The sequence below is a fragment of the Hylaeus anthracinus genome, unplaced genomic scaffold (assembly GCF_026225885.1).
Source record: "Hylaeus anthracinus isolate JK02 unplaced genomic scaffold, UHH_iyHylAnth1.0_haploid 12001, whole genome shotgun sequence".
NCBI lineage: Eukaryota > Metazoa > Arthropoda > Insecta > Hymenoptera > Colletidae > Hylaeus > Hylaeus anthracinus.
The window spans coordinates 803,294-1,071,679 of record NW_026534348.1 but is presented as its reverse complement, the minus strand read 5'-3'; the positions used below and the strand labels follow the sequence as shown (position 1 = coordinate 1,071,679).

The 268,386-nt window shown below is 37.8% G+C and overlaps 26 protein-coding genes and 2 long non-coding RNA genes across 66 annotated transcripts; 11 read left to right on the top strand and 17 right to left on the bottom strand.

Annotated features, from left to right (window-relative positions):
* Positions 1-279: 279 nt before the first annotated feature.
* On the top strand, positions 280-1,400 carry LOC128891121 (uncharacterized). 2 transcript variants are annotated; one of them, XR_008460762.1, is made up of 3 exons: positions 280-600; positions 771-917; positions 994-1,400. It is a non-coding gene; the product is annotated as an uncharacterized LOC128891121 (long non-coding RNA). The 2 variants fall into 2 exon arrangements; XR_008460763.1 differs by having other exon boundaries at positions 982-1,400.
* Positions 1,401-14,911: 13,511 nt separating this feature from the next.
* Positions 14,912-20,943, bottom strand: LOC128891095 (ATP-dependent RNA helicase DHX33). The gene is made up of 7 exons (XM_054150297.1): positions 20,281-20,943; positions 19,299-19,916; positions 18,346-18,578; positions 17,457-17,807; positions 16,647-16,845; positions 16,104-16,380; positions 14,912-15,586 (listed from the first exon to the last, which is right to left on the bottom strand). Exons 1-7 carry the CDS (start codon positions 20,502-20,504, stop codon positions 15,410-15,412), a joined length of 2,079 nt encoding a protein of 692 aa, XP_054006272.1. The 5' UTR covers positions 20,505-20,943; the 3' UTR covers positions 14,912-15,409.
* Positions 20,944-21,196: 253 nt separating this feature from the next.
* Positions 21,197-25,322, bottom strand: LOC128891101 (major facilitator superfamily domain-containing protein 1-like). Of its 2 annotated transcripts, none has more exons than XM_054150307.1 (7): positions 24,910-25,320; positions 23,433-23,709; positions 22,948-23,364; positions 22,561-22,872; positions 22,330-22,442; positions 22,006-22,244; positions 21,197-21,610 (listed from the first exon to the last, which is right to left on the bottom strand). In XM_054150307.1, exons 1-7 carry the CDS (start codon positions 25,046-25,048, stop codon positions 21,566-21,568), a joined length of 1,542 nt encoding a protein of 513 aa, XP_054006282.1. In that variant the 5' UTR covers positions 25,049-25,320; the 3' UTR covers positions 21,197-21,565. The 2 variants fall into 2 exon arrangements, with proteins under 2 accessions (XP_054006282.1, XP_054006283.1); XM_054150308.1 differs by having other exon boundaries at positions 21,597-21,738; positions 24,910-25,322.
* A 374-nt stretch (positions 25,323-25,696) lies between these two features.
* Positions 25,697-27,520, bottom strand: LOC128891117 (chromatin complexes subunit BAP18). 2 transcript variants are annotated; one of them, XM_054150341.1, is made up of 4 exons: positions 27,336-27,520; positions 26,890-26,981; positions 26,200-26,298; positions 25,697-26,104 (listed from the first exon to the last, which is right to left on the bottom strand). In XM_054150341.1, exons 1-4 carry the CDS (start codon positions 27,351-27,353, stop codon positions 25,837-25,839), a joined length of 477 nt encoding a protein of 158 aa, XP_054006316.1. In that variant the 5' UTR covers positions 27,354-27,520; the 3' UTR covers positions 25,697-25,836. The 2 variants fall into 2 exon arrangements, with proteins under 2 accessions (XP_054006316.1, XP_054006315.1); XM_054150340.1 differs by lacking the exon at positions 27,336-27,520 and adding an exon at positions 27,169-27,227.
* A 138-nt stretch (positions 27,521-27,658) lies between these two features.
* Positions 27,659-54,094, bottom strand: LOC128891113 (probable RNA methyltransferase CG11342). 3 transcript variants are annotated; one of them, XM_054150333.1, is made up of 3 exons: positions 53,958-54,094; positions 28,819-29,020; positions 27,659-28,418 (listed from the first exon to the last, which is right to left on the bottom strand). In XM_054150333.1, exons 2-3 carry the CDS (start codon positions 29,008-29,010, stop codon positions 27,876-27,878), a joined length of 735 nt encoding a protein of 244 aa, XP_054006308.1. In that variant the 5' UTR covers positions 29,011-29,020; positions 53,958-54,094; the 3' UTR covers positions 27,659-27,875. The 3 variants fall into 3 exon arrangements, with proteins under 3 accessions (XP_054006308.1, XP_054006310.1, XP_054006309.1); XM_054150335.1 differs by lacking the exon at positions 53,958-54,094 and adding an exon at positions 37,884-37,903; XM_054150334.1 differs by lacking the exon at positions 53,958-54,094 and adding an exon at positions 34,867-36,652.
* LOC128891119 (uncharacterized) lies at positions 31,586-34,850 on the top strand. 3 transcript variants are annotated; one of them, XR_008460758.1, is made up of 4 exons: positions 31,586-32,500; positions 32,840-32,929; positions 34,245-34,441; positions 34,507-34,850. It is a non-coding gene; the product is annotated as an uncharacterized LOC128891119 (long non-coding RNA). The 3 variants fall into 3 exon arrangements; XR_008460757.1 differs by having other exon boundaries at positions 31,593-32,929; XR_008460759.1 differs by lacking the exons at positions 31,586-32,500; positions 32,840-32,929 and adding an exon at positions 32,939-33,078.
* Positions 48,484-76,389, top strand: LOC128891110 (tribbles homolog 2). 2 transcript variants are annotated; one of them, XM_054150325.1, is made up of 4 exons: positions 48,484-48,642; positions 57,644-58,372; positions 66,542-66,843; positions 73,884-76,389. In XM_054150325.1, exons 2-4 carry the CDS (start codon positions 58,085-58,087, stop codon positions 74,332-74,334), a joined length of 1,041 nt encoding a protein of 346 aa, XP_054006300.1. In that variant the 5' UTR covers positions 48,484-48,642; positions 57,644-58,084; the 3' UTR covers positions 74,335-76,389. The 2 variants fall into 2 exon arrangements, with proteins under 2 accessions (XP_054006300.1, XP_054006299.1); XM_054150324.1 differs by lacking the exon at positions 48,484-48,642 and adding an exon at positions 54,187-54,669.
* Positions 76,390-77,696: 1,307 nt separating this feature from the next.
* On the top strand, positions 77,697-81,525 carry LOC128891104 (SH3 domain-containing protein 19-like). Of its 4 annotated transcripts, none has more exons than XM_054150313.1 (6): positions 77,697-77,948; positions 78,438-78,516; positions 78,799-78,925; positions 79,032-79,799; positions 79,864-80,127; positions 80,197-81,525. In XM_054150313.1, exons 1-6 carry the CDS (start codon positions 77,927-77,929, stop codon positions 80,326-80,328), a joined length of 1,392 nt encoding a protein of 463 aa, XP_054006288.1. In that variant the 5' UTR covers positions 77,697-77,926; the 3' UTR covers positions 80,329-81,525. The 4 variants fall into 4 exon arrangements, with proteins under 4 accessions (XP_054006288.1, XP_054006289.1, XP_054006287.1 ...); XM_054150314.1 differs by having other exon boundaries at positions 77,698-77,955; XM_054150312.1 differs by lacking the exon at positions 77,697-77,948 and adding an exon at positions 77,965-78,251.
* Positions 81,526-82,176: 651 nt separating this feature from the next.
* Positions 82,177-85,742, bottom strand: LOC128891106 (probable G-protein coupled receptor 139). The gene is made up of 7 exons (XM_054150320.1): positions 84,197-85,742; positions 83,917-84,095; positions 83,500-83,672; positions 83,210-83,426; positions 82,922-83,104; positions 82,667-82,850; positions 82,177-82,570 (listed from the first exon to the last, which is right to left on the bottom strand). The coding sequence occupies exons 1-7, from the start codon at positions 84,298-84,300 to the stop codon at positions 82,243-82,245; spliced, it is 1,368 nt and encodes a 455-aa protein (XP_054006295.1). The 5' UTR covers positions 84,301-85,742; the 3' UTR covers positions 82,177-82,242.
* A 141-nt stretch (positions 85,743-85,883) lies between these two features.
* On the bottom strand, positions 85,884-89,843 carry LOC128891116 (cysteine-rich hydrophobic domain-containing protein 2). The gene is made up of 4 exons (XM_054150339.1): positions 89,443-89,843; positions 88,850-89,060; positions 88,667-88,783; positions 85,884-88,209 (listed from the first exon to the last, which is right to left on the bottom strand). The coding sequence occupies exons 1-4, from the start codon at positions 89,559-89,561 to the stop codon at positions 88,159-88,161; spliced, it is 498 nt and encodes a 165-aa protein (XP_054006314.1). The 5' UTR covers positions 89,562-89,843; the 3' UTR covers positions 85,884-88,158.
* Positions 89,844-90,367: 524 nt separating this feature from the next.
* Positions 90,368-95,918, top strand: LOC128891108 (transmembrane protein 184C). Its single transcript, XM_054150323.1, has 8 exons — positions 90,368-90,574; positions 90,662-90,973; positions 92,297-92,333; positions 92,577-92,854; positions 92,936-93,142; positions 93,218-93,433; positions 93,592-93,884; positions 94,843-95,918. Exons 2-7 carry the CDS (start codon positions 90,726-90,728, stop codon positions 93,872-93,874), a joined length of 1,269 nt encoding a protein of 422 aa, XP_054006298.1. The 5' UTR covers positions 90,368-90,574; positions 90,662-90,725; the 3' UTR covers positions 93,875-93,884; positions 94,843-95,918.
* LOC128891090 (dynamin-like 120 kDa protein, mitochondrial) lies at positions 95,337-102,839 on the bottom strand. Its single transcript, XM_054150285.1, has 18 exons — positions 102,609-102,839; positions 102,018-102,261; positions 101,534-101,669; positions 101,314-101,445; positions 100,644-100,688; positions 99,876-99,962; positions 99,634-99,791; positions 99,390-99,553; positions 99,065-99,329; positions 98,779-98,970; positions 98,489-98,673; positions 98,218-98,379; positions 97,936-98,123; positions 97,648-97,862; positions 97,314-97,571; positions 97,024-97,224; positions 96,692-96,896; positions 95,337-96,586 (listed from the first exon to the last, which is right to left on the bottom strand). Exons 1-18 carry the CDS (start codon positions 102,635-102,637, stop codon positions 96,522-96,524), a joined length of 2,931 nt encoding a protein of 976 aa, XP_054006260.1. The 5' UTR covers positions 102,638-102,839; the 3' UTR covers positions 95,337-96,521.
* A 1,391-nt stretch (positions 102,840-104,230) lies between these two features.
* On the bottom strand, positions 104,231-157,513 carry LOC128891085 (uncharacterized). Its single transcript, XM_054150274.1, has 9 exons — positions 156,018-157,513; positions 144,903-145,024; positions 129,339-130,948; positions 128,070-129,056; positions 127,078-127,501; positions 126,004-126,104; positions 114,066-124,289; positions 111,233-111,762; positions 104,231-109,541 (listed from the first exon to the last, which is right to left on the bottom strand). Exons 2-9 carry the CDS (start codon positions 144,964-144,966, stop codon positions 106,610-106,612), a joined length of 16,872 nt encoding a protein of 5,623 aa, XP_054006249.1. The 5' UTR covers positions 144,967-145,024; positions 156,018-157,513; the 3' UTR covers positions 104,231-106,609.
* A 709-nt stretch (positions 157,514-158,222) lies between these two features.
* On the top strand, positions 158,223-170,676 carry LOC128891105 (DNA ligase 1-like). Of its 6 annotated transcripts, XR_008460748.1 has the most exons (9): positions 158,223-158,529; positions 164,120-164,302; positions 164,372-164,847; positions 165,115-165,249; positions 168,423-168,820; positions 169,000-169,127; positions 169,232-169,303; positions 169,363-169,416; positions 169,491-170,676. XR_008460748.1 is itself a non-coding variant. In XM_054150319.1 (8 exons), the coding sequence occupies exons 2-7, from the start codon at positions 164,122-164,124 to the stop codon at positions 169,285-169,287; spliced, it is 1,374 nt and encodes a 457-aa protein (XP_054006294.1). In that variant the 5' UTR covers positions 158,223-158,529; positions 164,120-164,121; the 3' UTR covers positions 169,288-169,303; positions 169,491-170,676. The 6 variants fall into 6 exon arrangements, 5 of the variants coding, with proteins under 5 accessions (XP_054006294.1, XP_054006290.1, XP_054006293.1 ...); XM_054150319.1 differs by lacking the exon at positions 169,363-169,416; XM_054150315.1 differs by having other exon boundaries at positions 169,363-170,676.
* Positions 170,677-170,839: 163 nt separating this feature from the next.
* On the bottom strand, positions 170,840-172,588 carry LOC128890595 (uncharacterized). The gene has a single exon (XM_054149247.1). It carries the CDS (start codon positions 172,586-172,588, stop codon positions 170,840-170,842), a length of 1,749 nt encoding a protein of 582 aa, XP_054005222.1.
* A 778-nt stretch (positions 172,589-173,366) lies between these two features.
* On the bottom strand, positions 173,367-179,769 carry LOC128891088 (contactin). 2 transcript variants are annotated; one of them, XM_054150280.1, is made up of 8 exons: positions 179,508-179,769; positions 178,329-179,177; positions 177,872-178,250; positions 177,701-177,803; positions 177,036-177,508; positions 176,570-176,848; positions 176,049-176,498; positions 173,367-175,966 (listed from the first exon to the last, which is right to left on the bottom strand). In XM_054150280.1, the coding sequence occupies exons 2-8, from the start codon at positions 179,133-179,135 to the stop codon at positions 174,780-174,782; spliced, it is 3,678 nt and encodes a 1,225-aa protein (XP_054006255.1). In that variant the 5' UTR covers positions 179,136-179,177; positions 179,508-179,769; the 3' UTR covers positions 173,367-174,779. The 2 variants fall into 2 exon arrangements, with proteins under 2 accessions (XP_054006255.1, XP_054006256.1); XM_054150281.1 differs by having other exon boundaries at positions 179,275-179,650.
* Positions 179,770-180,538: 769 nt separating this feature from the next.
* Positions 180,539-182,274, bottom strand: LOC128891112 (mitochondrial inner membrane protease ATP23 homolog). Its single transcript, XM_054150332.1, has 5 exons — positions 181,762-182,274; positions 181,371-181,416; positions 181,129-181,210; positions 180,840-181,061; positions 180,539-180,753 (listed from the first exon to the last, which is right to left on the bottom strand). The coding sequence occupies exons 1-5, from the start codon at positions 181,958-181,960 to the stop codon at positions 180,556-180,558; spliced, it is 747 nt and encodes a 248-aa protein (XP_054006307.1). The 5' UTR covers positions 181,961-182,274; the 3' UTR covers positions 180,539-180,555.
* A 555-nt stretch (positions 182,275-182,829) lies between these two features.
* LOC128891091 (uncharacterized) lies at positions 182,830-191,327 on the top strand. 8 transcript variants are annotated; one of them, XR_008460746.1, is made up of 10 exons: positions 182,830-183,086; positions 183,683-183,910; positions 185,385-185,520; positions 185,625-187,617; positions 188,481-188,539; positions 188,666-188,734; positions 188,946-189,064; positions 189,885-189,975; positions 190,061-190,155; positions 190,942-191,327. XR_008460746.1 is itself a non-coding variant. In XM_054150288.1 (8 exons), the coding sequence occupies exons 1-8, from the start codon at positions 183,000-183,002 to the stop codon at positions 191,111-191,113; spliced, it is 2,703 nt and encodes a 900-aa protein (XP_054006263.1). In that variant the 5' UTR covers positions 182,830-182,999; the 3' UTR covers positions 191,114-191,327. The 8 variants fall into 8 exon arrangements, 4 of the variants coding, with proteins under 4 accessions (XP_054006263.1, XP_054006262.1, XP_054006264.1 ...); XR_008460745.1 differs by having other exon boundaries at positions 190,061-191,327; XR_008460743.1 differs by having other exon boundaries at positions 189,885-190,155.
* A 181-nt stretch (positions 191,328-191,508) lies between these two features.
* LOC128891103 (adenylosuccinate synthetase) lies at positions 191,509-200,430 on the bottom strand. Its single transcript, XM_054150310.1, has 6 exons — positions 200,143-200,430; positions 195,084-195,186; positions 192,932-193,295; positions 192,369-192,761; positions 192,020-192,276; positions 191,509-191,850 (listed from the first exon to the last, which is right to left on the bottom strand). The coding sequence occupies exons 1-6, from the start codon at positions 200,419-200,421 to the stop codon at positions 191,801-191,803; spliced, it is 1,446 nt and encodes a 481-aa protein (XP_054006285.1). The 5' UTR covers positions 200,422-200,430; the 3' UTR covers positions 191,509-191,800.
* Positions 200,431-200,806: 376 nt separating this feature from the next.
* LOC128891107 (uncharacterized) lies at positions 200,807-204,434 on the bottom strand. 2 transcript variants are annotated; one of them, XM_054150322.1, is made up of 4 exons: positions 204,056-204,434; positions 201,612-203,079; positions 201,091-201,201; positions 200,807-201,012 (listed from the first exon to the last, which is right to left on the bottom strand). In XM_054150322.1, the coding sequence occupies exons 2-3, from the start codon at positions 202,878-202,880 to the stop codon at positions 201,136-201,138; spliced, it is 1,335 nt and encodes a 444-aa protein (XP_054006297.1). In that variant the 5' UTR covers positions 202,881-203,079; positions 204,056-204,434; the 3' UTR covers positions 200,807-201,012; positions 201,091-201,135. The 2 variants fall into 2 exon arrangements, with proteins under 2 accessions (XP_054006297.1, XP_054006296.1); XM_054150321.1 differs by having other exon boundaries at positions 200,807-201,201; positions 204,056-204,433.
* Positions 204,435-204,529: 95 nt separating this feature from the next.
* On the bottom strand, positions 204,530-205,630 carry LOC128891118 (NADH dehydrogenase [ubiquinone] 1 alpha subcomplex subunit 13). Its single transcript, XM_054150342.1, has 3 exons — positions 205,343-205,630; positions 205,049-205,199; positions 204,530-204,825 (listed from the first exon to the last, which is right to left on the bottom strand). The coding sequence occupies exons 1-3, from the start codon at positions 205,440-205,442 to the stop codon at positions 204,618-204,620; spliced, it is 459 nt and encodes a 152-aa protein (XP_054006317.1). The 5' UTR covers positions 205,443-205,630; the 3' UTR covers positions 204,530-204,617.
* A 222-nt stretch (positions 205,631-205,852) lies between these two features.
* Positions 205,853-209,932, top strand: LOC128891115 (methyltransferase-like 26). Of its 2 annotated transcripts, none has more exons than XM_054150337.1 (3): positions 205,853-205,885; positions 208,750-208,815; positions 208,953-209,932. In XM_054150337.1, the coding sequence occupies exons 2-3, from the start codon at positions 208,781-208,783 to the stop codon at positions 209,596-209,598; spliced, it is 681 nt and encodes a 226-aa protein (XP_054006312.1). In that variant the 5' UTR covers positions 205,853-205,885; positions 208,750-208,780; the 3' UTR covers positions 209,599-209,932. The 2 variants fall into 2 exon arrangements, with proteins under 2 accessions (XP_054006312.1, XP_054006311.1); XM_054150336.1 differs by lacking the exon at positions 205,853-205,885 and adding an exon at positions 205,955-206,093.
* LOC128891096 (dnaJ homolog subfamily C member 21) lies at positions 205,951-208,741 on the top strand. Its single transcript, XM_054150298.1, has 2 exons — positions 205,951-206,093; positions 206,330-208,741. Exon 2 carries the CDS (start codon positions 206,413-206,415, stop codon positions 208,336-208,338), a length of 1,926 nt encoding a protein of 641 aa, XP_054006273.1. The 5' UTR covers positions 205,951-206,093; positions 206,330-206,412; the 3' UTR covers positions 208,339-208,741.
* LOC128891100 (ATPase WRNIP1-like) lies at positions 209,678-212,298 on the bottom strand. 3 transcript variants are annotated; one of them, XM_054150304.1, is made up of 6 exons: positions 212,158-212,298; positions 211,552-211,838; positions 211,296-211,484; positions 210,351-211,161; positions 209,967-210,188; positions 209,678-209,910 (listed from the first exon to the last, which is right to left on the bottom strand). In XM_054150304.1, exons 2-6 carry the CDS (start codon positions 211,828-211,830, stop codon positions 209,804-209,806), a joined length of 1,608 nt encoding a protein of 535 aa, XP_054006279.1. In that variant the 5' UTR covers positions 211,831-211,838; positions 212,158-212,298; the 3' UTR covers positions 209,678-209,803. The 3 variants fall into 3 exon arrangements, with proteins under 3 accessions (XP_054006279.1, XP_054006280.1, XP_054006281.1); XM_054150305.1 differs by lacking the exon at positions 212,158-212,298 and adding an exon at positions 212,052-212,074; XM_054150306.1 differs by having other exon boundaries at positions 209,678-210,188.
* A 144-nt stretch (positions 212,299-212,442) lies between these two features.
* LOC128891094 (protein O-mannosyltransferase 1) lies at positions 212,443-216,007 on the top strand. The gene is made up of 7 exons (XM_054150296.1): positions 212,443-212,583; positions 212,846-213,024; positions 213,095-213,396; positions 213,639-213,813; positions 213,889-214,975; positions 215,051-215,352; positions 215,435-216,007. The coding sequence occupies exons 1-7, from the start codon at positions 212,470-212,472 to the stop codon at positions 215,619-215,621; spliced, it is 2,346 nt and encodes a 781-aa protein (XP_054006271.1). The 5' UTR covers positions 212,443-212,469; the 3' UTR covers positions 215,622-216,007.
* Positions 215,804-219,053, bottom strand: LOC128891102 (BTB/POZ domain-containing protein 2-like). The gene is made up of 6 exons (XM_054150309.1): positions 218,901-219,053; positions 218,637-218,825; positions 217,535-218,516; positions 217,211-217,465; positions 216,832-217,008; positions 215,804-216,753 (listed from the first exon to the last, which is right to left on the bottom strand). The coding sequence occupies exons 3-6, from the start codon at positions 218,420-218,422 to the stop codon at positions 216,574-216,576; spliced, it is 1,500 nt and encodes a 499-aa protein (XP_054006284.1). The 5' UTR covers positions 218,423-218,516; positions 218,637-218,825; positions 218,901-219,053; the 3' UTR covers positions 215,804-216,573.
* A 509-nt stretch (positions 219,054-219,562) lies between these two features.
* LOC128891086 (rho-associated protein kinase 2) lies at positions 219,563-234,212 on the top strand. Of its 7 annotated transcripts, XM_054150279.1 has the most exons (14): positions 219,753-220,269; positions 221,165-221,490; positions 221,799-221,959; positions 222,046-222,384; positions 222,475-223,608; positions 223,787-224,087; positions 224,172-224,195; positions 224,616-224,767; positions 224,825-225,022; positions 225,111-225,752; positions 225,829-226,239; positions 226,316-226,532; positions 226,666-226,888; positions 228,406-234,212. In XM_054150279.1, exons 2-14 carry the CDS (start codon positions 221,310-221,312, stop codon positions 228,491-228,493), a joined length of 4,071 nt encoding a protein of 1,356 aa, XP_054006254.1. In that variant the 5' UTR covers positions 219,753-220,269; positions 221,165-221,309; the 3' UTR covers positions 228,494-234,212. The 7 variants fall into 7 exon arrangements, 5 of the variants coding, with proteins under 5 accessions (XP_054006252.1, XP_054006254.1, XP_054006250.1 ...); XM_054150277.1 differs by lacking the exon at positions 219,753-220,269 and adding an exon at positions 219,563-219,746 and having other exon boundaries at positions 224,616-225,022; XR_008460741.1 differs by having other exon boundaries at positions 224,616-225,022; positions 226,666-226,970.
* Positions 234,213-235,311: 1,099 nt separating this feature from the next.
* Positions 235,312-263,023, bottom strand: LOC128891093 (ras guanine nucleotide exchange factor B). 5 transcript variants are annotated; one of them, XM_054150290.1, is made up of 11 exons: positions 262,429-263,023; positions 256,876-256,947; positions 254,187-254,485; positions 252,377-252,714; positions 251,811-252,167; positions 249,938-250,472; positions 248,853-248,950; positions 241,173-241,284; positions 239,599-239,957; positions 239,255-239,466; positions 235,312-238,666 (listed from the first exon to the last, which is right to left on the bottom strand). In XM_054150290.1, exons 2-11 carry the CDS (start codon positions 256,932-256,934, stop codon positions 238,489-238,491), a joined length of 2,547 nt encoding a protein of 848 aa, XP_054006265.1. In that variant the 5' UTR covers positions 256,935-256,947; positions 262,429-263,023; the 3' UTR covers positions 235,312-238,488. The 5 variants fall into 5 exon arrangements, with proteins under 5 accessions (XP_054006265.1, XP_054006269.1, XP_054006267.1 ...); XM_054150294.1 differs by having other exon boundaries at positions 235,312-238,642; positions 262,429-263,021; XM_054150292.1 differs by lacking the exon at positions 262,429-263,023 and adding an exon at positions 257,658-257,685.
* Between the last annotated feature and the right edge of the window lie 5,363 nt (positions 263,024-268,386).

Genomic DNA, 268,386 nt, shown 5'->3' with positions numbered 1-268,386 from the left:
GCCTATCTGCTCTTTTTATTTTTCGCACACTCCAGTGGATTCTGACTCGATCTCTCTCGACCCTGCACTTTTTTGTGTAGTTAACGCAACATATTCAAGGTACTGGTTGCCAGATAGGTGTAAGTAAAAGCTTTCGTAGATGTAAATTGACATACTTCATATTATAAATTATACGTATCCAAAGATTTCGACACTTAGGAAACGTTATAAGGAAATAAGTCTCCTTCAGGGAACGTTAAACGTATCTCCAGAACTGCAATTATAAATTGTTACGAGGCAACGATCCCACGGTGAGATTCAACGTGGCAATTTCCTACGATAAAATTTCTCCGCAGCTGCAGTGTACTGCAGAATGAAGACGATCATCATTTTCTAGGTCGTCTGGGCTTGACAGTTGTTTTCGGGCATTCTCACCGCGCGAAATATAGTAACGAAACTGATATAACCGCGGAGATAAACGATTTCACGTATATAAAATGCTTCCAAAACGAGGTTGAAACGGATTTGAAGATTTCCGAATAATTTATGTATGGAGCCTGGGAACATGAAGAAAAATGAGAGAAAAGTATTGAACATTTTAGTGCGGCTTGAATCTTTATGGTGAGATAAAAGAGAATATTGTGGTAAAATAATTGTTAATAATTGAGTGACTTTAGAAAAAATTTTAAATAAAGTACACGACTCAAATTTATTGACTTGGTAGTTTTAATGTTAAAAAGGCAATTAAATTAGTTACAGAATTGAGATGCTACATTTATCTACCTTTGTAGCAGACGAAATAAAATCTGAAAAATGGAGCTGCGTCGAAACGTCGCCTTAATTGTCGCGAGATACGGAGGAATCCCGCAGAAATGGATCCAATATGGCTGGCAGCGAGAAACGACGAGAGCTGGTATCCCCGACAAGTCAAATGCCAGGTAATTTCGAGAAATCGGTGGGTTCGTCCTCGAATCGATAAGAGCTTTCCTTCTTCACCTGCAGACGGTTTCGTAGATAAGAGCAGTCAGCAATGCGTCAATAGAGACGAGACGTTCCTTCGAGCCGTTTCTAAAGCAATCTGCATCGATCCGACCGCTACCTTTATGCGGTTTCTCGAGTGTGCCTGGTAAACGCTGCTCCGCGGATAAGCGTTAAACCAAGAGTTACGATTATCTTATTGGAACAGAACGAACTAAAGTCCGTGGAAACTTCACGAGGCTGTGTCTCGGATAAACCTGAAATCGACTCCTCACAGTTTTAGGCGATTGCCTCGTTTTCCTACGTTTTCGAAACTCGAACGTACTCCAGCGATTGTTGCAATATGTAAATTCGAAGCTCAGGACAGAATCGACGAGCAGGGATCTATATGTAACTGGAATACTAACTGTTGCATTATGTAGTCAATTGGGAACGGAATAAAAATAATTTCTGTGGAGGTAACGGAGGTTCTATGGAGATTCAAGTTTGATTTCATGGGGGTACCTTTTATATCTGTGGAGATTTAATCGTTTATTTTATGAATAAATGTTAAACCAGCTATTTACTAGCTTCATTGCGTGAAAAGTTACTATATATTATATAAGTAATTCACATTACTCTCGGTTAATGTGAATTTTTGGTTATTCCTCTCCTAGATATTAACGTTCATATTATTTTACACAACCATGGTATATAGTGTAGTACATACACACTGAAATATTTGATAAATAGGAATCTACAGAGCCCGCAATAGCAACTGCGCCACATTGATCCACGGCTATTCGCAGGTGCTCGTAACACTCAGTCGAACACCAGCGATAAGCCATGGATCGTTATCCGCTCGATAGAGTTTCCGGAAACGTATCGACACCGTTTCGACAAACGGAAACAGAGGTGATCACTGACAGGTGCTACGGGGGCTTAATGGTGAACACAGTGGGAAAACGAAACTAGAGAATTCTATCCAAGGTGTTCGAAATCCTTTCGAATTTCTTTTAACAGGACCACGTTATTTCTAAAAAAAAATGGTAAAAACATGATTTTACTCTATATTAGTATCATATAATTTATATAAAATTTTATATAAAATCTGTAATTTTTGAAATATTGTACGAAAACGTGTTTTCCTTGTTAGAGAATGTTAGATATAAAACGTATTTATTATCTATCGATTGCTATTTAAATTTGCTATTTTACTTTGGGTAATTGCACAAAGTGCCGCACGTCGTTATTTTCTAGGAAAAGCATGTTACGCGATACTGTAACTACCATTGAAAGATGAAGAGTAAGACAAATCTATATTTAGAGGATGCAAAGCTTCACGAAGCTGGTCAAACTCGTCCTGGATAAGCAAACCACGATGTGATTATTGAAACAAGAAGCACAATACGAAGGAAATAGAAGAAATCTCTGCCTATTTAAACGTGCTAAAACTATGAAGTATGTTAATCTGATATCCGTCGCACGATCGACATCGGTACTTATTATATTTTGCATCTTCATTTTTTCGTTTCGTTACTTTGATGTTTCCTACGATACTTTCATGGTTGCGTATCTTCTTTTTAATTTGATGTAACTAGTAATTCTTGGTCGTTCCTTGACATTAAAATTACCTAGTTCGACGCACACCTATTATACATACAGTCAGTACGATATATTGAAACATGTTTAGTCATTCGGTGACCAGGCGGAAAAATTCTCTTTACGATTTCAGGTTCAAAACAGAAGTGCTGAAGCCTAAGTATCTTATTTTATTATCCGACTGTACCATTTTTCGATAAGATTTGTTGAACGACAGGTCGTTACGTCTGATAGAGGCCACATAGAAGTACCGATTTATCTTATAATTATCTACATCGACTTACGGTGATGACGTTATACGTATGTACATTACATCGTACGACAGGTTGAACAACTCCCTACACACTTTAAAAATTATTGTATAAAAAAAGACACTACATGTGTAAACCACTGTATGGAAAAAAAGATTTATGACAAGTTTGTACAGCTAACATCTGTTAGCTTCGTGGCCTCTATAAGATGGTATGTTAAATGCAGTCTTTTTAAATACTTTTCTAACACTAAAACTACTGCCATTCAGTACATATTTACGATAAATGTATTAATTGTAGAACGCATACAATATATCACCATGCAGTATGTATATTTCCTATACGTTCTCAATATTACTAGACGTCGTAAACACATAGCATCCACAATAAATCTTTCCAAGTAACGAAAAGGGGTGGTTTACTTTTTTCCAAGGGGTCAAGTTGGACACCCTTGGACTACCCTCCTTTTTCATCGTCCTCTCTTTGCGTTCTCTGTTCCGCGACTCTTTCTCCACTTTGTCTTCGACTCGACAGTTACACCGACACCCACTCGTCCGAACTCAGCGAGGGTGGGTTTTCTCAACCCCCTGGCGATTCCAGAACCAGCCCCCGAGCTTCGAAAAATAGAGAACTTTCATCCGTTTTCACGCGAAGCCTCTCCTTTGGTCAACAAACCGATAGCCGGCAGCGGTTATTACGGTGGTAAAATTGCACTGGACTACCCCCTGCTCCAGAGGTTGGAGAGAGACAGGGAAACCGCTGGACCGCGGTCGAGCTCGTGTCTTGTCTTGGGAATCGATTGGCCCCGAATCGACGATTAGAAGCGGTATTGGCACCGCTGGAATTCGATTGGAACACGTTTTACGTATGCGATCACTTCGCTAGATAAACAAGGGTAATATTCTGCGAAATGATGGAGCGACAGCGAACTATATTCGCGATGACGTCTCGTTCAGTCGAACTGGGTCACTGTGCATTTGTTTCGTTACTTCATCCATTCTGTCCTATATTATTTTATCGAGGGAGTATTTTATCTAAATATTAAGAGCATTAATAATTTAAAATATCACGAAGAAGGGTCATTATTCATTATTCACGAATAATTTCGACTCGAATAATCACTCGAATAATTTCACGAATAATCTCGACTTTAACCTACCCAGTTCCTTCCAAGACTCCAATCTTACAAATGCGCTAAAGGATATCCTTGGTCCCTCGAAAATTCCAAAAAGAATATCGGCCCTTTTGGCTGCTTTAGGTAAAGTAAAATCGCGCGGTAGTTGAAGGGTTGAATCACTCTGTTTGAGCCGTGTGTTGTGCATCCCTGGAAGAAACGATTCCGGATGGAAAGGCAGAAGGGAGTGAGCTATCGTTTTCACCGGCGTTCCGTGAGGTTAAGGGGTATCCAGGATCGGGGCAAGTGTGGTTGCGCTCTCCGTGGCCCCGTTTTTCCAACCCTCTCTCCGCGCTCCTTCTGCTCGCCGCGTCGACTAGAAGAGGCGAAAAAACGAGGAAGCACCGAGTTTCCTGGTGTGGATTTTCCAAGCAGGAGATTGGCCGTCGTAAACTCCGCCGGGAAGGGCGCCAGACTTTCGACGAAGCCCTCAGAGAACGATGAATCACGATGTAGGTCTAGACTCTCAGATATAGGGAATGAGACGTGCTGGTCAGTCTGATGATTTCGGAAATGACCGATTAATTTATCAAGATGCGACGAATTCGAACGAAATAGTGTACAGGTTGAACCAAGTAAGTGTGACAAGTGATAACTCCATCATCAGTATTTAAATCTAACTCTCGTGAATAAATCGATACCCCACAGATGAATCGATAAGTACACCTGATAATTCTCTGGCCACTCTGCACCAACAGTCTTTATCTCTGTCATAATAATAATGACTGTTCAGAAGGCTAATTTAAAACAGAGACCAGACCTGTCGTCGCTGCTATTCCAGAGATTAAGAAAGGAATGTAGCCTGTCCCTCATCCTCGTTTCTGCCGAAGATGTCCCGTTACCTTTGCCTTACACCTAACACGATGCATAATGACGCAAGTGGGAGAATCCACCGCGCGATACAGGGAACTTGTACGAGGCAGGTTATGCTCTTTCCGTACTTTTGGCGTGGACACTAATCGCTCGTCACGGGTATACGGGAAACTTGTCGTAGTAAAGCTAGTCAGTTCTTCGTTCGACCTTACGAGAGTAAAAGCCGCTGAAAACTCTCCATACTTCTGCGCTCGCCGAGAACAGTTTAGCGAGGAAGGCTAGTAGACCAGGTTTCGCGAGCAGCTCACGGTGATCTACTTGCGAATTATGTCTCTGGTTGTCTTTTATAGCGCGTCATCGATAAAGTGTGTGGTTTTGGGAAACTCTTTGTATAAAGGAGCGCATTAGAAACAAATGAGACATCCAAAGTGTACAGATATGCGAAGGAAGCAAACCAACAACCTTACAGTATAAAACGGTGAGTTCAGATCTTCCCAAAAAGCAAAAATGTTTATGCACTTTGTGTTTCCTTCAATTTGAACATCTAAACTAATATTATTTCGCGTGCTTGAGTATACTCGAGCGTGTAGTTAAAAGGTTAAAAGCGTTCTGCTACATTCAGCTACGTTTCCGTTAGGTACGCATGAACAGAGTAAACGTGCCAGTAATCGACAATAAAATCTTCCAACTAAAAGTGTTTGAAATGCCATTTATCTTATGAAGCATGTCGCGTTTTGTACATAAATCTCCTCCGTCTATTATCCCAAAATTTCCTTATTTGAACATCTATTTCTCACTCTTAATTAAAATAATAAGGTTCTACTATAAATTTATCGAACCCCAAGTGACTCGAGCCACGCGAAGAATATTCTTTATCGTCCAAGAGGGTAGAATTTAGGACAGAAAAGGTTAACGTGTCGATTACTGATAAGTTTACCCCAGACACTTTTATTTGCGGTCCCGAGAGCGCCGTAAAGTTTGCACGCGGGTCTAAAAATCGTAGGGCTTTTATTAAGAAGTAGCTCTTATCGAAAATTTCCCAAGTATCGCTTAAACCATCGCCGCGAAGTTTCATCAATTTTTCTCTTTTCCGCAGTTGCAAAGTACCCGAAGACCGACGAAAGTTGAGCCGCGGAAAAATATGAAAGAAAGAAAACGTAACCGTGAAGCGCAGGAAGCCAAAGAAACAATTTCGAACAAGTACCCGGGGCAAGTTCCGCGTCAGGGCGGAAAGCTGCCGTGAAATATCGGGCCGAAAGGGATGACACATTCGCCATGTTTAAAATAGAAATGGCTAGAACGAGATTCCGTTCGGAGTTGGTCGTGAATTCGAAGCGTCGAATAAAAGTGGAAAGAAACTGAGCCAGGCATGATTTACAACCTTTCTCTTTACTGTACGCATTTACGACTTTATTGATAACTAAGTGACAATCGACAGACACGTGTCTGAAAGAAGAAATACACATTGTAGAAAGTAGGTAGTCCATATGTTTGTATGTACCATTTGTATTTTATATATATAATTTATACATATTATATATGTAAAAAATCTGGAGACGTCCACAGTTAACTATGTCTAACTTTAAAAGTTTCCAAGCACGATACAGTCTCGGGTTTTGGAAGAACAGGATGAGGGCGACGAGATTGGGAGTCGAACCGTGATTTAAGTAACGACAAAAGAAGGGACGCTGACAGGGCTCGTTCGAGGCGTTTGTTTCTAGCTACGAGGGGCGGTGGATTCATATAAGGATCAATGTCTCCTATTCCTCCCGTTCTGGTGCTGTCGTTCCTGCTACTCCCGCCGCTGGCGGAAGCCGAGGAAATGATGGATCCCTTCGCTCTGATACGAGAAACGCTCAAATATTGGCGCAGAATCTACGAGATGTACCAGGAGGAGGTCGACCTCGGCTATTGCTGGGCAGAGTATTTCTTGCGGTCGGAGAACGCCACGAAGAATGTGCAGATGTCGCACTCCGTAGACCACGATTGGTTAAATTTCGAGCTCGAGGAAGGCCGATTGCCTAGGGTGACCCGTGAAGATCGGGTTCATTCGACGGATAGCCGACGGGAACGAGTTCGTGGCAAGCGTTCCTTGGAAATATTGAACTCCGTGGATCGAGACGGCGAAATTTCGATCGCCTTCGAGGACATGGTGAGACATTCTGATGGAACGGTTATCTCAAAGGTGTATTCGAAAAATCGAGGGAATTCAATGGGGGTGGATTGTTGCAACCAAGTGTGGGATGAAAGTAATACCTCAAGAGGAGTATCAGGTCTCGATGATGCAAGGCAACCGTCATCTTTGACAGAAGGTCTTCAGAAAGGTGCAAATGACCAGGTATCAGGTTTCGCTGTCAACAATGTTGCAGATAAAGTCGAGATATCATCACCTCCTATGAAGTATACGAAAAGACATAACGAAGAAAAGCCTAGTGTACACTCGAAGGCTAGATACGACTTGGCATTGATAAATGCTCGAAAACACATGTTTCCTTGTCGAAGAAAGGAAAATTGCAAGTGTACAGACGTCCAAGTTCCCAATAAATCTTCTTATCTTCTTCCAACATTCTTAAACGGCTCCAGTTTGAAGATTTCTAAAGAGAACCCGATAAAGAACGACAACAAGGGACTTTTTATTCGAGAGTTAAAAACTTGGAAGGTCTACTCAAAAACTGCCAAGACGAGACGCGATTTGAAGTCGGCAGACTGTCGGTATCGCGTTTTTAAAAAGGATGTAAACCAGTTGTCAGACTGCGACGATGTTAAGAAATCGTCATCCTTCCTTGCGCCGTTGTTAAACGTGTACGGAGAAGTTTCGACGGTTTCTAAAGGGGGAATGGGAAAGTCTGGGATACTACGCGTGCATTCGACGTCTGGGTGTGATTTGGAATCGATGAACCGTCGCAAACACTCGCTGCGTTATCGGGGAGAGAAAGGACGACAGTTTTTAGGTATTTACAGTGTCAACGGATCTTTCTATCCCCTTCTATACGGGTTGAACGCTTCCCGTTTTATGATTTTCAACATTTCTAAGAAGAACTATGCGAGGGATGGCGATAGGAGTTCTTTTAACCAAAGTACAGGCCATTTGAAAATCTTCTCGACAAATTTCAGGATAAAGAACAAATTAAACTCGATAAATTGGCATAAATGTATGTTGTATCGTCGAAGCAAGAGAAATAACCAGTTATCTATCATCAAAGATGCCATTGGATCTCATAATTACCATCCATCTTTAGAAAAAAGCAACATCTGGAAGCTTCCTGTCCATCAATCATCAAATTTGAAGATTTATTCTAAAACCACCAAAACCAGACACGATGTAAATTCGATAAATCGAGCGATAAATTCCCGCGATTTCTCAAGCAACGATGGCGCTACAAGACCGTCTTCCCTTCCACCCTGGTTGAATACCTTCACCCGCAACGGTGAACTTTCTCCAAACAGCAGCAAAAAAGTTGTCAAAGCCCAGTTCGATCCAGTACTTAAACGGATCCAAGCAGGAGGCGAACCTGGCGGAAAATCGAAGGGCCCTGAAATGGACGCGTATCGTAAACTTTTATCCGCTCATTCCCCGCGACGCGCGTTCACACTGAAAGTTTCTCATCCAAGAAATCAAAAATCGTTCGATGTTCCCTTCCCTTCTCTTGGGGGAATGGCATCTCTCGATTCGCGATTTAAGTGGAAAGATACGACGAAAAAGTTGGATCATAACACGGATCGGAAGCATCCCAGTTGCAGAAAGGGATTCGACTCGTTGAATCCTGAAATCCAAGGAGCAGAACAACGCCCCAGGTCGCTCGACGGAACTTACCGAAGAAGTTTGCGTCGTAAACGCGACGCAAATGATCGGATAAGGCTACTTGAACCTCTAGCAGAGAGTAAAAGACCTTCCTATGTTGAACCTGTCAACAAAACTCGTAGACTTCTTTCGTCTTCGGTGTATACGGTACCTAATAGCACTCTTTGGAGAGCTTTTAACTTCAAACGCAACGAAGGAAACAATAATGAACACAGGTCGAGGATGAGAACCAATTATACCAATTTACCTTCAGAGAATTCATCTCCCTTCTACTCAAAGTATCACAAGAACCTTTCTCGACGAAGGAAACTGGTATTACCTGTTACTTTGACAAAACCGTACAAAGTCCCCTTACCACTCGTGAACAGTTATGGTATTGTTCGTCAGTCGCCGAGATATGTGTTCCTGAAACCCTCGATAAAGGACCATAAACGGGAATATACTTGGGAGGGGGGCAGTTCTAAACAATTAACGACCTTGGATCATGATAATAAGTATCGAGGAACGGAATTCACTGGGCTTTTCCCTGTCGGCGAGTCGGTAGTCGAGGAAACAGGGAAAAAGGAAGCTATTCAGGATCCCATGGGACGACCCTCGTTACTTCCTGTCAGCTACCAACGATTTATGGGGGATTATGGGAGCTGGGCGAGCGGAACAAGTCGAAATTCGGGACCTACTCGATCGTCCAGAGCCAAGAATCAAGGTCGACGTGTCTCGAGCAACCTCGCCCAGGCACGTGGACACGGAAGGATGTTGACGACCCTGTTCGATCTTCGAGCGGTGTTTATGGCGTTTTTAAGGAGTTTAGGGTTCTTCGTTCAAGTGGGTAGAGAAATCATAGACTACGTGGAATCTAACATGGCGCTCGCCTGCACCAAAGATTACTTATGGAGCAAAATTGTTCAATGGATAGATTCCTGAGTTAAGGGAGAGGGTTATATTAAAGTTATCGAAACAGTTTGTTTTTTTAAGGTGGAGATATTAATCGAAATATTATGCATACACCAAGTACTGTAACCAATAAAGTGTCCAAGCACATGTAAAATTCGAAATGCCCTAACCCAACTGACTTCCTCGAGTTTCCTATTCGTCGTTGATATCCGAAAGTGTCGTAAAACTCTCATAGAAGCGACCATGACAGCTAATCCTTGGTGTTTGTTAACCTCGACTCGGTGTTGGGATCGTCGAGACAGAATCTACCGATGACTATCGATCCTCGGACGTTAGACGTCCTTCGAGGAGAATAACCGACTATTTGCCACGACGGGGTATAGCTAACGAGTTGACGATAACGCGAGTGTCGTCGACGGTTCGAGGTTACAATTAAGAGCGCCAATCGATCCACAGAAACAGGTGTCCGTCGTAGTCGATAGCAAGCATTGCGAATGAATTTTTGATGCCACCTGTTGCTCCCACCAACCCCCTCTCATGATCTCTCTCTCTCTCTTTCTCTCTGTGACGGAACATCTCGAGTTCTCCTCCCAGGAATATCGACAACTGCAAAAACTAAGCAACATCGATACAACGCCACGGTTTTAGGAAAATTATCCGAATTCTCGACGAATTTCTGTGGAAATGATCTGCCATTAAGTACACTGCTTCTGTCTCTAATCTCTGGTCACCAAATTGATGCCACGTGCAAGAACTTCACTTCATGATTATTTTTCTTACAGGCGAACTAGTTTTAAGAATATTTAATATTATATTATTAAACTGCATACTATAATATTACATTAGTGAAAATACTCTATCCAATTTGACAAAACGCCAATGACCTCTGAAATCTCGAAAACTATATATATACTTCTTCCACATTTATTCCCACTCGTGATCAGCAATCATGAACGAACTTATCCGTGAAGCCAGTTTACAAGACGTCGCAGTGCGCATCGAGATTGTCAAGAAACGATTGAGCCAAGGAGCACCAGACGATCAGATACCCTTCAGCTAACGAGAATGCAACAGTTCCAAGCAATTACCGTCGGTACGAATAATTATCTTCAGACAAAAGGTTCTCCGTAGAGCCCTCGATAAAAAGGAAAAGCGATTTCCCGGCGGGTCGGGGTAGAAAAAGAGCAATCGGAGGGGAACCGAGTCGCCGCCATTAAGCCGCGATATAAATAAATACTTAATATTAAACGGATTCCTTTGATTCGTTAAATTCGACGATTCGATGCCAGCCTCTTTTCGACAGACGCTTGAGTAGAGGTAGGAGATGGCCAGATTCGCTCCCTGTGAAAGGATTAAAAGTCGTGAATGGACTCGTGCATGGAGAGCACGAAAAGAGATCAAACACAGCCGCATCAAAGGGACAAGGAGCACGATGAAAGGCGGAATGATAGGGGCAAGGAAATAGGAGCGATCATTTATGTAGGCGGTCGGGGCTCGCGTGAAACGAGAACCGCGTCTCTTATGTCGTCGGTCGACTTGTTGACATTGTCTTTATAGAGGAGGAACCGAAGTGAGATGTTGATTAAACGCAGAGGAAACGCCCGTTCTCTGCGAACGAGTCGTGCAACGAACGCGTTTATTTCGCTGCTGTCCTCTTCATTCGCGTTCTCGTTCACCCTTGATCTTAGATTTTTGTTTGCGCGACCGCGTTTGTATAGCACCCGCGCGTAAACACACGCTGATAATGAACTTCCGGGACCAGAAAATTTGGAGGGGAGAGAATTGTCACTGATACGAAATCTGGTATGGTAGAACCTCAACAGATAGTTTATCGAACGCAACGATTATTGTAAATTATGATGCCGACTAATTCCGTACTTAATTCGAGCGCCCCTCCGACCCTAATCTCTAACGACAAAATTTTCCACTACACAACGATCGTCGCTTTATCAGTGCCACCTTTAAGCGTCGAGCAGCAGCTGCTAGAGGTACGAGAAAAAGGAAAAATAGATAAAGAAGATGGAACCAAAAGTAAGCTCGGAGGGCCCCAGAAGTTCATCATTCACCGGTACTCATCTGCACCCATATTCGCAGTGCTACGTATATTCAACCCGCCTATACATCATGACAAGGAAGAAAAAGAGCCACGTAAATATACGGGGTGGCGCCACGGGCCGGCATTCAACGGGGAATTCATTATTAAGGATCTCTTAAGGATCGTCTTACCGAGGACAGTCCGGCGCATCGTTTCCCGTCAGCTATAGAAAGAAGGGTGAAAGACACGTCGACGCTTTCGTCCCGCCTCCAAGAACCACACCTATTTCCGTCCCCTTTTCAGACCTCTGTCCCGCGGTTTTCATCGTAGCCTATTCACAACAAGCGACGTCATCAACGGCGACTCGAATTCCCTCGGCGTTCACGCGGTTCCCTTAAATATTTCATTCTTAATCACGCCACCCGCGCCCGTTCGTGCGCCGTCGAACGCTCTGGAAGAGAATCGACAAATGACCACGAAGTCTGTTGACGTATTCGATTGATATTGTATCATAGCTTTCGTAGGTCTCATACTAACCCTTTGTGGTCGTATGTCTACTCTCAGCCACCACTTCATGAAAATCTCGGCCACTTTTCATGAGAATATCATCTGTAACCAAAGAAAAAGAAATAGCTCTGGAGGAGATCGAAACTAACCAAGGTAACGCTAATGTTCAGCTCGATCGCGAACGTTAGAAAAAAGGTCAGGAACAATCATCAGACGGCGATTCCCGTGGTCTCGGTTACCACGACGCATTTACCGAATGCAGCTTACAGAGCCAAGGGGGGTTTGGAGCAGGACTAATTACTCCGACCTCTCAAAAGAACCCGAGAGACTGTCGGATAGTTAGAAGACCCTTCATCCGGCCCGTGCGCGAGTTACGTATACAATACGTATAACAGCGCGCGATATAAAGCCTAGAGAGGGATACCGGTGGTTGATATAAGCCCGGAAAAGAGGGCTAGAATAATCGCGGCGACGTGCAACGAATACGAAGGGGGTGACCAGAGGACGCGGGGGCGTCGTTTCGCTTTGTGTTTCACGATGCCGTTTTTCCATTCCGTTCCGTTCGACGGCGCACGAACGAGCCTCCGTGATTAAGAATTAAATATTTATCGCGAGATCGCCTCGCGTTGATGACGACGCGCGTCGTTGAATAGGCGACGGAGACTTGAAAAGAACACGGAATCTCGGGGGACCGCATCAGCTGAAACAGGTGAAGGTAGACCTTTTTAACCCTCTGTGAGTTTAGTTCCTTTCTTTCTGCGTACAACTTGCAAGGTGTTTACTTTGATATTTTAGGTTGAAGGTGCTGTCAACAGTCGTCGATATTGTTATTGAATATCAGAGACCAGGGTATAATTATTTTATAATTATACATAGTTGGAAACCCTTTCTTTTAGTAATATTGAAATTAATAAAACCCAATATACTCGTAGTGTAATGATTCTCAACATTTCATAGAAGTGTATAACGCGGAAGCAAAGTTACGGATTTTTCGACCGCTCATTGTCTCTATTGTGTCCTACTGTGCATCGCCCACCCTCGAGCGAGGTAGGAAAATGTAAGGTAGCGAGACAATTATCCGGATAAACTCGTCGTCAAATTATTCCTGGTGCACGTCAGATGCGTATTCACGCTTTCGTTTTATCGAGTTATCGTTCGTCCTCGCTTCTCACGGCCCCTTCCGCCGTTGTTCGCGATAGCTGTTTCCCAGGGCTTCTCGTCTCGAGGAAAATCGCATTCCTAGGTGTCGCGTGGTATTAACCGTATCAGCAAGCTTCATCGTGTAAGGTTCTCTCACGACTTTGCTCGGCGTATTACGCCTCGTCGTCTACTCGTCACCCCATTTACCGGGAAACATCCCCCTTTGTTCTCAGACACGTTCCACCTATAAGATCCTCCCACCTTGACGAGCCGCGTCGTATCGTGCTCGTGGGGGCTGTTCCAGATCCGAGGAATGCTCGATAACCATATTATTTTCCACCATTCTTCATCGAGGGATTCTCATATCCCGTTGGCCCCCCCGGCTTTTGATCTTTTTCCATGGAATCGTCGCGGCCGTTGCCGGTATTAAATTCCGCAGACCCTCTTAGTTAATCGAGAAACGCTTTGGATCGGCTTTTTCATTTATGCCGTAATACCTCTGGATCGATTTAAGGTGATGAGGGGGAAGTGGGCAGGATTCCCATTAAAAAGGCAAATAATTGGATAATTGCTTCGCAGGAGAGATGAACATTTCTGCATAAATAAGCGAAACGATCGTAGTCTGTTCGCTGTGGGTTTTTGCAAGGCACTGAGGAAAACTATCGTATTTCGGTCTATTTTAGGCTTTGAAAGTATCTTTTTATACGAAACAATAAATATCGTCGACTGCAATTTATTATGATTTGTACACAACATTCCTCGCTCTGAAATCCTTCTTTACATCCTTTCTAATCCTTTTTTAATTAGTCCGCTTAGTTTTGATCTCGTCCACACAAATACATTCGCTTCTTTACGTGATTCAAAGTTTTCCGTATAATTAGAGAGGACAACGACAGTAGAAGCATGAAATGGTGCTCTTAAATTAATCTTCGTTGCATCATTTTTTGTCCTTTTTTCGAGCTAAATTGTGAACTGATAATAAAAGTTAAGGGTACTTTTTCGCATGTTCACAGCCTGCGCTGGCCGCGCAACTGTATTCTCGCGGCACCCTAATTGACTTCAAAGTTCACAAATTTCGGCCGTGTCGCAGGACCGGAAATCATACGACCATCCTTTAATTGCATAGCGCTGCGCCCGAAAATAGTAGGACTATTTACATGGAATTTCGATGGCATTCTCTCGAGATAGCCACCTGTTGTGGTGACACGCGCTGAACCGAACGACGACCGTGCTCTATCTGCTCGTGCTCGTCAAACAAACCGTTTGCACAGTGTTAATTAACCGTTTTGCCTGTGTCGACACGGATCCACCCACAATCGTCTGGATCGTGTACGACCAGGATCACGATCACGCTTGAAAAACTCTGCACGCTCGGCGCAACGGTGGCTGACAGTATTATTTGTCTTCATAATTGATCGACTCAGGAAACGCACGATTTATATATTTCCTAGATCGTTATGTATCCACCCCACCCCGTTGTCTCTTGGTCGTTACACGTGCATACAAACAACGATGAAGACAGCCGGCGTTGCTGCAGTTATGATTAATCGACGCGTTCCGCTAACGACTTCGGAACTCGGCCAAGTGTCTGTGTTCGCTTTAACTCTTCCAGGACAAGTGAAATGCATACAGATTAAGGCTGAAACTATCCGTCGGATTTTTCTCTACTCGAATATTTCGAAATGTCTGCGAATGCTTGTAAAGTATACTTAATTGAGGAAAAACTAAATAATTTGGGGATAGGAGGAAACTTAACAACATTGAGATTAGTAAACTTGATTATTGATAAATGTAAACACATCAGGAATAACGTAAGAATACTAAATAGTATAATAAGGTATACATAAAGTAACATAAATGTTTACATCAACTATAGTATCCCGTCAACTTATATCGTGATAACGTATAACTCGAAACTAAAAATAAATCACGACTACCATAACCAAAATGTCTCCGAATTCCACACATATCTCCGTTTCCGATCTTTCGTAAAATTTATATTTCCTCTAAATAACCAAAGCACCTTTTCGAACCTGAAACAACGATTACGATTCTCAAGTACAAAACAAAAGAAGAAAGTTTTGCAACAAAAAGAGTGACTGTGACCATAGACCAGGCGTTATCCCCAACGAGACAATAGAAATTTTTATTAAAGAACTGTACAGGCTACACAAACCCAATCGAACCAAATACGAACGACAGGGTTATAAGCGGTTTCCGTTTTTACAATAGCATTCAGTCGCGGATCTAAAACATCCTTAGTCGTGTTTCCCAGTATTGAGTCCTTTTTCAGTTAGCCACGAAGGTTCGATGAGAGACAAACCGCGAAGATAACATCTTCCAGTAGCCACGACCTCCGTGAACAATATTAGCGGTGGCTTGGTACCGTGCAACGCCGAGGAAGGATGTATAGCTACCGGCTGCTTCGAGCTCACCTACACAGACGAACAATCCAATTACTCCTAAATTCTCGTTACCCACTCGCTGAGAGAAAACTTACTTAAACTGCGCCCTATACTCGGCAAACTTGTTTAAGCTTCGAATTCCCAGCATGACAACAAAATAACGCTAACCCCGTTCAAAAACTTCCCTTAATCTCGCAGTGTAAACTTTTTCACCCTTACCCACGACGCTTCTTTTTGGCAACTGAACGAACGACCCTCAACAATGGACCACTCAAAATCGGTTTTTTTCTTTTTAAATTAGTGAAAACAGAAAAGAATTGCGTGTTCCAACGACTGATTAGAAAGTTACTAGGAAGAAATAATCCTACATTTATCTTGATTAAAGTAGTAAAAATTCAGGATATTTTTCCTGAAAATTAGACCTGCTGAAAATTGAAATTTGTTCATGTTATTATTTGATAAAATATTTAAAACAGCAAAATACAATGTACTCTGATTCATTCTTGAAAGTACGAGCCCACTCAAATCGATAACAGAAAATACTCACGGTTACGTAGGTTTGATCCCTCTGCAATTCCGCGAGATTATCGTAGAGGCCTTCGAGCAGCGCCTTCCTAAGTTGCTCCGTATTCTTCCCGCAGCTCGTCTTCTCCAAATTCGCGCGTTTCGCCAATGCGGCGAGCTGCTGTCGCACCTCGACGCCGTACTCCAGATGTCTATGATGCATAAAGTTCTCGTGACACCAGACCTTCTTCTGCTTCGTGCTCGTATATGCGCGGAAAACGTTCAGCATCGTGACGTGGTCTCCCTCGGGTGAAGCGAATCTGGAACGAACGAAACACCGGCGACGTGCCACGTAACAAGCAACAAAATATCGATCACGGTTCGGACCATTTGACGTTTTAACATGAAACAGCGTATACTCTGTGCGCTACATACTGTTGTTATACTTTAAATAAAATGAACTAAACAAAAATTGTAAGAAATCCATAATTAAAAATTCGTCCCTCAAAAGGTTAATCGAGTATTATCAAACACAGTTAAGTTAAGTCTTAAACTGTAGGAAATCGATATCGAATAAAATAAATACCTTGATCTGGCGACGTAAGCTTGTTGTCTTCTGGCAGGTGGATCGGTGAAAATGGATTCTCCCGACAACAATGCGACGACTGTAAGCGCCTCCTCGAGGCACTGATGCTCCACCGACGCAAGGATCACCTTGGTGAACCTTGGATCCAGTGGGAATAAGGACATCGTTCTGCCGAGTGTAGTCAGCTGTGGCGGAGAACCTATTCGCGTGAAAATCCAATGAGAAACTTTTGTCTGTTACAGTAGCACCGTATAGCAACGCCCGTGAATCGAAGAAAAGTAAGTCGATTGACCCCAACTGTTCTTGTTCCCCTGAGTGATCGAGTTTCGTTTGCACTCTTCGTTGGAACTCGATTCGAGGCTCTTTTTCGTTGGATAAACTTCTTTGCTATTACTGATTTCTATTTTTTTTTTTTTTTTTTTTTAATTCAATTCCATCGATTTCATTCAAATGAAATGTTATCAATTTTAGTCGGACGAGACTGTTCAAAATTCTGTTTGGAATGATAGAGTTTAGATAAAACCGATTACATTTGTAAGAAAAATGTATTAATATATTTTAATCAGACAACATCGAACGCAAATTACAGTAATACCAGGTTCTCAAAAAAAGAAGAAAAGAAATAAATAAAAAGGTTGATTGAAATCCACGAGGAGACAGTCGCGGTCTGTTCTCGTCGAAGAGGAAGAATCGAGAACGGTTCGATTAGCGCGTAGGATTTCATCGAACAAACGGAAAGAGCTCTCGAAACTCGGATCCAGGGATCCAGAGGGGTCAATACTTTCCCTCCCAAAATGTAATCATGCTCACCTTTAATGGCCCCGAGGTTCTCCAAGCAGGTCACCGCGGCGTCTACGGCTTCGTTCGGCGGTTTGTCCATAAAATCAAAGGTAGTGATATCAACCCCGATGGCGAGCAACTGAAGCGCCACACCCGCTAGGGAACACCTTTGTATCTCCGGCACCGGCATCTCCTTCATCCTCTCGAATTCTTCTTTCGTGTAGGTTCTGTAACATTTTCCAGGCGCTTCGCGGCCAGCTCTGCCCGTCCTCTGCCATGCCTGCGCCTTTGAGACTTTTTCCACCCTGAGCACATCCAATCCTGTCGTCGGATGATGAGTCCTCGCTTTGACCACTCCGGTGTCGATCACATGCCGAATTCCTGTGTAATTTCATCGGGAATGTCTGTGTACACCCGACGTCCACGGTATCCACTCGCGAATGTAATCACGAAAGCGAGCCGAGCAATCAAGCCTGTCGCGAACGAGTACCCGCTGGTTTCAGCCGCGATATTAGCAGATTGCGGCGCACGCGGAAAATGAAATTGGCCCCAAACGAACGGACAATTTCCCGAATTAACCCCCTGTTCGATCTTGCCATCGAACCGAGGGGGAGGGCTATTTTTGGCAAACGGAGAATTGTTCAAGAGGAAAAGTTTCGAGCGACGAACGTAGCGAGTCCACGCGGCGACTAGTCGTATCATGCATGTGTGCTGCCATTTATTTATGACTTTTATCATTTTATAACATTTTTAGAAGGTTTCTATTTTTAATTTAAAACTGATTGTGACACTCGAATAAATGATTACGAATTTCTAAGGACGCCAAATTTTATCCTTACAGCTAAGAGAGTGCATTCCCTTTTCTCCCCTTTAGTTGTTTGTGGATTAAATCACAAAGATTAACGTAACTGTGACTTACCACCGATAGTAACGGACGTCTCGGCCACGTTGGTAGATAAAATGAGTTTCCGCATTCCTGGAACGGATGGTTTGAAGGCTTCCAATTGCTGATGCGTGGGCAAAGACGAGTACAATGGAAAAACCTTTAACGGTGGATATCCCTGTCCATCCAACTGTTTAGCTACTTGTCTTGCGCTCGCTACTGCAGCTTCTATTTCTTCTTGTCCGGTTAAAAACACCAGAATATCCTCGCTGGAGAGAAGATAGAAAAATTCAGGAAATTGTTCGTTTCCTTCTGACCTAGTTTCCGTTCGTATACGAACAGTTTCCCCCTAATTCGATAAAAGTAACGGTATGTAAATTCCAAGATCTTGTAACTGGCTCAGCGATTCAAAATTACATCACGAATACTTTTCTTTGCTTCAGCGACTATCGACTAACAGTGGAATTATCGAGGACAAGGCATGACTGTTGAGTGTACTACTATATCATTGAAACTAGAAGAAAAAATTAATTTATCGGTATAATTTGTATCCTATTTCAACAACCGTCATCAAAAATGTTAGCAACCTCAACGACCTTGTACAGTTCCATTCCGAAATCTTCCCTATACTACACAGTTTACTAAAAATACAAAAATATATACTATCATTTTTTTGCTATATAATTGATGCATACTACACACATTGCTTGTATATTGTATATTGCACACAATTTCTTCACACAAGTGCACAGCTCCCAATGGCACACATGCACGCCCTTCACATATCTGCCCGCATGTTTCATGCATAAATGCATATTTTACGCGCGCAGAAGCCATACGCTCTTCGCGTATCCCGCCAACGCTTACGTTATCCGTAGCCATCTAATACCCCCCCCCCTCCCCCCTCGCTTGGTTCGAGGGTGTTCGACAGAATTCCAAACAACGAAACAAAAAGAGTAGACGAAGCTGGCAGTACATAAGAGTCTTACTTGGCAGGATTATCGCGGTGAATCTGGAAGGCGGTAACAAGGGCAGAGAACGCGTAATCTTCTTGCGACTTGACGGCGTGATAAATCTTCACGGGATGCTGACGACCCTCTAAGTACACCGCCGGTGCTTGAAAATACTTGGCGAACTTATCGACGTCCATCGTCGCCGACATCACGAGCAACTTCAACGGCGGCAGGTTCTTCAGCTTCCGCAGATTCTGCGCTCGTCTCGCCACACCGAGCAACACGTCCGTCTGGACGGATCTTTCGTGGGCCTCGTCGAGAATCACCACCGAATAGTCCGAGAGGATTTCGTCGGACATTGCCTCGCGGACCATCATACCGTCGGTAAGATACTTGATCCTCGTTTGGGGGGACGTGACGTCCTCGAAACGCACGCAGTAACCGACCAATTTTCCTGTTTCCACGCCCTGCTCTTGGGCCACCCTCCTGGCCACGCTCACCGCAGCCACTCTTCGTGGTTGCGTGATACCAATGCAACCGGATGCACCCGCTATCCCGCAGGTGAGAAGTAACTGAGGTATCTGCGTGGTCTTACCGCTACCGGTCTCGCCGATGATGATAAGGGTGCTGTTCTTTCGTATCTCGTCGAGCAATCTGAAACCGATCGAATCGAAGAGAAGCTTGTTGAAACGTTGACGACAATGGAAAGGTTTTTCTTGTATTTCTTTTTGAGGATTCTTAAACCTCAACTCGTTATGATTTACACGCATAATACTCTATTTCATAGTAACAACATTATTTGAAATATTCAAATGTTCGCGGTAGACGCGTCTTCGGTACTGGATGGTGGTGCCACCTAGACAGCGGACGATCACACATTACGAGTTCGCGCAGTCGACGCGTCGATAAGTCGCCATTTTGTTTTACAATCTACCCGAGTAGTTCGTCACTATTGTTCAGAAGACAAAATAACAGCGCAAATCAACCGGGAAACGATAGAAAATGATGCAGTACTTACCGCTTACGAAGCCTGTAGACTGGTAAAGATTTCCTTTGTTGTTGTATGCTAACGTTACCACGATCCACATTTTCTGTCGGAACATTTTGACTGTCCTCGTGTTTTTGAATTTTGCTGGGGCTCTCGTTAAACACGACGGTAGTAGGGCGTTTCAGTGCTAATTTTGAAAAGCTGGAAGTACCTATAACATTGTACTTCGAATCTGTGTTGTCGTGGACGCCCATGTCGTCTAAAATTCTACCACAAACGGCGAACTTACCAACGGTACTGTGTCCACGAGCACGCACGTGTTGCACACTACACCTGTGTACAAATAAGCGTCTTGACAAGAGCAGACAACAGCCAATGGCATAGTGTCGCTAATTTATATTATTTGTTGGCCATTTTTCCATACTTGAGCCATATCAGTTTCAGATACATTTAAAATCTTTCATCGTTTATCCCTTTTCGAGTATGGAAGAAATATTTTATGCGTTTGCGGCCGTTATTTTTCTTTATGTTGTTCAACTCTTAAAAGAAAAAAAACAGCGAATAAACAAGACGACTGTTGCGCAACGGATGATAAATTTTTATTTACACCATTGCCCGTGAAATCGACCGTATTTTTTAAATTATCACGCGATGAATGTATGTACATGATAAACTCCATTTACGCGGTGAAAGTATATTTACGAGTTTAATATCTTAATTTCATTTCATAGTAAGGAAGTACTTGTATCGGTACTACAAAAGTAAACTTCATGCTATAATGCAAATTAAATTAATATCTTTGGGTATGAAACAACAATACAAAAGAAATTACATGGTTCTTGTTTTGATTCAGCCACACACTATTAAATGTACATTTAGATACACTGATATATTACAACATATTGAAGATCTTATCGAATAATATGTAATTTAACACCATCGCATGTTTTCTTTTTTTTTTTGTTCCAACAGGAGGTAGAAAATAATTCTTAATTTATTTATATTATGAACTTGTTCCTTCGCAATGATTAGTCAAATTGCGTTATTATTATCATTATTAAACTTTACTACTACAGATAATGTAAAACAAATATCTCTGTTATTTGTCATTTGTCGGCAGATTAGTCTATTAATAAAAAAATCTGCTTGTCGACCAATTAAAAATGAATTATAGTTGGTTTTAAATGTATACATTAAGAAATTATCACAGATTAACGCCGTGTAAGAGGAAGACACAGTGAGCAAATTTTTTAATTATACTTTAAACAAAGATAACTATCTATATTTCGAATTTGTCGCTAAATGGAATGCGTAATCATCGTAACGGTCGATGGATCGGTGCTTTCGCACAAGGAGGTATCTGAAAGCATAAAAAAAAAGATTAAATAAATTCTATATTCGGTCACATAGTAACGTTTAAAAACGCTACTGAAGTTACAAAGATGATTTCTCGTGAGGTATTGGTCCGATTTAAAACAACGGTAGAATCTGAAACAAGCATTTGGTCAGTTATTTTTATTAAACATTTGAACCCTCTTCGGTAAAATTATAATAAACATGCCATCAAACAAGTCATTTTTCCCATTTTTGCAGATTGATGTTGTATTTATCACATTTTACTGATGAGTTCTTAAACGCGAGGTTGAAACATTTAATAAAAATAAGTGAATGCATGCTTACACCAAACTATACTACAGTTGTACCTTAATACTACTGAAATTAACATATTTACTTATTTAAAAACTAAATAATTACCATTGCACCAATACGAGAAAGGTAACGATTTCTGATACTAGTGTCGGACTGCGGCTGTAGAAGATCGTCAGTCGATAAATCTGAAGTAGACTCTGGGGATAGTAATTTTGCCCTCTCGAGACTTTCGGGTGTCTGTCGAATTTCCTGGTATTTATCTCTTTGACCTGGTGTCATATTTAGATAACCGCCACTCGTGGCTACATCTGACATCCAAATTGCAACAGCGGTCAATAACGAAACTGTTAAAAAGATGTCAATTAGGAAATTTTATACATACAATTCTGTTATAATAATTGCAATGTATAACAAATTCAGAAGACATACTCCATAGCCAACCCAAGAAAAACATTTCAAGCATGAAATATCCACCTCGGTCCACAATTATTCCAGTTAAAATTGTAACTACAGCCAAACCTAGATTTTGTACAGACTGGGCTCTGATAATAATGCAAATAGAATGTGTTATAATATCGTGTACCACAAGATATAGTATACTTTATGTATACTAGACACGAACCCTGCTTTGTTAAGAGAAATGGATTTAACTTTACTTACATTCCGTAAGCAGTACCAAGCTGATATTCTGGGGTGACAAGAGCGATTAATGGCCACAAACTACTGGCAAGCATCGAATATGCTAATCCCATTAGAATCATGCACACATAAGGATTCACATATGTGAATGCAAGTAATCCATGAGCCACCATAGTTACAAGAATACTCATAAATACCCAAGTAACATTCTTTCCAGTTCTATCAACAAGATATCCGAAAATAGGGGATGCGATAGCTGATATAGAATATACGAGAGAGTTAACTTTGTTCGCATTTGCTGGATCAAATGCGTATTTTCGTTCGAAGAAGACCCTAGAAAACAAATATTATGTAATATACAATATAGATAAAGTATGTTTACAAAACTTTCCTGTTGCTCATACTCACTTTCCTAAGGCGATAAATGGAAATATCGCGACGTAATAAGCAATGCAGATGAGAGCGACTAACCAAAATATAAGCCTAAAATCCTTAATGTCTGTTAGACTAACAACCTGGGCTTCTTCCCCTTCGCCTCTTCTCAATAATCTCTCTGCGCGCTTATCCATAATACCTACTACACAGGCACAAATCATAGAACCCACCATAGTGAAAGTAGCAAGGAAAAGTACTACACCGATACATTCTGGTCCTTTGTAATACTGGGACACGAAAGTATAAATTGGTTCCATGACCAAAAAGTTTACAGTTGAGCCAACTCTTGCAAAGCTTAATTGTAAACCGAATACCATGTTCAATTCTTTTCCTTTGAACCACAAGACTGCATAACTATTCTGAGCAACAGCCAACGATTCTGTACCAATACTATAAGAAATATTAAATTTAATGTTAATTGACATGATAATTATCAACATCATAAAATAAAAACATACCCAAATACAAATCGACCAATCATCATGAGCCAAAAAGCGTTAATCATAGCTCCTGTTGCAAATATGATTTGTCCAACTAATGCGAGTCCCATATATATAATTGTTCCTAAACGTATTCCGAAGACACTGTCCAATAAAAATCCTCCGATGAAACAAAAAATCACATTTGGCCACGAATATATTGAATAAAGTAGAACGAATTTAGAAGTTGACATCGCCAAATCGCTCCTAAAATTATCTTGGAGTGCGCTAGGATTGTCAAAGCAGAAGTACGGACCTGAAAACAAAGTATTGAATTACATTAATTTATTCAAGGGATGAAATACCATGCTTCTGATACGGAATCATCTTAACGGGGTCAATGATCTGATAATCTAAGGCATGCTTCGGAGAATACGTGAAAAACGTGACTCATAAGCCGATCGATTTCAGCGTAAACACGCGTTTTTCGTATTATGTATTTTCCGATGTGAATCCCAACACTATTTCTATATTAAAATGTTAATGAGAGGATAAATAATTTCGCTGATATGTCTTATCTCGAAAATATCCAGAGCGAAAGGAATATTAATGTAATTTACGAAGTCCGTAATAGTACTGTTCAAATGTCTGATAGCAGAAGTGGGCAAGATTACTATTTAGACAAAAATTTTAAAAATAGCGAAGAAGAAATGAACATTGATTCGTTATTTGTTAAATAAAAAGTATAGTATCATTACGAGCACCAGATCAAATATCAAATCATGACCAGCTGCGTAACATTGAAGATGAAGAAGACGGTCGGTCGTTACAGACGATAGTGATCGATTAAACTGTCATCAGACGTTTTCGGAACTTGGAAGAATGCAGCTGATCAATGTACGATTACTAAGCGACACTTATCGAGAAACGTATTCCTTTGTTTTCAGCAAAGAAGTTTCAACATTTAACCCTTTCATTACCTACAAAGAGATATTTCGTTACCACAATATCGCTTTTGCGATGCCATAGACGAAATATCTCGCATCGCAATTTCCGGTATTCTCTTCATATCAACGTCAAGTCTTATAAATAATATTAAATATATCTCGTTATATGTAATGAAAGGTTTAGTAAGCATTTTGCAAAAATCCTACTATAATTTAAAAATTAACAATCGATCAACAATAAATTGATGTACAGGAGTACGATTAAACTAAAACTATGTTTCAGTGTATTGTGTATGGATATTGTATTATCGAATAAATACTATCACCACTACATCGACATGTTACTGTTTACATTTATCTCGAAAACAAATGATTTAACATGCCATAAAGTAAACAGAATTCTATTACGAAATGTTAAAAGAAAAAGTACAATCGTTACTTTATATGAATTAAGATAAATCGTGACTAAATGTATAGCAAGGTCGTAATGTACGGAAACAACAACAATCGGGCCTAAACAATGGCTCTTCGAGCACGTTGTAAAGATAACGTTGGAGTGACAATCGTACCAAAACCTAAGAAGCACATAAGAGCTAGTCCTAGAAATCTGTACGGTAGCTTTTTAGGGCTGCAGAATCCTTGTAAGGCGATTTCATCGTCGGATCTGTCCAGAGTGGTATCTGGACTTTCTAACACGCCTCCTTCCATATCGAATCGCGTTGTTATTTTATTGTTTACAACTGACAGGCACAGCCACAGGTGCCTTGGGCTCGAGACGTTCACTAGAGTTCACTGTACCGATCATTACACCATCAATCAAATACGCACGAGCCAATCCCCTGTTCTAATGAACCAGATGCGAGTCTCTTAAAAAAAAGGATTGTGCTAGGGATCAGCTCGTGAATGCTGTCGATTAACTACTTTAACGAGTTAGATGTGCTGCCAGTCGTGTCATTACTAATCTGTCAATCGTATACGTCACGCTGGCTACCCAACCTGCGCAGCAAAACACTCGAATACCAAAAGATCGACTTAAAAATCTCTATCGGAAGAATGTGCAGTGTTACCAATATCACTTGAATGCCCCTATATATCCGAGACTTTACACGTAGAAACATTTTTTCGTTGAGAGCACTGATTAAAGATTTCAAAGCTAAGCTTGTTCACCGTTAGATGACGATAGTGGTAAGATTTCGAAGAATTGTTTAATGTTCAAGGTGGTATACGATAAGTAGATCTCTACTTCATCGGAGAACAAAACAATCCTAAATGAATATTGTCAATAGCTCTATCATCTTCTAATCTGTGACGCCATCATTGTAAGCCCAAAATAGAATAAAGTTCTCGTAGTTTGATTTTCATGAGTTTATTGCGAAACATAATTTATTGAATGTAGATAATTAATACTTAACACTAATCGCATATTATATGAAAATTTTCTTATGTTAGAGATCGAGATTTGGAAAACCAGCAGTTCGGAAGCGATCATTCTTGACTTAAGAGGCGACTTCTTCCGTCGCACCCTCGAACTCAAGCTTCACTTGACACTCTTCCGGCAATCCTTCAACGTCTACCTCCGATTCCGGTGCGTTTAACATGTTTAACGTTACTTCCGCTGATTTTCCCATTAATCCTTGGTTCCCTGTTGATTGTTGCTTCACTTGCGCCGACTGTTGCACCGATTGTTGCGACAATATCTGTTGCCTGATGGGCACCCCCGCCTCTTCGAAGGCTTTCTTCTTCAACGTTGTCCGTATCTGAGAGCTAAAATGCCAAATCGACCGGTTAAAGTTGGATCAAGACTGACGCAGAGAAATTGAGGGAACAACCGTGGGCTCGATGCAGCCTTGTTAACTTACACCGTTCGTCCCTTGATGTGTTCACTTATTTTGTTCAAGTCTTCACTGAAGGTCTTTACCGAGTGACGGAGCATCTCAATTTCCTCGTCAGTCCATTTACTACAGATCAAGCAACACCACAGAGTATTATTACGTAAAAATACAGCCAGTAATTTTTGCGGTAAAGCGACGAATGAGGTACATAGGTACCATGTTAATGATTTTTCTAGCCGTATCTGTCATTGTTAATATGTAGAAGATGTTTCGTAAGGCTAATGCTACAAGAAATGAATGAAGATGCCCATAAAATCGTGCAAATCGAAAATACATAAAATTTAGACGTAATTAATGTGAACGTGTTTTGAGTCTAAAATAGAGGAAACTTTTCTTTGTTAGATTTAATGTCAGTGTGCAACAAAGCAAACGGTACCGAAAGATGTTTGTTTTTAACAGTTTCGATGATCAGAAATCGATTATTTTAAGAATCGTGTAAATTGAAGGTTAGGTGCATCCTATCGATTCATAATGAAAGCATTCGGGCAAAGCTCGATAACTTTTGTGTTTCCTATTGGTAGCAAGCGGTACCACGTGACATTTTCCCGCGCTTTTCTGCAGACAGAGCAGTCATATAAACTTAAGCGAAGGCATTAAACGCGTTTGTTGCTACTTCCGACAAAAGCAATGTTACATATTTGTTCCTCGTCAAATTACCCAGCTGGTGAGTCCGTTGTGGGGTGCAACTGCATAGTTAATTCACCAAGCTTGTTAAACGCTGCCCCGGCTGCGGTGAAAATCTCACCAACCTGAAATGAGAACGAAATATTCGTCGATTATTCCCCAACACGTAATTAATAACCAACTGACACTTTACTTCGCACACAAATTCACTGAATAATCGAACAGGCGCGATATTTCGCGATGAATTCAATAATCCAACAAGGATGTAAAAAATAATTAAAAAAAATTCTATTGGACAAGACATAACCTAACCTTTTGGCCGCTTATAGACTCCATTGCTAAGGTACTCGAGGGTAAAAGCACGTGACTCGCGTAGAAAAAGGAAGACAAGCGGCGAGGGGGTGGGGGGGAATGACCGTTAAGTGTTATATGGCGAGAAACTGCCTAAAATCGGCGACAGCCGCTACCTTTTCGCTTACCTTGCTCGCAGAGTTCATGTCAGTTTGTGTTGTCGTACGTCGTCATTCGACCGAACAGACGGTTGCACGCTATTGCCATCTCGCGTCGTCCTCGGAATCTTTCTTATTAAACAATTGTAACCTCTGCTTCTCTTGTCGACCCCTTCGACAATCTTTCCCTATTCGTTTTCGTCCGCATAATTATGTGAAAGTATAAGGTACCGACCCCTTTAAGATTATATACATTCTTTTTGAGATGGGGAAATTGTGTATTTTTATTTTTTATCTTAGCAACAGTTTAACTTATAAACTTCGATTTTTTTTTTCATTAATTAATATAAATGTACTTCTTAACTAATTTTTTGCTTTATTCGTAAGGATCACACTTTGCAATACAAAATTATTTTCATTTATATCTAGGCTGCAGATGTTTACACAAATTCAAATCTTTACGAATACAGAAAAATAATTGAAACTTGAATTAAAGTTATTATTAGTTCACTATTCCACTTCGTAATCGCTGTAGTGAATCTTGTTCGTAAAAATGTTAGGATTAGCTGCTCAAGTTCTCTCATAGATTAATAACCTCCGTTTCCACTCGTTATCTGTGGTAACGGTCACCTTTCGAAACTTACAAACATTCGTCAATATATTTTCAATATGTGCCTGGGGATCGCCAGTGAGCTCTAGCGTCTTCAGCAAAGGGAAATCCTCTCCATTGGAGCGTCTCAAACGTCTCGACGCGTTTCTGTAGCATTTCCAAAGCTGAGGCTCGATCACGATCATCTCCGCTAGCGAACAGGCTTTCTTCAAGAATTCGGCCAACCCTTTGTCTCCGTGGTTCAAGTGGATCCACATCGTAACAGAGAAACAGAACACGACGTCGAAGCGTGACTTCTGAAAACGACCAAGATAGCCCTCCAACGTCTGGTCGCAATCTTCGGCTACAAAATCGAGGCATTCGAAAATTATTCGATCCGTTCGTGGATTGCGTTCCCGTGCCCGCTCGATCAGAATCGGATCGAGATCTACGCCAAGCAAGGAGATCTCTCGATCGCCCGATAAGACGCTCTCGAGGAAGTCGTGCAACACGAACGTCAGGTCCTGAAAGCATTAATGTGATTTGCCATTTATCGATACTCCTCGGCCAAGAAAATGCGTGGCTTTGTTGGATCTCGAAATTTCTGATATTGTTGTTACAGAGTGTTTTCTAGAACGAGCTTTTGAACGCTTAAATGACGTTAGCTGCCACGTTTAATTATGATCTTGCGTACTTTTATTAAAATGAAAAATGTGTTTTTAATAAGATCATTTCAGAAAATATTTTTTCAATTCATGGAAACGTGCATTGGATTGCATGGAACTCGAACGAGTTTCCGGAAGCAGGGAAGTTTGGGGTTATTCCGAAAAAGGGATAACTCCGTTAAATTTAGACGTGCGCCGTTTGTAATTTCGGATCACGGCCGACTCATTCTATTTCGTCTGGCAGCTGTTTCAAGCTCACCCCCGCGTTACAGCCAACGTCTAGGCCTACGTATTTCCGGTCCGGATGGCCAGGACGCCGCCACACGCCACGCGGAAGTTGTCGCACGCGCTCTTCCGCAGGATGGAATTGGTAATAATTCATGAAGTTCCCGTGTCTACTAGCGCCCGGATCCGTCTTGTCTTCCTTTTCCTTGGACGATATCCCCGACATTTTTCAAAACCTGAAAATCATCGAGATCGATGGTCAACCATTGGATTCTTTGGATTCTACATGTCTCACATTTCAACTTTTATAGCGTATAAAAATAATTTAATTTTTGATCGAATTTTCCTTATATTTGACGCATAATTACATCGGATTCGGAAAGTAATTACGTATTTTTACCATCAGAATGATTTGTTCCGCAGTTTAATTACAAAAAAAAATTATATTTTCTTTTTCACGAACAAAGAAAACGAAATTACTTGGCTAACAATGAAATAGTGACTCAGTTTTACAATAATATTACATACCAGTCTATATCACAAAATGAAACCACTACACTCGCTTCAAGATAATTGAATCATTAGGAAATAAAATTAATAGAATTCGGTTAACGACAAGTTGCTCGCGAATTTCATGCATTTATAAAAAAAAAAAAAAGTACGTATATAAATATGAAATGCGTAAGCTAAACTAACCCGTAACGCATTATAAAACAAAAAGGTAACCGAATTAACACTATTACTCCGCGTACATAAATTTTACATACGATTTCTAAGTAAGAATATGTCATAAATTCATGAAATCCACCGTCTGGGATTTCAACATGTAACGTTGCAGTCTAGACGGTCGGGAACGGTAAAAACAATGCACAACTAGTCGCATAAGGTCTATAAACACGTGATAAAGACTGATAGCGAAGCAGAAATGGGGGTCAGAGACGCGGTAAGCGCGGAAGGATCGAGGAGATAATATGCTGGTGTCCGCGACCCAAATAAACGCAGCCTTCGATCGATGTTCGTGGTTGGACACGAGGAAGGCCTGAGAAATCGATGATACATTGTCTCGATACTCGCGGAGAAACTCGTTTTCATGGCAACGTTACTCCCAGTATCTCTATCTCGAACCAGAGATGAACGAAATCTTCAAACATAAGTTCCGAGCAGCAAGTAGAATAAATGGGCATATAAATTCATAGTTACTCCAGGTTACAGAGGCTTGAAAGAAAACCTGCGGCGCGTGTGTGTCACAACAATTTGGCAACCGGGGAGCACACTCCGCCTATACGTCTTGCGAAACGTCTCCTTTCAAACATCGTTTTTATCTATAGACGCGTGGCCAAGAACTTTTTTGCACCCCGTTTGCGTAACGAGTCGATCATAATTCGTGGAAACGCGATGTCGCAACGTCCGATGGTGTACCTGAAAATTCAGAGCCGATGGAACCAAAACAAAGAAGGAGCCGAAGCCAGAGGTTGCTCGACTGCTCGTGCGCCGCGTTTAACATTCAAATTCCACGGTGTTACAAAGGAATGTCCGGAGCTGCTGGGTAGGCGAGTTTCCGGAAATTTAGGATGAGCCAAGGTTGACCATAAAACCCGCAAAGATCAGGTAACCCGAGGATCGTTGGCCAGCACGAGCCCTGGCCGTCTCCTTCTTCGATTGTGTTCCCCTCGTTTTCCGTTTCACTCGAATCCTCTGGCGATGCCAGAAGGTAATCAGGAGGAAAAAAGAACCAGGAACGGAATAGCCGGCAGGGCAGGTGTTAGGTGTGCGCGGCGTCGCACCGGTCCAAGAACACAACGTCCATTCTACACGGGTCTCCTCGTAGCAATTTTCTCTTTCTTTGCCGGCGGCAGATGTGGCTGCAGGCCGGTGCAGAAGCACGCCACCATGAGATAACCAGGATTATCCAAGTATACCTAAGCCCAGGCAAGCTGCCAAAGGGTATCGTGTGCCACATTTTTTCTATTCAGGCAGACTGCATCGGCTCGAACTGTCGTAAGCATTTCACGCCAAGCTGAGGATTGAGTTTCAGGGTTCCGGAGCTAATGAATGGCAAAATGCCGCTTTGAAGACGTGGCGTCGGTCACGACGAGGAAAACAAAAAGATTGCTCCACTTTCTCGAAAGAATTGAAATTTTACAGTTGTCAGACTTCCGCGTTGTTTGCTTGTTTTCTCCGTTCAGAGATGAAAACTATAGTATCTCCAACGAATTTTAAAGATTTGCTTCTTACTAGCGACTGTTCCATGGTCGGTAGGATTTGTGGAAGACAGTTTATTGTCAAACAAAGTAAATACGTACACAACGTGTACACAAGAGATCAGACTGATCTCGTAAAAAGGTCGAGATGCTTCCATCGGTTCCTCTTTCGTTTCTTCTCTTAACGTTTCGAAACATCTTATTTTCTCAGCTGAATTTGCGTGCGTAGCGAAAACACATTCTGCGAGATAGGCAAAACCAATATGCAAAGATAACAGGGGCATTCAATAAAAAAGATATCGAAGATAAAGGACTAGCATAAACGAAGTCAAAATGAGAGATGTATTTCACAGTTTGTTGACTTTATCTGAATATTTTTCATTTTGGAGGCATTGATATGTAAATAATACTACGAATAATAATATTCATTCTTGGTTTATATTTGTGACACATGCAGATCCAAGATAACTGGGGTACAGCGACACCTGAGAGGCGGCAAGGTGGTTAGTTCACCGCCTATGGCTTCCCTGTGTGTTATTATTGAGTTGGAAAATTATTTCGTGCACGTGGAATGCACCCTGGCATGCCAAAGTTCTGATATCGTGAAACTTCTGCTCGGCCATTCAACTAATTAGGCTCCGAATTACGCCAATGGCACTTTTAAGGTTTGCGCAAGTCCTCTCGTTGGAAGGCTGCGAAGGTATTAACAGTAGTAAATTGTTTTAAGTATGCGTCCCGAGGTAATTTCGATTATGCGCGTTTAATCCGTAAAAAAGATTATTTTTATTGGTTTCCTCGGTAATCTCATTTCACTGTATGCCGCATTCTCTTGATTTTCTATCAGAATTATTCCATTTTTGAATTAATACGAATTTTGTTGTTCCCGTCACCAAAGTAGAATGAACAGGTGAATCTAACGGAAACAGTTGCGAAAGAAACGATATGGCCAAGTTTGTCTTCAGACTCGACATGCCTGGCGCTTAAACATCCCAGTCGCGATCTTGCTAATTATTATTAGGTAACGCGCGTTAGACTATGTATGCGAAAATAATGAACAGTGCCTACTGTTTCTATTCGTCAGTATAAATTTCTCGCTCGCCTAGTTAGGCGTGTTCCAATTGAATAGGAACACCGTCGAGCATTCTGTTTTTTTTTTGTCTTCGTTGACGTATACTTATCAACGGATCGCACTCGTCGATCTTATATGGAAATAATATCGAGTGTTTCCATCTACAAACCGCAATTATTAAGCCGCTTTGGAGTATAAAGCCTGGTTTCTAGATCAACACAACGGTTCGACGAAGGTCAGGCGACTAATCATGCCGAGGAATGCAATCTGTCCGCGATTCGTCGAGGCCTCCCGTAATTAGACAAACCACTGATGACACTGTGTTCCAATTACGAACAACACATTGAGTTTATTCATAAATCTATATTAACTCTTCGCTAAATTCTCCCAGAGTGTCCGTGGGGGCTGTTATGGGGTTGTACGAACATCCCCATTTGGAATGAAAGGTTCTGTTCTTAAATTTTCTTAAAACATTTTCTTTGTTGACGATATAATTTAGTGATAACTTGAGAGAAGTACGCAAAGATAATTTATCTGCAATCACGTACAATCGAATCACAAATTCGTCGAATTTGAATCACATTGCTGTCGAATTGTTTCGAGATACGTAACTTCCGGTATGTGAACCGAGAATGAATTTTGGGACCGAAGGACAACGAACTCGCACTTCCATTCCGTGATACATAGCTGTTAGTCATCGCTGTATCGTCATCTATGATTCTGAAACGCGTAACGCCCGAAGGCATTCTAATGTGGCAATAGTTATTGGCTTGTGTTCTCTGTAGAATCACGTCATTGCACTCGTATCAGCGACAAAAGTATCGTAAACAAATGTGTCAGCGTGCTACGCTAAGCTTAGGCTTGTCAATAGAACTGTGAGTATAGTGGAAATCATTGTGCGAGACAAGCACGTAGAAAGCTTGAACAGAGGTTTACTAAACAGTACACCTACTACGATTGGTCAAATGACCACTTTCAAACTTTTGTGCACAGTTATTCTGCTAGTTGTAGAAATTAATTCTGTGTCTGTATATTCGATTCCTTATAACTTTAATTTAAACAGATATACCTACTCGTAATGTTGGTAAATAAAAGTACGAACCTTCTATATTCTCATGATCTCATGATTCCTAGAATCTTTATTATCAAGAATCTATACATTATATATATAATTAATTATAACCTAAGTCTACATACAACAAAGTTTAATAGTGTAATAGTGTAGAGCTCTGAACGACACGAAGACAGCTGAGGCCTGGCTCGTTTCTTTCATCCTTTCCCTTTCTCTAAGGCTTGGTAAATCCCGGGAAACTGAGTTCTCGGTCAGGTAAAGTAAAATGCTCCCGGAAGTCGACCGTAAAGCGATCCGGCGAGCATCCGGGCCATTCAACGCGACATAGCACTTTCATCGGCCCGGGAAATCCGCTTTTTCCGGGATTTTCGTATACGACAAAACGACTACGTGTGCTTCTAACGATCGACGACAATCGCAACGACAAAAGAATCGTCTCTGCCTCCTTTCTTAAGCTGAATTTGTACGAGGAGGAAGTGCCCTGGATGCACGGGTACGCTTGTTAGCTTGAATGGCGAACATCGCGAGACTCCTTGTATTTTGCCACGCGCGTGTTCGAACCGATTTTTCGGGGATCGTTTCGCCGAATGGAGTCTCCAAACACGACTTTATCCGCCTTCGAATCTGCTTTAAGGTTTCGCTGTTTTGGGATTTTCGGGATTTACTAGCTTTCGCCCAGCGTCGCCGTGGCGGATGGTCTTTTCGTATCGTACCATTGTAACATTGGATTTGGTTCGCGTCTCTTGTGAATTCTGTTACGAGTATCGTCTTACAAGTCAGTGTTTTTCAAAATTCACCTCCCAAGAGCCACCAGTATTCCACCCATTGGGATGTATCTATACTAATAGTGAATGCTTTGCAATTGAGGGGTGTGCATCGATAAGGAGACAGCTCCATACTTCCTTTTCAGAGTGATGGGGGGGAGGATTAATGTTTGGAACTGCCTTTTTATTGCGCTCCCTTCTAAAAAAAAACACCAATAGAGATCAGGTTGAGTACTTGAAAGTTCGTACTTTAATGTATAAAATTACGAGTTCATATCGAATTGTAGAGTTACAAATTATTGAATATGGAATTCCATATGCAGAGAATTAATTTCTACACTTAATGTTTCGAAGGATGGGGAGCCGAACTTGACATCGCACGAGGTTTCTTCGTCGGTTCTTACTCGATAAATTGCATTCGTGACGTATCCTTGCCGAGATGACCCAGTTACGAGCTCGAACCCCTTGAAATCGTACGTACGAGAATTTATCGAGTGCGACTGAAGGCCGTCGAGAGAATCTTTTCCGACGGCGCGGCGGCGAGTGGATAGGTAGCAGTTGATACCTCGTGTTCGATTGAATCAAATATCCACTCGAGTGAATTTTTTTTTCTCAGGTAATGAGAACATCGAAGATTCGAACGCCCGCCATCGCGTGGATAGATGAAACGTGAATCGTGATCACGACCTGATCTGACAATTGAAATGCAACAAATGTCGCCAGTGAGATTCGCTTGTAAACATTGAATTAAATATGGACTTTTATATTGCCTAAGACACCTAAAAAGTGACATATTTCTCGGTTTCTTTTTATCTTAACGAACCATGCGGATTCATAGAAATAATTCGATGTATAATATAATATTGCTTGTATATAACCTTATAGTATTTTATTTTCATATAAATTCAAATCATTATAATAAATCGTATGGATCCAAGGCCGCGCTATTTGCAAGTATTGTAAAAGGGTTACTTACAATTTTTTTCTCACGTTACACTTGTTCGCATTGCACGAAAACACAGCTTGAAAAACGCTGATTCAACGTATCCTCGTTTCACAAAGAAACGCGCGTACCATTCTGATTCGGTTGGTTAGAACATGTAAGTATTCTTTCCCCTCGTGAAGAACTTAATGTGTCTTCATCCGCGATCCAGTTTTACTCGTTCTTCCTGTGAACCGTGGGACTTTTAACGGCAAATTAGAGACGAACCGGATGCAACGTATGTTTCGCTGGCGCACGTGTATCCGCGGAAATTGCAATTGTGTTCGGAACGCGCGCGAAAGTTCTGCTTCTGACATCACCTTCTACTAGACGTTGAACCATGTTCTACTAATACCGTCAGTTCCGCGTTGTCTAGCATTATTTCTTTTTTCACAAACTTCAAGGGTTTCCTCAATGTTTCTTGAATTATATACATATTGCGAAAGTAATGCAATTTAGGTGCTGTTTTCAAGTTTTTATCGTTAAAGCATAATAGTGTAATTTAGAAACAGTTTAGGCATTTACATTATTAAAGCATAATATTACTATTTATATGCAGTTTACAGATTTATATTATTAAAGCATAATATTATACGACCAGTTTACAAATTTATATTATTAAAGGACATCATTAAAATTTACAAGCTATACGCGTAATTACTACATTGAAAGCAAGAAAACGTTCGTACAACTAAATGCAATGAACTTGGAAGTAAGTCTGGAACTAAGTTCCGTCATAGTTGAATAAATTGAAAAACCAGGAAATACAATTAAATACGCGACGCACGTGTATTGCACGCTTAATAACGATGTCACGATGAATTTAACAATGTTCTTTCAACGAGAAACGCAATCATAATTCATAAGGTTTATTAAAATTGCCAACAAGGAAACGGAAACGTTCTAGAAACCGCGCCGCTAAAATGCATCCTCATTACCGCAATCATACGAAAACAAAACGTGTAATAAATCTTGCAAAACAAGAACACGTGTACAGACTATACACTCCTCGACATATTAAACAAACTATACATTCGAGAAATATGAAATACGATGACTATAGTTTTTTTGGCACATTTTCTTTTCAAGTGTTGTATAACGCATTTAAAAAGAGTTGTATTATTCTTTTAGAAGAACACATACGATGAGCTGGTGTCAATAACAAAATGCCTTAATATCCTTTTTGCTCTAGTTCGAAACTTAATGCCATTGAAAGGCAGTGGGTTCATCGCGTATCGTTGCGCGTGCTCATTGGAACGAAAATCGTTCGTTGAAGACACGGCTCCGTGTGGCGAACAATAAACTCAAAAATTCCAACGTTATCGTTTTCGCGGGAAATTGCGTCAGGTTACAGCGTCACTCGTGTCACGGAAGCGATAAGCGACGTTGGTTGGTACGCGATCATGCGAGAACATTCCCACGTTTCCGATAACCGTTCGTGTTTGACCACAGGTAGGGAGGACACGCGGTTTATACGTCGGATTAGTAGCTAACAATGGGCATAAGGATGGTAGAAGCGGCTGAGCAAACAGATTTCAACGATACCAGGCTCGGTTAAATTAGAATTCTTCGACTCTTATTCCCGGATATGACGGCGTCGCTTACAAGACAAGCTTCCGTAGCGATAAGCCACTCGTTAGTCGTTAAACAGACTGCGGATGTTCGTGCAAAGTCATCCATTTATTTGGATTATACGATATGCAAAATTGTAAATTGTTATATCGTACATTAATAATTCGACAGCGAATGTTTGTGCAAAGTTGTACTTCCTTTTAATTTTTGTATGTGTTCCCCGTACAGCACAAATAAATTATATAACGTATTATATAAATATCGCGGTACATTGGAGTTTACCGTATATATTTAACATTTATAATTAATTCCTAATAGGATTCGTCGCTTATTTGCTAAAAATCGCGAAATATGTATGACAAATGACGCTCGTTAACACGGGACTGGTTTAAGCTCGACCTTTCGAAACAATGAATGATATCATACCTTTTTCTCGTTAGCGAATTAGTAATAAGTTTCGCGAAGGTGAGCGAAAGAGTTTCCCGTCATGTATGACTACCAACAATACCGCGGTCGACAAAATAGTCAATATTCCACACGGTTTTAAATGCGAATATGTAAGCGACGGCTTTTCATACTGGTCATTTGTGACGTTTACATCGCTTGAACTCTCAAATCTTCTCTACGACATTGGATGTCATCGAATCATTTAAAATTAATTAAATTAATTTTAGATGTCAAGTCATTCAAAATTAATTTAATTAATTCTCATTGATTCTTAAATGTCATCATCTTATATACCAATATGTTCTATCTTGGTTTAAATGGATATAATTATGGTCACGCATGTAGGCGACGAAAGTGCATTAGCGAATCAAAGTAGAGAATGATCGTCCCGTTGATTCCACTTTGACGCCCTCTGGGAGTAACGTCGTGCCGGAGACTCTCGTATTCGCTACTAGAGGGCTATCGAGGTAACTTGTTTCTCACAAGTTATCGATCAACCTTTGATATTGTATATAAGCGTTCCATGAACGATCTTCCATTGGAGATTAAGAGACGGGGTGGTTCCCAGTGTGCGTTTCTCCCGCAGTTCTGGTTGAACTGCGTTACCAAAAATTTATTATACATATGTCGTCGCGTCTAACTTATGAGAGGAGGGGGTAGGTGTGTTCAGTCCCACGGTTATTTTCCGCACAAGATGGATGTGAAATTCCCATCGAGGAAAAAAAACTCCTCCGACGCTTGATGACGATGGGTCGCACACGGTAATAGTCTCTTAACCCTTTTACGCTCTTTTGTAACGACTAATATTTTTCTTCACCTGTTTAAATGGCCTACTACCGATAAAAGGTTTGGCGTATTCTTAACAATAATAATATTCTTAACGATAACAATAAGAAGGGGGAGGGAAAGTCCGAGAAATCTTACGTGTTCTTAGATAAGGGTGAGGGAGTTAAAATGTCCAAAATCGTTCTTACGTAATTAATGAACGGTACCTAAGAACTCTGGTTAATGCAGATTAGAAACGTAAGATTGGCCCGACCTCGAAATCGATACTGCAACGAGCTTCTGAGGCGGTCCTGGCTGACTGAATCCGACGTGTCTGGGGGACTCGAGACGAAGGTCGGTGCCGTGGACAGAAAAAAAGGTGGGATGATGGTTTATCGTACGGAATTGAGTGCCGATCCGTGGCAGAAGTTGCGAAATCAACGTTGCTTCGTTCACGGCGACGAGGGGATTGGCTCGATTCGCTCACGTGCCACCGTGGCGACCGATTGAGAAACGGCCGTGATAACGAGATCCATAAAATCCACCGGCTCTCTCGACTCCGACGGAGCCTGTTCGTTCCCCTTTGTATTCGCAAACTGAACTCTTAGGGCTACTCGATTTATTGGGTTCCACTGTCGTTATTTACCGTTTTTCTTTTTCTTCTCTTTCATATCGATAAAGGGAGACTTTTATAATATAGTTTGAATGCTTGTATGTTGTCACGTGTATATATTATTGGAAATAGTTAAATAGTTTTTGAGATATCGTGTACATCGAAAAAAGAGACGATCCCGAAAATGTTCTATATGTTGATCGTTTTTAAATATATCTTAACAAAAAAAAAAAACCCACACGGTCATGTAAACGACAGTTCGCATTCTTAGACACACACGTGCTCGATGGGAACACGAGTGTTCAATGGCACACGTTGTCGGCAGGGTAGAATCGACCAATGACACGTCTCAAAGGCAGCACACCGATAGCTCCCGGTGTCGTCTGGCTGGCAGTATGTACTGACAATGAATGCTCGAATCGTTGATTTTCGAGGACACCGCTCGACCGAACGAGCGAAATGACAGTCATGAGAGAATGCTGACCTCGGATCGAGGTTCGCGTTGCTTGTCGTGTTTCGCAGTCCCCACCCAGACGGGTGTTCGTGCTCGCTTCAGGAACACCTTGGTCGATGCAACGTTTAAATATACATCAAACGAACAACACTTTTCACACCTACGCCCGTGTAGGTGCACGTGTGACGCAACAACAGGGGTGCAAAATCTGTTCACCTACGTGGCACGCTTTTGCGCAACGTCCTGTCAAATCCAGTGGTGAGTTGGGGGGGGGGGGGGATGGAGTGTTATCGTGATTTTGCGTGATCTTCCGTGTTTGGGACGAAAGCAATGACGGAGCAATGAAATCTCAAACACGATCACACGATAAGCTGTTTACAACCAGCATCTTCTAAACATAGTACAATAGCCCATCCGAAAAACTCCATCTTGGGTGTTTACTTCGTCGCGCGTGCAGCAGGGGCTAAATACCTTGGTCGGTTGGCCGTGTTTCCTTTACGCACCGATCGTAATTGGTGCCGCGAGGAGACGCTTTTCCGTACACGTGCACACGCTTGTTGAAAGGTGTTACGAAGCTGATACCGGTGCAAATTACGCGCGTGTCCGCTCGCTCGTGTGCGGTTGCGTTACCGAGGGCCTCGCTGCTTTGTGTTGCGGCCACGCAGGAAGGTGCCGCAAACTTAAACATGTGCTTTACGTTGGAGGGGACAAGTTGGGAGAAGGGGACGGGAGGACGCGTAGCACTATAATAGACATTTCGGGAGCTCGACTTATTGTTAGTGTGTTTTATCGGAGATTAGGACCGGGGTATTTTTGGACTACGCAGTCGCGATCTTTCCACGGACCTGACAATGATGGGCAAAATGTAATTCATGATCCACGGTCATGATTGCTAAGATTCCCTTATCTGGCCCACTCTGCGCTTTATTTTACTTCGTTCAATTTTGTATTTTATTACAACCACGATCCATAGTACCGAGTATTATCATTGTTAAACTTTCCACCGTAACGGAGCTGTATGACTTCACGTTGAAACATTCTTACGTAAATTCCGATTGTTCCAGTGACAGCGTAATGATTGGCACGCAATGCCTGTAACGTTCCCTCTCAGACATGGAGCGTTGCACCCCGACACGTGTAAATATTGCATAGGTGCGCGTGCATGCACCTACCGATTCATCGGTAACAGTAAACACCATTTCATCGAGCACGAGAGCATACATACCTCCGGTTTTATTGATAACGATCGTCGCGATTGCGTCAGGTTGTCGTATGTGAAAAAAAGCAACGAGAAAAATGGAAAACAGAAAAAGAAGTTAAACGATAACGATCACGTGGTTGCGCGGAGAAGAATGACTCTGTTCCGATTGCTATTACCTTGTGTTAGGTACATATATCGATTACGTATCCGGATACACGCTGTGAATACCAGCGACTCGTACGCTATACAAAACTATACAAAACTGCATAAATTTTCTCCTACAAAACTGCATAATAGTTTCCAAGGCACATCAAAGACGCAAAATGTTATTCAAAGATCTAGCAAAGTATTCTAATAAAGGCTTGTCGCGTACCTGGGATGAATAGTGTCAGGGATCACCGTATACCGTATGCATGCGGAAAGGATTTACGGAAAACGGATTTTCCAAAGGATACGCGCATCCTGCCCGATTGCAGTCCTCGTTTTCCGTGTGTAGGTGTGGTCGAGCAGCTGCCACGAGGAAACAGGACGAGAAAGAAGATGCTGTGCGTACGCGAAAGGCGAACAAGGGATCCGACTCGTTTCGCTGTAATTTAACCGCAACCCTATGGAAACGTATGCCAGCGGTGTGCCACGAGGCCTACGGGGAAAAATGTACCGGTGCACGTGGCACATTATTTTCGGCCTCGAACGAAATTGGGGGAACCCATCTGTCTGGAGCTGTGTGAAGTATCCGGGTGAAGCTGTTTGTATCATTTTTCCAGTCCGAAACAAGTTCGACCGATCCGATTGGCAAAGATGAAGATATCTAAATAAATGCAAAGTCATTTCACATGCATTCACACATTATCACGCATTAGAGTAGTCTAAAATTTCGATTTTTAGCACAAATATGTTCCTCGATGTGTAAATATTCATACAAGCTCGAGTACCACTGCAATAAATTACATGCTTTACAAATTATATTATTTAATACGACGTGGTCCCTGTTTGCCCATTCTGTAACGAAATGGCTCCGAGTGCAAAGGGTTTAAACTAATGCCGGGATCAGCTCCAAGCGTCTATCGCGAGCAGGAGCCAAGATAGACAACACGCCGCAAGAAGATCCAGCAATGTACCAGATGGGAAGGTTTCGCAATATTCCCTGAAATATCGAGATGATCATCGCGCAGCCAGGCAGCAAAATTACAGAAAAAGGATCGTCGAAGGTTCCGCGGGCATAATCGTGGTAGAAAGCAGATCCCGGGCGCGAAAAGGTCATAGATCTCATTGGAAGTCAAGCTACCAGTGGCTAGCGGCTTTTCCCGAAAGTCCACGGAGAAAGCGAGAGCCACGGTTCCGGGATCGATAAATGGAATGGCGCATCCATTGCGAGACGATCAACTGATATCTCGCGGTGTTATCTCGAATTTCTTATCTCGACACCGCCCTCTCGATGTTCTTGAGCATCGCTTATGCGTGGGAGGATACGAATATCCTTCCCAGAGTTCCTTCGTCTCTAGCCTCCCTGGTCGAGGCTCTTGTTCGAGGTTAGCTTCCTTCTTCGAACGGAGGCTGCTCGGGTTGATGGACTCTCGGGTAATTTGTTCGATGGTTTAACTTGTGGCGCAATAAAATTTAATAATAATATTGAAGGACTCTTCAGACGTTCGTTTAACATTTGAAATTTTGCCGCAGTAGAATTAAATAATAACGTTGATGGACTCTCCAGCCACTTGTATGACATTCTAATTTCTGGTGGACTAGGTACATAATAATTTCTGAATTGTTGACATAGTGGAATTTAATAATGATTAAATATCGATTAAAAATTGAAGCCTGGCTACAGAAACAGAGGTCCGTTCCAGTGGCCTCTTCCTTTTTCCTCCCGACTTCTCCCTTCGACTATTTATCTTTTCTCGACCGTGCCCAGGATACGAGCGAAAATGCCGGCGAACCGGTTCCAGAATTTTTCGTCGGTTCCTCGTCCCGGACTTTAGACCGGTATTCCTCCACGTTGCAGGATGCGTAGGCTGTTTCGCGGTGCATTTGGCGAATCGCCGCGCCGCCGCCATTCCGGATACGCGAATTCGTACCACATTCGCGTCACGAATAAACGGCTGGTATCCGCTTCGAACTGACGATGCAAATGTTACAAAGGAAACGCGAGGAAACTCCGACTGACTATTTACTACGTGACTTTATTACAATCCTTGAGCGTTGCTACTTCCCGGCCCTTCTATTCTTTTAAATTCCCGAGAGTCCCGAACGAAATAAAATTCTGTATGGTCACGGTCTACGCAACCGTTGAATCTGAATTCTTCGAAATTCTAGAAATTTCCGAACGAGATGTTACAGAACTCTATACGTCCATGGTCTCCTCAAGCGGCGAATCTGAATGTTTTTAAATTCCACAGAATACCGAGCGAAATCAAATTCTATATGGTTATGGTCCTCCCGAGCGTAGAGTCTGAATTTTTGAACGTGTAGTGTTTACCAAAGTAGACACAACAAAGTAATAACCGTGAATTTTAAATTTAATTTTTATTTTTACTCCAGCTGGTCGAATTACGATCCACCGTATAATATACGATAACTCGCTTATAATCGCTCTCACAGAAAAGAACCATATAAGAAAAGTTTTTGAAAATTGAATTCAGAAACTATCTTGTTCTATGTATTTCTTCGGTAGAATCGACGGTAACCGAGATATCGACCCGTACCCTCCTGCCTTTGATAACCTACGAGGGTGAGTAGCAGCTAGCAACAGAGCTCTTACAGAAGACATCTTGGAAGACTTCCAATAAAGTCATTCGATAAAACGTTGGACGTGGTACAGCAACGATAAATTGCAAAAGTACGCCATGAACTGTTATCGGTTACCAGTGGAGGAAATTGTTCTACTTACATTTAGTTCAAAAAAATGTGAACGTTTGATCTTCCATTGACATCGCTTGATCAGTATATAGACGTTTTAGAGCAGAAGAAAAAAAGACGATAAGCTGATAAGTCTATTTCTGCTATGGACAAAGAGAGATACGGTTTAGAGAGAACGAAAATTTTTTACCCCTTATCTTCTCGTCCTTCAAAAACGTTGGGACCAAAGGAATGAAACAGGCGGAGGTGTTGTAACGTTACCTTTGATCCGACACGCGAGCGCGACTACGCAATTCCCGGTCGCTTTCGGTTACTAACATTTAGTAACGCTTACATTACGCTTTACTTATCCGCTCGATTAAAATCATATTGATATTCTAAAGTATCGACACATTAGCATATTCTGTACGTCTAATTGAATATATTAGGTGTAGAAATGAAATCTGTGATTTCGTATTCAGACATTTATAATTCTAGTTGAAGTAGATAGAAGCGTTCATTTGTCGCTTTGTCAGGTTCGAGTGCCTACATTCTAAATCCTCCACCTGATATTCGTTACAATTTATTTATATTATTTATTTATATAGTACAACAAATTACTTGAGTAGGTTTACAAATTTATTCTACATATATACCAACCTTCATTGTGGTAAAACACAGATTCTCTCACATTTCATTTTACAACAACATGTGTTCCTTTGAAGCGTATATATTCAACGCGTGGATTCCCTGGTAATCTAATCTTAATCTCTTCTCATGTAACCTATGTAATCGATGACTTTCGTCTAAAAGTATCTACAACAAAGGCAATCGATGACGACACTTTCAATCGAGCACAAACGACAACGCAACCTTTCAATGACATGCTCCATCAACAATATATAGTGAAATTTTTGTTTAGACTCTTTTGAAGAACGAAACATACCAATTTTCAAGAGTTTATGTCAAGTAGATTCGCTATAAAAAAAGGCATGAAAATTGTCTCGATATTGGTCAAAAGGGAAGATTACCCCTTCGATCTCCAACTTCCAAGAGTAATCCTGTTTTTCGCTACATCCTGTATACTTGGGGTTGGGGGATACCGTTAAGCCCAGTTAACCCGGAAACACAGAAAGGGAGGGTCGAGGACAATGAAGGCTCTTCTGTTGTGATGTTTGCTCTAGTCGTAGGCAGACGGTTAAGGGAGGAAACCACATTAGCAGTACTAGGTGTTTCTTGGAATATTTTTTGTATAGAGAAGAATTTATGTATTATCTCGTTTCGTAAACTATCCCTTGCGTCTATAGGATGTCCAAAAGCATGTCGGACATTCACGCGCGCGCATACTGACACAGTGACACACATCTGTTCCATTGGGATCGATCAAAAAGTATCGCTGTAGTGTCTGCATTGCGCAAAATGCACCTGCCTTCGAGAATTGCAACAACGCTGCGCGTCATTTCGCACGAATTTCTCTATTTTTCGAATTCAAGTTTCCATCGCGTCAAACTTGGAGTAAAGGCAAACAAAATATAATCCCACTTTTTAAATGTTCGGAGTAAATTCTGTTCTATTCTGTTCTATCAAAAATTTCTATTTTCAAAATTCCTCTTAACTTGAACCAAAACTTCCTTTCGTAACGACTTCAATTAAACACAAAGAACGAACGACGATTCCCTAAAACCTTCATCGTCAAAGTGTCGCTGAAAACGCCCCTCGACCGTAATTTTCACTATACCTGGAAAGCCCCTCGAAATTTATGATCGGAAAGCCTGTAGTTTCGTTAATTAGAAAATACCTGAACTACCGAATACCGAACGCTAATGAACCGTCGTCTACCGTGGAGGCGGTCCATCGAGGGTCGTACCACGTCGTTCCTCAGTCGACGGGCCAAGAAAGTCTCGATAAAGCCCATGTCCATGATAAAACCGTACGGCCTCCGGTCTGCCGACGTTTCCCGACCTCGAGACGCGTGTTTGCGCGAGTCATGGACTACGAAATGGTCACGTTTCTTCGATTAAGCCAGCTAAGGATGACGATGGCGGTCGACCGAGGTCCGAAGATACACCGACTTCCGGCGTGAGTTTGTCTTCCTTGAAAGGGATTACGAGCATAATGGGGGGACTTGAGCGACCGACGTCGTCGCCGCACGTTGGCTCCGCCGCGCCGCGATGCAAACGTCTGCAGGACTGTTATCTGCCCCCGATAGAGCTCCCCTTGTGCCAGGAACAGGAACGTAAACGCGGAAGTCCCTTACCCGGCCGACAGCTACGTTTCCGGCCGATAGAAGCCCTTTATCGGTCGTCCCGGAAGTCTTCTCGATTATCAATGCACTTCTTCGTATAGAACGCCAGCAACATGAAAGTAATCGGAAGTAATACCTTGGAAAAATATAAGTTTGAATTTCTATTCATTTCCAACAAAATCTAACGGATCGTAACATTTCAAAAATAAGCGACGCTTAAATGATAGTTAACGAACAGATCGATTTCTTTCAACGGACAATCTATATTTAATGTGCAATAAACATCAAAGCACCGAATGGAGTAGACGTCCTAATCGAAGAAATTAGGGCGTCCCATTTAGAAAAATTAGCGCTGGCCCGACGAAGACGTAACCATCGATCAGTTCGTTTCAAAATACCTAGGTATTTCGAACGCTCCCACAAATTACACGCCTAAAAGCTCGCTCGTTGAAGAGATCATTATACATCCGAAGATATAGTCATCGGTAAGATTAATCCCATGGCTACTTCCTGGTGTATCAGCTGGCGTTTCGAGCTAACGATTCCTCGATATCCGACTCGACAAAGCGATCTTGCTATTTCCCAATCGTCATTATAATCTCAATTTATATTCCGACGTACATCGGCCGTCGCACAGTAAATGTGTTCCGAGTTACACAAACCTATTATACAGAATGATGCAATAACGGGTCTCTAGGCAACCGATATTCAAATCGACACGTGGCGACCGTTTTCGAGAAGAATAAACCGTCAAAAGGTGGAACAGCGTTTCATAAACCGTTACGTTACGACACAATGGGCATGGGAACTTTAATATTTGGACACAGTATTACCCCCGCCCCGAGTAATAGTGTAATCAATGCCCTTATCGCTTCCTGTTTCGATTAGTACGTCGCTTAGAATTTCGATCGATTTCTATAGATAAATGTAAAGACTTCTGAAGAATTTCAAGCAACATAATATTTATTATTAAAATTCTAATTTCCCATCCATGAGATAGTCGGGTCATCTACTTGAACGTGTCAATCGCTCACGTTGATAAACAATGGTTTGGCCAGAACGTATTATTCATGGTATTATTTTCATGCACTCCAGCCACTTCGCAAAACGGTAGTTTCACGGTCAACGTCGCGAAATACTACAATTTTCCGTGATCGTGTCCTCTCGGCCGTAGATACCGAGTCAGTGAACCACGTCCGGCTGGAAAGTTGCATTAAATCGTGCAACCGCCACTGGAAAAAGCGTAACGGCATATTCGATCTACATTGGCCAACATTTACATCGGGAACACGATGATCGCAATCAATCGCAATCCGTGCGACAAGACACGTCGTGTTAACCTTTTCCATTACGAAAAGTCTTGCGACTTGTATGCGCGTGTATCCACAATTTGACGGTGATTGGATTTGTTTAATTTCTTGTGTAATAACCACTCACAATTGCCAGGCTAATCAGTATCGATTAAGTGTAGAAATTAATTCCGTGCCTTTCTATTTAATCGTTTGTAACTCTAAATAGAAATATTTAATTATCATTTCGTTATTATATTAGCGGAGTTTCGTTTAGCTATTTGCAAATGTGTTGCATAAAGTTAGTATTAATTTTTTCATTGGTGTTTGTAGTAGATAATCTAGATTTGGAATCAGCAAATCATAAATTAGTAATTTGTAATCTTCAACTAAGCGTGTCTGATCATTAATTGATTGTTAATTGAGATTATTGATTACTCGAAGCTAGATTGTCGATGTTTATACTAATTAGGTATTTTATACGGAGAGTCTACGCACTTGTATTTGCTAACGTCATGGTCACGGTCATCGTCACCGTCATCGTCAACATTCGTCATCGTTGCATTCATCGTCACAGTCATAGTCATCGTCGATCGACCTATTTGACCTCATTCCCATGCTATAGTCACTTCGTACTCTAGTAATGATTTATAGGGAAACCATTAGGCACAAGTCTTAAATAATGAGATTAACCTAAATATCACATGATAAGAAGGCAATTATTTTTATTAACTATTACTGTGTATGCAGTGTGGAGAAAACTATAATAAAAAATGTAGTAAACAGACGTAGTTTTCCATTCTTGATAAAAAAAAGTATGGTAATTTTATGCCTGCAAATAGTTCATTTACAATCTATTTTAATTTTAAATGTGCTTAATTGTTTAGACGCGTCAATAGGCGAATGGTGGATAGATACATTCGATGAACGTCCTTCATGACGATAAACCATGGTCGGTAATCGGATGTAGTCTGACGTGACTAAACGTGTAGTTGCGACACGTATTATCTCCCTTACGAAAATGAACGTTTTACATTGAATGTCGTATACTTGTGCAAAGTTTACACGAGAATGTGCCGCGAACAATGAGGCAACACATAATTGTCTACCGCGTGAAATGTGGACGTGACAATAATTGAATGTATCAGTCGAGCAACCATAAATTACAACAATTTTTTATTGCTAGAAAAATTGCTTAAGATTGAATTATGTTCGGCAAATATTTTCTAAAAATCTGTAAACAAATATTTTATATTCAAAATATTCTACTTTACTAAATTAAATAAATAAACTCTCAGAACTTATTAACAAACATGAACCTGAACCCTAATAACGAAGATAACCGTTATCAATTCGAATACGTTCGTTGTTTACGTTCGTACAATTTCGAGAAACGTTCCAGTTTCCTATGTTGCGAAAATGGCGAATGATACGATTCAGTGGGATCGGATATCTAAAAGCCAGTTTTTGTAATCGGGTGCAATCCGAATTGATTAAAACGAGACCGTTGCACCATAGTGGCGCTCTTACGAAAAGTAGTGCTCTGTAACACAGCGCAGGCGATGTTTGCGATGCCACTGTGACGCAACAGTCGCGAATCGGTATTTGTAAAAACCGACGAGGATTATTTATTGCTCGTAAAATCAAATGGAACGATTAAGATAAAGTTTCGATTGTGCAATTTCACTAAGGCGTTGCGCCACGCGGCTCAAAAGAAATTGCGATTTTTCTTAATACGGTGATCAGTTCATCCCTTAAAAGAACTCGAGTATGAGAGCCTAAACGACGAGTTTGTTGTGTATAATACCAGATAAATAAACCTGACTATTGTATTACGAATGTACTCCATTTGTCATATAAAGTCTAACGAAATTTGAATAATTATTCAAAATGACGTTCCGAACGTTTTATTCTTTATACAAATAAGAATTTGTGCCAATCTCTTGTAGCCAGTAGCTTACAGCCAAACAATAGCTGGCAAAAATGGTTAATAATCTCCTAATTATAAACATAGCTGTTATCGTTTCTATTATGATACTCGTCAAGTGTGATCCTTTGACTCTGCATATTCGACCTTTACTTGTACGTGTACGTAAAGTCATACGGTGAGTAAATGTCCTGTACGGTTTCCATTTGTGTCGGTGGGTATATATTGCTCACCGATTTTCAGAATAGGGCAGTCGCAACAGATGGACAGTGTTCTTACGTTCGATAGGAGATTGACGAGCCTTCGTCAGAGTTTGATGTAATTCGCGGCTGCGTATCAGTGTCGAGTGTTTGTGGATTTGTGACAAGAGCCCGACAGATTAAAGCAACTAGACTCGTGCCGTATCGCACGTATGCAGCGTGGTACGTAGTTGGAGACAACTTTTACTACAAATTACGTTACTAATATGTTGTTAAAATAGATGCGATAATCGTTCGTGACAATCGTGCTTTCGTAATGGGGCAGTGATAGGCAAAACTGTTATGTAAACAAAAATTTGTAATAATGAACGATAAAAATAAAAATAAACATTCGAATGAAAACTGTAAAATGAATTTACATTTCACGATGAATGGAGGAAAAGTTATCTACATTATTATGCAATCGATTAACGTCGCGAATGAATCACAACATTGTATTTTTATTCGTCATCTATTGTTAGAATGAACGCTAGCCTATCTCTGATTTTTGTAGTATCCTCGACGTTGTTAAGATGACTTGCAAATCTGTGTGAAATGAAATGACGAGTGACGTTTCGAGTAAAGGATATGATATACAGGTTGAGATTTAGTGGAAATGAGATTTTAGGGCTTGGAACGTTACGTAACAGGGTGACAATTAAATATTTCAAATTAAAGCACGTACATAAATGACTGGATGTAAAGGTACATAATTAATTTGTACGCCTAATAAATTATATTTGTGTCAGAGGATAGAAAGTGTCCTACTCGGAAAGCAGTTGTTCGTCGACTGAGCCTCGCAGGCTTGAGCTCACCGGAAGGAACAATTTTTGCGACCGACTGGCTACGTCATTGCCTTTTTCTCTGCACTGGACTGTCTCGTGAGGCATCCGCAAAAATAGTTTCGACCGTGAACATAATCGTACGTCCGGTTCGTTTATCAGGAGGATGCTCCTGAACCAGTATCGCGCAGCCTCTCTAAACCCGCTCTGTATTTTTATGCGAATCATTGCAAAAGGACCCGCAGATTATCGTGAAACAGTGGTGGCCGTGAAACGTTCATGCGAACTCATAGAATTTAAACAATTTCAGAAAGACATAGAATTTCATTTTCTATATTAAAAGTAGAAGACTCGTCCTAAGTAATATACTTATGAAGACATTACGTTAAACTCATTCAAAATGTCCATTCAAGGGGTTATCTCTTTTTAACATATCCCTTCCTTCCAAATAGTTTCTGATTATATTGCCACGTAATTTGAGACGAAATCATGTAAATTCTGAAAATTGTGTTTGTTTCAATAATTCTTTAATTTTTCTCTCGTCTTTCTTCGAAGCATCTCTAGGAAAATTCATCTCAATTCGTTTCCATGGTATGCTTAGATATAATTTTTTTAATGTCCACGATATCTTTTAATCTCCACACTACAAAACTACACCAAAGCATTCACGAACCTCTTCAATTATCTTGGACCATTAAATCTCTGAATAATCGCATCTTCTTGGGATTTATGGAAAATGGAAATTACCTGTAAAATCCCTCGTTTTCGCACAAATTGGATACCTTGAAATCGCTGCTCGAATCATATTTTTTTTTTTTTTTTTTAACAACACGTAGACGACGCATACGCGCCGATGAATAATTCTCGGGGAAATCGAGACAATGCAACGTAACGCAAATGTTGAATCTTTTTGGTTCGTGTATACACGTCAACGATCCGAGAGCAAAGGTGACACAGTCGTTCAGGAAATTTGCAGCAGTCACATGCCGTGCGTCACGTATTCTTAGCCAATGTTTTTCTCGCACGCGTTCATCTACGATGGGAATTATCAAGCCGGCACCCAGTGACCTCGCGTCTATCTCGAAAATTCAACAATCTGGCACTTTCTGGGCATGGTTTCACCAAGATCCGCTTTGTTTTGCCGCCGAGGTACACAACAGGATGTACGTTACCGATTAGGGCTCCTAACTGTACACTTGTACGAACGAGCATGTTTACATTTTTTTTTTTTTTTTTTGGAGTAGTGGAATTCCTCTCCATCTCTCAAAGCCAACTGTATTAGTAAACTAGTTTCAAATAAAATATTTTAAAATAAAAATTATTAGCAAAATAATTTACAATGAATTAGTAACTTGATTGCGTGCTACTGTGTACGCAGTGATGTATATCTATATCGCCAAGTCGTATTGTAGCAATAACACCACGTAATTATGTAGAGTTATTTAGGAGAGGCATATCGGCCACGTTTACGGATAAGTGGCGATACAATAAAAGACAAGCGATATCTGGCTCGATCTTGCGTATAAAAACGCGATTGCGATCGCAAAAGTCCCCAAAATACAATGGTACCCCAAAGTATTATGGCGCTGGAAGGTCGTACGATGACGGCACATGAAACCGTCTAAAAATATTTGTTCACCCAAAATAAAACCCAAAAAGTTCGCGGCGGTAACGCATTATCAGAATTTCAGCCGTGATAATTATTGCTCAGCCTTGAAGCAATCCAGAGTGTATGACGAAATTTCTACGGCAATATCTGGCGAAAGATCGCGCGAGTATTGAAAGAGCCAGTCTCGAACAAAAACGAAGAGGGAAGAATTGCGAATAATCGAGCCAACGAACGACTGCAAAGTAATCCTCGTCGCGAATTTAATTATCACCGAGGATTTCCGACGCAACTTGCAATCGTTATTGCCTGTTTCCTCGGTGGAAGTTGCTATCCATGCGTGACAGTGACTCTTGCTAGGTAAAGTTCACGATTATCGACAGAAAAATGTTTAGTATTCCAATATTTTCGTCGTTAAAGTACATCAAACGTAAAAGTAGTTGATATACAATTTTATAAATATTTTCAACACATACACGTTTGTATACTGCTACGATATCTACATCAATGTGTCTAGCTGTTTGGTCAGGTCTGGTCTTGATATCTCAAAATCGATACATCGTTATATTAATATTTGATCGAGATTCTGTCAATAGTTTTCATCGCGGTGTGGAAACTTTGCACAACTAATCAAAGGACGCGAAACGTTAAACAGAAGATTATTAATCTTGTACAACCATTGTACGTACGTTTGATCAGAGATACGTAATAAAGCCTCGATAAGGAGAAGAATGTGGCAATTGTGTTTGACAGTGCAAACTCGGAACCCGATTCTCTTTTTCTCATTCACGCAAAAGCGATGTTTACATTCTGTTTTATCGAAAAATGCATTATCAGGGAGGGATGGCGTTTATTACCAGACACTGTTTGATTTAACGTTCGAGCAATTAAAAATTACTGTGATAAAGTGTCGAGTGCTTTTATAATTTTGTTAATTTTCAAAAATTTCTCGATATGAGTGATTTTCATTTTTTGACGATCCTTTCATGGCCTAACGTTTATTTTGATCGAGCTTGCTGCTAATTCCGTAAAAATCGATCGTTCGCTCGAATAGTTTGGCATCTTCGTATCCTCTTCTCTATCCATCGTTATTTTCGTCAAAGTTGATCGTACATTTGAATCATCAGCCCGTTGAATGATCCAACCAGCACCCACGTAAGTGGCAGAATGGAGTGCGTTAAAAAAAAAGCACTAGGTTGACCAATATCCGGTCTGAGGCTGAGCTGGTTTGGAAATTCGAAGGCCTGGCCTGACTCGAGCGTGATCCCGAACACCACGCAATCAACCATATCTCTTCAGGCAGATATACAGTACACACGAATGTACGAGACCACGTTACAATAATCTTCGCCGATTTTGCATATTGTACGTTGCATCAGAGTACGAATGTACTTTCCAAGGGAAAACACCGCGACGTTTCGACGATAACTTTGGGCGATAATTTTTTCTGTAATTTGATAACTGCAATTTGCGTCACGAAAGCACCATTACTCAGACTTATTATTTTGGGAAATTATCAATATCGACTCGACGACATTGACGAGATTTAAAGATAACACCCGGAGCGTTTTAAAACCTGCAACTTATCTTTGCGTACAATTCGTTTGAAGATTTGAATCCTGAACCGGAAATTGTTTGGAAGGTTCCTTTTATCGTTTCATTGTTAAGTGAATCGAGTTTGAAAGTGTGTTGGAAATTCGATACTGCAAAGATATAGCTGCGGGGAATTAAATATAACGCTTTCGAATATTTCCAAGAAATTGTGTAAATAATAAATTTGTGTGTCATTTTTATTATCGATGTACAACATGCAAGGTGTTTCGTGTAAATGATATAAATACAAAGGTATTTGTTACAAAGGCGGACATTGTATGGAGTAAATAATCATAATTCCACATCCGCTTAGAAACGGCAAAGTATCACGTGGCTCGTTTGCCACGCCCGTTCTTAAAGGGTTAAGAAATGACTCAAAAGCGGCAACATGCTTCTATTTCATCGCGGCAAAAAATACGTGTAACGATGATCATTTTCTCACGGTCATGCCAAAGTACGTGGGTGAGGTTATATGCCCTTAGTCGCCGACGATTGTTCAAAGTGTGTCTCCTGCGGTTGCTAAGGAACGTTAAGGTAGGTCAAGGGCACGTCGTTTATGCGAAACGAATATCTTGGAAGGAATCTGCTTTCTTACGACTGGTTTTCGTTCATTGAAAAAAACGTTTCGGCCAATCGAACCCGTTCGATAATTTTAAGGAATTTTTACCGAATGAATAGACATCGGATTAGATATCCATGTGCGTGTTTCTGTTACGAAACACGACTACTATGCGCGTGAAAAATGTTAAGAATCTCAGATCAATACGATTAATAAGTTGCCAACATTTGGATGATGTAAACCAAGTAATTAGTGTTACAGATAAGGTGTTGTAAGCGCACGAAACATTTGCGTATACTTATGACCGCGTGTCGCGGTTTAGGATGCCCACGTACGCACTGATGTGGCCAGTACCGTATTGTAAAGTGGCGGTGCCACCTGTTTATCGTCTCGACGATGCGATGAACTCGTGTTCCACCGTTCCCTATCAATATTCTACAATGTCTTGTAACTTGGCCGCGTGTTGCATCACCGGCGACGATTAATCGTAAATTAAAAGCGTAATTGCAAGTGTCATTAAAGTCAAAGATAGAAGTGGGGAATCGATAATGTGACCAATGGGGAAACGAAAAGATATATGTTTATGTTAGGGTTAATATCTTTGTGCCTTAATTACTTGGTGTCCACGGTATCGTTTCCGATAACATGTTCAAGCAATTACATTTCTTATTACAATATCAACTGTTTTTCTTTCAATGGGAATTCCCTAAAGTTGATACACCATTCGTGACTACTACAATTTTGTTATGCATATGACAAAAACAAGCTATTGAGCGCATTAAAGAAGAGAAATAATATTAAATATATCTAATTAAAAACATACAGGTGATAAAAGTATCGACACAAGTTCAAGCGTGTATTTAAAGTATAATTGCTTCCAAATTATCCCACACGGAGTTCATTTATATTATCGATGCTTTCGTTATTTAGCGATTAGAAAAACTAAAAAGTATCTTACCGTAGAAAATTTAGAGGAAAAAGCTTTCTCCGTTTACGATTTTCCGCCGAAAATTTCAGACACATTTGCACAAAAGTCGAAAAATACACGAGGGGCACCGTTTCCACTGGTTCGTTGCGCTGACACTGCCGTTACACCGTAACGCGCACGCGCGACCGTCCCCCACCACGCTACTCAGCCACCGATTCCGTCCGACAATTTGAGGCGGCGACCGTGGCTTCAGTCGTTTGCTGCACAATGGCGCGATCGGTTTGTGCTTGCTCTTACTGCTGCCGCCGTCGTTTCTGAGCGGAGGGTCGGCCCAAAACGTTGGACCGTCCGTTGCGTGGGATACAAATCTCTCTGCACCGTCTCCCTCGTTCCGTAACCGCTCAGCTCTCCACGTTTCTCACGAAGACATCTCGTAGTCTACGTGACGAAAGAGGAACATCAACTCGACGGCTGGTCGAACACGAATCGCGCGAGTCGTGAGGAGAAAGACACTACCAACCACCATCCAGGTAGAAGCTAACAGGAAGAGGCCAGGTTTGATCCAACGCACGCGCGCTATTCGAAAATCCAATACACCCGATACCATCCGGGAATTCGTTTTTCGAGCAGACGGCGGTTTGTCAACAACGTCTTTGGGGATAAATCGACTACGTCTGACCGTTTCATCATCCCAGACACCCGTTCAGGAACGTACGGCGACAACAGGAAGAACATTATAAAGGTAATACATGCTTGTCCCGCTGTACGCCAAACATATTCAAAGAGAAAGAAGGGAAAGCATCGCGAATTGTGTACGCATTACACGTATTTTGCGTATCGACCTCGCGCGAGTACAGTGCAAAGTGCAGTGATTATTATTGACGCGTATCGGATCGATGCCAGGCTCTTTACTCGTATCATACATACATATATATGTATTTACTTTGGTGCGCTATGCCCCGATAGCAATGCACTCCTGCTCTCGTTTCCTATCAAGTCGTTTACTTTCGTAATTGACAATTTAATCAATTGGAATTTTAAACTGACGCGAGAGGCTCGAAAAGTTGACGGTTAACATCCAGGGTCGAATCGATGCAGTGGTTTTAGGAAATCTTAATTCGGAACTGACCATATCTATAAATTGTCGGGAGCAGGCGTGCCACGACTCGAATAAGTGTCTGTAGGCTTCCATGTCTCCAAAATCGAAACTGTAATTTGTTGTCATCAGTTGATCTCTGTTCAATTCGCATTAGGAAGTTTGACGAAGGCCCGACGCAACCCATCGACAGAAAGTCATGGACTGCGTGAGCGGACGTATTAGGCAATTTATTTCGCGGTATTGCGTCACGTTCGCGCGCTATTAATGCAACCGGTGCCCGCAATATCGTCGTGACAACTGTGAAACTCCGCCATTTTGACCTTACCGAAGGATATCTGCTCTCTGCTGTCTACTTGGTAGTGTGCGTGGCTAGTGTTCACGCGTTTCGACACGCGCAACCCCGTGGACGCAATGCTTTACTAAATTCCCAGCTCGCTATTTCGTCAGATTCTCGTTCATTCAATAAACGTGGATAGGGGACACGGAAAAGTTCCAGGGCTCCTCAATCTGTCGGCACATGACTGACTTTACGTTCGAATGTCATTCGTCGCGCGATCCGAAGATAACAATGTTTTTCAACAAATCGAGAAATCTAACGAATGTAGTCGGCATCGATAATTTTTTTACGGCAGTTTACCGTGTTATATGTATACGAATATCGATTATTTTCGCTGGAAACAAAGTATCGTGAAATTCCTAACCTAACCTAAAACGTATGTCACATGTTTAAGGATGATATGAAATTGATATTAAAATAGCGACGAAAGTGCAACGATCTGTAGTGAACGAAGGCAATGTAGATTAAAATTAGGAGATCGTGAACGATTCGTAATTTGACTATAAAACACGTGGGTCTTGTTTCACAGCAACCGGTGTTTTTGTTTCGTTATTGACTCGATACATTTAATTAAAAATTTCAGAACTACGCGAAAATACTTTTTCTACTCAACTTCTCAAAACTTTGTTTACTTAAATTCAGCTCGTAAATTATACGTCGGAAGATGTTGGCAAACATCATTCATCGATTCATCGATGTCGGGCATATCCGTTAGATGTATCAGTAAATCTTGAGATAAAAATGACGAATTAGATTTGCGATCGACCATTGATTATCTTTCCAAGAAAACCAGTGGGGTGAACACTTGTCACACACGTCCCTGATGTTTGGAATGGCAGGAGTTTTGCGCAAGTGCGTTGATATCATCGTAATGGCGCGTTTCGCGAATATCCCGATAGTCGCAACTTGTGACAACGATAAACTCGAGCTATATAGAGTCAATTGTGTAATACGAGTTTGTGATTACAAGCTTGGATTTTTTTTTTCTATTTTCAAGGTTAACGTACGTATACGTTATTTGAAGGCTACAATAGGTAGAATCTAAACGAAACTGCATGTCGTGGTAAATAAATATGGTTGCCGGTAACCTGTAATTTTGTCTCAATTTCGAATTCTCGTGGTCTCCTCGCGACGAATCTCGCATTGCATATCGTCAAGGACTCGGAATTTACATATCCTCGAGTTTCGACAGTCGTTTTTGGCGAAACAATATTTACAGAAGGAAGCTTACACTCGTTACTTTTGTCAATACAATTAATTATGACAAATCATATTTAACTCTTATTTTAATTAAATTCATATAACATTCTTTATATGAAAACATTTTGAAACCTACACCACTATTTAGGTTACGTATAGATTCATCGTAGTCCACATATTATATTGCATTCAATATGAGACCAGATTGAAAAGTTGGAAAGCTTCGAATGTTTTTACTTAAACTACAATTATAAACGATTGAACGTAAACATAGAACTAATTTCCACGCTTAACATAAAGGGTACCTGAAACAAGACAATAAACTGTACGCGAGATACTATCTGTCACGCGTAATAAGATAAAAATAGACCAGAAAACCTTCGATATAAATTCGGCTTGCCATTAGTGGCGTTAATAATGCCCGAGGGATTATCTTGCATCACGTTTTATCATTTTTCTGCAACTCGGCTTCCTTGGCTGGATAGAACGTTAAGGCGCAACGACCGCCTTATACCGATATCCCTGACCTTACGGTGTCCCCTTCTCCATAGAAATTGCGCACAAGGCAGGACGAATGTCGAAACGTCGTCTTTTGAAATTGTCCGTGAATCACATAGAGTTAATGAACGGAACTCTTGTCGTTCGAACTCCATTACGAATACGATAAATAAATGAAGAATTTTACGCGTATAATATTGCGTTGTAGGTAGATCTGCAACATTGGGTATCGGAATCAGCATTTATCCAAGGATAAATGTTCGCTTTTTACCTCGGATAACTGGTTATAGAAGTATCCGTCATTATTTTTCTTTGTTACTCACGCAAGCGATCCTTCATCACGTGTGGTGTATATGTATAGAAATACGTACTTTAATTCAGGTTATATTTGAACACGTTGTTCTGATGATAAGTTGAACCAGTAGTTACCATGGGAAATAGACTATCTGTCGGTAAAGTGTTAAGACTGACAAAACCATTATTGTAGCGTTTATTATATCGATAAGCGATATTCTTAAATATTCTCTAGAAAATATTCGATTGGCCCATTTCGTTAATGTTTTATTTTCTTCTATGTTGCAGAGCCTTCTTGAAATACGGTCCTACTATATCAGATACGATCTCCGTCCAAGGATCCAGCGGTAACACGAAGCAACGCTGCATGGGCCCAAGCACAAGTGATATTCTTAACTATAGTTAACTCGTATCTACTACGGCGTTCTTATCCATAGAGCTTTCAGTCGTTAATTCGGCCCGTTGATAATCGATGACTGTCGCATCTACCACGTTGGTAATCTTGTGACGTGAAGTGTGTTCATGGAATTTTTCCGTTTAACGGTCGACTGACAATAATTACGATTTTTAAAACTGTTCGGATCCGATGGAGCGCACGCTCGTTGCCTGAGACTAGAACTTTTGTTGCGTATAAAAAAAAAGAAGGAGAAATAAACGAAAGCAAGTCGTTGGTGGTAGTGTCGCGAGTGTAAAAGAAAAATAACGGTGGGTGCGTGAAAACGGCACAATATGAGAGTGACAGCCGCCGCCCGGCAGCATCCTCTACATCTGCAAGTGACTCGCACCAACAATGGAAAGTTTCTGTTCAGTCCGAACAATAACCAGGAGATCAGTCAACAGCCTACGAGCGACGAGACGAACCCGGTGCCGGTAGTCTTCCCTAGTTACGAACCGTTGCCCACCGATCATCATGGACCCGCCATACTTGGTGATCGGTATCTGCTTCTTGGTCCGGCCGAGGGGAGCGCTCTGTACCGATGTGTCGACGTACACAGCGGTCAGCAGCTCGTCGCAAAGGTGAGTCTCGAACGTTCAACCTTGTCTATTCGCGATATTTATTAGAATAGGGTTTTTCGATGCGACGTGTCCTTACGGTAACAAGCTAAAACTATAGACACTCTAATCCGAGTCACGAAATAGAACGTCAAGTTTAAGTCGGATTCTGTCATTTTTCAGCTATTTCTTAATTTTTACATTTCGTATATATACATATAAAATTCTGTTATTCGTTGAACGTACTTTTCATAGTATAATCCAGATTGGAACTTTTATCAAGCGAAGAACACATAAAAAATTGTAGATGTTTCATTCCGTTATTTGCCAATTAGCCAAGTTAGCTGGATGTGAATGCCGCAATAGGCTCGGTGGATAATTGTGCAACCCTTGTCGAGTTGCACTTGAAACAACAATAACGTTACGCTCTACGTATTCGTTACATTGAAGAAATATCAAGTTGCACCCACTATTCAAATTACTCGTACTTATTTCGGTTTAATCGCATTTAATAAGGTAATTGGTTAATTACACCTACGTGGTCGGTTTATTGCAACTTCCTTTTACACATTGCACAGTTTATACTTATTGAGAATTTTCATTTTTTAAAAATTCAATACCATCGAGAAGTTCACTCTTGTAATTACAATGTAATTACAAATGTATGCCTTTCAATTTTACTAAAAACACGAAAGACATGAAAAATTTAAGTGATTCCAATTTGATGGCCACTCAATAAAAGAGTCCCAGCCTAGAATCAACGTACACAGAATAGTATCCGACGGTAAAATTCTTTTAACGTTGCAGTCGACGTAGAAAAAAAAAAAGAAGCAATCAGCGGTTTCGAAACGTTTCGTGTTTTATCCTTGATAGAGCAAACGCATCCTGCCTCCAGGATATATGTCACGTAAGACTCGAAGGCAGGTGTGCAACAACGTCGCGGAACATGTCCAATAAAAGTATACACGTTTGTATCGATGAAAATCACCTTTCTAAACTGTCGCCCGCAGGCTTTTCGCCTGTATTCAGGTCGGCCGCGAGCGGTTCACGCGTTATCGGTCGATGCCACCGATACGTAACCCCGGATGGGAAAAATTTGGTGTGCTTTATTTTGGTTCGCGCTGGACGACGCAACGGTCGCTTGCTTCTTGTTTACGATAATGTGCACTCACGCTCCAACGCTCGATTTATCGTGCACGCGAATAAACGCTTTTGTTGATATTAGTGAGAGAGAGAGAGATCGCTTCTTGTTGTATTTGTCGAGACTAAACATCCGCGTAAAGGGGATATCCGGAATCGGAAGTCGAGAGCTATGAACAGTGCTTTATGACGACTGTCAGAGTTAATATTTACGAGAGAGCATGGTTTTTAGAGCGTGTCCTCGACCGCGCAAGTACGGTTACACTGGTTAGAAAAAGTAGCGGACCTCTCCTGTATGTCATCCGGTCATCCGGTGCCGTCTTCTCGCGTAACAAACGACCGTCACTTCCATTGTCGTTGCTATTTTATAGGACCCATCGGTATTAAAGCGTGCGTGCGTGTCACTCTCTGAGAAAAGTTCCTCAGAATGTTCTTGCGTCAACCTTCACCGCGTTTCTCGCAATTAAATCCCGCGGTTGTTGCATTTCTAACGAACGTTGCTGTTTTAAGAACGCAAACCTTGGATGGTGCAATCTTTACCTTCAAACACAAGAAATTGTTTTTAGAGTTACACGCGGATGTAAAGTTGCGCGAATATTTTGTGCTTCTTTTGAGACCAGACCTGGCCATTTTTTCTGTGATATCATTTATGTACGCATATGTATATATGTATACATGTATACATAATAATTCTCGAAAATACTGCATTATCATTGAACACGGATTTCCATTCTTTGCGTTAATTTCTCTTGAAACCGATAAAACTGTTCGCGGAAATAATTTCCAGAAGACAGAATTGCAAACAAGAGAATGATGGATCAGTGTCGACATTGCCTGACAGTGACTGTAGCCACTACCTGTGTTCGATTAATCTTTTGAGACTCGGTATCTTAAGCAGCTGTTCGTTTCGTGTAGTCACACAATGGCGTTTATAACATCCTTGTTATAATCACCGTAGCATTAACGTTTCGGAATCATACGGCATTAGTCTAACTATGCTTTCGTGAAAGAATTTTCATTGTTTTTTCACCTTCTGTTGCGCTTACACCATGCAGAAATGCGAATAGACTATCCTGTCAGTGGTTTCCAACCCAGAGATGTGCGAAATCTTATTCAAATAATACAAAAAAACTTGTATAGGAATTCAAATTGTATTCAATTTAACAATTATTTCGATAAGACTTTTTTGTTCGACGTGAAATATAATTTTATTGTATGAATTGAATAGTAAATTTAATTATTTAATGTTATTTTAACAAATAACATGATGTGAATTGTTTGTTTTCAACAATATCTCGTCTGTCTACCCTTATAATTTTGAAATATCGCGATATCCGTGTAAAATCTCGAGACTTAACAAAATTCCGCATCTTCTTTTGAGAATCACTGTCGTATAAACACGTTGCACCCGGCGTAACCGATCGCAAAGTCGTCGTTTCCGCTATATAAAACCTCCTTTGAGGTTGTTGACGTAACTCGTCGCTATAATTCGACGTAATTTATTTGAGGTTTTCGTGCATTTTGTTATGCGACCAATCTTCCGGGTAGCATTCTATACTTGCAACAAGAAACGACGAACGTGCTCCAGAAATTGCAATCGAATTACTTATCGCTTTAGAAAGTCTCGCTTCTGTTCACATTTTACCAAGATGTCTAGAATTTTCTATTTTGTTTCATTGCAGACGTTTGTGGGAACTCGGTGTAGTAGGTTTATTGGTGAAAATAAGTAATGTCTAAACCGCGGATCTTTATGCAAATTTATATTTCATATTAAATATCCCATATAACGTACCAAATAACTTTATCTCGATAGCTTCAAATGAAACACCTTATACATCAAAATAATATTTCTTTCCCTACTAGTTTCTGTCCACATTATTATAATGTAACTATGACATTAGATAACCACTTTCATACTTTCTGGTAAACGTCAGAGAACGCCATGATGTAAAAGCATCTGGTCATCTCGCATAGTGGTACTCTTCACTCTAACTCGTGGCAAATTAGTTACGGTGATCGGCAGAGGGTTAGATAACAGCCTTTAGGCACGTAAACATCGTGAATTAAAAATTCCTCGACGAGCCACGCGTTGTTATAATTGTATCTACCGGAACGGTGCATTCGTTGCGCAGCTGCATACAATTTTCAATGGAACAGCAGTTATACAATGAAACGTCAGGACGTAACGGTTCGCTAATGTTCGGGTCGATCGAAACTTCCTCCGAGAGGCTCGTTGCGAGATATCGTCGACGTAACTAACCAAATTTTGTCTACAGCCGAGTTTTTCGCGCCTCGGAAAAATTGGATCGCAATTGCAACGATCCGTGGATCGCTTTAACTCTTGACTCGTAGGGTATAATCAAAATGACCCTGCTGATTGACGAAGGAGTCGCCGGAATGAGCTATAGCTATCAACTTTGCGCGCTTTCAGCCTAAACTTGAAACGAATTGACGAAAAGTAAAAGTTGAATTTAATTCTTATTGGTAATTAGCGTCGTTGGCTAGTTACTTTCGTAATAAGTTGTTCTAGAGTTAAGTTAAATACGACTACTTTATTAGTCAAGAGATAATTGCAGTGTTGTTACAACATATAGACCAATTGAAAGTAGAGGCAACGTTTTGAGTGTTATAAGAAATACATTTCCTATGCTAAATGTTATCTGGTAGCATTTTTTTACAGTGAAACAGACCTGGGCACTTTTGAAATTATATCGTTTGTAGTATTGTTTAAATTGGTCGAAAATAATTATGAAATAAAATAACGTGTTAATTGTGAGATGATCATACTTATATCTATTGTTTCGTCTTAGATTTCCTAGACAGTATTTCAACATTAAAAATGTTTTCCATATGAGGTAACCAAAGGAGAAAACAAGAATTTCTCTCAAATGATTTACTTTGTCCCATAATTTTCCTTTCGGTGTCGCCGCAACGCGGATTGTACACAAAGCGAATACATTTCATAAATAATATACGAACACGTTCTCGTAGGCGTCGTAACTTTTCCTAGCGTTGGTCACGATAACGTTATCTTCTTTTCCGCAAATAAACGCAGACCTATCCCACTCCCCGATTGCGTGGAAATCTGGTACGGAAGTGCACATGTTCAACAGCTTAATATGTCTCGGATTCTGTAGACCTAAAGGCGCCAACGTAAAGCCCCCTTTCTACATGTGCACGATGTACAGTGACGGTTGTACAGTTTGCGAGGCCCTCGGCAATAAATCTTGTGTAAAACAAAGCTGGTCTTCAATTAAAGGCATTAACATGAATTCTTCTCTGTACAAAAAATCAACGAAAAAATATTGAAAATTTGACCTCCCGATGTGGTTTCCCCTCTTAATTCGTTTCTATGTAGGGGAGTCTCGTGAGTGACGATGTGTGAGAACGTGTCTGCCGCACACGTTCTCACCATAGCAGCTGCTGTGCGCCGCGTTTCCATTAACATTTTACAATCGTGACGTTATACAATGCGCCTGCGCTTACATCACCCGGCTCGCGAACAAATACAAGGCTGCACCTTGCCTCACCTCGCCTTTACTTCGTCATATCGTCGCTACCCGTTATTCATAATCGCTTCTAAAGCCAGGGCCGTTTAATTTAATTGACGATTACATCGACTCAGGGCCTTGCGTGACACGCTTTCGCAAGCGCGTCCAGCTTCCGACCAAACTCAACGTCGGATGCTCCGACGGGTCCCCAAAAATCATAACTTGGAAATCCGCGAACGTTTGTTACGATTTTACACTAAATATTTGATAGAAGGACTCGTATTAAATCTTTTAAGCAAACTGTTAGAATTATTAAATAAAATATGACTGTAATTTGTATTCTTAAGAGGGGAAGCCTGGTTGTTAAATCATAGCTGTATTCAACAATTTCTTTTCCGAGAATAATTTACTTAAGATGGAAGATCTAATGGAAGATCTTAATGTTCGCTGTGGTTTATTACGGAAAAATAATTTTCGTTAAAATTTTTTAGATAAAATAGCGATGTTGGGTTCATAAGAGAAAGGCCTAACAGTATCTTGGAACGAACGAGTTCTGTTCGATTCTCGTTCCCAACCAACATTGTTTGATATCGATCACCGAAGACCTACAGTTTTAGGTGGAATCTCAACCATCGAATTGGCCAATAGCACACAGGAGTTCCTAGACGGTTAACCGCCCAGGCACTGACCGCGTCCAGCGCAGTTTAACTTCGTCGTTGGCCTAAATAGCTCAATTGGTAGAGCCTGGTCATTCGAACGAAATACATGCGATCGTATATGCGATCGAACTTAGGTCCAGTGCCGCGTCCTCGATATTTTATTTAAATTTCAATCTGGTATTGTTGTCCTTTCAAGATAACTTATTGTTTCTGGCCTAATCTTCTCAATTACAAAATCGCTTAAAAAATGATCAAATCAATGATATATTTTTCAACAATTTCGCGTCTCCTAAAGAGGGTCAAGCAAATGACCGAAAAGTCGACTATTCCCACATTCATTGTTCCCATTCGAGTCTATTTGACTGTCTGAACTTTCCGTGTCTAATCTGAAATCGTGATGTAACCGAAAACAACTGTGCTAAGAAGTCTGCAAAGAAACGTCTATTCCAACGGGATGAGCTCGTCGAAAACCGTGTCGCAACTGTTTTCGTCGAGATATGTTTACAGAGCAAAGCTATAAACGTTTGCTTTCTGGATTCATTTTTAAAGTGTTAGGATTACTAAAACGATTGGTCGATTACTTTTGTGAGTTATCATTCCTACGAATTGGAGAAATGTAGTTTATAAAAAAAAAAAACAATATCTCACAAATTTTTATATGAAACGATTTGAAAAAATTAACAAATGTACTTTTATATATTTGGTCTCACGATGTGATTTCCCCTTTTAATTAAAGAGTTTCGCGTATTCGACCTCGTTGCCCCCGAGGAGAAAAGTAATTTTTTGATCTTCGCGTTTACGATTTGCCCGAGGTCTTAGAATCTTCGGCCAACACGTAACGAAAACCATAAATCGCTCGCTGTCTGTCTGTCAGACGGCACAAACGTGGTTTGGCGCAATCGAAAGGCAAATTTGAAAGACCTTGTGAAAAAGTCTGTTGCGTTAGTCTTCTGACGAAAGACCGCGAAGCAATTAAAACTCGGAGTTTTCCGCAGTAAAACGAGCACTTGTGTCCTCTGCAAGCAGCGGGGACGCAAGCAGTATAAAAAAAAGTTGGCGATAAATTTGTCTTGTCGATCTTCAACGAAGGCAACAATTTTTTGTTATCCCACGCGTGTTGAAATAGAGGTTTTAGCAACGAATAATATCAGATTCGAGTTTTTCTGTCCTTTTTGCTTTGTGAACGTCGCTACTCCTCAGCGATAGATGTTCGAGGATTTGAAAAGTAACGATCGATCGGCACCGGGCTCGATTTCGTAAAGAACGCACTGTGCCCTTATTAAACTAATGGGACTCGAGTTTCGAAACCGTGTCAGGTTTCGAAACGCGAGACGAACGACCGGACGAACAAAGTTTCAAAAGTAGCCAAGATTTCGTGTGCTCCTCCCTTATCGACTCGTTTTGCAAAATCCTTGACAAAGTACTTTTAACATCAATTCTTCTCCAGTATCCGTGTATTTTTATTCACAATAACATCGAGATGGGATCAAAAACCCTCGAAATAATGGATTAATTCTCCCGCGTTCCATGTAACGAAAACAGCAAATCCGTGACACGTTTGTTCGGTGATATTCGATCGATCAACCGCGAGTTCGGTCCTTAATTAAGATAATTAGGCCTGTGGTTGGAAAAACACCGTTCCTCGAGTATTCCGTAGCCGGATGCAATTGTGCAGACCTTGAACGTCGATCGTGATCGACATAGGACGACGGGTTTGTGAAGATTCGCAACCTTGGGCGATTATTCTTCTTTTCTTTCGGTATTGTGTCCAAGGTTTCGACGATTGTCAACTCTTTTTCTTCGAGAAATGATTAAATTGACTTTCCTGTTCTAAATTTACCACATGAGTCATTATCGTCATGATCCGCAAAAATGGTTGTGCGATCTTGTTTTCCAATATAAATTTCGGGTGATCGATGATCGACGGGTTTTGATCGCTCGTATCATGCCCACGATAAACGATAACTAAAAGCGTAAGTGATCGAACGATTATCCGTGATATATTTTACAGTACTTGAGCGTTGTCGCTGTAGGACGAAATTTATTAAAAGCATTCGCCAAGTACATTCGCAACCGAGGGTTGCGGATATTTGTGCTGTCTGCTCGCCGCGGATATCCGTATTAACCGGTCAATGCTAACGTACAATTATCTAACACAATGGCAGATATTGTGCGCGTTATTGAGAACGTTGACGTACGAATCGTATTTCTTAAAGGGACCTGCGTAAGAACTAGTTTCACGAGTACGTTATATACAGTTGACAACCGTTTCGATCCTGTGACGAAGTAGGTAAAATTTGCATAGGGTGCAGCTAGCGTAATTCGTGTAACAGTTGATCGAAAGGATCCGAGGTACGTTGGACGTCTAGTTGTGTAATCTAAACGGTTTGTGACGACTGTAGACGAAGTTGAACGTACAAGATGGAATGACTGAGTAAAAATAACGATTTAGTAAAGGAACAACTCGATACGAATTTATTGAAACTCCTCTGTTAATTGTTTACTGCTTCATCTATCATCGCTTTTAAATTCATAGTCGTCATGTACGTGATTCTCACATCTCATATCATTTTGAAGAACAATTTCATTATTATTTCAAATAACACATTATATATGTTATTCGAAATAACATTTCAAGTAACCATTTCAGAAGTGCCCAAGCTCATTCAACAATAATCATGGCCCATTACCAGAGGTATTCATATCTAATTTGTATACGTGCAGATTCACCCGTTATCCAACTTCATTTCCACCGAATTACAGGAACCCACGGAACGACGACGAAAGAAAACGTGCGTACCTCGCGCGGAGTTGTGAATTTGTCCTTCCTGTCGAATGATTTCCCAATCCTCGACCCCAGGTGTAGAGCGGCATAGTGACGCAACGGTTTTCCTGAATTTCAGGCGTTGACCGTGGGCGACAAAGGTTGCGAGGCACTACTACAGGCACACCTTCGATTAGAAGGTACCGGAGCGGCGAGTGGAGTTGCAGGCGTGGTGGAAGCGCCCGGAGGTCGACGGTATCTGCTGCTGGAGGGCCACCACGGTGACCTGCACGCCTACGTAAGGGCGCGCAGGAGATTGCGGGAACCCGAGGCTAGACGGCTCTTCCGGCAAGCGGCCAGGGCCGTGGCTACGTGCCACGAGTACGGAGTTGTGCTGAGAGACCTCAAGCTCAGGAAATTCGTCTTCGCTGACGAAGCAAGGTAAGAAGAGAGCTAATCACCCATCCCTCGAACAAACCTAAATAGTTCCTGTCCCGTCAGTTCTCTTGCTCTCAGAGTAATTAGGCTAGCCGAGAAGGGAAAATTGGAGAACATTATTATCCAACTGCGGGTTTTAACTATAATACTTACAAGAACTGCTAATAGTCTATATGCGTTATTATATACAATTATTATAACGAAATGTTGGTGTTATTATTAGACTGTAGACGTAAAAGAGAATGAATTTGTTTGATAAATTAGTTTACTCCTCCTTCCTCCAATTACAAAGTTACATATAGTATACAGTCAGTCTCATAGGTTCATTCATACCCTCTTTGTTTATTGAAGAAATTTGTTGTCTACTTGTAAATTAAAAAATAGGTTTGATGTTTCCAAATAAGTGCATGCTTTTTTCAGAGAACATGCATGTGTACAGTGCAGAGAGTTTCTGTATTGATCTCGAACCTAGAAGTAAGCATGACTTAAGTAAAAAAGTAGGGAGATATTAATGTGACAAACTGTCTGCTAATTTGAGGGGACTGTTAATGATACGATACGCCCACGTATCGTTTGTGGCATTCTTCGAGGAAGTGAGAGGACTCGCGTTACAGAGCCATGGAAAACCAGTTCGTATTCGTTTCATTTCCATATTCGCTTGTAATTCTTTTGCACCATCGAGTTACAGGGGAGATATCTTGGAAAAGAAGTGCCTTCCACGCCTACATAAATTAATTTCCCCTTCACCCAACACCGCACAATGTAACCCTCCTACCTTCGATGAATTCCGTTCTATTTTCTGTTTTTATTTCCAATCGTTTATCGCAGTTATCAGTTCGAAAGGTTATCGTTACCACTAGATATCGAACAGAGGCTTGGTTTATGCGTTCCTATTGTACACTCGTTCTTAAATCGAGATTGGTCGTTTGGTTCCTCCTCTTGACGTTTTACTCTCCTTTCGACAATAGTTTAAACGAAACGATGACAATTTCTCAGAAAGCAATCAAAGTTCTGCGTGAAATGTTGAATTTCGTGTCTCTTGCAACGAAGACTCGAAACGCGACTTATCGAAACATCTTTTTTTATATGATATCTCAACAGCAGAGATCTTTTCCTTGTTTTATTTATTCATAACAACATTTTGTGTAACTCTTGGCACGTGTCTCTCGTAATGCACGATCATTTCCGGTATGTTTGTTTATACATTAGCGGTTTCGCGTACTCTTCTACGTGCAGAGTGCACCACGGATTAATAATCCTATAGCAAATGTTCATAAGGATTCGGTTTTGTTCCAAAGGATATGTAATTTTGGGAGGGAAGTAACATCGATGAGATGCCTTTGAAACTTTAACTTTCAAAGGTACGTTTTATAAAACAAGTTGGAGAAATTCTGTTCCTTTTTTGAAAATAACTTGGCAAGTTTTCTTTAACGTCTTGAGGGATATTGACACATACAAGCAGTCCTATCTCTACTAAAGAAATTTGACGAAATTAAATGATAGAATTGCAACTCGCGCCGGAAGATATCGCATCCATACAAAGATAATTCATCGGAAATGAATTCATGGAACGAGCGGATCGCGCCACGCCACGTCAAACTATTCGCTAGGCGTGTTCGTGATCGAACGTGACTTATTCGCGCGATACACGACGCACCTACGTGCAGGGCCATCTTAACAGCATCATGGGCCCCTGGCCAAATAGTGCACTGGGGCCCCTTAGCTATACAACTCGTAGAAATACAAATATAATCGTAGCTTAACTACGAGCTCAGCGATCCCGAGATACCCGAGCTTAGGGGAGTCAGCGGCCCCCGAACAAAATGTATAAAGTTCAAAATTGATGTAAAACGATGTAAATCTGACATGGAAAAACCATTCATTTTCAAAATTAAATTTGTGCCACACGCGAATTGAACGTAGGATAAATTAACAGGAGGCGCCCAAGCAAGTGCCTAGCGTGCTCATATATTAACACGGCCCTGCCTACGTGTCTGTAGCAACAACGAGACTCCAGTGTTGTTTGTATGTGCTCGAATGTGAAGCCCACTTTACGCGGAGCGTGTTTTCTTGCATGATTCCTTGCAGTCTGTGAGCAAGCCTGCATGTTGCTTGTGCATGGTTTTCTTGATTGTGCCAGTGCAAAATATTTCCTGCTTGTTTCTAACGCGCCGCGTTTATTGGGCCAATTGAAATGCTAAAAATAATCGCGTCACGTGGTTCGGTCGTTTCAATTGGCCCGAGAATCACCAGTCCGCAAGGAATCGCGCAATAAAAGCGAGAAAGTAAACATTGTATAGGGATTTTTTTTAGAACATTGAACTTTTGAAAAAAAAAAAAAAATGAGGTGAAACTGTGGTAAACAAAGTCACACGACTCCCTAAACTAATCCAGAAGACCACCGTTTGCTAAGCCGCTTCCTGGTAGCAGTCAATAGCTCCGGAGGTACGTTTGGGCACGACGAATTTGTTAAGCTCAGTGAGCGCTCACATAGCGGGATACAATTAGTGGCAGTGGCCCTTCTGGATGCATCCAATGAAATCATCGATCGCGTGTCCACGCATTGATTACATAATTTTCATCTTATCAGTAAATGGACGATACGAAGATAATTTTTACCGGATAGATCGTTCGGCAAACTGTTCCCACTAAAAATTGACTCCAGAATCGAACATTCGTGGTTCGTGCGAGTTGCGACGGTGACGCGATAAAAGGCGGGAGAAGGAACGAGAGACCAAGAAACTGACATTAGAAGCGTGTGTGAGAACGCGTGCGCGTTAATACGTGTCGGTTGAGTTCGGTGTTGGCCAATCGTTCCTTGCGCTCGCATTCCTGCCGCTCGGTGAACTGCTCCCGCGCGTAGAATAACGAGAAGCGAGAAGGAAAGATCACCGAGATATAGGGGAGGAGGCGGAGGGGAGCCAGGGAATGTTGCAAGCCAGAAAAGCATATTGGTTCATCGGCTGGGTAGATTTTGAAATGCTGGTATAATTAGGAAACGCGTGGTTCGTTCCACCTCCCAGAACCCGAGTCCAGACATCTCTCCCTTGCGATTGCGTTACAGCGGTGTTTTTCAATCTGCGGGTCGCGACCTATCGATGGGCCGTGAAATCAATATTACGTCTGCATATAGTTAGTCGCAGCAAACAAAAACGATATAATTGAACACTATCATCTCGTGCTTGCAGCTCTTGGCGATAAAAATCTCTTTTTGTCTTCGCTTGTAATTTTTTGTCCGAAACAATTAATAACATCGATTCGTATGTTAATTTAGCGTATCCAGTTGTGATATTTGCCGGTTCCAAAAATGACTCTGAAGTGTCGAAACGTAAATAAGTACTGGCTTGTTCGAGACTGTAGAATTAACATACTTTAATTTGTATACATAGAAGCTTGTCTGCGAATAAAATTAATGGTTTTCTCGCGGAAACGATCGTTGGAAATGAATTTACGCGGTGGTTTCGTATCAATCGTTCGTTACAAATATGATTACGACGGTTGTGCCGCGCAATGCTGTACGTAACTATCGTTCTGTCTTGCGGCAATCGCGCTTATGCAAATATCCTCATGTGTACCTCTCCGGCACGGATTTACATTAGCTTTTTTCGCTATTATGTATTGATTTTCTACGTCTTCTTAACCGTGAGTGTGCATATTCAATCGACAATGTTTCAATTCCGGTTTAAAGGATAGAAGCTTGGCTAGAACGGTCCGAGAAAGATGCATATTCAAGAATTTTTTGGGGACAAACTAAACATTTTTTAATAATAAGTTATAGGGTATTCGAAAGAAGGTTCCTTTCTTTGTGTTTAAAAATATCTTAAATTAACAAAGTCGCCTGATCTCAGAACCAAGTTATGTGAAATTAAAAACACAAGCTTTCTTGAAAAAATCGTAACTTTCTTAATTAAAGATATTTTTGAATACTAAAGTTGCGACACGTGCACTAAGAAACGTTCTTCCGAATACGCTTAAATTTATTCCCAACAAATTTTCCGTTTGTCCAAAGGAAATTCTGAAATATACAACTCTTTCTGACCGTCCTAAGTAAGCTTCCGCTCTTAAGCAAGTTTTGTCGTCGTTCCACGACTATTTAACACACCGATTTCGTCGAGTAGGAGGAGATTGCGTTTTCCTTGTTCCATTTGGCCCGTGTTTATTACCGTCGTCGCAATCCGCACGCGGGACCAAATGTAAGGCGTCGAGTCTAATATGGAGACATACCCAAGTGTAACGCTCGCTTTTTAATGGGTTTTGCACAATGATAGTGATTGAAATACTGAAGATAATGATATATGATTTTAAGCACGGACGGCTAACCGTTTGACAGACTTTTAACGGTATTTCATGGAGTTGCATGTATCGCGTAATAAAAGCACCATGTATGCACAGACGACGAACCCTTGGCGCCATCGGTATAGAGAGTAATAATAGAGATACGAATAATGTAGTAACAAAACAGTAAATTGAACAAAAGCGGTGTTAAAGAAACTAGGAACTTGAAAAAGAAATTTCAAGTAATTGCGTCAAATTAACCGTCTTGGTAGTTAATGAAACTAAAAAATGACTCGATGAGGAAGTTGTTGAAAACTAAGCGTCGCTATTGCATCTCATCGTAAGCTTCTGACGTGTTTCTTTTGAAACAGTTCCGTCGGTGGCTATTGCCATCTAACTTGCGCGTGACGCGGTGCGATGACGCGAGCAGATACGTGGCAATATCCTTGTAAGCGACGATCTTTGTCTCTTCACAAAGCTTCGTCGTGAATTCTACACCGACGACGAGCCACAGCCTCTCGCGTCTAATTCTGGCGCACGACGCGATAGAATTCATTGGCATCAAGGTTCTTGACACTCGAGTTCCTCTGTCCCTCGATCCTGGACCAATCGATCACCTGATAACACCGGGCCAGAATTCATTTCCATTAAAGCCTCGTGCCGCTTTTGTTGCACCTCCTTCCGTTCCACCGACCGACGTACCGATCGATTGATCGAATCAACGATTTCCCGGATGTGCCTTTTTACGGAGTTCAAGTGTCTCGGCCAAGCTACCTGATAATACAAAGGGACGCATACATCGTCCACGCCAGGAGGAATACTTTCTTTCGACCGGAAGTCTTCCGAGCTCGTGTCTGCGCTCCCTTCAGATCGTTTCCTTCGAATCCAAGTTTTAGTACGATTAAATAAAATTAAATTAAGTACAATTAAATAAAAATGTTGCTGCTTCGACAGTGGAAGCTCAAAGGAGGTCGTAAATGGAGCCGAAAGTCGGAGGAGAGAAAAGGAACCGGAAAAGAAGGAGAGTCGATCGAGACACGATCGTTTCTCAATCGCGCTCTCGAATGTAGTCCCTCGAGGAAATCACCGCGCTAGAATTCACCGTCGGGGTTCTTGAACCCACTGGCTGTCGTAGGAGTCGTTTGCTTACGAGTGAAAGTTTGCGAAGAAAGCTGCGCCTACGGCTATCCTCGGCTCGTCTCGTGCATCCGAAGCAGAGACCGGGTGAAACCGGGTTCCTTCTCGGAAACGATATCTCGAGGCCATTGACACTCACTCGCTCGGATTTTCAAGATCGTGTGGCAGCCGGGGATCTCTCTTCCTTTTCTCTTCTTGGCTCGCTGAAGCGACGAAAGCCAGTGGTGCCCTGCGGAAAGTAGAGGATACTGGGGTTAATTTGAACGTTTCTGATCAAATAGCTTACTGTGACTTCAATGTATATCCTGTCCGTTTGCTAATAAGATAGACTGAGGATGCTTGTGGAAATTCACATTTTTAGAGATATGAAATTAGAATTGAAACTTACGGTAGTCGTTCTGTGAATTTATTTAATACAGGATTTTAACAAAATCTCGCATGATTGTTCTTTAATTAAATATGAATCATACGATGATTTTAACACAAACTCTTTTCTCCGTTCGTGTGCGCACTTCCCGAACGATTACGCTATTTCATATCGACCAAGTGTCTCGGGCGATATGAGAACGAGCATCGTGGAGAGCTTAAAGTTGCCCAAGACCCGAGAATATTACGTACGCGCATTCTCGGCTGTCTGTGTATTAAATGTATTCTAAGAACGTTACCTCTGGCAATAATTCGATTTCAATGTTTCTTCATCCCGCGACTTGAAACGACCGATACATTAATTTCAAAATTTCAGCGAACGAATGAAGCGAGAGAGAAATGAAATAAGAAGCATGAGTATTTTCTTGAAATATTATTAATATGAATTATATTAATTTATAATAAACCCCAGTGAACAGATCTTCTATTGACTCAACTATTTTCTAGAAAAAAATTGTCGAATTATGATTTCCACGCGTCTAAGATGACTTTTCCTCTTAAACGAAAAAATCCTCAAGTTTCTGTTGAAAAGCAGTTTTCGAAGTGAAAAGAAACATGGTCTTAACGTAGGCGTTGCGTATCGATCGGGTATCGTAACCGGTGTGAGAAGGAACATCGTGGAAAGCTCCAAGTTACCCAAGAGACGGGAATATTACGTACACGCGCTCTCTGCGACTTCCGCGTTGCAGGTTGATCAACTGCCGGCCGGCACTCTCCTTTCTTTCACCGAGTCCTTTCGTTGTGCCCTGTTCCACGGTATCCGACGATGCCTCGTCGACGGTTTGCACACCAGGCGATGGCTCAATCGCGATGTCCTCTCGCCGAGTTGAAATACTTCGCCTTCGGGCGTGCACGCAAAAGGTTGCACGATTTCTTCAGCGTCTTCCTTTTCCCTTCGGCGTTTCGCGCAACGACTCCATTAAATTATTTATTACACGTATACATGCAATGATCACCTTCGTTTGGTATCATCCATCTGCAGATTCTTCATTAAATACATGTAGAATAATAATAAATAAACGTAGCGACTGAAATAAAATGTTTGATTTTAAATTGGTGTATTTAAAGTTGTTTCAACGATAGAGATTACTAGCGACTTGTATAAATTATAAATTGGAAATCACAAATTTCGGTTTAGTCATGTTTTAGGCAGCACTTCAATATTCCATCGGTAGTAACTAACGTATCGATTTATCTACTTTCAGGACACGGCTCCGTCTGGAGAGCCTCGAGGACGCCGTGATCGTGGAGGACGACGATGACAAATTGACCGATCGAAGAGGATGTCCCGCGTACGTGGCCCCGGAAGTGCTACGCTCGGGAAGGGCCTATTCCGGCAAGGCAGCCGACATCTGGTCCCTCGGTGTTCTGCTCTACACGATGTTGGTCGGTCGTTATCCGTTCAACGACGCCGAACACGCATCCCTATTTGCGAAAATCTCACGCGGCCAATTCGCGGTACCCGAGGGTCTTACACCGCGAGCACGATGTCTGATACGTTCCTTGCTGAGAAAGGAACCGTCCGAAAGACCGTACGCCGAGGACGTACCGAGACATCCGTGGCTCTCGAAGCCCCTTCGAGTCTGCACGGCATCCAGCAGATCCTCGTCTCAGGATCAAATCGTACCAGAGCTACCTAACAATCCTCAAGACTGATTCTTCCGGGAGAAGAACGTATATTCCGCGCGCGCTGAAATCAGCTTTCCATCTTAATCCTCTATTTGGCAGAGTGACGTCAGGAACCGATGATAAACTAGCATAACATGGCTTAGATTCTATGCGACAAACCCGGGGTACTGGTAGTGATGGGATCAATCCTATGACGTAACGGCGAATTGAGTTATTCAGCACCTAGAAAGTATTGTAAAATTGGGGTGAATAGAAAACACTGCTTTAAAAGTGTGTTAAATGATCAATCAAGCTTTGTTGGGAGATGGGTTTAAGGCGCAAAGTAACTCAATTTTGCGATACTCGTCAATATCGATACATATCAATTCCCAAGTACCTGAAATTCGATACTTCTTATTGAGTACTTCGGGATCGAATCATTTGAATGTCATCAATATGTATCGTATCAGTCTCACCACCACCCGTGGTTCGTGATACAACTAGAAAGGGAAGGAATGGCGGATTCTTCGTCCGAAAAGCGAGCCTTAAATGCGGAAAACAATGATTTTGTGCAAGACGCTGTTTCCGGAAACAGCCACTTTTGATGATGACTCATCGGCTACCCTCTTGTATCTGACTTTCTCAAGGTTTAACTCAATATTCCGCGTATATAGTACTGCCCTCCTAGTTGTCTTGTAGTCATCCCTTATAAATTGACGAAATAATTCATAAACCGAAAATTAAGGTGAAACAACAAAACGAGGTGATTTATAGAGAAATTCTTAAAAATCAGTTTGTTTCGAAACGCAGTTTCGTACAAAACAAATTTTATTCCGCATGTTCGACTTACATTTCTATGAGGAATCACTTTCCCGTTTGTACCACAAATTACACAGAATATTGTATGTATATTGGCGTTTAAAACGACGCGTTGTTGTTCCTTCGCATGTGATGTTATGTAAGTGACGTGTATCGGATAGAAACTCTTGTCTATGCTTTTGAGCACTGGCTACGCGTAAAAGCCATGTTTATGTAACGAAAGGATACCAAATAAAGGGTTAAATGTTAGCTGTCGCATCGAGGGATACTCCGATCCCGAAACTTGTTTTTGTTTCTTCGTTGCGACGTAAGAATCCGGCCTAGGATAAGAGTAAATTTCGTTGGAAAACATTGAAGAAGGTCTAATGGGAGATGATCGTTGCTTGAATTTTTTGTTAGTAGAGACCTACGAGCTGATAATTTACCATTAGGAACTACGATTCAATGAAATGTGATAAAAGAATCATTTTGTTTATTTGAAGGAGATTTAATATCACAATGATATTATTAATAATTTTTGGTTAAAAATTACTTTTTCCTTTATAGTAGACTCGTAGGTATTCGTAATTAAACTCTTTATGTATCGAACTCGTTGAAATGTTAAATTTGGTGTTATTAAAGAAAAGTAATTAAACGTCAATAATACAAAATTAATTCGTCATGAACCATAAGTAAATAGAAAAAAAACTGTTTCTACCGACTATTTCGTAAAAAATAATAACCCTATTTATTACTGTCTGTTACGCTGTATACCAATTTGAAGTAGACTTTTTACGCGTAAATTGTAATAATTTTCAACGAGTAAATATTACAATTGTACCTCGGTTTTTGCCACTTTCCATTTTGAACGATTTCATATCAACATTATGAGATCGTGAAAACTCGATATCGATGGTAAACAACGTTAAACGATTAAACTCCTGATCTTCGCTGATGGTTTGGTTTGAAGAAAGTACCAAGTGTTCTTCTATTTGATATCTATACAAATTATTTTGTAACTCTGCAAAGTAAGGTTGTTACGTGCAAGATTACCGAATGTGTGCGTTGAATATGAGTGAAAGAGACTATTTTCTTTTATATTTTCTAATGCGATTCTCTGTGCATTGAATGCGGTCGTTTCAGTGCACGATTCCTCGTATCATTTGAGTCAGGGTACAATGGTAAGAGCGTTCGCTGGCGCTAAAATGTATATAAGTTCGATCCACTAAGTCCTACTAAATCGTTAATTAGAAACATTAATAAAATGTTCTGTACATAGACAAATAAAGTGGCGTTCACGATAAATTGTTGCTCGACGGTCTACGTTTTATCGTATTTTAAGTTTCTACCGTTAATTCTTACAATCGTTAATCCTTTTGAAGAATTTTCAACATTGATTGAACAAAAACATTATTATGTAAACAACAGTTGAAGGATCAAATTTTAATTAATTCCAGAAAATAAACGAAACACTTCAGATAAAGTAAAAACTGCACATTTGATGTAGTTAATATTTGTAAATCATTTACTAAATAGTATATGCTGCATTTAAAGTATTCAGATTATTCAGCAATAAAGAAATTTCATTCTTGTTATGCAAATTATGTAAATACATAGTATAATTGTGTCATTTGTTCGTTAAACCAACAAAGTTTTTGAAACATTTGTTAAATCGAATAAATTAAAACCATGTAGGAAATAACATGTCAGGCTACATAATACTAATGACGCATAAAGTGGTATGAAGTCGTTATTTTATGTAATTGATAGTCGTAAAATAGATAATACGCGAATTGTGTAACCAGATGTCGCTGTTAATCCAAAAGTTCCTATACATATTTATTACCAACAGTTACAGATGTTATTGTTGTGTGATGTATAGAATCTATACTATAGAGATCTATATACTGGGCATAGTGCGAGAGAGAACGCAACAGTGTGCAACCAGGATAGTGACTATTGACATCACGCCACCGAATGTTAATAATCATTATCCTTAATTTCTTAACTGTCTACAGATAATTTATGAACTTTTGGAATCTTGGTGTAAAGTATAGATCAATATCTACATTCAACGACCATTTCTAGTACGATTCCAATTATTGTTAAGTAATTATTATTCATTACTGCAAGGTAGTCACATGCACGGCATCGCGTCTTCGCATTAATTGATTGTTTCTAAACTTCCTAAAAAGAATTTATACACTTTAACACATTATAAATAAAGTCTGGATCTGTAGCAACATTCAAGAACCATTTTTTATACGATTTGAATTGTTATTAGGTAGTTTAAATTAATAGTAACATATGTTATCGTTCGGCGCGCCGACAAAATGGCTGTGTAGTTGCTATCCTTGTCGCACACTGTTGTGGTCTTTCTCGCACTATACGCATAGATCTATAGTATAGATTCTATATGTCACAGTTTAGCCACTACAATAACATTAATATACCTAGAATTCTTTAAGTCCTAATAATAAACTATTTTTTATAATTTTGAAAATTTCAAATACGTAAATGATCTGTAAATCCACATCGTGAAATTAGTAAAATTCATAAAAACTATCTATACGTGAACAACTAATAAACCATTTGTCATTTTCAAAAATAGTTGAAGGATGATGTTTATTTCTTCACAGGCGTAAAAGTTAAACATTATTGATGCGATTACCAATCGACATTTATTTATTCGTGTTGCACGCCGAAACGCAATTAGTGTCAAAGTGAAAATTATTGGCTAATCGAACCCTGCTAATTAATCATCGTCTTATAGACTTATTTTAAACCTATCCCGCCGTAACATAGAATATACTTGCAAACGTGCAAACGAATCAAATCAAAAATGGCCGCAAACGTGAGAACAGGTGAGTGGTATGTACAAACCTGTCAGTGTTCATAACCATCATTCGAACAAAGTAACTGATTTCGCGTGATTTAGTGTAACGTGGATCTAAATATCATAATTTGCTGCTCACGTATCTCGGGATAACAACTAAATTTTATTACTACGTCACAGATTCATACGTCAAAACTGATGTACATACATATACTACGATTCGTTGAATTTCCGTCGTTATCGCCGCGCCTGTGAATCCATATCGCGTTAAAAACAATCTGACATTTAATGTGGGCGTTTAATCGTGATGCAGAGAGATCGACTGCCAGGAGTACGGGTATTGGTTTTCACAGATTTTCTGTTGCATCTGTTCATACGCATCTACATTCGCGCTACATGCATGAATGTGTAGGAGAAAATCTGCGCAATCAGTGCCTGGCCGTGCTTTGCACGCTTCGATAACATACTTGGAAAAAATCACTTTCCAACTAACGTCTTCCTTTGTATTTTATTTTAGACATGCGAATTCCTACACGCTCGGCGCCTCGTCCACCCCCTAGTTCAACAGCACAAAGAAACTCTCTTTGGGGCAGCACGTAAGTTTTCTACAACTTTATAAACGCAGTTCCTTTTTTCTCCATTTTATTATATATAGTGAATGCTTTTCCTATATACAATTACGTGCATAATTGATACAAAAATATATTGACATTGAGAAAAGATAGCATCTTTATCGATAAACAATCCAAAAACTTGGTTTTTGTATCATTCTCTTCATCCTAGTCTCCAACTAAAAGAACAGATGTACTATGATAGTTTCAAAATACTAATTTTATTTAAAAATCTAATTAAATGTTTATTTCTTCTTTTATTCATAGAAATGATGTTTTTGGATCTACATTTACACAACAGCCTATTCAGAAAAAAAAACCACCTCCTCGGCCGCCACCACCAAAATTTAATCCAAATTATGCACAGGCACAGAAAGAGAAATTAAAGAAACCAGTACGTAAAAATCAATTTTATTATTTCATATTACTTATGTATCACTGCGCTAGAATTCTCTGATTCTTAAATGTTATGTAACTTTGTTTTCATGATATCTACAAAGGCAAGGCCAACAGAACTTTTGACCAATCTTTTTGGAAGAAAGAGAAGCGAACATTTTACCACAGCGCAATTTAATAGTCAAACCCACAATACGCTACTGCAATCAGAAAATACAAATGGATCAGTTTGCTTGATAGATCTCAGTCCACCTGGATCTCCAACATTCACGACTCGATCGAGTAGCGACGGCGTTAGCGTTGATAGTTTTGGCAGCGATGGTAACTCAAATCCATCTGCATTTACAAGCAGTGGAAATACATCTCAAACAGAGAGTGCCTTTGAAGATGATTTTGACTTTTTTGGATTAACCACAAAAAAAGTACAACAAAATGATCCTTGGCAAGTTAATCCAGTGTTAGATCCGTTTGGACCATTAGAAGCTACTAATAATTATAATTCATCACAATCCGTAAAACACGTGGGGGAAGCGTCTTTTTTCGCTTATAATACAAACAATCATTTTGACAATAAAGTGCTTTCCAATCAAGCAAATTTAAAAGTCCCTCAATCAATGCCAACTATTATTCGTGCAAAACCATCCAAAGCAAAACTTCTACAAAAGAGTTTAGAACAGAAAATTAATCACGCAGAAACCGATTTAAATTCTTTAAGTAAAACAACAGTGCCTTCGTCTAAGTCAATGACGTTAGATTTAACACATTCATGGCCAAGCAATTCTAAAAGTAGTCCTTCACCACCGATGCCCACAATACCACCACCTGCGCCACCATCAGAGTATTTAAGCGAAGTAAATAGTGATGAGCTTTTGGTAAGTAATTATATTTCAATATATATACAAAATATTTACTTACTTCCTCATTTCTTATTTTCAGGTCAACAGCGAAGAACCTCATGGTATCGCGCTTTACGATTTTCCACTTACACATACAGATGATTTACCGTTCAAAGAAGGTGATATCATATATTTAATAAAAAAGGTGAATGATGACTGGATGGAAGGTAGAATAGGAAATCGACAAGGAATATTTCCTATTAATTTTATTGATATCAAAGTACCATTGCCTGGTGTTCCAGACAATGTTGTTACTGCGATTTATTCTTTTAAAGGTGAAGCACCGGAAGATCTAACATTTAATGTAAGTTACTAGACCCTACATTTTATTATTATAGAATTTTTGCATACTTTTTATGTATTTATATTACAGGAAGGGGAAAAAATTACAGTTTTATCAAGGATATCAGAAGATTGGCTGTATGGTGAGTATAGAGGTCGAAAGGGACAATTTCCAGTAAACTATGTCAACAGAGTTCCATGTAATATTCCACTATCATATTAATTTACATGGTTAGTATATTATAAATTGTAGTATCATAATATTTTCTCTACTACAAATTCGAGTCTTACTCTTTATACCCGATAAATATTTTTGCTATGGTATTGTATTATAAAAATGAAATTGAAAGTTTAAGATTCAGCAATGAAATCATATTTTCCTTAGCCACGTTGAATGGCCGAAGATACATTTCATAAAATTGTATTCTCAAAAAGACTGAATTGCATGCAAGTATGCATTGCCTTGCAAATCTAAAAGAAGAAACGATCTTTTTTACCGTTTTTTAAATCACATTTTTTGGAATGAAAGGTTTATGTTTTGAGAGTGTAATATTGTAAGGGTACAGTAAGAGTAATAGTTTCCCGCAATGTTTCAACAAAACTATATTTTTAATTATCTTTACGTCATAAATATTTGAAATCGAGGGATTGTAGTATTTCTAATATCGTAAGAGATTATATTCATTCGGAACTTTCGAAATGCAACATAAGTAAAGTAACGTTTTTCACTATCGTAAAAATAGTTAATTGTCAAACAATTAGTCTCCAACTATTATACATAATATATTCCTTCATTTGATAAAATACACGTAATTGTAAAATACATTCAAAATATTTATGTATAAAACTTTATTATAATCTTTCTCGTCTGAATGTCAGTATCTGACAAAATAATACCTTCATAATTTAAGTGTTAAATAAGTTGCCCCTTGCATAAAAAAGAGCAATATGTTACTGTATAGTTACTGCTTAAATTTTAATATAGTAATATTTTATATCTAAATTTCTGTAATGGATTGTGTTTGATGAATTAATGATTGGATTAACGCCGGCGTTTTCAGCAAACATTTCTAAATTAGAATGTTTGACAGTCATTTCAAATACATGTGTACAACATGCTATACATATATAAGTAACATACGAGACGGTTGTATTTTTCCGTCTGTATATAAAATACGTCAAGCATTAATAAGATTAATGTAAAATCATTATTAAATACATAACATTTTTATGTATTTAATAAATGTATGAAGAATGCAGCAATTTTTTAACGATTTTGTGTAACTTATACTAAATTTTTTGAGGATTAAAATTAAGTATGATGTAGAATTAACCAACAGATAAACCGTCAAATTACATACATGTTCATTTTATTTTAAATGTCGTATAATAATTATATAATATATAGAACAGAAAGAAGTTGTCGATACAAAGGTAATGCTGTAATTAATATATAGTAATAAGTACATAGCAGGGAGGATGTAAAAATGAATTTTTCAGTTGAAACATATTTACAACTTTAATTTGTGCATATCTTATAATTACTTGTTATCTGTTTTGAAAGTATATGCGTAAGACATATATGTATATGAAAACGTGTGTGTACATAAATGTATGCTTTGAAATTGTAATGTGATACTCTAAATTATTATGAAATTGGCAAGTAGGTCGAAGGAAACTTGAACTGCAGTATTAATAAGCAATATTTCTACCAATTCCACGATCTGTATTAGGACCAGATATTTAACTTATAAAATCACGATAATAATTATAGTTGGTTACATTCTCCGTTACTATACGTGTAACACAAGAAAATGTGACTTCTACAATTATCAAAAAATGTGTAATGTGATATCCGATTATGTTAGTAATCATTTCTGTCGTGTATGTAAATCGAGTTATTTAATATGTTATATAACAGAAATCGGAATTGTTGTAAATTAAGAAAGAAAAAAAATACAATTAATAATGAAAATATTAATTTGACATGAATATATCCTTCAAAAACTGAAATAATGATTAAAACTTTGTGCGAAATGTGTAATAATTTACGCAATAAAAGATATGTACGTGAAAACATAATTCATAATGTTTAATGCTAACAGTCTTTAAAAAGTTTTCCAATATTACATTTCTATTAATTATTTGCAATAATGTTACTATTGCTTTGCAAAACACTGCCACTAATAGAGTGTTCACTTAATGTAATAGCTCTTATCAATAACACATTTGAAGACTGTACAGTCTTTAAATGTGTAGAATAATTTGAACAAGATATACATTTGTCAATGTGTTTGAAAAATACTGAGAATATTATATTCTTGTAACGTTTCATGGTTTGTATCACAACGTTTCTAAATTTTTTACCTGTTAGACAGTATAAAAAAAAATTAATTGCAAAATTCCAATGATACACATGGAAACACAACCCACGGCACCATTTCAATAGCATTTTCTCTTTCAACCTGAAAAAACAGTTATAGATTTTAAAATATATCAAATTATACCGTTCGTTTCAAATATAAATAATTTCCATTCGTTTCGTTAATATTAATCTATACCAATGCACATATTCCATTTTCTCCTTTCCCTCAGTAGCGGGGTATTTGATCAAAATAACATCCCAGTAAAGTTCCAAAGTTTCAACTATGCCGAGAGGTAATATCAGTACTAAATAAACCGTTGATACGACAAATAATATTCTGGAAGTATGATGTGTTCTGTTTGCTTTATGTCTGAAATTTTCTATGGAATAATATCATTGAATGTACTTAGATTTCTTTGACGAACAAATTCGAATTAAGCGATTCACTTACGAGTCAACTGAGAACGAATTTTTTCTGTTTTCTTCATATGTATAATAAGTAAAATATTTCCAATAAATATAAAAAGCAAAGGTAGCCACGTTGATAAAGCAATGTAAAAATACATTGGACTGCCCCATGGTATTATCATTTTTTGACATGGTATAAATTCGAAAACACTGTCAGTTTCATATCCTAAAATTTAATCATTACTATTTTATATGTTACTATTATAATAATAATTTAAATGACTGAGAATATTACTAAATGCAATATAATTGCGAAGATATAAATATTTACCTCCCGAATATAATTTTGTCAGTGATATTATAAAAGTGGTACATATTAAAATAGTAAGAGTTATTATTTCGGAACAATTGTAACAATGACCACGAATTCCAAACGGAAACATAATAGCAAAGAGTCGGGTCCACGTGAGAGCTACGACCAGCCAAGTAGATGTAAATTGAAAAAATTCCATTGTTACGGAATTTAAGCTGCACAGAAACCTACTATTCTAAGAAAATATTAAATATAAAACTTACATTTTGTATAGCACGAACTCGAACGATGATTAATTAATAGCTTACCATAAAAAGATTATTAACAAATGTGAAGTGAGACTTTGCAATACCCACACCATAATTGAAAATTAGTGCTCCATTATCAGATAATGCGAGTGCTTTTAAATAACGAGATAAATTTGATTCACAAAGTATGGGAGTGCTTAACATTCCAAAAGAAACTGTATTTAACAATACACCTATATAAACATTTTTTTATTCAGTTCAATATAATGAATAACAAGAACTTGATACTAAATCATTATTCCTCAAACTTGAGTTTGCAAGATTTTAGAAAATGGAGCATATAGTGAAATAAATAAAATGTTTTGCCTAGTATTCTTTGTCACTAAAAAATTGTCTATTATCTTAAAAGTAAAGTTCGAGGAACAATGAACTAGGTAAAATATAATGTAACAAATATCAAATTATTTTCTTCCTTACCAAGAATTATAATAAACGGTGTTATATAGCTAAGCAAGAAACGTACAAATTTGACAAACGGCTGTAACGTTAGCCAGTGAGCACGTACTTCACAGGGCCATACAATTTCTAAATTAGGTTGTGTAAAATTGTAAATAAAATCCAGTGTTGTCAATGGTAGTGGACATGTTAAATTTCCTCTAACATTAAGAAGTACGCGCATAAACAGAAACACACGAAAGGTTCTTTACTATGCGTATTTAAAAAATATTGTTTTAATAATTGTGTAGTTTCATCTCACCTGATATCATTTGTTACTAAAGATTGAGTAGATTCTACAGATTGAAGTAGCACATTTAATACTAACACGAATACTTGCACATTTGTATTGTTTAATGAAACCATTTGTAAACATGTACACGAGTTTACTTGAAAGAAAAGATATTAAAAGTTTCGTGGAGTAATTTTTAAATAATGTATTAAATAACATGCATCAATAACGATTAATATATCGTGAAGAGACGTGTTTTCTTGTATTCTATGTGCCTCCTTCTGTCAAGCACCTTTTCACTGCCATGACTAATAATGATGTCTTACTTCTTATTAAGAGCTGCAAAGGCACCTGTTGTCAATTATCATAACATAGAATTATTCCTGGCAAATATCATTTCAACGCAGACACCAGCTTACAAGACTTGTATACGACTAGTAACAGACTTGCATTCTGCGTACACTTAAATGCAGATCAGTATATCCAATTTATCATTTATAATCTCCTGAAGTACACATGATGTTTATTCTTCTTAAATTTATGTTGACTTAAGGGATACTCGTATTTTAGGAAGATTACTACAGTAAATGTATTCTCTACAGTAAAATTAGAAGAAAATAAGTAGCTTACTCCAGTGTTTCTCAACCTATTCTCTGCAGACTCGTGAACAGTCAAGAGAAGAACATATATTTAAAAAATTGAAAAATAAAATAAAAAATAATTTAATCAATTCTAGAGACGCGGCAACTCCTTCTTTTATTGGGGAGCTCCATGGAAGAATAAAGTTTAAGAAACACTGACTTATACTATTAAAATTAATATCATTGAGTGCATGAAACACTTTTTTTTATTAAACAAAAATATTAATTCGTTCATTGTAATAATTATTTTTTTTTCATTTTATAGATATTTATTGCAATTCAAAAGTTTCTAGTTTTTTCAATTAAATTTATTTTATTCGCCGACTCGATTTAAATTAAAATATGGTTAGTGTGAGTACAAAAGATTGAATAATTTTCTAGAGACATAAAGGAATTTATTTGTTTTGACTTATCAAAACACAAGTTTATAAGCACTAAATAAATGTAACATTAATGCTGTAAAAGATATTGTGTATTAATATAGGGGAGATAGAATTTTAATTTATGTCATGTTATACAAGTTTATAACTACAAGAATTCTTACTATAATTATACATATTATATAGGAATCATGATCACTTCATACAAATATAGTTTGCAATATATTTTCAACATACAGTATGTACATATATAATTCACACAAATTCACGAGTGAAAGGCACACGTTGAAATCATGATAGTTTAATCTTTATGTTCACAAACTCATTGAATACTGTTTTTTTATTTTTTTTTTTTTATTAAGAATAAACGGATTCAGTTACATCAAATTTATTTGAATATCTCTTATGATTTTATGATAATTCAATGAGATTTAAAATTTCCAAAAACATTTTCCATAAACATAATTAAAATATTGTCGCAAATATAACGAAAATGTAATTACAATTCTAGGGACATCATTTTCCATTATTTGTTCTATCTATCAAAAATATATCCCTCTTGTTTCATAAATTTTGTATCTATGGTAAATATTGTATGAGTTGACCTAATATTTCGTACCTTCCATTTTTAAGCCAATCCTTTTTCATTACGCAATTCTAATATATAAATAAATCTATCTACCTTCAAAGGAATAATTTTTTTTTTTTTGATAACAATGTTTACTTGTCCAAATACTAGTAAATTCGTTAGATTCAATGTACTCTTTGAAACAATTCTATAAATATATTTATTTAGGAAATTCTAAACTTGTTATAATTGTTGCTTATTTATCTGCGTATCGGTAGTTTTTTTTTCATATTTAAATGTAAATATAAGTGTTTTCAACATATTTACAGCCACACTCATAAAAATGTGCGATAATCTAAATTTACTTACAAAAGGAAACAGTACAAGATATTTATTAACATATAATGCAAACGAATATTTTTTAATTTTTATCAATTTAGTATAATCACAATATTCAATTGGAATATGAATTTGTATCTTTTAACTAACAAAGAATCAACTTCGTTTTTACCTATCGTTTATCGATACTATATTTACATTTACACGTTTACGAACGTTCGAAAATATTTGCACTCTATAAAAATTAATAAGTTTTATAAACGACATATTTTCGTAAAAAGAAATTAATAAAACAAAGATTATGTGTGTACAAGTTACTAATACACAACACAGAAGCACGTTGACATTTACACTGATCAATTCTGCACAGTTCTAATTTTATAACTTTCGAACACGCAAAAGATCAAACCTTTTTACATTCATGGTTCCATTGCACAGTACATTTAAAAACATTTTTCTATCTCAATTAATTTTTGCATCAAGATTTTAAAAGTTACGTTGCATATGGTATATCGGTAGTTATAGTTTCTGTCGATCGTTTAATACGTTTAATTCGTAGTTATTTATAAACTAATTGCTTTGATATATTGATTTAATAAATGCAACATAATATTTCCTAAATCTATATTTTAAAACGTGAACATTTGCGTCAATTATTGTATTATGTATTACATTATTGTTCTAGTATAAAAAAAAAAAACTAATATTATAATTTATAATTTTGCAAATTAAGTACGTCTATTAAAGAAATTCGAAGTTGCCGCGCTTATGCAGGGCAACTAAAAGCTCAGATGTGTGTAATCGTTAAGACATGTATAATATACACATTTGAATTGAAAACTAGTCTTATATTCTCAATCACAGCCGCTGAATAGCAACGTAAAGATTTCTATTACTTTTAAAATTTTCACGTGTTCTACAAATCTTTCGTCATAACTAACCTCTGTGAGTTTGATCTTAATTTCTATATGGCAATCAAAATTCTTATCTAAAAAAATGTTATTCGTTTTAAAGAAGTGTCTGTGCAGAATCATATGATGCGACATAAAATATTAAATGGTGAAAAAATTAGTTAAAAGTTTAAGCGAACTCCGTGATAAATATATTATGAGAAATGCCTAAATCTTTACTTAATATATAAAGAACGTACAATGATTGCATTTTTTTATTTGATAGAAAATTGTAATTTCTAAACATTACTATTGACAATCAAGAAATTAATTCTTTATTCGAATGCAAGATACTTTATCTCGTATAATTTGTCAAACGTTGCTTTTGTTATTATTCAGAAAGCATATATTAAATATCTTAAATTATAATGTCAAATTTATGTCAAAAAGTGAAACATATCTGTATGCATCGTACTTTCTAATATCACCACGGTAATAAATCAACCTATAGACAAAATAAGTTTCTATATTGTATACATAAGTATGTACAAATGGTACATGAACATTTTGCATGTTGCAAGTATATAAAGATTTCTCAATGGTTATTTCTCCCATCCATATTACAAATATTTCAATGCATTCGTTGTACTGTATCAGCTTAATTTCTTACCTGAAAAGCTTAGTGTCTACTTAAAAAGTGTACATATTGAGAAATTATTAATGGAAAAATGAAAATGTTCAAGTTACTTATGTTCAATGACTAGCAAATTGGACATCGAGCAACACCTTTAAACATGTATATCATCCTACTTTGCAATATTTTCTGTGTAAAACAGTAAATATCTACTAATATGTTTGTTTCCAATAGGATAACATTAGATTAAAAAAAAAATTCTTCATAATAAAAAACGAATGGATTAATTGTCCATACTTATAGAATCTTTGCCAAATAAATTTTAAGGGATGAAACTAATATATCATAGTTATTTCACATTCATATCTCGTTATTGTACTGTGCAATCCTACATATAATATTTACAAAAATATGCATCCCGCAAACGCTATCTATAGTAGTACTTTACATGCTCTCATTTCAAATTTAGCCAAAAATACTTGGCTTTTTGCATGTCTTAGGTTTTCTGTGATTTATTATGTACGAATCCAGATCTTGGTTTTAGTCAGGTTTGTATATGGGTATTTTTGGAATAAATTCAATTAAAAGAACCTGTAATGTGAAAGGTGAAATCAAATAAGTGTATGCCTATATGTAAGTGAAGATTGGTATATATACATATATATGAACAGCTCAGACAATGATGTAGCTAGTAGTAGTAGCTTGTTCATTCTAGTAAGGTTTCAACTATTTACATAATTAGGAAAGTAAACTTCTACAGAAACAAAAAAATATTAATGTGTACAATGATAGTACAATTTTGATACATTTTAATATACCTACAATATATGTTTTTTTTTTTTTTTTTTATAAACAAATCTAATAAATATGATTATTTTTTAAAAATCCTTCTCTTCAACTGACATACACTTTGACAAATTGATCATTTATAGGATCTATGTAGACTTTCTTGGCTGAGTGTATACACAGAGTGTGTTAACATTACTGACTCATATTTTGGGTAAATTAAAGTTTGTACCACGTTAATTTCATCTTAATATTTACTTACATATTCCATCATGGACGAAGTATCACATCTCTGTTTTGCCAACTTCCAATGCAATCCGAGTTTGTGATAAAGCCTACTGTTCTCCCATTCTAATAATTTGTTTAACGAGTGCTGTGTCTATATACAAATACAAAAAAAAAATATTGTATGTAAATTCATATTTTTATGAAAATAAGTACTCACCCTTTTACTCAAACAGATGACAGGCCAAAGAGAACAACCTAGTGTACAGCAGCAGCAAACACAACCACAGAATAACCACTTAACATTAACTGGTAAAGTTTTTTTGAGTACACTGTTCATCCTCATGACTGTTGCTTTAAATTCTTCTGGAGCAACACGTGACACCAGGCCATTTGGAAATTCTGATTCAAAACGATTGCTAAGCCCAAATCTAAAAAAAGTAATGCTGCTTATAATATACATATATAAAATTAAACAATGATCTTTCACATAAACAAAACAGGAATATACAAACACATTATAAAGTAAAATTGTTTGTAATGTTATTCTATTTTTCGTTTTTCTCGTATAGGTAAAGACATACAAACTATACAAAAGTTATGTTAGAAACATCAACCTTATTTACGTAATTTACCGTCTTTCAGAATCTGTATGTATTTTTAGTTCAAAGGACAGAGTACTGAGAAGAAAAAGAAACTTACATCTAACGTAATTTTACATATACCATTTTCGATTTGTCTCTCTTTGTTCTTCGAACGAAATATTAAATTACCATACATAAGAAATTCGAAGGACAATATAATCTTACTCACACAGTCATATTACCAGCACCACGAATAACAATAGGATCTGGCACCATCGTCACATAATGTTCTTCCAAATTCTGTTCATTTTCTTCCTCTTCTTCGTAGATCGCGTCGAAATCTGCCATTGTGTGATATTCGACGGTTCCCGCTCAACGAGCAACGCAACTATATCGTCGCGAAGAAACGATGTTTCTCTTCCAAAAAGGCTGACCTTTTTTTCATTTATATTCAACACAAAATCGCAACACGTCTACGTTGACGTTTATGTGTCACGGATAAACATTTTCACGGCTAAAAATGATAGGCCAGGTAACAAACTTTTAGTTGAAGATCGTTCGTACCAACACCATCAGCAACCATCAGATACCATTGTCATTGTCCATTGGCATTAGACCATTAGACACCATTCATAACATAACACAAGGGTAGGTATCTCATGGGGATTTTCCTGTGCCCCTTCGCTAGCGCCACACGTGGACCTACTCAGAATTAAATAATGACGGAGCAGCAATTACAGAGTTGAGCAAAACCCTAGACTACGATTACTTGAAGTTTGCCGATGTGTTTGTCTCGTGTTCTCTTTTGAACATTTTCCAAACATATTCCAACTGGTTATTGCCAACAAAGAAAATAAAGAAATTAATTATGTAACGGTGAAATAGTAATTAAAAGATGCATAATTATATCAGAATTTAATTTAATTTACTTTTGTTTCATTAATATTTACGTTAAAGTTTTTAGCAGTTATATTTGCAACGTTTTATGTCAATAATCATTTTAAGATCCTCTTTATTTATTTTCAAAAACTTAAAAGTAATTTTGAGTACTGTAGAAAAAATATTGTAAATCTGACAACTGTTTACACGGTTATGTCAGATTGTCTATTTTACGCTGAATGGGGGGTCCCCCCCCCCCCCCCCCCCAATCGTACTGTCATCGTCAGCTGACTCGTTGTCGATTCACTGTATCCGACAAGGTTGTTATGACACTTTTTTAATGCATTGTTACATCATATATTATGTTTACGACGTCGTGAAACGACCTTGTTGAGTGGAATATCGTTTCATTCGTTTTGTGTTCAATGGGAACGTCATTTGAACCCGTCAATCCGTCCGCTAAATCGAGGAACTTTAGCTAGGTTCGTCATAACCTAAAACAAAAAGTTCATCCACGCCGGATGTGACCGAGAAATAGTTCCGCAACAAAGTAGTGTTTGTCCTTACAGAAGTTCCAGCGGACTGTCTAGAAAATTATGTGATATTTTCTTCACTTCCAAATCCTTCAAAGTGATGGCTTCTATTTGTCGCCGATGGAGGCTATGGATTTTACCAGTTTTAACGTGTCTCTATGCGCTACTTATTATAATTGTGGTGCCAATTTTGTTGGCAAATTCTATTAAGAATGGTTTCGAACAGCAGGATCAAGGAGCACTCGTGGGTGGTGCATTCGTGTTGCTGGCACTGCCCATTGCTTTCTATGAAATTGTACAACACATGATATATTATACACAACCTAGGCTGCAGAAATATATAATAAGGTAAATCAGTAATTATTCGTTAAGTTTATTTTAAGATCAAGTTTGTCAATGTCTGGGAATTTAAAGGGAGAGTTAAATTCAAGTCTTTTTATGTTATTTCTCATTTCATGTAATGTTATGTTGTATATGTATCATAATTCACTATTTTATAACATATCAGATATTATTGTACAACTACTCTTTGTGTTAGACTCAAATGATATTTTATACAAATTAAAATAAAAATTTTAAGCAAAAGTACAATAAAGTATGTAGAATTTAACTGAAAAATATTATGAAGATGGTTTAATTAACTGTTTGCATAGTACATTTGTAAATAATAATCTTGAAAAAAAAATTTTCCTAGTACGTTATTTTTATGTCTATAATTGTATATACTAATTATATCATAACATTCCATCATTAAAATCTTTACAGGTTGATAACAACAGATAAACATCGTATATGATGTATCATAAAATAAATCTCTACATATCTGCAATACAATCTGAATGATCTTGTAGATTATGAAAAGTAGAGCTTCCTCTTTTTTTCCAGTGAGTTCTTCAATTATATAAAAAAATTTCAATGAAAAGATAATTGAACCTTTTTCATTCAGAAAAATACCAGAGTCTGGTTATACAATAAATAGCACTTACCTGACTATAAATACCTATAAAACATTATATATGTAATACATTGATCATTGACACAATGGCTAGGTTGTTATTTAAGTATACAGAACTGTACTGTAATTTGATGCTTCTAAGAAAATGTACAAGTTCATTTCAAACATTGTAAATAAAAATTATGATGGTATTAGGAAGCTAAATAAATAAGGTTTAATTAAGTAAAATATAAACTGTCAGAGAGTAAATAGTACCATGTTATTTTTTATTATGTCTTTCAAACTTTTATAAAATTTGTAGCAACTAATCGTACATATAAACGAAAAAACAAATCTTCCTTTCAGCAGTTGAAAAATCTAATTGTATTGTTAAATGTATCTTTTGTAATTGAATTATGTTCACAAAATTAAAGATCGTAAATGCAATATCTAAATTAATCATAATCTTTAAAACGATTAAATGTTAAAATATATCGGGTGCTTTATAAACACACGAAGTTTCAAAGTCATATTGTAAGTTTCATAAGTTCTAAAATAATTATGAATAAACATTACATAAAGAGAGATGAAAGTTTCTTGGCCATCTGTTAAGTAAAAGTAAAATATATTTATTTAATCTTCTTTATAATTTAAGCAACTAAAGAAGAATAGATGTATAAGATTATCAATTTTAAATTGACCAAGTGTGATTAATTCAATTTTACTGTTTATTTTAGGATATTATGGATGGTTCCAATTTATGCAGTAAATGCTGTAGGTTTGCACCTTCAAGTTCTTTTAAATTATATTGGATTGTACCATAATTAGTTATAATTTTTTAAGATTGATACTATTATTCTCACTTTTGTTTTAACATTTCAATCCATTGCATGTATAGTTATTTAATTACGTGAGTTTTTCTAATACTAATTAGAAAATGACAAGTAATTATGGTACAGCTCAGTGTAATGATATATTTTTTTCATTTTGTATATAATGTTTATCATATTTATACAGTGGCTTGGTCTGGTGTACCCTGAGGGCAGTATATATGTGGATAGTTTGAGGGAATGTTACGAAGCATATGTAATATACAATTTTATGATGTATTTATTGGCTTACTTGAATGCGGATCATCAATTGGAACACAGACTCGAAATGTCTCCTCAAGTACACCACATGTTTCCTTTGTGTTGTTTACCTGATTGGGAGATGGGAAAGGAATTTGTACATATGTGCAAACATGGAATATTGCAATATACTGCTGTTAGGCCTATATCAACTTTAATATCTTTGTAAGTCTTGTACATAAAATCGTCAGGCCTTCAGACATGGAAGCGTATACAGATATTTATCTCGATTAAAATATTTTTCAGTATTTGTGAACTGAATGGAGTATACGAAGAAGGTCAATTCAGAACAGACGTCGCTTTTCCATATATGATTGCTGTAAATAATTTATCACAATTCGTTGCCATGTATTGTCTGGTGCTTTTCTATCGTGCCAATGCAGAAGCTTTGAAACCTATGAAACCAGTTGGCAAGTTCTTATGTATCAAAGCGGTTGTGTTCTTCTCTTTCTTGTAAGTCTATGCACAAACATATTTTATTTATTTATGCATAAGACGTACGCTTAATATCGTATCTTCGTTTCACAGTCAAGGTGTAATTATAGCATTGTTGGTCTACTTTGATGTCATATCAAGTATCTTTAATACTAGCGATGTGGATGATATTAGAAATATATCATCAAAATTGCAGGATTTCCTAATTTGCATTGAAATGTTTTTGGCGGCTGTGGCTCATCATTATAGTTTTTCTTACAAACCTTTTGTAAATTTAGCCCAAGGACAAGCATGGTGGGATGCATTTAGGTAATTAAAACTATTATGCACAGTTGACTATTCCACCTTCTTACTGATATTATATATATTTATCTACCTTAAGTTTATCATTATCTTGTTAAAGTCATGGTACAGTTTACACCGATCTCTTAACTATTTACAAAGTACTTTTATTGCATAATTTGTAGAGCTATGTGGGACGTCTCAGACGTACATAATGATATTAAAGAGCATCTTGGCGTAGTAGGATCGTCGTTGAGTCGCAGGATACGTGGTCGCGGTGCTTACCAACAAACCTGGGGGAGTGCAACAGAACGTACGTCCCTCCTCCCAGAGGCAACTGTGACCACTGCTAGAAGTGCGCCTGCGTGTTCCTTTTCCGGTTATAATACATCGGAAACCGACGCGACGATCGGTGTCGTTGATCAAATTGCAGATGTGCAGGATACCAGTAACGGAGTAAAAACGTAACTTAGCAATGGTAAGTTTAATTAAGAGCATTGAACAAGGCCATTTTGTCTGGGACAATGTATTAGAGATTACTTTGTATCGCTAGCATTATACCTTTAAGCAGAGAAGTCTAGTTTTGCAACGAGCGTGCTCCTTGTACAATACAAATTTTCATTCTACCGTATGTGACGGACATAGTTATTCCGGGAAAAATACGTGACACACCGATACGAATTAAGAATTTGATACAATAACACGTCACTGATAAAAAAGTGTCGTTTATCTCGTCCATTTAATGAAAACGCTTTTTTCCTCTTAATTTGCGGTTAAACCATCGCCTCTCGAGTTACCAATAACGTACTACCAAATAAAGTACTACCAAATAATTGTATATAATAATGTTTATACTTAGAACAATATATCGGTGCAGTCCTATTTATAAACGTGTTGCGCTATTTATTGCTGGTTATCGACCCGAGAAGTGCAAAGCACATTTGTCTTCATCCATGCTGGACAGAGTTAGGCATTATTTCTATGATAAATTTATATTCGTGTGAAGATTCGGGATAAATAATGTGTTACTTGTCGCATCCGTTTAGATGTTGCGTTGACTTGTCTTGTGTTTATTGGAATTCTGCCCAACTCTAAATCGAGTATACCGTAAATAATGAGGAAAGAGAAATTAAACATTCCTGCCAAATATAATATCGTTGTCTAATTTTGTATTAGCTACGTCAAATATAAAATATACGACCGAGAGAAAAACTCAAATCAATACCGATTTTGATGTATCGACGACTAATGAAAATTAAGTTCGCATTGTCGAACTGATAACGGGTGAACCGTTTAAAATCACAAACTTTGCCTTGTGTCGTTAATACGTTGAATCACACTAACCCAAGTTTGCATCATATCGACCTATTTTTCGTGCATAAGTGGTGTTAATTATTATAGAGAAATATTTGATAAAGATGTTTTATTTTGTGTAGTTTCAGAGTGGCCGATAATTTCAACATTTTTTTACTTGGTCAATAAAAGTTTTTACGAAGAGATTAGGGGGTATTGCGAATTTTGAAGCCTACGAACTTTAAATATTTTATCGTATATCTGGACCAAAGATAGGGTATATTTTATGTCGAAGTTGGTATTTTCAGAATTTATAAATGCATTAGAACCACTGTAGCTTTTCTGGCTGATCCAGCGATTTACATGGTCAATTAAACTTCAAAGAAAAGAACAATATTTTTAATATGTTCCTACCATGTTGTTTGTAACTTTGTAGTATATTTGAACTATCTGGAGCAGCTGGAGCTGTCTATTAACACGTCAAGTGCTGCGCTGGTCTTTGTTCAGGTGAAGTCACTCCTTGTAGAATTTAAAAATGAATGTAATTTATTAAAATAATGTAAATAAAGGTAGAGGTTTTCTTTATAAACATTACAAAATGTTCCAACGTTTTTCATTAAATTTTTCATAATTTCCCGTTCAGATATCCGTTTATCACGTTTTTTACTAATCGATTTCGGTTATATCTTACTGATAATATGATGTCTGGTCAGTATTATGTGACATAAACGGAAAGTAGAACAAAATAAGCTTGGCACTTAACGTGTGAATATGAATTTATGAATAATAGGAATAAATTTCATCAAAATACGTTGTAAAACTTTACGTACCATGAGAAGAAATCTTTTAGAGATAGATTGCGTATTTTAATAATCTCTACCACTTTTGTAAAAAAGCATATCTCAATTTCATAAGAACTTGACAAGTAATTCTGTTGAGTGTCGGTGACAAATTTCTTGAGCGAGCAAGTATTACACGATGAAAGAAACTTTCAAAATAATGTCTATACAGATAGAATTATGTCTATGGAGTAATATTTGTCATGTTTCTTTAATCTGTTTATATTCATTTTGTTCGTTAAAATAGAAGAATCAATTTTATCTCTTAGTACAAATATTTTATTCTTATATAACGTATTTTATTTTCGTTATATATGCTTTAGAAAATGTTCAGTAGATGTTTGTTTTGCATCTAAAAAAACGTTTAGAAATACTCGATATGTATGTTTTATTCTTTTATTTCAATCATTTGTCTACCCATACAATGCTCCTGTTTGTTTGTATGCATAGACGTATATACAAAATGATCATTGTTATCTCCCTATTCATGTTCAATGTGTATAAGAATTAAATACATTTTTTATTTTATATCTACAATCAATGTGTTGTCATACATATGCACCACTCAATGTGTCTATACATCATGTGTATATGAAGCAGTATCTGGAATTTTTGTTATCTGCTTTGGTATAATCGATAACGGACACTAATAATATTGTATTCGGATTAACTTTTCACGAAAATGTAACCAAACATCCAATCCATGAACTATTTATATATTTATAAATATTATTTGATTATTATGAGAGTCCAGTGATAATGTTACTGTTATAACCGTACAGCGATTTTGTATGTCGGAACTTGTGTCTCTATACAGTTTCTCGTATAAATGAATGACTATTAATGTCTAGCCCGCCGCTCAATAATGAACAAAATAAATTACTACCTAAGCATTCGTACATCAGCCACCAGGGCTATCATGCTATTTATCACATATGCACCTCTGGTTTCAAGTATGTATCTACATCCTTAATTTATCCTTTTCATTTCTCTTTATTCAGTACTTGAATGAATTCCTCGAGTTTCTCTTGAATCTGTCTAACGCGTTCTGGAATAAAAAATAAGTATAACGAGATTGAAATTTTAGCTTTATATAACTCAATTATTTAGTTAAATGTTTTGAATCACATAGTATTTAAAAAAAAAAACTCACTGAGTTCCTCTGCCAATGTGACTCGTCTACCCGTTAACAAATTCTTTTTAATTTCGGTATCTTGACTGTAATCTTCCAGCACCTCCTTGATTTCTTTGTCTAATCTACGGGCTTCGCGATTCATAATTTGTTGTCTGAGTGCGTTGGCAGTTACTTTCAACATTTGTTGAATCCTCCAAAACAGGACGACATCGTTACACTCCATCTGCATTACAAAAAAAAAAAAAAAAAAAAAAAAAAAAAAAAAAAAAAAAAAAAAAAAGAAACATTATTGAAGAAGATTTCGGAATAAATAAATATAAAACTTCTCAAACAATTCTCATTTTACATACTTCACTTTCGTGTCCTGTATGGTACAGATAATATCCTTTTTTGCAATCGTATGCCCTGGCCAAACTTTGTTGTAGAAAAAATCTTCTGTAAACAGGGTGCCACGTTTCTCGAATAAATTCGTTATCAACTTCTAGACCGTTTCGTTGCAAATTTTTCCTAATCGTTGTGAGTTCATCTTGCGTTAAAGTGGGAGCATGTTTCTATCAACAACAAAAATATATTAGTACTTTTCTTTTTAAAGAGTAAATAAGACAGTAAATAATTGAAAGTTTTTACTCTCTCTTCTTACTTTATCCGAATACAGAATTTTATCCAACTCATTTTTCACCAATGTGCGGTTCTGTTGCTCTTCGCTTTGACTCTGCCAATAAAACCATCGTTCTTTTCGGCCAGGACCAAGCATTTCACGTAGAATTTGCTCCGTAGCTTGCAGTTTCTCCTTGACAGATGTCTCTAAGAAACGTACTGCTTGATCCCAGTCCCGTTTATCGTTGACACTTCTGTCTTCCAAAGTATTCAATTGGATAACGCGTAACATTTCAGACGCCTGGAAATATTTGTGTTTATATACATTTACTTAATTCAGCGTGAATAGTAAGATGCAAATAGCTCGATAAACTTACTTTGTCTTCCCAGGAATGTCGTCTCATCGCTTCGTTAACGACTGCATTTTTTAAATTGTCAAAAATGTCATCGTGATCAGTACTTAGTCTTGCTTGACTCATGAAATGGAGAAACTCTTGTTGCAAGCATTCCCAACCGCTTTCGACACTCCGTGCTGGTAACTGTTGTTCCGCCCATTGTCGAAGTTTTATGTCAACAGTTGTGTTAAATGTCCCTGAATCGAAAAAGGTTTATTATCGTCGCATGCACACGAGGTACTCCGCGAGGTTATCATGTAATGTCCGTACCAGGATTTCCACTTTGAGCAGCGGGCAAGTAGATATTCTCGAACACGTGCATGCTAACTTTATCCCAAATTCTGGTCATCAATACTTCCTCCCAATGTCTTGGTGAAACTTGGGACAAATTCACAATCTCGTCTAATATTTCTCCTCGTGCTTTCTCGAAGAGTTCGTCTCGATCCAATTCTCTCAGTCTACATAAGACGTAAATACGATAATTTCCTTAAGGACAGTCTAGTGTCATCTCGGATACAAAAACTCGATTTTTTTCGCAGTCGAAATGTTTACCTTGGGAAATTATTTTTCCATTCTGTTTCAAGATTGAATCTGGTTGCTTTAAAGGCATCTGCTTGTTGCTCTACAGTCTCGCGAACCATTTTCCAAAAACATTCCGCGACGGCGAGACTAAGATTTCTTGTGGTAACTTGACCGGACATAGCGAAACCATCTCTATTCAAGAATAGTGAAAATGAGGCAATGGAAAAAGTTTTATTGTATGGAGTATGCCAAAATGTACATCCTGTATGTATACGTGATTGTGTCTTACGCGAATACGTACTTAAAGAGCTTCGAATTTCTGAAGAACTTTTCCTCGTAATCTCGAATCGTTTGTATGCTGTCATTTTGTTTGCCACGACCAGTGACAACAGCGAAATAGCCTAATGCTTTCATAGGGAATAGTTTACCAGACAATATTTTACGAAGTCGTTCGGGATTGGCCAAATTCTCCTCTGCTAGATCCACCTATCAATGAAAATGTACTGTACAATTAATCGCCTTAAACCTAAAACTTTTCTAATAAGAGGTATAATTTTCAAAAAATAAAAATTCTAATTTCATTATACATACCTTCGTCAAGACAAAAATGGTTCGTTTACCGGAGGGATCCATATGTGCCACGAGGTCTGTCACATTACTTCTTTCGGCATCCACCGATCCATCTTGGATGCAGAGAATAATCGCATTAGGATTGCTCATGTATTGCTGAGACATTTGCCGAATTGCATCTCGAGTATCTTCTGCCATGTCGACTGTAACTGTCTGTTTGAAAAGTTTTGTCAATTTCAAACATTCTCTCGGTATATCGAATTGAATTTGAATTTTTTCATTATTTTGTTTTCAAATGATTCCTTACGCTGATTATGCCAGGTAAATCAACCAGAACCATGCGCTGAAGACCCGGTCCTTTGACTGTCATTGAAATTACATCCTGACTAACAGTCTTTCCATTTTTAACACTGTTTTTCATGCGTATCTCTACCTCGCGCCTAAGTTCAGCTAATTCTGACTCTTTTGTTAGATCGAATTCCCTTGAACTATCTTTGAACTGCGCTATATGATAGGGACCCTCGCTCAAAGTGACCTTAACAGGAGCTCTCGTCATCATCTCACCACCACCTCTGAAATGTGATTATCTTTTTTGACATTACTTTACAAAATGAAGCGGCGCGTTTGATTACCTTGGAAATATCCTTGCTTGAGCAATCATTTCTAATACAGATGTTTTACCAGAACTTTGATCGCCAACGACCACTACCCTCGGTAAATGATCAGCGATCGAATAAGCACTATCGTAATCGCTAAGTTCGTCTAGAACATCACTGTACATGTCGATTAAAGATTTCTAGAAAAACGTACCATTACAAAATTGTAAAACAAATATTAAATTTTGTATATGAAAAGTATATATTGTGGTTCAAGTACTTTTATCTTTTTGTTGCTCAGCTTTTGATTGCCGCGTAACAGCATTTGCTTTCGTAACTCTTTATTTTCTCTTTCTAATCTTTCGAGTTCACGTTGATACTTTAATTGTATTTGCATCACTTCCTCTTGCATGGCATTTAATCTCTCTTGCGATTTTTCTTTAAAACATAATCACGACATGTATAATTGCAAATTTCAAATATTTGAAAAGAATAGATTATAATACACTAACATGTACATACGAGCTTTCTTACGTTCCTCTTCAACATTATCATCAACTAATGGCCGAGCAAACGCTACAGTACTGTTCGAGAGTTGACCCCTTGTTTCTGTTTCAGAAAACATTTAAATTTAAATAATGCTTTAGGGCAGCTAGCAAGAAAGCTGGTAATTTATAATAGTAACACTTTGCTAATAAGAAAAATAATTCGTAAGTGCGGATATTCATTACAGTTATCCTTGCAAACAATGGCTGCTTAAAGTGACCTATAAATTACCTTATCCAATGTATAAATTTTAGTTTAATTTCATGAATTATTATGTAGTCATAGAAAAAATCAATTTCTATTGTATGATGATCAAGAATTCCAGCAGAGTTTTAGTATTACTTTTAATTTTGCATGAAGCCATGCACGTGAAGATTGGCAAAGTGTTAATATGAATAAAACATTTGACATTTCTGATACACTATTTAATATAGTGTATCTAATTTAAATGATGCTTGGCACAGTAATTAAAAACTACCTTAATTTTAATAAAAATAAGGTGGAAAAGTAATGATGATGAAATAGATGAATGGGTCTGTCCCATTCAGTATTTAAATTTCATACTTTCATATTTATTCGAATGACAAAAAACACAAAATACTGTTAGTTCTATTTTTCCGAATGCATTAGAATTATTACACGAGTTAGATTTATTCTAGAATTATTTATGAAAGAAAAAATAACAAAAAGAATGCTGAATGGACAGACAATGAAATGTTGATAATTCCAAATTTGTTTACACACCTGAATAAAGTTGATTTACTATTGCTGAGATCGCGTCAAATATACCTGAACAGAACAGACCATAATAAAATATTTCTAGATGAATATACAGTGAAATTGTATTTAACATATACGTGATTGACTTTGTACTACAAAACAATACATACAAAATATTATAAAGCATGTTAATTTCATAGGTTTTGTCAGCTTCTGAATAGAACTTAATTTAAAAATATTCTCATTTCTCATGCCGTTTTAAAGAATTGGAGACATTTCACATACGTTATAATATAATAATACTATTAATAACTGTATAAAACTTTAAAATATTAATCTTTACTTTTAGCATGTCTACATTGAAATTTAATATTTTATTTAAGGATCATAAACTTCATTTGTTAAATTACCTAACATACATTTACTGCAACTTGTTTTAAGCTTACTATGCCATAGTGTAAATAAGTTAGACATGAATATAAATAACACTGGATATTTTTTATATTAAATCATTAATGTAGTACAAAAGTTATGACAAAACTATAAAGGAGAGCAATGACAATAATAAAAAAATGGTTAGGGAAGAAAACATCAGGCATATGAAACTAATTATAGCAATATGATAATAACATTGATGGTGCGACTTTCAACGTGCAATAATATGAAAATAAAAAAAATTCTATATTCAACTCACGATTAGAGAACAAATTCACATCTCGCTCATTCTGATCAATTTCCGTTGCTTTAATAGCATCATCCAGTCTTTGATTAAACCACTGTCTATACTCTTTATATTTAGCTTCCCCATATTGCTTTAGACGTGGATCTGTTTGTTTGTCCATTTTTTATAGCTTCAGTTTTCCTTACTTTATGTGTCTATGTACTTAAATATTAGTATGAGTTTTGATACTCACCAAGCTCTATTTTGTCTGCTATGGTATTCTTAACTGTCATTAACGTGCCACGAAAGTTTTGCCATTCATTTTCATTAGGGAGAATATCATCCAACCAGCTCATGTCTGGCAAAATTTCTTTCCATTGCTCATATTTCTTACAAAAAAACGGAGAATAAAACAACATTTATTATAACTATAGACACTGCATGTAACCAACTTTTAAGGAAATAGGTTTGTAAGCCAAAAAATGAAATAAAATACATATTTTAAAATATTACAAATTTAATGTAGATATGGTAGTTTTTGTAGAAGTGAATGGTTTAATAAAATTAAATTATACAAAAATAAACAAAGCAACATTAGTGCAACAAACAAAAATATATATATTAAATTTTAAATGCATTTATTGTAAAAAGTTTTGGTTATCTATAATTCTTCTTCCTTCTTAGAGCAGGTCACATATATGTATATCAAATTGCTTTAATGATTATATTATTTTCACCTTTTGTAATGTTACTCCACCACCAACTGCACCTCCCAATAAAAGATACCGAATTTTTAATGCTCCTCTTAAAACTCTTCCTATAAACATGGCATATGCACGATTTGGATTTCCAAAATAACGTACATGTGGCGATGCTAATAAGGGCCGATATACTTTGCTCATTCTACCCGATATTATGTTTCTTGTCCATACTACAGAAACTGGATATCGCGATTTCTTTGAAACTAACAGTATGCTGTCCCTAAAAAAAAGAGAATTTAATACTTTATGTGAGATAGTATACAAATGGTACAACACAGGTATACACAGGATGGATATAATTTCTCATAAAAAAAATACCAAAGAGAGAAACTGATTAACTGTTACAAGCGCTATATTATAACAAAGATGACGTACATCACTTAAGAAAATTTTAAAAGTTTCATAGATTTGATCTGATATTAGAATATAACCTAAAAGTTGCGAAACTTGGCAAGTAAACAGATAGTGCAAGTATGTCACGAAACTTAATATAGATTGTAACCAACTCGGAAATGAAATGTTTTCTTTTAATTAAGTTTGTGCCATTAGTCATTTAAATGATCTTACCCTATTTTTCCACAAAGAATTTGCTTCATTTTGCGGGATACTGTTCGGCAATGAAGGATGAAAAAACGATGATTAAAATTAAGTTTTCTCTGCGAAATGCATATATCAATCCAAAGATGTAAAACTTTTCTAAAATCAAATGAAGCGTGTTGTTTAGATTAACTATTCATCGTTTCATATCCGAATCCACGATGTCCAAGCATAGATATAATATATACATATATATTATATCCAAGTTTTTAGTTAGTTGTTAGTTTGTAGGTGGCGCTAGAAGACATTGCAGTAAAAACCTCCAAACTAAATTCTAAGTAAATGTATACAGCAGTGAGGACTGCAACGTTTGATCCAATGCGCATGATCAGGAAAAATCCCACGAATGTCCATCACTGTGTCCCGTCCTTCTGACACAATCTAACATCTCCTTTACACTTCCTGACATTTCCTGACAGCTCCTAATACACATCAACAACTCCTACCACCCTCTAACACCTTCAAACACTCTCCTGTCGTCTCAAAACACCCGCTAACACCCCCCCCCCTAATATCTCTTAACAACTCCTAGGGCTCCAGACGGTTCCCTTTATTTCTCTTCAATTTCTAGAATGTTTCCTATTAATTTCCCTGGCACATCTCTTCGCTGTTAATCAGATCCGGATACAATAGGTAAGTTTCGAGCCAGAATAAAAATTATGATACCTTCTCGATCAACACGTTCTCCTAATACAAGAGGTAAGTAATCGATATTCAATTAAAAGTCACGCCAAATTTTTCTTCTGGTATCAGGTGAACATGATGTGCGAGGAGGTGACACGAGGAATTCATGGTACGTATCGAAATTTTGAGGAAATTTTACATTTTAGTATCAAGAGAACATGATATTCAAAGAAATAGCATAACTTTTAATTAAATATCGATACTTACCTCTTGTATCAGGAGAACGTAATGAGCGAGTAGGTACCATAATTTTTATTTTCTGCTCGATACTTACCTCTTGTATCAGGAGAACGTAATAGGCGAGTTAGTATCATAATTTTTATTTTTTGTTTGAAACTTACCTTTTGTATGAGGAGATCAAGATGAACGAGGAGGTGGCACTAATCGAATTTTACTTCTGATATTATAAGAACATGATATTCGAAGAGCTGAAATAAGTTTTAATTCTAGCTCGAAACGTACCTTTTGTATCAGAGTCATATGAACAAAGAGGGAGATCAAAGAAAGTTTGATTCCTTCTATCTCCGGGTCTCCAGTCGCAGCAACCTCCACGTGGTGAGACCTGGTAATCGGTCTTATTCGTGACGAACAATCCTTCGTCGCGAATAATATCGAGAGCTAATGGCTGCGAACTTTTTCTTTTGAAAAACATATACCAATGTTCAATTTATTTTGCTTTCTATCTAATGTTGACTACAATTATTTTCAAGATCTGTGATCAATTTAGATTTATTTAAGTTCGCTTTAAATTTGCTACATCAAAGCTATTCCATGTACCACAACTTTGAGATACCCTGTATATACACGTTACATTGCAGAATAATGTATAAAATTCTACTATTCGTCTCCTTAAAGAAGTGACTCTCGCAAGCAAGGTTTATCATTCATTCCATAACATGTACCATCGGTAGTGATTCTTTGATGATTTTATTTTCCTTTGCAATCCTTATATTACAAAACATACTTTTCCAGACACATTGAAAATATGCTCTATGTACATCGGATTGTTGCCTAGTTTTTTTGTGCTAAACATTTTTTGTCATCGCTGTTGTTCTAGTTGTTCATCTTTACAGGAATAATATTAACCCTTCGCGGTCCTATGTCGAGTGAAGCTCGAAATTAGAAAATCTGGACAGCAAAGGGTTAACAACTATTCGCATAGGCTTTCGTATATAATAATATGATTATGGCAGTACATTTACATTAAAGTCTATGTTTTTATAATCATTTCTGTTATACATTCAATTATTCTCTCATATTTATATTTATATCTTTATTCATTTATTTATAAATTGTTTTATGTATATATATAATGTATACATATAATATATATACATATACACACGCACATACACGCACGCGCGTACACACACACACACACACACACACACACACACACACACACACACACAAAATATGAAAAACTACGGTACTTATTGTTAAATTTATGTGCATCAACTAGGCATACGAAAGGAAAGTTTCTAACTCTTCTCTTTGCGTTTATCATAAGCTTCATCCTTAAATACGTGGCAATCATCAGGCTTTTCGATGATGTAACGTGAGATCTAGGAATTCGAACGCATCAAACGGAAACAAAAGATTTTGCATCAAATGGTTGATGATGCTTTAAGCAGTTTTTCGAAAGTAGATTTTCGATTGTGACATTCACAAGGAAAACTTGTCAGGTCACGAAACTATCGCGACAGTTTCGTATTTCGTTTTTGCGATATGTACGAATGACAAATAAGCTGTCAAAAGCGCGCTACTCGATTGGACCCCAATTTTACATCGTCCTTCAAGAGCTAAAATCAGTTGTCATCATCTGATCTCTCTGTTTTCTGCATCAATAACACGTTTCCCATTTGTTCTTCTCGTTTTATTTTTTCTTTTTTATTTATTTTCTCTGATTTGTCACCCGACGATCCGCTACGTCAACTAAAACGTTACAAATGTTCTAGGTATTGTCTAAAGGTGCTCTTTTTCATACACTTTTTTCTGTTTCTTTTAATTTCTGCTATTTCTCACATTCAGTCTAACGTTAGATTATATTTATAGTATTTATATTAGCTTGGAATCATTATATCCTTAAAATAATACGAGCTTGTTTTTATCGTTAACGTCAAGCTGCTATGTACAGGTTGCCCTTTTCGTAACGCAACACTGTCGATTCGGTTTCATACCGTAAATGTGAACCTCGCGACGCGTCTAATTATCCCAGACGCGTTTCTCAACAATGTACGAACGAAAGAATACCGAATTTCTTCTTGGCAGTACGTCACGTGTTGTTCATCGTTCGATGGAACAAAATAAGCGTCAATTGTAACAATCAAAGCGTCGCGTTTCTTCAACTAAGATCATCTGCCATGAATGAAAGAACATTTAAAAAAAGAGAAGATGATAAATAAGTTCACGCGAAAGCTTGAACGCGAGCGTCGTATACTTGAAAACGAACACGAAGAAATGTAACAAATTGCTCTGGCCTCTATGAGATAGTCTTTTTCCTAATCGTGTCGATTCTAATCGTAAACATTACAGACACGAAAACCAATTACAAATTGTTCCTTCGCCGTTTGCTCTTCGGCAACGGTTGACGATTTCGACTCATGTTGGTATATAGCAACGAAATCATCCGTTTCGATGAACCTAATTCCTTTGTTTACCGTCGCGAACCTAAGACTAGTATCAAAAGACCTAGTTACGCTACATCTATTTAGAAAAGTCTCTTCTAGTTATCTCAACTGTAATCCTGGTATGCATGTGTAAAGAAATCCAAGTTCTGAATCTCGAAAATTAAAACAATATGTTCTTCAGAGTGGTTCCACACACCGTAGTAAACCTGTAGTTCGAAATGCGTATCAAAACTCGCTGCTTTTTTTCTATTTGGTCGCTCATCGTATCTCGAGCGATTTTTTTTCTTCGCGAGTGTCGTTAGCGCTCTCTATCGAGAATCACTGATAATCCAGTTGTGTCTTTGACTTTAGAAGAAGAATAGTGTATTCCTTGAATATTTCATACTGTTTCGCATTTTCTACTCTATCATTCATATTGTAGGAGAGTCACGTTATTTGCCCTGATTTTAGCGAAGGAACTTCTGTATACTCCCTCGACGTGTTCCTGGTCACCTGAAAAATCTCATCGTCGAGACACGTTCCATGTTTCTTTCACCTCCAGTATTACGATCATTGTCGTCGATCACCAATGATCGAACCATGTTTCCCAGGCTTCAAAAAAGCTAATATGCTCAACGGTTTCTAGTCACTTCAACGAATCTAATCATGAAACACGTATCAAGAGGTGCTGTTTCTATGCTTTTTGCTCTTCGCCTTGCCCGGCTCAAACTCATCCTCGCTTCTCCGTCGTTTCTCCTTCAGCTGCTTCTCCATGGCGAGCATGGTTATCATCCTTTTATGGGAGTCACCGACGATCCAGCCGTGTTGTTCTTGACGATCGTCTTCTTCCTCCACCGTAGGAGCTACCTCGAGAACTTCTTCTTCATCGCTCGAACTGGACCAATAATACAACTGATTCGCGGCAGCACGTTTCCGTCGTCCAATCGCCACTCCAACCCCTTCTTCAACTTTATTCCAAGATTTCGTCGTCTTCAGCTCCTCGTCATCCGAATCTCGTCTACCACTGGAGGATCTGCGTTCTTTTTCTTTCGATCCCTTTGAATCCGTTCGATTCTTCGACTTGTCGGCTACTGTGATCTTGCACTTTTTATTCGTAGTCGAGACTTTCGCATCACCTTTCGGATTTTTCTTCGGCTTCGTTGGAGACTTGGAGTATTTCTTCTGTTTCTCAGAGGACTCCTGGTTGTTCCCGTCCTCGTGATTGGTCTCTAGATGCGTGGATTTGTTGGTATTGTTCTCCGGATCACTTGTAACTTCTTCGTTCTTTTTAACGAAAAGGTCTTCCTCCGTTTTGTTTGATTTCTTTTGTTTCTCCTTCGTCTGATGTTTCTTTTTTTGCGTTTGATCCTGAACAGTTTTATCATCGGATAGTTCTACGCTCTCTGGCTCTTCCGTACTGTTCAAGTTCACTGGTGTGTCTCCAGAATTTTGCGAAAGAGACTCCTTCTTCTTCCCCAGCTCCCGTAGGATCTCCTCCTCGATGGCCTTTTGTTCCTTGGCTATCATTTGTTCGTGTTTCTTTTCTATGTACCTCTCTTTACGCTTCTCTTTCGATTCTCGTTTTGGTTTACGTGGCTTCTCGTGGTCCGGTTTCTCGTTGGTTTTCTTACTATCCTTTGGACTCGTTTCTTCATCCGAGCTGCTTATCTCTGCCAGCAGCCCTTGCTTGCCAATGGCGCACTTTCTCTGTCTCCTAGTTGGTTGGAAATCCATGAGGATCCTTTCCTGTTCCTCTTGCATTTTCTTTAACTGTTGCTCCTTTCTTTTCTTCGACTCTTGAACCTTCCTGCTCAGGAACACATGAAGGGGAAGGTTGTCGGATTCTTTCTGTGGTTTCTCGTTGGTCGACAATTTTTCTGGCAAAGCGAGTAGATCATCGTCCTGCTCGTCCTGCTCGTCCTGCTCGTCCTGCTCGTCGTCCTCCTGTTCTTCCGCAGGACTGGGGCATTTTTCCGTCGATTCTTCGATGGGATTGAACGTTTCGTTAATGAATTCAGTCGTTACCACCGTATCGATATTCTCGACAGGTCTCGCGTCTTTGTTTATATCGTCATACTTCATTCCCAGATCAGTTTCTGCTTGATCCAAAAGATCCAAGGCTTCCTCCAGCGGAATCAGCTCATCGTCCTGTAGATAGTTCGTTTTATCATCAACCTTCTCTTCTTGTGGCAAAACTGGTATGTCGGTTCTAGATTCATCTGGAATGTTCTGAGATTCTGTGATCGTTGGCTCATCGACGTCTGTATCAGCAACGGAGCTATCTTCCCTATATAGATCGTCCAATGCAAAAGTCCCTTCGTATTGATTCTCAGTTTCCTCGTCACTGTTCCTTTGCTCGTCCAAGTCCTTTCTCTCGTCGATGACCAGAGGTTGGTCAGACATCTCTGACTCGGATTTCTTATTATCACAGTCGTTTTTATTGGAATCGTTCTTCAAATCTTGAACTTCCCACTCGTCCACGTGATTATCGTTCTCCAAACAATATTTGCTATCCAGTTCCTGGCCCTGATCAATGTCTTCCAGCTCTGTAGCTTTCTTCGCGGACTTCTTCGCCTTTTGCTGCTTCTTCGTTTCGAAATCTATGTCCTCACCATCGAACTCGCTTTCAGACGAGGTATAGAGCTCCGCGAATATGTTCTGTTTCCCCTTAGAACAGGTCCTCTGACTTTTCGAGATCCCTACGCCGACATCCTCGGTCTTCACCGCGGTTCTATACTCGTCCGAGCTGTCATACTCGTACCAGGCGTTTCTAGGTCTCTTCTTCGAGTTCTTGCTACGCCTTTTCAATTTTGAGTGCTTTAGATTTTGCTCCGTCGATCGTTTTGGCCGCGATGGCTTTCTTTCGACGAATTCGTCCATAGGCCCAGTAACCTGCCGTTGCTGTTCCTCGCTCTGGAAAGATTTCAACGCACCCTTGGTCTTCGGGGCAAACTTTTCCAGTTCTTTGAACTTACGATCTATCATCGACTCAAGCCTGATGCTTAACGCGTCGCCAGTTTTCCCATTTCCCAGACTATCACCGATGGCCTTGGACATTAAACCTGCTACGTCGATCTCTTTGGTTTTCAGGCAGCTCACCTCGTAACCTGGCCTGCTTCTGTAGGACATCACACTACCCAGCTTGGGCTCTATTTGACTCTCCTCTTCGTCAAAATCGTAAACGTCCTTTATTCTGCTCGATGCAAACTCTTCCTTCCGTTCGAAGCCATCGCGACGTTTCTTCCTTTCGACCAATCCTCCGTGTTCATTGCTACGGATCAGAGGGAACTCCTGGTGCTTTTTGATTTTCTTCGTCTTGTGCTGCCTGTGGACGTTCAACTCGCGAAGAGCCGCCTCGGTTTTCGACTTCTCTTGCTGTTTACGCTCGTTCATCTCCTTCTTCTTCTCGAACAACTCTTTGATGGGATTCCTGATCTTCTTCTGTTGCTCCTTGGGAACAGACACAGGGTTCGAGTCCTGGATCGAATCCTTTTGCGGGGAAGTGGTTTTCTCAGGTTGGACGTCTTCTTGAGACACAGAATCACCCGCCGTGGACGTTGGCGCACGAGCACACGCTAACTCTGCCAAGACCTTCATCGGTGTGGATCCACTGTGGACAGTTAGTAATGTTCATTTCGTTTGGTTCTTCAATTTAAAAGAAGATAGCATAAGGACAGATAAGGTTAATACTAAAACTACCAAGTCAGACAATTTCATCATGTACCTCAAATATCTTTCTAGGGTTACTCGATCATTAACAAAGGACAAGTCTAAGGAGAAGTTCTTTAGGAAATGACATATTTTTACTTAAAATTTAATTTCTTTATCTATATCTGTAAGGATAATGTAAGAATTGCAGGAATGAAGAATTAAGTATTAAAGTCGAGTACACGACTATGCACTCTAATAAACTAAATAACTAACGAATATCTCTATTCTATTTTATTTAATTTGTCATTACGGAGAAGCATTCAGTACAGATGTGTGCGTTATATGGTAATGAATTTGCAGCCATCCGAAACACATTTATTTATTCTCCTATATTTCCATTCGAAGGCTGCAAATTGCCCGACTAGTTTGGCGATATATAGAGGACAAGCGTTTTTCCTGATAGCATTTCTATCGTGACTGGATTGCTGCTTGGACAAATAACGAACGTCGGGAACGTATATTCTCGCTACTATTACATGGAGCTACCCTGTCGCGTGTAGGTGGAGTGACGGGCTCAGATCAATACACAACACGAGCGAATAGGCAACCGTTCAACGATACCAGAGTTGTTAGCTTTACTTCTTATTTACAATTGCATCTGTCTCGATTGTTCGACTGTGTTGGATGCTTGATTACCTCAAAACATTAAGCTCACAATTACGTGTGTTTTACGTAGGTATTTCAGGTTCTTGGAGGCTTGCGAATTAAATTTTTGAAGATTGTTAGTAGAAATTCAAAGGTCTAGTTAATTACAGTGGTCCAAGTTTGAAGACTTTTAAAGATTAATTTTCTAATTGTAAAATCTTTCCTCAACCCTTTTAGAATCTTGTATGTATCGAAACTACCTTGGAAAATGTACATCTTAGACAAAATATTTAAAAATGAACACCATTAATATGGACAAAATATACGACAATACAACTCGAAAATAAAGGACAAAGTGAAACATCAAAGTTCTGTTTCCAATCAACAATTGGCTCGGCGTTTGCGAGAAGTACGAAGGTTGTCGAATACGGATTTACGCAATGTCCATCAGTTTTTGAAACAATAGCACGATACCAGAAGCGGAGGGAGTTATCGATTGTCTGAACAGAAACAAGAAATTACGGCGCTGACGAATAAGGGCGCGATCAACAGGTGTGAAAATGAAAAACTGGTTATTTGACATTTGATCTAGAGTACAAAGTGCATTTTCCGCGAGAACAACTATCCGTATACAATGTAGTTCTGTATTTACGTAAAACGATTTTCGGATCGACTGGACTGTTCTGATCGATACAATTGCCAACTCGTTACTTTGGAAGTAACATACTTGCGAAGGTTACGCTGTCAGTTTCAGTTACAGTACTTTACTTATTCCACATACAACTACATGTATATAATTAAAAGAATGAGAAGCACACTAATTTATCGGCATAATTAATTATTTATTTATTAAAATACTTGTCCCTGAAACTTGCAGTACAACCATTGTCAATAATTGAGTGACTCTAGAAAGAAGTTTAAAGATTTGGCCCAAGTCAACAAACGTTCTACTTTTAGTGTTAACATGCAAAACACGATGATACTACCAACACGTGAATCGCTTACTTGTGATCGTGCTTTCCATTGCTGTGGAGCAAGTTAGACAACGCCTTGTCCAACAGTCCACCCAACGCAGAGTTCATCTTGCTTTTGAATGATCCTGACGAATCCAAGCTCATCTTCCCATTGCCTTGTTCTACCTGAAGACTTCTAACGTGCAATTCATCGTTGTACACGCCGTTTGAGAGATTTCCACCTGGCAGATGTCCCTGGTCCTGCAGATGGCTATACGTATTCCTGAGGATATCTTGCTCCTTATTATTAGTAGGATGTTCGTTGGCCAGGACCTCGTTGTTGCTCTTCTGGCCGAAAGTGCTGGCTATCAGGTTCTCGCTTTCCCTCATACGCTGTTGAATCTTGTCTCTGAGCTTGTTGTTGTGCTCGAACGCGACGTCCAAGCTGTCCTCGTAGCCGAGATTGTCGGCTCTGGACATGTCTGGGCTGGCTGACCTGCTAGAATGCTCGCTCCTCAGATTTCGACCGCCTCGTTTTGGGTAATCCCTTTCTCGGGTGCTGTACATCTCCTCGCCCAGTAACTGAAACGGGTCCAACTCGTGAATGTCGATAGATTTAAGCGTATTTTAACAAAACCCTGATCACCTTAGAATTGCATTCAGCTTTTCTAATGGAATCGAGAGACCGTGAGTCACCGTTTAATCATCGTCTCGCAAACTAGTGCAGAATGCTTTTAAATCAATGAACGATCCCCACCACTCGAGCGGTCTTTCACGAAGTAGAATAATTGACTGACTAAATTTTCAGTAAAAAAATGTTAAACAATGCTTTTTGTAATCGCAGAGTTTACTATCAGGGTAAAGGTACGAGTTTTGAACTTGAAATAAGCCACTTTGTTCACGTAACGTTATCGTTTATAAACAGAATAACGAATTAGTGAAATTTCGGGAGAGATTTCTGAATGGAATAATTAAAACATATAACTTTTTGCGGACTGACAGGAACCCTTTATCCCAATGAGTGTAATGTTAAGATGAACAAGGTGGGTTAGTAATATCAAGCTGAACATTCTTTTCTAGTACAAAAAAAAAAAAAATGAAGAAAGATTTAATCCTTTGAAAAGAATTGTTGGATCGAGTAGAAGGTTTAACGAATTATAACATATTTGTAATAGGTGACAGAAAATGCATTTTGGTACAAGATTTGGTAAAGTGATTAGTACAGTCGTGGTTTCTCGTAATGGTCACTCAACAATTTAACCGAAGAACACTAAATATTTTCTAAATGGCAGACGAATGTCGTAACTACCGTACACACTAAGAAATGTCGAAGGAATGAGAGAACTACCTTTTGCATGCATACTGAGAGACATTGTCTGTATAAAGCTGGTTCATAGGTCCTGCAAACATTACCACAATAATGTATAGAGTATTCCCTTTCTGGAATTCCATGTAAGGGTGTAATCCATTTTGTTATCGAATCTTTATTTCTGGAATATTTAAATAACAGCTTGAGCGAGTTTCGCAAAGTATGTAATTTAGTAGCATTTAATTAAAAAGTTTAATGAAAACTTGTTGAAAGAACTTATATATTCAACGATAGCGTTGTTTGTATAAACATAATTAATTTTTCGTTAGGTATTGATTATTGCAAATTTTTAATCAATATATCTTTTGTGTACGTTCATTTTCAATTAGTAAACGTTAAGACAAAAAGAAGACTGGATTTTCATCGTGAAAGTTGAGATCTTCACTGAGGACACACCCCTACAGGTAAACAATTCCATGAGCATGTATCAAAGAAAATAAAACTTGCAGAATAAGAAGCTCGTTTTATAGTTAAAACATACAACATAAAGTGTAAGATCGCAAAGCAGCGGTGCAAAAGTAAAACAAATAAACAGAAATTCGAGTGCATGCAAAGTGAAGAGTTATCGTGAAACGGTGTACGATTGCTTTAAATTTTCGACGAAACAAGACCGAAAGCTTTCGAATGTGAAAAGAATATCGTAGTGTAAAGTGTTTCGCTAACTTACCTTGCAGTTACGAAACTATAAGAACAATTTAAATATATATTTATTGTAATTGTATGCATACAAATAAATATTCGTGTCGCAAGAATTTCTCATTCGTTAAAAAGAAAGAAATATATGTACATAATATTTATTAACTTGTAGAGTTATCATGCTCGTTAATAATTTTTTATTACTTTTGATGAAAAATTGTAATATCAAGTTGAGACAAAGGAACGATTTTAACCTAGCTTCGATTTAGAAGAATTTACATTTTGAATTGTAGAATATTTACAAATACATTTCGAGGAGACAAGTTATTTCCATAACGTGTTAAGGAACTGTAGATACAAGCTTCGCACATGGGTATAATTGTAAATCCAATATTATATCGTGCACTGTAAAAAGTGTGATTGTATGATCGATACGTGTAATTACATCTAAACTGAGCAGTAAATTTGACTCATATACATACGAAGAATTTCTTTGTAAGTTAGTACCAACAGTTCCTCAGAGTTGTCTGCTATGTGGAGACGAAAAGTTGACCAGTGGATCCGATTGGTAACAGTATAATCTGTTCGATTTCATTATAAAATTCTATACTATAATGTAGACTATACTGTAACATTCTAGAATCTAGGAGATTATAACGTTACCAGTCAGACCCACTTCAGGTCAACTTTTCATCTCTATCAAAGTACAATTGATACTTTATTATATACTACTTTTCAAGAACTCTTAATTGCCCTTGCACCAACTTAATATCAAGCTTCAAACATTATCGAACCTTCTTCGCTACAATATCCGAAAACAAACAACAGAAGTGTTCAAAAAACATGCAAATTCATCGAAGCACGCTAAACAAATACTCACCTGATTCACGGATTCCAGCAGACTCCCCAGACTATTTTGGCTCTCGACGTCTCTCCATCGATCCCTGGGTCCTCTTATCCCTTGTTGCTGATCGTCTCTTCTGTGATAGCCTTCGTTGTGGTCCAGCTTGATCTTCTTAGCCCCCCTAAGTTCATTCTCAGTGGTAGCTTTCAACCTAGAGCAACATTCGACGAATAGCTCTTCGTCAAAGTTCAAAACTTTTCCCTGTCGAGGCTTTGCCGTTTCTATCTCTTGAGGAACGTCCAGGGCGTTGTCCTCGATGGCGTCGGTTGGCGCGATGGTGACCATTTCGGTCTTGTGCGTCGAAGACGGCGATCTAATCACTACCTTCTCACCAGAGAACTCGCTACAACTTCTTTTTCGCGTTGAACCCTCCGTGGCAGGTGTGTTCTCATTCTCCTCGTTTTCGCTGTCGGAGGTGCTGTCTATGGAACTCCTAGGCGTTCCACAGATGAACAGTGGCGATATTCTTCTGTGGCCCATATCCCCCTCATCCCTGTCTTCCTCCTCGTCAAGGTCAGAGTCCCTGGTCGTTTGAGAATTCCTGTCCAGACTCGGCGATCGGTTTCTCACGCTACTGGGAACTGCGCTGCTGCAACTGCGGGAAGATTCAAGGTCAACCGACAACTGGTCATCCAAGGTTTCTCTCTCAGGAAGGTCTTTTGTGGAAGCTTCGTTTTCATCGCCAGATTCGTTATTATCCTCCTTTGTATCCTTCTCTTTCGTCAACTCTCTCCAATCGTCGTCCTCGTTCTTGCTTTTACCCTTCTTAAAGGTCGATGATTTCCTTCTCTTCGCCAGTTTCTGATCTTCCTCTACGGGCTCCTCCGTGGAAACCAGCTTGGAGGTATCCTCGTCGCAATTAAACAACCCATAACCACTATCCTTGACGTTAGAATCCGACTTGCTTTGGTTTCTCAGTTCGTAATTGGCTTCCTTTTCCTTGGACAACTTTTGACCCTTGACGTTGGTCTCCAACAATTCGTCCTCGAAAGCCTTCGAGATCCTTTCCTCGGCTCGTTTCTTGCTGGGCCTGCAGCTGGTGGGTGGAAGAACCAAGAAGTAGTAGTTGGACGATTCGGTGTCGTTCTTCTTGCGACTGTTCGAGCTGCTCTTCAATTTCCCGTGTTTACCTGAACGATGTTCTTCTTGACCTTCGGACACAGAGCTCCTCTCCTTGGCTCTATCCGAGGAAGAGCTTTTCCTCGATTTTTTGTACGAGCGTTTCTTCGAGTTAGAGGACGCGGATGACGAGATGGAATGTCTTTTCGCGTTTCTGTCTTCGTTCTTCGAGTCTAAGGATTCGTTGACCCTTTGTTCATCGTCGCTGTCGCATCTAGGTTCGTTTCTCGACGCGTTCGAGTCCTCCTCCGATTTCGACACCCAGTCGTTCAGCACTTCCTTCACTTTGTCCGCCTTCTCGCCCCCAAAAACTCGACCAAACACGCTCTTTACGATTTTGCTTTTGGTTTGGGACTCAATTTTGTCCTCGTTCCCGCTATCGTCGCTCTCGCTGGTCAGATCAGAGATCTTGCTTCTTACGGCGGATTTCTTGGTCTTGGATTTTCGATGACCATCTTTGGCAAAACTCTTGTGCGTCTTCGATATCTTCTTCAGGCTTTGACGATCGCTGGTGCTCGATTTGCGACCACTACTGGCTTTTCCTTCTTTCTCGTCTGGGATATTCTTTGTTTTTGGAACTGTCTCGTTTTTCGTACACTCTAACGAGATCTTCGCGCTTTTGCTAGAATCCTCCACGAATTTAGATGCTTTATGTTCACATTCTTCGATTTTAGACTTGATTTCTTTACCGATGAACAATTCCGTGTCATCGTATTTATCATTTTGATCTGTTGATTCGTCGATGTTTGGAGAACTCTCATTTGCGAGGAATTTTGCGACCTTCGAGCTGGTGTCCTCGATTTCCAGGTATCCCTTGGACTTGGATTCCTCGAGCATCTTCGATAGATTCAAAGATAACCCTCGTTCCTTTTCCTTTCCTTGTTCGTTGTTCATCTGCAATATCTCATCCGTCATCAATAGAATCTGCGACAAGGGTTTGTCTGCGAGACTCGACGACGAAGAGTCCTGGTCGTCTTCGTCGATACGAAAGGACTCCATTTTATTCTCACGATCGAGGCCTTCGTTATTATTTTCAACAAAATTCTCTTCTTTTGTCTCCTCTACTTTCTCCAACCAAGTTTCTTCCGAAGTTTTCGAGTCTGAATACAATATACGTTGCTTTTCGACACTTTCCAACTTGTCTGATTCGGTTTCGTTCTCTGACTTGGCGATACTGGTTGAATCTTTAATTGGATCAAAATTCTTTTCGAATTGCGAGTCCAACGATGCAAATTCTGGCTTGTCGGTTTCAGTTTCGTCGAAAGTCGTGTAATGAAACGATTGGGGATAGTCTGTGGATGTTTGCTTCATCTCTGTCTCTGAGAGTGTCGTTTCGTCGGAAACTTGTTTGCTCTGATTACAGACAAGTTTGGATGTGGATGTTCTCCGAGTAGATAAAGGATTAGCCATCTTCTCGAAGCGTTTCTTAGTTTTTCCTTTCTTCGACTTTCCGTGCCGCGTTGTTCTTACGGCGCTCTCTATTTTGCTTTTGACGTCGTTGGCTGTTTCATCCACCAGACAACGACTCGTCTTCGTACTCTCCTCTTCGAGATCGTCGAAGCGATCTGCTTGTTGCGTTTCCTCAGAAACATTCTTAAAAGCATCCTCGATAGTTTCTGTATTTCTCTTGCACCCCTTCCTCAGACTCTTGGACAAACCAACGATCGCGTTTCCATCGGAGTGTTCAGGTTTGAATTTACAGTGACTCGGTTCCTCGATGGACTCCTTGTTGCATCGATCACCAACGGAGTCCACGTTCTCCAATTTATCATCAGATCCTTGATCGATGTTCTCTCCGTTGCTCTCGGTGTCGACTTCCCTGGAGAGTTCTATGCTGCGCTTATTTATGATGAATTTTAGGCTCAAGCGTTCGTGGGGTTGACTCTCTTTTGAGACGGGTTTATCCTCTAAAAGAGTACTTGAAAAGTTGTCGGTCTTTTTGTCGAACTCCCCTTGTAATTCGTATACTTTGTTTCCAGAATAATCTTCGTCTAATTTCTTTTCTTGGTCCAGGCGTTTACCTGGTTTCAACCTCGCTACGTTTTGTCCTGCCGCATCCAAATCGAGATTGGGGGAAGTGATCGACTCCTGAAAATTGTCTATGTCCGGTACGGAGACTTTGGTCCTCGACTCCGCACGGCTCGAAAGATCTGCGATCGAAGAATTGTCCTGTACACGCTCCAAAGCGACTGTCGCGGTGGAGGGAGTCTCCGAGGCGTTCGAGTGCGAGGTCCTCGAGATTTTAATGGACACGCTTGTGCCTAGAACGGTCACCGTCGAGTCCAGGGGAGCTTCCGACTCGGGGGTATCCAACGCCAGGTGTTCGCTAACCGTGTGCTTCTTCTTCCCCTTTTCCTTCTTCTTCTCATGTTTCTTCTTCTTGATTGTTTCGCTGGCTTTTTTGATCACCGCTTTTATCGGCGTGGACGTCGACTCTGGTGCGGGGCTTGAGTGCTCGGTGAGCACGTACTCGTCGTGGCTCATGTTCTCCGTGATTTTGCAGATCTCCTCGTCCAGAAGCTCGTCCTCTAAGCTACGTTGCCTAGTCACATGAGAATCAATCAGGAAGTCTTGTTCCATGGAGGCTGCGAAGCACGAGTCGCCCTCAGCAGCGTCAAAGTCTCTCGAGTTATCGAGGATCTGTGTCGTATCTTCCTCTTTCTGGTCGTCCTTGGACTCTAGGGAAAGGTTCGCCGGTTCGTCTGGACTCTTGTTCCCATCGTTGGAAGCTTCGTTCTGAGAGGACGTCTCGTTATCCCACGAAGCGCTGCAAGTTTCCTCTGCGCCGCCATCGAAAGTTTTGTCTTTCTTGTACTTGATCATCTGCACTAGGTGTGACTGAGACTGATTGTGCTTCTTCAGGGAGCTTTTTCTAGTGAAACTAGTCGCGCAGACGTCACAGAAGAACCTGGCGGCTTCCTTGGTCAACTTCTTTCGCTTCTCGACGATCAAGATCTCGCCAGTCTTCTTATGGACGACGACATAGTTACCCGCTGCTCGTTTCTTCGGGGTTTGGAATTCTTCCTGGAGCTGCGCAGCGCCGTCATGGTTGGATTTCTCTTCTTCTTTTGATTCTTCGTCGTCCTCTTCGAGGGAATTCTCAACGTCCATGGATGCTTCGTTCTCCTGCACCGAGTTCTCTGTAGGGTTCTCTTCTGTTACGCTTTCTTTCACTGTTTTCTCTTTCGTCGAGTTGTCCTCGTCTTCAACGTTTGAAGTCTCGGTCGCAGCTGCCTTATCCTCAGACGTATCATCTTTATTTTCTGATTTGTCCTCTTTCTCCTCCGAGGTCTCCTCTTTATCTTCCTCCACAGCCGTTGGTATGGGTTCTTCCACGTTTTTCAAAACTTCTTCCTCTAGTAGGCAATTTTGTATATCCGGAATGTCGAAATCATCGACAAGATCGAACTGGTACTCGAGAAAGGATATATTCTTCTTGGCCCTCCTCTTTAGGCTCTGCCTCCTGTCAACGTTCTTCTCCGTGTCGATCGACTCCGAGTCCGTGACGGAAGTGTCCGTCTGAGCGTCCTCCATGGACACATCCAAGACCTTCTTCCTCTTCGAGAACCGCTTCTTCCTGAAGTAGCTGGACTCACTGACACACGAAGTCTCAGACAAACAGTCCACGCTCTCTGCCCGTTGATTCAGAGTACCTTCACCGGACAGATCTTCAGATGACAACTGTTTTTTTCTCGACGATCTTTTCCTGCCAGGTTTCGCCAGGACGATGGATCCAGGCGAACTGGGACTTTCAGGTTCCGACTGATCCCTGTTGGAATTCCTCGAAGAACGTCTTCGACCTTCGGATGGCTCCTTCTGGTACGGGTTATCCAGCTGTTCGTCTTTTTCTATAGGAGTCTTCCTCGCCTCGGAAAGCTCCGCTTCAGGTTCCACAGTTGAAACAGCGCCGACGTCCGCGTGCTCGTCGATCGTTGACTTCTTCTTGTACGTTCGCTTCTTCGTATGCTGCAGCACCTCCGTCACTTCTGGGACCTTGAAATGCTCCAAACTAGGAGATACAGTTTGCGAGTCATTGGCATCGCTGGGATTCTTCTGCTCGACTTTTTCGTTGGATCGACTCGTCCTCAGGGATTTCCTGCTGAGAGTACGATCCAAAGCCTCCATCTCTGTTGTTCGTGTTTCTGGTTTGGAGTCTGAGTTCTCTCGAGAAGAGTTGATGTTTTCAGAATCGATGGTTATTTCAGAGCGCTCATTGTCCAAAGATTTATTCTTTCGACCACGTTTCTTCGTTACTTTCGGGACTATGGATGCATCTTTTGGCGAATTCTTTACATCAGGGTTAGGAATCTCTTCGACTGGGTCTTTCTTGATAATCTTCGGGTTTTCTGGATCCTTGGAAATGGAGTCTTCTTCGACTTTCTTCGCGTTATCTTCCATGACAGGCAGTACCATTGATTGTAAAATAGAGACGTCATCCTTGCTCGATTCGCGCTCTTCAGGCAAGTGATTCGACGGCAGTTTAGAATTATCCGCTACAACCGTGTTGCCAATATTAGAGGCAGGTTCGTTGTCGGTTGGCTTTTGAAACTTCTCTTCGCTCTTCGAGATTATTTTCGTTCTCGAAGACCTTCTTCTGGTCGTCTCAGCAGTTGCTTCGCTCGCAGTAGACTCTGGATAAACTTTGGACGATGTATCCTCTTCGGAAGATTGTTTCGTTTGCTCTTCCGGAAGTGATTTCCTCTTCGAGGATCGCCTGATTGGAGATTCCGTATCCACGTACTGTTTTACAGTCTCGATAGCAGATCTTCTTTTCATCTGTGACAACGAGTCCTTTTCTTCGGGTATCGGCTGGTCTTCATCGATCGATTTATTCTTCTTTCCTGACACTCGTGGAAAAGAGATGTCCTCTTCGTCGTTTATTCCTTGAACCTCATCGAGAGATTTATTCTTCTTTCTTGATATTCGTGGCGAAGAGATGTCCCGTTCCTCGTTTATCTGTTGAACCTCATTAACAGATTTATTCTTCTTTCTTGACACTCGTGGCGAAGAGATGTCCTCTTCCTCGTTCATTTGTTGAGTCTCATCGATAGACCAAGTATTTCTTTTTCCTAGCATTTGTAACGTACAAGTATCTTCTTTTTCTTCGAAATTCATTTGAACTTCTTTAGCCATTTCCACGGTATCCTTGACGGTGTTCCTTACAACCTCATCGTTCTCCTTGTTTCTCGTTGCATGGTCTTCGGTACTCTTCGTGGCGTCCGTTTTAAGCTTCTTCGCGCCGTCGTTGACATCTGCTTGAACGCCGTCACTTTCTTTACTTTTCGACGAATCTTTCACTTCAGGTTCGTCGTTTAGAGTCTTCCTTTTACCTGGTTGAACACGCACGGCGGTAGCTTCCGAAGACGAACCGTTTTCGACGTTTTCTTTGGTAGAAGGCACTGGCTCCGGCCTGTCGATTAACTTCATAATGTCAGCAAGATTCAGTACTTCGGGGACCAGGCTCTCCTCAGAATTCTCCTCTGGATCGATGGATTTTCTCTTGTTCTTCTTCGGCGAATTTCCTTCCAGCGATCGTTTCTTCGATTTTCGTTTAACCTTCGCATCTCCGATCTCTACTTCTCGATCTTGCTTCGATGACGTGTCTTTTTGCTCTGGTGAATGCGTTTGTTCCGAACAGTCTGGCGTGGATTTAGCGATACTATCGAAAATCGGTAAGGGGATTCGGTTTGTACTGGTGTCAGTTTCTGTGGGAACACGGTCTTGAACATTTAGGTCGTCGAAACTTGTTTTCTGGACCACCGAGGAATTATTTCTATCTTCGATTTCCAAGAGTTGATCGACAATTTCTTGACCAGGAAGATCGATCGGTATGTCCTTTGTTTCTTTTCCATCGACAGTATCTACACCGTCAATCGTTTCCTTTCCAGATTCTTTCACTTCTGGTATGATCGTTTCCTTCTGGCTTTCAATCTCGTCAATTTTAACATCTTCAGTTTCCACCTTATGGTCTGAATCGACACCGATGGACTCCTGGCATTTTTTCGAGGACTTCTTTTCGACCTCTTCTCTACCAGCCTTCTGTACCTGATGTTTCTTTGCTGCCTTCGAATTCTCCGCGCTCTCTGACAGTCCAGGACCGACTTCGTCCAAGATACTCGTCAGTTCGTCGGCGGCTGTGTCTAACAAGGAACCAACGTCGCCTTCCAGCAGAGCGTCTTTTTGTTTAGCGATCTTGGAAACGATTTTCTCCAAAAACGAGCCCTTTCCTTTCTGCTTCCTCCTCGACAGATCCAAAATGATGTCGGTGGTTGGCGACCGAGGTCTGGCATCTTCCGACGAAGAATCGGCTTTCTGACGTTTCGTGTCGTCAACGCTCGTTTCTTTTATGGAAACCTCCGTGGATTGCAACTGCTCCGTCGTTTCCTTGGAACTTGGAACGCAAATATCCGTTTCGTCTGCCAACCTGTCGGGATCGTTCGCAGTTTCGCTTTTATCGGTTTTATCCAAATTCGTCGACCTGGAACCGCCGTCGTCGGACTGTTGAACGTTGCTCTGAAGAATCCCTTCGAGACTAGCGTTGTCCAAGGTCGTCTGCACGGTCAGAACCACGCTCTGTTGCGACTCCACGGGAATGTTCATGCCTTCCGTGAGTATACCAATCACGTTGTTCAACGATCTCTTGGACGTTTTCTCGCGACGAGGCCCCCAAGACTTTCTAGGTCTGCCGACTCTCAATTTCTGAACACCGAGTACGGTCTCCAACGAGTTCTCCTTGCCGCTGTCTATCGAGTTGCTGGTCTCCAGCTGCAAGTGATTCAAACTTGGATTCGTGTTCTTCGAAGAATCTTCCAACTGATCGACTTTGGCGTCTTCGTCTTCGTCTTCTTCCTTCCCGTCGTTGGCGGCGACATGGTCATCTTCCGGTACCGTGACCCTTTTACGATCCGAGTTCGTCTCGTTCTCCTCGATCGGACTTTTATCAACTTCCTCGCTCTTCCTACGAGAGACGTCAGCGTTCCTTCTATCGCCTACGTCGCTCGATTTGATGCGGCCTCGTCTCTTTCCAAGGGAAGTGTTCTTCTTCAGGGACATGTCGTTTAACTCGCTACAAGTTTCCTTGCTCTGCGCGTCTCCCTCGTTAGTGTTCAACAGAGAGCCCCTCGTTTGCCTCTTCTTGCTCGCGCTTTCGTTATCAGCGCTCTGTTCGACGACCGCGACCTCGACTGCAGGTTTGGCTTGATCCTCCTCCGACGACGCTTGGTCCGTGTCGATCGTGGATTTATTCTCGCCAGATGAACTGCTTCGTCTTCCTCTGATCGCCGTCTTGATCTCGTTCACTCGACTCTTGTCGACCTCCTCCAGTGGCGGCTTATCATCCTTCGCGAACTTCTTCTTGGTGTTCCTCAACGATTTTCGCCGAAGATCGGCCTTCTCCTTCTTGGCAGTTATTATAGGAACGATCGATATCGACTCCGAATCAAGACTCGTTTTCTCCGACTCCGAGTCCCTCCGAGACTTGTCTTTGCTTTGGTCGGTCTTCGCCTTTGACATGGATTGCCTCAGGCAACGCTTCGAGGAAATGGTTCGTGACGTTAGAACCAATTTGGTCAGTAGATCCTCCTTAACGTCGGGCCCTATCAGCTTCTTCACTTCGAACGGAACCTTGGGAACTTTTGCTTTGCTATCGACGTCTAGCGTTTTCTCCGGGTTCGTTTTCAAATTGCTCCTGGTCTCCAACGTTTTCGTGGCTTCCTCCTCTTTCTTCTGTTTCTCTTTCTTAGGACTCGCATCCTCGGAGACCTTCGCCACGGTTACCTTTTTCTCCTCGACAGGTGGAGTCTTTCCAGCGGTGTTTTTCCTTTTAAATTTCTCCTTGACGCCCTTCTTCTCCTTGAGACTGTCGACTTTGTCGATGTTCTCCAGGCTTTTCTCCAAATTTTTCGTATCGCCCTTCGACCTCCTAGTCTTACCTAGTTTCTGATACTTGTCTTCCTCTGGTGATTCGCCTGTTGTAATTTTACTCGCCTCTGCTATTTCATTCTCGTTCCCCTTCGTCGAATCATCCTGATTCTTGCCAAACAGACTCCTCCCACGAATAGTCTTCTCCGAGCCGGATGCCGAGGTAACAGGTGAAAGGATAGGCAGGTCGTTCGTCGAAGCCTCGACGTACTCTTCGCCGTCAACGGGGACTTGAACAGCTGGCTCCAAGGTGGGCATCTTGTCGCTGTCCGACGACAATCTTGTAGTCCTCTTCGAGGACTGGTCACTGTTTCTACCTCTGGATACTCCTCTGAGTTTCGACCTTGTGATCGATGATTCCGAACCGGCCCCTTTTCCCTTGGTCGACTGCCGACTGACGACGGGCGATCGCATCTCTGGTAGCTTCTGGAACAACTCGACTTTGTTGGGGTTTCGAGCGAACTTTCCATCGTGCGTTCTGAGCTGCGACTTGGCTTTGATGGAGGCGTTCAGGGAGGCTACGGGATCCACTGGTCGCTTCTTCTTCGGCGTGGTCTGAACCGAGGACTTGCCCTTCGTCGATAGATTCGGAGATTTCGATTCCATAGGACTGACGGAACGTTTGGCTTCTGCGTCCTTCTCCACTCCTTTGGACACGCTTTTCACGCTCTTGGGAGACTTTGAAGGCTCGGTAGGGGAGTCTATCTTTGCCTCTGGAACAGCTTTCGACGTTGCTTTGACTTTGACCTTCGTGTTGTACGGTTTCCTCGGTTGATCTGCGCTTTTGGTTGCTCCATCTTTCGGCTTAACGTTCCTTTTCTTACTCAGCACTCTGGGACCCCTCGCGATCCTCACTTTGTTACCCTTCTGGTTCGGATCAACGTCGTCTACTCTCGAGTTCTCTCCCGTCTTTTCTTTGGCATCTTTTTCAGAACTGAATTTCTCTGGGTCGCGTTTCTCGTCGAACCTCGCGTCCTCCGCGTTGTAGTTCTTCACCACGCTCTCGATCACCGCCGATATGTTGTCGATCCGGCAGCGGTGTCGTTGGATCGACTTCGCGTTCTTCAGCAACTTGTTCCTGAGGACAGCTTTGTTGCGGGTCATTCGCGACGCGGTGGTGTTCTCGCCGACTACTCGACGGGGTCTCGATCTGGTTTGCACCTGTACAGATAGGTAAAGCCGTCGTGGAGCTGTGCGATCAACATCGTTCAGCGAAATCTTCGATGTTAGAAAGGCTACGACTCGGTTTTGTCTCTTTACATACTCTCGAACGTTTCGTCGAATTAATCAACGACAGGAGATACCTCTGAATTAATTTCACAGGTTATTTTCTCGACGTTATGACTATAGATATGCGTGTAAACAATTAAATAAGAAAACAGGAAATCTTAGAGAATTGTTCCACGAAATTGAATTAATAACTTCTAATCCTGTGGCAAACCTGAAATAATTGAGACTCGTCGGAGCTCCATTTTGACTCCTTAGAATTTTTAATTGCTGTCGATCCTGACTACGCAATTAGGTCCCACTTTGTTCTTTCGTTTTCCCTGTTTTACTATCTACGTACCTGTGCCTCTACTTTATTGTGTTTTGTTTTTGTTGCAACTTATGTAACGAAGACGTAGCATGAAATGGAAACTAAATGAATAAATAACACACCGAATGAGACACGTGAAGCGTGACAAGTAGACTGCGGATTTTACGCATTTATGACGATTGGGAATATGAAAAGTGTATGCTAAACGTATGCGGACTATATACACATACGTAGAATGAAATATTAACACTAGAACTACCGAGGTCACCGCATAGCTATTAAAAAAATATTGTAATATGTTTTGAGTTAAATGTGAATGTAGCAAATCGATTTGTTAATATATGATTAGTTTCATGAACATAGTTAATAATTGAGTAATGTTTTTAAAACAAGCTGAAAATACATGGGTCAAATAGACTGACTGGTAGTTCTAGTATAAATATCATACGCACAAAATACCCTCATGCATGAGATACACACTCTGATGATTAGCAAAACTCTGAAAATATTTTACGAAAAAATGAAAAAAATGTTATCCGACAAAATGAAAATATTTCACGGTTTTTGGATCATCTTATTTGGAGAGTCCTGCTCGAAGTGTATTTTGCTATTTGGTAATACGTAAAGATGATAATTAATTAACCAATAATATTTGGTAACGTGATGGTAAGCATAACGGGGATTACAGAGATAGAAAATTAATGAAGACGTATAATTAGTTTAAGAATTAGCGACAAATACTCCACATAGTTACTATCTAGATTAAAGTTCACATGGGCACAGTGCAATGTTACAAAGGGTTTCCCAGAAGGGGCTTTACAATTTTGTTTTCTTTATTTTACAACAAAAGACGCTGATAAGCGTAATCGTGGTAATAATATGTATAAATATGTATATACAAAATTCTAAAGCCTCTTTACAGTCCTGTAAATTATTAAAAAATTAATTAGTATGCACGTTTAAACTTGTTAACAAGTATATAATTCCAAAGTTGGCCCACTAGAATGTAAAATATATCAGGCGATGGGATATGTAAATAGGGCAGTCCAATTTATTTCATAATTAAAGCAAAGCCTCTTATACGGTCAACTTAATGACACCATTGTTTCTATTCCTATTTGAAATTCCTCTATGGTCCTTTCGTATTAATGTACAATCATTATAACGTTAAACACCATTCCACTTCACTTAAGTACCCGCTAATATTATTACTCGCTGAATAACTTTTGAGTAACATCCAAGATAATTATATATTAAAGTCCAATAACACTTGCAAGGAAAATTGTATGTATTTATAACGAAGAAGGAAGTGGAATTATTTAAATATTTAAAACTTACATTACGGAGTCTACCCTGTGCTCTCAGTGCGCTGTCCTGCATTACCTTCCTAGTAGCTCTCTTGGGAGGTAAATTTGCCAGCATTTTCTGTATACTCTCACCTGCAAGTGAAATTACATCAGAAATTATTCAACTGCAACAATAGCATCGGATTCTTAACGCTATCAAATATGTTGAAGCATAGACAAGAGAATATGTTAAAAAAAGACTTTACATAAATTAAATTTATGTGGATTAAAAACGATTTAGAACTTGTGATTAATCGTTAAAAGACCTCATAAAAAGTGCGCCATAAAATGTAAACTGGTTAAGAGGGATACATTATGCGGTCATAATTTTCATTTGTGATCGTTTAGTTTTTAACTGCCTCATGGTAACTAAGCATATAAATTGGAGTGGCTTTAATGCACCGCTTTAATGAAGTACCGTTTCTTCGCAGATTTTGTTGATACGCGCATAGACTACTGTTAATCCGAGTGTGATTAATAAGTTTCAAGTTATCATGCCTGGGCCGGCTGTCGTAATTATTGCGTGATAAAGGGAAGTTGTTGGATAAGTGAATCGACTAAATGAAACAAAGTTTTAATTAGCGCGGTAATTAAATGCTTTCCTGACGTCGCTAATACTTCCCGCGGCCTCGTGTATGCATATTTACCGTCGCTTTTGATTAACTTTCTCACGTATATAATTTGTCAACGGACGTGGAATTAATATCGAAACGAAAATGATTTTCAAGCTATGGTCAATATCTATTGCAAATTCTGATAAAGAAAGACTATGCGTTTATTATGGATGTAAAAAGAAATATTCGAAGCATCGATCAACCACAATTTGTGCTGGAAATAAAATAAATTTGATTTTGTAGATCCATTACTATGCTAGATAAAAGAGCGCTCATAGAGAATCATAAAGAATCATAGAGAATCATCATTAGAGTCTATGGAGTTTGTGCATTTGTGATACAAACTAATATAATAAATACAAAAAAAAGAAAAAAAAAGGTAAATATTGAATACCAAGAATTCTCGACACATCCAACAAATGCAGAAGTAAACGAACAAGGAAGACACTTACGATCGCTAGGCCGAACTCTTGGACCCGGCGGTTGCTTCTCCTTTGGCGTGTTCATCCTCGGTGTTTGCGAGTTCTGGATGTTCCTCTTCATCCCACGTTGTCTTCGTCTTCTGCTGCGGCTACCGAACGGTCTCCACTTACATTTCTTCTTGCCGTTACCGAACAGCCCTAAGAGCCACGCCTGGTCACCTCCGCACTCCAACATGTGCCTGTGCAGCTCGGGCAACGTGTTGCAGTTTCTCGTGCACTTGGTGCAGACCTTCTCCGCCAGATTGGCGGCTTTCGCTTTCGCGGTGGGTACGTCCTTTCCCGGCAGGAACAGATGCTTGTACAGCTCCCGTTGGTCCCCAGAGAACTCGAAGTGCGAACACCAGACGTTTGGGTGCGTGGTAGCTTTGTGGTCCTCCATCTCCCGCAGGGTGACCTGTAACGAAACAAGAACGAATTTGGTACATTGACCTGGTTGTGGATATTAGATTGATACAAACAAGATTGAAAGTCTGATCCTGCTTCAAGAAAAGAAGCTTTACTTCGAGAAGCAAATTTGTTTATTAGTTTCGTTGGTGGTGACAGTTACCAGTAAACACACGCTTATACGAAGCAACGATAATATTGAGAGATGATCAATGGAGATATTCGTTTGACGCCAACTAATTGTCAATCAACATCCGTGGACGTCCTTTCACTGGTTTCTGCGATTCGATCGATGGTCGCCAATCAAGTGGTTGATTAATTAACTAATCGCCCGTGAATGCCAGTGGCATCGAAAGGGGTCAACTATCTTAGACGAATCCTATCCACTGGCTCCTTTCGTTTTTCTTTTTTTTTATATATGTATTTCAGACGTATGAAAGTGGCACAATTGTCAACCAACTATTGCTTCGTTGTTACACGTAAATAAAGTGTTAAAGGTGAAAGTAAAGTAGTAAATACAAATAAATAAAATGTTGAAGGTGAAATACCCATCCAACACCAATCTTGCAAGAACTTACATGTTTGGTAGCGCAGGCGCCGCAAATGTAGACCCGCGGTCTCGACCATTCTCCAGTCAGCTCCGCGTAGACAACTTCCTGTTTCTTCGCGGCCTCGGAGGACGTCTTTTCGTCCCATTTCCGTAGCCTCAGGAAGCTACCGAATTCCACGGTGAACTCTGTAGCCTGGGAGACCTTTTTTATCTCGCAAGTGACAGACTCGCGTTCCGTCGACTTCACGGCGTTCTTTCTGCCAGTGGTCGTTCCCTCTATATTCTCAATCTCGTTGGACACCCGTGAGATGCTTTGTTCGTCTCGTGCGATGTCCGTGGTCGCGGACATACCGAGTAAGGGTATCTGCTGCAACCTGTTCAGCGTGATACGCTCTTTCAGCAATTGTTGCTTCTTCCTCAGCGACAACTGCGTCGAAATGTCGAATTTGCTGAGATCTTTAATGGAGCACGTCCATTGCTCCTTACCGTCGTACTTCCTGGGGAAGTTGTACTTCTCGAAAGACACCCGTCGCGGATGCGACCTGTTGCTCTTGCCAGGCTTCTGGGCGTACTCGCTGGAGTTTTCGTAGTCCTCGCTGGCGTACTCCTTGGAATAGACGGGCGTGGCTGCCGTCAACGAGATGTCGATGGGAAACTGGATCTGGTTGACGTTGTGCTCGTAGTAGGACTGCTGTTGCTGCGGTTTCGCGTCCGCGGTAGACGTGCTCGTTGACGAGACGATCGTCATGGAAGTGCTCTGCAACTTGCCGTCCAGATGGTGAAGAAGGTTCTCGCGGATGTTGCAGCTGACGCTGCTGTAGAACGAACTGTCGAACTCCGGGCTGCCTGGGTTGCTAAAGGCGTCCTTCGTCTGGTGGATCGGTTTCAGCAGAATGGACTCCACTCGGTGCTCGTGATCGAGCTCCTCCGATCTTCTTTCCTTGGTGCTCGATGATAATTCAGCCTTCTCGCGGACGTTTTGGTTACCTTCCTTGCAGGACTCCTTCATCTTCTCCTGCGGAAGAGAACGGACATATCCTTAAGAACTTGTTTTAAAAGACGTGACTTTTCGAAGCAAAATGAAATTTAGATTTAATTTAGTCAAATTTTGTGAGAGTGTATATCTGTACATGTATATATTCAAATTAAATATTTAATGTCAAATTTTTTTCTTTGAACGTATCTTTGTGTGAAAAAAAGTTTCAAGAACAAAAATCAATTATATCTTAAGATAGTATGCATTGAAAAAAAAACTTTGTCTGGATCGGACTCCTTCCTTAAATTTTGGAATACTCACCTGAACCTGCTGACTGCTCCTGTCCGCGTTCACCCCATGATTCTCGGTCATGTGGACCGCCAGAGCCTCCCTGGTGAGGTACCTCGTGAAACACTGAACACAAGCGTGATACTTGTCACCATGGTTGCCCACCATGTGCTGGAACAGACCTTCCAGATTCTCTGCGCACTTGTCGGAGCAGTACTGGCAGTTCTGCGAGGGTTTCCTCGAGTTCCTTTCCGACCTTCTGCCGCCACCTTGCTGGTGGACTCTCTCTGTGTGCCGTTGCCTCAGCGATATCGAGAGAAACTTTCTGTCGCAATAGAGACACAGATGCCTGACCGTAGGAGGCGAAGGTTTGCAGGGTGACTTCGAACTCTGCGAGGACGAAGACGAGGAAGGTGACGAAGGCGAGTGAGGAACGCTCGGTTCGTTCGATTGACAATTCTGCAGCACGGAAGCTACCTTGTCCAGGGGTAAACTGCAGTGAAGGCTAGTCGTGGAGAGATCTTGACTTCTGTGGTTGCGGAACTCCAAGGAATTCTCCGTTGTCTTGATCTCCTCCTTCTCCTGGCTGTTCTCGTCGATCAACTGATTAATACCGTTCAACACGTCGTTCAGCAGATCCCTGCAAACGTTCCTCAGCTCGACGTTCTCTGCGACTAATTCGCGATTATCTTTCTCCTCAGGCTGATGATCGTTCAGCCTCTCCATGATGATCGCTCCCAGCGAGCGATTCTCCTTCTTTTCCTCGTCCTGACTCTCGTTTTTCGTCTCCTGAACAGACTGGTCCCCGTGCTTTGTTTCTTTGGCGGAACACTTGTTACCTTTCAACGGCTCCATCTCCCCAGTCTCTGTTTCGCAGGACTGTTTCTTAGTATCCTCTTCATAGGACCCCTGACTGTCTGTAATCCCCGAGCAACTCGAGTCCTCGCTCTGCCGCAGACTTTCATCCCTGTTGGCCAGTTTACGATACTCCAAGGGAGGCTCCTTGTTCTCCACCTTCTCGGATAGCTCTGATAGTACAGCAATTTCCGTCCTGCTCTCGTTGGGCTTCGAGGGTTCGAACTTGACTATCGGGCCCTTGGAGTCTTCGTCTTCCTGATCGTCGGTCAGCTTCTCCTGTTCCTTGCCCTTCTCGGCCTCCTTTTTCCCTCTTACTTCCTTATCGTCGTTCTCCTCGTCCTTGATCACGCCGTTTAGCACCGTCATCACGTACTTTTCCAGAGTCTCTAGGTTCCTTTCGACGCTGTTTCTACCATCTTCCTCCTTTCTCGGCGATTCGACACTACGCGAATCCGGGACCTTCTTCCTCAGGTTGTTTATCACGTTGCTCAGCCTGCTGCGTTTGTCCTGAGCGGTCTGGGTCGATCTGTACGCGTGCCCGTGCTTCTCCTGCTGTTGCTGACGATCGCCGTTCGCGTTTGCCGGATGACTGACACCTAGATCATCGAGATTGTGCGTGGAAGCGACCATTCTGCCGTCGACGCTCGATGGTGACGACGCTGACGTGGTCGTCGTCGCGGGCGTTGACGGCGACGCCGTCGTTGTCGGAGAAAAACTCACGGCACTGAAAACGTCGACCGTCTCGCTGCTCGTCTTGCTGCCAGCCACGTCCGCCGAGGCCGCTTCTGGAAATTGATCAGGCCCATCGATTAGCGCTGGATAGGCTGACTGTTGTCGATAGGAAAATTTAACTTAAGATATTCATATTGTCTCTGCATTCAATCATTTGTAACTGCAGGCTAACCAGATATACTTATTGTTATTCTAACAAAATTACGAATAAGTAAAATTTTTAGACTTAAGTAATGTAAAATTGTTAAGTAAACATGGTTCCAAGGAAATCGTGTTTCTTTGCAGGGAAAACAGATTTATACCAGCCCAAACAATTCTCCCAACAACGCCACGGGACGAAGTTCGGTGTTTCTGATTTAATATCCCGTGTAGAAGTTATTAAAGGTTCACTGTAAGCCGATTAAGTCGTTTCACGGTCGGAAACTCGAGCCCCGCGCGGACGAAAAAGCTCCTAAAGTATGTGCCGTTGTTCCGCAGCGGTGAAATTAAATCTCTGTGATAGCGGTAGAGAACCAGGAGGTTTGCCTCTGATAATATTTAAACATGAGAAACAATCATATACAATTGATACCTAACGTTGGTTCGTAATATTCCCAGTTCTTTCATTTTTCATATTTCGTAATTATTTTGGTTTTCAAGTATGAACATACAAAACATATTGTTTTTAATTAAAAATATTCAAGAAGGTATTGGGAACACTTGTGATTCTAATACAGAGTTTGCAGTTATATGTACGCTTTTGTATCATCCTAAGGACACGTGAATGAAGTGAATGAGCCAGAAAAGGCTTTATATTTTCCCAAAGAACTGAACTTGTAATTAAAGGGTCCCTTCGAGTATCGGGTTGAAATCTGGATGGACAGTTGGAAAGGCCACGAATCTCCTGACAATGGTAGTTTCGACAACGGAGGATCGTGATCGGTAGAAAACTTCGGGATTTGCTATCCTGCAGGTCCAAACCGGCAGCTGGCCCGTTACAGTCAAAAGTTCATCGAGATTGGAATGTCGAAGGGTCCGCTTCGGTCGAGAAGCGTTTATTTTCACGGGCGAGGTGCCAAGTGGTGCGGAATACGGGACCCGACGGCAACGATGAGCGCAGAAAATCGCGTTTACGTACCGCACCGGATCCTGTTACCGGTTTTCCGCCATTTCTTGCATCTGCAATTATCCTAGGAAACGGATTAGGTCACAAATAAATGATATACAATTCGTGTTTATATTGATTCAATGAAAAAAATGTTTGTCTCGTCGCAGTAATTATAGCGATATCTGCTTTCTCCGACGTCCACTCCGATCTCCATAAAGATTCATCGTCATTGATCAAACAAACAAGTCCCAAAGAGTATAAATGAAGACGCCGTGATGGCTTGCTTGGATTACGCGACATGCTAATGAAATTTCGTATGTAATACCGCATTGCAGGAGTGCAAAATTACACGGCACGATTCCGTTTAATGATTTCACGATGTCTTGCCGGCAATTATCTTTCTCCAGCGATGCGTCTCGTGCATCTGAACCATCATTCTGCTCTGAAACGTGCAAGACCGGTTCGAGGAGTCCTCTATTGCGTTTTCAATTTTTCACAAATTTCGAAATAGGAGGTATTTATTATTTTATTAGACGTAGAAATTAATTCAGTAAAAGAAAATAAAAAACTGTTGATATCGCAGATTGAGGTGTTCAACTAAAAAGTAAGTAGACATCGCGGTGTATTAATTGCAGAGTTCTGCTTTCAGCATCGGTGAGTACAACGAAGTCGCCAAGGAAAGCGCCTTCCGCTTAAGGATGCATAGGATTTTACAGAAGCATCATCCTCGCATTCATCGGCTCGCGCATCTTGAATATTTTTCCAATATTTTTCACTATACACGCGACGCTATGTATCCGACGGCAGCTGCACCGAAATTCTTTCCGTGCAGCTTTATTTTCTACGTAAGTGTACAGCGAGATCAGACTTTCGCTTCTCTACACCCACTTGGAAATTGTAGTAAAAAAATATCAATGTAGGTGCTTGGGAGTAGAGAATAAGAAGAATATCTATATATAATAAATCTATAATAATATTCTTAAAAACTGCTTCGCACAAATCTGGATAATAGTGAAACGTATGAACGGACACCCTGATAATAGTCAATCTAGTAGTGAAAGCAACGGGGGTACGAAGAAGAAATTTCTATTATCCACTATGTAAGCGTAACAAAGGAAACTTTTGTATTATCTTGCGAAGATTTTATACTTGGAAGAGTCTTGACTCGGTTACGGCACTGTTCTAGAAAACTGTGCAGACTCTTTCCACGCGAACTCGTTTAGTGCTCGCAACGGATAACCGTTTCCCTGGAAAAGGAATCTCGAAAGTAAAAAGAACTCGAATAAGGGGAATAACAGTACTCGAATAACAAGAGAACAGGACATCGAAACAAAATAGTTTACGCTAACCACGCTTTCTCGCAAATGAGAAAAGTCTTCGAAACATCGGAACCTTCCTTTCGCACGTTCTTAAATGGACTGGGTAGTCAAATTGGTGGAAAAAAACAATTTTTTTCGGAAGTAATTCCAATCAAAGGAATCATAAACTGGTATTAATGTTATTTAAATTGTACATTAAGCTCTGTAAATATCGTTTGATATGTAATTCCTAAAAAAAAAAGTGCTTTAAAATGTGCGATGGTAAAAACGTCATGAACAAATACTTTGAGCTACAATCTAAACTTAATATTATTATCCCACACGTATGCGCAGAATTAATAAAATAAAAAAAAATCGCCCGACGATTCTACTTGCTTCTCGTAAATGTTGAAAATGATAACAATTTAGCGGATCATCGACGCCCGTAAAATTACTTTTTTCCATGCGATCGAACGATGGAATTTGCAATCAAATATTACAACATTCCCACTCAAATGTTTGCACGCGTTCTGGAACCAAGAGTAAATTGAATGATCGCTAATAATTCCGCGAATGTAAAAATCCAAGTTTCGCCGCGAAAAAGTCCGATGTGCTCGCGCAGTTTTATTGCACACGTAACTCCGTTCTTTATCGCGACGAGCAACCTTTTGCTCCCGATGGAGTTTCCTCTCGAAACTCTTTCCATTTCTTTACTTTTCTCGAGAACACCTTGAACCATGATATTTTCATCGGATAGAGAGTAAAACGAAGAAGAGTTTTTGTTCGTCGAATGTTGCTCCACGAATGGAGAGGGTAATAAAAAAAACAATTAGAGAAATTCCAGCGCATCCCGGCTAATTCTCGATCTCTTCGCAAAACAGAATTTCAAGTCACAGTGGTTTAAAGTACTATGAATAGTAGTTTAATTATTACTGTCTCCTAGATATTTACAGTAAACGTCAAACATGGTTTTAAATGGTTGTTTTTCCTTTTGTGTTGCCTTGGAACTTGTAACATCCTGTAAAATATTCTCAACCTTCCTGAAATATGAATTTTAACTTCTTATGTGAAAAACATTGAAAGTTTACGTCAGCAATGTCAACGCGATATTTGAAAGTGATCAAAGTGCTATCGATCGGTGTGCAGGCAATGCACCTCGCAATAATTAATGCCTCGTTATCGAGCACGCTGCGTTGCCTAATGAAGGACAACGTTACAAAATGAAAGAGCCAATGCATCGATCACAATGAAAGATACGTTAAAGGGGTAATTTTCAAAGCAAGTATTCGATACAGTCTGGGTGACATTTGTATAATTATAGGTTTGCGTTTGTACAGGTAAAATGTAAACAAGATTATGATCGCGTTCCTTATCCTTCTGGCTTTTTTTCGATCCAAACTGTATGATATTATACACCGAAGCTGAGATCCCGTCGGTAGTGTTCACTGCTCGAACTATAAATTTCCCAGTTTGTTAGCAGAGAAAATCGGTATAACTGTATTCGAGCTATCTGGTAGCTCATGTAAAAGGTTTACGTAGCCGTACGGTGCATCGAGTGGAACGATGGAACTTGCGTACTCCATTTCCGGTGGGCAGAGTTTGCACCGAGCTCCGCAACTTGTCATTGGGTTATTTCGACGATGCTATACCGAATATTCGATTCGTTCGCCCCCGACATGTACCTTCACGTTCATTATCACATTATGCGTGGAAAATTCGAAAACAATCGGGACTCTTTATAATAATATTTTTTCGTCAACAATGGTTAGTTATGATAAATACCTGTGATGCAAAATTTCTTTGGATATTAGCTCAGTTCATTTATAGTAAGTTTTTGTGGCTCACCTGAAACAAGAAGGAAAAAATCAATTAGTGATTCAGTCGTACAATTAAAAATCCAACAATAAACACAGATACATAATGGAGCAACTTAAAACAATAATCAAAGTATCGCGAAGTAACTGATAATATCGAATTCAATACTTTATTATCTATCATTGAGCAAAAGCTAATTAAAAGTCAACGTCACGCTTGGGGGCCTCTACGTATCAATAATAGATAAAAAATCATTGGTTACCAAAAATGTAGATTAATAGGCTACCTACCAGTCGGTAAAATGTTAAAATGTTTTCCACGGCATTTATGTATAAACTCGTGACCGAGAATCGGACAATGAAGCCATTCGTCCATCTGATTAAAAAAGTTTTAATCAAACGAGCGATTTATTATTCGAACGATTGTCTTGGAACACGTCCATTCGAATAATGCCCTGAGCTTCATTTAAACGATTACCTCCTCTGTTTTCGTTCATTCGTACACGAGTGTGCTTCGCATTTTGCTTCCCTTGTTTCCTGCGCGCTGCATGTGATGCGCGCGGTATTGTAAAACAATTTTTATCACTCAACAAACCGAGCACGGACGTATTTCGCCGCGTCGCTACTCGCGTTTCATCCATCACAATATTTCATCTGCACTTTCGCGGAGCTAATTTGACACCGCTGTTACAGCACGAAAATTTTCATTGGGAATTTTCGAGGGAAACACGCCTTCGAATGCATCAACAAAACTCTGCTTCTGACTAGCTTGCCGCGACGGTTAGCCACACTATCAATTTCAATTTATCAGAGTAAATGCCTTGCAAATTGTCTGTAGAAAAAAAGTTCGGCTCACGAGAGTTAATTAATCCTATTCAATTATGAATAATGCAGTGGAGTCACAAATATTTTCGAAACATCAATACAAAGCTCAACTTCAAAACGAAAAACAGGAGAATTGGTTTATATGTAAGAGAACCTAGCCTCGCCTTGTTTCGGGAAAAATTTGGAAAAATGACTATTTCTTGGTTCCGCTTTATTCGCCCTCCATTTTCCCTTCGCACGTCTCGTAAACAATATCTTCGTTCCTCTAGGTATAGCCGGCCGTCCTCGTTCGACCAGTTTTCAGGTTGGAACGCGAGGGACAAAGGGAGAGACAGGGTGGAGTGAATCGTGGGAGAGAAAGAGAGAGTGTCACGCGACACGACAAGTCGGAATGAGACCGAGCAGGGAGAGGCGCGAGCAAGAGAGAAGTGAAGTGGGTAGAAATAAAAGAGGCGACAGGGACACGGGAGAGAGACGTGCAAAGGGAGGGTGGACGGAGAGGGGAACACGAACAACGAGGGAGGGGAGGGATGTGCATGTACAGGGTGTCAAAAAAGTATAAGAGATAAGCGATAAATGTTTTCTAACCTTCCCTAATCTAAGTATAATTGTTTCTATTGGTAATGGATGGATGCACCTTGCGACACTGATGACACTGATTCGTGCCGCATGAGGGATATAATGCTTTAAGCGGGGTTTCCGCATGCAAATCCAACTGGCGCCACTTGTATTCGCGAGGTAAAAAGCAGGTGTACTTTCTTGCGCCAATCGGAACAAGTCGTGACTGTATTGTAAGTAAGACTAAGAGCTGTTATAGTCACTGGAATATATAATAGTTAAAGTATATTATGTAGCCACCCGTTATACGCAGTCATCACTATCGGTATTGTCATCATACACAGTCATCGCCATCGTCATCGTCATCCTTGTTATCGTAGTCATCGTCACCGTTATCGTTGGTACCATCATACGCAGCTATCGTTGTCATTGTTACTTTTATGCAGTAATTTCTATATAAACTTTATGTTAACCGTGAAAAGTTCGTTAAATATTCCCTCTTGGAATTACACAGTTATCGTTATCGTTATCGATCACTCATATTAACATATACAAAATCATGTTCTAATTACAATTCCACCAAGCATCGATCCTTTCACCATCAACATCAATGTTTGCCAAATGATCTTGAAGTCACGTAATACGAAGTATTTGGTTGACGAACGAGAAAATTTGCTTAATGGCACGTTAATAAGTCCAGGACCAGATAAAGGAAGCATGTGGCGAGAAATGGATAAGAGAAACCCAAAGACTACAATGGAAATTAAGGAAGGGTGAAGAGTAGTACGATAAAACCGAAGAATAGAAGCGACGAAGACAAGGAGAGGAGGGAAGCAGAAAAAAAAAAACAGAGGAGAGGGTGATAAACGAAGACTAGAAAGAATGATGATAAAGCCGCACACGCTCCGCCGCGCTTCTCGTGACGCCGTTTCGTCCGGAAGTTGAGGAGGAGGGAGAGCTCGAAAATCGATAATCGCCCCTCTGCTGCGTCGAAAGGGGTCGCCACACCACCCTCCTTTCAAAAGAGAGGAGATTTGAACACCAGGTCGCCCCACGAGGGGGAAAACCGGCTGGCTGGTGAGCGATGACGCCGACGATGACGATCATTTTAAAAGACTCGAGCCACTCCTAGCCCAGAAATGATACTCGGTTCGAGAATCGGCTCGATTCTGTCTTCATTTCCTAATTGTCTATTCGTAAAAAGAGCGCTGTGGTCGTCGTGGTCCAGTTTTCAATGAGGATTGCACGAAACTTACAATTTTCAATTAGTCACGAAATAATAGTAAGATTTTGACTAAAATTTTCTCTGCAATTCTGAACGCGATGATAGAATCGTCTATGTTGAATTATTTTTCTATTCAGAGAAGACGTGCTCCAGATTTGATGATTTGATGAAAATTTGCTCGCCGCATGGTGGACCATTGTTTCATATTCAATTCAAATTTGCGTTGAGAAACGATGATTTGCGATTATGACCCTTTGTCACTGATGAACTACTATTCCAATTCTGCTGCAAGCTATGAATGTGGAAACAGAGATTCCAGCCTTTGTTCTGTTTCAAATTTTAAGGATCTAGGTTATCAGAATTTTTATTAACTATGTTATTTAATCAAACGAACACGTGTTTTACGTTTGTTGAACATTATCGTTATCAGATGTAAACTTTCATTTCGATTCTATTTCAAACTCTCGTGAAATCAGGATTTTATATAATTGGAATTTTTCCAATGAAAATTTGTGAAATCTCCGTTCTATTTTTTAACGGATTAATAATTCTCGTCCTGGGCTAATTTCATATGTCTGTTATGAAATGTACGTATTTATCGTGGGGTTAAGAAACATTGTTTCAATTAAGCTGGAACCCTTGATTAGTTGGTTTCAATTATATTAAAAGCTTCAGGTATGAAACCTGCAAATACATATATTTCAATTTTCACAACTGAAAGTTTCGTATATGAGCTTCTGTTTAATTTCGATCTATTTTAATGCATGAAAATATATTTACATTAAGGAATATAATTGTTTACTCCTGACCTTTTTTAATTCTGAGAATCATCGTGCAGAATAACATAATAATTTTGTATGGAGTAATTTAGTTACTTTCAATGCTACTAGGAGTTAAAATGCAAGGTTCGAGCAAATCCAATTTACACGACAAGAGGTGAATCAAACCGAACTTGATCGATAAACAGGGTAAATAGCGAATACAGTATTTCTGTTAAACAACGGTTGAACATGAATGCAAGAAGAGGAAGTAGGACAACCTAGTATTTCCATCGCCGAGCTTCTGAACGGTAGATTCAACTCGGAGTGAAACTTTGTATTTCAGATGAGGTTCCAATTCAGTTTGCAGTTGTCCCTGTTCGTTACGGGCCTCCGTTTGAATTAGAACTCGAGTAAAGAAGGAAGAAAACTGATGATACATTAGATGTAGAAATTAATTCTGTCCCGTTACAACGCGATATTACCTAATACACGTTAACTAATAAATCAATTTTTCAATAACACATACCAATGGGAATCCCCAATGAAAGATACAGCTATCCAACGGATAAGAGGCTCGTAATTCACGATCTGGAACTACGATGCTCTAGTCGTGGCATTTCGTCCAGAGCACAAAAAAGACTGTGACGAGGACTGTGACTGGAAGTCGTGGAATGGAAGAAGATTAAAAGGAGGAGATCCAGCAGCACTGGCAGTGCTCCAGGCCCGGACAGGATTCCAAAATCGTGATCCACGAGGACATGTGCACGTCGTGCTGGTTGGCCAGTTGTTGACGATGATTACGAGCCTCATAATTCCAGGTCACGCTCGTTAATGATCCCCCGGCTGCGGACTGTTTCCGTGGAATCAACTTGATGGTCCATTGACGAATTCAATTGCGCGAATGGAATTTACATGGTTTCCTGTATTAACGACGGTGTACTTACGCCCTGGCCCGGAAATGTTCGAGTAAGTTTACCACGTCGCTGCTCGAATATAGCCGTCCGCGCATGCCCGTCAGCTGCGCTAACGCCAAACACTATTTTCTTGGCGATGTAGATTTATCCAAAAAAAAAATACGAATTTATTCATTACACGTGTACGTGTCTAATTAACGCATGTGTTTTCTGATATCCGTGTCTCGTAAATGTTTCGTAAATAATCTCGTAGTGAATAAGTTATTATCAAATTTTTGTTCTTTTTATTATTGGCAGTAATTATAATTATAAAAAACTAAACGTCCACGTATGTGGCCAAGGGCGTGAAGAGGTTAAGATCGTAGTCGTAGCAACGAGCCTGGCCTTGTCGCGAGCAGCCTTATACGAGGTGTCGGAGCGATCGTATAGTTATAATTTAGCCGTCGGACATCCGCTCGCGGCCAGTAATCACGTTTAGGTGAAAAACGACGCGAAAACGAACTCCGCGGATTCAATAAAAGTCGTGAGTTCAACGAACCCCCGTTTAATTACACGGCTGCGCTAAAACGATACACTCGGTCGCATCTCCCAGACGCTGCGTTCTACCGATTAGCATGATCATCTTTATTAATTCGAAGACACGTTCCGCTGAACCTGTCCGGTTCCCCTAGCCACGCGAGAAACAAAGAGGCCCATCGCGCCCATGAGTGTTCTACGAACGGACGAGTTTATTCCAGGAAAGGAGACCACGTCTGACGAAAGCACGACTACGATGAAAACGTAAACAGAGATCGAATGGAATTGTTTGGTAACAGTAGAAACTCCGTTATACAAACAACTGTTTATGCCAACACTCTGTTGTATGGACTATATACTTCTTTTTGGGGTACTCTATGTATGTAAATACAAGCTCCCTCTTCCCCTTAAGAATCTAGAGCATTCATGTATGCAGTAAGAAAACTAGATTTTTTTTTGGTTTGTACTAGAGTCTTCCCCTGAAAACTAGTCGGAACAGAGTCGTGTTTGAGCTCATTTTAATCGGAAGCACCTCCCAGATCAATCGATAAAACTTTCACGAAGCTACAGTAAAAAATATAAAATTTTTGTTTTCATTGATGGATCAAACTTGACTCCGTTCGTTCATTTCATCGGTCTCGTTCGAGGTAACTTCGTTTCATCTGTGCGGGAAAAAATTGTCGCGTAGCAGCAGGCGCTCCAGCAGGAATTGGCGACGATGATGATCGAATTTCTCGGGGATATCGGGAGGTCGACGATGTAATTGCTTATCGAAGGAGAGTTTCTAACTTTTCAATTATGCGCAGGATCGGGCCTTGAACGGGAACGTTTACGCGCAGAACGTCCTAGACCTCGTATGCATCGAGGCTGAACTCAATTAATCCTACCCGGAATAGTGAATCACGTTAATGGACAGAGAGTCCGTTTCGATAGTCTCCCACCCGCTTTCCAATTCGATCGGGAATTACTTGGAACCAAGAGGAAACGATTTCCCCGCTGAAAAGTCTATTAAAATTAAGTTGGAAATATTACGTTCGGCTCGTTTCGTCCTTTTGTCGTCATTTATCGGTCCAAATGACAGGAAGAATCTATCCAACACGAATAACACGAAGAAGTTTAGGAATCGAGGGCAGGCTCGATTCAAGGAAGCATCAGAGAAACAACTGATAGTACGCGACTAATTAATAATATAAAAATTCCAATTGCAGTTATTCATGAATTCGAGCCTAGTTTTTCTCTACGAGGCGAACGCGGAAAATTCAGGAAGGAAATCATCCGTGACCACTCTGCGATTACACCGGAAGTCGTAAACCCTTTACAGCGCGCGCTTTAAATTCCAGCCAGCAGTTTACAGTGGCAACAGAATGACACACGCTCTGTTTTATTCGTCCGTTCGAAGCGGAGACGGATGACCGGTAAGAACAGGAGAAAATTACGATGTACCGCGCTTACGAGAACAGAGTTGGAACACCTTTTGTGCAGGCTCGCGCGGCAACGAAGGAAAGCGTTGGAGTATGTTTCGTCCGTGGTTAGCAGGCGAAAAGAAGACGAATGAATGCGTAGCCGAGTTACTCCGAGGAGTGAACAGATAATAATGGCTATTGTTGGAACGGCGCGAAACTGTGACGGTGCTTGCGCGAAAAACTTGCCGAGGACAATCAGCTGGTGCTTCGTTTAACGATAAAACAGCCGAGGCTCGACGCTCGACGCTCGGCGCGTATCTATTATACAGATTAGGTGTAGGACGATGTACGATATTTTAAATGAATGCCAGCCCTAAACCTAAACTCTCAAAGCTGAGTTTCGCTGGTCGATGCGAAATATTAAATGGTCGTCTCCACTCGATGATTCGAGCAGAGGCGAGCTCGCCCATTCGTCACGGAGTAATTTCTTCCTCTGCGAGGGATTCTGCCCACCCTCTACCCCTATTCCGGCCACACCCTGTACTCCATCTTCTGTTTCGATGGCGACCGGTGTTGTTCAAATATTCGCGAAAATCTACGTCACTGAAAAGCTTTTAAACGTAATCGACCGAAAACGAGTTCGAACGCCCTGTTATTTTTTTAAGATAACTGCATGTCTCTTAGGGGGGTCTCTAGTTTGAAGGAATAAAAAGAACCGAAATTTGTTTAGGCATCCTATTCTCGTTTCAACTAGAATTATATAAATATTTGCAAAATTAATGCTTTGTGGCTTAAAAAGTATGTTATACAAAAGATTCAGTTTAAGATTCACGAGTTCGACATTCACACTTTTTGGCAAATAGAATTTAGAAATAATTCGAACAATGAACAAACTTGACTGTCCTAATGTTTCAAAATGTTATTTGTCGAAAAGTGTGAACGGTGAATTCGCGAGAGTTTAATTGCAACGCATGGTCTGGTTTCGCGCGTGTGACACTCGCCGACGGACAAAAAGGAAACCCTGCAGGGGCTCCAGTCGCCATCGCATGCAGACACCGTTATGCATGTCGTACGTGCGAACGAAAGGGACATACCCGCGGGGAATGCGATCGCGAAGCGAGAAAATCAGCTTTCGCAGCGGTTCTCAGTTGGAGCATCGACCGAGAAGCCGTATCGGACGAAGGAGCAGCGCTTTTGACCCGATTAAAGGGATACTCTAGTCTAGAACTAACAACAAATATATTTTTCCTTTGTATTTTCTCAAAATGTACACCTTTAACACTAGGTTTACCGAGATTTCTTATCGGATCTCTGTTACCGAAATAATCCTTTAACGCGTTGACCGCCACGTCACTCATATATGGGTGACAGAACATTTTCACTAGGAATTTAAGAAATTCATTCCGAAGATCAAGTGTTGAAGAAAATAAATGTAAATAAGATTCCTGAATTCTGATACGGTTGTAACAACAAATACTGCGACAAATTTTACATTATATAGTTTCCAATTATTTCAGAACAAAATTTTAGCCTCGTAAAAATGGTCATAAGCGTTAGCGTGTTAGTCAACGTGTTAATAAGTGAAGTCGATTTACTAAAATTAATTACAAGTCTCGGAGAAAAATGAATTTGGATACATGCTTATCTCTTTATATGGATAAAAATCAGCACAATTTGTTGAGGAAAAGTGTAAACGATTTTGTAAAACTTTGTAAAACTTGAAATGGGTCGAAATGACCGTGGTGCGTAGAGCTATAGCGTTAATGAATGCCCCTTACCCCGTAAGCCAAGGCTCTTTCGAAATCAGCCTGTAGCCGAAAGACGAAAATAAAATTCAAATTCAAATTCCACTCGAGTCCAGTAGCGAGAAACCGCTGGCCGATCGTGCGAGCTCGCGAACGCGATTATTTAGCAGGTATTTTCAAGGCCTCGACGAACGTCGGCCATGCCGTTTCACTGGCACACATAAGCGTATGTGCCTATAACCTGTCCCGCGAGCGTTATCGCGCCTTAATATCGCCGGCTTATCGTCACTGGTCTCGATGCGTGTGACACCCGCACGCATCCGCGCTCCCGTCGATGTAAACCTGCAACCTGCGCTAGGATTACATAACCCATCATCCACGAACCCGGCAGTTATAAACACAAACTAGGTGTTTCGAAAGTAGTCGAGCTACTCGAGACTGATTAGACGCACAGAACGTCGTCGGGCACCGTTTCGACGCCTAAACGCAAGGTTATTATTAGATTGAACTACGAACGTGTCGATTTGTGGGATTAGGGTGGATTCTATTTAACGTAATCAGAGTTGGGCTAATTGTAATCCAAGGAATGACTGATGAATACGACTTCAATAATTTGTGCGATAATGACTGATCATTGAAGAGTATTAGTTGTTTGAATTCTTTGTGATTGATGACTAGTAGTAATGCATCAATGTCGCTACTAGACTGCGGATTTTATGCGTTCGTGGTATAAAGTAATATGAAAAACATACAAAGAATATACTTATGAATGATAAATATAATCTATTAACGAGTATAAATAAATATTTCGTTTTGCATGAGTGCATGTACCTTTTGATTATGTGACATGCACTTGTCATATTACCCTGCATCACGAATGCTTACTCGTATTTACGGTAGTTGGGAACGATGATGTCGAGGATTTCTAATCTTTTTGTCTAGTCCTTCGCATAGAGTAATTTGTTTCTTGGCGCAAAGTAGGTGTTTCGAAAGTAATCGTGTTACTCGTGGCTGATTAGAAGCCCAGAGCGTCGTCGGACTCCGTTAGGGCGCTTAACGCGAGGTTATTATTAGATTGAACTCGGTGTTCGAACGCGGTGATTTGTGAGATTAGGATGAATTGTATTGGGCGTAGTGGCGTGACCAAGTAAAGGACGGAATGTGGCGAATCTGAATGGAGGTCTCAGGAAGTGCTCTGGGTTTGGAGATATGCTTATATTATAAGGATGTTTCGTTGGAACATCCTTAATTAACTTTCCTTAATTAACTTTTTCAATTCATCCTACTTGTCGTGACATCCAAATAAATAGAAATGAACCGTTTTGAATACAGAAACCTTTGTGTTTTTTATCTAAACAATCTTTTTGCACGGCTTTCTAACACGTTGGGAAAGAAACGTAACATTTCAATCTTCAAGATGGATGACACAGCGTGAGACGTCTATATTTTACACGAGAAATAGTTTTTAACGCTTCCATGTCCACGATTTTCACATTCCATTAATTCTAGAAAGTGACGTGCGTCTGTTGAGAAAATTTAACGAAACTTCAGCTACGCAATTTCAAGATAAAGCATCAGAAGTGTCCAAAGTTCTTATAGTTAGATAAAAATATCGAATGATAGTTCAAAAAAAGTATTTTTTAAGTGTCGTTTTATTACTTATAATGTGAACATATAGGGCAACACTAACAACGCGATAAACGTACTGAACGTGATCCAAGTTGCGACTAACCACAAACGACAAGACGACACGATATAACACTTTTCCGAGTTTCTTTCTGGAAAGCATTCTTAGTCTATAGTTGAAAGCTGCAGCCCACACGAAATAAAAAAAGATAATGTCACAAAGCGCGAAACTCACCTCTGGGTGGAGCTGGTGGAGCCCTCTTCGGGGTGTCGTCCACAGAGGGTGTTCTTTCCCTCATCCTTTCCTATGGGGTCCCTTAGAGCCACCATTTAGGCGAACCCATATGCCACGTCCTCCTGAAACATATCGGAAACGAGAATCTTAAAAATCTGTTTATTCAGTGGCGTATGAAGAAAAAGTCCCTTGCACCTTGTGTTCACTGGGGTTGTTGCTTTCATTCCGTTCTTTGTAAACAAACTTTCTTTGTTGCGTATCACAAAATTCACAGTGGGTTGGAGACTCCAACTCCAACTCGAACTCGAACTTGGAGAGTTCTCCTACTATGTGAATACTTGAAAAGTTCGGGACTGTTATCGCGATATTTCACGTTCAGCATGTAACTGTTATGAACAGTCACTCTAGTCCTACTTTTAATTAAGGAAAATTGAGAATCATTGGAGTAGAACAAAATCCTCGCGCTCGGTAGCGTCTGCTTTTGTTTCGTAATAATGGAAACTCGATCAGTTATCGGTACACCCATGTGCGGGAACTAAACTAATCAAACCGAGCAAAGAAAAGTCGGAATCCCGAATCCTCGTCAACCACTCGTTAGTATACTTGTCGTTCCAATAAACATGCGAAGCGACGTGGATTCTGCACAGAACGAAAACGTAGCGAAGACAATCGCATAACTGGAATAACGGTATAACGTACAGCTTACGCAAACTTCAGAATACGAGATATTTGTTTTTCAAATTTTCTCTTTCTCGTATACTTTTCTAATTCTACTTACTGTACTTTTAACGTCAGTTCATAGTATTGGCGCATGAATGAAAAACTTAGTAAAAAAATAGTAAAGCTAAGCAAAAGGTTGGCTAGTCTTTAACCCAGCTAACTTCAAAGAGTCGACGTGTTGATTCAACAGTGAAAGAGTTAGGGACATCGTTGAAAACCGATGGTATGTCGAACACGGCATCGGTAACATTAACGGAAGCTTTGCCAAGGTTTGTTGTTTGTTTGTGCAACATTTCGATAATATAGAACGTCTGCCGTTTCACGGAAATTGATGGTAATAGCGAAGGAAATTGGTAATGGAGCACCACTGGGCTTGATTATGGATGAACGCGCGCGTACATACATCGCGAGATAGAAACGAGCACGTTCGGTCGTTATCGTTGCTTAGTTTTCATGACGACGAACAATGTTTAGCACTAAGTAATTCATATAAAGATGATGTCTGAGTTTTAGGTTATTTGGTTATCGAGCAGGAAGAGATTAGTCGAGATAAGATGTTACTTCAAAAACGTCCATCTTCTAAACGCGTTCGTTCCGTAATAGTTATCTCGTGTCGTCTACAATTACTTGATATCTGTCAATCGAACGAGAAATGGTTAACTCTGCTACTTATTGAGAAACAACGTGTATACAGGGTGTGCTACAAGCAGAGAGCATATCATAAAAATATAAATGTCCATAAACATCCGCAGTCTAGTTATGATACTGTAGAAATTGATGTTGTACCTTTCTAAAAGTACATACAAGGAAAATATTAGTCGCGATTCGTCGTGGTGCTATTCGACATAATTTTTAAGATGACTCCTGGCGACTTAAACGGATCATTCAAACATCAAGGATCATCGTTTGTCGGGTGATACCAATCGGCGATTCTCGGTTGTGCTTCGCATAATAGGCATAATTGCAGCAACTCGCAGTCCGTTATTAGACTTGTCGCTTCTTGAGAACCGTGCAAGCCACGTATCGTCTGAGCAGAGGTGCTCAAACGACTGGTGTCTGCTTTAATGGCTGCTGGAAACACGTCCGCAATCGAGAACGGTGATAAATGCTAGGAGACAGGCGGAGGTCATCTTACCAAGTGTTTTCGAAGCGTTTGAATCGTGGTTGTCGAACTTGTAATAGACGTCCAGAGTTGGACGCTCGAATAATGTGAAATACGGTACAACTTCAATTATCTGAATTAATCGAGGGACGTTCGGATAAAGAAATTTGTAAATAATAGAAATTACAATGTTACAAATATTAGACGTTGAGAATTAGATCACTAAAGGAGAGGGATTTTATTATGCGTAAACATCCGCAGTCCAGCGATTAAAAATCGAAACGAAAAATGATCATCGTGGGAGTGATGCGGCAAGAATATCGAGGAATCCTATTCGGGCGTGGCTCGACGTTAAGTCTATTAGGCGAGTCGATAACGGTCGATACACAAGAGAAATTTACCCTTTTCGACGCCCTTAATGAGTTTTTGAGTCGTTTCGAAGTTTGACCGACAAGGTTTTAAATTCACGGCTGCCAATCCCTCGAGCTGACGAGTCTTTCGCGTTGAAAACAGAAAGAAAGAAATACTGGTTGGACTGACCCCTAATCGCAATACCGGGGAAATGAAATCGATCATAGTGCCCGGCAATACTAGATATTGAACTCGCGTCGCATATGGAAGGGAGCCTCGAGCCTGCATTGGCGTTAAGGATGTAAAGTTATACTGTAAGGGAACTCGAGGTAATACGAGCATGGTTGAGTTTATTTTAATAAATGTAAAAAAACATATCGAGTTTATCTTGAAACTGTGTCTTGCTAAAATTTTCTGTAACTTTTCTTAAAATTTTATTTGAACCGCGACAAGTACATACAGGATGGGCCAAGGTGTGTTCAATTGTGAACAATTGAAACCCATTATACACAGTTTTCGAAATATAACATGAATATTTAATAGAAAAATTGCTTTTCTATTCCTTTAAAGATTGTTCACGAGTATGTGTTCGATCACGACCTGCAAACATAAAACGTTAATAGAGTTAATTCGAAAGATGGAGAATCCACGGCGCCCTTTCAGCGGACACACGCATTTCGCGATCAAATACCGTCAACACTGCAAGGAACACGAATTCTCACCGAAAACATTTTCCATTGTTCCCACCGAAGAACCACTTCTCTTACCCCGTTCGCTCCCACACAACCTCACCCCGTCCTTTTCTTCGACCCGAATTTCGTCGATCCACGCCTCTCCCGTTTGCCAAGATCGTTTCAACCACTCCCGCCTCTCTTTGTCGCTCCTTTTCTTTAATATTCCGTATCCATTCCCCTTTTCCCATTGCGGCATCGCGAAATCCAGTCACGGCGGGGGATGAAGAAGGAGGGGATTGAAGGCAAAGGGAGAGAGAAAAAGTGACAAAGAGAATACAAAAGCGGCGTGGTCCGTCTTTTGTCCACAGCGCGTTCAAGCGTCCTTCTGTTTTTCGAGTATTCCGGAAAGACGACTGAAATCCCACTGTCGGTCAACGTTAGGTTTTAACCCTTGCGACGATAAGCGCCGACAGTGACCACTTTTGTGTTTCCAAATAATTTGACATGTGTTTTTGTAAAAATATCACGAAACTGCTCATGATTCCCATTCCTTGGTTATTTTCATACCGATTTATGTTTTGAACGTAAAAGTATGAGCAAACGTTTGGAAATATTGCGAAATAGAGTTTCACAATTATTATGTTTTGACTCAGGTCATGCATTGGTCGTAGTTTAGGCCGAATGCGTTAAAACGATACTCGAACGAATGCTTCTCGATAACAGATCTTAAAGTAGTTTAAGTCGTTTATTGAAAGAGAAACGAGACGAGACGAGACGAGAATTACATCGATCCCGAAAGCCTTTTCTTTGCTAATCGACGGCTGAAGAGCCTTCGAGGGAGGAAGCGGCATTGGATCGACAAATTCGCTAACTCGAGCTTTGCGATATGGAAACGTGCACGACGCTTCTGCCAATGAAACGTGCGTCACGCCAATACTTCAAAGAACTCCTCCGCGATTTTCATGAAATACCACTCTTTCTTCTTCGCTTTGTTCGGGCTCAAAGGTTGTCATTAATGGCATGTTGTGGAGACTGCCACAAGCACGCTCTTTGCTTTCGAATTTCATATTTAAAGTATGACAGGATGAGATGAAAGCGCGACAAAATCGAACCGTACGCGAACAGTCGATAGACGCGAACACGTTATTTTTGAACGTCATGAACACACTTTTTAAGCGTGAGCTAATAGTAAAGTGACCAAAGGAAACGGTAGGAATAAATAAAAGAATATATATACTAAATTAAAATAAATTCAGTACTATAGTAAATCGAAACATACTACTATTAGTCTTATAATTTGGCCACGGGAAAATGATGTTCCATTTTACTTAACCACTTATCGGAAATAGCACACCACTAATGTGTTCAAAACGATGAAATACAGAAAGATCGTACGAGCAGTCCCACAAACTCCATAGACAACAACGCGTAAAGCGCGGAGCGAACCAACCGCAGACAGCGCCTTAAGCTTTTTTTCACGTGGACACCGAGAGGCTGACCCACTTGCACGAGAGCCTACGTCGTGCAAATTGCTCGCAGAATTTCGTACCGAGGTTCCTCGCGCGAAATGTAGCCAGATGCCCCGGGAAACTCGAGTCGAGTTTCTCGCGAACCTTCAACGACACGGAAAATCGAGCGGAAGCGTCAAGAATTTACTAAAAATCGATATCGCCGCGCGAGACCAAAGACAAAACTGGTTTTAACAAACGCCCGCGAATATGTCGACCCAACGTAACGGTGCATATTCTTTAAGAGTTGATTCGTTTTCCATTCAGCAAAATTTTTCTCTATCTGTATCAATTCTCAAGAGCCATCGTGTTTTTCGTAAATGTACAACTTGGATGGAATTGAAGCATCGCTCTGTTAATTTCATTGGAACGAGTGACTTTTTCCACCGCGGCAGATTGATACGTTCTACGAAGTTCGAAGCCCAGCTTCGGTCGCTCGTTTTAATTCAAACAGACGATGACGGCAAAATCGATTCTGTCTGATGAAAGGGTCGGCCGATTTGAAAGCTTTAATGGAATTCCTGTTTCCAGGAAAATCGACGGAGGGTTGGAGGGTGTGTATGTGTGTGAAAGTTGCGAAATAACGCTGCCGCGAGCATAGAGTTTTCCCTTAGTTCCAGTATCTGCTTTTGATCGAGCGACAAAACTGTTTTCACCGTAGACAAAACGAAACCAAAATTAAAGAATAAATGATGGTTATCAGCCTAACGACAATGTCGAGCTCAAAGGTTTAACATGTCTGTCGTGTTATTTATCGATTGTAGTTACATACAAGAAACAAAGCTAACCGTTTATGATAGAAACGTAAAGTTCAGTAGCATTATTCAAACTGCAGATAGAATTATGAGCAGAGAAACAGAACAAAGTTGCACGAGTCACGTGGAGACACCTGCGAATTAATGCGTTCCCTTACACGGCCGAATCTTGCGTAATTAATCAATACGATAATACCCCACGACCGAGCAACGACCGATTAATGTTAATACTTGCTACTCCTGTACGGTTCGGTGTATGAATTATGATCGGCCGCGTACGTCTTTGTTCGAATATTCACGTAGACACTGAAAAGTCTGCAGAACGAGTGAGGACACTCGAATTATTATTATTATTAACTCGATCGCTCGATCGTCGAGGGTAAATGGGTCAGTTGTTGGATAATTAAGGAAATGATTTCCATTATTAAGACTTTTACCGTACTAATATAAATTAAATTAATATGTATGTAGGTGTGCTTGTTTGTTTCTCACGAGTTTACATATAAATAAGTTTGAAAAATCTTTAACATTTAGCATTGCCTCAGCGAGGATTCCAACTCGCGATTCGAACATTTCTAGCCCTTCGCTATAACGAGCGAGCCACCCTCTATTCTATTACGTACTTTTAGTATTAATGTTTTATTGTGTAATGTCATAATGTCCCCGTATATCTGCATGGAGACTCGAGGTAGTTTTCCTGCCTCGCTTAGTACCCCACAGTCTAACTTGTCCATTTTCAACGAAACATGGACAACGTTTCCAGAAAGGATGTCGAGCTGTTTTGAGCAAACGCCTCGGAAGTGTCTCTGCTCGTCTGCGTTTCACGAGTAGATCCAACGTACGCCTTCCCGACAAATCGATTCTGGTAAAAACTAGGCGGTCCTCCAGGCCGAGTGGCGCTTAACCTACTTTTCCGTTATTCGGGGAACAGTTCAGAAATCGGTGACCAACCCTGCCACTTTTCATACTGGAACCACTATACCAATGTTTCTCAATCTTATCGAACTACAACCTAAACTGCGTAATGGACAGTTCTTTGACCTACCATCTGACAAATTTTTAATGAAAATGGAATTAAAAGGTAACATTAACACAGAATTCTTCTTTTGTGGGTCTGATAATTCCAACCAATCGCTTGCAAATTTAACATTTGTTACTTTTATAATATTTTTTCCAATTGACTAAATTTGTGACGATCAAGAAGCTAAACTTTGTTCGCGTCGTTAATAATAATGGATTCAATTTAAATTTGAAACCGCGAACATATTCACCTCAACTTGCAATATAAATGAATTCCTTTTGTCTATTTCGAGATGAATATTCCAATGGAATTGGATAAAAATATAACTTCGACACGAAGTCGAAGTTATATCGTATAAAACGACATTCTATAATATATTTGAAATGATAACTGAAAGAGGAAGCAGGGACCCTTTCAAATCAACTACATTAAACTCGTGCAATATTTGGGAGCCACAATTTCCGGATTACGTACTGGGAACGAAGTACAAAAGGGGATCATAAGAGAAGGAGGGAGATGCACTTAATCCTCTATTACATATCACATTTAAATTCTTTAGATTATACACACAGCTTATGCAAAAAACACATTATAACGTTCAAACATCCTTAACTTCTGCGTTCGCAAATATCAAAATCGTTAAAAGCGTTGCTCTTGTATAATTAAAATAATACAAGAATTTTACTCGTTATTTCCAAAAAATATAACGTCCCTCGTACACGACATTTTGAAATTCATACATTTAATTAGGTTATGCAAAATAAGAGTACTACAAATTAGGCAAATTGTACAGTTTCCAAGGAGGGAGCTAATTAGTCAATAGTTAATTGCAATTTAAATCAATTGCAATCGAATTTCATTACAATTCACGATTAACTGCAATTGCATCCGAATGTAATATTCAATTGCGGTAAAATTCAATAGCAATTAAATTTTCATTTGATTTGTCGATTGATTGCCAGTGTAATTGATTACTGTCTAACGCTCTTTGTAATTATTTGAGGGACTGGAATCAAGCAACATTGACATTACGGTCTTTTATTAATTTACTTGTGATATTAATAAAGATTTAAATAGTCATTGATATACCATGTGTAGTTTGCAAATATTTATGCAAATTCATATTTTCACAGATATAGAAAATGAATTTAAACTTAAGTGAATGTACATCCTATCTTCTAAAAAATATAACATTTACATTATCATTGATAATTCATATATTTTTACACTTGTGAGAATTATCATATAATTCCACCTATCACCATTTCTCATAAATGCATAAAAATCCGCAGTATAATTAAATGTCTACATATTATGCGATAACACAGCCGGTATATTATACATCTACACATTTATTATGTCGAAACACAACAATCACAGCATTGATTTCTAATACTGGCTCTGCTTTCGCGTACGAATTCCCCGAGGAGGTGGGAAAATCCTGAAGAGACTACAATTTATGAGCGACATTGATCCTAAATAACATGTTTCAATTTCTGAACGTCTCGAACGGTTACACAAATATTTCCATTTTCATAGATTCAAGGAAATTGTATAAAGTTCCACGTTTGAATTTTCCATGAGGAACGAAACAAAATAATTCTATGGCATTAAAAATGTATGGCGCGAAAATTCACTCGACAAGACATTTCTAAAAGATTGGAAACTACATAATCTAATGTTTGTGGTAGTATTTATTTTTGTAACCTCGCCATATTTACGATATTATTTTCCTTACCACTTCAACTTCGGAATTAATTGTTTTACTTTACGGAAAGCCCTATTATCCATATACGGGTGACGTGGCGGTCAAAGTGTTACTTATAGACTACGATACTAATTAAAGGCAACGATATATCGAAACTGCAGCAAAATCCAAATGTTACTCTAGCAAATATCCGATTCGTCGTAAAACGACACGTTACACAAAATGGTGAGAAAAGTGTAACGTTGAGTGGCGCTCGTGAATACGATATTTCATAGAAAACATGGCGGATCGAAAATCAGTTTGCAACTATAAAACGGTACACGCCGCTAACCCAACACGCAGCACAACCGTTACACTCTCTATTTGCTTAATGAGTTAAGGACGCTGGCGAAAAATGGCGTCTAATCGCTTCTGTATTCTTGCAGTTCTGCATGCCGTGTTACGTAAGTGGCTATCAATTTCATAGATTTCCGAAGCGTCGTGGCACACGCGAACCGTTTCTCTTCGGTTTTCCATCGAAAAGAATTCATCGAGAACGCATTCTGTTCAACAGTAGCCACTTAACCCTCGATTAACACCATATCGCTTCATTAGAAATACTCTACGTTTTCAACGAGAAACAAGTCTAATCTTTGAAACGACTACTCAAGTCGATTCCATGTTTAAACCTTGTACCCACGCTCGCACCACTCAGTGTGACGACTATATGGTCGTTTATGACAAAATTCATGACTTCCAAATTAATCAGTTTTTCTCCAAGAATATGTGCTATCCCTTCGATAATTTATAACTCCAGTTTAAACGGATACATTTACTCGTCATTTTGCTACATTACGAACTTTATTGTAACGTAACTATGCACATAACTCAAGTCTCAACTTGACGACCATTGCAATGCATTTATATGAACTTTAGCAGCCATCAGATTTTACTTATTCTTATTTTTCTGCAATTACTTTAATTATCGAGAATATCTGTAATCTGTTAAAATAACAATAATAAGCAAAAATGTATGGTTATCAAATTTCGTATATACATATGCATACGTTGTAATGGTCATCCGATTAATTCTTTATCAACCGGTCGCGTTTGGACATATGTATAATTAAATTTAATAATATTTGTTATTCTCACAATATTACAATTATACAATATTTATTTGATGTATAATTCATATAATGATGGGGAGCATACAATTCTATTTCAGTAATAGATAAGAAAGTTTTCTCGCAAATTGCTTTCCATAGCAAAAAGACAATTAGTAAGCTTTTAGAATAATGGTTATTTTGAACTTGGAAAGCCAGTAATTTAACATATAACAACATAAAGACTGTTAAATATTTCTACTCAAACTAGAGTTATAAATGATTGAATATAAAGGCACGAAATTAATTTCTACACCTAGTATTTGGGTTCTGGAGAAGAGTACGGATCCTTTAATGGAATATTTGTTTTGGTTTGTTATAAAAATTAACAAATAACGGATAAAAATGATATATCTTGTCTACAAATTTGATACCATGCTACTAAGCTCAAGTGTTGAAATTAAGACTACCAAGGAAATGTTCGAATTACCAATTTCGATGCGGTTTTCGTTTTCAACGGACCAGCGATGGACGAGGCGGGTTTACACGTACGTAAGCGTGACGCCCTGAGAGAAATCTATGGCTTCGTGGGACGATCGCAAGACGGCCGGAAATGGGAAACGCGTCGAACGGCCAAGCATCCCGATCGGAAACATTTCACGTCCAGAGATGGGCAAAACTTCATTCGAATAATAAATGACGAATAAAAACACCATACAATACCTTATTCGCAAAGTTTAAAATTATTCGGATAAGATTTGATTGGTTCTACATGAAATATAATGCAATTGTAACTTACAGTCAGTCTCATAATTGTCGTACCCTCTATGTCTATTAAAGAAATATATCTAAATTAAATGATAGCTTTGATGTTTCTAAATAAATTGTTCATGATGATTATATACATGTGTAGTTTATTTGCACATGTACATACAACATTTATTTGGAAACATTAAACATATCATTTAATTGAGATTTTCGATAGACACAGAGGGTATGAATACTTATGAGATTGACTGTATATGATTGCGTACAGTGTGGTAGGTATTTTATTGTTGAATTTTAATAAGAGTAATTTTTATTAAAGAAATTTATGTTCCAAATTAATGTTTCCATTACAAATATGTACACGGATAAACTTTACACATGCATGTATGTATTTATAATGAATAATTATAAATAAACATAGAAGGTACGAATACTTATGGAACTGATTGTATATCGAAAGAAAAACTCATGGAAAGTCGCACATCTTTCGTTCGTTATTCAAAGTTCTCATCTGGACGAGAATTTCGTCCGTCTCTATTTTCGAGGGACTTTCAAAGTTTCCGTCGGAACCGAGCCTCCATATTAGTATTGTTTCGAGCCGCCTATATTGCGCAGCAACGATGTCGAAAAAAAAAACTGCCCCGCTAGCTCCGCTTATCTCGCGAAAAGGGGGGAAAAAATATATAGCCAGGCACACGCCGACGAGCTAACGAAGGAAAAATATCTGCATCTCCAACTGTGCATTATCGGCCGAGAGCAACGGCCTCGTTACGCTACCGACTTAATTTCTGACTTCGAGTTCGCTTCTGAATCAATTCTCGCACGATATTCAAGTAGTTCCTAATAAAGTTTCAGACAGGACGACAAACTTAAAGAACTCGTTCTGTAGTTCGTAGAACACAATTTGAACACTGCGACTACACGGACACCAAATCGGTGGATAAAATATTCAAATTACATTCGTCGAATCTTAGAACCACAGGAAATATTCGAATTAGAATAGAGAAACATCGAACGAATCCAAGCCCTAGCATAGAACGCCTCCACGACTAGTCTAGTGACTTCGGCTGGTTCGTAAGTACGAAACCCTCGTTTCCGGTTAGCAGCAACCCAAAATATTTACGACCACGGACTATAAATTATCCAGGATAAAGAAGGCCCGAAACGGACACTTTCAGCGAACAAAAAAGATCCTCGGGAACGCGTATCGAAAATGGAAGACTAATAAATACGGACGAGAGACGCATATTCCTGTAAGAAATGCACGATCTCGACCCATTTCCGGGACGACCTTCGTACTATCTGCGGTACATGAACAAATATCGAAAGGCTTGTCGGTTAACGAGTGGCCATGGTTAAGCGATAAGCGATTTCATGGGTACAGGGGAAATATAAAAAGAGAAGGCGAGTCGTTTGTACTCACAGCATCTCTCGTTGGCGGCCGAGCTCACGAAGCACATTACGGCGGCGACGGCACGGCAGTCACGGTCACAGTCACGTAAGCTCCGAACAACGGGCACAATCGAAGAAACACTCATCACTGTCACTGAGCGCTGCCCCTTTTTCGGCAGTGGACGACAAACGCGAACGTTTCGAAATGAGTCCAGGAGCGGCGTCCGTCCTCGGAGCTGAGGAAAAACGAGTGGGTTCCTTCCCGTTCCCGTTCAGTCTGCTCGTCCTTTAATCGCGAGACCCTGGGAACACTGCGTCCCGTATACGAAACTCACTACACTTATCTCGCACTCAGAAGAACCCACGACACCATAGACTCGGCGGAGAGTCCACCGCCGTGCAGGCAGAGCCGATAGCAGGAGAGAGCAGCGCGGCTCCTGGCTCGTATGATTTCAACCTCGTTCGTAGTGATTCGGTGCAGTCGAGTTTCTTGACTGAGCGGCCGATGCTTGCCGAGCCGTGCCCCGCAAGATCGCACGGCCGCCAACTGTTTCCGCGCCGTTCACAAAACTCACTAGATTGGTTGCGAAGGCGCTTTGTGCCGAGGCTCCGTTCTTCTCGACGAAATTTTTTCTATTCGAATATTCAAATAGATATTATGCACTTACACATTGTCTATGATGAAGGATAAAGTAATTAAGGCTGGAAACCATATTAAAAGATCAAATGTTAACACTTTGTCTACGGGCCTATTTACAGTCTGTTATTCAGAAACGAATTTGTTTACATTAGTATAGGTTAATCTAAGGTGACATGTATTCTTGCATATTGTTTATTAGGTACGCCCAAAGTACCTCCTTAAAGCGATGGAAGATATATCAAACGTTGTTTGTGATAATGATTGTACGAAATTGTTGAATGAATATGGTAGAAGTAACTCGTTAGATGTGCCACTTTAAACTAACGTAGTCTGTGCAAATACATTCACGAGATAGGAAATATTGAAACTTCTGTACTGTTTACATTTTACGCTCGAGACTTGTACATGATCAAGGCCAAACAGGCATCTGTATAATTTGACAACAATTAGCTGAATGGAACGAATGCTTGTATAAGAAATGTGTAAACATGTTGTAATTCACGGAAGAGGGTCACTCTCACATCATTTTGTGTTTTCATTTTCGAAGCAAGAAATTACGCCGACGATAGAACGAGCTATTCGCGTGGAATCGACCCTACCAAAATTTTCATTACCATAAATTGAAATTTAACAAATTTTCTTAATTACAACACAAATAATCACATCAATCGTAATAGGTCAATTTTATAGAGTGATGTAATCGGGTTTGAGGAAGGATTAACTAGTCTAACCGCAACGTTTGGTTATATGAGCCAATATAAAATTACCGAACCGTCAAATTAACAAGGATCAACTCTCAATCGCTAAATAATATTCGAACGTGCTTGAAATAATTCCCAATTGCTTCTTATGCCTCGTCGTTGAACTATATACAATGTACATGTATACACAGTTTTAAAAAAATCGTTGAAACATTCGAAACCTTTATTTTCATTCAAGCAAACCCATAAAAACGAATTTTCCAAAACAAACGTATATGTACATTAATTATTAAAGTTTTCTAGATTTTAATTAGAAACCATTTGCCATATGTTATTTATCTCGATATGATATTTCGTGTGAGACCATGAATACGTATATTATATGTTTTTCGCGTATAAAACGTTCAGTAAACTTTCCATGAATAAAATGATTGCTAATTGTTAGAGAATGTATACATATATGTAAATCGGTCAAAACAGCTATTAATTATTCAAAGTGTAAATAATATCTCTAGTTATTCGTTAAAAAAAATTCAGTTTACTTTGTTTCCCTAATTACTGTTTCCATAAATATTCATTACTTTAAACTTCAAACGCATCATATTCGTATCTCTAAAATAGATTCCTTGCGTTGGATTACTGTTTGTTATGAAAAATAACAGCTTATTCCGACTAACCAGTTATTTAATGCATTATTTATAATTTCTTAGTCAAACAAAAACCAGCTAACTCTCTGTCCACAAATGAACAAAGTTTCTAACGGCGGAATCAAGAATCGTCGCGTTTCGCAGTGACATTTTCGTAGGAAAGATTGGCATGTCAAAGTGCGTGGCATTGGTTAGCCGTCAAAGTGGCGACACGCGATTGGTCGACTGGCTACACGCTTAATGGCGGTGGCAGCTACGAGCAAGTGGAGGAGGCAGCAAACTCGAGGCATCTAACTGTATAGTCGAGTCCCAGACTCTCCATACGAGCCCTAACCTGTCAGCAGTGCATCGTCTCGATCGCGGCATCGATTACGAGACGAGGGTAGGCTCTGTCGACAAACACATCAGTTTCGCGGTCGTGTAATTGTGCCTGGCTGGTGAGACGATTGGCGTCGCGACGTTTATTTTGCTTTGTCCGCAATTGCTCGCGAGACAACGATCCAAGACGCTAATATGATGGTGAGCTGAGAGTGCGGTGCTCGCATTGTGGATGAGGTAGGACCACTTGGATATACATATACTCCGAGGTGTGTGTCAGTGTGTTTTAATAAATTTGGTGTACAAAACCAGCATCGAAAAATGATCGTTTGTTAAAAGTTCCTCGTATGTGATTTCACGCGGTGAATTTAAAAATGGAGAACAGTTTTGCCGGAAATGAGCACCAAATACCGCACAAGTATATCCATAATCGTTAAGGTAAAGTACCCAGTACTTGAACACCGCAAACAGAAGTACTTATAACTTCAAAAATTTGACTAATACTTAAACAATTTCGTTACACTGCTATTCGAAAATATTTGCTATAAGCATAAATGATAACCACAGTTAAATATTAATTAATGCTTTTGCGAGTGACAGCTATTGATATTTTTCATTTTCAAAATGAAATTATAATAATAATATTTTCAATATAAACAATGCATACTGCAAATGAATTACTGTGCCGCTTCTTACAAGATAGCATATTTTGACTATCCACTATTTATTAGGTAAATCTGAATATATCATTGTTTTGTTATTAAATTTGGTTTGATTGTCTAATTATACCTCCCGATTTCGAAAGTGATGTCCAATACTTAAACAAGTTAGTAAACGATATACATTTATCATTTTGACCAGCAGAGTCCACGAAATATTTTAACGTATTAAATTCGCGATAACACAGAGTTACAACCATAACAAAACGTGAATTGAAAATTGCGATAACAGCTAAATCACTCTACAAACTTTCAATCCGAATCTTCGTTATCTTCGACTTGTACAAATTGTTGTTGTTATTCTTTAATCAGTTACACTAATTCCATCACAAATATTTATGGTGTACACGGCTGTACGTCGGCTTCAGTTAGGTTAAGAATTCTTCGGCGAGTTAATTCGATTGAAATGAATTTCCAAGTGAATATTGTTCTCATTTCTGAATTCAGAGCATAAATTCACGATGCGACCCAAATTTACCAAATTTGTCGCTTGTTGCTTGCTAAATCCAACATTTGTTGTCTTTATCAACCGATCTCACTGATTTCAAGAATTTATCGAATGATTGTGTACCGCGAAGTGCCAATAGAAAGTTGTACCAGTTGTACGAGACTTTGTTCATGAATTGGTAATCATCCGCGGTCTATTTTACAGTTTACACGAGTGGGAAAGCGTGTTTAAACAATGTGGTGTGTTTTCGAGGCATTAAATATGTCGAAGATTGTGGTAAATGTGTAATGCAAGTGGAAACGAATCGATTTTGAAATGTCTTTTATAATGTAGTGGCTACCATGTATTTGGAATGTAAACTAGTCGTGTATCTCGATAAGTGTCTCATAATTAATACACACGTAAGGGAACTACTGATAAATGATGTGCATTTCGCACGTTGTCTAATAACCGTTTTCTGTAATTAGTGATAAATATTTGTTGAGTTTCCACATATTATATTATTAATTTAAATGCCGAATAAATATTTTTACTTAAACTATAGTTAGAAACTAATAGCAATAGTAGTATATTAACTACAGTAGTATGTGTCATCAATCGTAATTACTGTAAAGCTTAATCAATAGGTTTCAATCTTCTTCTTTCTAAACAATAAATTTTGTTTTATATCGCAGTTTCTATTCGATTTCTTAGCCTTCTTATCATGATGATTAATCATGTATATATGTACTACCTCAGTGTTTATAGTTAACTAATCAATTTGCCAGTTTGAATTTTCGTTTGAGTGACACACTATGCTCATTCAATTTGTAAATTCTTTTGGTTCGAGGTTATTAATAACAAATCGCAATGGATAGACGAGAAACATTCCTTAATTGCACATTGAATTTCTGACGATGCGTGGAAGTATCTTCGAAACGGTTGCGTTATAACCTTCGTCCATACTGTTCGCCATAAACCGGTTCTACAGTAGTCTTCTAAGAACTATCGACGTAATGATAAAATTATCTCCTGTACAACATATACAGAACGCTTGAACGCATTGCGCTTGAAATATTATCGAGATATAAATGTTGTGTACATTAACGCGAAAATAAAATGTTTTCAAATCATCCTGTTTCAGTCACACACTAATATATCGACATTTCACCAAGTAATTTAAATCTTTTTCAAGATGATGTGTACGCCTTAATTATGCAATGTCTCTGATAGCCAATAACAATATTAATGATGATTGGCAGCACCATAAACCCGAGATATCAAAGTACATGGCTTGCAAGTTGTCTACAGAAAAAAATTCGGCCCATAAAGGATTAATAACGATATTATCGCTGATGAAATCGTTATTTAATAACGTGATTGAATCGTGTCCGATTCTGAATATTTAACGCACCTTGCTAAAAATTTAATCGAGGCGCGAATACAACATACATTACAAATGCTTCCAAATTATTTCGTTTTTATAACTCTGTGCTTTCAGATTCAAGTATACTAATAATGACAACGGCACACTTTTCGTGAATTGCGCGCAATAATATTGTTTACTTTAAATTGTTTTCATTCGTCCAATATGGAAAATAAACAAATGAAATTTGAAATTCATGTATCGAGTTCAGATACGATCTAAGGCTCGGCAATATTTACAGTCTGTGGCTAGCTCTTTAATTCCTAGATTTATTGGGGTCATCGGCGAAAGAAACGATCGCTCGATCCTCGAACGCAACCTATTCCTCTTCATGGCGCCAGTCAAGATAAAGTCCAAACCACGAAGACGGAATTTACTGTATCTACGGTAGAATTTCAATTATGACAATTTAATCAAATAAATTTTAACAGATATTCTAGACTAGAATACGCCCTTAAAAGAGAATTTCACTGAGAAATCTTAAGATAACCTTAAGGCATCCCTCGTTAAGGTTTACCCATCTTCTCTTCGAAATAAATCAAATTTTGGAGATGAAAAAATGGCAGAAATTAAATTCACCGCCAAATATTTAGATACTAGAATGAAGAAAGCATCAAACGTCAAATTCTGGAATACAACGTTTGAAACAGCACAATCTCTAAACGAAAAGTAAAATTGGATTGGTTGGCGACATCGTCGTCGATGATATCTCTGTTTAATAATGCGAATTAAACATGTGTGATTTGAATTCGAGTGATGGTAGAAAGCTCACGGCACGAAGCATTGAACAAACACGCGTGAAAGCAGACGAAAGCAGGATCCATCGCGCGTGCTCGAAAGTGTCAGTGAACTCGAATTCAGCCGATAGGTAACCAACCAACTCCAGCCCGTGTACACATTTTTACCCCGCATAGGGTATCGTCTCCTTGAACAAACATTCACGGTAATTCGCACGACCAGCAAGCGCAAGGACGAATGAACCGTGGATGAACCATGGCGAGCTGGATGTGATTTCCGTTCACGCGGAATCGACACAAGTTGCTTTTATGACGGCTATACATGTTCAGTAAATAAAATTTGTTCATAAAAAAGAAATGTGTTATTTTGTCCATTTTATAATTTTGTAATGATTACCAAAGGGGCGAAATAAAAATACCTCTATGAACACTCTGGAAATTATTTTTATTACATTCATCCCGTGTCGTCACTAAAATGGCCACAGTTTAACTCTCCTATAACATGGTTTCTGTCGCAAAAATTTATGAACAGCGAGCAGAATTTACGCGGTGTATTATAAATGAAACGAGGAGACTTTCGTGACGCGCTTGCTGAAATATTGAGCGAAATTTAATGTAGCTTATAGCGCCGCACGTTAATCCACCAATTTAATGGACTGTTATCAATAATTAAACGTCCGCGCAATTTATTGAGGTGTTTACGTTTCCACGGTATTTTACATCAGTTTATCTAACTCTACTCTTAATACTCTACCATGACGTCTACCTTGAATAATAATAAATATTATTATTATTATTATTATTATTATTATTATTATTATTATTTTGGAGTATATGGATTGAAAAACTGGTTTTTATTTCTAATTTTATTTCCCCCAGCTTTTCTTTCCGTCACTTCTGTTCGCATGTCCTTGTAATCCATCCGACGTGCACCGTGTCCCCCTTATAATCGCCTAACCGCAGCTAATACGGAATATCTAATTTCTGCAATAAAATGGTAAAGACATCGTGGCCTGAGGCATATCGAGAAACACCTATCAGACCGGCTGGACGTGAGATAAAACCGAGGGTTCGCAAGGGAATCATGCAAGCTTTATCTGTTCGACGCGATAACGCGGCACGATTGCGACTTGAAAGCACACAGCATACAGTAAGCACAAAAAAAGTTGTCAAAGACAAATTTAGGCTTGCTTTAATCATTTAGTTAGGACATATGTAACTTGAGTGGCAGGTTGTTAATTTTCTTATGCAGGATGCTCTTGGACGGGAAATAGAGGCAAATATGTAGGTATTTCGACGCGTCGAGCGAGGATACGAAAATAGAGATGAATCGAGAATGAGTATTCTTCTGGCGGTTTTGTTACATTCGTTAGAGAGGAACAGGTTCTCGGGGAAGATGGAAGTTACTAGAATTGCCGTAGTAAAGACACGCGAGGAGAAAATATGAACGGAAGACATAATTAGGACGAACCATCCTTCGTTTATGTTTCAGGGTACTAGTTGCGACCATTACGAATTCTGTGGCCTTGTTCTTCGCTCGTTAAATTTAATGCCGGCCAATTCCCTCGTCTGTCGTGCTCGCTTGCACGCTCCGCGGATCGCGGTGCTTAAAATGGTTACCTTCTAAAATCTGCTTTCACGGAAATCGACCGACCGTTTAATCGCGATACGCGTAAGAAAACACGTTTTTTCCCCGATTTCCACGCGAAGGCGTACAGCGATACGTAAAAGTATTCCAAGGACTGCGAACCAAGCGTTTAAAAAGGGAAATCACATTAGGAAGACGACTATCAAAGTGTCTTTCGTTATTTTTTTTTGTACAGAAAAACATATACTTGCTTTTTTGTTTAACTTTGAAGATACTTTAGGCATATTTTAAAGTACATTTGGACATTTTTTTCAATTCCTTTCACATAAAAATCTGTGAGACATCAGATGTTCCCTATAGCAACACGTCACCTGAGTTTGCTATCGGTGAGAATTGTGAAGTCGCAATCATCGACTTTCACTCGCAGGTAACGTAGAACCGCGGACTATGACGAGTACCTGGCGTGAATTATTTCCTTGTTGGAGCCTCTCTCACCCCTTGACCTTATTCTTCATTTTCACTTTGCCGCGACGAACAAAAGGATCCTATGAGCTTACAGCTGAGCGAAGGCTAATTTTTCAGTTGTCCATTGTACGGGAGCCTCTTACACACCCAACGATTTGGCTCGACAAGGGATTTCTTTGAAAACGTTCTTTTCTGCGGCGTACAAATCCATTCTACGTACTATTTCTACTTTGGACTATCTGCTCCCTCATACTTGATTCTCGTAAATTTCAATTGAGGAAATTCTTCTTACAAAAAATGATTTCACAAATTGCTTCTCCTACAAGTAGGCTCCCAGTAAATAGAGTGTTAAGTGAAAGCATGTCTTATATTTTTGAGACGGTATAACGTGTATACTACTGTTGATATTTTATATATTTTTGCGTTTGTGCAGATTTTCATCGTGATGTACGATTTTGTTGGCAGAGATGAGCGGTTCTCGACTTGGCAGGGGCCGAGGAGGTCGGCTGGCCGTATACGGGGGTTGTGGTCTGGTGGTTGTCCTTTTGGTGGTTCTCTACCGCGCCGCCACCTCGGAGATGGCCAGGCTTCGAGACCTCCACGTGCAATGTGCTCATCAACAAGAAGCTCTCGCTGCTCAACTTCAAGGTACGGCTCCCTATTGTATCGTACCCCTACAAATAAACATCTTGTTAAACCGTTTGGATCAATTTCCAGTTATATTCGAATACAAGGTGCGGCTAGAAAAGTCCCTGGCAGAAGAGAAGAGCTCTAACATGGCTGTGAAGCAAGAACTTCAGCAACGTGCCACTCGTGAAAAGTCTCTACGCGATAAAGATAGTATAGAAGCGATGCAGAGGTTTAGTTCGCTTCAACAGACTTACAAGTTGCTACAGACGGAGCACAGGGATCTGTTGGAAGAATGCAAGGAACGCGAGAAACAGGCCTTGGTAGACACAAACAGACTAGAGGCGACACTTCGAGATCTTCGCAGTCACATCAGAGAAGCGAAGGAGCAGAAAGACAAGTCTTTGGAGCACCTAAAGACCAAGTTCCTTGAGCTGGACACCGAGAAAACCAGACTCGAGGAAAAGTATCACGACTTGCTGCAGAATTATGGCAGTACTAACAGCACTATCATACATCTTCAAAAGGAAGTGTTTCAACTTACGCGTGAGCTGGAAGAAGTCAAGGTGAGAAGTTGCTTTTTTGTTTTAGATTTTATTTACACTTTACTGCTATGAATGGAAAAAGTCAGAGTATTAGACAAATTACAAGGAATAAATTATCCTTATTCGTGTCAATTTGAAAAGCTTTAAAACCTGAGTGTTGTATCAAATTTTTGAACTGTGTAAAATTGTGCAATCTATTTTGTATGTTCAATAATTTGAAAACCAAATGATATACTTCAAATAAAAAGAAGAAAACCTACTATATTTTGTTTATTTTTGTTTTGTCAGAGATACGCAAATAGATCTGCTTCCCCTGGACCGAGCATAGCGAATTTGCAGCTCCTGCAACGGAACGATCAACAGATGGAACGCGGAGACGACGCCAACGTCAATCATCCTATTGGGCCATCGCTGCAGCAACAGGTAAGTCCGCCTAACAATGGCGATAAAAGTCCGCAGCCCATACACGCACCTATTGATCACCGCGCAATTGGAGACCCCCTACAATCAAACGAACAACGAGCGAATGACGAAATAAATGAGATCGAGGACGTTCGGTTCGCCCAGAAGAATGGAAACATCATCCCAGTAGGTCCGAACGAGCCAAGAGAGGAGCTCAAATCACGAGACTCGGTGCCGTTGCAAAAGAACGACCAGAAGAAATTGAACAATCAACAAACGGTGGTCGAAACGCAAGTTGAGAACGATACCAACGAGAATCCTGACGAGGAACAATTAAAACACGTGATACCGCTACCTAATCAAAACAATGAGAGAATGAATGACAAGAAGTCGTTCCCGAGTTCGCCAGGGAACGAGATTCTATCGTCGAAACAGAATATTGGTTCCCTTCAACGCTCTAATGAGAGTGCTGCACCAGTTGTGGAGCCACAGATTCCTAAAAAAATGGAAGAAAAACTTGAAACAGATCAAAACAATGCAGAAGATATCGCTAGAGAAATTTTAAACAGTTTTATTCATTAATTCGGTATAGCCTGACCAATTGGATTTAGTGCCTACTGATGAGTGTGATGTCTCGTCAGAGTTTCTAGGAGTTTTTTCTGTATTAACAGTGTTTTTGATAATTAACGTTAATATGAAAAAATACTGTTAATAACATTATTGCGACGAATTCTTCTCAAAGAGAAAATATTATTTCTATGTAAATATTAGAGTGCAGTGAACTTTACACAATTGTTTGGTAATTGAGTACATGTTAACTCAGGTCTTCGATGTAATCATGTATGAAACACACAGTGGTAAATTAAAACTTATGCCTTGACTCGTAGAGATTCAAAAGTGCCTTCAGACACATCAGTTATTTGCGCTTTACGAGAATCAAAGTATCTTTTGGGATAACCGATTTGGTAATGTTTAAAGAGGCACGTAATTTGTATGGTTTGTACTGGGTGCTATAGATAGATGATTTTTCTGGTTGGTTCAAACAACTTCAAGGCGATTGGCAGAACCACATTTTCCTTATGGCTTTATCAAATTGTTGTGAATTGATTGTATAATGACCATTTGAGAAAATCATGTTTGAAGTCAACAACTCGTTTGAAGTTAATGCTAAAATGATTGAAAGGTTGTATGTATATTGAGTGACAAAGAATATGAAAAACTTATTGCATGATGTGATGACTTAGCTATTAATTGACTGTCCATGGAGGAGCACTTTAAATCAGGTTTTGTTTCTTACTATAAAGATTTTTATTAAGATATTTTGCCTTTATTATAATAAAATTTGTAATCAACTTGTGCATATAGTGTCCTGAACAAATTGCGCTTTTCTTTGATAAAAGACTTATTTTTATTCTCAACTTGGACTGCAAAAGCACGGATATCGTAATGACCTATTAATCTGTTTGTTGACTTATTAACGTGAAAATATCTACTAACACGTTTTATTTATATTATTTTATTGGTTGGAGGTGTATTAAGCATTAACATTTATTTTTATATAGATTTCTTAATTAAGGACTTGGTCACGTGCAATATTTCGAACACTTGGTGTAACAAATGAACAAATGTTTACAATGATCTTTAGTGAAATAATTATTTTAATAATTGTGTCAACCCAATCGCATCTTTTTTTTTTTAATTTGTATTTTTATATTCAATAACTTATATCCGTAAAAGACAATGCAATAGGCTGTCAAGAAATTAATATAATTAATTGTTTTTAAGGATGCACTTAATTTATTGACAACCTATTCAGATTAGAAGATAAACAATTTTGAGCTGCTTTTCTTGAGTGAACAAAAACTAAAAGAATTATGTACGTGTAGCTTGCAAGCTGTATTGAATGTGCCTGTATGTTCGTGTTAATTGATGCATTAATAAATTGTTATTATTTTGATCTGCTTGCATTTTTTCTGGCACCCTTGCACAACCTAACTAAACTATAATCTGCTTCCATTATACTAGTCTGCTGTACTGAAAAATTTAAATGAAAACCAAAGAGAATCATGAGTTGATCTCAGTTTTCAGTTCCTTTTTTAAATTAGCAAAATTCGAACTAGCTTTAAATTAGTTCAGAAAAAATGTTCAAAGACTCTACAAGTTAATTCAAAGATCAAATGTTTTAAATGAAAAATTAAAGTAGACTACAGAGATTCAAATTTAATTTAAACTTCGTGCTTTTGCTTTTTTGTTGACTAAAACTACTTCACAGTCGCTTGTTCCCATTTCAGTTACATTCAAGTGCAGTTCTCTTCAAGTATCTCAGAATATGATTAAAATTAAGGTTGTAGATAAACAAGATGTAATTTTAAAATACCTAGTCCATACGAATTATATTAAAATTATTATTATTATTATTATTATATAACTATTAAAATTGGAATAATAAACTTTTTCTCTTAAAGAAAAAAGAATTAATATAATCATTGAAACTAAAAAGTTCATTCAAAGAACATACAAATAATTTAACTACCATGTCTATAAATTTTTAGTCTTTTCTTTTTTATACTTCTTGTAATTTCACTCCTGTTAGGTAGTTTTCTCTTTGCCAAGCAGCATGCTTTGCGCAAATTTCTTTAGTTACATGCTTCTGTAGCTTCGAGAAAGGGGTCATTTAGATTTCAAAAACGACTATTCTTCTTCGCCAAAAGAATCTTTACAGGTAAGTTAATATTCTAAATTGTACTGCATTTTACAATTCCACATTTCCTTAGGTTATTCACTGATAATCGAAAAAAAAAATATTAGAAATTAAATGTTTTTGAATAGTTAAATATTTCCAGAAATTTTACGAGGAAAACTGACAATATGTCATCGAGGACCAATTTTGTTATTTTATCACAATTTTATGCGGAATATCGAGAGTTGAGAAATATGTACTTATTAAAAGAGATATTGCAATTGCATCTGTGTACCTATACAAAAAATACAGTAGTTTGAAACGTGTTATTATGACTTCTTCATCGGACAAATTTGTTTGCCGTTGCTCATAAAATTTGTCAAAATCTTCACGCATTTCATATAACGTTTTTAACCAGGGATGAGTTAAATTATTAATGTAATCTAAAGAAAAATTGTGATAAATTAATTTCAATAAATTCTGCTTAAATAAATAAATTAAATACATTTTTCAGAGCACTGTGGCAACATCACCAAAACTGGGGACATCAACACCTTCAGGTAGCAACATTCCTGCATCAACGGTTCTAGATAAATCGCTTCCAGTAGGAAAATCGCTATTAAAAGCCAAACTTCCGGTTGGTGTACCACCTATCCCAATGATGATCGATCAGAAGCTCGATAATCATGATGATAAACGGAACGAAAACGCTGGCAAAAAGAAGGAGGAGTTAGCTAAGCAGAAGAAAAACACTGCGAGTAAGGAAAACGAAGTTGAAAACGGGAACTTGGACCCTTCGTTTCTGGGAAAACGAAACGATGAACACTTTCCCGCCAGACGCGAAAATGGATGGTACAACGTTGGCCCTGGTATCCAAGAAATTGGCGAGGAACTCAATCATCGACTTTCTGGGTACATTGCTTTTGCATCATTAACATTTCGCGCATACTTACAGTCCCTGAGGTCTTATATTTTAGTTTCAGTTTTTTAGAATCATTTTTTGTGTTTTCGCCGCATCGTGTGAAATCACATTAGGCTACAAAATACTTTCATCAAATTAAATAATAACACCTTTGTTTACTTCTTTTCAGTTTGGATGACGGTGTAGACCATAACGTTGAGGCAGGCGATGATCAATACGATGGGAGCGATTACGATAAAGAACCCCAACAAAAGAGTAGTGATTTGCATTTAGTCGGGGCTGAAGATGAAGGTGAAGGTAAATCTGTTTTCAAGAATGCTTCACTTAATAAATACTATTTTAATATATTTGAACACAAAGGTAGCATACATTGTGATTAAGTTTCCGTTAAACTATTTCAGATGAAGATGATCAAATAGACTATCCGCACCATTTGAAGCAGGAGAAACGCGATTGACGAAATGTTTTTGAAGGTAATGCAATATCATTAAATAGTTGTTCTATGTTATCTAAACACATGATACTTATGTAGGTATGAAAAAATAACTATTTGAATATTTCGAGGATGATTCAAATCTGAAACAGAGTAAGTTCGTGTATCCGTATCTGTATGGATACGGCACATGCATACAGATTACTTATTCATTTCCCGGATTTAAGGGCTTGGACAAAGGAGAAGCCACACTTGAGAGAGACCCAATTATTGTCAACAATTAATAGCTACGATTACTAACCTTTCATTTTGCTATTACTTAAACAGACTGGTTATTGGCGTTAATTTACCGCAAGGAAATGAAAAGAACTTTCTCGGATAGGTTTACTGCCTTACTTTCTCTTCTCCGTATGTTCTTAATTGGGAAATCTCGTACAAGAATCTAGCCAAAAAATTTAGATAGTTGATATTCAATGCAGATGCTAATATAAACCGCTGCTCGACTGATAAACAAATTGTATTTTTATTCAGAAATTTGTGGACAAGTCTGAGTAGCGTGTCGATGAAAGAAACAGACTGTATTTTTCTAGATTTAAATCTACGATAAGCAAAACACGAACTAGAGTTTTCACAATAAAAAAATAAATTATTGCAAACATCTACTCTTTCAGTGGCAGACTAGACTCCATGGTTCTTGGTTGCGGTTGAAGTTTTGTACACTTGTAACATTTTTTTATTCAATTATTTAAAAAATACAATTGATTTTTAATTTGTATTTTTTGATGACCATGCTATTTTATTCTACACTAAGTACTTAGTTGGATCATTAACGGATTACAATGAGAAAAGCCATGCACCTTAATTTCAGTTAATTGCAATAGCTAAAATTGTAGCCATTATTGATAACAAACATGCTGCCACTGAAATGGTTACTATCTTTTTTATCTTAAAAAGACACATAAATGGAGTTATAACTTAAGTGCACTCATTACTTAAGCGACATATTGAAAGTTTCTAAGGATATCGCGTTTCATGACTTCGATTAGCCGAATATTCTTGTCGAAACTGTGCAATACGAGTGGTGCAAAGATACACGTGATTTATTTATTGCCTATAAGCCATTGTTCAAGCACTAACAATCAAGACTTAACAAAATGAAAGGAACTACTTTAAGAAATTTACTATGGATATAGATTAACATTTGTTATGAGCATAGATATTACTTATACACAGATCAGAATAAGGATTCACATGTACATACGATTCTTTTTGTAATAAAAGATTAAAATAACTGGTTGCTTCTAGTTTTCTATTGACTTCTGCGAACAATTAACACATCTGAAAATAATTTGTAAGCTAATGAAATATGTCAACAATATTACTATTTCAATGTCAGTATTTTGAAAATGTCTATTTTTTGCATAAATTAATGAAAATTAAACGAAGATTAGCATCTACAACAATATATATAAATTTCCTTCGTTTCGTACAAAAACATTTATTTCGAAAACTTGGTAATTGCAAATACCGATCGAAGGCGAGGAAATTATGTTTAATATGTACAAACGAAGACATTTTATTCAAATAATGTACAATGTACACAAGTAGCATGTTTCTCAATGTTTGAGTGAGTACTACAAATAAATTGTAAACATGCATCGCATCTGGTACTATATTTATTATCGTTTCCGACGCATATGTAACACCTCGAACGTTTTCGGTAGTCCAAGGTCATTTCTTTTCTTTTCAATTTTCTACCTGTACTTTCAATAGCGTTAACAACGTGCCTAGGAACTACTATATTTCGATTTTCGAAATCGGTGGCACGTCTGTCGATATTTCGCGCGTATAATTCGTTTGCTAATTTCTCGAGAAATATGACCCTTCTTTTTTTTATAGACCTGTGACACTCCCAAGTAGGATGCTTCGTGACCCATACAACGAAAGCGTTATAAGCAGCCATATCAATGTAATTCAGAAACAGTGACAATGGCCAACGTCTCGTGGCTCTTCGACACGAGTATTCTCGTAATAATCTGCTAAGTCTATCTACGCTATTTTTGGTAGAATTATAGTACGAAATGATTTTAGGCTTGTAGTTATCTTCGGGTCCAGAGACGCTATGTTCGTTATGATAGCTTGAACTCGATAAAAGTACGATACATTTTCGAGGTTTCGGTACGTACGATACGAGTGTGAGGTTAGTCGTGTATAAACAATCGCACGAAAATCGTTGCCTCGAGTACGTATGAACCATCGACTTTGGTAGATCTTTTCTATCTTTGCGTACCGTTCCTACGAGAAAAATTTTATTTCGCAACAAGTCTTCAGCCAAAGTGATATCTGTAAAGGAATTGTCCGTCGTGATAGTACGCCCGGATTCCCTCCAGAAATCAGTGAGTTCTTTAACTACATGTTGACCTTGATTTTTGTCGGCAACGTTACTTATTTTTACCAAATGAACATCGAAATTACAACAATAATAGGTCAGGGCGTCGCAAAGCGTGCATAATTTAATTCCATATTTCCCAGGTTTATCGGGCATACAAACTTTGAATGGACATCGTCCGCGAAAAGTGACCAATTGCTCGTCCACTGTGCCTGCACTTGTCGCTTCGTAAGATTCTCTACAATTTTCTGCAAAAATATTAGTGACATCCCGCAGCGGTGCCAATTTATCGGTCATTTTTCTCTCTACTCTCGTGGTCGCGTCGTCGAATCTTATATATCTAAAAATATCCTTAAATCTATCGCAAGACATTACCGCCGTATAAATCTGCCTTGAAAGCGCATTATTTTTCATCCATAAAAAGTCCTTGGTTTCGTTCGATTCCCTGAATCGTCCGATAATCAATAAAAGCCCGAAAAAAGCATTTATCTCGATGCGGTCTACCGGTTCCCACTGTTTCTGGGAGTGTTTACTGTACGATTGTTCAGCTTTTTTATTCGTGTGCGTGACAATGATGTCAATGATTTCGGCGTCAATGAAAAGGTGAAAGGATTCTTTAAGGGAATTAATGTTTTCGCTTTTTCTAGTTAAAGTACCAGTTCGCGATACATTTGAAAATTTGTCTGGATCGACTTTACGTGGTATATACCCCCATCTACGTTCAGAGATAATCTGATTTCTATCGTTTATGTCGTCCTCGTCCGAATCCAATCCAGAGAACACATCACTTTCGAAATCCTGCAATTCAGGCTCTGTATCGCTATACGATGTACTACTGCCACCGTCCGATGAAACTTCGTCGTTGTAATTATCTTCGTCATCTACAAGTTCACTGAACACACTGCTTTGGTTCACGAAATACTTCGATTCTGACATTGCGAACTTGGAATTTTTCACCGTGAAATCGAACGAATTTAAAGCTGTTTCTTTCGTTCGTTGGTGTGTTAGAAACTGCTAACAGAATGCATCTTTTTCGAGGCGGGAACAGATTCTATCAGTCTGAAGTCTAAAATGTGGATGGAGAGGGGAGTATTGTAACTCGAACAATGTAAACACATGGTCCATCAGTCAGATTAAACAGTTTTAAGTGATGGATATTCGGTGATCCGGTGTCCGCCAGTCGAGGGTTAAGTATTTACGATGCGAAAACATTTTGATATTTCTACGAATTGCGTTTACAGTTTTATAACATACATTACGATCATTTTCAACTGAATTAAATAATAATTGTGCTTCGATTACCGTGTTTACACGTGTGCAGGAACTCTTGTTCGTTTTATAGACTGAATGGATAAACGTTAACTATCTGGTGGCGAAATACATGAACTAAACTGACGCCTGGAAATATAATGCAATGTATAAGTAAGCATAGCGAGTTGCATTTCTCCGGGGGTTATTGTAGTTCACAAGTATCACCACAAGATGGCTAACATATTTTATTGTATAATTTATTACCTATGGCGACGTTATAATTGACGATTATTAAACAGTCAGTCTCTATTTAATTTTATTTTATACTTGTACCCAAATCTTGGAAGTTGAATCATTTAATATCTTTAATATCTCTCACATATACGTATATAGATAATAAATATTGTTAATCAACCAGCTAGACTTACTTAAACTTAGCAGGAAAGAGTAAACAGTAAATATATTCCTTTGTAAAAAACATATATTGCATGCGACTTTATGTTTAGTAATACATTAATACAAAAAGATATTTATAGTTTTTTTATAAACTACAAATTATACTGGTAGAGGTAAATATCTATAAACATTTGTTATTCTACGTAACGTACAATTCGTTCGAGAGTTAAGTAAAATTACCCAAATAACAAATTTCTTAGATAATGCAGTAACAGATAAAAGATTGGTAAACTTCTCATACATTCTTATATAGAATTATTTTCACAAAGTATATGATTTTTCTCCATACAAGTGGAATACCATTATTGTAATTTAAAGTTTGTTAACGAATACCAATATAATAAATATTTACATTTTGTTATTTGGGTATTCATGGACGGACAAATTTGCTTTCTTGTTAAATTGTTTTTCTTGTAGAAAAAATAAAATTTCTTAATAATAATAATAAATAGAATAACTGTGTAGTTGTACACATCTATTTATAAGCTGAACATAATCTAATTATAATACACATTTATACCAAGAATAATTAATATATATATATGAATTTTCAACTTGCATTTAGTTAAAGTAATACAAACAAGTCACACATAGTAAACTTGATGAAAAGTGCCAAACAACCAATATTTAAAAATAATATAATCAATGAAAGTATGAATAAAAAAGATGAAAATATTTTAAATAATGCAAGTTATCAATATAATTTTCATTCTCCCTACTTATTAGAGAGAAATATGGCTACTATAAATAATAAATGTATATCATAATCAGTTTATATTCCTGTTATAATTTCTGTAAAAACTACAGTGTAGATAAATATTTTCTATTGCTGAAAAGGACCAAAATAATATGATTAGCAATGTCTTATGTAAAATTTGTAAAGACTCTTACCAAAATAAAACCTAAAAAAACTTTCAAATACTGGTAAGGAGCAGCAATTAGAAATTATAATAACTTAAGTTGTGTCATGTTTAACTATGAACTGATACTTCTAGATGAACTAAAAGAATTAAATCTCTAAACATTTTAAAAAACAAATACAATTGTTCAGATTTTAATGATTTTAAAGTTAAAAATTATTCTTATTTTATAATATTATTTCCTACTTTTTAATAATCATATTATACGAATGAAATTGTTTTGTCACGTGTCAAATTAAATGAATTACTTTAACTTTACTTTTATTTGTTATGATTTATTAAAATCCTATGTATCAATTATATTTCTAATATTAGCAACAATATTCTGTTATCGGTTATATCACTATAATTTTTATGAGATGTCATTAAATTAATAAGTTAATGATAAAAACAATACAAATGTTATTAATATGTTACTGATCCATATAAAAATGACCGATAAACTATTTGTTTAAAAATTTGTTGCTATACGTCCGATATATATATTGTCGAAAAAAATGTTACACAAATTCATAAATGCGTAATAATAATAACAACGATATACCTAGAGCAGCATCTAAGATTTTGTTGCTAGCACTACTTCTAAAAGCTGCCGCGTCGCCCATTTGGAATGTATAAGTTGGACTTGACATGCGTCCATCTCCGCCATTGCTAAATGCCAGTACACGCAGATGGTAGGCCTTTCCAGGACTGAGATTAGTAATATCAGCTTCTAATTTTGAACCACTTGGTATAATAGTATCGTTTGCAGTGCTCATATCTTGATCTAATTCCCAGATACGTATTTTGTATCCAATTAATGGTTCTTCTTCTAGACTTGGTTGCACGTAACGCCAAACCACTTTCACTGTAGAAGGATTTACACCATACACATTAACAGAAGATGGTGGTTTCTGTGGTGCTTTCCGGTAAGTTCTCTCCAGATATCGTTCACTTTCAGGCCCCTCACCAGCAGAATTATATGCCATTACTTTAACATAGTAGTAAGTATCTGGTTGCAAACCAACAACAAGAGCATAAGGTCTTGTACTTCGAGATAAATAATACACCGAATCTTCTTCTCGATTGCTCTCTTTCCAATATTTTATTCTATGACCTATTAATTTTCCTCGTATTCTCTCGCGAGTTTGTTCGATTGGCGCCCAACTAACTTTCAAACTAGTACTGTTATAACTCTGTGCTAGAACTTGCTGTGGGGCCACTTGTGGCATATCTTCTGCGCTGAATATCGTAACGGTATTAGAAATTGGTCCGAAACCTAATGCATTAGCCGCTTGAACTCTGACTTCGTATTCCGTATAATAGAATTGTTGCGGTATTTGTACGACGCTTCTACCAACATTACCATATTCTTTCAAAGATAATGACTGAAACTCTGTTTCATGATATTTTTGACGCCAAAAAATTTTATAGTAGATTCCTGGACCATTTTGTTCAGAGGGAGGTAAAGGATCCCATGTAATTGTAAGATCTCCAATTTTTCCTCCTCCCCCACCTATATTAGATGGAACTTTAGTTGGTGTGTCTGATGGAGTACTGTATTGTGGGGAAGGGGCTGAAGGTAAACTATATCCCAATTCATTATATGCAGATACACAAAATGCATACGTGGTATAAGGATTTAGAACATTTTCTAAATATGCTTCTTTTCGACCATTGTATCGATCTACTTCGATGGCAGTGATATCTGAAATAGTGCACATATAAAGAAAACGTTTATCACAGAATTCATGCAAATGTAAATCACAGATATATGCGTATATACATACTTTCAATGAGACTAAACCATGTTTGATTCCAATTAGTCTTCGCAATTACACTATACATAGTAATGGGTTTACCATTTAAAGCACCATCTGTCCAACGTAAAGTTGTAGAAGTTTTCATAATATTTACAACTTGCACACCACCAGGTGGTCCTGGCGGACCTTCTATGGTAACTATTGTTTTGCTAGAAATTTCACCTACAGCACTTTTAAGTATGCATTCATATTCTCCTGCTTCTGCGAACGTTGCATTTATTATTTTTAGTTCTTCACCATTAATTTGCAACCTAGGATTATTCATTACATCTTCATCTCTTATATGTAGACCATCGTGTTTCCAAATGTATGCAACATCTAGCATTTCATCTATTTGCCCCATACACCACAAAGTTAAATTTTGCATTACCGCTGAAGTAATGCGGCGCGGCAATTTCTCCACAAATTGTGGACCATCTGTATATAATAACAACATTTTTAACATAACTTGATAAATAAATGGGTATTGTAAAAAGATATTAACTTACGTAAAACAATCAGTCGCCCACGCGTTTCATCAGATCCATATTGATTTGTTGCGGTGCAAACATAAGTACCTTCGTCATCTCTGGAAACGGGACTAATAATAAGACTACCGGTTTCTAAAATTCTTCGCCTTCCACCAGAACCAATTACATTCCCATCTTTTTTCCAGACAAATTTCGGCCTGGGTGCGGCTTCAGGATTGCAAACAATTGTAACATTCCCTTTCTCTGCAGCATAAGTTTCGGGTTCCATAGGTCGTTTCTTAAACGATGGTCTTAATGCTATAAGTGTAAAGAATAATAATTATGCTAATAATATTCGGGTTTTCAAACTTATTATATATAAAAAGAAATTAATAATTCTAAAATTATGATTGATATTTTAACATAGAACAGGATCGGAGCTACTAGAACCACAAGTAATGTCGAGTAATGTCGAGCTAAATCGAATATTTTAACAATAACTTACATAAAACTCTAAGTTGTGCAGACGAATATTTTGTTTTCAATTGATTTTTCGCGCGACACTGATACATAGCTGGATCTCTTTCTGGGTCCAAATTTTTTATATTCAAAACGTTATCTTGTATGGAGTATCGATCTCTATCTTCAGGAGGAAGCGTTTCCATATCCAATAATTCACCATTTTTAAACCAATTATAAGTTACATCTGGTATTCCAAACGCTTCGCAAGTCCAAGTTAATTCTCCTCTGTTATCCATGTGTTTATCCACTAGTGGAATGGTAAAATTTGGAGCTGCTTGTATAGTTAATCTTACAGAATTTTCAATCGACAATCGGTCGTTGTGAACTCTGCAGACATATTCTCCTTGATCATCAACATGTACTTTTGGTATTATTAATACACGATTGTAACTAGTTGAGTATGATCCCCGTGGTAACAATGCGCCTCTCCTTGTCCAATTGTATGATGGAACAGGGCTATATTAAACAAGAAATATTGATATTTCAATTTTACCCTACAACATCATTCTTGCCAACAAGCGAAGTCTATGATCAGGCACTCAACATAAAGATAAACATATATTTAAAATTTTTGTCGCATACAGACCGTGAGCTTTCCTTATAATTAGTATAAGTATGAATACATATTAAAAAAATTAATAAACTCACTATCCAAATGCAATGCATTCAAGTCTTACTTCTTCTCCAGCAATTGGAGCCTCTGGAAATGCTTTTGGGAAATTGTTGGGAAACTTTAACTGCTGAAATGAAGCTGAAAAGTAAAAGAATCTATGATAATACTAAGAACACAGCATGGAGTTCAGATGTTTAGTTACTTACAATGTGGATCAACCCTCAATGGAAAGAATGGACCATTACGACCAGTATCAGAGGCAACACTTTGGACATTACAAGAATAATTTCCACGATCAATCATTTCCAATGCAGAGAAATAAAGTGCTCCATCATGAGAAACAAAGACACGTTTATCTTCCTCCACAAAATTTGGGAAATAGTCGCGTGCCCAATAATATCTTACTCCAGGAAAATGTTGTGGTGGATCACAATATACAGCTTTGCCCCAATTTTGGTCTCCCCGTTCTTCAGAGCGTTTTAAATTAAATTCTAATATATATCCAAACGATAATTCTACGCTTTCAGATATAATTGTACCAAATTTATTTGTTGCCTTGCAATGGTATGAACCTCTGTCTTCTGTCTAAAAGCATTTGTGTTATATTTATAACATCATTTACACTTAAAACATAAATTTTAATAGTATTTAGTATATAATTACCTGATCAGGTTTGTAAATAATTAAAGTGCCACCACTTACAGTATATCTAACATTTTGTAGTGGGTCTATTTTTGTTGCAATGAGTCTATCATTTTCATATTCTTCTTGAAACCACTCATATGTTGGTGCAGGGTAACCACCTGCATAACAACTCAATGAAACATCATTGCTTATCTTTCTTTTTGATACATCGAATACTTTATCAACAGGTTGCTTAATAAAATATGGACCTCTGGGAATTTTATTAGGATTATCAATTTCAATACCATATTGATAAGTACGATCATCTTCCAGTAAATTGTGCAAAGTAGAAATTGGAGCTTCGCAAATGTATAACAATTTTTCTCTGCCAGTTACTTTCTCCAGTCCCCAACGTTGTAAGTTATTATGATAAGAATATACTAGATAATCTCTACCAAATACATTATCATTTGGTTCAGGCAAAAATGCATTATCCATACTTAACAACTGAGTATTATCACCTTCATTTATCCAGTTTCCATTTTGTTGTTTTATACCAGTGTACCATTTACGATGTTGAGGATCTTGCCACAATAGTTGATACAATAGAAATCCATGTTCTTCCAAAGAATTAATTGTAACAAGATCACTTTGATAAGCCTGACAATTTTTTCTAGCTTCCTCCCTTTCTCTAATAGGACTCTTTATAAAACGATAACAAGAATCGTGAGATTGTATCCAATGTTGTGGACATTGATATAATATCTCTCCGTATATCATATTTTGAGAAAATACACCATTTGAAACGATGAGAGTGTATATCAAAATTAATTGTATACGATACATTCTTAAGCGTTTTTCGACTTGGTTGATATATTATTATGTTTCCTGTAATTACATAACATTATTAAATTAGGGTCCTAACTATTTTATTTTACTTGGTAAGACACTAAAATTCAAGGTAAATATTTTTTCTTACTCCTACCAGCTTGTTTCAAATATACTTGAATAATGATTTTTTATATAAAATATCACAGTACATAGTTCGTTTTTAATAAATGTGAACTACGAGGGCGTGACTTTAAAAAATATTAACACAACATGCGCATAACAGAGAAGTTATGGAATGCAGTAGTATGCTAAGGTAGATCGTAAAACTAATTAAAATCCTCATTTTTTGCGTTATTGAGTTATTGTAACTAATTGAATATTGTTTACCTTCAATTAAATTCAGTGTACATGTAAGATACAATGAATCATTATTGTTAATGAATCACCATTGCTGGCTAGTATACTAGTATCGCATAAAACTTCACCCAATTCGAACTTAAAAAAAAAACTAAATATAACTACTTATACTGAAACAAAACGAGAAATGCACCAGCAATAGATAAAATTTCTCAAAGTTTTATGGGGCCCCTTGAAACGCCACAAGCGGGCTGACTCAGAAGCAAAATAAAGGCGGAGGTAAGGGTATGTATAGAGGGAAATTCAACTGTACTTCAAATTCCATTTCGTACTTTTATTCAATATATATATATAACAACTCAAACATATTACGATTAATTATATGCCAAATTGTACAATTTGGTCATATAGGATTGATTGATGAATGATTTATGAAAATGGAGAACTGGTTAGAATAAATAATTTGAGCCCTATATTAATTATTTTACATATGTAATATCACAGAGCACTTTTACAGAGGCGAAACTGTAGCGTTTTTCATGTTCTGATTCTAAGCGCACACGCATCTTTTAAAGAAACTCTTCATAAACTCGTAATAATGTTCTGCAACTACCGAATGATTGAGAAACACTGTTCTAAGGAGTATCATCGTGAATGTAACTACGATACCGTAGCAATATCGATAATCGATAGTCAAAGATGGTTGGATGGAAACTAGATTCAAATATGAAGTTAGTCATTTAAGAGGATAAAAGATTTTATAAAAGACAAACGTGCTGTATTATTAAATTCTTGGGTTGACATTGCTCAGTATCATGACGATCCATACACATCGATAAATTTTTACCTCGGGATTGGATATGCACCGTAATAATACAAGATTTTCGAAAAGGCGCTTTAGTTCAATTGTAATTATACGTATTTTCATTTAACATAAAAAAATTGATATATTTTACTTGTGTATATTATAAATATTCCGTATCCCAGAGTGATTTAGAATGATGCAATTTATAATACAAATTTACTATTTATTTTAAATCATCAAATTATAGAAGCCAGAATATTTTTAAAAATTATTTTAATTTGAATATCCGTATAATGGTCCTTCCAAATACGCTTTATCCATGTCAAGTGAATTTCTACGAAGTCGTCTTCCAACAGGTTCTAAATCATTATAACATCTATGAAAAACACGCTGTACTGCTTCGCGTGCCTTATCCTCCGAGACGTTCCGTACAGCAAGTATTGATTTTATAGCTTTGTCTTTTACACAATTCTAGAAAAAATATATTATAAATGCGTGTATAAATAATCGAATTAATTAAATAAACATAATGAGCTTGAAACACAAATTTATTTTACCTGATGCGCTTCTTTAATATTGAAAGGTGAAGCAAGTCCTTGTATCCAAGCACTCATAAAACTACAATGACACAGATTTGCTGCTCTTATTTCTGTACAAGCTAAGTGGTCTATATTATTTAAATCCAAATTATTACGACAAAAATCAAACATGTGGATCATTTCATGACTTAGAACACCTTGAACAACTGATTTAGATACATTATTTTGACAAATTACAATCTGAAATATACATAAATTATTATATGCTAATTATGTTTTATAAGAAAGCCATTCATACAATAATCACCTGATTTAGTTCTGGGTCATACCCACCAGTTACTGATAGATCACATACTTCACATGAAATGTGACGACGAATGTCAATTTCACTGTAATAATATTTGACTATGATCTAAACATAACAACAATAATGCAATAACAAAATATATATACTTAATACTTAATAGCCTTTTTATTCTACTTGTACAAAGCATGAAGATTCAAACAATGAAACAAAAATATAAAATATAAACATATAATATTACATACCATCCTGCACTCTTTAGTGCTGCCATCATAAGTTTAACGAGAGCACCTAAAATGTATATAGTCTTTAACCATTTTAACACACAATTTAATTAAAATATGTTCAAGAAATATGAACCCATGGACATTTTAATGTTGTTCTAGTTACAACAATGTGGTGACTGATATAGAAACAATAACTACAAACTTTGTTAAATAAAATTGTTGGGATACAAATTAAAAAAGGCAAATACCTCTGGGATAAGTTTAAAAAATGAAATCTTCTTTTACTGCCATTTCATGCAATTAATTCTTTGAGTGATAAATTAAAAATATTTAAAAAAAAAAAGATTTGCGAATGAATAGAAATCAAAAAAAGATATTAAATGTATAAACACGATTATAAAATTCGTACTCTCTTTTATGCAGTTATAAACATTTGCTTCACATTTAAGCTTCGTTAGTTCTTCTCGTTCTTTTACGTAAAACACTCTGTTAAGCCAACTACGAGGTTTCTGTCCTCTCCTTTCTGGATAAAGATCGGATTGTTTGATCTGTTCATCACTCTTATTTTCAACTGTTTCTTCTTTACTTCCCTCCTTTATAAGTGTCATTGTATAAACAATTTTGTTTGCAGTTTCAATAGTAAAAAATAATTTATTAAATAACAATAAAAGAATATAGGTTACGACAACATCCCTTACATCACATTTTCAACTGTTGTTACGGCATACAGCAAACTTCAAGATAGTGATACCCCATGATACCCAAGAATCCCAAGATAGAGCTTCGAACGTCCTTGGTCGCTCTATACATAGAATTTCATGTTGACTACGCCATATTTCAATTCTATTGCAATCTCTAACATTAAATGCAAACAGTGGATAATTTATAATAGAATAATCAAGTTCGTGTTAGCATCTCATTTCCAATTTGACCACATTCCTATCGATATCAATCGATATTCCTAAGGTATCGTAGCTATATTTATGTTCCTTAGGACAGTGTCTGTCAACCTTTTGAAAGTTGAAGAGCATCACTAGGAATTTGTGAAGCACCGTAAGAATGGAAACGAAATATGCGTATATAGGGAACATAATTAAATTTGATCTAATAAAATATCCTTAATAATAATGAGACTCTAAAAAATGCCGAATATTCGATTTTGTAAGAATACTCTGTGATGGAATCAACTATTTGAACGACGGAACGAAATAGAATTGATCTAATTTGATTTCATTTCCTTCCGTTTTTGATATGAAAGAAGCAAGAAACAATTCACTTGAAATTACGATTTTTATACGCCAATCGCGAGTCGCGAGAAATAGTTGCTAGGGGAAATACTTTACTATGCTAGTTCCCTCTATATTTCCCTGTGGAGTACCCCAGATCACACAGAAACCATTAAGAATAAAGCAATATGGTTGCACATCTTAAATGACGTTATGAGCGAAGCCTTTAATTTTAAGGGCGCCTACGCCATTTTTATTTATATGTGGTGGGGGGTAACAAAGTCTGCAGTATTACTCGTAGAATTTACAATTATCAAAAACTTAATCAAAAGAAACGCTTATTCTTGCAATGTAGTGTCATATAAATTATAATTATCCTTAAGGTAAATCATAGCTTCTCGGAAACAGTATAAAGTTATTAATGCTATTGCTGGATCTTCGTGTTGTTAGTGATAACTATAAGTTTTTCTACAATTGTAACTCGGATAAAATGGATTATCGTCAAAAGGTAAGCATATATATGATATACCAGTTAATAAACCTTATATAAACAATTTATTTCTATGTGATTAACGCAGACCTGTGCAGATATATATATATCCCATATATATATATATATATACATATATATGCTATACATACATGTATATATAAGTATATGTATGTATGTACATATGTATAAATTATATATGTATATATATACATGCTAATTATGCTTATAATGTATTATTTATAAAATTTATTTCAAAGTAATCAAAAAATTAATAATTAATTATTTTTTTGATATTCAAATATATGACTTAGCCATTGAAATTGTTTATATGCATATATTAACTATTGTCAAAGTATTATTGAAATAAACAAATTGTGAAGGAATAAATGGTATAATTTTTTGTATGTATTTATGAAATTGAGAAATGTGTTACCTTTGAAAAGATCTTGATTTTATTTTGATATCTCTTATAGTAACATCCAAATTTATTGACATTGTTTCTTATAAAAATTTATTAAACAATTTAAGAAATAAAACTTTCATTAATGGTAATAGATGTTATATTTAAATTGATTTAGTCATTTTTCATTTTTATAATTTTTCTTTTATAGCAAAGTACAAAGAATGATGACGAGGATGATGAAGATTTAGAGGCATTGCGATTAGCAGCTCTTCAGTCCCTAAGAGCAAAAGCCACTATACATTACAAAAAGCAGACCACACTACAATTACAGAAGGTAATACCAGAAGTTACTCAAACATCTTGTCTACCATATAAAAGACAGCAATCTTCAAGAAGAGGATATTTCCCGAATCAATTACAACAGCGGCAGAATGGAGTAAGTTTTTAGTAATGTCATATATTTAAATTTTGTTGTAACACCTTATTTGATAGTATACATTTTTAACTCTTAAATGATGTTGTGGAAACAGTTATATAAATGGCATTATGTGTCCTATGAACTTACAGTTTTTTAAAGGGAAATAAAAAATTTGCCAATCATTGCAAGAATCTATTCCTTACTGAAAATCTAAAATCTTTTTCACTGAAGTGGAGAAATAGGGTGAAGTAGATATGTTTTTTGTTTTTGGTTTAAAAATGTTCAGATGGAACCATTGGACCCAACAATATCACATGAGGGTTAATGTTGTATAATAAGTTTCTATACAATATCATTTATTTATAAATGTTTTTCATAGAACATTGCCAAATGTTTATGATTTATACCTTTGTAACAGACTATAATACATTAAAATATGTAGGTTTGACCATATGAAATGTTACAAGTTTTCTTCTTGGAAAATATTAGAAACAGCAACAAAAATAGTATATACTAAAAGGTAAAACGCTGATAATTTCTACACTTTCCCTTATATAAAGTTGTTACGACTTCGAATAACCGTTTAAAGAGAAAGCAACATTTAGTTAAATGTTTTCTACATTTTATACAATTAAAGAAATGCGATGAAAAATATTTTTCAAGAAAAAAATCTGAATGCTCGTAAAACGAGTGAAAAGAACATCAAAATCTATATATTGTGAGTCATCTTTTTTTTTATTCTTGTAAATTCTTTTACCAGTATTACTTTTGATGTATGAGCGATATAAATTGTTGTTTTCGTATGTTCTGTTGTGGTAGGGGTAACAGCTATTACTTAATGTTTTATGTAACTCTATAAATAAAATCCAGTGATGTTATATCTTGTGACCAAGGAAACTGCAAAACTAGTTCATACCTCAATTTATGTTCAATTCTTACAAATATGCTGAAATATTGCAATAAACTTATTTTTCCCCGATGAGACATTGCTTAAAAAGTGTCTGTTATTAGAAAAAAATATTTCTAATAGTTTACAAAGATGAACAAATAACGTCGCGATGGGTAAGCGTTCAGGCCATTCTGAACCAAATTGGTCACTGATTTTCCTCAAACTAGAGCATGTTATAATCTGTATGATAATAGGTTTTATGTTATTATTTTTCTGTTTTTTGGATAATTTTGGAGTACCATTTCAGATTTTGATAAAATATTGATATGTTGTAGTTTCCAGCGATATTTGAACGCGTGTCAAGGGATTTTTCGAAATTTTGAAAGTGATTGATTTTATAACTGTTTAAAGTTGTGTATTATCATTTTCCGAAAAATTATAACTATTGAAATAGTAAACGAATAAAAATGAGATTTTGAGAGGTAGCAGTGAATACATAGGAGTAGCAAATGAAAATAATTTCAATTTAACTTTTTAGTAAATGCTTAAAAAGTAGAAAAATCGTTATTAAAATACTGTAACTGTACATGTCTTTACTTACAGAATGTATATTATCAGAGTCCACGTAATCCAAACTTAATAGCAATAGTTCCTGTAGATGAACATTCTCTGCTTCAGCAAACCGATTTAGCTTGCTCCGTAGATAAAATTGGTCCACGTGTTCAATCGCATTCTACGGGTACGTAGCATATTTTATATATATTATAAAGATGTAACGGTTTTCTTGATATTTGTCCTATCCTACTTGACTTTGAAGAAATTGTATAAAAATAATATTTTTAGACATATCAAAGTTTCATCGCTCTAAAGACAACGGCAGTGGCTCGGACGATGAAGATAACCAAGATAATAGGCACACGATCACGGAAATAGAAACAATTAAAAAGGATGATGTGAACGTTAAAACATCGTGTACGACAGTTGATAGCAGAAAAGAGGCTGCAGGAAAGTTGGAAAAAGCTGACGAAGATCATCAAGAGGACATTAACGATGACGACGATGATATACTTCTCATGGCTGATCTCGAAGAGGAAGATAGTTTAGAGCGCTTAATGGATGAAATGGAAAGAGAGATGAATGTTGACAAACCGTCAGATCTAAAAGAGAAGAAAGGTAATAAGAAGGGAAGCAAAGAATCGATGAAAAAAGATGATGTAGGCAGGAATATAAATAAAAAAAACAGAGTAGAAGACTGTAATAGTAAAAAAGATTGTTATAATTCAGCTTCAATGGTAACACTTTTAAAAAACGAAAGACGGTCAATGTCTCCTTACACTAGCCGAATTTCACAAAAACGTAGGTCGTTATCACCCAGATCGCGTTCAAGAAAGAAATCACCTAGAAGATCTCCTAGAAGATCACCTATCAGGCAGTCAAAGAAATTTCAACGAGAAATAACGAGGTATAGATCACCTCGAAAATCCCCATTACGATATTCCCCGCGTTCACGGTCACCAAAACTATCGCCACGATCTAGATCACCACGATCATCACCACGTAGATCACCCAACAGATCTCCGATGAGAAGATCGCCTATTAAGAAATCATCTCCAAGAGGGAAATCACCAAGACTTTCGCCGCATTCCAGATCTCCTAGACCAATACGTTCACCAAAAACCTCGTTGACTAGATCTCCAAGATTAACACGATCGCATTCTCCGAAATTCTCGCCGCTTAGATTATCTCCACAGTGTAAATCACCTTTAAGATCAAGATCATCCAAATTATCTCCAAGACGAATATCACCCTCTAGCAGGACATCGCCGAAATCGAAATCTCCAGCACAGTCTCCTCGAAGAGTATTCTCACGTTTGTTGTCACCGAAAGTATCACCGCGAAGAGTGTCACCGCGGTCTAGATCACCTAGACTATCACCGCATAGATCACCCTGGTCGTCTCCGAGAAATTCTCCCCGTATTTCTCCTAGAAGAAGAAGATCCCCGAAATGGTCGCCCAAAGAAGCATCTCGAAAGCATGGATTACGATCGGTTAGTCCAGATGAGCCAGATAGTCCGTTGTACGCGAAAGAATCTTCTCCGATACTTAAAGGCAGAATATCGCCACAGACAAATCGTATAAAAATGAAACAAAAAGAAGACAGTTTTGAGAAAATTGATGTGACAGAAAAGGAGACTTCTGATACGATTAATGATTCCGTGTTAGAAGCCAGGCGAAAGAAATTTGAATCTACGAGGCCTATAGATCCTATAAATGCGAATAAGAAAATTAAATTAAATAAACAAGAAAATACGAATAAGAAGGTGGAATCTTCGGAAGGCGGAGAACTTCAATTAGGGAATATGCGTAAGGGCAACAAAGTTACCGAAGAATATGTTATCGAGGAATCAGATTTGTGTTTAGATACTCAATACGAGTTCGAAGAATTTGAAGAAACTACGGAAGAGATTACTTCTTCGATTGCTATTACAAGTTCTGTTAATTCGTGCATCGATTTAGAATCGCAAAAAGTGGAGAAGGAGAGGTCTTCGAAAAAAAATAAAGAACGTGATAAAGAATTGTATCAAGTAAGAAAATTGAAAAATGAACTTCCCCTCTCTGAACGCATTGGGAAAGAAAAGAAGTGTAAAAAACGTAAAGATGTTGTTTCGGATGGACCGAGCGAAGATATGGATGTCGTTTTTGAAGATATAGCAGTTGATGGAGAAAGTGACTTAAGAACCGAACTCAGTAGAAGACGAGCTGAAAGGCTAAATAGGACAGTGCCAATTCAGTCTGCAAGATTAGTGCAGTCTGCTTTCAAAGGTGTTGTTAACGAGTGAGTATTATTGTATTTCTTTTTGTAGAAATAGGTACATTATAGTGTTTCTTTTCAGATTTTACCTATACATATAAGGTATATCACTTAACATTAGAATGTAAACTTTCAAATGTCATCTAAATATTCTATTATATAAATAACATACGTTCAACTTTATACTTTTATTGGAAAATTTATAAATAGGACGTTTGATAATACTGAAATAATATTAGAACACATCGAATGAGTTGCACCCAAACTTTTCATATCTTGAATGATATTGTATGAAATTGTAGTAATAGGTTGTATCGACGGTTGTAGTGATGATGTTCGAATTTAAGCATTTTCTACGATAAATTTAAATCACTGCCTTCAGTGACTTTGGATGACTTTGTGTAATACCATTTGTAGTGTTCCATTTAGAAACACACAGATGACCTTGAAATCTCATTAAACAAAAGGACTTGAAAAAAATTGTGTTCTCCATTACAAATTCCCCTCGACAAATTTTTTCATAGGACTATAAATAACAGAAACATACAAGGTGGATAATGTTATTTTCTCAATGTTTATAAATATAAACAAAAAAATTGGATGGGCTATCATTTGTTCAGCGCTATATAACTTCCTGTTTATTTCCTGTTACTGTCTGATATATAAATAGCATATCAGGAGTAAATTTTAACTAGTTATGTTTCAAAAATAAAATCTCAGATTGTAAAATAATGCAAAACTTTACAATTTGGCTTTGCATGTTTACACTCTCTAATCACTGTAAAATACTCTATAATTAATTAAGTACACAATGTGTACTTTTTTTTATTATTAAAAAAATTATTATTTTTTTTTTTTAAATAAACTTGTAATTTCTATTTTTTCAGAGTTGTGAAGAGTAATGCAAAGGTGAATCAGAGACATTTAGCGAAAGCAGATGAAAAATGTAAGTAATATACATACATACACATACGTTAGCTAACTACACTAAAGTACCGTCTTTATATACATATACATCGATTCTTTCATTTAGTGTATTTTATACGTTCATTTCATAGATTTTTTTTTACAGCTAATCAAAAAGAAGTGCGAAGGGTTACTGTCCTTCGTCGTTCAATTCCTGAGTTACATGATTCGGAAGGTTTGTACAACGTATCTATATTATTGATATATTGTTATAGTAAAAGTTGTTGAGTTTTCCTATATATAAAAATAGCAACGATAATAAAGAAATTCACGTTTTGCTTATTTGCGACATCACTACAGTTTTCCTATTTAATGCTGTTGATTTATTTATACTACGATATTATTTGAAATTTAATATAATAGAAATAATTCCTATTTGATTGCAGATGAAAGTACTTTGGATACCAAGGTGCCTGTGCGTTTTAGACTTGGTCTCAATAAACAAGTGCAAGATACCAGAGAGTCTAAAGTTTCACGAAAAACATCCAAACGGCAGGGTCGCAAGGTAAAGCACAAAGTCAATTTGACTCTAACAAATATTGAACATATTCTATAGTATTAAAGTTATACCTTATCGGGTGCACATAATAAAAATATTTGAATTCTTTTAGAAAAATATTATTTATGAATAATTTTGGCATTGTAATATTTTAAGTGTCTAGAATTGTAATTTATCAACAATTTTTTATTTTTGTTTAATTATTTGCATTTAATAATTTATATATCACGAACAACTGTCGATATCTCTAATATTTAGAAATGTAACAGAATAGTAAATTAAATAAATGTACATACTTTATATTTAAAATATTAAATTTATACCGAAACTTTTTTGACACATACTAAATGAAGAATGTATAAGTGAGCAGAATATATTATGATTAATATCGTAATAATTTTAAAAGGAATTTCCCTGTTATTTTGATAATTTTCAAAACAAAGAATAATTATAAGTTAATATTTAATCAACGGGTCTTTCTATCGTCACCATTGCATTATCTAATGCAAACAAAATTTGACGATAACGAACTGCGTGATTTCTAATCATTATTAAATTATTTGCTCAACATTAGACAGATTGTCAATATCAACTACAAATTTACAAAATTATCTTTACAGATAAATTGATACATTTAATTAGGTGAAATATTGACAAAACGAGCCTTTATAATTTGAGGAGATTTGTAACTAAATATATTATTAAATATAAGAAAATTAATGTTCCGAGTCTTGTCTTCCAATAAAGTATTTACTATTTTATAATACACGTAGGATATATGTTTGATTTTTTAAACGTATTAGATTTGTTTGTTTGTGCACTGTAGTAATGTGAGTGATAGACGGCTTGCTCCGGTGAGCGGTCTTTTCTAACGGAACCAGACTTAATGGGGATCTTCTGGCTTAGACTACAAAGAGGTGCTTATTTCATGAATGTTCTCCTCGCACATTATTGTTAATAGATTTTTCAAACGTTGAAATATATATTTAAACATATTTCAAGAAAACATAATAGAGGGATCATGCCGTTTCTGGGATATTGAATATGAGTAATGAACGTAACATGCAAGAGTACCAAGTTTACGCCTATAACCAGTGGTAAGCTGGAGCCGATTTAGTGGCGGATTTAGCGTGGTGGGTGTACCTGGCGGTAACATTTCCAGCGATCCTGAAGAAAAAGAAAGAATACGTGTTTGGGTATCTTCGACGTGATATAAACAAAGAATACTGAAGTATACAATTTGCAACACTTTGGAATACTCTAAACCACAAATGACGAATAGGATTTGACCAGCGTGTCAAATTAAACAAAAGCTGCCAGTATCTGCATTGATACATAGGAATATATGTAGTATTTATTAAATATAAAAAAAGTGGTACAAAATGAAACTAAATATAAGGATATATGTAACTTTTTAACGTGTCATTTGAAATTTCTCGTGTGTCGCCTACTTGCTATCTCTAATATTAAACTCTAGTTATGATATATTTTATGTAAGTATGTACTTATTGATTATGTATCATGTGACGTTCCGAATAGTTACATCGATATGTGCGTCATGTTTCAGTATAAAATGAACGAGGAAGAGAATTAAGTATTATTATTTAATAAATGTTTAAATTTTAGTAATGTAATCATTTTCATAATCAGTTTCTTTTAAACAAAAAGAAAGAAGATAATTAGCCACGAAAAATTGAAGTATCTCGATCAGTGATTTTTTCGAGTTAGGGATCCCTGATGGCTACCAGGTCCAACACCCGCTAAACTCGTCACTGAGGTAGTTCTCATGAATCAGTTGTTAAAAGTTTATGCAAAAACAAATTTAATATAAATGGTTTTCGTGACTATGTAGCAAAATTATATTCGTTCAAAAAATGTTTCAGTTCCAGAAAGAATTAGGAAAGCAAAGCAAATTATAAATACAATCGCAATAAGTTGTGTAGAAGCAGAGAGAATATTTTTGTTGATGAATATTATGTGTAATAATAAAAGGGCGAGTCTAACAATTAAATATCGCAAGGTTCATGATCATTAATCTGTTAGGCCAGCCGTTAAATCCCTGGAACCCAGAACTGTATGCTAACTCATGGATAAGAAATCATCGATCTGCTATGGATACTAGAATTCGTACAATAAAACCCAAGATTTATTGTAAAAATCAAGAGACCATTTGGAAGTCAATGCCAAATTTGTATAAATTTTGAATGTGTACAGTGTATCTATTTTTTAAAAAAATAAACTGTTATTATTAAAGAATGAGTTGATACGATTTTCGCAACTCCTTACTGCCTATACCCTCATCGATCCAAAGATTAGGAATTGTAAATATAATCGTCTATCGTCCCGATTGTTAATATAAAAAGAATGTTGACTCGGGCAAACGTAATAGATGGTATGGATACTATACTGTTGAAGCCAAGTATTAGAGGATTGAAAATTAAGTAAAACAGTTTTCAAATAAATACATTTTAATTAACATGTCTTATTTTACATTCAAACAGCGGATAACATGATTGACATGAATTATCCAATAATACGGAGAATCTCGAAAAATGAGATTTGTATTCATCGGTTCTTGAATACTACTAAAGTTTGAAAGCTTAATGCTATGATTTTCATTGTCATGTACTTCCTGTGCGCTTGTTTCATGAATTGCATCAATAAATCAAATTTATTCAAAAGAATAGCGAACTGAATGGACAAATGAACATATTTCCATTGTAGTAATTGATAAGTGTAACGTCAAAGTGTAATTACACTTTCACGTCCTGCTCCCACTCCAATCCATTTAACTGAAACGAATAATTTTATAGAAACATTCGTCGAATTATCTTCATTTAATTCTTAAATATTTGAAATATTAGACAATCATAGAAATAAAATCTGATATTCTGCCATGAGAATATAGCATATATACGTGCATGAAGCAAAATTTGTAAATAATACATAATAAAATATTACCTGGAATACTAAGGTGGTCTTCTATTAGTTTGATATATGTCCTAGCATTTGCTGGCAATTTTTCTAAAGAACGTACACCTTCTGTTGTTGACTGCCAACCATCAATGGTTTCATAAATTACCTCTACTTTTGCTAAATCAGAAGTACTGCTTGGAAAATAATCAATTTCTTTTCCATTCAGCCGATATCCCACTCCAACTTGAATTTTTGGAAGGGTGTCTAGAATATCTAATTTCGTCAGGCATATCGATGTATATCTAAAGTGAACAAAAAAATTAAAAACTCAAGATTAGTAGCTGATTTAAATGTAGATAGTCTGTAGATTTTTAATTTATAAAATATTTCTTACCCGTTCACCATTGCTGTGAATTTTAGAAGGATTAAATCCAGCCAACCGCAACGTCTTGTTCTACCTGTGGTAACTCCATATTCGTGGCCCCTTTTTTGTAAAAGATCACCTGTCGCATCTAACAGTTCAGTAGGAAATGGCCCATCTCCGACTCTTGTAGTATATGCTTTAACGACTCCAATAACTTCTCCAATATAAGATGGTGGAAGTCCAAGACCAGTACAAACTCCGCCTATACTGCAATTAGAGCTGGTAACATAGGGATATGTTCCAAAATCTATATCTAGCATTGCAGCGTTTGCGCCTTCGACTAAAACTTTCTTTCCCTCGCGTAATGCTTGATGTAAATACTGAACTGTTTCTTTGACTAACGGTCGTATTCTTTCCGCATATCTGAAAACAACAGAAACATATTGTTTCGGTTAAATAACAGCCTCTGATTTGTAACACATTTCTTTTAATAATTTATTTATGTGTTAAGGACATTTCTAGGTTCTTAAAATATAATTAGAATTTCTAATTTTCTAAATTTCATTCAAAGTAGAAATTATAGATATACGCACTCTTTATATAGTTCAAGTTCTGCTTTCACATCAACTTGAAGTGCAGGAAACATTTTTTGATACGACGTCACCAGCATGTCAAACTTCTGTGAGAATTTATCAAAGTTTCCAAGGAGATCGCCAATTCGAAGACCATTTCTAGCAGCTTTGCTTGAATATGTTGGACCAATTCCTTTCTTGGTAGTGCCAAGAGATTGGTTACCCTTTTCTAATTCTTGAAGACTATCAACTTGTTGATGAAAATCAAAAACCATGTGTGCTCGATCAGAAATTACCAATCGTTCTTGCCAATTTTTCAAGCCTTTTGCTTCATTGCTTTCTAATTCTTCGAAGAGGCCCGGCAGGTGTATTACGACTCCGTTTCCTGCAAAAATATTCATAATGAAAGTAGCGTTTCTCCATAGTAGAAATTCCACAATTGTGATACACACATAATTCGAAATACACATTAACCAATGATCGTAAAATGAAGTATACAATAGTGTATAGAACTAGCAAAACATGATAATTTTTATGTCTCTTTTATATTGTACTGCAAGCAGCAGGCATTATGTGTTATATACGACTTGGAAAAAAAGAAATCGTCGATAGTCTGAATAGCCTAATGTCTTAAGACAATACCCTACGAGCGATCGAGCATATGAGCCAACTATTTTTTTTTCTTCTACATAAATATACAAATGTTATCATTCCAATAAGCGTATAAGTTGAGTCACCAGAAACAGAACACCTGAATATCTTCCTTGGATTTGAAGATACAGATGAAACATACAGAACGCAATTTAAATGGTTCTAAAAGATGAACATGACGAATATTATTTTTTCTCCTCAGGAACATTTCTTTAAAGTTATATACTAAGATATCATTAATATCTCCTATCGTTGTTAAAATGAATAAAAGACGGTTACTATAGAAAGTCGTCTATGCAACGATGTGTGATCTTGTTAATCTTGCTGTGAACATGAACAACGTTCTATAGTAACACGTTAGTTTAGTGGGCGGATGGAATATTTGAATCTGATGGCACATTAGTGTGACCGATTCAAAAGTGACGTCAAAACCAGTGCAGCCAGTCAAAGTTTGTAGAACGTTCTAGCGACCTCGGGATCTAAATTTATGGAGCAGAGAGCGTAAATGCGGGTGGATAGTCACGGACGTTCCTAGAAGGGTATCACATGTTTAGTCACGATGGAGTTAAAGAACAGAAGACGGCTGAGGAAACCCAGGCTTCGTATGTAGCAACTGTCCTTGTAACGAAGTTGCGGCAACGAACCTGGGCCAAATTTCAATTTGCGCGTTGATCATGAACGAGTCGTACAAGTCACTAGCGATGGGTACAATACCAAGTGAATACTATCGATGCTAGTTTGTAAATAACAATCTAGTATCATAAAAATGTTAAAAGTGGAAGATTATTAAAGTAGGAATGATGTTATAAAATCAATGATATAGATAGCAAAGTTCTGAAATAAGTATCTATGTTTAACCATTTTAGGTGTACGCAACCCTTTAATAATAATCCTTTCAGAGCTGTGCCATGTTATATTTACATGTGTCTGCCTCAGCCGTGCGTACTTATGCATGTATATACTTTTTCAATTCGCATTTCGGTGTGCTGATCCTACCGCCATACAAATTTCGAGTTACACTTATTTTTAGATCGATTTAGATCTAAAATCTTAGAATTGCAGTTATTTTTAGATTCGATTGACGTACATGTACAATACACGATGCTCGCATAACAGGTCTCACTTAACCCATTTGCATCGTTAGCGCATATATGCGCGCAATTTACTTGGAAATTGACTTGAAATAAAATATTGGTCAAAGTAAAATATTGAGCGCGCGCTACTCGGACGCTGTGATTGGTCGGTGGTTTTTCCACATTGTGGTTTAGAATCGTCTCAGCTACACACACACCACCCCTCCCCCCCCCCCCCCCCCCCCCCCCCCCCCCGCTGCCGGCGGCGGCGCCGTTCCGGTTTTTACACTAATTCTAGGACACCCTGTATATAATGTCTTTTCTTTGATCACTTTTATTTGTATGCTATGTATAACGAGTAAAAAATTCAACTACAAAATCCTATATACCTTTGTCCTTGGTTGCTACCGAAATTTTATTGTAAACCGTCATGATCGAAAAATAATTACCTATCAGCGATGTGCATCTAGAATTGATTATTCCACTGGGCAGAAGATGGAAGTGAAACTCCGCACCGTCTACTACTACAGTATGCCCGGCATTGCTTCCTCCCTGAAAAATTAAAATCTTTCTTTTTCTCCTGCGTACACAATTTTCCTTTAACCAATTCTTATTGGATTGGTTGCGTCATATGTTTCAATGTTTCATCTTGCTTGTTGGATACGAATAAGAGAAACTGCCTAATATTAAATAAATATCAAATGTTTATCAAAATATGAAATCGAAGATCGATAACCAAAGTGCGATCTGAAATGATTTACCTATATAGTTGAATGTAAAATATTTTTTACGATGAATTTCAGAGTTTCATTTCTGTTTCATGTAAAAAAAAGAAAAAAAATGCGTATACTCGCATATCACACTCAGCAAATTTTTTTTCTGCAATTATACTGATGGCAAAAAAAAAATTGTTCGATTGTTTCAGAAATACGATTGCAAAGCAATATTATCATATATCACGACTCGACTGAAAACTCGTTCCTTGGACAAAACCGTGATTAGATATAGTGTAATTTATTTGGTGTAAAAAATTAAGTTATTTTAGTTTAAGTAGAAATATTTAATCGTCATTCTGTTATTATACAGGGTGTTTCGTTTAAATTGGAATGGTTAAATATCTCAAAAAAAGAAGCTTTCATAAAAGTTATTTGGTTCAAATGGATAAATTATATGGTGTAAATACTTTTGTAGTGAGTAAAATAGTGAGGGAGATTTGAGAAATAAATGAAGTTTTTTGAATGTAACCTTATACATATATCTTTATCCATAATGTAATGGTATTTGTTTAGATAAATTCATCGAGCTATAATACATCGTCATTTAATGGAATACAACACTTTAAATTGGAGTTTGAACTCGAGTCATTAAGAAGTTACGAGTAATTAACAGTTATGACTACTGAATAACACAAATAATCAAGACGAATGTAATTAACTTATCAATCATTAATAGCGAAATAACAAGCATTGTTTGGATGGAAACCTATTGTTTCCATTAAAGATCATTTTTTATATTTGCATTATATGTATATTGTATTATTTTCACATAGAAACTCATCAAGACTTACAAAATGATCCGATACAAGATGGTATTCAGACTATTTTATCAACACGTATAATCTTTGTAAAAAAAATACGTTTAGAAGCACGTATGTATACGGAGAGATAAGATTGGAAGTGGTAAGCTTATAAAATTATAAATCGTTTGACAAATGAAGAATGTAACTGTAGGAAAGCTTACGGAGATATATGTAGAAAACCTTGAGGTAGATTGCACATACGTGATTTTTTTTACAATCACCATACTTTAAGTCATTAAAATCCGACTACGTAGAATTTTAAGATTTTGTTAAAAATGTAGATAAAGGAATTTTTAAAAATTCATGATTAGACCCTGGATGTTTATGCAAATTTATATTTTTATGTACAGAGGTGAAGAACAGAAATGTAATATAAAGTATGTTTTGTCTTTTTAATGTTATAACGTTTATTTGATTTTTTATATTTTGTATATTTATAGTGATGAATTAGAATACTTTTTCGTAAATCATTTAAAATATCAACATTATTTCTTGCGTTATAATATATATGTAGCAGAATTTTTACATGGATAGGCATAGAAATATTCATATATTTCAACAATTGTTGTACAGTTTTTTTTTTGTTCTATATAATATAAGAGGAGTACGACGATAAGAACATTTTATGGCGCCAGTTCAAGTAAAAAACACGCGAGATACGTTGTCTAAATTTTTCTAACTTCCTATCTTGACTCATTATGTGCCGAAGACAACGAATGCACTGACAAGGAAACACCGCAACTGTCGTCCATAATTTTCCAAATATGAAATGCTTCAATGAACCATTCTACCAGATAAATATATCAAAAATGTTGATTTACCTTGAAATAAATGAATTTAATAAAATATCTATATTTAAATAAATAGTACCCATTTTGCTTTACTTTTCGATTTACATGATTTCTTTTTTAGACACATCTACCGTTTTAACCGGGGAATAGGTGTGCTCTTCTATATTCTGATATTCTGATTTTTAGAGAAATATTCAACATCTTCGAGAGTGTACTATTGACTATTGAACGAATGTCGCGACGATAGTACGATATGCAGTTATCACTGCGCATTGCTCGTGATTATTGCCTTGCAAATGCCATGAAATATCAAACTTAAACCGATGTCACGGTACCGACTGGAACGTCGTGACAATGCGACTTTTAGTTTTCGCAATGGCAAATGTCGTAATACGGAGCTACGACAATAACAAACGTGACTTAATGTCACATGAACACGCAACTTTACTGCCACGGTCGAGGGCTCAGATTTTTGGCAACATTCAATGAAAATAGTAATGGGATCGAACGTACCGCACGATAAGTCTTTGTTCTTATAAGTTTTATTATTCTTCTTCGGCGTTAAATTGAATTATATGCTTCAAACCATTCGGCCCAAACTACGAATTTATCTCGTAATATACTATGTATATGCTATGAACCAAAACGCGCTACTACGAGTGTGATTCATTGTTGTCTATCTCATAAATAGACAATTTTAAATTACATTCCTTTATTCATTCACACACTACTCTCTACATGCTCAGCCGTTTTCTTCTTTTTGTAGCATACTTTACAGATCACGTAATTATTTTTTAAGTATATTGTAACACCTTCCCATGTAGCAATTAGCTCTGTTCTCCCTCCCTACTCAATGCTAAATAAAAATGTAAAAGTTAAGATTTACATACACGTCGAATATATGTATACATATATGTATAGTATATCAGTTCTGAGAAGTTGTGGGGAGATAGCCACGTGTTTCCTAGACTGTGAATTTTCAGGTGTCTTAGACAGGATTTATTGTATTTGTTGGACCTAGTTCAGTCTAGTAAATATAGATTGTCCTATAACAGTATGCACCGTTTACACGTTTCATATATTAAATAGATGTATGTAGATGTAGACTTATGCTAGTCACTGTAGTAGTCTTAAAAAAAAGTTCGGGGCGTTATCGTAATCTCATGGGGGAAAACTGAGTATTAACCCATTTGTTGTAACCCCAGAGTTTATTTGTATATTAACGATGCTTCCAGGTATAGTAATCGAAATTAAAAGAAAAATCGATTCGTTTTTACGAAACATAAGAAAAAATAACTGTGAAATTCTAACACAAAGCTTCAAAATTAAAGTTACACACTTTACACGTAATTATGTAGTTTACCAATTGCTAAGCCTAATAGAATAATTCCCAAGGACGTGAACACGGAGGCGCAAAAACCACTCTTACGTTCCTAACGTGTAAATCAAATAAGACAGTGTAGTGAGAAAACTGGTTTCACTGGATTTAGTATACATTGGAGATTTGATCGAAAAACTGATTTAATGGATTATTTTTATAAAGCTATTTATTTTCTTAAATATTTTTTTATATGTTAAAATATTCATTTTATGCTGGCTGCATACTTGATGAAATATACAAGTGCTATTATTATTATCATCATCATCACAGCTAACTTTGCAAATTTGATATAACTACAGCCAACAACTGCTGTACAATTCTGAGACCCCTGATACGACTCTATACAATTCTGGGATCCTCTATATGACTACTTTCAAAGGCTATTAAAATATATAGTAAAAGCAGAAATGCTCTATGTAGTAGAAAAGTAGACATAAACACAAACTGATATTTAACATTTACTCAATAATAAATAATGTAATAACGATATTCCCATATATTATAAATTTTCTATTAAATTACCACATACTCTTGGCTTTTGTTTAATTATGATATCACGACAGTAAATACCTCCAACAAGATCTCTTTAAAAATATGTTGTATACTGTAGTATTTGCTCAATAGAAACATTTTTATTTTCCATTCTCTTATATCATCAAACACATTGAATATATTGCAGGTTCCAATGTTTGGTGACTTATCCTTCGTGTGCAACCTTATTTAGAATTATAATTCATTCATAACGAAATATACACTACAATTTAAATGTAACTAAATAATATCAATTTTACTGCAAAATTAATCTATGTGAATGTAAATGTAAATAAAATTATATTTACATATGGACTTTTCTAAGCCCTTAAAATAGATACTACTTACATTCTTTGGATATTTGCAGAGTTTATTTATAAACTAAACTATACCTCTTCATGCACATGGTATAAACTCTCTTACCTTTGAAAAATGTTTGATTGTGCTTATGAAATCTAATACCATTATACATTTAGTAAGCAACTATACATATTGATGTAAAAATTTATTAAAACTTGAATCTTCAAGAGACTTTAAAGAAACAAAACTGAGCTTATTCAAAATTAGTTATAAATTTAGATTTAAAGAGATATGATATGAATATTTTTAAGAATGTTACGCGTAATAATATATATCAGGTTGATTGACATTACTGATACTAAACGAAATATGTAGGTTCTGATACAATTACATTCAATGTGCTACCTCGTATTACAAGCTTTTAAATGATATAATAAAAAAATATATGAACATATACGCATAGATAGATATACATTGAAATAAAAAGAAGGAAAACAACAAAAATTCTATGATAATAAAAAAGACAAACAGGAAAATTAGCGTTAAAATAGCGTCATAAAATTAGACACATAGTTTTTGTAAAAAAGAAAAGGAATACACGATAAAAGTAAGTTATTAATAAAATAATGAAAATACAACGTTTCGATTCACACGTACAAATTAAAATATGAAAATAGATGATGTTCGAATAATCACGTGATAAAGAGAAAAGGAAAGAGAGAGAAAAGAAAAGAGTGGAAATGCTTGAACAATTTGCAAAAGGATGACAAAGAAACAAGTGAAAATGTGTTAGCAGGTTTAAAATAAAGGAAGGATGGTGTCTCGACTACCGAACAGAAGAGATTATTCGTAATTAAAAAGGAGTAGACAGACGTAGGTTTCTATGAAAAAAAGGCGGACGAGAATGAAAAAGATGGCGGACTCACCTGACACCTGCAGACGACGTCAGCATCCGTCGCAAGCATATCCACGACCTTGCCTTTACCTTCATCTCCCCATTGTGCTCCAAGAACGACAGTGACTTTGGCCGAAGCACCTGATAATCGTTGTTTTTTTCTCGGCGAAGCGAGGACGCCATCCCCATTTGCTTGTTGGACGGAACGCTGCATCTTCGAATACGAAAGAGTTCGTAAATTTTCGTGGAATCGAACGAACTGCGCGCGCGCGCATGCAAGTCGGAATTCACCGCGCGACTGCTCAAACATAGACTGTTCGAATGGCTCAACTATCATGCTTATATTTCTCGGTCGAACGAAAGGACATCTAGCAGAGAAACAGTAAACATTACGTAAACGGAAGATTAGAATCGTTCATTTGAATATCAGATGTTTTTTGCAAATATACTTCTTGCTACAAATGAGTTATGATTAATTAAGGCATTATGCATAAATAAAATCCAATACATGATTAGAAATGTGGAATTGATCAAACAGAGTTAACACGGTCATATTATAGAAATATATAGCAGTAAATAGAAGCATACGCCCTTTTATTGACCCTTCATTGACAGAAGTGAATATAATTATTCAAACATCTGTTGGAAGATTTTTATTTTCAATGAGATAAAAATTCATAGTATATCGCTTCAAATGTAAAAAAAAATCAATATTACATAGTATTTCTTATAAATTAGAAGCTATATATAGCTACACACTTGTCATGCATGGTAATCTCATACATCATTTATGAACTCAAATTCGAAGAAAATTTACATGTTTATGCTTAATATTCTACAAATTTATTTTAAATGTTTTTACAATATATCAATATTTTTAAAAATTTTATTAATTCTAGACCTGCAAAAATGAAGTTTTGTGACTTATAACATATGAGTATATGAGAATTAATTGATGAAAATATTTTTTAGTACATACAAATTTGTTAACAATAGGTTGTATCCTATTATATACATATACTTTTTATTGTGTGTTAGCATGGAATTCACGTCGTTCCCTAGCACGTCGATTTTGGAACCAAATTTTTACCTGAAACAAGAAATCATTATTAGAAAAACACATTAAAAGATACATTGCAATACAAATACAGTACCTGTACTCTAGTTTTAAGACAACACTACCGTTTTTATTTGTTACTTTCACAGTTTTCACTTACCGAATGTAAACATACTTTTTGCGCAAAATTATCTAAAAGTATGTTTATAATGTATAGGGAATTTTAGTTATTTTATTGATAGAAAAGTTGTAAAAGACAGGGTCACTTTATTAGTTTCGCGCAGCTTAAAAACTTCCAATAGTAATTTTACACTTTAGTAATACTGATAATAATTAGAACTTTCAAATTAAACGGAACTATTGTTTATGGAATGTTACCTAAAAACATTAGGTTTACTCTAACGTTAAAAGTGCAACGAAAACGTATAAAGTATCGTAAGTACCTTTTTAGGGGGTAGTTTTAAATTAAGAGAAATGTCCAGTACGTCATTTCTCGAAAGATAAGCACTGTTTCGAAATTTTTGTTCAAGAAAATCAAGTTGAAAGGTTGAAAATGGAATTCGAGGCTGAAGACTCGCCTTTCTCTTATTTCTGCCAATTGTTGATTTTCGGTGAATTTTCGGAGGTCGGTATCTTGTAAATTGAAGCCATTCTAACTTTTTTAATTTTTGCATTACTTTCAATCCTTCCGTTTCATCTTCGAAAGATTCGACTAATTTTCTATTTTGATTATCGGATAATGAATCTCTGCTTTCCATTTTTTCCGACTTTCTACTTAAATTATCTTTCGAACATTTAGTTTGATTTCCCAACAGTTCGCTGCGATTTTCGTTTAAATTTAGATCGTTAATTTGACTATTATTAAACATTCCACTTTCATCTGTTTTTATTTGTCTTTTTCTATTTCTGTTCAACTTTCTTTGGCCTTTCTTCAAATTCCTCCCGGAATCTTTTTTCAGTTGATCGTTTATTTTAGCGTTCTTCCAATAATTGTTCTTATCGATATCCCTGTAATTACATTCTTCAACTTGAAATTTGTTCGAATCTGTATTGCATTCTTCACTAATTCTTTCGGCAGTGTTCGTCCCATTTGTCTCAATTAGATCGAAATTCTCTTGCGCACGCAATTCTGTTGTTACATCAATTTGCGTACTTCTCCCTACTCGAGGAATTGCAACATTTGGTTTTGCGTCGATTATATCGAAGGTCCTGCAGATACCGTTAAGAATATTAGACGTAAATTTCTTTTCACGACGAGTGTCTTGGAATTCTTCAAGTACCAGCGAATTCTTATAAGGCTTATGTTTATCAGGTTCTTTAGAATTTATAAACAGTTTGTCAATTAGTGATCCTCTGGGACTTTTTCTGAAATTTATTTCGCGTTTTCTTTTCATCTCGGACGCGGTATGTTTTTTCAAACTGACGTCACCACTTTCCCTTTCACAAAATTCATGAGTTTTCCTCAAGTCGATTTTTGTGCACATTTCTTCCTTGATAATTACAGACTTCTCCTCGATACATCCACAATTATTTTTCATACTCAACGCGCGTGTTTCTTCTACACTAATTTTCAAATTCGCTTCGAATTGTTTCCAATCATTTTCTTTCTTGAAATTTTCGTAATTTTCGGATCGAAATTTTTTTTCGAATCGATTACTTTGCTTAAAAACTAACGTGTCAGATAAAATACTTTCGATGCTAAAGTCTTTCATCTTCCTTAACGGTTTCACGTCGAAACTTTAACTGCGGTCGTTTAATGAACTCCTCTTTTATATATGGCCTCACCATACGACCCTAAATTTTGCCGACTTGTGGTTCTTTGAGGCTCAGTTTCGAATTAAACGCATAGTTGAGCATTCGATGCTATCTTGTCGAAGCAGTGTTGCGGTGTGCAGCGACTTTCAACCTTACCTTTTATGATCAAATAAAATAGTACGTATTAAACCATACATAAATGTAGTTTTTCAAATGTTTAAAACAAAGTCATAATTCTTTTCTAATTTTGTATTTTTTTTAAATAATTCGAATTTTATTAAAAGTTCCCTTTCGTTGTTTCGTGTTGTTTCTCTTCATTAAATATTCTATTTTTTGTTCTCTATTTGAATCACATTTTATTATACTCGTTTTATGAGTAGCAATTAAACAAAAAAGTAGAATCATTACATCGGGTTCTCAACTGGAGGGGATGGTCGTTAAGCAATCAATAAGATTGGAGGTAGTAGTAATAGGCTGTGATGTGTACAGCTACTATTCATTGAATCGATTAACTTGATTATTACAGGAATTTAGATAACTTAAGCAACTGCTGGATAGTTGCCAGTAGATAAAGGGTAGGGGTAACAACTCACAAAACAATTGCTACTCTACATAGAAACATGGAAGGATTTCTCATCGAACGCAGAATTAGGAAAAATACGATTCCTTAGACTGACATTTTTTCTGAAATTACTAAATAATTGACAATATTTTTACTGCAATATTTAGTCAGAATAATTGGAATAGTGTACTAGGTACATGTACATGTATATCAATTGATTCAACTTGAGAGTTGATAATTTCGTACTAAAAAATACTCGATTCCGAGTATAAAAGTTGAGGATTAAGGGTTCGAGTTGATAAACACTGTTCAACTGACACTCGAAACTATTGCATAATCCGAAACACATTATCTATAGGAATATCGATCGGTGTACGGTAATAACAATGTAATTGATACTGTTGTGGGGAGAGAAGAGTCGAGAGATGAGCGAAGGGAGTACAGCCCTTATACAGAGATTTCAATAGAGCAGATGGGACCCAGTGAAGGTTACGTAATTGGGAAACTATAGAGTATCGGGATTATCCGATAAATAGACCAAAGGGTAAACGTAAATGTTTTGATATTTACATTGTAAGCGATGCTCGTAGATCTAGAAAATATTTGTGCTCGTAGATTAACATCTCTCAAACTATGTTTCGTTCAAAATCGTCTTTAATAATTAAGTAAACAAAATATATGAATTTTCCACATGTAACCAAAAATCTTTGGGATACACTGTTATAGACTAATCTTAGGTGATCCTTCAATGGAAAAATAATAAACAATCGATATATACCATGAATCGTCAGAATGTCGAAACAAATTTTAAAGGAATTATTCATTGCTTAGTGACTATTCCCTGCACTTCTCAACACCATGATTAATGCTTTCATGCAATAATCGAGGTTCTACTACGTAATAGTGCGTAAAAGAGTTTGCCATGAAAATACAGCTGATGATTTTAAAAACCATCATCTGACAGCCAAGTTTTAAAATAGTCGTGTTTTGGTCTTATGCAATTTCATATTAATAATATTACAATGAATAATAAAAAAACAACAGTTTAGTATACTTATAATAATCAAATTTTATTATTTATATTTTCTATATTCTATAATACACTATTGTATCACTTTTGACAATGTAAATTCTAAGTGTAAAGGTTTCCTGAAACACGAATTCTATAATCTTCAGGATTAGAAAACACTATAAGATCGCTCAATAAAGGTTCAATATATTCATCTTCTGGTACTGTATAATATATTGGTTCTCCAAAGAAAGTTCCTACTTCCCAACCAGGAACATTTTTCATTACATCAGCTTCTTCCTCAATCAATCTCCGCATATGTTTCATTAATCTGTAAAAAGAAAACAACAATAAAAATACAAATACTCTCATACCAAAAACTATTCTAAATGAAAAAGAGTTTGAAATATGGAGAATGTTACATTAGAATGGAATTGCAAACATCTTTATTATGTTTTGTTTATGGATGCTTTTTCCTTGAATTAGACAAATAAATATTTGTTACCAATAGGCTTAAGTAAAAGCTGAAATGAAGTTGTATGAAACTTTCTTACGCTCTGTCTCTTTCTGCTTCCATCATTGGTTGTAGGGCTAAACGTGAGCTTCTCATTTCAATTTTATTTCTAGTCACATATTTATGATTTAAATAATATAGATAAAATCCACCAAAGGTAGCAGCATAGAAAAGTGCGATACCAGTTTTACCTAAAATTTATTTTTCATTCATCGTTGGAAATTCTGAGCAAGTGTCACATAACTATTTATTTTTGGGTAATAACGTACAGAAAAAGTGGATTATTTATATAATTATTAAACTAATGTACATGCATATCAATATATACATATACCTCCAATAACAGTACGCAAATTAATTCGTTCAATTTGATAAGGTGCGTATCCTCCCTTTGGAGGTAAATCCTGAGATCCCATTTTCGCTGTGGATGCCATACTGAATTACAATCCTATATGACTTTTTCAATTGCTTTCAATCACTAGCAACCGTAGAACTAAAGCACGAACAATCAAAAAATACTCAACGTTTACTATAAATGTCATGGGTAAGAGCCATAAATACGAGAAACGAACATGTTGTTCTCAATTTTGATTGGTTAACTTGCAGAATGAACAAATTTCAACCATGGACTAAATTATATAACTTCACCACAAAGTAGTGAAGAAAGATGCTCGGTACACATCTGAAGTTGATAGCTAGCAGTCATTTTATATACAGTCAGTGTAATAAGTATTCGTACAGAAACCATTTGTTTCAAATGGGTTGCTGTACGAATACTTATTACACTGACTGTACATATACACACTCGCGCTCCTTTACTTTTAGTTCGTTTACGTAAAGTAGGGGGTGCCACAAACTTTGCTTCAAAGTGTTAGGTGTATGTATGGTGTATCATTCTATATAATTTTGAAATTAGGTCAGAAATCCCTATACTAAATATCTAGATAAAGAAATGTGACAAGTGTACCGTGTTGTACCGTGCACCTATAGAAATAAAGTTAATTTTATGTATGGTGGGATTTTTTATATGACCAAACATAACCTGAAATTTGATGCTCAACTTAGTGAAAATAAGTTACATCTTGGTAGGTGAATAACGATCATTTACAAGAAATCTTAAGATTGAATGTACTTTCATTACGGATTTTTTAACGGAAGTATTTACGGCATGAATCAGTAATAGTTTCTAAGTGATATTCGAGAAGACGTATGTTCGATTTACAAGTGTAAACATGTTTTAAATTATGTGTGATTGAACGTCTGTGTATGACTGAAACATGAACATTTCTCGTTATTCAAGTGTTGATCTTACTTCTTTTAGCACATGATTTATATAGCTTTGTATTACGTGAGATTACACATCAATTTTTAACATTGGAGTAAACAATATTATTCATTGTTACAATGAAATGTCACTACGAGGTACTAGGAGTAGCACGAAATGCATCTGATAATGACTTGAAAAAAGCTTATAGGAAACTGGCATTGAAATGGCATCCTGACAAAAATTTGGAGAATATAGAGGAAGCAAAAGAACAATTTCAAATTGTTCAACAAGCTTGGGAAGTATTAAGTGATCCTCATGAACGTGCTTGGTATGATAATCATCGTGAAGCTATCTTAAAAGGTGGCATTGGCGAAGATTACAAAGATGATTCTATCGATCTCTTCCAATATTTCTCAACCACTTGCTTTAAAGGATATGGAGATGATGAAAAAGGATTTTTTACTGTTTACCGCAAAGTTTTTGAAAAACTTACGGTTGAAGATGCAGAATTTGCAAAAGAAGGAGATTCGGATGAAGATGTTCCAGACTTTGGGAATTCAACAAGTTCATATGAAGAAGTTGTTCATACTTTTTATGCTTATTGGCAAAGTTATAGTACAAAAAGATCGTTTGCCTGGTTAGATCCTTACGATGTAAGGAGTGCTCCTAATAGAAAAGTTGCACGTCTTATTGAAAAAGAAAATAAGAAGATTCGTGATAAAGCTAAAAGAGAAAGAAATGAACAAGTAAGAAATTTAGTTGCTTTTGTACGTAAACGTGATAAACGAGTCCAAGCTCATGCAGCAAAGCTTGCTGAACGTGCCAAAGAAAATTTGAAAAAAGTGGAAGAACGGAAAAAGCAGCAATTATTAGAACGACAAAAACAATTGAAAGAACATAAAGAATCTGAGTGGTCTAAATTTTCAAACATGGAAGGTGAACTTAAAAATATTGAAGCTAATCTTGCTCAAGAATTTGGTGAAAATTTATCTTCTGATGGAGACACTGAAGATGAAAACACTGTAGATGATAATACTCTTTACTGTGTAGCTTGCAATAAAATATTTAAAACACATAAAGCATTTACAAATCATGAAAATTCTAAAAAGCACAAAGATAATATTGTTATTATGAAGGCTGCGATGATAAAAGATGATAAAGAATTTGAAAGTTCTCCAGATAGTGATATTAGCTCGCAAACAACTTCAGAAAGTGAAAGAAAATTGGCAACAGATTCGCAAATGCCTGATTTTCTGCTAAATTCTGTTCAAAATAGCTCATATAATGAAGGTAATACTAAGGAAGAAATTTCAGAAGAAGAATTAATATCAGATGATGAAGATTTGAACAACTCAACAAAAGTTAAAGGTAGAGAATCTCACATGGAAGGAACTTCATTTGCTGAAGACCCTCAGATGGGTGATGCTATTTATGTTCCATCTAAACTAATTGAAAATGATAATGATTGTGTCACTTCTGAGGATGAGCTTATTTCTGATCAAGAAGACGAAGAAGTTCTACAACCTAAAAAACAAAAGAAGAAGAAAAAACGAAAGAATGTTCAGAATCCATTGGCAGAGCAAGTTAGCGACGAAGAAGATACAAGTATTAATGAGGATATATTTTTATCAAAAAAGCAACGTAGAAAGCAGCAACAAAAAAAGGCAATGTTAAGTAAAGTTGTAGAAAATAATCAGCAGATGTCCAATGAGAAAGAGGAGATCGAAGATCATGCAGAGAAAGAAGTCGATGAAGCAGAATTATTTTCTGATAGTCTAGAAACAAATAACACAATTAATGATAAACTTAGAAACAAAAAGGCTAAAAATGCAAAAAAATTAAATAGCGAAACTAAAAGTAGAAAAGATTTACAAGTTACAGAAACTGCAGATTCAGTCCACCTTTGTATCACATGTAAAGCTGAATTTCCTAGTAAAAATAAATTATTTGAACATTTGAAACAAAAAGGACACTCTGTATATGTTCAGAACACAGTGAAAAATAAGAAAAATCATGAAAGGTTAAGCAAAAGCAAAAGAAACAGTGACAAACAGAGTCATTAATTGTATACAAAAAACATACATAATGTAGCTTAATTTATTGTAATTAGCTCAAGGGATGAGAAAGATATTCAATTAATAAAGTTATGCTATAAATTATAATGTGTTATTGTATCTTTTACACATATTATACATGTTTATACCTTGTCCAAATTAAATGTTTAAATAAAGAAATTATTAAGGAATTATTCAATAAATTGTATAGCATTTGCAATGTCAGTATCTAAAGTATGAATGTAATAACAACAACAAAATGTGATACCGTTTATTTGTAGAAATTTCGAATAAAAGTAATTTGGGGTATACTGTATAAATTCGAAATGTTATTTAAATTTTATGTTAGATTTAATACTAAAACATAATGTATACAAATTTAATTTATGCCTGCAAAATGTTTATACTTGAATTTTTCAGGTAACATTCAAAATCAATGTGACGATTAAGTATGAATACAATTATCCATTGTGCTGCTAATCATAGGTAAGATTTGCGCACCTTTTTTTCTTTTTTTTCTGTAAATATTTTTGATACAAATATATGTAGAAAAGTAAAATCTACGTTTCATTAAATAAAGAATTTCAGTATAATTCAAGTAATATGTTCAACTCTAATTTAAGGTCTAGTATCATGGCTGCCAAAAAACTTATTTATCCTGCAGCTGATCGTAACAAGGATCCAATACTTTCCGTTCTTCGAGAGTATATTCAACATGGTTCAAATCAAATTTTTTTGGAGATTGCATCTGGTTCTGGACAACACATAGCTCATTTTGCTCCTCATTTTCCACATATTACATTTTATCCTTCGGAATATGAACGAAGATTGTTAGAAAGTATTGCTGCGCATGCAAACGGTTTTGCAAATATAAAACATCCTTTAAGAGTAGATATTACCACAGATTTTCGTACTTGGGGCAATGGTATTTTTAAGGAATCAAGCATTGATTATATGTATAATGCAAACATGATGCACATTTCGCCTTACGAATGTTCTATTGGTTTATTTCAAAATGCAGGTAAATTACTGAAAGACAATGGTTATTTATTTACGTATGGACCATATGCTATAGATGGAAAAATAACGCCAGAAAGTAATGTTAACTTTAATAAATCTTTGAAGATTCAAGATTCAAGTTGGGGTCTTAGAGACCTTCAAGATTTAAAAGAATTGGCACAGGAAAATGGTATTAAATTACTAGACATTGTTGATATGCCTGCTAATAATAAAACTATCATATGGAAAAAAATTTCAAATGAAAAATAAAGCTTGATTTGTTAAGTTTATTCAGCATTATTTTAAGATATTTGAATTTCATAAAAAAATATAAATACTATTCTCCATGTAATATAAAAACTGTATATATATTTCAGATTTGATAATTAATACATTATGTTGCTTATTTGTTAAGTAATACTGTATATATCTTTATTATCGTACGTTTTATTAATTTTAGTTTAAAGTTATATGTTCACGAGATATAATTTTGATCGAAAAAGTTCACATTTTCTAATCCTTCTGGTAAATAATTTAGTCCTGACTCATCTTTATGTCTCATGTTATAGTTTTTACCATATCCTGAAATAAAATTTACATGAAATATGTTGTTGTCTTTTTAATGGTAAATTAATTACCAAGATTTTTCATCAGTTTTGTTGGAGCATTCCTTAAGTGTAAGGGTACTCCTGGCTGAGGACCTTTGTGTTCAGCTACTACTCTTTGAGCAGCTCTGAGAGCATCTTCCATTAATCTTGATTTTGGTGCTCTTGCCAAGTACGTTGTACATTGTGCTAAAAGTACATCGCACTCGGGCATTCCTATCATTTTACAGCCATGCATTGTATGTATGGCAATTCCTAGAAGTAATTTAATGCGTTACCAAAATTTCAATATAGTAGTTGTTCTACAGTAAGTCTAATAGGAGGTCTGTAATAAGACCTCCAATTATGCGATCTCGAGTTACACTAATTAGTAAGTAAGTCGAGAACACACTATATTATAAAAAAATTGGATACTACCAAGAGCTTTTGGATCTTCTAAACCAATATCTTCGCATGCCATTCGTACTAATCTTCGTGCGATATAAACTGGATCTTCACCGCCTAATATCATTCTGGTTAGCCAGTAAATGGAAGCATTTTCATCACTTGCTCTAACAGATTTATGTAAAGCAGAAATCATATCATAATGCTGTTCACCTTTTTTATCATACAACATGTGAGACTTTTTAAGGCTTTCCTTAATGTCATCCAATGTTATTGTTACAGGACCAGTTTCTAAAAATTCTTCCTCATTAGGTATTTTAGATTGAATTGCTAATTCAAGACCACCTAAAGCTATTCTAGCATCACCATCGGATGTTCCTGCCAACCATTCTATGGTTGGTTCATCTATAATGAATTTGGGTACTTTTGTAGTATCTTCTAATTTTTTTGATGAGTTGTACACTACACCTTCTACCGAGGATACAGCTTTAGTTAATATAGATATCAGGTTAGGTACAGATAATTTTTCTAAAACAATGACTCTGCAACGACTTAAAAGTGCAGAATTTAAACTGAATGAAGGATTTTCTGTTGTAGCTCCGATTAATGTAATAGTCCCAGATTCAACATGAGGCAGAAATACATCTTGTTGGCCTTTATTGAAACGATGTATTTCATCCATGAATACCACTGTACGTCTTTTAAATTTTAATTCATTAGAAGCAACAGTGATTACTTCTCGTACTTCATTAACACCAGCCATTGCTGCAGATAGCTTAACATATCTCATTTTACTATCTGATTTATTTTTACATATATGAGCTATGACATTTGCCAGAGATGTCTAAAATTATACGAATTTTATATTTATGTAAATGATATTTAGTATTGATTTAAGTATTATCTATAATGGTATTAAAATTAATATCTAATTAATAAATTGTAAATCAATTTTGTAGTCTTGGACAAGATAAATACCTTTCCACAACCAGGTGGTCCCCAAAGAATTATATTTGGTATTTCAGATTTACGTAATAATTGAGAGAGTATAGTGGATGGCCCAAGAATATGTGTTTGCCCAATATATCCTACAAGTGTTGTAGGTCTCATCCGTTCTGCAAGTGGTACATGGGCATTTCCAAGAGGCTTTTTAACTTCTTTATCTATCTAGAAATGATGTAGTTAATGACTATTTCAAATTTAATCATCACTGTTTGTTTTATAAAATAATTACATTGCAATTAGATTCAATTTTTTGATTTTCAATATTTCTGTTTAATGATGTTGATTCCGTTAAATTATTTTTTCTTTTCATCGTCGCCAAATTACCCCTTTTTGCTTTTGTGTCATTCAGTTTCATTAATTTCCTTGCAGGACTACTATCCTGAAAGGATGTTGAAGATTCATTGCTCCCAGATTCGTTTAAAAATAAACATTTACTAACATGACCTTCTATAATCGCAGAAGAGAATTCTTTGAAACAAACAGGGCAAGCAATTTGATCACTGCTCATGTTTAAATCTGAAACAGAAAAGTTTGTATAAACGCAGTTATATTTCATAATTCGTACGTGAATATATTTGTATATATTTTACAAAAAAAAAATGAAAATAAATCAACAACGAATCTTTTAAATGACCAAGTAACACTCAATAGAAATTATACAGTTTCGTGTCGATGAAAATGTTGAGTCGATTTATAATTGTTCAAAAGATCAAAAAAAAACTTTCCTACTTTGTAAAATTATATATGGTACGAAATTACCGCGCGGTGCGCAGTGTGGATAATGAAGGAGAATTTTCGACGACGGTACCGTTATATGATACTGTATCGTGCTAACCTGAGATTAATGGTAACTTTTATCAATTCAATACATTAAATCTTTCTATATTCTAGCGCAGTATCTAGCAACTTGAATTTTGCACATAAGCAGTAAGGAAGTTCAGATATCGTCTCATTCAGGGACCGAAATTTTTAAAACAATAGTGTCGTGTCAAACTATTGGTCAATTGATGACGTGTACGACGCCGACGCTAGACGCCAAGTATAGTGGTGTCGACGTTTCACTTGATTTGTTTGAAGTGAATCAATCAGAATAATCGAACACCAACGACGTGTTACAAGACTGCTCCAATAACAGTGAATTCTTGCGATGGAAGTTCGACGCAGGCGAACAAGGACGCAGGATAACAAGCAAGTGCAAAGCGCCAAGTTTGATTATGAACATATCCCTGGCAATTGTGTCGAAAGCATTCAACAAGATGAGGTGAAGAATTAATTTAAAATTAGCAGAAGAACACGTTATATTTAATATCATTTTAAATCTTCTTCGATGTTTATATCTTTGTGTTTCATTCGATATTTCCATTATGCCGATTCGAACAGATGCTCAATATTTAATTTTAGCATTTGCCATCTGTAACTCTTTTTTTTTTTTATTTCATTACATTTATATGTACGCATATATCGATGTGTTGTGTTCGCACAAATTATACTACTGTTAACATGTTCATAATTTTTTTAAATAGACGGATAAAGAAATTGCTTCGTACACGTTTGAGAAATCTGAGATGAAAAAACAATTGGCGAACACAGGAGCGCGAATACGGATTAAAATAAGTCTCGAGGTCGATATCATTTCGCTTATTTTGTTGTTAGCTGGGATTATTACTCGGCTTTATCGCTTAGAAGAACCACGAAGTATAGTGTAAGTTACTTTAATATTAAGGACAAGCTTTGAGTTGAATAATTGATAATTTAATAATTCCTTGAAACAGATTCGACGAATTGCACTACGGAAAATACGTGGGGCTCTACATGAAGAGAACGTTTTTTTTCGATTCACATCCTCCTCTAGGAAAACAGCTTATTTCCGCAGCTGCGTATTTAGCGGGTTTTGATGGACAATTCAAATTTGATAGAATAGGAAGTCCATATGCGGATGCTGTTCCATTGTTCGCATTACGATTAATACCTGCGTTATGCGGCAGCCTTTTAATTCCAACAGCTTATCACTTAATTTTAGAATTAGGTCTAAAACAGTGGACTGCTACATTAGCGGGAATATTACTATTACTTGGTAATTAATTATACGTATCATATTTTTTCATCAATATATTTTACTAGTATAATTGAAAATATACATTATTCTTCTACTTATCAAATAAAATAGAATCCAAATGCGGCTAATAAGTAATACAAGTTGAGATTAAAATTTTCTATAAATCTTAATCTCAAGTTGTATTGCTTCATATGACCAAGTATTTTACTTTATCAGTGTACTCACGGTTTTCATTTGATATAATTTTGTTAATATTTCAGACAATGCTCTTTTAACACAATCCAGGTTTATCTTGATGGAAAGTATTTTAATGCAATTTTCATTGCTTGGGTTGATATGTATTATGAAATTTAGAAAAGTAATGGATCAACCAACAAATTTATTTTGGTGGATATGGCTGACTTTGGGTATTGCAAGCCTAACATGTGCATTATGGTATAGCTTTTAAAGTATTATGCGATTAGGATAAGTAAACTTATTGCGGTAAATTTTAAAAGATTTTCTTTTCAGTGTAAAGTATGTTGGATTGTATTCATTAACTCTTGCTATATCATTAATTGTTTATGATTACTGGACTTTAATACCAAGGAAGACTTTATCTAGCACAGTATTATGTATTCATCTAGTAATGAGAATGTTTGTAATATTGGGCGTTATTTGTACCATTTATTTGACTGTATTTTATATACACTTGTCTATACTTTCTAAAGCTGGACCACATGATGCGGTAATGACAAGTGCATTCCAAGCAAGTTTAGATGGTGGTCTTGCTAGCATTACAAAAGGCCAACCTTTAGAAGTAACGCATGGGTCTCAAATAACTTTAAGACACACATATGGCAGAGCTTGCTGGCTTCATAGTCACAATCATATGTATCCACTAAGATATCCAGACAATAGAGGCAGTTCGCATCAGCAACAAGTTACATGTTACTCTTTTAAAGATGTCAACAATTGGTGGATTGTGAAGAAGCCAGAGAGAAATGATTTAGTTGTTACAAAACCTTGTGAACCAATAAAACATGGAGATGTGATACAATTAGTGCATGGAATTACAAGTAGAGCATTAAATTCACACGATGTTGCAGCTCCAATGACACCTCAGAGTCAAGAAGTTTCTTGTTACATTGATTATAATGTATCTATGCCTGCTCAAAATCTTTGGAAAGTAGAAATTACTAATAAGGATAATGTTGGTATTGTTTGGCATGCGATTCAAAGCCAAGTGCGTTTAATACATGTAAATACAGACTATGCTTTGAAATTTAGTGGAAGACAATTGCCTGATTGGGGTTTTAATCAGCATGAAGTAGTGGCAGATAAATTTGTGGATCAAACAGATTCCATATGGAACGTTGAAGAACATAGGTACACTAAAAATGAAGATCAAAAACAAAGAGAGAGAGAATTAATCAATGCTGAAATGATTCCATTACAAGCTACCACTTTGAGTTTTTGGGAGAAGTTTGTAGAATTACAAATAAAAATGCTCTTCAGTGGTCAAGAAGGACAGAATAGTCACATGTATTCCAGTGATCCTTTAGATTGGCCTCTAATGTCTAGAGGAATTGCATATTGGGTTTCAAATGATAGTAATGTAAGTATATATTTGCACAAATCTTCGAGTTTCGTAATATTTGTTGATATTTAATATTTTCATTTTTTATCACAGGCTCAAGTACATCTTTTAGGAAATATAGTAATTTGGTACTCTGGAACAGTCTGTATACTCATATATATATTATTATTAATATTTTATATGTTACGTAGAAGACGAATGTGTTTCGATATCGCGTACAAGGAATGGAACAAATTTTCTAATATTGGAAGCACATTATTAACTGGATACTTGTTACATTTCTTGCCCTTCTTTTTTGTTGAAAGAACTCTTTTTCTTCATCATTATTTACCGGCATTCATTTTTAAACTATTACTCACAGTCGCAACAATTGAACATCTATACTACTTAATTACGTATGTTGGCACATCAATATACACAATTCTTTCTATTAATTAAGTAGAAAAAATTCATGAATACTTTTCTTTATACTTTCAGAACTCGATATCAACAGAAACTGTCATTACGTATAGTAAAATGTAGTATTTTCATATGGTTATTATCCATTACTTATGTATTTAAGAAATTTACTGTGCTCAGTTATGGAACAACACATTTAAGCGCCAAGGAAGTTTTAAAACTGAGATGGCGGGATACATGGGATTTCATTGTACATAAAACGTGAAGGAATTATTAAAGCTAAAATATTTTCTTTCAAATAAATATTTACAATATATTGTTAGTTACTTGTACCGAAGAACTTGTCTTGAGGTATATTAATTACATCACGATGGTAAGAAATATGTATCTTGTATGTTATGATGCACAAATTTTAGTAACTATTGGACACAATTCACACGATTGAAATACAAGTACAGTTGACATAGATTTATTATTTTTTGTACTGTAAAATATGTAGTTACTTATATAGACTGATTACATTTTAAAATCTATTTGTTAATTATTATATTCGTTTATATACGTAATACACAAAATCAAGCACAAAATCTGTAACATTTATGATAGTTATATATTAATGTGTAATATAAAATTTATATAGTTTATTAAAAATTTGTATCTTTAAAATTTATTTTTAAAAAGAGCCCAATAAATCAAATGTGATAGACAAACATTTTGTATCTTACATTTGCATTTTTATACATCAAAAACAAATATTTCATATGTATCTTAGGACATGGGTATAAAATTAAACAAAACATAACAGATGAATAGTGAATGGTATATGATATGTGATAAATAGATAATTACATTTTTGTATAGTAACAAAAATCATTAGAAACTATAAATAATTGTAATGAAAATAAATTTAGAGGGAGAAACAGAAGTACATATGATACTAATATGCAATGTAACTTTTAATAAAGATAGTTAAATTGTAAAATTCAAGTTTTTTGTTTGTATTGCAAACGTTAATATTTTTATATAAATTAAAAAAATTTGTTTTATACAGGGCTGACTTTCACTACAACTATAACCGACGAGTATAATTTTGTACAGTTCTTAAATTTAATTTGAAATTTTTTATAAAGGATAGCACCGTGACTGATATAGTTCAAAAAATAAAATAATGCGCTAATATAATGTACAATAAAGTAGACTTTCGTCTTATCACAAATTTATATGTATGGTTCTGATTGTTGTGTAAAAATTATAGATCGAATGAGACCATCTCGCACACTATCGACTTCTTGGCCAATACCAAATGAGAACAATACAGTATCACAGGTCATACTTTGAGTACAGACTCCCATTGGGTACCAACCAACTTTGTTAAAAACAACTCCAACTCGATAAACCTATAGTTGAAAAAGAAACAGGAATAACTTGCAAAACTATTTCAAAATTACTATTCTATGTACTATTTGAACATATACCTTATTTTTTTGAATGTAAATAGGTCGATTAAATGTAATTTCCACAAGAGTATTAGTATTTACTTTTGTCGTAAAATGTGTGTACGTTAAACGAGCACCGTCGGAATCAAGTAGATGAGCATATAAAATTTCAGTGTATGATGTAGCAAGACTCAAAACATGGTTCATATTGTTACCCTGTAATAAGTAGATAATATGCAGCAATTAATATCAACTAAAATCCAATTAAAGGACGAATAATGATAAAACTGATTTTTGGCTCTGCGTTTTTTCTCTACTGTCCAATGGTCTTTATCTTTTCGTTTATAACAAAGGAGCCAAAAGAGTCAAAAACCATTCTTTTCAATATTTATTTTTTAATTCTGATATATGCACTTACTCCAACAGGTATTTGTGTAGGTACTTGTACACCTAATATACAAATATTTTTATCTACACTGAAGGTAACAGATGAGTCTAATACATTTGTATTGAGACAGTCTATTTCTTCAAGTACTGATCTCAGGCAGTACTTTGGACTCTCTCGTCTATTGTCCTTGAGTACAACCGCTGGTATATTGTTCTCTCTTAATTGTCCATGACGAAAATAAGTATTGGGCTCATAGTAATGTGGACCCCCTAATCGAAAATAACTCTAAGAAAAAAAATTTCATGTGGAGTACCAAAACACAATATCCAACTTATGAATACTTGTGTAACTTACTTCAGTTTGAGATGGTATTCGAGTTTCTACTGCCCTAACTCTGCGGTCCATATTAGTTGAAAATCCTTCAGGCATAGGTGCTTTATTTCCTGTACACAATATATTCATAAGAATTGCAAAAGCTTCATCTTTGGTAAGTAATAATGACATTCCTGGCCCTTCCGCAAATTCTTGAGGGGTTAAACTTAAAAATCTAATTTTCAATAAAGCATTTCCAATTACAGATTTTAAAGACTTTCTGTCATTGACATCAAGTGATTTCCTTGCACACTCAGCTTTTGCCCAACATTCTACAGCATAAAATAATTCAATTTCAGAGTTTATTTGTAAATTTTCTTGTTCTAAAACTGTTAAAAGTGTTCCTAATTCAACATCTTTCCAACTAGTCTCTTTTAGAACTTCGTTTGTTTTCGTGCAAATAATTTGGAGACATTTTTCCATAAGCACAGGTTCCTCGAATAACTTGGCAAATTCATAAGCTCTGCAGGCTTTTTTTGGTGACAAATCAGACCATAGATATTTTGTACATTTCTCTACCAGCGAAGGAAGCATATATTTTTTGGCACAATAACATAATTCACAACCTAACTCAAAAGAACCCAAATCAACTCGGTCTGTGTATATATATTCTAGCAGAGCTTTAAAGGCTTCTGGTTGAACATCCGGAATTGGTATAGGATCATTTTTCTCTGCCATGCCACCAAAGAACATTGCTTCAAAGACAGGGCTAGACATAGCCAAAAACAACTTGTGGCCCTTTAGTGTTTGTTGATGAGGTTCTTGCCCAACGATAAAATTGCAATCCGACCATTGTCCTGTCTCCAATAGATATTGACCACGTTCAGAGATCTTTTGTTTGCTGATCTGCCAATCACACGGCAGACCCATTTCCACAGATTTTTAGTATAAAATCAACTTAAATCCACAGTTACACGATGATCAAAATTGCGATGACAAAGAAAATGAATAGAAGACGCCAATCCTTTAAAATGCAAGGCTTTCATAGAAAAATATGTAGAAGAAGAACGTATTGTAAATGAAGATTTAAATATCTGATGAATAATATATTGACGAATTGAGCATAATGACTACATGTACATACCTATCTCTATGCGATACGTGTTATCGCTATAAATACAAAATATGACATAAACGATGCCAAAAAAAATACGTAGAACGAGTCAATGAGCATCAAAATACGCGCGGGAAAACTAAGTATTTTTCTAATATTACAGAACCGTATAGCGCACTGCACGAGTTTCGATTGCGTAGTTCACTCAGAGTTCCACTTCTAAAGATGATTTTTCAATTACTTAAAGAAATAGCGAGTAACAAGCAGATAGTAGAAATGTAGATTGGTAGATACCCGCATCTCGCTTAGTGTGTGAAATGCTACGCCATTTTGGTTATTCTTGCACTCCATTACACACAAACCTGAAGAACGGTACAGAACAGAAAGTATTATTATGGTAAAGAAGAGTCAAGTCCAAATTACGGGGGTAAGTGACCTCTGAAATGACCTTTAGCCATTTTGCTTTGGTCAACTATAATGCTTGAAACGCGGCAATATTTAAATGTACATCTTTCACATGACATAAAGAAAAGTAAATATGTATAATACTTTCACAGCCAATAAATAAAACAATTTTATTTGAAAAATGTCTTCTACTTCATCTCAACGCGTCCATAGATCTTATATCAATATCAAAATAATCCAATCTAGTATATTAGCGAAAAAGTTAATTATTACTATGTACTTGTTATAGTCTTCGAGTTGCGTGGATTAAAGATACGCTCTTGCATTCCCATTTATGTCCTTATACATATTCTATTGTACATGTATCGATTCAAATTCAAAGTTTTCGTTTTTCTCATTTTTTTTTCATAAGCTTATTTACTTCGATTATTTGTTGAAACTATAATTGTATGCCAAATGTATTTCGGAATAAATTGGCATTCCTTCAAGCGTCGGTTTGAATTAACGCGCTGTTGGATATTTTAAATTTTTCCCCAAAAATGAATACAGCAAAAAATAGCTTTCTATAGTCTTGGATAAACTCATATAATAATAGAAAAGGTATTTATCTAGGCGAATAATTGATACAGGTTGGCGCCACTAGTTGACCAAAGTAAGATGGCTGATGGATCTCTGTAGGTTGATTTTCCTTCCATCTGTCGTTACAACTCCACGACAGTATGCATCGTCCTTCAGGTCCGTGCCATTACATCGTTTTTCCGAAGTCGTTGATGCTCCGTCTCCGTCTCAAACCACTTTAATGTAGTTTTTGGTAATACGCGCGGTACATTCTAAGCTTGATCTGATGCAAATAAATGTACATACATGGAGAAAGGGTGATTTATATGTTGCTAATTTCGAAACAAAACGGACATTCAAACGGTGGATACAGTGCAAATAACTAAAATATCCTTGAAGATGCTAATAAATTCTAAACTGGAATAATGTGAGATTTCGTCTGTCTGGAATAAATGTCAGTTTTCTACAGTATAGATTAAGGATTCTTCGTGGTCGTTGTAGATGAATCGAAACACGAACTGAACGATTTAAGTTTTCCGCGGATTTTTCATTGGTTTTGATGACCGTTGTGAATTTTCCCAATGGCGCATGCACGGCTCAGCTGTGTGCAATCGCAACCAATTTACGTAGAAACATAATGTATTTTATAGTATTTTTATCCAATTAGACGGAGTACTGGACACGGTATTCGTGATATTAGGTACGTTAAAGTGGATTTTCTTCTGACATTAATTAACCGATTATGGAAAGATACGGGATCCGTAGGAAATCTTTTGTGACGGGTTCAGAAGCACCTGCATGGGATCCACCTTAGCTCTACGAGCTTCCTGACAGACTTCTTCGACTTGTCAGTTTGTGGATTTTTTATTTTCTATTTAAATATCAACATGCAGAAAGATTCTTCAGCTTTGATTTTTTTTTATAGTTCCCGTGACTCGCAATCTCGCTATACAAATTCTTTCCACGAAAGTGACAAAACGAGTTTCTATAGTTTTGTTTGCGACTAGATATTCAATTTAAAGTGAAAACTAGATAATAAATATTACTCGAGAGATTCTATTTTTTAAAATAGTTCGTTAATTATTGTTTCTTAACGATCGTTCTTTATACACAAATTCTTTTAAATTATCATATATTGTGTTTTGTAATGTTCAACAATTTTTTTTGTACTTATCAAGTATAATTTCGTTTTGTTCGGTTTATTCCATTTTTTTTTCTTAATAAAAAGCGAAAATGAAAGCAACAGTTTTATTCAACTTTCACTGTAAGATTTTTATTATAATGTTGTTTAGCTTCTTTCATACTTCAAAATTGTTTTTATTTCTATAACATATCAAGTAATACAAACATATGTTACAAATTAGTAGTATAATTAGTTTACATTTATCATAAACAAAACATGTATATTGTCTTTGGTGATTACCATGTATTAAAACACTTGTGTATTTTATCTTGACTTTATAAAACGATATGGCAATGACCATACTTTTGATTTTATGAAATACTTGTTTAATATTGTAGTTTATAAATATGTAACCAATGTAAATATTTCTGTGGCAGAAGTTAATATGATTGGTATTCTTTTGTTGTTTTAGGAAACATGGACTGTCCATCCAGTATTGCAACAATGCATAAATTGTGCTTGCATTGCATGTAGCCATTTGTTTTGCATTGCTTTTGATGCATGAGGAGGAACAACTCATTTTTGAGGCAAATTATTCCTAGCTTCTAATAGGAGAAATGGATGCAGTACGAGATGAGGACAGGCGCAGGCGCCTGAGGGTGCTGGAGGAACGTATAAAAGATCCGAGAAGTGTTACAAATATTGATTGCTTATTGGATACAGTCCAAGCTCTAGTGGCAGATTGTGAGCATCCTAGTGTAAAACGTATGAAAAATATAGAAGCATATATGAATAGATGTAAGTATTTAATATGTTTCATGAATCTAAAAAATGTTCATGTCAAATACTCTTTTGAATGTCAAAACTACAAAGCGATAACAGTTTTGATTCTTCATTAATAAAGCTTATACTTTTAGTAAAAGTATTCTTGGTAATGAATTTTTGAATCTGAACATGTTATATAAAATTGGATTACACTACTTTTAACTGGTTAATGGTACTTTGCAATGCAAAGCAAAAATTTGAATACATTTGCTGAGCTAATCTGATGACAACATAGATTTTCTAAGAACAAGTGCTTAGGAAATAATTGTTTATGCTTTCAGATGACTCAGTAGCCCAGGATATTTGTAAAATGCGAATGCGTATGGATGACTTCACTCTGATAAAAGTGATAGGTCGTGGGGCATTTGGGGAAGTACAGTTGGTACGTCACAAGTCTACGCAAAAAGTATATGCTATGAAGTTACTCAGTAAATTTGAAATGGTAAGAAATATATATGTATTTTTAATAACGATTTGAGCCTTTATATATTTCCTGTCTCACGATCTCCCGTTTTTTTTCTTTTTTAGATTAAACGATCGGATTCAGCTTTTTTTTGGGAAGAACGTGATATAATGGCACATGCCAATTCCCAATGGATAGTTCAACTTCATTTTGCGTTTCAAGATCAAAAGTATCTTTATATGGTGATGGACTATATGCCAGGTGGTGATTTAGTAAATTTAATGTCGAACTATGATGTGCCAGAAAAATGGGCAAAATTTTATTGCGCGGAAGTGGTGCTTGCGGTAGATGCGATACACCTTATGGGATTTGTTCACAGAGATGTAAAGCCAGATAATATGTTACTTGATAAGCATGGTCATTTAAAACTTGCAGATTTTGGCACTTGTATGAGAATGGATGCTGTATGTATAGTTTTTTATATTATCCTCTGCTAAATTTATGAAGTAAAATATTATGAATTTATAAAACTATTTAATTGTTGTACTGTTTAGGATGGACTTGTTCGGTCTGATACAGCAGTAGGTACACCTGATTATATATCACCTGAAGTGCTTCAGTCTCAAGGTGGTGAAGGTGTATATGGAAGGGAATGTGATTGGTGGTCAGTTGGCGTGTTTTTGTATGAAATGCTCGTTGGTGATGGTCCTTTTTATGCAGATTCATTAGTTGAAACATATTCAAAGATTATGGATCATAGAAATTCGTTACACTTTCCTCAAGAAGTTGATATTTCTCATTCTGCCAAGAATTTGATACGCGGTTTTCTTACGGATAGAACTAAGCGTTTGGGAAGAAATGGCGTAGATGAAATAAAAAGTCATCATTTTTTCAAAAATGATCAGTGGACTTTTGAAAATTTACGCGAATGCGTGCCGCCAGTGGTACCAGAACTTTCTGGTGATGATGATACCAGTAATTTTGATGACGTTGATAAGGAAGATGGTCCAGAGGAAAGTTTTCCAGTACCCAAAGCATTTTCTGGAAATCATCTACCATTTATTGGTTTCACATATTCAGGAGATTATCAGTTAATGGCTGCTAGTGGCAAAGAATCGGTAGATGGATTAGAGAATCATATCAATAATGGTACAACTGATGATATTAAAATTTCTCAATTAGAAAATTTATTGGACCGAGAAAAAAGGCAAGTAGAGTCCTTGGAGTCGAGACAAAAAGCTTTGACGACCCAGTTAGAAGCTATGACACGTCGGGAAACTGAATTACGAGAAGAAATAGGTAGAGCGGACAAAGAATTGACTTTGTTGAGACATAATTACAAAGAAGCACAACGTAGGGTAGAACATGAAACAGATTTGCGCAGGAAGGCAGAGTCGTTATTTGTAGAATTAAAGAAGAAGTTTGACGAAGAGCAGACGAAAAGAGCACGCGATGCGAGCAATTCGCAACAAACTTCTGAACGTGTCACAACATTAGAAAAACAAATTAAAGAAATGCAATCAAAATTGGAAAGAGAAACGGAAGCCGTAACGAGGTTACGGAAACAAGCTACAGAGATTACCGTGGCTCGTCAAGCTGCAGAACAAATGGCAAACGAGTTGCAGGTAGCGAGAGCACAGTTGCAGGCGCAACGAGATAACTTGCAACAGGAAGTGGCAACACTACAAGTGTGTATTTATATTAATATGATTTTAGATTTCTTAGTCGGATCGAACATTTTATCGTGTTTGTACTAGAATGTTTTTGATTTTTCTACTTGAGTAATTTTGAATAAATTTGAAAAAATCTAGAAGAATTACGTTTCCTAGAAGACGATTTTATTTTTATATATGTATTCTTTCATAGGGGCAATTATCAAAAGAGCGTAGTTCGCGGTCGCAAGCATCGTCTTTAACAGTTGAATTGGAAAACCGTCTTTCTGCTCTTCATCTTGAACTCGAGCATAGCCGCGAGAAAGAAGAAAAAGCTATCATGGATAATAGACAATTAACTGAAAGAATTTCGGCATTGGAAAAAGAAGCTGCTAGTTTGACTCTTGAGTTGAAAGCTGCACAAGCTAGGTATAATCAAGAAGTGGTGGCTCATCAAGAGACAGAACGTTTGCGTATATTATCAAAAGAGGAAGCTAATTTGGAAGTTGTTAAAGGTAAATTGATTAAATTTTAAATTAAATACTAGTAATATTATATGGTTGACAAGTTGCACATTTTTACTTTAATATGCATAACAGGGCGAAAGAATAAAACGTTTGAAGGTAATGTACACTAATTCTTATAAATTCATGTTTTATTGTGCCAGTTTTGTGAATTTGTTCCGAGTAACTACAATAGGATATTATAATTCTTCTTTTCCTTTTTCATGTAAAGTACAATATTACAATATATCTAAATACTGTTAAATAATTACATCAATTTTACATGTTACAAAGACCCTGATTTTTGCAAATTATGTTGCATTCATGTACGTACATATCATACAGTTACATCACAGTTTTATTTCTATATCATTTCATCACTAATTGTAATGTTTTAAATTTCCTGCTAACCGTGATAAATGGTATTTCTGTTTACGTATGTACAATACTGTACTTGAGTTTCTAAACTTTATATCAATTAATCATTAAAGAGGCAGTAATTATACTCATGTATTAATGTGATGTTAACAGCACTACAAGCAAAACTAAACGAGGAGAAAAGTGGAAGGCAACGTGCTGAACTGCTTGCACAAGAAAAGGAACGGCAAACCTCTATGCTTTCCGTGGATTATCGTCAGATACAACAGCGATTACAGAAACTGGAGGGTGAGCATAGGCAAGAGGTAGAAAAGGTAAAAGTATTACAGGGTCAGGTAGAACAGGAACAGCAGAAAAGAAACGTTCTGCAGACTGAATTGGCACAGCAGTCATCCGAAGCAGGACGACTACGTGCCAGGGAACAGCAGTTAGTTGGCGAGGTTGCTCAGCTGAGAGAAGCCAAACGACAAATAGAAGAAGAATTACATCACTTGAAAACTCAAAGAAACGTGGATCAATTACAAACAAAGGAATTACAAGAGCAGTTAGAAGCAGAAGCATACTTTTCGGCAAGTTTGCACTTTAAATTACTCTTCTTGAGGAGATTATCGTTTTACTTCGATATCGTTATAATTGATTGTTTTTTGTTATCCACAGACTCTTTATAAAACACAGACACAAGAACTTCGAGAAGAGCTTGAGGAAAAAATACGGTTACAGCAAGAATTGGAAGAAGAACGCAGTTCTTTAGTTCATCAGTTACAATTATCGTTAGCTAGAGGAGACAGTGAAGCTTTAGCAAGATCAATAGCCGAAGAAACTGTAGCAGACCTTGAAAAAGAACGAACAATGAAAGAGTTGGAATATAAAGATGGAGTAGCCAAACATCATCAAGAATTAAATACTAAGGAACAAATGATAAATCGACTTAAAGACAGCGAAGTTGAACTTAAGAAGAATGTCGATCAGTACTTTAAGGAAAAGGATGATTTAAGTAAACGGCTTAAAGAATTGCAAGACCAACTTACTAAAGCACAATCTAATGCTGAAGAAATAGAAAAACTCAGTAGTAAACTGAAGACTGAGCAACTATTGAAACAACAAGCGGTTAATAAATTAGCAGAGATCATGAACAGGAAAGACTTATCTTCGAGTGGTAAGACTAAGAACAAAGCATCCGCAGCAGATTTAAGAAAGAAAGAGAAAGATTACAGACGTTTGCAACAGGAGCTTACCCAAGAGAGGGAAAAATACGGACAGCTGGCAGCTAAATGGCAAAAGGATTTGCAAGATTTACAAGTAAATAAAATACTAACATCTATAATCTTTCCATATAATCACTCACTTTTTTTTTAACGTTAACCTATTCGTACAGGCTCAATTGGTAGAAGAAAATCAATCGAAACTGAGGTTACAAATGGAGCTTGACTCGAAGGATTCAGAGATAGAAACGCTGCAAATGAAGATCGCGTCGTTGAATTCGGAAACTGCTAGTGTTTCATCCGTAGAGAATGACGGGGAAGATTCTGTTTTATCGGAACACGGTACGTTGAGATTGGAAGGCTGGTTAAATGTGCCAAATAAACAAAACATTAAAAGGCACGGGTGGAAGAAGCAATACGTCGTTGTCTCTTCGAAGAAGATAATATTTTACAATAGCGAAAACGATAAATTAAATGCCGATCCAGTTTTAATATTGGATCTAAATAAAGTCTTCCACGTTAGATCTGTTACTCAGGGTGATGTCATCCGAGCCGATGCCAAAGATATTCCGAGAATTTTCCAGGTAAACAGCACGTACGATAATAAATATTCTGTTTATCAAAAACGTGAGCTCAACCGTATCCTTTTTCCGTGTACAGTTATTGTATGCGGGTGAAGGTGAAGCAAGGCGTCCTGGCGACGAAGGAAACACACTGCCCGGAGTAGAACTGCCACAACTAACGGATAAACCAGGCACACAATCGTTAAAAGGCCACGAATTTGTTTCAATATCGTATCACATGCCGACAACTTGTGAGGTATGCTCGAAACAACTGTGGCATATGTTTCGACCGCCACCAGCTCTCGAGTGTCGAAGTAAGTACGAAAACATAAGTCATTTATTATTTGTGTTGAACATTTTCAAACAACCGTTTATTGTTACCTTCAAAACTATCAATATAGAAAAGTCTTAATAGAAAAACATTTTAAATTAATACGTTACACATAGGGTGTCGCATAAAAGTGCATAAAGAGCATTTGGACAAGAAGGAAGATGCCATAGCGCCGTGTAAATTGCACTATGATCCAAATAGCGCCCGTGAACTATTAATTCTGGCTGGTAGTCCTGATGAGCAGAAGTACTGGGTCACAAGACTGTCTAGACGTGTACAAAAATGTGGCTACAAGGCGAACTCGCACGTCGATGGCACGGGGCAGCGTGTCTCGCCAAGGTAGCGTAGCCGTGCGAATCAACGTAACCGGAGACTAAGTAGCTCTCTTGTATTGTGGCATCGCATGATTGGGTGTAGCGAGGTTAGAGCCGTTTGATTTTTCTTGCTCTTCCGTTTCCTTACATAGAATCGACGCTCGATCTTTTTTATTCTACATTAGAACACAAAAGCAGGCACGATACTTAGTACATTTAGTAGGGCTGAAATTTTCCACGTTTTTAACTTGTGCCTATTAAAGAAAAACCATTAATTTAATTAACTATAGTCGCAGGCGATTAACAATTAATTTCAACAATCGATTGAGGTTAATCACGGTCAATTTTAACGACTAAATTTTTAAACGCATCACGTAATCGATTAGTTGGTTGAGAACAATTAGTCTATTAATACCTAACCCTACTATTTTATTTGTGCCAAACTAAACTGATTACTGCTCTATTCGAATCGAATCGAGTACGTATTGAATCTAATAAATAATTACTTCCTCATTGGATCTATGTTCAGGCTTCCCTTATAAACATACTACTACTTACAAGAACAAAGAATAGGAAAAAAGTACAATTGCTAATTATATTTTTAATGTAACCATTTGAAATTTACAATTTTTTTACTGGAAATTTAAAAAATGTTAGGTAAACTTACACAACGACACGCGTGTTGACTGTCCCGCTCAAGCAACTGAGAATTTTAAATTTATTCTCTATGTTGAAATTGTAAATAAATGTAACCGGTAATATTAATCGACATTTTTCCATTACAATTGAGTTTTTTGCTGCTGAGTTTTGTTTGATTTCGCTTAAAAATCGGTTGCTATGTTGCTACCCGATAAGTGCTGACACTTATTTAATACTACAAAAATGTTATTTCATTAAATAACGACTTTAATTTTTAATAAATTTAGTTGAATCTACAAATTTTACGTTCGAAAGTTTCAATGATGTAAACGATAGTACGAGCAGTAATTAATCGATATTTGTTCCTTCTGGTGTTTAAAATGAGTTTCACAATCTGTCATAGTGAGTTTGTATATCTTTTCGTGTGTTGTTTTTTCATATCAGTAAATTGCATGTTAACAGATAAGCAACATGTTTCTATATTATGCACGATAAACATCAAATTTCATAGCAATCAAATTTGATTTACAAGGATTACTTTTAATCGTATACCCATGTAGTGTAATTATAAAACAAACGTTCCTTTTTTATGCCTGTTTTAGGATATTATGATAGAATAATAATCCTTATACTTAACAATTCAGAGCAAACAAAAGTAATCCCTGTAAACTTACGTAGGAATCAGAAAGTTATAAATTTCGATGCTTTTTGTTATTAAAATGGGGCTATTAAAATCTATTTCTACACTTTCGATAGATGAGAACAGCTGTTGCGCATTTGAAGCTTATCTTTTTGCATTAGTTCGTACTCATGACGTTTTGATGTTACTTGCGATCAAACGAGCTGCACAATTATTTCTCATAACGTGACGCGTTGTATCGATAGCGATTTATTATTTTTCAGGGAGTCTACGAGATCTACCTTGAAGCCATATTTATCGGTGCAACAACGATCCGCCACTCTGCCAGCAAATGCCAGCATGGGCAAGTGACCTTAGCTAGCATCGACAATACCTGGTTGGAATTCGTTACTTCGACATCCTTCCTAACGATCAGTTGAGAGAGTACATTAGATTAGTTGCTCGATCACATCGGTACGATCGAGATGTAAGTGCGTGGATACTTTGCGGAGTTCCAGTAACGTCGACAAACCTTGAACTTAAATTTCGTATGTCTCAACCCTCTAATGTACGAATTTTATTTTATCTTCCAGAGAACAGGTTATTTCTTGGTTATTTATATAATCATGATTCAATCTAACAACAAGTGGCCGAATATGCAGAGTTATTAGATGTCTCTAACATAAACCTCATTGAATTTTACATTGTGCAATGGAGGGTTAAAGACATCTAGTCCAATTTGAATTAGAAGAGTACTCGTATCGATTGTTGTCCGCAGCTAGTTTGTTAGTCGCATCGTACACGAATTTTATCTATAGGATGTTCGTATTATTATAATTAGATAGGCCACCTAGGAACTATTTTCGCTACATCGTTTGGTTATTCTGTCATGCATGGTGAAAAAGTGAGAGTTGTCATTGGTGTTATTTACGATTAGAGAAGTGACCTTGAGCAACTGATCGAGTGTGACGGCATTTAGTATCCAGGATTTTTTATAAGCGATATAAAACGAAAATTCAAGGGAAAAGTTTTCGTTATTCTTTGTAGGGAATGCGTTGGTTTAAATCAATCTTCAAAATTAACAGTAAATTTCAATCATGACGGTGACCTTATAGCGGCATATGTCATTGAATTCATCTTGACAGCCGCTTTCAAATAACATGAGGAAAGACGGAGCTTTCCATTAAACAAAATTATTCAGATCGCCTTCATAATTCGTAATTTATTATCAGCTCTGAAAGTTGACTTAAATCCTTATCTTACTGTTTAATTTCTAAGTGTGCGTGCCATAATCAGGCGCTGAATCATTTCACGCGCCAGTACAAACCTCCAATTTGCCTTTGCTAATCGATTAGAAGAATATAGAAAATGCGACAGAGCAAGTTTGAAAAATAATTCTCTTAAAGAACGTGAAATATTAAGCAATAATGTAGAGTATAATTACTTGTACTACGAGTATGACTTGTCTTTTCGGCCTCTTATACGGACCACATGTCTGACTCTTGAAATTGTCAGACAAGAGATTGTGTCAGTGACTCTCAACTTTTTCAAGCTCACGGCATAGTTTAGAAGATTTTTAATATTTTTAGGATCACGGTACTGTTTAGAAAAGGAGACTAGACACAGGCATTAATTGTGAATAATTATAGCAATATAATAATGCTTCACGTTCATTTAGTACAAGTGATAAATGTTTTAATAATCTTTATCATGCCAATTCAATATTTAAACGTATTACATATCCTATGCTTTTTAAACAGGAAGGATAAAAAGCGTTGAAATATTAATTTGGCATGATGAAAACTATTAAAATAACCATTAATCGTAGTAACAATTTAAACAAACTAAAACATTTGCAAATGCTAAGCCATCCTATCGTTTATAAAAAAAAAATACCAAAATACGTAGATCGCAGATAGTTCATTATTCAGTGAATAATGTCACTGTCGTGAATCATTGTTTGCTCCTTTACTATATGTATACATCAAAAATTAAGAGATTAATACATAGCTATAGGAGTATATATATAATCGGACCCCGATTGCAAAAAATAGCGAAAGCTTTTTCTCTTGCTTTTTCTTTTTTCTTAACAATTGTTTCCATAGAAACGCGTGTCGACATTTATGAGAGTGCTGATAATACGAACATCCGGTATACGATATAGAAACTCGATCGATATAAGATGTTGTAAAAGTTAGGAAGGAAGTTAGGCGATTTTAACGAGCGGAAGCGTGCAGCTGTTATTTACAAGTCGTTGATAATAATATTTACAAACGAGCATAGGGGTCGTAATAAATTAAGAACGTGGCCCGTGTTCCTCGGACTTGCCGGACTGCACGTATAATCGCGTGTTTGTCGATAATCCGCTAGCGTTCCCAGGATCACCATGTTGTTTTATAATTGTCATTTTTCCATGAGAGGATGGGTCGAGTTTTTGTAGTGATTTTTTTCGTAGACGCTTAAATATGATTTTCCCTTTGTACATATACATTCGCAACAACTGTTTTCACTCGATAGTGGCTCGTTCGTTATTCCTGGAACGATTCTATAGAAAGGACGGACTTTTTAATCCTTTGGGTGCTTCGTGAACTGTTACGAGCGTTCTGTCGATAACCTGCGGCCTGTGGACGCCTACAAGCGTTCTGCAAGCGAACGTCGAGACATGCTCTTTTTAGCAGTATTTTTGAGTAGAGACATGAGTTACAGCAATGTGGTGATCGGCGTCTTTACCAAAAATACTCCTGTATGCAAATTTCACATAACTCTGAAGACAAGTCTGGAACGATTCCTTGCAGTCGTTTAAACTCTAGACAACCAGCATTGACAGGGTTACAGAGAAACGTCGATCGCGCTCCAATGGTTTGCTCGGTTGACGGTTATTTGAACGCGTGCTTTGGAAACACCTAATATTGTGTATTTACTACGCCAGATCGATAGTATTATTATTTTTATACGTTTCAAGATTAAAGTATGTAAAGTGTCGCGTTGAGAGGGTCGACTCTACTGGGTCCTCGTAATGCGTGGATCGGTGTAAGCGTAGAACGCCGAATATTGAAAGTATTTTACCGTGAATTTACTAATGGGAGATATTAATCGAGCTTCGAAACTCTCGGGAGTTTGAAATTCCTTTGATACACTCGGAACCGTCCGAACAAAGAAACTCTTTGTAGTTGATAGTAACATTTTATTTGCTGTGAATTTATTTATAGGCTTTTCAGATCCAGTAATTATCTGCTGAAATTTATTAATTGTATATTTGGGTCCTTTCAAGGGTTAAATGACACCAGATACGTGAATAACCCAGAATAACTCGGTAGATAGGTCTGAGTCCCTGTTTGTTTCCAAAAATTAAGCATTGTAAGTAGACAACCAACAACACAGTCAAGAAATTCCAAGAGGTAACCATTGGAATTAAAAAGCCTGTACATAGGCTCTCCGTGGATAAAGTTTCGATATCAATTATGAAGAACCTGGTTGTGAAGGCCTAAAATATCTAAAAGAAACTTTTGTCTACGTACTTTCACACTTTTAGGCAATTCTTTACTTTTCTTTCATTTCTTCCACGCTTTTAAATTCCTTCTCTTTTCGAGCGTTTTATGTTTGCCACTTAGAAGACTTTCAGAATGTTCGCAGGCTCGACGGGTTTGTTAATTTTGTACATTGTAAATCTTTGTCCATCATATTGCCATGTTATTCGTAGAACGCAACCGCGTGACGGGACGCGAAGATAATGGATGGGTCGTAGAATGGTGAACGCTAAAGGAACAGTGCCACGAACGAGCTTGATTGTATAGTAGAGATAATATTTACAGTTGTAACTTAAGAATTTTTAATACGATGTACGATATTCGCTATTATCTTGGAAAGTGGAAACGCGCATAATCGAGAGGCTTAGGGTGTTTTGTTGTCGGTGCCGAGTGAGTTTCGCGATCGTTAATGGCATTGGATAAAAAAAAAAAAAAAAAAAAAAAAATAAAAAAAAGAAGAAGAAGTAAAGGAAAAGCAAATTGTAACGAGCGTAGAGAACGTATTACTAATTCGTCGTCGCCGCTTGTGTTCTTACCATGGTACCTCAGGCGACGTTGTAGACCACGTTTGCTATGGGACGAGCGGTAAAAATTAATGAAATTTCTCGTCGGCTGTTAACTCGTCCCCTCTGTGTAGGTCGCTACGTGTTCCCGCGTTAAACGTCTTTTTAAATGGTGCTCCCCTCCGCAGTCTCTACCATAGGGTGGGCCCAACGGGTCTCAGACTTACACGAAAAATATTGTTGTCATAATCAGTTCATGATTTAGCGATACTAAATTTTTGGTACAAAGAGCGATATCATTGCGGTTTGTCCAGAATTTGCTAGTCAGATAGAAAATTGGGCATAATTCTACTTACTTAATAGGTAACGAATGAGCGCGTCTGCATAGGAATTTATTTGTAATATTTATCTGGTTGAACCGTTACAAAGGCAAAGTTTCACTCGACCAATGTGAAATATCATTTGATAGTTTAAAGCGAAGATAGTTAAAGTAAAGAATTCTTTAAAAATTTTGAAGTACTAGCTTTTGAAATTACAACTTTTAAGATTAGCAAAATTTTATCGATGAGATCAAGAAACAGATAAGGGATGAAACGCAACAGAACCGTTCTTTCTACCAAAAATGTTACTTATTGCTTCCTCCAAAAGATTCTGTTTTAACCTGAGGGCCTCGATTCAGGTCACTTTTTTCCTTTGGTTCTCGAGGAAAGGGAGCTTCCGTAAGCTAAAAGGAAGCTCGTTACGCGCGTGACGTCGTATTCGTTGGTTTAATAGACAAGTTGCGAGAGCTAGATGCACGAATCGATCATGATTAAATAGGAACACCATTTCCACTACTGCCCCGTGCCTTCTTCCCCCCGTGTGGACTTTTCCCGGCGGCGGGCTGAAAAATTAAATTGACAATGCGAGATAACGAAAGAGACAGAAGCAAGAAGAAGCGAAAGAACTTGTTAGAGCATATTTTATTATTGTTTAGTTATTTACAATCTGTATATTATTAATTAATATTACGATTAAAGTATTTTGTAGATAATTAACGCGAGTCTAGACGTTTCCACCATCGCCGAATTAATGAATTGAATGTTACGTCGTCGGATACCACAGATCTCGCGATGATCTCTTCTATCCGACGATCCTCTCCTGCACGAAGGGGCCTCGATCGATATTTTATCGTCTTTATATATTTATAATGCTAACGGTAAGACAATACACAAAACAGAGCCCAACGCTCGACTGCCATTTTTCTTTCCTTTTTTCATTTTATTTTTTAATGCAACGAACGCACCCATCCCGAGGACCTGTTACAGATTATTGTACAAGTACAAAAGGCCTCATGCCAGACATGTCAAACTAATTTTGACCCTAGTGATTAATTTTTCATCTTGACACCGTGTACAATTAATTTACGAGAGTCGAAAGTAAACGTTAGATATGAAGATGCTCGTTAATAAATGAAAATGAGTTGTATAACGTCGGGGCGTTTATTACCTTAACGTTTCGGGCTTCGATAAGTTTGAAGAAACCATTTAGGTAATTTGTTTATAGATATTTAAGTCGGAATTCTTTGAAAGATTTTTTTTTAGTTGTAACATAAGTTATTACACAACATCACAAGCAATGTAGAAATGAAAAGAAAATAATTCCTATAAAACTAAATATTTCTAACTTTTTATTTTAAAAATATGGAAGTATATTAAAAAGACAATTTAACAACACTTGGTATCGTTTTTTAGTCACCAAAGCACCAAAGTTTGGTAAACAATTTTGAACTGATTCTTTTCAAAATTAGGGGAAGAGTTTAGAATTTATTTTGCTGGTCTGTACTGCGGGAACATGCATTTCATGTGAATATATATTTTAAAACGTAAGTATGCAAGTATATCCAAATGGCAAAATATGTGTTTCACAATGGATAATAAAAATTGAACTATTTAATAAAAGAAATTATTATAAAATTCTGAATTATAATTAAATAATACAATTAATGAATTATATGTTTCACAATGGACGATTAACAATACAATAGAAGAAATGTTACTAATAAATTGCTTGTTGGTTTCACTCGTTGTCTGTTATTTATATAATACTAGCCTTCGTTTTAAAATTTTTAAACTAACACAGTTTCTCTTGTGGGTTCTCGGTATTTTCGCTCAAATCAATATCCATCTAGCGGTAAACAGGCCGAACTAATTTTCGGAGTATGGTCAGCGCCTCTATCGGGAAAACGCCCAAGTTTGTCCTCGAATAGTTCTTATTTTCACCTCTAGATAACGCTACTTACACTGGTTTTTTTTACCGACACTATCGGTACATTACCATCATGTCGGTAATTACCATCTAAAAGCGCCATCTAGCGGTGAAAAAAGGAACCACCAAGGACAAACTTGAGCGTTTTCCCGATAGAGGCGCTGACCATACTCCGAAAATTAGTTCGGTATGTTCACCGGTAGATGGCGGCACCAATTTCCCGCGGGAAATTTGAATTTCTTTTTATTTAAAGTTCGTTAGAAGCATTTGTAGGTACTATTGAGTAGTTTAGGGGTCTTTTTGTATGTCCGTCTTTTGTTTCATGTCCATCGGTCTGTATTAAAGGTGTTACGACTATTCATAGCTGATAAAACGGCAAGTTGACTATGACTGTCATAATGAGTGCGCTTTCAATAAAACGACGATATCTCCTAAACAATAAATGTAAATTGATTACTGTAAAGAACACGATTTCATCGTGTATAGAAGATTGATGTTTCTACACCTAAACCTTCCGCAAGAAATGCTTTATAAAAGAGTGAAAATCGCATTAAACAGACATACGGTTACCAGGGACTTTATTTTATATTGTGGAGTGATTTTGTTCATCTCTATCGTGCGATGTTGGCTTCTTTAACTTCAAAGAATACTTGATCTTTAATTAGAAATGCGATCGATGATTAATTAGTGGCTCTGGTTCGTTTATAATGCAGCGACGGGCTGGGACGATGTCTCGAATTAATGAAAGGGTACTCTTTGCGGTTGACGTGTCGACGACCTTTTAATTATTTCCTGAGATTGACGATCTAATCGCTTCGCTCTTCCCCTCCTCGAACAATTGTGTGACGTGAATGAAGAGATCGTCGCATACTAATGCTTTGTTTTTTTTGATGGGTGAATAACTTCGAATAACTTGTCAGAGATCAAACATTCTGCGTTTTATTTGCCACTTTTTCGCTTATAACTTTGTGTCTTCGTTAAGTGATTGAGGCAAAAGGGAGCGCAAATACGAAATTAAAGGGCTTCGGAATTCGATACTTGTACATATACATCTTGCCTCGTTTTTTTAATAAACTCGCTGTACCTGGTAGATCTTTAAGTATGAATACATGGAATTCCGTGAATACGTTTATGCAAAATTTGGACTAATCCATTTCAAGTATACGAACGTATATAATATATATGTATGTATATACTTTTGATTACCTTTGCTAAGTCTAAGTTGTCATTAATGGGCGGTCGATAAAGGAATTTTTGCTTCGAATCGTCTAATCAGTCCGTTTCTCCTACTCGAATACATTGTTATGGTTAGCACATGGACTAATCGCCACTTTGTTCCTTTCCTCTTTCTTATACATTTCCTTTTTATGCGTGCTCGATCGTTCCTGTGTTCGATATCTGGATATGTAGGTTCGTTCTTCGTTCCCTTCCCTCGTTGCGATACACGGTGATGCATTTTTACAAAGAGAAAGAACTGTTTCAACTGAAATTGATCTCTTCCTCGTACCAAGCAATGAAATAGACGAAAAAAAAACTTTTCAAACGATCCTAAAATACTTTACTAAACGAATTATTAAATAAGTACGATCACAAGGTTGAATAAACATTACTACAATATAAATAGAGTATTTAAATAAGACGTTTCGTAGTTGTTAGCGTTGCATTAAGATATAAAAGGAATGTATTCGTTTCTTTGGTGATATTAAGTGAGTAGGTTTCGATAAATATACGTGTTAATTTTTGTAAGTATAAATAGAACGATAAAGTTTGCTTACATTCGATAGACTTGTTTTGTTTTTCTTTTTAAATACACTTCATCACTACACGATTTTAATAACTAGTTTTAAATACCAGTAGTTCCTCGAACCTGTATGCGCGCGCGCGCGCGCGTGTCTGTGAGTTTTGTTTTTGTACAAAGTGAAACTAATGGAACAGAATAAACAAAATTCGACGATTAAAAGTGATCTTCGGGAACACACTGTTTGCTAAAATGGATGAAATGATCAAATGACGTCGTTTTTCTCGGCGCATGGAGGTTTTTTACAAAACAATACGTGTATGTACAAATGATTGAAGTCGCTTCTTTCACACAGTTACTTTTACAGAAAGCTTGCATTAATGTTACGCAAGCAAATGAAAACAAGCGATACATTTAGGTATCAAATTTTTTACAACGTCGACGCGTAGCTTCTACGGCTTCTATTCGTGCACGCTTTTCATTGAAATACATTTCGTTCTTTCGTTCAATTGAATTAAACTCAGGTCAAGTTGGAACTTAGTTTAGAAGAACAAAAGTGAGAGAGAATAGTTTATTATGAAAGTGGGCTGAGCCCATTTATCTTTCTATCCAATGTTTAAGATTGAGAACTAGACAAACTATCCTTAATCCTTTCGATAATTGTGTGTTAAAGAGCATATCGAATTTCGTTTGTTTCAACTCAAAGTATTGAGAGATAAAGAAGAGGCATTGCAGTCCAATAAGAAACAGAAGCACAGCAAATTTTCTGTTAAAACAAGAACCTTACAGATGTCTCTTACCGGTGTCTTTACCTCAACGTTATCTGTCACTGTCGAATCAATTCCTGTTACAATGATACGCTTTCGTTCTCAGACACTTCTGGATCACGCGACACGCGCGTCGACGTCGTTCCATCTTGATCATTGCTCGATACGCTACGCCAGGAGTAAATTGCTGGCAAATTACCCGGTCGCCTGGCGAGTCGATTCGGCCCGTGTCAGGGCCGGGGTTTGGAAGACGTCGAGAGAAAGAGAAACGTCTTCGACTAGGGAGAAGAAAAAATCCTGGTGACGGAGGAACGCGTGCTGCAGAACTGGTTGGCCGTCAGAACCACGGCTGTTCGCTTATTTACAACATAGAGAAGAGATCTGCCTACCGTTTAACGCTATCATATAAAGGCGATACACTCGGGAAACACATGCATGCACGGCTGCAAGATATAACCAGAGCGGAGGGAGGAAATTGGACGCGCAGGCTTCTCCTGAATAGTTCAGCCAAACTTACGTTGGTTCTGATGAAAACTGTTTTATATTTTCTGCGAATACTTTTCGTTTCAAGTTACAGTTGCGCAAACTTACGCATCAGTCGAAGCGTTCCAGGAAGACCCTTCGAGAAAAGTGACAAGCTCCTCTACGCCACAACTATCTCATCGTGGTCTCTCTAATTAAGTAATTCGTTCCGAACCGATCTCCCAATCGAAGAAATCTGAAAGCTTGGGCTCCGACGAATGTTCTCCTATTTATATTTACATCCCGTTATCGTATTCGAACAATGTCAAATAATATTTACACGCTTGATACTTTATTCTAACATTGAAACATTTCGCAAACGTATGTATCTTCTGTCTCCGTAACTCTGAAATCAAGCGATACCGAGGACCTACGATTGTATTGCAAAAAGAATAGTTTCTTGGCTCTATTTATCTTTTCCAAGAAATTATTTTTCTTTAAAACAAAAATTCTGTTCATGACAATGCGATAGTTTTCCAGTGGAATGTATCGATTAGGCTTGGCCAAACGTTTCAGAAGCGCACTGCATAGACAAGGGGACTCGTTTCGATCAGGACTACAATGGTTAGGGTACTTTGCTCGTTGCTACTTGTCCGGTTATGTATATATGTACGTATATTATACTTTCACTTGGTAACGACGAAGCTGTAAAAATGTTCGAAATTCTGGCAAAAACCACTCTTTCCCTCTCCAACTGTCATAAGGGAGAGGAACGAGTTTTATTGAACTTTTCTTTTCAACTCTCGTTGAATCTACGACAGGAGCGAAACGACAATGTAACTGGTTTCGTTAGTCTTTCCATGTGAAACAACTGCTATTTCCGTCTCGAGAGATCGCGCGATTCCTCCTTCCGAATCGAATTTTCTTTCAAAACACTTTGATTTAATGAGAGATTTCGAGCATCGGCGATCGATGACGCGATCGAGTCTGCGCTTCGGTTCCGAATCCACAGCTCGTCGACCATGGCTTTCGAGGTGATCTACCCTAAGTATCGCGTCTTCATGGTACAGTGCTTTCTGCTCGATTAATTTCCGACGAGACCACGCAGTCTCGTGGCCAGGCATTATTTTCTCACCAAGGAGACCAGACCGCGGTGCGTCAGCTTCGGCTTCATGGACGACTTGTTCTGCGCGGCTGTCGTTTGCTGATGACTTCTGCTCGCGGTTTGCTGATCCCTCGCGTTTTGCTTCTTCTTCAGGGACTCCTGCTTGGCACCACTGTGCATGCGAACGCAGCAGAAGCTGTTTATTAGCGCGACAGGCCCGAAAATACATATATCGATCGTCATGGATTGCACGGAGGATGTTGGTGGTGGTATTGTTAAAGGGGTACTCTTTTTTTTTTTCACAGAAAAACTCTACTCGATACCAATGAATTAATTATGTAGCAAATAACAAGTGACACGTTCAAAGATTGAAAGACTATTAATTACGACGCGTAGAATCACGCGATAAGGAACGGAGATCGAGCTGCGTTTCCCGCAATCAGCCCCAATTGTTTAGAGAAACGCTCGCAGAATTTGCTTGGAAATGCGCTCACTTCTAGCGGGTGGTACTCGCGTGGAACGTAATTCGCTAAACAAAGGGGCTTAAACGCCAGGAAAAAAGTATGGTTGGCCAACCCTAGCGCCGGAAAAACATCGATTTTTGTTTCAAGAGCCCTCGTTCTACTTTGCATTCAGAGAAATGGGGCATACGTCTTTTTACGAGCATTCCCCCTTTTTCTTTAATCCTAATTAGCTGTCGGGAAATGCGCAGCTCGAAATGGGAGCAGAAATAGAAAAAACTGGCCGTCTGAGAATGATCTCGTCACTAGAAAACCAAACTTACAGGTATCGAGTGAGATCTTCGACGTCGACGAGCATCGAGTCTTGCTCCATGTGTAAATCGTCCCTTCTCAGCAGTCCCTCGACCAGAGCCTCGTTCAGTGTCGCAATTCTGGCGTGCAAGTCGTTCGCCACTACTTGAAGCTGCGCGACGTTTAGCTCTGTTAAAAGTACTCGGGACAATCTGCGTCTGTCCTCGCCTAACTGGACACCGACCTGAGAAAAGTAAAGGGAAATATTTTTATATGAAATATTCAGAAAACGAATTATTTGGTATTATTGAAGAGGACATCCCCAATTATTTATTGTTCATCGACGAACAATTGTCACTATTAATTGCGTACTCACTTTTTCGAGGCTGGATCGGACCATCTCCGTGATGGGACTTTGTTTCAGCCTTTGTCTCTCGACCTCCATCTGCATGTGCGCCATTTCTTTGGCCTGTGCGAGGGCCATTCTCGCCTCGGTCTGCAACCTGGCCTGTCTGGCGAAGAAGTCAGCCTCATCGATCGGCGCCGAGTTCGATCCTATATCGAGCCTTAAAGGAGGAAGACTGAGCACCTGAGGTCTAATTGGCATTTGTTGTTTCTGTTGTTGCTTCGAGTTCAGCGATGTTGGCGTGGATCCAGGCGAGGCGTCGTTCTCCGAGCACGGAGACTCCGTGTCCGAGGGTGTTTCGTTCATGAAGCAGATCTGGAGATTCATTCCTGAAGAATAGAGTTACATTTTCAACAACAACATTTCTATGAGTTAAGTTGAATCGATAATTTAAGAATGAACACCATTTTTATTTTATAATTTCCAAAACTTGAATCAAATTCATTAAATTCAATCCTAATTTGAATTCATTTATATGTACAGTCATTTGTAAAGTATGAATTTCATTTGCTTCGTGCACCAGTTTGTGATTTTCATTCGATATCGCAGTGTTACCATTATCGAAACAAAGATTGGGAGAACAAGGGAAGCTTGTTTTGTATGCTCCCTGTGCTAATTAACCCACTCGTGCTCGCACCTGGAGTTAGTGAACATTATTTCTTGTCTGAATGTACATCGGTCTGTTTTGCTGCGAATATAATGAGATTAAAGAGAATAAAATCAATAGAAAAATGTGCAACGCAGAGTAAATTATTGTTTTATAACTACATTAAAAATTGGAATTGTACATCATTACAGGTACGCAATAATTTGAAAAATAATCTTCATGAGTAAACCAGTAAATATTGTTTGTAATTGGTATGTATTTATAATATCTTTTTATTAAATCGTTATACCACTACTGAGATTGTATCGTAATTTGTTTGATCTCATTCAAGTATAGGTGAAGAACGTATAACAATCAAATATAATGAACTGATGAACACTATAATGTTAAACCGATTGCAGAGAAAATTTTATTCGAATAATAGATTAATAACAGTTTCGTAGTTCACTTCAAGTCTGTAATAAATTTGTTCATACCCTTGTGCTTTCACTTTGCAAACTGCTTGCAAAAATAATATCTCTGTAAATCAACTCAAGAATTTCATTTGATCCACGACTATACAAATAAGAGTGAACACTTGATATATAACCACACAGCACATTTTAAACTATTTCAGATTATCATTCTTTTAGCTAACTCAAAATTAGATATTATTTTTATATTAAATAAATAGAACATTATGGATTAAATAAATCGAACAAAATTCTTGAATTAACCGACAGACACTGTAACTTGTTCCTCCCACACAATCATTAACCAACACTATTTCTATTGGAAAAAATGTCACCATAGATCCCATCAGACGTACCATTTCCACGTTAATTGGTAAGTGTGGCGGTACGATTGCGCGCGAATGTTTTCACAATGAAACAAGAAAGAAGCATGGTTCTAGGGGTGCAAGGTGTTCGGGAGCGTTAAGGGTTCGAGCGATACCGACCGCTTTGCAGCCGCGACTGAAGGCTGGGCTTTCTTCCGCGTTCAGCGCGCAAGTCTTCAGCGTCTGGACCCATCGCCAACCTCCTTCGGATCTCTTCACGGTCGTTTCGTCGCTGTGGACAGAGAAATCTGATGTGTGATCACCCGTTACACGCAGGGGAGGAAACCCCCTCGGTGCTTTAATCCCCCTTCAAGTTCGCCACTCCTCCTCAAGTTCCATCGGAATTACATTCGCGTGGGAATGGAACCATTAATGAGATTGACGTCTTTCTGCCGACGAAACTGCGTAATGTGCCACGAATTATCACGGGAGTGCCATTAATGGATCTCGCTTTAATTCCACGACGCCAGGAAATTGGTATCGCTCTTTAAGAGGCCAGTCAACCCTCGACATTCACACTTCATGTTTTTATGAATGAAATTATTTTAAGATTCAAGAGAAATACGGTTAATATTTATCTATTTCACAAAAAAAAATTTGTAATCGATTTAGTGTCTATTTAAGTACTAATTTCGCTTTATCATTAATTATTTTCGTAAAATATTCTTCAGTGGTGTTCATATGTTCTTTTAAAAGTATTTGTGTTAAAGATTGGCGAATGTCGCACCTGAAGAGTTTCATCTGGATCGCCTCGTATGACTCTATCGAATCGCGCGACAAGATCTTCCCTTACAGGTTCCTTCGTTTCGTCGGATTTTTGGAGCAACGCGTCCACCGTCGCTCCTGACTTTGGCTGTTCCTTGGCCGGCTCTTTATCATCGTCCTGATGCCCCAGAAATGAATGCCAGCACGGTAACCGATACATTCGATTACGAGGTATTGATAAAAAAGCGACATTCAACCGTTGGAATGGCGACAGAGACAGATTTATTTCAGTCAAAGGAAAGACTATTGTACCCAACCCACCCCAACGATCTAATCTTGTGTCATCTACTTTTGGCACATTTTGCCTTTGTGTTCGATACAGTGATCTATCGTACAGTTAGATGATTATACTAGACTTTCAATTTTTTAAGTATATTTTAGTTAGTAAGTTTCAATTTTAACAGAGTACACTGTTTTTTTATCGTGTTCGAGGTCTTGTTTCAGAAGACTCAGATATTTACCTGGGTACAGGCTCTTCTTTTACCGTGTTATTATCAAAGAACGTGTTATTATTTCAAGCAGAATATAACGTATCTTGTGTTAAATACAGTTTTTAAATAATGGAACACGTTTCCACTGTCAACAAAGAACGTAACTGTTTTGTAATCTACTGTAGCAATAGATTTTACTGATTGTGAAATCCAACAAAAATTCGTTAGCAAACAAAATTTGTTAACGAATTGTGTATTGTTCGATAACTTCTTTGTAGAAATTCTTTAAAGGTACTGTTTATAGTTTGGTGTCTTCTGAAGCATTTCTTTAAAGCTTTGATAACTTCTTTGGATTATGTCTTTGTCCTATTTTAACATACGTGTTAATAAATCAGACTTCGTCTACTGTAGGGTACTATGGTCTCCTGCCAAGTTTAACAATTTATTCCTGACGTTTGGCCTATTGAAATGCTAACATACTGTATACATTGAATGTTAAATATTTTTTCCAATAAATTGACTAGGGCAGTCGTGCGAGAAGAATCCATTGGACCGCGAAGGTGAAGTTCAGAATAATAGAATCAGCTTTCGTTGAAAGGGTCTATTCAAAGCGAGGATTTCCGTTTAAAAATCTTTTAACCTTAGCGAAATTCTACTATTTCATGGGACGTTCCGAAAATCGTTATTCTGCCCTTTACTGTTCAATCTGTCATTTTCAAACGAAGCTACTATTCTTTTCTTCAACAAAGTCAATACGAGACATTTTGATGCATCTTTTTAAAATTAGTATTATTGTAAGAATGCTACTGGTCATTAAAAATTAATTAACCTCATCTGTATTATTTTTTTGACCGCCACATGCGAGGTAGATGAATTTACAGATTCGATATTGCTACTTCGATCTCGCTTTCCATCGAATCTCACGAAACTTTCTTTTTCCTTGGCGTAATTAACTAGCGCGTGAATGCCAAAATTAACGTCTTAGCACTTCACAATCACGACCCACTTTCCCTGTTCTGTGTTTCAAATCCATCCGGTCGTCGACCTTCCATTGGAACAGCAAGTGTAGGGAACTATTTATCGGACAGGGTTATCGAAACAATGCTTTCGTTGTCGATATCTTATCACCGAAACAAACTCCCCTTTCCTGTCTATCGTCTTATCAATTACAAAATATGTTTTGAAATATCAATGTTGTAAATATGAAACGTATAAAATAAAAAGATTTTCATGATTTTGTCAGAACCTGAAATGGAATTTGAAGTGAGGTAAATTCACGTCAGCTGTCGCGAATGTGAGAAATAAAGCATAAATAAAGAGTAAACAAATATTGAGAACAGTTTGGGAAATCGATTATAAACGTCAACATAGTGAAAAAAATACTTGACAGCTGAGATAAAATCTTAATGAGACCAGTTATACGAGCGTTCTGCAATTAGGGTAGATTATAAGAACAAAGACTATTGCGGAAGTGGAGGAAACGAGGGCCTCCAAGGTGTACAATCGACCCTGAAAATAAATCTTCAGATTCTCACGAATGCCACGTGGACGAAGAGAGGAAGCAATTATGAATAAAACATTTCTACTTTTCAAAACGAGTTACGCTTCAAAATGATGTGTTTATTTACGTGCAGAGCTTCTATAGAGCCTACATAGCTGCCTCTAAAGTGGAAAATCGTGTTGCAAGTGGACAAGTATCGGGATTGATGCAATATGAATGAGACATCCAATTCAATAGAAAAGAGCCCCACTTACGCGCTCCGTACACCACTATGTCTCGTATTTCACCTAGTATTTAACGGTTAGGTTCCTACTAACGATCTACTTGTGTCTCGGATGGCGAAGGTGACACTTGTTGCTAAATAACGATCCTCTTCCTTGACAACACAACAAGGCAAATAGAAAATCATTCGTAATGTCAAAGAAAATTAATAACGAGAGAAAAGACCCTGTCGCCATTCGTCAAGTTGACTGCGAAAAATTAATCTTACAAGATCAAAGTCGTCGTATGTGAAGGTGTAAAGGTCCGAGACGAATCGCGAGTCCTTTTTATAGTGTCTCCTCGACTTGTTACTGCTGCCCATATTTCAAGGTTTCGCTGCAGTTCGTCCACTTTCTAGCCTCTCCAGTTTTCCTCCGCCAATTTTTTATGTCCGCCGAACAATATCCGCTTTCTCTTCACTTCATTTGCGCAGTATCGTCTGCCCAGATTTCCTTGCCAAGGAAAACTCGACACGTGAAATTTCTTCATGAAACGAGGAGCCAGTAAACGGTGACACAAAGTCGACTAGCTCGTCGGAGGAGTACCATGAGCCCCTTCTCGCGTCAGGTTTGAATTTTAAATCGCAGAAACCCACACGCTGAGTTTCTTCTCGCGATGAACCGAGGAGAAAGGTATTCGAGCAATTCGAGGTTCGAGGTGTCAGCATAGAAGTTTTTCGACGACTTCTTCACGGTGCAATGCACTCGAATGAAATCACGGGTTCAGTCCATTTACAGCCGTCAGCTTTCTTTTTATTTACCGTGTAATACCGTAACCAGTGCTCCGAAACTGGTGTTACGAGCTACCTGCAACGCACCGAGACATCTTTCAATTTCTTTCCTAGTATGTCGAAAAGATTCGCGCGGGAGGATTTTGCTACATCTGTTTTTGTTGTTGTGACAATTGTGTTTTTAGAAGACTCTACTAATTGTTGTGGTCTTGGCGAGTTTTATTCTCCTGTCTTGATAGAAAAGCGTGGTTTAACTTTATTAGGAATTGAGAATAATATTAATATTAACCTAAATAGGCCCTAAATTCTTGACGATGATTCGATCCCACACACAACGTTATTCAAGCTCCTATTGTGCCTCGCTAGCAATATCGATGTCTGCTCTGACCCTGACAAAACTGACCGCAACGATGACGAAACGTTGGTTTACAAATAACAGAGGTAGCCCGTAACCGGAAGCCGCAGAGGATCGAATTACCAGAGCGTTTCAGGGAAAATCCTAGCCTGTGGAAATCGATCGCCGTCGAAATTACAAGCGTCACCTGCGATCGGTGAGTTTGACGCGCGTTCGACGACGTTTCGCGATTCGACCAGCGGAAAATCGATCAGGTGATCACTGTCTCCTATGAGGATGTTCACTTTTTAAACGATTCACTGTCGTCGACGAGCTTGGGGGGCTTCTTGGTCGCGCCAGGGTACATCGAAAGCGCGACTACTTGCGTTTTTGCCATGAGACACGCGCGAGACGAGAACAACACGAGACTGGCGTAAAGCGAGTCAAGTGAGCGGCGAACCGATCTTCCGGTTAGGTTTGCTGCTCGAAGGAGGTGGTGGAGCTGGTGCTATTAACCGTCTACGGAGGCTGGACTAGCTGGGCTTTTCGCAGTCCACGGTGAAAGTGTCTGGGCACGCTTTGACGCGAACGTCCCTGCTTATTGGTGTCAGGAACGAGATAATTTTCTTAGTCTCGAACAATAATATGAACCATGGATTTATACGCTGCTCGTTCATTTCGACTTTCTAGTGGATTTGCCAACCGCTTTACTAGAACGCGATACGCATTTTGCTTGGAGCGTAAACCACCTATAACTTGGGATATTAACACTGATGATTCATAAAAGAAGTCGATTTTTAGGAATTTTTATCCGGAACATCGTGAAATGTTTTTCAAGTATATCTGGTAAAATTTTTAAAGAGGTATTTTTGTAGCCTGATTGTAGAAGAAATTGCTGAATCTAGTGGCACGATTGACGACGATGAGCCTTAATAATTCGCGAGGTTAAATGTTTTTTCTTAGAAAAAGATAACACTTTTAAATAATTAAATATTATAATAAACTGTCCAGCTGACCAATTGATTTTGAACGTGTATCAGAAATTTGAAGTTTGACATAAGTTTGATTAAAAGTTCAATGTTTACAAGATTGCTATGAAATTGCGTCTTACTTTTTTTCCGTCTGGGTTCGAAACTCCTTAAACTTCTTCGACCGTCACTCTCGGTACCGTAATTACGTTCGCTTCCTCCGTTCGGAATCGTTTGTAAAATACTTCTTCGAAACTTGTTTTCGAACAGCTGCGGTTGAAGATCTGCGATGTATCTCTCGCAAGTTGTACGCAAAGTGCTTCGCTTGGCTGCTCATGCAAATCGTTTGACCTACGGCTGCCTCATCTTCTAAGGTGCAGTGATACGTTATCTCAAGTTGTTATAATGCGAGTCGTGCTCTTTCAAAATTGGATGCCGAGTAAACAACGTTTTTCCGCAAATTTACCATTCCATATGTTTATGGTAATATCCCACAAAACATAGAGGAGTCTCTCTCTATACGTATATAACATCTCTCTCTCTCTCTCTCTCTCTCTCTCTCTCTCTCTCTCTCTCTCTACATAGCTGCGTCTCTTGACATTATAAATTAAAAAAATGTAATTGCCTCTTCTCAAAGATGTACGGGCAGCTGAATGACGATACTTGAAATGTAAAAAACTTGTCGCTGGTGCGCGGGAAACGGTGACACCGTTCGTTAGCGATTCTCCCTGATTATCGACGTTAAACCCTCGTCGGATCTCACGCGTCGAAATGTGTCAGGCTATGCGCGATAGTCGCATTGATCGTCTCTACGCCGGCATCCGTTTCCTGCTCCCCTATTTCCATACAATGGCCACTGCACTGGGCAAATATAGATCGTCTGTGCATTTAATGAGACTCTCGCTATCGGGACCCCGAAACGGGGTCGTAAACCTCGTCGACCTTATTTTCCGCGTCAATAATCCAGAAAACACTCGCCGCGAAACATCTCGTCGGCATTACGAGAAGTGCTGTTCCTCTTCTCCGCCCGTGGAGGAATCTGCGCGAGAAATTAAAATTCCCATCCGCGAGCCGAGAATCTGGACGCTTTTCCTCAACGGACACAGTTATTGAGAGATTATACAGATTTGAAATTAAAATAGGATCGATATGTTCCTTTTACGTTTTCTCAAAGCTTGAATTCGTAGAAACGGTGAGTGTAAAGAAAATGAAAAGTAATGAGCAAATTAAAAATTAATTCCGCCATATACAATATAAAAATACAGTCTTTTCTCATTTATTGCCTACTTGAAACAATAATAAAGTTCGATATAAATATTTAAATTAATAAATAAATAACTTCCTCCAATTAAAATGGTAGTAAATGTAGAATGCTGCGACGTGCTCGTTTCTGTTAATTAATTCTTATTTTTTGCTACGAATCGATGTCTGCTCGTATCTTTGAGTACGCCCACCGTATCCCTCCTTCGCTTTATTTAGAGCGTTCGAGTCAGAGTTTATCAGGCGTGCAACATTTATGATTACGAGTCTGCGTATACTTTGGCCTTCGACGAAAGCGATTCAATCTCGTCGCGTGTGTGTATTCATTCAGTTTTATCGTACAGTTTTATCCGTGAGAACATCGACCAGTTGGACGCAAAATTGCTACTTCTCTCCCTCCTTCGAGTCGCTTCGTTTATTACGATACTTTTTCCTTTCGAGTGGGGCTATTATATATCCCACCTTACGTTCTCGCGCGTTTCATTCTGCGGACGTTCATTTGCGTAATGATAACGTTTATCAGGGACGAAGAATAGTATGTGGTTATTTCTTATTCAAACTAACAACGTTTGTTTTAGAAATATATTTCTTCCTAATTAAATGAAGAAGTTTCATTTTAAAAGGGGAAATTATGTGATGTAGGTAAAAGTTAAAAAAAAGTATCGAAGTAATACTTTGAATTTCGAGATGTTCTTTTGACGTAACTTCGTGAATTGAAAATACAGTGCCACTCCAGCACAGAATGAATTCTATCCTGTATATCAATTCTATTTTCAGATTAATTATACATAGTTTCACACATGATTTATACATATCTACTTTATGAGCTTATTCTCACAAGTGATATAAATCAGAACTGTCTTATTATTTTTTATTCATTTAATTATTAAATTTGACCTCAAACAGGAGTTCTGTTGGTACAGGTGCGATGGGTACCGTCATTGGGTCGTTTCATTTCATAATTAAAAAACTCACGGTACGAAAGTATTGCTCAACAAACAAAGTACAGAAGGTAATCTCTGAGGTGCATCAAAAGTAGTTTTATCTAAGGAAAACATCGTTTTTCGTGTTGCACGCAAGACTCGCGCAAAGCTTGTGTTTTCTTTAATACCGCACACTACCACGTAAATATACGACGTAATTAACGTGTGCGTATGTCGAAGTGAAAGGTTGAGCAGCGATCGAAGGAACCAATCATATCATGATAGTTTCTTTACTTTCGATAATTGGATTCTTTCATCTCGTTTCTCCGAGAGGTGTTCTTCCGCAGAAAAAGGAGATTGTACCTAGTTCCCTATTCCAATAATTTTCACTATAAATTGGAGCAGAAACATTGCCAATAATCCAATAATTTTGAAAACAAGTTGAAAGTACATAGGAGACACTTGTTTGCCAACAGTTGATAAGAACTTAGTTCTTCGTTGCTATTTCAAATAATAAATTTCCAACATTTCAACTTACCATGTAGGTTATCTCCGAGTTATCGAACTTGATCCTATCGCTAGATTTTAGCCACCATAACACATATTTTTGTAATAATTTTCACTTACCCGTCGTTCCTCCTCGCGCGCGGCTCTCAAGTGAGACTCAATCGCGTCCAAGTCGATCTTCGGCATCGCAGTCTCGATATTGTATACGTCGAAGCCACCTTTAACGAGAAGAAAACAATACGTCACGTATCGTGTGCGCTATATCGGTTGAAATGACCCTGACTAACAAGCTCAAACCAATTTGGGTTCCGCTATTCTACTTTTCATTTGTCAATATTTATATTTATTTTGATATTTTTTTTTATTACACACAAACTATTACAAATTCACTTGTCTTTGTCACTTGTTCATAATATTTTGCGTGTTTATTTATTACCGTAAAATCAAGGATTCTAAGCAGAACAAGACACACATTCCTTAAATATTCATTTCGAATAATTCCCAACCATTCAATTGTTATTACAAGTAGGACAAGCTAATGGTTATAAACGTTACATAAAGTGACCCCACGAGTTCGAAAACGTTTCTATTGTTCTACTATTTCAGTTCATTCCTTTAGACCTGAGAATTGTGGTAATATTTTTTTACACGAACGCAATGTGAACTCTGCAGAGTCATAAGTGGAAGAGAACAGTCGAAGAGGAAAAGCATAAATGAGCAGCCACAGCGAAAGAAACGTGTCATGTATGATAGATAGGACGAGGTACTTTTATTGTCTCAGAGATTACGGTAATCGTGTAGGATTCCTGTACGATAGACGTGAAAAATAAGGAACAAGTTTGACCAAGATTATACGTTTCCCAGTTGCGTCGAAATCGAGCCGCCTACTGTTAGGTTCGCATGGGTCATTGTCTTCCATACTTTCGCACCGTAAAATTTCACTTCTGTGAAGCAACAGTAAATTAAACGTAATCGCGTTTCCGCGGTGCAAAGGGTAACGAGAGTACACTTCCGTTTCTAGTCGAAGAAGAGTAAAGAGAAAGCCACTATAGTTGATATGTTCGTTAATATATTTGACTGACCTTCGTCAATAAAAACTATATATACCGAAGGTGCATGAGTTAAAACATGACGCAACTCGCGAAGACAACATTCTGTTAATAATATAATACCCAGGGTTATCATCCAAGTTTTCAATCAAGTACCTGGACCATTATCCGTGTACGCCCTCCTCTTATCAGGACGTCTCTGTCCGTTGGACGTCCTCAGCTGTTGCTGGTGTTGTTGTTGCTGTTGCTGTCTCCTCTTCGCCTGGTTCCTCGCCATCTTCTCTTTTTTTCTAGTGTCCGCGCTGGAGGCCTCCGGTAGATCGCGATCGAGCAATTTGTTGGTGTCCTCGATGGCGTCTTTGATCATGCTGATGGCGGAGGAAGATCGCGTGGAGACGTGAATCGGATCCAGAGCCTCCATGGCGACGACGTCGGGCACCGGTTGCACGTATTTTTCGAGATCTACCCCGATATCGCGGCCGATGCTCGAGAGGAGATCGATTTCCTCGAGCTTGGTGTAGGTGGGCTGTTCTTCTGGGTAACTGTCAGTGTCCGTGTTGCTCCCGGAGTCGTCGTCGGCGGAGCCGTTCGACGTGACGGTCTGACGGTTGCCTATTTTGGAACGTGCCTGGCGAGGCAACTCCTTTGCCTCGCGTATCAGGTCGATTGCCTCCACCACGATATCCTCCGTCTGAAAAATAAAAACGCTCGTCAGGTCTTTCGTCGTCGTTGCAAACCGCAATACCATACGATAAAGATTAAGAATGGGACTAACGTTTATCTACGCGTGATTTAACACTTTATAGAGCTGAACTCCCTGGGCATTTTTTTCCTTTTTTTGTCATAATCTATTTATTTAGTGGTAACAACGAGTACCGGTAACTTGTAAAGGGTTAAGAGGGGTTTCTTTTTTGCCAACTATATTGCTGTATCGATTACAATTTGGAGTATTTCATACGTTGACGTCAGTTTTTATAGTCGAAGCTGATCTGTATTCCTACTAGCTGGCATTCAGTTGCCAAGTGGAAGCAAGTCCGTGGCTAAAGTTTCAGGAAATTTACGATTAACGCTGCCGTGTAACTACACGACGTGAAACAGTTGAGAGTTACGCTGTTTTAAAATGAGGAACGTGCCGTGAACGATGCTGAATACATTAATGCGGTCTGCACGCGTGTGCGTCTCGTATGCAGTCGTTAGCCTTCCACATGAGCTACGAGTGCCGGCGTGCTCGATAAGGAATAAATTCTCGGATAGTAATTAATTTATGAAATAACGTTAGTAATCATTTTTTATAGAAGGTTACACAGACCATTTCGCGATGTAATTACTATTTGTTAATTATTAATTAAAATAAATTCCCGTTAATTTAGATCGCTTCGGTACAACGAAGAAACGTTTACGTTGCAGACGGTCTTTAATTCGCGTGAAAAATCGCAGCAATTAAACGCTTTTGAAATCCTTTCCACTAGAAAATTCAACGCAAACGCGATTCGTCTCGTTCACACGTGCAATATGATACACGTGATGCAATTTGCTGCAAGACGTACACGGTGTCGTTAAAATAGACGCTAAACACGTGTTACCTACTTCCCATCTATATTCGTTCAATGCTCTATTTGTTGAGACAATAGCAATCCTTCTACTCTGGTATTGACATCTGTTTTATAATAAAAGAAAAAAACGACAACTTTATAGTATACTTAAAAATTGTATTCAAAGTATTTGAGTTGTTGACTTCTCCAAAGGCATCTGGTCTAATTTAGATTGGGTTGAATAAAGAATCATCGCGAGGCTAAAATGTTGAACATTTAGAATTACGTAGAAATTATTCTTAAAGTTTTGATAACCGACCGCGACCCTTCTTATGCATCAACCTAATACAAACATTTTCTTAACAAACACGAGATCACATTACCGTATCCACAGTATCGAGTGATCGATCTTTTGATTACCGTTCGCGTTATCCAACGACTGTGACATCACTCGCTTGTTACACGAAGGTAATGAGAAGAAACATTTCGATACCCACCTCGCCAATTTCGCTGGTCTTCCCCGAGTCCGGTATCTCCTCGATTTCTGGAAACTGGAGAGTCTCCTTGACGCTGGTGGTCAGCTCGACGATCTCCACCTCGACAGAGACCTCGCGATCCTGCTTGTCCTTCAGGATCGCTTCCGAAAATTCAGTGGTGGTTACGGATACCGTGTCGGCGAGTGCTTCCTCCGGTTCCAGCACCGTCAGATGCGTCTCCGCCTCGACGACGCTGTTAACAATCACCGATTCCGGCGAGAGTATCTTCTCCTCCGTCCTCGAATCCTCGACGCTCTTCACGTAGTTTATGCACTTCTCCGAAGGCGGCACCACCGACTCGTACAAAGATGTTACGGTCTGGAAGCAGAGCCGAGAACCGACAATCAGTTTCGCGGGCTTCGTGACTGGCCTGGCGTAGGCAGGCGCACCAGCGATTGGAGATCGAGAAATCGATTCTTTTGGTTTCTTGGGATTTCTTGAAGTAGGCATAGGAGGAATTTATCCTTCCTCAAACGTTACTTAAAACTTTATCCAATACCATAAATAACATGCAAGGATTGATTTACCTGTATATTGAACTTGGGCTTCTCGTAGAAAGTCTTCCGCTGGTTTTTCTGCCCGCAGAGATGGTTGATGCTGTCCTCGATGTTGTTATTATACTCGTTGTCGTTCTCGACTGGTCGAGTGTCGATCTCGTTTAGCGTGGCGTAATCAGGGCAGCTCTCGTGCTCGTCCTCCGTCAGATCTGTGTCCGAGAGAAGCGAAGGCGCCAGGTGTTGAAAGCCTGGATAGTTCGGGTTGACGATACCGCGACAACCTGCGGGTAGATTTCCTTCCTCGGACCAGTCGGACCACTCGGACGGTGTCAACTCGTGGGACGAGTCTTCGTGAGAGGAGTTACGCCCTGCGGAATTTCATGCTCGTTGAACATTGCCGGAATACAGTATAATCGGGCATAGTAACGCGGCACTGACTCATCGCAGCTGTCCAGGCATACTGATCCAGAAGAGGGGGATCTCGTGATTGAACCGTTTCATCAAAATACAGATTGACTTGACGCGTCGACGCGTTTTCGTGCAGGGGAACGCGAGTTTTCGAAAAGATAATATCGGTCTTATCTTATGTATATTTAACTTGTCGGTCTTTGACTCTGGTTTTCAGGGATTGAGCAGTTGTGTTCAGTCGTTGCAATGTTCTCGATTCTGTCGTTTGATAAGTATTTCTTAGTAAATTAATAAATAAATTCATTATAAGTAAGGGTAAAGTTAACATAAAGACAGATTAAGATTCCAATCAGGACAACAACGAAAACACACGGACGTCCTTATTTCGTTCGATGGCTTCTTTTTTTTGTTTTTGTTTGTTTAGCAGACACCCAGCCAAATTGGGCGATATATTAGTGCTTAACTCTATAAATATATCAAGGTCGTGTGCGTCATTAGGTCGAAAGAATTGCGGTTAATGTCAAGGACAAAGTCATTCTTGTGGAACTTGGGGATCTGCCTGAAATACCGAAGTTCGTGACTTTTATGATAATACTGAACCCAGTTTGTTGATATTACACTCGACATCATTTTCATATCCACTGCTATGGAATATAAGTGAGACTGGTTAGCCTTTCAATTGGCACGTGGAATTTCTGTGATGAAAATTTTAGCAACATATTTTGGTTCTAGTAAATCATAGTTGAATTTTTATCATAGAATCACTACGATCACATAGTGTGGATTTTATAGGAGCGCAGGGCAATTCTTGAAAGTGTTAATTGAAGAAAATTGCGTTATGAATCAGCAATTACGATGACAAATCACGAGAAGACTGATCTCAGCAGATTATTTAAACTATCATATTTTTAGCGAGCGTTTTCATGAAATTTTTAATAGATTCTCTCGAGGATGGATCAAATTATTGTTGATATCGATTTATTATACACAACTGCTAAAATCTTCTCTATAATTAATCATTGTCTCCTGGTTTCGATATTTTATGATGAATTCTACTTGGTCTTTTTGAAAAATAGAGAATACTTTTCTATTAGTCTACAATGTAAACACTGAACTCACAAGAAGTTGTGTAGTTATATCACAGAGCTACGGGGAAAAACCTTGAAGAGAACGTAACAGTAAATTCAGTGTATAATTAGATCTGCTGGACCAGGAACTCGTGCATTATAACTACAGGAAATTAAATGTTCTGATTAGAAGAATTCAATCCCCTTCAAATTCTACAAAGAGAAAAATAAGTTTGCAAATTTCAGTTTGCTTGCGTCATAAATGTTCTTTGATAATCACTATCATTTAACTTTTATTTTCATAAAATTAAAAAATGCTTAAACAAATCCAATGAAATAAATTTACAATCAATTATAATCATTACCTTCGTAATCGGCCAAGCTCTCGATAGAACTGTTTCTGCGGATCCTAGGTATCGATAGATTGTTATTCAAATTCTCCGTCTCGTTGTTCGAGCTATCGATCTGCACGTTGTCGCGAGTGATGGCGAGGGAAGACCACGTGGTGGTGTCCTCGGCGACTCGGAAATCCTCGGCGTCCTCGGAGCTCAAGTCGGCCGACGACGGGCTTCTGGTCACCGAGACGTTGTTCGTCGAGGATGTCTCGTTGCGATTCCCGATTTCCTCGGTGCCTGGCTGGTGCTGGTCGCTCCTACGAAGCTGACTGCGAGCGAGACAGAGAAATGAGTCCAAGTGGATCGATACGATCCGTTAGTCGCGGCCCGTACGATCTATGGCGATGCAAATATAGTCAGCACACCTACGTAAGACGTTTGAGCGGTAGCGCGAGCCACTCCGCTCACCCACACACGCCGCACCGCGTTGCGCCGTGCCGCACAGGGCCATTTGCATCAAAATCCCGACAATTATCCATTTTCAAAACGGATTCGCGACACGGATCCACCAATTTGTCTGTACTATTTAGTCGAACGTATTGGCCTGATTACTGCAGAGTTGACTATGATTTATCAAACTAATTTTTATCATATACACTCATACACGGATCTATTCGAACGCTTGTGTTCGAATATCCAAATAATATAAGTAATAAAAATGAAAAGCATCTCAATCTTAAATTCTCGATTAAATTTTATGTATAATTCCAGCGACAATGAACCCTTTATACATTCCCAAAGTTTCATAATTTGTTGAATTTCCTAGTTCGAGTTAGTCTCGTGTCGATCTCACTTCTTGCAAGCATCGATCACGAAGGCTCTCTAATCTCAGCATATCAATTATTGCTCAGTATATTGCATTCGTCCAGAGATTCATACATACAAACATACATCTATGCTGTACAGTATCGGTGCAAAAAAAGTCTTTCTACGAGATCAAACAGCAGGCGTTCGTTAAACTTGATTGTCGCTAACCGAAACGTCAAGCAAACGCAAACATCGTCAAGCTCGCGTGATCGACTACGACAGCCAATCGATATTCGGTGGTGCATACGAATGTGCAATTTCAACGAAGGGATCGTCAAAGACCTTGCGAATCGTAGATCGAACGTGTTTGCAGAAATTAATGAATATATAATTGGCATGACGTCGTGCATAGAGAATATCATGTTCGAAACAACAATCGTAAAGAAAATTGTGAACTGAAATCTATCGTGAAGCCATCTGTATCTAGTGAAGGAAAACGTAACACCGCACTAAACAAAATTTCTAACAACAAGAGTCTCGTGTAATCGCTGCAGATCACAAAGAAACGAATATTAAACCTAGCGAAGAAGTAAAGTTCGAGCATAGTCGTGTGAATTGTTGCTTGATGTGAACAAATATCGAAAAACAATGACAATTCAAGAATTATAGTAATCGGACCTGAGTATTTTTGAAACAATATTTCAAGTTATTTCATTTTACATTCGAGTAAAAAAGATTTCTTAGAATAAATTCTTTTTGTCGGCATTGGCATTGTTTTTTAATTTGATTATCGTTAACGAGATGATCTACCTGTAACAATGCTCGTACGTTCAACAAACACGTGTGTTGAAAAGGTTTTTGGATCGGTGGTAAGAAAGTTCATGCGACAATCACTTGTTGCGATGTGTGTGCGACTGTTTGATGCGTTCGACAGACAGATAGAAATATTTACAAATGGAGGGCACACCGAGAAATAAAATATAGACCGGAGGTGGTAGGATGGGTTATTGCTTTTCTGTAAACATCATAAGAAGCACGTATCCTAGAATGCATGATGAAACAATAACAATTAACGTAAACGGCATATTGTATCAAAAAAGGGGACCGTTTAGAGTCAACACTAACCTTCTGGTTTTCCTTTTCAGTTAAATGCCTTGGCATTGCTAATAATAAGGTTTGGAATAAATATTCTACAATTTACACTAGATAAGTAAACATCTAAAGCAACTCAATGCTAGATCTCGGTGAAACTACGCGACTGAACGTGAGCTAATTGCTAATTCTACCAAGACGGTACTCCTGTTAACTTTAACAAATGAAATACTGTTTTTTAAAATGTTGTCCAACGTAGTATTTGAGAAGTAAGTTATGGTATTGGTCGTAGAATTAAATGCAGGGTAATCGGGGATACAATTTTCGAGGAATTCAGGACTATATGGTATTCGCAATAGTAGAGAAATTTTTAATTAACAAAGGTCAAGCAAATCAACCCTCAAACTAATTATTCTCTGTTCTTTGATGATACGATATTTACGTGTAATATTTAATTAGACTGAGTATGTTTATTTATTCATAAATATGTGGACACTTTCCACGTTCAATAAATAGTTACACTGTGTGTAACACGGAACACAAACAACCAAAGACAGCGCGAAATAAAAAGGTTTCCACGCAGCCACGCCATTCGCAAATAAAGAAACGTGGTTCCACACACAGCAAGTTCACGAAAATCGCGACAACTCGCCCTGCCGCAGGGGTAGCACTGCCCGAGTCCGCGAAATCGGGCCCGGTGGAAGCTCGATAGGGTGAACGAAAGCGATGATGAAACGAATCAAGGCTACAGGACAAGAAGGCAAGAGCGTAAGGTTCGCGATGAACAGAGTCGGTCGAGGATGATGGACGTTACGCTTACTTGTTGTTCAGTCCCCCAGGATGCAGCGGTACCGAGATGACGTCTTCCCTGAGCCGCATATCGGATCCTCGTCTGGAAATAATCGAAATAGAAGGTCAATGTGGTTCCTCAGCAACGATTCTTTGCGTTTCTGCGGCAATTATATCACCTTAATTAGGAGTAATTTATTTGTAGGCTTTTTAATTTTAGCGGTTAGCTTTTGGAATTTATTATGTTAGCGGTTGTCTACTAACGATGCTCAACTTTAGGAAATAAGCAAATTTACACTATTCGGAAGGTAATTGTCAGCCAAACAACACGTAAGTCTCAAATACAAGACGAGAAATTACAAATTATTCCAAGCAAAATCCATGTATTAGATTCGTCACCCACTGACTCTTTTTAAATAGACCGGTGGTTGAGGCGCTATAGTGCGAAGAATCAAAGACCTTCCGCGGGTAACTTTTCGGTCGATTCTTATTATACTAAACAAATACTCGCCGACGTGGTGTCACACAAATCACAACGCGCGTTCTACTTTGGCTTCATCTTAGAACACAACTGCCAAACAAAGCGCGGCACAGGTATGTCACGTTCACGAGGGAAGGACTCTCATTCTTCGACGGAATACACGTACGCGAACCGCGTGGCTGCGATTAGCTCATCGATCCCGTTGGATCATTTTCGCAGGTACGACACACAGGAACGTGAAAGAAAAAGAGAACAGCAACGTGCTGTTGGAATCGATCGCTGCGACCAAGTTCCTCTACCTATCCCGAATGGAAAAAGGGAATGGGACTCACCCCGACCGCCATGTTGAAGCCGTGCGCAAGGGTGTTCGCGTTTCCCCTGGTTTATCGACTCGCAACCAACACCCTCGTTCCTGTTCTCCTTTCTCTGCCCCACCTCCCTCACCCTCCCTATCAACCCCCCCCCCCCCTCTCTCTCTCTACCTGCGGCTATACCATGTCCCTGGCTCTCTCTATCTGACATTCCACTCGGTCGCTAAACACTCCTTCAATTTTTCTAATCTTTCATTTGGGGTGATTTTTGCTGGTAGGCTGGTTTTAAATACTTTTTAAATATTTTCTGTGTCGTGTATGTTGAGGGTGCGTGATTTTTTGGGGGAGGGATGGACGGATGGGTATTTAGGTGCTTCGCGTAGCGGTTTGGGGCAACTGTTTAATCGATCGTTGCGCGTTGCTTTTAGCTTGCTTTGTGTTTTAGCTAATGGGTATGCTCATGATTTTAAGGACTATATTTTGCTTGGAATAATTTGTCATTTCTTGTTACATTTTTACTCGTCAGTTTACAGTGTTTTTACTATTTTGAGCTCTTCGAGAATTATGTATGGCGTGGAAGCATTCATATTTGAATATTTTTGGTTTGAATGAAAGTCATTTGGATAAGTAATTATACTCTGCTTTTTTTCAGAAATTATTTTCAGCCGTTTCGTCACACTTTATTTCGTTATTTGCAACCTTTTCTAAAATTTATAGGTTGTACCCCCCCGAGAATGTACATAAAATACAACGTTGTTTCTTGCAATTCCTCCCCGGAGATTGAAACCGTCAGAGGATTACCTCGCGTATCTGTTTTACTGTTCCCGTAGTTTACTTCTGTTATTTCGCGCCTACTTATTTTCTACGGCTTCCGATTTCTCATCCGTTTACCTCGATTCCAAAGCATTCTAAACACTCGCTTTAGCAGAAGGGCACGCAGGTAACGTTTCGTAATCTTTCTTTATCCGAGATTCGCACAAAATCAACGAGTCCTGGCACTAAATTGACTCGAAGCTGTTTTTTTAAATTAAATCATGCGAAACAGTGACGAGGGTCAGTTCAGTTCAATTTCCGTGAGTGAAATTTATTATTAATGTGACAGTTAACGTCCAGACAAAAATGGAAGGGAGGATGACAAGAGAAACAATTCGGTTCACTTGGTTCTTTCATCAAATATGTACAACACGGGGATTGTAATTTTCTCGAATGAGATTGGAAAAGTGAGAATCTTGAAATGTTCCCCTAAGAAAAACTGTTCTGAAAGATTAGGTTTGACGAATATCATTCGATAAGTAACGCGATTGATCACCAAGTCATGAGAAACTGAAATGGTCTTATGTGTTATTATATTAATTTAATAATAACGAATGCAATCTTCGAATTGAAGTGTTACTTGTAGTTCAATTATTCCGACCTATTTCTCATTCGGAAAGATGGCATTCAGAGAACCACGAGCGAAGTTACAGTTATTCCACGGTGCCAAAGGCTCCTGACGACTATTTGCAGTTACATCCACGATTGACCATTTACCCGATCGATATCGATTGACCCAATAGAGTTTGTTACATAGAACATCAATAATAGATAGATTTTCACAAAGCTGATTTTCATTCTCAAACTGGAACGTGAAAGGAAATCTTAAAAATTAGTTTCGTTTTTAGTACATATTAGATTTCCTTTTGAGCTTGTAACATAATATCCATGATCGATGCAAAGATTCTAGCTAGTTCCACATTTCAGAGCAAGGCGATAAGAGGGATGTTGTCGCCTGTTGATACATAGTTCTACATCGTCAGATACTACCGGTGAAAAAATCCGATAGATTCAACGAAAGGATTACCTTTATCGTATATGCAAGCTGCATCTATTTTCAATGATTTCCAGTTTTCATTGGACTACGTTGCAGAGATTTTAAAAGCCCACATACTTTATAAACTTTTGACACATTTTGTTTCATTTGCAATTTGAATTTCTTTCCCTCATAATTCCTCCTTAAACAGCGAGAAATGATATCAACAATGGTTTCCAAGGGTTCAGTGCAAGGTCGAGAACGTTTCTTCCGAAGTAACCGTGAATGTCGCACTCTCGCGAATAAAGTTTCGTCATTGTCATGTGGAGGAGCGAACATTATAAGAAGGGAAAGAACTGTGGAACGATAGGAAAGAAGGGAAAGAAACGAGGCCTGCATATAACGGAGTAGCCGTGACACCCGACTGTTTTCCCAACTTAGGGGACATTCTGCTCCCTCTCACTCTCTTTTATTCTCCGCCATCCTTCTTTCTCTTTCTGTTGCGTGTCGTAAGCAGAGTCACGCATCGATCGACCAAGTCCTTTCTACCCTTCGCGGTGGTGGGCTCCACTAAGGCCAAGCAGATACCCAGGTTCCAGGTTCAGACAAGTATCGAATGTATCGATACAGCCAGCGAAACTATCGATAAGCACGCCAAACACTCCCACACTCCAAAATTATATATAATTTTAATCCGTTTGTTTGAAAGAACAATCCAAGTACTTTTTACTATCAAATAAAACACAATTAAAAACTATGAATAAAGTAAAGCACTTGACACTAATTAAGTAAATCAACCATATCATTGAGTTTCCAAACAAACAAAAAATGATGGTAAAGTTTTCGATAGGCCATTTTATCATTGATCAAAGATCAATCAATAAATACTCCATGTTTCTATTCAAAAACAATGTTTCTTCATTACAAGTGCACACACAGATCGAGGGTACGGAGTCCTCTAAATAATTGACGTCGGTCTCGCGCATCCATTGAATCGGATTCTGGTTTTATTGATTGGACGATTTATTGACGAGGAACACAGAAATAATACCTATTCGACACACTGTCGCGTTTCTCCATTGAAATGTACACCTTAGCGCCTGCCAGTATAAATATTGTAATACGAGTCGCATAAATAAAGCTATCCGTAGTTGTTCAAAGAATACTGATGACGAGGCTTAGTAACGTGAATGCGCTTGCTTCCATGCTGCAGACTAATACAATACAATGATGATTTCGTTTAATGTAGAGAGAAGAATATTTAGTCAGCATTTTTTAAATTATGAATTTTTTTTATAATTCTTTGGTCGAGACTAGACGTTTATTTTTTAAGACTTTATCCACTGGAATTCACTTGTTTAATACAGAATAATGTTAGATACTTTTTGTACAAATTATTTAAATTAATTCATTTTGTAAGCATGAATTATTTCAGGCATTGAAGGAATTAATACGTATATTCATTTCCTTGAATTCATTCTTTGGAAGAGCGATTTTAGGTTGTTTCTTAATAAAAGCATTCACCATGACGAAAGAGGAATTCCACGTCATACTTGTGGAATTTTTTTGCGTAGGTCGAGCATTCCGATGCGATAGCTTGATCTTAATCACTCGAGATTGCGTACCCGCGGCGCTAGACGTCGTGGCGCCCTCGTATAGAATACAATGTGTTTGTCGCTGTGTTCGAGGTCAGAGGCAATAAATTTGATTTTTGTGTACTCTGCTCCAAACGCGGTATACTCTTATCGAATGAGATCAATTATACAAAAACACCTGGATCAGCATTATCGGTTCAATTTGATTTTTTCAAAATATTATTTCCAATATTATAAATCCTATTCATCCAAAATCTTATTTCTAATTCTACAACCTTTATGGCCCACTTCATAACTCCATCTCGTTATAAACTAAAATAGCGTTTTCCTATTATTAACTCGATATGATTCGTGTATAAATGCGATGAGGAAATGCTGAGATATATATGGAGGTAAATCGGATCATGACGCGCGCGCTTACAATCGGACTATGCTTCTTCGAAATCGATTTTCTCAAAACGGATGCTCCGTCCAACAAATTTTATCTCACGTTTTCGATTTCTGTTTGCATGTAGAATCACTTTCTTTCCAGTTGAACTGTTCGTTATGGCAAACCTTGTAGAATGAAATTACGTTTCATAGCGAACAACTAACAATTTGTTTGAATGATTCCAATCGAGTAAACGATGCGAGAATTTTAGTCAGACATTACCCAATTGAGTCCACATTCTACTTACGCATGGTATATGTTATCATATTCTGTTTAACACTAAACTACCAAGTTGGCCAATTTGACTCGAGTATTTTAAACTTCTTCGTAAAATTATTCAATAAAATTATTTATCAATTATTCCTTTTAAATCGTTTCTTTTTAAAAAAAAATCATAGATCTTCCTGGCGATTCAAGCAATTTATGAATGGATCATTTATTTATTATTACAAGTCTTTCAATTTAACAAAAGACAAAATTGCCATACAATAATAAATCGCTTGTATCACTTATTTTACATGTTAATTTTTTATTTTTGTATTTGTTGGGCAATGTTCTACTCCATATTCTCTACTGTTTCTTCCACCCGCTCTTATAAACAACTAATAAAAAAATAGATATCCCTCAAGTGTGTTACATATTTTCATATCGAAATCAATTATACTTGAAACTTGTTGGCACAGCAGCTCAATGTGCCTAATCATCATAAACACAAATACGAACCTCCACAAGAATAATTCTTGTAAAGTACGTCGATTGTATCGCTATATTTTTCTATGAAAACATTAAATCCTCGTTCGTGAGTAGCCCTGCAGGTTTATCCACCTGGCGTCCATTACTTCACGAACTCATAAATAATCCCCCAAGCAACCTCCTTCTTGAGACATAAAACAGATCCTTCAACATCCACCAAACAAGATCCTTCGTCATCTCAAGCACATCACTTTCTAAAAATATTTTTTGGCAAGCCGTACTCACTTGGTCGCGTTACGTGCAGCTGGTGATGTTCCCAGAGGATGACGCCGAGTCCTTCAGGGTTCACGAAGCTTCCCAAGCGTCGCGTCGCTGTCTTCGCATTAGATCCGCCAGCGAAACCGTTCAAGGACGGAGAAAGACACTGGGACTTGGAAGGAAAACTACCCTCGATACGTGACGGCTGCGTCGATTCGCGAAATTCGAGTCTGCTCCGTCGGTTTTCTCTTCTTTTTTTTTATTTCCTTTCTCGTTCGTGATAGCCGCGCAGGAAAGGAGGATGCTTTCGGTGCACGCGCGAACAACGGGAGGAGACTGCGAGAAACGGTGTCGGCGTTCGATCTTCCCCCCTCCTTGACTCTCTTTCTCTGGCAGTCAACCCCACGACGGGGGTGGTGCATGCGCGTGGACGAGCGTAGGGGTTACTGACGCCGTCGTTCGAGGTGAACGAGAGTTCGCTTTTTGGGCAGCTCGATATCCAGCCATGGCCACTTTTTTGTGGAATTCGGCGATGACTGAGGGTCAGTAATTGTGTTTTCCAGGGACTTTCTCGTTTTTTCAGATCCGGGGATTTCGGGATTGGCTTTCTTCTGGCGATGGTTGCGAGAATTGTCTAGTAGGATTTTGATTGTAACATTTTTTCTAATTCATAAAGAATTCTTTCTTTGGTTAGGAATGATTTTTATATAGCTGTGTGTAGTATACAATTATGATTTTATCGTGGACCATTGTAAAAAGTTGGGAATTTGTGATAACGAAGACAATTCGTACAATGAATAACTCGGTATATATTTAAACAGTTACCACTTAACTCGTGGACACCATGGTGTCAATTGCATCTTGTCTTAGATAGTTGTTCGTCGAATCTGACGATTGGTCTTCATTGTCCCGAATACTATTGTTTAGATTTATGCATCGCGGAATAGAATCCCGACATCCATGCGTTAGCATTAAAAAGTAGAATTTCTAGTAGGCATAAAATGTAGCTCAGCGTATACAATCATCCTATTAATTACGAAACGCGTAATTAAATATAAAGCTGCGGTTGCAGTTATGTAAGTTACAGTAATTAATCTTCTGAACTATTTAATGCAAGTAAAAATCACAAAATCGAATTTTCTAAAACTCAGTAGCTCAGTTAGTTCTTTAAAAGGAAATTAAATGGACAATTCTCAGTTAAATTGAAGAATACTTTACGTCAGTTTTAAGAGAATGGAACTGTTTCCATAGAAAGTGTGTTTTATTTTGTAATGTATCGTAGAAAAATATGAATCAATTCAAAACAGTATACTGTATCGCGGTTTTGCAAGAAGCCAATGACCGAGAAACGAGTTTCAGCTTTATTGCCACGTAATCGCGATACCGCGCGAATATTTAAGGCATTACTCACAAGGTGGTGTCGACACGACACATATTGCATGCAATTTGCATTAAGTCAACCTAATTTGTGAAATTCATCGATTTCCATCGCAGGAACACGTTTCGCGTCCGTGTAACATTACATGAGGACAGAAGTAAGATGATTCTAGTATTGTTATTTTATTTAAAATATTTAGATACAAATTATCTTTATATTATTCAATATATGTATAATAAACTCGTACAAGTAGATATTCTATTGCTTCGATTATTTTCGAACAAAAAATTGTTGAATATAGCTGCGATTTTCATGCGTCCAACTTCTTCTTTTATAGAGTAGAATATAGAACAAGCGTCGTTGCGCTCTTGTATGCACATACAGGGAAAACGTGTTAAGGGTGCCACAGAATAGAGGCTTGTTACGCTGGAAGCAATCAGGCTTCCAGTTAATCAATTGATCCTGTTAGCTGCGAGTAAGTTGTTAAGGAGAGAACCTGGAAGTAAAGTTTCCAGTAGCTGGAAGTTAATCACCAGACAGCAAGACACGCCGAGAGCGACTAGATTCACAGCTAGCCAATTAATTTGGCTCATTGCTTTTGAAAGGAATGGTGGACCTCTGGAATAAGAGAAAGTCTTTAAATTCAAGAAGGATGGGAATACAGATTTCTAGCGTAGAAAAATGTGGATAAAATTTGGAAATTTGTAATGTACACGAATAATATGTTTACAATTAGCTGCATATTTCGATTGATTTTTATATGTATCTTGCTTCGTACTTTTTTTTATAATATTAATGCTTATAAGATTATATTGAGTTTGGTCGTTTGAAACGTTCTGGCAGATTTTTACATAAAATGTTATTTAAAAATAGGAAATATGTTAGAAAGGATTATTCTTATTGACGCGCGAGTTTCTCATAGTTTCCATCCATGGCATTAGATGTCACCATTGAGTTCTCTATTGTAGGTAATGTAGAAAATTTGGAAAAATTCTCTTAATTAGTTTAGCGGTTAATCTGAAGAGCGCGAAAGCAGCCCATGGTTTCCAAACGGTTAAGAACGAGTTAGTTTGACTTATCACTGCTAGATGGCAGCTCCATAACGTATCGTTTCGTTTCAACGCGGTCAACATGAAAAACTGAATTGTGTATTTTTATATTCACATATTTTGCAATTCGAAAACTTTTAAATTCCATATGTCGCCCTGAAGACGCCACTCGAGCGCAAAGGGGTAACATGCCTAATGGGAATGCTAGAGAATACTGAAGAGATGTATTTATGCAAGCAAACGTAAACGCAAAGTAGTGTCAAACAAGAATTAAATAAATTATAGTTGAATTATATTAAATTATACTCAAGTTATACGACATTGCGTCTTTATAAATAAAATTCTATCCGACACTAGAATAAAGCAAACTTGTTTCGACTTGTTCGCCTATCGTTGCCATGTAATTTTTCTTCCGCCAAGCCCCCCCTACAAGAGGCACGCAACAGCGACGATAAGAACGCAATAATCTGCGTCGACGGACCCTCGTCCGACGAAAAACTTTCGCTTCAACTGAATCAAAGCGGCGAGGAGGAGGCGTGATAGGAGTTTGATCGTAATCTGGAGGGAAGGCGCGGGGGCGCGTTAATAATCTCTCGGGTGGCAGTCTTCTTATCACGCGTTCACATCGTGACTTAAGTGATGAATTAAGGTCGTGCCCAGCGATCTAGGACGATCGCCAATGCCACAGTTGATTTTCTGCTAGACGCGCTCGTTAAGATGGATTATATCTCTGAAGATGTCCACCATTTTGTAGACGAACTCTAGTGTCACCTGAAACGGGCTTTCTTTGCAACATGATTGGGACAAAGTAACGGTGAAATTCGTACATTCGTAGATGTAAACGGAAGTATCATGTACGATAAATACTTTACAGCATTGCAGGAAAAGTGAGAGAAAAAGTAATGGCGTCCTTGTGGAAGGACTCTAACGTCACAAATTCCTCCCACAGTGTAAAGATTAAAATTCTTACTGGCAGACGTCTCCGCAAACTCTTCATATTAATCAACCTCACATCTATGGCGTCACCTTGAACATAACGTTTGTGAAAGAAAAAGGCATTGCTTTGCATTGTAAACTTTCATTAACAAACTTTACTTCAATGTCTACAAGTCGACTTAGCGATCTTCAGAACGCGGAACAATCGTTGAGCTCGCAACAGTGTAAACGGAAATTGCGAAAACTTCTGTCGCCTTGTAAATTATTAGTTGGATGAAAATTTCTAAACCAAGGATACCTCGCGTGACTTTTAACAAAGTTTCAAACCGAGGCTGAAACGGAAATTGCTTGGCTCGACGTGATTTCAGACTATATATTTCAATACGCCAGGTCATTTCTCTTCAAAATTTCGAAAGTGTCTTTCATCCGGGTGCATTCAATTGGATTTCAACAAATTGCAGGCCGAAGAATACAAAGGCCCTTTCATGGCGCGCAAAAAACTGGAGAGCCGGCGAAACGCCGTCCCTCTGAATTTTAGAAATATTAATCTATGAACTCTTTCAGTCGCTGCTTTACATTCTGCGCGCATAAATGCAGCAGCTGGGCTTGGATCGTGGTAGATACGACGAAGAAGATGGGGACAATGTGGCACTTTATCGAGATTTAAGTGGTTCATCCTCTTAAAGTATCGTGGAACCGATATACGGTCTACCGGTTTCTTTGTCTACGATGTCTCATTGGCCTCGAAAGGATTTGTCCAGCCCCTGGTAGATGTGGAATATTCTGGGTAATTTACTAGCAGCGTACAGCGAGCCCCAAAGACAATCTTTCAATTCTTTCTATTGACTAATTATATGGTTCCAGTATCGCTATTTTATTTAAAAAATCTAGATAAAAATTATTATGTTATTACTTAATATTGGTATGTATAATAAATCCGTGCAAATATATTTTCCCCTATGTAATGAGCAAGTAGATCGTTAAGTTCGTAAACACTGTTCCGCGAAATTTTCGTGAGAATTAATCACCGTACGAATAATTTCCGTGCTGGCTGACAATCAAGCTCCATCCTCGCAGCTAGGCAAACATAATTCGACTGCCGCGGAGTCGCGTTCCGGCGTTTCTTGAGCGAACCGCAAGGACGTTGGAAATCATACAAACATCAGGAGGATTTGAAATGTGAACACACGCCGGGGGGATAACTGGCTGAATCCGTTGCCTTCGACGGCAACGTCGAAAACAATGGCCACTTGTGCGTAAAAGTAGGACGCCCCGACTACAAGAGTGTTCATCGTAACCGGTCGTTACGATTCCTTGGACTGTGATCTTAGAAAAAGATGTTATTAATTACAAGAAATTATGCCATTTTCTTTTCGCTAAGGAACATTATTGTATAGTTTAGAAATTATAGGAAAAAAGGATAACGATATAATGTAACTCTGAAGTACACAATTTAAAAGGATACTTTGGTCAGGAACTTCCTATACAATGTTCTATACAAAAATTCCTTATGGATTTAAAAACGAAAAATTCAAAAAAATAGATTAGAATGCCTTCTTAAACTAAAAATAAAATTTGCTAACAATCTACACCTTACGAAACCTTGTGAAAACATAAGTGTTCAATACTCTCACGACTCCAATAATAATTCCATTTGAAGATATCTTATCCACCCAACACAGCACAGAAAAACCACTTTATTCCTCCTACCAATAGTCAGATGGACACTAATTTCGTTTCTTTTTTCTATAAAACTATCATGTCTAAAAAATACTGGACGATCGTTACGATGAACACCCCGTAGATCAGCGTCGATGAAACGAGAGCCAAGCGATTATAGTCGTCGCGAAGGAATACGAGGCGATCGCGTCGCGACGCCACGGCCTCCTTCGGAACCACCCCGAGACGCTCGCGATGCGTAATTAATATTTAAGCCGGGGCAACGGTGGAAGGACGTCGCGAGGATTCCTCTTTGCGTGCATTTTGTGAACCGACTGGCTCCGGAATTTACGAGCAAACTGTTGCTTTTGTTGCGCAGCGGCGACGCGACGGTTTTCGCGAAAACCCAAGCGTCGCGCTTGCGGAGCCGAATTGTTTTGCGTTAAAACGACTACGACGACGACGACGACGACGACGATGATGGCTCGTGGTAAAAAGGCGAGGCGGGATGAGATTCGCTGGGGGTTGAGGAGGAGGGGGATTGATTTATGCTCGGAAACGTGGAATACGCTCTTGATGAAATGTTGTTTCGCTGCGCTGGAGACAAGGCGCTTCAAAGGAAAATAAATCGCTGTGAAAATGGGAAAAATATTCTAGCATCGCGTGTTACGTAACACGGCGACGTGTTATGATGCTTTCTAATCTTCTTCGATTATTCCAATACACAATTTTGTACGAGGACGTTTGAAAAATGACGAAACGACAGGAATTTAGATAGAATTCTCGATTAAATTCTGGTTGTGTAGTCATGGTAACGTGTAATCGTATTTTTTTTTAGAGAGACTTTCAGACTCTCCGTGCCTAAAAAAGAAAACACGAAAGAGAAAAACTTAAATCCAATTCCGGAGCTAAGTCGATTTATATCAGTTTCCATCTGTTTTACTGGAAACCAAGGACTGAGAG

Bases quoted from the DNA above. Each gene is read 5' to 3' on its own strand.
- LOC128891103 (XM_054150310.1), bottom strand. From the start codon at position 200,421: ATGTTTGAGCAGTCGCGCGGTGAATTCCGACTTGCATGCGCGCGCGCG. The intron at 193,296-195,083 runs GTAATTATTTTT...ATATTTTTGCAG, and splicing joins TAGATGCACATCGCTGATAG to GAAACGGAGTCGTAATACAC. The intron at 191,851-192,019 runs GTAATATTTTAT...TATTCGTTTCAG, and splicing joins AGACCACCTTAGTATTCCAG to TTAAATGGATTGGAGTGGGA.
- LOC128891100 (XM_054150304.1), bottom strand. From the start codon at position 211,830: ATGAGCAGTGATCAAATTGCTTGCCCTGTTTGTTTCAAAGAATTCTCT. The intron at 211,485-211,551 runs GTAATTATTTTA...CATCATTTCTAG, and splicing joins AAATTGAATCTAATTGCAAT to ATAGATAAAGAAGTTAAAAA. The intron at 210,189-210,350 runs GTAGTATCCAAT...AATTACTTCTAG, and splicing joins AGAAGATCCAAAAGCTCTTG to GAATTGCCATACATACAATG.
- LOC128891106 (XM_054150320.1), bottom strand. From the start codon at position 84,300: ATGGTTTCATTAAACAATACAAATGTGCAAGTATTCGTGTTAGTATTA. The intron at 83,427-83,499 runs GTAAGCTATTAA...ATATTTTCTTAG, and splicing joins TTGTTAATAATCTTTTTATG to AATAGTAGGTTTCTGTGCAG. The intron at 82,851-82,921 runs GTAAGTGAATCG...ATTATTCCATAG, and splicing joins AATTCGTTCTCAGTTGACTC to AAAATTTCAGACATAAAGCA.
- LOC128891113 (XM_054150333.1), bottom strand. From the start codon at position 29,010: ATGTCGGGGATATCGTCCAAGGAAAAGGAAGACAAGACGGATCCGGGC. The intron at 28,419-28,818 runs GTGAGCTTGAAA...TAATGCTTTCAG, and splicing joins ACGTTGGCTGTAACGCGGGG to GACCTGACGTTCGTGTTGCA.
- LOC128891096 (XM_054150298.1), top strand. From the start codon at position 206,413: ATGAAATGTCACTACGAGGTACTAGGAGTAGCACGAAATGCATCTGAT.
- LOC128891110 (XM_054150325.1), top strand. From the start codon at position 58,085: ATGAGAGTGACAGCCGCCGCCCGGCAGCATCCTCTACATCTGCAAGTG. The intron at 58,373-66,541 runs GTGAGTCTCGAA...CCTGAATTTCAG, and splicing joins GTCAGCAGCTCGTCGCAAAG to GCGTTGACCGTGGGCGACAA. The intron at 66,844-73,883 runs GTAAGAAGAGAG...ATCTACTTTCAG, and splicing joins GTCTTCGCTGACGAAGCAAG to GACACGGCTCCGTCTGGAGA.
- LOC128891105 (XM_054150319.1), top strand. From the start codon at position 164,122: ATGAGCGGTTCTCGACTTGGCAGGGGCCGAGGAGGTCGGCTGGCCGTA. The intron at 165,250-168,422 runs GTAAGTCCGCCT...TACATTTTTCAG, and splicing joins GGCCATCGCTGCAGCAACAG to AGCACTGTGGCAACATCACC. The intron at 169,128-169,231 runs GTAAATCTGTTT...AAACTATTTCAG, and splicing joins GGCTGAAGATGAAGGTGAAG to ATGAAGATGATCAAATAGAC.
- LOC128891112 (XM_054150332.1), bottom strand. From the start codon at position 181,960: ATGACACTTATAAAGGAGGGAAGTAAAGAAGAAACAGTTGAAAATAAG. The intron at 181,211-181,370 runs GTATGTAATATT...ATATTATTACAG, and splicing joins GCACTAAAGAGTGCAGGATG to TGAAATTGACATTCGTCGTC. The intron at 180,754-180,839 runs GTAAAATAAATT...TATTTTTTCTAG, and splicing joins ATATTAAAGAAGCGCATCAG to AATTGTGTAAAAGACAAAGC.
- LOC128891107 (XM_054150322.1), bottom strand. From the start codon at position 202,880: ATGAAAGACTTTAGCATCGAAAGTATTTTATCTGACACGTTAGTTTTT. The intron at 201,202-201,611 runs GTACTTACGATA...TTCTTGTTTCAG, and splicing joins TAAAACTACCCCCTAAAAAG to GTAAAAATTTGGTTCCAAAA.
- LOC128891086 (XM_054150277.1), top strand. From the start codon at position 221,310: ATGGATGCAGTACGAGATGAGGACAGGCGCAGGCGCCTGAGGGTGCTG. The intron at 221,491-221,798 runs GTAAGTATTTAA...TTATGCTTTCAG, and splicing joins AGAAGCATATATGAATAGAT to ATGACTCAGTAGCCCAGGAT. The intron at 224,196-224,615 runs GTAATGTACACT...CAGCACTACAAG, and splicing joins AAAGAATAAAACGTTTGAAG to CAAAACTAAACGAGGAGAAA.
- LOC128891091 (XM_054150286.1), top strand. From the start codon at position 183,000: ATGCTATTGCTGGATCTTCGTGTTGTTAGTGATAACTATAAGTTTTTC. The intron at 183,087-183,682 runs GTAAGCATATAT...TTTCTTTTATAG, and splicing joins AAATGGATTATCGTCAAAAG to CAAAGTACAAAGAATGATGA. The intron at 188,735-188,945 runs GTTTGTACAACG...ATTTGATTGCAG, and splicing joins TGAGTTACATGATTCGGAAG to ATGAAAGTACTTTGGATACC.
- LOC128891117 (XM_054150340.1), bottom strand. From the start codon at position 27,192: ATGGAGTCTATAAGCGGCCAAAAG. The intron at 26,299-26,889 runs GTAATTTGACGA...CTTGATCTGTAG, and splicing joins ACAACGGACTCACCAGCTGG to TAAATGGACTGACGAGGAAA. The intron at 26,105-26,199 runs GTAAGTTAACAA...TTGGCATTTTAG, and splicing joins CACATCAAGGGACGAACGGT to CTCTCAGATACGGACAACGT.
- LOC128891102 (XM_054150309.1), bottom strand. From the start codon at position 218,422: ATGGGTCTGCCGTGTGATTGGCAGATCAGCAAACAAAAGATCTCTGAA. The intron at 217,466-217,534 runs GTAAGTTACACA...TTTTTTTCTTAG, and splicing joins GAATACCATCTCAAACTGAA to AGTTATTTTCGATTAGGGGG. The intron at 217,009-217,210 runs GTAAGTGCATAT...TACTTATTACAG, and splicing joins CTACACAAATACCTGTTGGA to GGTAACAATATGAACCATGT.
- LOC128891088 (XM_054150280.1), bottom strand. From the start codon at position 179,135: ATGTATCGTATACAATTAATTTTGATATACACTCTCATCGTTTCAAAT. The intron at 177,804-177,871 runs GTAAGTAACTAA...TTTACTTTTCAG, and splicing joins ATTGAGGGTTGATCCACATT to CTTCATTTCAGCAGTTAAAG. The intron at 175,967-176,048 runs GTATGTATATAC...GCACTATTTCAG, and splicing joins ATGGTTTAGTCTCATTGAAA to ATATCACTGCCATCGAAGTA.
- LOC128891095 (XM_054150297.1), bottom strand. From the start codon at position 20,504: ATGGGCGTCCACGACAACACAGATTCGAAGTACAATGTTATAGGTACT. The intron at 17,808-18,345 runs GTAAGTCACAGT...GAAATTACACAG, and splicing joins GACGTCCGTTACTATCGGTG to GAATTCGGCATGTGATCGAC. The intron at 16,846-17,456 runs GTGAGCATGATT...TCACGCGAATAG, and splicing joins GAACCTCGGGGCCATTAAAG to GTTCTCCGCCACAGCTGACT.
- LOC128891085 (XM_054150274.1), bottom strand. From the start codon at position 144,966: ATGAGGGAAAGAACACCCTCTGTGGACGACACCCCGAAGAGGGCTCCA. The intron at 129,057-129,338 runs GTGAGTATTCCA...TCTCTTCCGCAG, and splicing joins GGAGCAGTCAGCAGGTTCAG to GAGAAGATGAAGGAGTCCTG. The intron at 127,502-128,069 runs GTAAGTTCTTGC...GTTTCGTTACAG, and splicing joins GCGCCTGCGCTACCAAACAT to GTCACCCTGCGGGAGATGGA.
- LOC128891104 (XM_054150311.1), top strand. From the start codon at position 78,209: ATGTGGGCGTTTAATCGTGATGCAGAGAGATCGACTGCCAGGAGTACG. The intron at 78,258-78,437 runs GTATTGGTTTTC...ATTTTATTTTAG, and splicing joins ATCGACTGCCAGGAGTACGG to ACATGCGAATTCCTACACGC. The intron at 79,800-79,863 runs GTAAGTAATTAT...TCTTATTTTCAG, and splicing joins TAAATAGTGATGAGCTTTTG to GTCAACAGCGAAGAACCTCA.
- LOC128891094 (XM_054150296.1), top strand. From the start codon at position 212,470: ATGGAAGTTCGACGCAGGCGAACAAGGACGCAGGATAACAAGCAAGTG. The intron at 213,397-213,638 runs GTAATTAATTAT...TTAATATTTCAG, and splicing joins GGGAATATTACTATTACTTG to ACAATGCTCTTTTAACACAA. The intron at 215,353-215,434 runs GTATGTTGGCAC...TTATACTTTCAG, and splicing joins CATCTATACTACTTAATTAC to AACTCGATATCAACAGAAAC.
- LOC128891118 (XM_054150342.1), bottom strand. From the start codon at position 205,442: ATGGCATCCACAGCGAAAATGGGATCTCAGGATTTACCTCCAAAGGGA. The intron at 205,200-205,342 runs GTATATGTATAT...AATAAATTTTAG, and splicing joins TTTGCGTACTGTTATTGGAG to GTAAAACTGGTATCGCACTT. The intron at 204,826-205,048 runs GTAAGAAAGTTT...TTCTTTTTACAG, and splicing joins GAAGCAGAAAGAGACAGAGC to ATTAATGAAACATATGCGGA.
- LOC128890595 (XM_054149247.1), bottom strand. From the start codon at position 172,588: ATGTCAGAATCGAAGTATTTCGTGAACCAAAGCAGTGTGTTCAGTGAA.
- LOC128891116 (XM_054150339.1), bottom strand. From the start codon at position 89,561: ATGGCAGATTTCGACGCGATCTACGAAGAAGAGGAAGAAAATGAACAG. The intron at 89,061-89,442 runs GTGAGTAAGATT...TACTTTTTTTAG, and splicing joins GGTGCTGGTAATATGACTGT to ATTTGGGCTTAGCAATCGTT. The intron at 88,784-88,849 runs GTGAGTACTTAT...ATTTGTATATAG, and splicing joins TCATCTGTTTGAGTAAAAGG to ACACAGCACTCGTTAAACAA.
- LOC128891101 (XM_054150307.1), bottom strand. From the start codon at position 25,048: ATGGAAGGAGGCGTGTTAGAAAGTCCAGATACCACTCTGGACAGATCC. The intron at 23,710-24,909 runs GTACGATTGTCA...CTTTGTTTTCAG, and splicing joins TATGTGCTTCTTAGGTTTTG to GTCCGTACTTCTGCTTTGAC. The intron at 23,365-23,432 runs GTATGTTTTTAT...TATTTCTTATAG, and splicing joins ATTGGTCGATTTGTATTTGG to TATTGGTACAGAATCGTTGG.
- LOC128891093 (XM_054150290.1), bottom strand. From the start codon at position 256,934: ATGCGGCTCAGGGAAGACGTCATCTCGGTACCGCTGCATCCTGGGGGA. The intron at 248,951-249,937 runs GTACTTGATTGA...TTCTCGTTAAAG, and splicing joins GTACACGGATAATGGTCCAG to GTGGCTTCGACGTATACAAT. The intron at 239,958-241,172 runs GTCGGTATCGCT...TCTATTCTTCAG, and splicing joins TCAGTCGCGGCTGCAAAGCG to GAATGAATCTCCAGATCTGC.
- LOC128891108 (XM_054150323.1), top strand. From the start codon at position 90,726: ATGGCTTCTATTTGTCGCCGATGGAGGCTATGGATTTTACCAGTTTTA. The intron at 92,334-92,576 runs GTAGGTTTGCAC...ATATTTATACAG, and splicing joins CAATTTATGCAGTAAATGCT to TGGCTTGGTCTGGTGTACCC. The intron at 93,143-93,217 runs GTAAGTCTATGC...TTCGTTTCACAG, and splicing joins GTTGTGTTCTTCTCTTTCTT to TCAAGGTGTAATTATAGCAT.
- LOC128891090 (XM_054150285.1), bottom strand. From the start codon at position 102,637: ATGAAGCAAATTCTTTGTGGAAAAATAGG. The intron at 99,554-99,633 runs GTACTTGAACCA...ACGTTTTTCTAG, and splicing joins TGAGCAACAAAAAGATAAAA to AAATCTTTAATCGACATGTA. The intron at 96,587-96,691 runs GTGAGTTTTTTT...TTTTTATTCCAG, and splicing joins CACATTGGCAGAGGAACTCA to AACGCGTTAGACAGATTCAA.
- LOC128891115 (XM_054150337.1), top strand. From the start codon at position 208,781: ATGAATACAATTATCCATTGTGCTGCTAATCATAG. The intron at 208,816-208,952 runs GTAAGATTTGCG...CTCTAATTTAAG, and splicing joins CATTGTGCTGCTAATCATAG to GTCTAGTATCATGGCTGCCA.